Genomic DNA, 288,358 nt, shown 5'->3' on the forward strand with positions numbered 1-288,358 from the left:
AGAGTCTTTTGATTGCAAAGTGTTTCAAGAGAGGAACTGTATGTAAAAAGATGCTAGTAAAATGGGGATCACTCTGCATTTGCATTCTCCAGTGAGTTTGTCTCTGTTTTGCATTTACTAAGTATTGTTGCAGTAATTTCCAAAGTGCTGCGTCTCTTACATCAGGCATGATTGACAGTCCGGGAGCACTACGCCTTGTCAAACAAACCTGCCTCCTCGCCGTGGAGGGGGGGGGAGGCACGGGAAGCCAGAGGAGGGGTTTTGCACAGAGGAGCAATTCCAAGGTGCAGTAAACAAGGGCATTTCTCAAGATTCCTGAGACTGAGGCTAAAGGAGCATGCAGAGGACAAAGTAAATATTAGTCCGGATTTCAGCAGCTACAAGTTAAATTAAAAAAATGAAAGAGGAAAAATTAAATGGCATGGGAGTTACTGCTCCTGAATTTAACGGCACTGAAGCTGCAGGTCTCTCTTCCTCTCTCTGTGACTCTCTCTCTCTCTGTGTCTCTCTCTGTGGCTCTTCTACAAACAATTCACAGTATAAATGCATTTCTGGCACAAATTGCAGTGTCCTAAGATTCTTGATTATAATCATAATAATGGGTTTCTGAAAGCCTGCAAGTGGTTCCAGGAATTATAATAAGGGTTTAGGACAGACGTGTTGTTTATATGGTGAGTGTTTGTTGCATATTAAACTGAGTTTAGCAGAATCGCTGGCTTGGTACTTGCAAGAAATTCCAAAACACACAATTAATTGAAACTTCCACAGAACCGTCCTCCTCTCCGTGAGATACAGAGTGGAACACATAGAATGGAATCCCATCTTACCACTCCTAGCCGACAGCCTGAGCCCTAATTCTTGCTCTTGGGATGGAAGTGACTGTTTTCCTTGCTCGCATGCTCATTCCTAAATACTTCCTCTAATTTACCAGGGGAAAATATGTATTTGATTCTTTTTAAATTATCCTCACTCCAGGGATGGAAAAGACCTTGGGTCCCGCTCCCAACCAAGGCAGAATTGTTTCCACCTCTACTATCTTCTTCGAGTGACTTTTTTTAAGGGTCTAATTTTGAAGGGGTCAAGTATAAGCCTTCCCTTAAGAAACTATTTCCCAATCTAATTGATTTCACTGCAAAGAGGGTATGTCCCCTGATTTGTAGCCTAAACCTCTTGGGTCTGATTCTCCCAACACTAGGCCAGAGTAATTCCTGTTGACCCCATCCCTGCAAAGAAAGCCAACAGCAGACCCTTAGGGCTGGTTTACACTGGGAAGTTTATTTGAATTAAGGTAGAATATGAATTTAAAATGCAACAAGTATTCCTGAATAATTCCATGTGTGGACACTAGTTCTGGAATAAGAGGGTCTTGTCCCTGTTTAACTTAATCCACCTACTGGCATCAGGATGGAGACACGTTGACTTTGGATCCTGTGGCTGGAACAGAGTGCCCCACCGGAAAGAGTGATGTCGCCTCCTCTTCGTTGCTTTGAACCACATGACGGTGACTGATGGAATCAACAGAATCGTGGCTGTGAATGGAATGACTGGAGACTGCAGGATTCTGCACATGGCTAAACTGAAGGCGTGAGATGGTGACTGGGCCTAGAGAGAGGCTTTTGATGCAGAACCTGCTAGGCCGAGATAGCACCGGGCCTGTGCATTGCTGTAGCGGAGCACTGGCTTTGCTGGTTGGTTGGGATCACAGGATGAAAGTGTTTAGCCTGGGTTTGAACTCACCTCCAGTACCCTCAAGGGGGATTCTGTGTGCCTCTGAGCCACGACATTTCTACCGTTTGCATCTTTCTCGTGGCTGCATTTACCAAAGCTGTGCCTCAGCGCTCCCATGGCCAGCGGCTGTCAGATCCCTCTCGGAGAGAGCCAGCCGCAGATATTGCTGTCTTCCCAGCTGCTGCAGACTGCATGTTGATCATGTTCCTTTCCTTTGTTAACACAATTGCCTTCACCTTTACATAAATCAGATTTTGAGAACACATTGCGTCTCTGAAGCCTTGGGACACCTCCAGGCCTCTCAGTTCAATGGAGCTCATTATGGAAATCAGCTAAATGCTGAGCAGAGAGATAAGTGCTAACTGTTTACCAAACCCCTCCACCAGAGATATACAGCAAGAGCTAATGGGAGCTCATTTGCAGCCTTACTCAGTCATTCAACCCTCTTTATCTGCTACTGTGACTAATCTACAGGGAGAGATGTCCGGGTTTGCATAAAAGATCTGTCTGTGGAGATCCTCTGCAGGGAAATGGGGGCTTGGTTGTGAGGGGGTGAGATGGGAGGGGGGAGGGGACAGTCTGAAGGTAAGCAATAAAAAGCAGACAACCCAAACCAATACCCCAGCTCCAAAAATCCTCGAAGTTTGCAGGTATTCAGATACAGAGCCAAACTTTGTGGCTGGGGCCCAACTCGACTAAAGAGTCACATGACCGTGCAATAGCTTGGAGTCATTGCAGAAAGTGCATGTCTCCCTTGGAGGGTTATTGGTGTGGGGAAGGGGTTTGCAAGTAGGCTCGGAGAAGGGACATTGCAGCACTGAAGGGTGAGTGGCTGGGGTAGCTGATACTCATTATGGTGAAACGTTGGGCCTCAGGCGTCACTGCCTTGCACTTTGAACAGGCACTAGTTACTTCACAAGTGAGTATGAAATACTACCCACCAATAGGAGTGGAGAATTCTCATCTGACAGCATTTTACCCTCCCACATGTCCATACAGAGCCAGGTGGCGGGAATCACAGGAAGCAAGTAGATGAGAAAGGAGAATTCCGGCCAGTTCCTCTCTCTTGTGGACACCTCCCCTGCATGAAGAGGAACACTAAGACCAGCATCCATGCTAGCAAACCTGGACACAGCTGGATAGCATGGAGAAGCCTGAGTTCTAGAGCTCGTGGAGAATTTTTCCCTGACACAATTTTTATTGGAAAAATGCCAGTTCGTCAAAACCAAAATTTCGTGGAAAAGGGTCAGTTTTGACAAATTTCTTGACTCCAAAAATTTTGAAAAAAAAAATTGTCTAAATATTTTGCTCTGACCCTTTCTGAATGAAAAATTCCAGTTTTCTGATTCAAAATTTACATTTTTAAAACTAAAAGTTGTTGATTGTAGATCTAACTTGACATTCGAGAGACAAGATGGGCGAGGTAATATCTTTTAGTGGACCAACTTCTGCAATAGAAGTTGGTCCACTAAAAGATATTACCTCACCCACCTGGTGTCTCTAATATCCTGGAACGAACACAACTACAACAACACTGCATATAACTTGATATCATTAAGACTTCATTTCTCTGTGGGCATGATTGGGAAGGCAAATGGAAGATTAAGTTGTCAATAAGGGCATGCCAAGCATTAGGCTGGAGTCAGTCTAGCTAAGATAAGCAAGAACACCCTGGTACTAGAGATAATGGACAACATAAACTATGAATGTAGAGATCAGGTTATACATGAAACAGTGCGTAGACAGAGCATGCTATACAGGGTTTTGTTCCTAAAAGGTAACCAAGCCAAGCATGAAGCGCATGAGGAATGCAGATGTTAGTAAAGCTGTATATCAGGTGTCAAGGCTAATTCCCCACTCAGGCACTTCGAGTACAGAGGTTGGGGGCCCGCAAGGATTCTAAAAATTAATACTGGCCACTCCAGGCTTGTATTAAACTCCGAAGATTACGGCTTTTCTCTGACCTTGGATTGGTAGATGCTGCCACCACCCAAGTGCAGAACCCCTTTGAGAGCCCAGGAAGGCGCACTTGGGAATTCCTTCCTGTGGGGTACCCTCAAGCCCTTTCATCCCCCGCCCCGCTCCAGGGAAGAGCTGAGAAAGGAAAAAAAGGAAATCAGGTGTTGCCACCAGCTAATTAAACAACATGGGCACAAACCTCTTAGACACAAAAATCCAATTCTGTTCTTTAAAAAGGTATATTTTATTTTTAAAAAAAAGAGAAAGAAAATACATCTGGGAACTCAGGCTATTGCTAGATTTTAAAAGAGCAACCACAAGGATTAAACACCAAGAATCGCTTTCTTGGGGTCCAGTTTAAAGGTTAGAAGCAAAACAAAAGCACTGGCATTTAGCACAGAGGAATCCACACGCCATAAAGAAATAAAAGGGATAAACCTAATTGCATCTTCCTAGACATTTCCTGATCTACTTACATATCTGGGGTTTTAAATGAGTAATTTCTAGGTATGATACTGATGATTTTTTCATACCTGGCCCAAGCTTCTAACAGCATAGCTGCTGCTCTCTCTGCCTCTCCCCATGAGAACAACAACAGACAAAAGGGGTCGTTTAAATTTTAAAAAGTTCTAGCCTTCCCATTGGCTCTTTTCGTTAGGTGCCCACTCACTTCCTGTTACCTATGCATAGCAGTGAGACTTTGTAACCCTTTACAGATAGAGCAATTAGAGAACAGATACTAAGAGGGATTTTATTCCTACCGGATGGCTGGGTGTCCTTAATGCCCCCCCCCTTCATTTATCACATAAGGAAAAGTTTTTCTGTATAACTTTGGATTTGTGATGTACCCTGCATCCAGCCCCTGTATTTGAGCCTTGCCAGTCTCAGCAAAGTTCTGCTGTATGCCAAATAAAGGTACCTGACTGATGAATTCTGTAGTCAAACTGAGTTTTTGGGAACCGAGTAAAGCACAGTCCTGAGGCATCCCAACACCTATGATAGTAAAAAAATAAAATAAAAAAACCCTGTTGAAATCAAAATGAAACGTTCTGAAAGTATTGAAATGAAATAGTGTTTGATTCCCCTCCCCCCCCTCCCAGATTTTTGGTTTGCAACATTTTACAGATTTCAATTGTTTTTGTAATGATCCAGGATGGAATTTTTTTTAATTGCTAAATTGTTTGTGGGACAGGGAACCATTTTCTGCCCAGCTCTAATGATTTCCCTGAATGGATCAGCATTCCCTAGCATGGCCACAGCCTGTTGTCCAGTTATTCAGAAGAGTCAACCAGCGTCATTCAGAGTTATTCATTAACAAGTGTTAATGGATGTAATAATGTCTGTCTGTCTACATTGTGGAGGACTCGGAGGGTGGGGGGGGGTGCTGCACCCCTGGCCTAACTACTGCTGCTAAAGGCCTTCACTACAGTTTCCTGCATTTCAATAGGGTGACCAGATACCAAGGACAAGGAGTGGGGAGTGATAGGTGCTTATATAAGAAAAAGCCCCAAATATTGGGATTGTCTCTATAAAGTCGGGACAGCTGGTCTCCGTAATTTCCAAGAATAACCTCGTTTATAATGCCAGCAGCCTTTCCTTACCAAGATCGTATTTTCTTCCCCTTGTCTCCAATACTAATACCCTGCCTCTTTTCAAGAATTTTTCAAGAGAACAATTCACAGTGCTAGGGAGTTTGTTTGAAAGCATCTCCTGGAGGTTGAGCTGCGTCTGTGCCACAGTTCAAAAAGCCCATTTCCTGGCGCTTTCACTGCTGCTGCTAACCCCAACATTCTGAAATTGAACATCACTTAAAATTCAGGTCAAATAATCTCCTCTCTGCCTAACTAATTTCATACAGATAGAGGCAGAGGGGAGAGGATACAGCTTTGCAGCACGGCCTACATTCTCTGAATAGGTTCGCCTGGACATCCTCATGTATTATTAATAAAAATATATGTAAATTTCAATATCCTTTTCCCTCCTGAAAGATGCAGAAGTGCTTTACAGACAAAGTACATGAGTATGACCACATCACCACTAAAATGCAGCTTCTTCTGGGGGGGAATGCAGCAGATGTCAGTGCACAGCAACACTACACATGAATTTAGGATAGGAAGTGATGAAGGATACCGCGTCTAACTGAAACTGCAGCGGGAATTTGAAGAGGCGGAATAAAGCTACGTGCACTGGAATTTGACCAGGAACTTGGTTCTAGCATGCCTATTCTTGTGAAAAGTGCCAGAAGAGCCTCATTAATCCAAGATGGTCAGGGCAGGGGTACATAAGAACGGCCATACTGGGTCAGACCAAAGGTCCATCCAGCCCAGTACCCTGTCCACCTACAGTGGCCAATGCCAGGTGCCCCAGAGGGAGTGAACCTAACAGGTAATGATCAAGTGATCTCTCTCCTGCCATCCATCTCCACCCTCTGACAAACAGAGTCTAGGGACACCATTCCTTACCCATCCTGGCTAATAGCCAGGTACTGTTTTTTTTTTAAATCTCAACCTCACCTCCAGCTATGCGGTGTCTCCTAATGTCCCTCTGTGATATTAGTTCAATTCTATTTCAGATGGAATCACACCACTTATTCATTCACCTGCAGCAGAGTACATATTCCCTAATCACTCTCCCATCCAATTACTGACCCGCCTGATCTTACTCAGCTTGCGAGAACTAATGAGATTCCAAGCCCTGGCAATAGGACTTTCCCACAGTGTTCCGGTTTTGCACGGGTCTCCAAGCTGATTTTTATTATAAACCAATGTTTTAATAACCAAAGTTTTAATAGAATTGGCCACTTGGCCAACCTCTGCCATCTGCCAGTCCGTGTCTCAGCATCAGTCCCCCGAGCTCCACGATGAGTTTGGGGACCAGCCGTATTGATGCTGGGCCCTACTGTGGTATGCTCTGGTTTGCAAGTGAATTCGGGGTGCTCAAATTTCAGCGTCAAGCACTACAGGCTCTAAGCACGCCAGACTCCACTGAGCACAATGGTTCCAGGGGGAGGCTCCAGGTCGGGGCCTAGCACAGAGCACAACGTAGAACTCTATATAATAAAATTCTAGGATTGTCCCTTGGAAGCCTATTATGTCTGTAGTGCCAGTGTGGAGTGATGGAAGCAGCTGCAAACGTGGTTGAGAGCTCTTTCTGTTCAGCATATCATCAACTTTAATCATCACCGTCTGTTACTGTCCAATTTTTAAGTTCTCAGCCATTTTGACTTTATGAATTACACCTGTGCAACAGCAAGGCATGTATCTATGCCATGCCAAAAGTCCCAGACCATTGTGATATCAGAAGTAACTCGACCGATCAACACTCTTACACTACGGCTAATTTGCATGCAACAGTTTGAGTGGTTGCATGCAGAGATAGTAGATTGCTTGGCCCAACTGCCACCTACATAAATCAACACAAATCTCCCGGTGCAACTGCCCTCCCCCCTTCTCCCCCCGACACAAATCAACACAACCGACACACTGCAGCACAACTAACACACACAATAGTCCCAGACACACACGGCCTCTCAACACAGCACACACCTCTCATTCACTACTTGCACAAATCAACAAAAATCTACCAGCACTACACATCCACTCACCCACCCTCACTCACACTATGAAGCTATACCTTTGAATGGTGATGCATACAGTTTTAAGTTCCCAGCCATTTTGACTTTATGAATTACACCCGCGTGGCAGTATGGGCTTTCGGCCACTAGTCGTTTCATAAGGAAGGAAGGGTGGGAGGGTCCAGCGGCTGGCGTGAAAGATGTTTGGAAAGTTACGGTGAGATTCACAAGGGGGACTTAAATGCTGCAATGTTGAGTGTAGCAGCACTTAACTTTTAGATGCCCTGCTGCCTCGTGGAGTTCACAGCCCTGAGTTGGACGTCCAAACTCGTTATGCAATGCACGAGGAGAGTTAGGCACCTAAAAGAGGAAGTCACAAAAGCCAGCATGCTGAGCACGGAGCCCCTAAGCTAGCCAGCAGGAAATGCCAAGGAAGGGGTGTGGCCTTAGCCCTGCCCCTCAAAGGGAGTTAGGTGTTTAACTCTGCTCAGGATTCACAGCTGTGAACTCGTCCGCTAGGCTTCTAAACCAGCTTAGTAGTTTTGTTGTTTTAGAAACTGAGACGGAGGAGCAGCAGCAGCCTTCTCCCCCTCTTTACCCAATAGTCCAGTGTTTAGAGCATTCACCCAGGATGTGGCAGACCTGTGTTCAAATTATTTTTCTACTTGATGAAGCACAGGGATCTGAATTGGGGTCTGCCACATGGTAGGCGCAGGCCCAAACCACTGGATTGTGAGGCAGCCTCAGACAGGTGTCAGTCAGTCTGCCCTGTTGAAGCTGTTCCGCTGTGTATAGCTTCTTAAATAACCACTGTGCCCGAGACCAGGTGAAAATGATTCTGTTGCCCAGCGGTTAGGGCATTCAGTTGGGAGATCCAGGTTCTAGTCCCCCTGTGCCAATGAATAGGTAAGGGTTTATATACAGTGCAGTAGCTTCAGCAGCAGAGATTGAAAAAGACATACTCCAGTGGCTAAGGTACTCTGTGGTGGTTCTTGGGGTACCCAGGACTGGCAGTCACCTTGTTAGCTCCCTGCCTCCAGCAAGAGAGAGATTTGCTTTTGCTTAATGGGGTGTGAGCTCCCTGATGCTGCCAGCTTGAAGTCACCCCAGCACTCTCCTCTAGGCTATGCTAGCCCTTACTTTGTTTTGCAGGTTTAACAATAGGTGCACCCCAGTCCCTGAGCACCATTGACGCATTCCCCCCATAGTGCCCAGCCCCTTGTCCGCTGAACATTCACAGAAATACCAGGTCTGTTGTCCCCAAAAGAACACTGTACATATCAGCTTGTGTGATTCAGTTCAGGTTAGCCCCTGGCTGAATATCACAGCACTTAGATATCTTTATAGTGGAAACAAGGATTAATTTATTACCAAAGATTCAAGATCCAAGCGATAGTGAGTAAGGATATTGGAAACAAATACAAAATAAGTCATAACATGCATTCTAGAGACTAAACTTAACAAACAGGCTAACCTCCTCTCTTAAGAAGTTTATCTCATCCCCAAAGTCCTCTGGGGTGTTTTCAGCCAAGGCTGCCTGAGATCCCATTTTCATGAATGTAAATACACTGCCCGTTTACTTCCTAGTTTCAGGATAAGAGGGTGTTTTCCTTACCTTTTATTATACTCACCAAAGTTCATTGTCTATACTCAGAGACAAGATAACCATCCACGGCTTATTTTTTCCTGTGTGCTGCTTCCCTTCGGATCTCTTCTTTGATTTCTTTTGTAAGTGGGCATCCATTGTGTTAGCTTACAATGCTTAATTTACCTCCTACAGAGAGAGAGGTGAATAAACATCTCTTGTGCAACAGAACGCCTGTGTTTTTCACTTGTGCTTGTGACTCATCCCTTGATACAGACTTTAAGAGTATATTTTCAGTATACATATATAACTCCTTTTATAGTATCTGTACATACATTTCACACCAATAGTAGTGACCAGTGTGACCCTGGCTTTCATTTAAGACCTCACATGACACTCTTTGGTGAACCTGAACATACCTACCAGAATTAGAACATTCCTGTATCCCCCTTGCTGGCTTAGGTCACAACTATCCTGGGAGCTGAGAGTCCCCCCAATTCAAGTCCCTATTCTTCATCAGGCTGAGGGAGATTCAAACCTGCATCTCCCACATCTTGAGTGAATGCTCTAAGCACTGGACTGAGGGTTATAAAGGAGGCACTGCCTCCTCTGATACCCTTTGTGCGGGTTTAGGCATACTCAGAGCAGACCTACCAGCTCAGCCCCCTAAGGCAGTTAGGTGGGGAAAGCCTAGTTTGTGAATTCCACTGGGGTTTAGGAGGCAAGTTGCTGGGTGGTGTCAGGACCTAGGCAACTCAGCGCATGCCCAGCTGCTAACACCTCGGGGACTTTAACGGTGGAAATTTAAGTGCCTATGGGATTACGGCAGCAGGTGAACAGGGGGTTTGTGAATGCCGGTGGCACCTAAATGTTGGACTTGGGCCACCAAAGCAGCAGTCAGGTGCCTATGTCCCCTTGAGACTGGCACCCTCAGTGCATGCTGAGAAGAGAGAGGAAGTCAATGAGAGGGCTACCCCTCAGGCCACTCCAAATTCCCAGCTCCCTGGGATACTGTATAAATAAAAGTGTGTCTAGTCAACAAACCAGGTTGTCCTTTAGGTGAGAAAACAACCACACACTGTTTTAAAAGGGCTGGGCACTGATTGAATTTGGACAGCCAGTCAGAGAGCTTGACCGCCCTACTTCTATTGCCCATAAGAGCTCTGCAAAACTTCCATCTCAAAACTCATTACCAAGCGAACCTCACTTGCATTAATGTTCTGTTACAAACATGAAGATTAATTAGACCACAGCTGCTAGGATTTGTCACCCTTCCACAACACCTAGGGCCAAGTCTCAAGTGAGCTCAGGCACGCTTGTCTCAAGTGGGCATGGGCTAATTCATGCGTCCCTTTCCATATTGAGAGGCGCTGGTCTGGGAAGCAAAATTTTTATTCTATTCCATCCAACGGCCCACAAGCAGGACATAATCCTTCCTCTCCACCCCAACCCACAGCGCTAATTAGCACCGTGACCAAAACCTTTATAGCAGCAGAATAGGACAAATAGCCACGATGCCATTTAGGATCTGGCAGGCCTGGGCTAAAAACCACTATCTCTGGCAACAAGACACTCCTGTGAAAGCTTTTGATATTACAAGGGAATGGCGCCACCTGAGAAGCAGGCTGTTTGCAATGAACTAATGTAGGCTAATGAGTCATCTGGATCTCCAGTTGGGTGCATGAACAAATCCAGCTTCCTCTGAGAGGGAATGTATAAATTAGAGCAAAGAGGGTGCTCCGGGAGGGGTAGATAGGTCTGCTTGCTTTGGTGTGGGAGGGCTCTGAATGAAAAATCCCCCTCCCCTCCCCATATATAATAAAAGCCTTTTGTAGTTTAGTGGCTTGGGTAAAGTGGCTTTGGGAAATAAATGCCCCCCTGCCCTGTTTAAAGAAACCACACTTCACTGGTGCTTTAACTTTCCCGAGTCATGCAGGCGCCTCGGTCTTTATGCTACCACTCCAGCAGCCCCTTCCCGAGCATTGGGAGAGAGTAATGTTGCAATTTACTCTTCCCAGCAAGGGGGGGAAACCTAGACTCAACTGTGCCGGGTCAATAAGTCAAGGGAGGGGGAAGGAATGGCTCTGAAGAACAAAGCGTCCCTTTCAGTAGGGCAGTTTATCCCCATGCTTTTCTACCATGGGGAGATGGGCAAAACAGCATCTCTGGTGTGCCGAAGGGGGGGAAAAATCCACTCCTTAGTAAAGGGGTGGTTTCTAGTGCAATGCAGTTGCAATGAACAATTAAAGCCATTTCCTCTTTTAGATACTTGCAAATATTAGGCCCTCCTCACCTAGACATCCTGTAGCCCAGAAAGCCAGGGCTTCTGCACATTGCCTTCAGGTACCAGATCCCTTATATCATCAGTCCTTGCTATTAACTGGAGAGCTCAGTTCCCTGCTCTGTCACAGATTTTCTCCATGACCTTTGGAAAGTCACTTAGTCTCTTTGTGCATCTGTTCCCCATCTGTAAAACGGGGGTGACAGCATGCCCTCCCTCACAGGGGTATTGAAGGGTGGGAGGTATTCAGACTCTATGGTAACCGGTGCCCTATCAGTACCTAGATAGGATAGATACAGTCAGGGTACATCCTTTAGCAGGGCCTAGTAGTAAAAATCAAACCCTCACTGACTCTGCAGCTATTCCCTATGCCAATGGTAGCCTGCTGCATCTCAAAAAAAAAAACCAACCCAACCCTGCTGAGAGTGAGATCTTTGCACTGTTTAGATCAGTTTAGATCAGAACTGACAGATTTTTCCTGCACCCGTGCTGCAATGACCCGACCGTGGTCGGTGGGGGTTGAGCAGTGCTGCCGAGTGACACAGTGCTCCATATTTTCCAGGCGTTTATGGAAATGCGATGTGCATTTTTATGACACATAAAACACCAGCGCTTCTGCAATGGGCAGAGGTGGGTTCCAGGAAGAAGCAGGATCAGAGCTCATGCCTTGAGGCTTTCCAGTTTCCCGCCCCCAACAGTCGCCTTCCCAGAAGGAGTTCACTGCCTGTCTTTTAGAGTGCAAGGAACTCCTCCCCCTGTCCTATTCAGTGCCTCTCTTCCGCAGTAACTATTTCCAGGATCTAAATTAAATTCATACTAATAATGTTTAGTATTTCATAGTCGTTTGTAAGGAGTGTTGTGTGGAAAAGTTAAGGTTTACAGTTAGATATTATTATTCTCATTTTACTGAGGCACACAGACTTTAACGACCAGGTTCTAAAAATGCTGAGCCTCCACATTTTGGGTCAGATTTTCAAGAGTTGAGCTCCCATTAAGGCATCAAAATTAAGTACCAGGATTTTCGAAAGGTGTCAATGGGAATCTGTCTCTTGACTTCAGTAGGATTTGGACCAGTGCTTGAGTAATGAGATGATGGCTGAGTCTGCGTGTCATCTAGTCTCTGGCCTTCTTGATGAGATTGTCAGTTATGTCATTAGTAGTACTTTTCCATGTTGTAGCCATGTTGGGCCCAGGATATTGGAGAGACAAGGTCAGAGAGGTAAGCTCTTTTATTGGACCAACTTCTGTTGGTGAAAGAGAGAAAAGATTCCAAGCTTACACAGAGCTCTTCTTAAGGTCTGGGAAAGGTATTCAAAGTGTCACAGTTAAATACAAGGTGGACTAAATAAGGAATTAACACATGTTGCAAGAGATCATTCAAGGGGAAATGGAAAGTTTACAACTCTACAGTCTTAGGACAGAGGAGGGTTAATGGATTACTTACAGATTGTTGTAACGAGCCATATGTCCAGTGTCTTTATTAAGTCCATTATTTTTTGTGTCTAGAAGAAATATGAATTTAAGTTCCCAGGCTTGTTTTTTGAAGGTGTAATGCAGGTTTCCTTTGACAATGAGGACTTAGAGGTCAGAGATAGAGTGATTGTTTTGTGAAAAGTGTTTGCCCATGGGTGACATAATGTTTTTGTCCTTTATCATTTTCCTGTGTGTGTTCATTCAGGAGCGTAGTGATTGTCTGGTTTCACCTACTAGTTGTAATTGGGGCATTTAGTGAACTAGATGAGGTACACCACGTGTTGTGATAGGTATGTGGAGCACCCAAGGATCTGGAAAGGTGTCTTGTGGGAGATATTGATAATTGCAGCAGTGGAGATATGTCTGCAGATTTTGGGTCTGATGTTATGGCAGGGGCTGGTGCCACTTTGAGTTGGTGGATCTTGGTGTGAGGGGAGATTGTTTGTGATGATGAGCTTGGCTAGGCTGGGAAGTTATTTGAAGGCCAGAAGAAGGGGGTCAGGAAAGGAGGGGTCCCCATCGAGTACAGGTTGTAATTGTTTAATGATACTCCATGTGGGCTCCAGTGTGGGGCGGTAAGTAACAATTAGGGGTATGCGATCGGATGGTTCTCTTGGGGTTTTTGGGTGGCCTGTTCCATGAAGTGATCTACTTCTCTGGTGGATTGTCCTTGTTTGGTGAAGGAGGTTTTAAGTGTCTTAAGGTGTGTATCCCAGACTTTCTCCTCGGAGCAAATTCTGTGATATTTGAGTGCCTGGCCGAACAACAGATTTCTTGGTGAGTTAGGGGTGGTTACTGGATCTGTGAAAATAAGTGTGGTTATTTGTGGGTTTCTTGTATACAGTTGTTTGTAGGGTTCCATTGCTGATTGTGGTGTCCACGAAGTTGATGATGGTCTGGGTATGTTCTAGAGAGAGTCTGATGGATGGGTGTTGGTTGTTGAAGTTGTGGTGGAAATCCATGAGGGAGTTTAGGCAGTCTGTCCGCTGTATCATCGATGTATCTCGGGTATATCACTGGTTTTGTGGTGCATTTGTGGTACTGGTATTTTTGTGGTTTTTATGGTGTGGACACCACCACACTTCTTTCATTTAGACAGACCCCCAAACAAGCCCTCCTGTTTGGACTCTAGGTCACTACGAGTGTGGGCTGGATTTGAACCAACAACCTACAGGGGAAAACCTCTATAATCTATTACCAATTCTCTAATGTACCCAATCCCACAGGCAGGATATTTCTTATTTATATTGTGTAATACAGATATGCCTTGAAGACTGAATTCACACCCCAAATGCACTCCACTGACTTTCTGAACATCCATTCATCACCAGCTTCCCAGATTTCACTGTGGTAACTTTTGGTGAGGTTTACCAAGTTTGAGGCACTCATGTCTACAGTGGAGATTCCCTGCTCAGCCACCAGTGTAGCTAAACCAGTATAACCCCGCACATACACAAGCAAATTCGCAATTTAAAATCAATATAGCTTACTCTGGTCTCAAACAGGTCCAAATCATGGCTCATAAAGGCTTTGCCTTTCTAGTCTGGATGGTTGTGTCAGTTGCAGCTACATTTTTCACAGAATAGGCGAGGCCTGAGTCTCAATTTACATGCAATTGTTAGAGTCAAAAACAACTTCTCCAGGACTAAACCAGTCAAAACTGTTTAGCGCTGGGCAACATGGCGAATAGGACAGATGTTTGGGTGAAAGAAACCACTCCATATAAAAAACAGCCACAATGTTAGGGCCTGATCCATGTGACAGATGTTAGTCACATTGCTTAATGCACTATGGGAAGGTTCTTAGATACCACTTTGCTGGGTGCACTGTAAGCACTTGCATAGCACAGACTAGAAGGAGTGCTTCCAAGAATTAAGTCTTCATTTCCACAGAGCTGCATGATGACCTTTGATGCATTTCATGATGTGATCTCTTTGGAAAGCACTATATTACATCTCAGTCACTCTACAAATAACATCTTGGGATTATTACCTGCTGTTAATAAATGCGGTTAATCATCAATGAGAGAGTCTCAGCTATTATGCACTGACGATGTAATTTTATACCTCGCCAATCCAGAAAAATCGGTTCCATTCGTTTTACATTTGGTGGATAGATTTGGGGCCTTTCAAGGTTAATGTCACTAAATCATCTGCTAATTCTAAAGAATCATTTGAGTACCTGGTGTGACAGACCCAGACCAGTGGGGTACAGGAGTATGTTAGAGGGCAAATATACTGGTCACTGGATGAGTAGTTTTCTGTTCCCTGAGTGACCAGAGCAGGGGCTGCACTAGAGTAATCAGGAACCTGCTAGAACCAGTTAAGGCAGGCAGGCTAATTAGGACACCTGGAGCCAATTAAGAAGAAGCTGCTAGAATCAATTAAGGCAGGCTAATCAGGGCAGCTGGGTTTTAAAAAGGAGCTCACTTCAGTTTGTGGTGCGCGTGTGAGGAGCTGGGAGCAAGAGGCGCAAGGAGCTGAGAGTGAGAGGGTGTGCTGTGCTGCTGGAGGACTGAGGAGCACAAGCGTTATCAGACACCAGGAGGAAGGTCCTGTGGTGAGACTAAGGAAGGTGTTTGGAGGAGGCCATGGGGAAGTAGCCCAGGGAGTTGTAGCTGTCATGCAGCTGTTACAGGAGGCACTATAGACAGCTGCAGTCCACAGGGCCATGGGCTGGAACCCGGAGTAGATGGCGGGCCCGGGTTCCCCCCAAACCTCCCAATTGACCTGGACTGTGGGTTCTTCCAGAGGGGAAGGTCTCTGGGCTGTTCCCCAACCCACATGGTGAATCTCTGAGGCAAGAAAATCCGCCAATAAGCGCAGGCCCCACCAAGATAGAGGAGGAACTTTGTCACACTGGAAAGAACGTGCCCTTTTCCTATTTCTAAGAAAGGTTTTAAATACTTAGATATTAATTTCCCCCCTAAACCCAGCCATTTATATAAAGCCAACTATGTCCCTACGCTAAAACAAATGCGCAATGACCTTGATAAGTCGTCTACTTTACACGTAAATTGGATGGGATGCATTAACACCATTAAAGTCGTCCCAGTCCCAGTTAGTTATATCTTTTCTCATTAATTCCCATTTCACTACCAAACCAGTTTATACACTTTTTTTTTTTGAAAAGCAGATGGATGATTTTGTTTGGGAGAAAGAAACCACTGCTTCTAAGACGAGCCACACCATTAAGGCCTGATCCAAAACCCGGTGAAGACAGTGGGAAGCCTGCCATTTACTTCAGTAGACTTTGAATCATGCCTTCAGACTGCAGGGTCCTGGTAGTGTCATGTCTCCCTACCTTACCGGACTTGTGGTCTTTAGAGCTGTCTCTGCTGGTTTCACAGGCCAGCTGAAATGCACTGGATGGGTAAGAAGCCAAATGTATTCAATATTGCAGCAGTAGAAAAGATTTGAGTCAATATGTTTAGATCCAGGCAAGAGGTGCTAGAATCCCATATCCCTATGGGGACTGCTGTCCAAGCCTAGGAGAAGATATTGAAATGCTGAGGTGATGATCTGGGGCGTCTATGTACCACGTATACATTCTGTTAGATATTGAGGACTCCCTACGGGTCCGCATATTCCATTTTGAATGCAGGTTTTGGTTGCCTTCACTGTTATCTTTTGTCTCCATATTGAGACAAAACCTACAGGGAGAGACAGGAGACATGCTTGCAGGTCCTGGGGGCCTTGGGCAGCTAGACCATGAGGTCCCACTTCCTTGAAGGGGTAACTGACAGAAAGCCAGTGCCCAGGAAGTGTGCCAGAAAGGCCAAGGGAAGAAGAGAGTGCTGCAGCCTACTCAGACCAAAGGAAGCTCAAAAACACATGGGCACAGTGGGTTGGGACCCAAATACAGCAGACTAGTGAATGTCCAGCTGCAGGTGGAGCTCTAGTAGGGCTGGGCGACAGTCATCAAAGGAATCGCTCCTTTTACCCCAGTCAATATTCACTCTTTGTCCAGATAAGACCTTGCACCCCCCAAAATTGGGTGGGAGCAATGTCATTAAAATGTCTGGGCCTTTTTGAAATGGGAAAGATTCAGGTTCTTACAGAGACCACTTGGGACATGCTCTACATTCCATGTCAACCAGGACTAATGTATCAATAGATCTACACGGGGAACGGCTATCAGAATACCAAAAGAGCTTTAATCGGGTTCCTTTAGGCCCATTCCTTGAAATAAGATTTTTCTAAACTGTATACCTTAACTGCTAACATCAGGACCTGGAAAAGATCGAATATCTTGTGCTCTGGGGGGCGGAATACATTCCTGAACAAAGAGACAGATGGATCCACTTAAGCCCTCCAAATAGACCTTATGTGGGATTGAACTAGATAAGTCTAGCACTGGCCTTTGGTAGAGAAGTGAATTTCACCCTGGGAGAGGCATGCGCATCTTAATTTATCTGATGGCAGCTGTAGTAAGCCTAGGAAGTTTGCATTTCCTTGTCCAAGATCCCAGCTCAGAATTGTCCTTTGATTACTCATCACTCCCAGTTAGCTAATCCAGATGGATAATGCCCTCCCTTCGGTTTTGTTGGAAGGGGTATGGGCAGAATGTTCATCCACACATCTATGAATTGTATTGAACAGTTTGGGGCGGATATTAATAAAAATGTTAATAACTTGAGCTGATTTCCCTCTAGCACCTCAGTTTTCCTTGTAGGGTTTTCAGTCCTAAGAACCCAGTACATTGTGTCCATGAAAAACATCAATGCAAGGGCCCTACAGATCCCAGGTTGGAGATGCACAAGCAAAGGAATTTTTCCCCCTGAAACTTCCACGTGTTTTCCCAATAGAATCATGGAATGACTGATTGGGAGCCTGCAACCCTACTCCAGCTCTTCCAGAGACTTCTGACCCTCTTCTTTACAATCAAGGGAATTTTGTGTGGCATAATTACTTCCAGAGTATGTTGTTTCCAAAATGGTGTGATACTGATCCAGTGAATGTATTTGCAACTTGTCTAACCAGCTCTGGATAAGTAATGGGGAGGGAGGGAGATTGGTAAGTAATTTTATAAAAATATTATGAAACTAACTGAATAAATTATTTGGCAAATACTATTCCATTGGCTCCAATGTGACTGGCTTACCCAGAGCCTACTATCTCACCTGCACAGGAGAACCTATGTGGAGGAGGATTCAAGTCCCATAGGGTTCTGGAGAGCTGAAGGGATGCACTCAGGTATATCATCTTGCAGGGTCAGAGCCCATGCATGAAAAGTCATGACAAGGAATATTCAGGCTCCTGCTTCTGGATGCTGTTGAAATGGAGCATCTGCTTACAGGATTATTAGCATTTGTTTCTGGTGGTGCCCACAAAATGCTAGGTGCTGTTCAAACACAAAAGAAGGCACAATTGCTGGTGTTTCCAAGTCCCTTCTTCACTCTTAGCAGTGGAGAAGAGCAGAAAATGTGATATGGTGGCTAAATGCAGTGTGTTTATGTCCAGGCTTTAGCCAGCACATTCGTCACACACATTAATATCAAGAGAGGTGAGAGTTCACAGAATGAAACATTCGTTTTTTTCTGTCTATTTGTATATAATAAACTCTCACAGTTTCAGGGCAGTGTTTTTACAAAGTGAGTAAGAGAGAGAGAAACATTAGAAAAGATGGTAGTGTGTGAGAGAGAGTCTTGAAATGCTTCCTAGCAGATCTCTGTGGCTCAGCCTCTGACTGAATTAAATTTTTTCTCTTTCTCTCTCTCTCTGCGGTGTTGTCTTGTAATTATTAGTCCGCCAGATGTGTTGATCTCTTGGAAAGATCTTTTAGCTCATATCCAGTATAGTCATTGCAGGGAGGGGGCTTGGAGATGTGGCTTCTGTGTCTCTTACTGATTAGCAAAACAAAAAATGAAATGGAAAAAAAAACAGCCTTACTCTCAGGCACTAGTTAACTCCTACAGCATCTGCGTGCTTTGGAGACTTTGGTTCCCTGCTTTACACAAGCCAATAGCTGTCTGTTGTCTCTGGCTCCCACAACCTGCTTGTCTGTGTGAAACCTGCATCTGTTTTAAATGGCCTAAAGGAAGATACAACAGGGCCCAGGCGCAGCTGCAATTCTTCATGTGATATAATGGAGTCAAAGGCCTTGGGCCAGATCCTGATCTCAGCCACACCTGGGCAAATCCAGTCACTTCAGTATTACATCTCTGCTGTAACTCACCTGGCGTGCACCTGAGCACAGCAGTGTAAAAACACTCATAAACAAGCCCCAAGATGAACTCCTGGCCGCCCGGGCCCACAGAGCAGCCGGTACTAATGGCAATCTGGGATGATTTTCACCTCTTTGCTCAGAATGACATTGTAGTGTTGCGCAGCTTTGCCACACAGGACACCCAGTCTTGATTCCCAGCCTATTATTCCACGGGCTGAAAGGAATGTAGAAACAACCTACTCAGCCACAAGGGGGTGAAATGGGTGTGTTATACAAATCAATAACAGCACCCGAGGGCCACTTTAAAGCATGGTATGGATCATTTCCAAAGCGGAGGTCACTTCCATTCTGCACAGCTGACCATGACTCTTAGCCACATAAGGGGAAAGGACTCCCAGAGATCTATCAAGGGACAAAGAGGAATCTGAAGAAAAGGAAAAAGCAACTTAAGAAAGTCAGAGAAAGTGTGTGTGTGTGTGTGTGTGTGTGTGTGTGTGTGTGCGCGCGTGTAGTGGGATTCATTCCCTTTTGTCCCATAGCTCAGCTTTTATTGCTGGTTGGAAAGGTCTCAGGATCAAGCTCTCACCGTCTTTGATGATGATGAAGATGATTAATATAACACAATCTACAGAGGAGTAGGGCTGTCTTGTTTGTTTTCTCTCCCTCCATGCTGCGTATCCTTGTAACAAAGCCCGATGCCAACTCTGTCCACATATCTATTCAAGTGACACCATCATAGGGCCTAATCACATCAGCCATACCATCAGGGGCTCATTCACCTGCACATCTACCAATGTGATATATGCCATCATGTGCCAGCAATGCCCCTCTGCCATGTACATTGGCCAAACCGGACAGTCTCTACGCAAAAGAATTAATGGACACAAATCTGACATCAGGAATCATAATACTCAAAAACCAGTGGGAGAACACTTTAACCTGTCTGGCCATTCTTTGACAGACCTGCAGGTGGCTATCTTAAAACAGAAAAAGTTCAAAAACAGACTCCAACCAGAGACTGCTGAGCTGGAATTGATATGCAAACTAGACACAATCAACTCAGGGCTAAATAGGGATTGGGAATGGCTGAGCCATTACAAACATTGAATCTATCTCCCCTTGTAAGTATTCTCACACTTGCTTCTTATCAAACTGTCTGTACTGGGCTATCTTGATTATCACTTCAAAAGTTTTTTTTCTCTTACTTAATTGGCCTCTCAGAGTTGGTAAGACAACTCCCACCTGTTCATGCTCTCTGTATGTGTGTATATATATCTCCTCAATATATTTCACTCTATATGCATCCGAAGAAGTGGGTTGTAGCCCACGAAAGCTTATGCTCTAATAAATTTGTTAGTCTCTAAGGTGCCACAAGTACTCCTGTTATTTTTGCGGATACAGACTAACACGGCTGCTACTCTGAAACCTATCATAGAATGAACTACTTAAATACCCTGAGAGAACCTGCTTCAATTTAGAAAAAAACCACCTCCAACTGTACACTACTAGTCATCATCTACCATCCCACACTGGAATCCATACAGGGAATCATTAAAACCCATACTCAACAGAGACCACATCCTGAAGAAAATTTTTCCTGACCCCCTCCCATTCTGGCCTTCAAATAACTCCCCAAACTTACCAAGCTCATCATCAGAAGCAAGTTCCCCACACACTAGGATCCATCAACTCAAAGTGGCACCAGTCCCTGCCATAACAGATGCAAAACCTGCAGACATATCTCCACTACTACAATGATCAATACCGCCACCCACAATACACCTTTCAAGATTCATGGGTCCTACACATGCCTATCACAATGTGTATAGAACATGGTGTACTAACTGCCCTAATAACAACGAGTGGGTGAAACCAGACAATCACTATGCTCTTGAATGAACTCACACAGAAAAATGATAAGGCAAAACACCATATCACCCATTGGCAAACACTTTTCACAAAACAATCACTTCATATCTGACCCCTCAGCCTCCTCCTCAAAAGAAACCTATACAACACCTTCAACAGATGAGCCTGGGAGCTTAAATTCATAACTTTGCTAGACACTAAAAATCATGGTATAAAGACACTGGATTTATGGCTCATTACAACAATCTGTAACCCACTATTCCCCCCATTTTTTTCCTGCTATGACTGCAGGAGTGACAAGCCATTTTACCTTGAATGGGCCCTCAGAATGTGTTAACTGCTTATGCTAAACAACCTGTTCTACCATGTATATTTAGTTCTGACACTCTGAGTACCTTGCTCAGACCAAAAGAAGAGCTCTGTGTAGCTCAAAATCTTGTCTCTCTCACCAACAGAAGTTGGTCCCGTAAAAGATATTAACTTGGTCATCTTGTGTCTGTAAACATGCAGTTCAATAGAAACCACAAATTCACTTCAACAGCAGTCACAACCCCTTGTTTTTGTTTTCTGTGAACAGCCAAGTAGGCATTAAAGAAAGTTTCTGAATGTTGCCTGTCCTTGTCTGCACTTGCCGTTAAAGCACATTCTGCACCAGTTCAACCGCACCCATCACCAACACATGGTGTTTCTCCATGCCTCATCTGTACAACTGCGATAACGCTACTTCCCTGTTTCACAGGGCTGTTATGAGGATAGACTGTTTGGTGTCTGTGCGATGCTGAGATACTGTGCTCAGATAGGTGGATAAACAATATAATTCATGCAAATTGTAAAATTCACAATGGCTGAGATTTTCACTCTGTTAGATCTTTTTCAAAAATCCCAGCCTAAGCTGTCAGGATTTCAATTAAGGCTTGACATTACACAAAGGTGTCTAACCATCAGAGGAGTAAAGTTCTGGAACAGCCTTCCAAGGGGAGTAATGGAGGCAAAAAACCCTAACTTGTTCCAAGACTGAGATTGATAAATTTATGGAGGGGATGGCATGATGAGGTTGCTTACAATGGCATATGGCCCATCCGTGACTGCTAGTAGCAAATATCTCCAATGGCCAGAGATGGGACACTAGATGGGGAGGGCTTTGAATTACTACAGAGAAATCTTTCCTAGGTATCTAGTTGGTGGGTCTCACCCACACTCTCAGGGTCTGACTGATCGCCATTTTTGGGGTCAAGAGGAATTTTCCCCTACGTCAGAACAATGGGGAGAACTCCCAACAGTTATTCCCAGAAGTATTTGTAAATAACCTTTTGTAATATTCTACCAGCTCTTCTACCGACCCATTTGAACCAGCGGTGAAAACCTTTGCAGCCCAGCACCACTATTTGTTATTTGAATTGCAGTAGCATCTGGGGATCCCAGTAATGTAACAGGATTCACTGCGCCAGGCGCTGTACAAATACAGAACAAAAACACAGTTCCTGCCCCCAAAGAGCTTAGAGTCTTTGTAATAGCACTTCCAGTCTCCTGATCTCCTCAACTCCCTTCCCTCAGTGCCCTTCTGAGGGCTAGTGAGACTGACTGCACAATTCACTGACTTGTTAGACCGTGTAGTGCTTTCTCCTCCGCAGCAGGGTGCAGGATGCAAGTCGTTTCTGTAATTTTCAATTTCTCCACTTCCTAGGGGACCTCCGTTCTCTAAATATTCACCTCATTTAGGAGGCTTTCCTGACAGCTCAGCCAGCAGGGATCAAAACTTTACAATTTCGTTAGTATGCTGGAGTGAAGACAGGGTAAATATTTATTTGAAGCTCTTTAACAATGAGGAAGCAGCAGCTAGAGCAGCTGCAAGACCCATCATTAATCTATATTAAGGGTGTTATAATATGGCTGTCCAACAGAAGCGTGGCTCAGTTCATCAGGTTAGCAGCAGTAGAGCTGGTTGGAACCTGGAATTTCCATTCCCTAGAAAATTCCAAAATTTTGATTTTTTTTTCACCATTCTGATTAAAATAAACTTTGGAAATTTCCCGTGGAATGAGAATTCTGGATTCTGACCAGCTCTACTGCTAACCTGATGGACTGAGCCAAACTTCGGTTGGACAGCCACATTATAATGCCCTTGATAAAGGTTAATGATGGACCAATCCAAATTTCCATGCAGGAAATCGAAATGACATTTTATTTTGACGTTATTGAAACAGTTCATTTTGATAAGGTCAAAATATTTAGTTTAGACTTGATTGACTCGGCTTATACGTTATAATTTATATAATAAAAAGTCCAAGTGTTTTGACTGTTATATTTAGGGTAACATAAAAGTTGAAATGAAATAGTTCCACTTTATCAAAACAATTTATTTTAATCATTTTCAGAGTTGGACAAAGTTGCTATGTTCCTGTAGGACATTTCAATTTTGTTGGATGAGCCTTTTCTGACAGAAAAACATTATGTAGGAAAGTTTTTTACTCCCCGTCCAGTGAGCAATGGGGTTTCGTGTACAGGGCACTGGACTGGTAGGGCTTGGGCTGTATTTCCAATTCTATCACAGACCTGCTCTGTGACCTTCAGCAAGTCACCTCTGCTTCCACCTTTTGTCCGTTTTGTCCATCCTGGTCTACACTCCCAGTTAAAACACATGCTGCACCAGCTCAGCTGGACCTCTAACCAACACTTGTTATTAGCAAGGGTTTTGCATTTCTCTGTGCCTTGGTTTTCCCGTCTGTAAAAAGGAGATGATAATTTGCTACCTCACTAATGAGGATAAACTCATTAGTCTATGTGAAGACTGATACACCATTCACACACTCTACATGAGGGTTGGATTTGAACCTACGATCCATTACCAGTCCCTGGAACCTACCCACAAGTATCATCACATCATGTTGTCAGCCCACAAGAAACTCCTGCTCCAAGATCCTTAACTCAGGAGTTTGGATTTGTGTACTCTGAACTTTATGCTTATCATCTGAATTTACACATTAACTCTAATTTGAATGTCGCTTCTCTTAGGTGCTCAGGTAATATGGTGATGGAGAGCATATATGTTTAGACAGAGAGTTGACCTGTGTTTTATACAGTGGTTTCCTCTTCGGTTGCTCATGGTGGAGCGACCTGTTCAAATCATTAACCATGTCATGAATTAAATCGCTGAGTAAATAAAAATGGGCTTATCAAGGACACAGCAACCATTATATTAAGCTGATCTCTATGTGCAGTGAGAACATTGGTGCTAATGAGCCACATGCTTTTCCATTTGTTTTCCCATTTGAAGGGAATAGCCATCAATTTTCAGCATGAATGACGTTTTGTTTACATTAAGGGAAACAAAAAGCAAGTGTCTACCAGAGCACACAGTGTGCAGTGTTGCTATCCTTCAGCATGCAATAACCAGGAGTCGAGCCCCAAAAAATCATGAGACTGACTTAAAAATAATGAGGTTTTTTTTAAATAAATGCATTTTTATATGCCTTCTGGTTTCTGAGCCTTTAGGTGGAACTCACTTCACGTTCTCAGGTTTTTCTCTGCAATGAGGTGAGCTAGAAACTTACTTTTTAAAAAACAACAATGAAAGCTGAAATTCTCATAATCACTTGACTCCAGGAGCTGGGGCTTTAAGGAAAAAAAACATGAATTATTGTGAATAGGGTGACCAGATGTCCCGATTTTATAGGGACAGTCCCAATTTTTGGGTCTTTTTCTTATATAGGCTTCTATTACCCCCCACCCTCATCCCGATTTTTCACACTTGCTGTCTGGTCACCCTAATTGTGAAACTCGCAATGAAATCACAAAAGCTGGCAATCCTGAGCACATATGTCTGTCCTCCAACATGCCACATCAAGTCAGTGTCACAAGAGGGCAGCTGCCTTTCCAGACATCAGGTGCCTAGAAATTTAAAGGTGTACTACAGAGAAAACAAGACAATCATGCTTGCTTTGCTGCATGCCTAACAATGCCACATTGGAGCCATGGACACCATTTCTTCCCACCATGTACCCAGCCATCTCAATTCAACTAGGCTTCACTCATTTTAGCCTCAGGCTGGCAAAGTTTGTGAAGTGTTTGTGTTGACAGGAGGAAGGGATTTATCATTAAATATTGAACAGGAGTGTTGCTGGTAAAGTGCTAATGTCCTATGGCAGATGAAAGGATGAATGGACAGGGACAAATTCTACCCTAGTCCAGTTTTACATCAGGTGGCCAGTTGGGACTGTCTTATCACCTGCCTAATTGGCACAAAAGGGAGATAACACTTCAGCCTTACCTCTTCTGTAGCCTTAGGGCTGGGTTTGCCAGGCCTGCAGGTGACGGGCCTGCAGCTGCCTCCTCTGAACCAGCATGTCCTCCCAGTCTCATTTCCTAAGGGTCTTATTTCACTGCTGCCTCCCAGATAATGTAACCGAATCATTCAATTGAGCATAAAATAGAAATTTGGCTTCTTATCTGCCGGGAAACCAGCTTTACTATTTTCTTTCTGCAAAATACATTTTTCACTATCTTATCTTCTAATAAACAATCCCAGCTCTGCAGGCTGCAGAAATGTTCTGAACACATTTAAGAGACATATTCCCCCCTCTCTCCCTCTCCCCTTAAAACCTCTGTTTTAAAAGCATATTTTAAAAAAAAAGGATCCAATTTGTATTCCATCTTCCTTTGGTGAAGGTATATATTTTTCATAAGCTGTCTTCTGCTTTTGAGGCATCTCTCCCTCTATTTCATTTTGATTCTCATCTCTCTTTTTTCCAGACCAGAATTGAAGTACAAACTTTTTTTCCCTCTACCCCCACACCCTCTTGTTTTAAGGTAAAGGTATTTCACAATGTACACCCTCCCCCCCTCCCTACGCCTTCACCCATCATGTAGCACTTGCCTGACAGAAGCTAAACGTGTCAGTGAAAGGTCAGCTATGAATTTTTAAACCCTACTATCTCACTCGGGCTGACATCAAAAGCATTAGCTGCAGCACTAAATCACAGAGCGGGAGAATTAGAATATGCAACAAGGTCTTGCTGCAGAATGTTACATCACACAGGATATTCAAGCGGCTCGCAGGCTCTATCAGCGTGTGGGAGCAGAACAAGCTGACGTGACATGACACAATTCAGTGGCAGGGGATGGAATTTGTGCATACACATGTCGTCCTTCCTGGATGATCTAGGCAGCAATCAAAGCTGTAAGGGCTCAAGGAAGATTGCCGGCGATGTATATGAAATTAAGCAGGTGTTGCCCGATCTATTGATTATATATTGATTATATTACTGATTTAGTTTCCCCAATTAGCACTCTGAAATTTGGTGGGTTCTTGTCCCAGTATCAAGGCCAGTATTATCAGAATTACTGTTTTGGGAGCCCAGTGGGATACGGTAATGGCAGCAACACTCCCATTATGGGAAGACCTATTCCTATCCCTCTGTCTTATCATCGTCATAACTGCACAGGCTACGCTGGAGCTTAGGGTACCAAGGGAACTGCCATGTCCTGGGACCTTTAAGACTAACAGAAGTATTGGGAGCATAAGCTTTCGTGGGTAAGAACCTCACTTTACTTGCATCTGAAGAAGTGAGATGCCCACGAAAGCTTATGCTCCCAATACTTCTGTTAGTCTTAAAGGTGCCACAGGACCCTCTGTTGCTTTTTACAGATTCAGACTAACACGGCTACCCCTCTGATACTTGACGCCATGTACTGGGGGTATCGCTAGGGATGGAGATGTAGCCTGGGATGTGGCTGCCTGGCCCATCCTTCCAGGTTGTTCTGAGGTCTCCTTTTCAGACCTCTCCTCGCCCAGGATTCAAGCCTTTCCCGCTCCCATCATTCAGTTTCTCAGTCTTCGGTACTGATGGTGGAGGGGTCAGAGGTCAATTCAATTCTTGCAGGAATCAAGAGGAAATTAGCAAAGAGAGGCAACTGCCCTTGGCTCCGACAATTTCGGTTTACTAAGGCTTAATATCCAGGTCCCATCTCCTAGAACTGGAAGGGACCTTGAAGGTCATCGAGTCCAGCCCCCTGCCTTCACTAGCAGGACCAAGTACTGATTTTGCCCCAGTGGCCCCCTCAAGGATTGAATTCACAACCCTGGGTTTAGCAGGCCAATGCTCAGACCACTGAGCTATCCCTCCCCCCCAGTGCCCCACTCACTCTCCCACAGACCACCCTCCCTCAGCCCCTGGTTCAGGTCTGTGGCTCCACCCCTCTCCTTTCATATTCCCAAATCCTCCAGCATTAACTCCACATCTTCTTCGGCTGTGCAGCCTTTTGAGTGTCTAGACAGCTGTTTGTTCAGAAGGGAAGCCATGGGGCTAGCAGTAGAGGAGCCTGAAGCCAGGGTGTCTTGGCAGACGTCTGTCTTGCTGCTACTTCCTTGCATGCTGGCAATGATTCCTGCCTGTGCCTTCGCACTGCCCTGGAATCAAAGAGAGATACGTCCCCAGGTTACAGACTTTACCAGTGATAGAACAACATGGAAAAATCCACATATATTATCCCGTTCCCTGATCATTGAGCGACTTGCCTGCTAAAGCAGGACAACCTCATCAGTACTCATCTGCGTAAAGCCAGCCAAACCACTCTCATGGTCCCAACACGTTGCATGCAACTCACAAAGAGTGTTTCCATCAAGTTCAGCAATCCTTATAGATGATATCTGATTGGCCTCTCTGCTAACACTGAGTCAGAGTGGATGGACGAATAATACTCAGGACGATTGGTTCAGTCTCCTGGGAATAGACCACACGCTATAGGTGCTCTGAAAGCTTCCCCCCGACCACCACCACACTGGGACAGCCTGAGATGACCCATGGTTTTCTGGTAGATATTTCCAAGTCTGGGGAAATCCCAGCTGCCTGCATTGAAGTCAACGAGAGTTTTGCCAACCACTGTGCACTGGGGCCAGGATTCTTCCCCTCAATGCACCTACTCTGATAGCCTCCAGCTGCCATATACTCTCTGTATTAAACCAACCTTTCAATCCACCCATACATTTCTGATCCCATCTCTTCATACTCCCTTCATTCTGCATTGCCATTAGAGCCATTTTTTTTTCAACAGAACAGGTTTTCCATTGGAAAATACAATTTCATCTAAATCAAAACATTTCACAGGAATTTGTCAGCTTTGATGTAATGTCATCTCCAAACATTTAGTTTCAACTTTATTGTTTTGAGCAATTTTGTTTTGACTTTTATATCGTATTAATAAATTAATGTCACTGTACGTCGATATTATTTTTAATATTACATCATAATGTTTTGACATGAACAAAAAGTGTAGCCGGTGTCAAAATGAAAGGATTCAACATAATTGAAACAAACTATTTCAACGTGTCCAAATCAGAATTATTGAGCATTTCTGTTTTGTGGGAAATTTCAATATTTTGACTTTTTTTTTTTTCTAATTCAGAATGGAAACACATGTCAAAATATCATGATTTCCTGTGGAACAGAAATTCAGCTTTCTGACCAGCTCTAGTTTCCAGCTGTCCTTCTGGAATCTCTCAATCCATCCATCCATCAGCCCCCTCTCTCTATGCTCACCTCTATCCTCCATCCAGGTCTCTCTCTATGCTTATATCTCTCCATCTGGCCAGCCATATATTCCTTGATATCTCCATTTGCCATTCCAGCTAATTTTACATCAACAGACTATCTACTAATGTTTGCAGGCTATCTGGGTGTCTCTTTGGGCACAGAGGTGAACAGGCATAGCTAAATGCCAGATGGAAAAGCTTTGCAGCTTAGATGAAAAGGTAACAGGACAATTAAGCAAGATTAAGCCTTGACATATAAGGATACCTGGTTATGTGCCAGGCACTGCTCAGCAATTCTGTATTGACATCTGGGAATGGGGGAGACAGCAGTTTTATTGCAGCCGGGATTATGTGGACAACTGTCCATTCCCATCAGCAGCAACCCTGGCTTCTTCACACTGAAAAAGTGTTCTTGGTCTTACTTTTGTTTTATCTGGCTCCTGTCCTGCTTGGGTCTGTGGCTCTCCCTTATCAGTAGATTACATTGAGATAATGCAGAAATGGCCATAAAGCCATTCGTGTTCCTCATGGTGATCCCTACTGAATGCTTGCATGACATCATTGGTTTTGGGGGGGTTTATGGAACCTTACAATGTAATGAGCTCCTCCAGAAGGAGACGTTATGACATGATTCTGGTGAGAACGGTGGCATGTGTGTCCTCCACACCTACATTAGAGTCAAATCATAGAACTGTAGGGTTAGAAGGGACCGCAAGGGTCATCTAGTCTAACCCCCACCAAAATGCAGGATTTGTTGTGTCTATACCATCCAAGGCAGGTGGCTCCAGCCTCTTTCTGAAAACCTCCAGTGAAGGAGCTTCCACGACCTCCCTAGGCAGTCTATTCCATGGCCCCGCTGTTCTTACCGTTGGGAAATTTTTCCTGAGATTTAATCTAAATCTGCTCTGCTGTGGTTTGAACCCCTTGCCTCTTGTCCTGCCCTCTGTGGCGGGAGAGAACAATTTTTCTCCACTGTTTTCATGGCAGTGTTTCAAGTATTTGAAGACCGCTTTCAAATATTTGATGTATCCCCACCTCTGAGCCATGCCTGCCCAGATGAAGAGATCCTCTTCTGGAGACACTGGGTTCTTAATGCTTTTCCTGCTGGCGAATTGCCAGGTGTAGGTGGGAAGAATCATCTTAGGCAATTCAAAGCTATAGTGTATGCCACCTGTTTTTATATTTGTCTGGAAAGGAAAAGACAGACTAGAGGCATTGCGGAGCGTAGTAGAAATTCCAGCTCCAATTAGAACACAATGCCTTCACGATCGAGGCCTTTCTGTCATCCCCAGAAAGGGGTATGTAGATCCTGCTGTTGTCTCTCACACACAGTTCATGGACAGGCATGTTCCTTTGACATTTGTCTCGGGTCCTTGCACCTCAGTGCTATGTCGCTATGTGCTGAGGGCAGACATTTTGAAGCTTCTCATGTCTCCAATGTTATTGCCGGCATCATCGTGTTATGCTAAGTCTGGATTCATCCATCCTAAATCCAGGCCCCACCTGTAATGGTCTGGGGTGGCAACTAACATGACCAGATGGGTCCAGCAAGATGTCAGCTAGTGAGATATCCCTGCTCTAAGAGGCAAGCACTGAAATATCACGCGAAGAAAAGGAAAAGGCCAACAGGATGGGACACTAAAAGAAAAACTGAAGAGGTTTACTCATAATCTAGTGCAGTCACCAATCCATTCCATGGCTGTTAAATTCAGATCAGGATTTAGGGAGACCCTGTGTGATGATGCTAGATAGCACATGCTGTATCAGTTCACTTGGGCACTAGAGAAAGCAGGGAGAACCGCAGTCTCCAGCAGCCGAAATAAATAAACTCCTTTGGAGGCATTACACCTGGGTTCTAGCTCGTCTCCAGCATTAGGAACAGGACTCATGGGCTAACAAAATGATTCAGCAACAGCAATTCAAAAAAAACCAAACTCAAATCTCAGAAAAATGCCATCTCCCCAGCCTGCCACGTTTCCCTTTGCTTTTCAAGTGTGCCTGACCCAGCGTGTCTGGATGCTGTCACAGAAGGTTTGCAATGCCCTGGTAAATACTGGGCATGCTGGGTAACCAGCTCAGCTCTGTCAGTTTTTAAAAAATACAGCTATTATCAAAAGTCACTGTGCCGGCAATTGTATTATTTATTATTTATAAAGTGCCGAGCGTGTGCTAGAGGCTTATGTGATTGTACGCTGAGTTATACAGGAGTTTCACAGGCTGCTACTGAATTACAATTTCATATTATTATCTGCAGCCTTTGCAGGGATGATATTTCTCATTTACTCAAGGTAGCCAATCTCAAAAGTGCTTGAGTTTTAATTAATTAATCTGTTAAGGCTAATGACCCCACTAGCAGGGGTTCTATTATCCCCATTTTACAGAGGGGGCAATTGAAACACAGAGAGGTGAAGAGCTAAGTCCAACAAAGTTCTGAGCACTGAGGCTTTATGCAACAAAGTGCTTAATTTTAAGCATATGAATATTTTAATTTACTTAAATGGGACTACTCTCTTGATCAGGGATCGGCAACCTTTGGCACGTGGCCCATCAAGGAAATCTGCTGGGGGGCCGGGATGGTTTGTTTACCTGCAGCATCTGCAGGTTTGGCCGATCGCGGCTACCACTGGCTGCGGTTTGCCGCTCCAGGCCAATGGGGGCTGCGGGAAGCGGTGCGGGCCGAGGGACGTGCTGGCTGCCGCTTCCCGCAGCCCCCATTGGCCTGTAACGGCGAACCGCGACCAGTGGGAGCCGCGATCGGCCGAACCTGTGGATGCTGCAGGTAAACAAACCGTCCTGGCCCGCCAGCGGATTTCCCTGACGGGCCATGTGCCAAAGGTTGCCGATCCCCGCTCTTGATAATGAGTACCACAGGCTCATTGTGTGCTGGGTGAAAATATATTCCTTTTTATCTCAATGCTCAATTTGCCACCTTTTTGTTTCACTGAATGCCCTGTAGTTCTTGTATTATGAGATGGGGGTATAGATGTTCCAAGCTACCCTCCATATTCCCTTCATTATGTGCTATCCTTTTACCTTGTGCCAGGGCCGGCTCTAGGTTTTTTGCCGCCCCAAGCAAAAAAATTTTTGGCTGCCCCCCACCCTAGCCTTGGGCTCCCGCACACAGACCCCTGCCTCCCCAGCCCTGGGCTCCCCCCCCACCAGTGCTGACTCCACCCGCTCCCCCCTCACCTCCAGCCGGTCCAGTGCTGGCAGGGTTGGGGTAAGCAGCGGGGGTCCTGGGCCGTGCCTCAGCCCAGCGTCCCTCCAACCAGGGCTCCTGCCTCCAGGACCGGCCGGGACCCAGGAGGGCAGAGCTGGGGGACTGCCCCAGCAGGGGACTGAGGAGCTGGCGCAGGGTAGCCCCAGAAGGAGCGGAGCCTTGGAGAGCGGGACACAGGCCCCGCACGGCAGCGCCCCGGACACCGGTCCCCACTATGGCCCCGCTGCTGCTGCTGCTCCTGGTCGCCCTGCCACAGTCCCTGGGTGGCTCGGGCCGCTTCGCCCAGCCCCGGCTGCGGCGCTGGGAGGCGGCCGCCCTGCGGCACCTGCAGGCAGCTCCATGCGCCCCGCGTGGCGGTCCCCAGCCCGAGTGTCCCATGCTTGGAGCCCGCTCAACCCAGTCACAAGGTGCGGGTGCTGCTCCCCGACACGAACCACAGCGGTCCCAGGGCGCCCTCCCCCCACCCCCCGCGCTACTGTTGGCAGGGCTGGCTCTAGGCTTTTGCCACCCTAAGCAAAAAAAAACAAAAAACGATGGCCGGAATGCTGCCCCTGAAAATGTGCTGCCCCAAGCACGTGCTTGGTTTGCTGGTGCCTAGAGCCGGCCCTGCCTTGTGCTCTCTTACGCAAGTGCTGTCGAAAGTAAATAATCCCAATTATTTCACAGATTTATTCGTAGATTGTAAAGACAGAAGGGACCATTATGATCATCTAGTCTGACCTCCAGAATAACACAGGCCATAGGACTTCTTTGAATTAATTCTTGTTTGAAGTAGAGCATATCTTTTAGAAAAATAGCCAATCTTGATTAACTAAATAGATTTAGCTTCTTGAGACTTTCACTGTCAATCGTGTTTTCTGACCCTTTAATCATTCTCATGGGTCTTCTGAAGACCCTCTCCAATTTATGAACATGATCAACATTTTTCAACCTCTGATTACATGAGTTATTCCAAATTTTGATTCATGCTAAAATTCCTAAAACTTCTGGGTATTTACAAATGATTTCCCTGCCTAAATGGTCACAGTGATGGAATAACAGAACTTGATAAATATCAGCAAACTGAAGTAGATATTTTTATCCACAAAAATATTCATGGAGCATATTTTTTATCATACTCTGATCAGCTGTAATATACATACTGAAGGACAAGGACATAACTGAGTCCATAACTCCATTCACAGTTTTAATCAGACAAGAGGCTGCTACTCTCTGGTTTAATGAAGTAAATGAGACCTCTGGTAATATCGCCTGTGTAATTGACATGGTTCTCTGGGAAACATTACACTTTATAATGAAAATACTGTATATAATTAGGCTTTAATAGGAAGAAAATAGTAATTAGAAAGAATTAACTGAACAGACACAATCAAGCAAATAAAGGTTATTCTCTGGAGAAAACCCTTCGGGGTTCAAATGTGTACATCCTACGATCATAAAGGAGCCACAGTAATTAAAGGTTTTTCCATTGCATAGGAACTGCCTAATCATGACTAGTGGAAGGACCCCTGTAAAGACCAGAATGGATTATTTAGAGTCGTATGTGGTCATGGACATTCTAGGGAGGGGGTGGGAGAAGACATATCCTAGCAAAAGTATAATATAATGGATCCTATAATATACCAGTTTAGATTATGGGCATTGAGACTATGTTTGGCACTGGAGGTAAGGAGACCAGAGCCCCAATTCCTGAGTCCGATCCATCCTTTCCCACTCCCCAGGGGGGTCCTAGTGTTGCTGTTTGACGCTAGACTCTTTCAGCCCAATGCACTGTGTGTGTCAAATTCACCTCTGCGTCTGCCATGTAAATCCCATTTAAGGTTTTGAAATAGGGCTTAAGTGTGTAGAGTTTGTGCTGGTCTTCTGTACAGGGGGGATTGTCACCCTGTTGGAGCACAAGGATCCCAGCTGTGCGTGGCCATGAGGAATTTAATCATGCATGGCTCTGTGCAAGAAGAAGGAAAGCTCCCAGGGCCCTCTCCACCCTGGTATGCTCATAAAGCGAGGCTGTAACTAACCCACGTAATAGCAGGAAGGCTATCACACAAAGGAATTTTTGCTGTCATGGCTTCATGTTTCCAAGCAGTGTTTTCCTGACCAGCGTTAGGGTGACCAGACAGCAAGTGTGAAAAATTGGGACAGTGGGTAATAGGAGCCTATATAAGAAAAAGACCCAAATTCACTGTGATTTTAACCTGGTGTGACTCCATTGATCTCTGTGGATTCACGCCCGCATAAACCAGCTGTGAGAGAATGACTCATCCTTTTTCTCCCTAGCAACTTCCACCTCATTTCATCTTTACCTCTGCCTTCCTCCTACAGGTCTGTCTCACCCCAAATGGCCAACACTGACCTGTTCAACAGGCACAAAGGAAGGTGTTTTCCAAGGTTAGGAGGCCATTTCTGCAGCTGAAAGATCCCAGCTGTTTCTGCTCAGCTCCTGCTGCCTTTCTGCAGCTCCACCAAAGAGCTGCCTAGTCTTTGTGTGGTAGGAAGCCACAGTGCCAGCTCCTGGAAGGAGCTACAGCTCACCGGTAGCTGAGAGGGAATTCACAGTCCTGGACTTCATCATTATTCATGCGGGGAAACCCCACAGCCACATGGTTTCTCATTGCAATCTATAGGACTCCACACATTCATATTTAGTGGACCCTATTGCTGGATCAGGGTCTAAAAGATGCTTTGGAAACACCTTGTGGAAGCAATTAGTAAGGAAAGATTAAGAAAATGAAATTGATATCTAGTGCCATTAAGCAGCAGTATGGTAACTATCTAAAGTATATTAAAATAGTACCTCGCAGGCAGGAGTGGCATTATCTAGTGTGGCCCAAGTTACTATAGCTAGAAGTGATGAGATGAAGTTGAGTAAAGGAATGGATGTCTTGATGGGGGTCCCAGTTCATCAGGTTACTTAAGCTCAAGTCTAACTTTAGGCATGGAAGTAGTATCATTGGTATCGGTGGATTAGCTCACATGCTTAATTCTTCGATTTGTAGATTTTAAGGCCAGAATGAGCCATCAGATCATCTAGTCTGACCTCCTGCATATCACAGGCCAGAGAATTCCCCCTGTATTGGGCCCCCTTGATCTGAAGACATCAAGAGATGCAGAATCCACCACCTCCTTTGATAGTTTGCTCCAATAATTACTCACCCTGTTATAAATGTGTGTCTTATTTCTCATCTGTATTTGTCTGGGTTCAGTTTGCAGCCATTGACTCTCACCTTTCTCTGCTACATTAAAGAGACCTTTAGTACAGGATATTTTCTCCCCATGAAGGTATTTAAGTCTCCTCTCAATTTTTTTTTTTTTTTTTTGCTAAGTGCTTTGAAAAATCAAGACCAAAACAGCTAACAGCAAAGGACATTAGTAGAACTGGTGGATAGTTTTTTCTAACTTTGAAACTACTATGGGAACTAAAAAAGTGGGAGGGGAACGTTCAACATTTTTGCCAATTTTTTTTTTCTTATTCTCTGGAAACTTTGATGAAGGTTCAAATTTTCACCCCCAGAAAGGGGAACAAAGTCAAGAATGATTTTTTTACCGTTTCCTCCCATGCTTTATGACCAGCTTTAACTACTACTGTATGGATTGGTCACCAAAGGGAAATATATGCAGCTGCATCCCAACTAGACTAGAGACAGCACTTAAAGAATATAGTGCTGGAAACAATCGTGTACAGGCGGAATGGGTAACTTATTCAGGGTGAAATTGTATGCGGCACCTCTTAGAGTCAGTGCAGAACTCGCAGCCCTGCATGTTCAGGGGAAAAGGTGACCATTTTTGCCCTCCCAATCCTGGGTTGCTCACGGGGCTGGAGCAGCCCTCCAGCATAGCTTTGACAGTTTTCAGGCCCTATGCCTGTAAATAGCCACAGTGCTGCCTGGAAGCCCCAGAGCACTGAGTGATGCAGACCCATCCCTGATACACCCCTCCAGCCTGCTGCCCTGCCCTCAACAAGCCCTGTATGGTAAGGCTTGGGAGGGGAGTCTCAGACGGCAGCCTGATGGCCATCTTCCACATTGTCTGCATGGGCAGAACCTGGGCTTCTAGGGCCCCTTAGCCCCTCTCAGGTTCTTCTACTCATGTAAAGGGGCCGGAGCAGAACCTCATTCAGATTTCTATGTGAAGCACCTGCAGTATAGGTTGTACACTAGTACAGCCTGGTGTCTGAGCCATTTAGCAATCCGAGCTACCCAAACCAACTCCAGCAACCACCACTGGTCAGTAATGGCACCAAAATAACCCCGCCTGCTTCATTTGGATGAGTCCACAAACAGTTGCAAAATCCCTTCGCGATGTTTAACCCCTTTCCTGATCAGTGCACCAGGTGTGTGGGGCTAAAATGCAACTTGTCCCATGTATCTGTAATGAAGTGTCAACATTCAAAGGCATGTGACAACAGCCCACAGCAGCAAAGTGGATTAGTCAGTCAGACTCCAGTGTGATCAGAATTAAAGCCAGATTCAGCTGATGGCATCACCATGGTTGGTGGAAAGAGAGAATGAGAAACTAAAGTGACGGGGAGGCAGTGTGGCGTAGAGGACAGAGCTTGGCTTTGGACTCCTGGCATCTGGATTCTATTCCCAGCTTTGCTGCTCGGTGACCTTGGGCAAGTCACTTTAACCACCCTGTGCCTCGGTTTCCACATCTGTAAAACAAAGCTAATGATACTGACCTCCTTTGTAAAGAACTTTGAGATCTACTGACTAAAAGTGCAATATAAAAGCTAGGTATAATTATTATTATCTGATAGCACAGGGAAAGCACGATCCAGATGAGTACTTAATAGCCACTTGTGCACACCAAAACTGAGATGAAGAAAAAACCTCAGCAAGTTCAAAGTTTGTAGTCTAATTATGTTCTGTCCTGTGGGTGCTCAATAGGGGGTGAAAGTAATATCCCTCAAACCACTCCAGATTATCTCAATATCTAACAAATCCTATGCCACTCCAGCAAGGAGTTCAAAGAAAAAGCATCATTAGCTCTGCTAATTACTGTCTATATTAAGTTGTCTAATATTGCAGATAGGAGAACAAGGCAAAGGACAATGTTTCAGAAACCAAGGGCCTAGCAAAGTACAACCTGGGGAAGGCCATGGCTATCCAAAACGTTGTCCCTTTTCCCTGTGCTGCTTACTACAATATTAAACCACTTAATATGTAATTGCTCAAGCTTATGATGCCTCAGCTCTGAAGTCTTTGCAGGGGTGCTATAGGATTTTGTCTGATGTTTCTTTAACAAAATCTACCAGGAGGCCTCTTAGTATCTATGACAATGGTTTAATGGAACATACTTTCCAATAAAGGAAAATAATTGAATATTTTCACCTATTGTGTAAGCAAGGCCCCAGCTGAGCAACAGAAATGAAAATTATAGCAAGGCGCCATCAGGAGGAACATCACTGTAAAATCACACGTGACTGATACATCAAGGTTGCAATACTTTCCCCGTGGTCTTCACTGCTGCTTCAGCAAGTGCAGAGTGGTCTAGTGGAGTGTTTAGAACAAAAGAACGGCCATACTGGGTCAGACCAAAGGTCCACCTATCCCAGTATCCTGTCTTCTGACAGTGGCCAATGCCAGGTGCTTCAGAGGGAATGAACAGAACAGGGAATCATCAAGTGATCCATCCTCTGTCGCCCATTCCCAGCTTCTGGCAGTCAGATGTTTAGAGGCACCCAGATCATGGGTCGCGTCCCTGCCCATCTTGGCTAATAGTTGTTGATGGACCTATCCTCCATGAATTTATCTAATTCTTCTTTACCCGAGTTATACTTCTGGCCTGCACAACATCCCTGGCAATGAGTGCCACAGGTTGACTGTGTGTAATGTGAAAAAGTACTTCCTTTGGTTTCTTTGAACCTGCTGCCTATTCACTTTCTCCACACCATTCATGATTTTATAGACCACACTATCATATCCCCTGATTTAGTCATCTCTTTTCTAAAATGAACAGTCCTAGTCTTTTTAATCTCATCTCATATAGAAGCTGTTCCATGACCCTAATAATTTTTGTTGCCCTTCTCTGTACCTTTCCCAATTCTAACATACCAGAACTGCACACAATATTCAAGATGTAGGTGTACCATGGATTTGTATAATGGATTATGATGTTCTGTGTCTTATTATCCATACCTTGCCTAATGGTTCCTAACATTCTGTTAGCTTTTTTGACTGCAGCTGCACATTGGGCAGATGTTTTCAGAGAACTATCCACAGTGACGCCACAATTTCTTTTCTGAGTGGTAACAGCTAATTTAGACCCCATCATTTTGTATGTATAGCTGGGATTATGTTTTCCAATGTGCATTGCTTTGCACTGATCACCACTAACTTTAATCTGCCATTTTGTTGCCCAGTCATCCAGTTTTGTGAGATCCCTTTGTAACTCTTCACAGTCTGCTTTGTTCTTAATTATCTTAAATAATTTTGCCACCTCACCATTCACCCCCTTTGCCAGATCATTTAGGAATATGTTGAACAGCTCTGGTCCCTGTACAGATTCTTGAGGTTACCCACTATTTACCTCTTTCCATTGTGAAAACTGACTGTTATTCCTACCCTTTGTTTTCTATCTTTTAACCAGTTACTGATTCATGAGAGGACCTTCCCTCTTATCCCATGATTCCTTACTTTGTTTAAGAGCCTTTGGTAAGGGATCTTGTCAAAGGCTTTCTGAAAGTCCAAGTACAATATATTGATTGGCTCACCCTTGCCTAAATGCTTGGTGACACCCTCAAAGAATTCTAATAGACACGTGAGGCATGATTTCCCTTTACAACAGCTGTTTTGATTCTTCCCCAACAAATTATGTTTATCTATGTGTCTGATAATTCTGTTCTTTACTATAGTTTTAACCAATTTGCCTGGTACCGAAGTTGGGCTTACCAGACTGTAATTGCGAGGATTGCTTCTAGAGCAAAAAAAAAAACACATATTGTTTGCTTGCACCCAGCTTACTACAGAACCAGATCACTCTGTATCAGCAACCTGTCTTCTTTATTATTTACCACTCCCCCAGTTTTTGAGTCATCTGCAGGCTTGTCTCTAGCAGGATCAGAAATTAGTCCATAGTTACCAGAAGTTCCTTCTTGTTTACACATCACATTCCCAGAGAGCTTTGCCATCTTCCCAATCTATGCACTAAGGGCTTGATTCTGATCGTATTTACACTGACATAAATCAGGAGTAAACCCAGTGATGCCAATGGTATTAAACAGATTCAGGCCCTAAGGTTCTAATTCTGCTTTCACTGAAGTCAGGAACAAAGCATCGTTTCCATGCAAGCAGGATTGGACCCTAAATTCCTACAGGGAGATCTTCGTGGTCTCCTTCTGTATAGATTGGAGTAAATTCCTGCAGGCTCCTCCTTCACACCTCCCCCTCCCGACGAGCTTCCTTCTGTTCACCTAGTTACTCTGCCAGATTCTAGGAGAGACCCTTTTTTTTTAATAGCACATCAGATTCCCAATTTCCTCCTGTCCTTCTCTATGCATTAAATTCCCAGAGGATCCTTCTGTTATTTAGCCTCTTTCTCGGTGTGCTGTATTTTACAAGGGCTCTGTCTCACATTCGTCCTGTTGAAAGCTCTGCAGGGCTCATGCAAGGGGAAGCTCAGGTTGCTTCTGAACTCCATGTGTGACAGAATCAAAAGGCTCATTTCATCATCCGTTAATCTCCCACAATCCTCTAAAGCTTCATCTGTTAAGAGTGAAGCAAGCAGGGCATCTTTATTGTACTTTAGACTTGTTATTACTTTTCATAATTTTCTCAAAAGAACATAAGAATAAATCAATCTCCCAGCCCTAACATGTCGATAATCATTTTGAAATATTTAAAGTCCTCCACTACAGCTTCCCTTGTGAAAGTTTCACTCAGTTCTTTTTCAGGGGGGGTTTCATGCTCTACTTTGTTGTCTTTCCCGCACATCAGATCTTCTCCTGTTGTCTTCTTTTTCTCTTCTGCAGCTGATTCTTGCCCCACCACCACTTCAGGTTCTTAGATTTGGTCTGCAGTTTCATTGCTGCTGTTCCATTTCTCCACCCCCACGTTTACTTTGTTAGATGTTCACAATCCACCTCCAGCTCCCTGATGGTCACGCCACTCTCCGATGTCTTCTGAGACACTGACTGCAAGGAGCTGGTTAAATATCCCGCGCAAATTTCTGACTCTGGAAAAATCCCTCATTTGAAGAGCTAGCTTCTTTCCTGGGGCCAGATCCTCAGTTAGTGTAAGCGGGCATAACTCCTTTGACCTCAAAGAAGCTACACCGATTAACACTAGCTGAGGGGATCTGCCCTCCAAAATTATAGGATTCCTCCTCATTATCCAGGGCCCACTAAGCCTCCTCTTTCATAACTATTGGGCAATCCCCCAGCTAGAGCAGGCCCGAAATGATCCAAGCCATGACTAAATTAACTGACTTCCGTGAGGAGTTCAGTCCTTGCATATAGTAGAAGCAGCAGGTAATAATAGAATGAGATTGATACCATCCGTCAGACAGCAGCTCTCCTCACAGATGCCATGAATATGCACATCTGTATGAAGCTATAGAAAAGCACTTTTTATGGGGCAGGGTCCTCTGTGTGCATGAGCGCAGGAGGTAGGGTCATGGGGTAGTGATATCAGCAAGAAGGCAGTTAAGGCATCTGCAACAAGCACACAGTAATGCTCTCAATAGGGCTTTGCATGGCAGCAAAAAGACACCTATGGGTTATGAGGAGCTCTCTGAAAGGTTCTGTCTTTCCAAGTTCCACCTGGCACCGGAAGAGGAAGTAGCAAAGTGTAATGCCACAAGCTCAGCTAGAGGTACCAAATGTTGCATTCTAGCAAGGGAATCTCTTCTATGAAAGGCCCAGGCAAGTTATGCAAACTAAAGAGTAGGACTGCTTGAAAAGTATCCATCTAAACTGTTTATTGATGGAAAATTGGGTTTTTGACAAAATGAATGTTTTCATGAAAAGTGTCTGCTCGCTGTAGAATACAATTTTATTTGGAAATGCTGTCACAGTGCCTCATGGAAGTTGTAGTTCTCTTGCCTCATGTCCCCATTTTCCTCTATGAGCCATGCTCCCTACCAGACTTCATCTCCCATGATGCAGCACGGCCATGCAGCTCTCATGACGCACAGCCTCATGAGGTGGGGAGGTCATGGTCCATCCTGGGGGACGTAGTCCAACCAGAGAGCCTGTCTATAGATTACAATGGGAGCAAGAAGCTCCTAAACTACAGTTCCCATGAAACACTGCAGCAGCATTTCTGAATTAAAATATTTCAGATTTTGGACAACATATCGTGGGATCTGGAAGAAATATTGAGAATTTTGATTTTTTGCTGAAATGTCAAAATTTTCCATGGGGGTGGGGGGAGGAATTCCAACCAATTCTACTTAAGAGGCTTGGTTGAGCAGATGTACTCTGAGATGCTTAGCCCAAAAGAACTTCTCACCCTTTTTGCCTGTGGCTTTTTCTGCTCCATATTCCAAGAACACTTTGAATTAGATCAGATCGCTCCTTGTATTCACAGTTACATGATTCCTTCCTAATGACTGTCTGTCTCAAACCAAGGACCCAATTCACTGTTGACTTGCACCTTGTGTAGCCATTAAGGTCTTGTCTAGACTAGGCAAAAATGCTTTTTTCCCCCCCAATCCAGTTAGCTGAGTCTGGCTAGATTAACGCAATTGAAAACCCTACCTAACAATCAATGTTAGCAGGTCGAGTTGTATCTGCTTAGGCAATAACTGCTGAAATTGAGCTAAATGTGTTAAACTGTGGCTATTTCGGCATTAGGTCGGGTTTTCAACTGAGTTAAGCTGGTTCAATATAACAGCATTTTACACTCAGTTTGTCCTGATAGAAGGCCTTACATTGCTGCAAAATGAGTGTAAAATACTACAATATCAGAATGGTTGCATCTTAACTTACTGTGCACTGATGCAAATGACTGCACAAGAGGCAAGGCAGTGGTGAATTGGGCCCTTCTTATCTGTAGGCCTGATCCTGTGAGATACTAATCTCTCCCATAAGGTAACAGGGACTTCAGGGTGGTCTCAGCACCTGACATGCACACAGGGGCAAATCTAGCTTTTTTGCCGCCCCAAGCACAGCAGGCAGGCGGCTTTTGGTGGCGCGCCTGCAGGAGGTCCCCAGTCCCGCGGATTCGGCGGCATGCCTGTGGGAGGTCCGCTGGTCCCACGGCTTCGGCGTACCCACCGCCGAATTGCCGCCGAATCCGCGGGACCGGCGGACCTCCCGCAGGCATGCCGCCGAAGGCTGCCTGACTGCCGCCCTCGTGGGGACCAGCAGGGTGCCCCCCGTGACTTGCTGCCCCAGGCAGACCCTTGGAGCACTGGTGCCTGGAGCTGCCGCTGCATGCACAGGCCCTAAGCCCATGTGTAGAGTCCACCTGTCTGTAGAGATCTAGACAAGCAAAAAGCAATAGGCCATTTAGCAGGGGAATATCTGCATCCCACCGCATACAAATCAGACACTGGAAATTGATACAATGCGGGAGGAAAGTGGTGGGGGGAATCTCCTGGCAAGACATTGTCGCGTTTCAATCTTTCACCTTCACTGGGTAATGGGATGTGCTGAAACATTAAAACAAACAAACAGCTTTTGGTGTTTACAACAAATGTTTAAGCAGGAGAGCCCGAGCCAGAGGTGCTCCACTGAACATCTGGAGCTCTGGGAAATGATGTGATTACACAGATGTGTCACATTCATTAGGCTATAAAATCGCCAGTAATGAAGGTACGAAAGGGACTTTCATGCAAATTGTAAATTATCGCCAAGAAATAAAATGAAATGTTACACTTGGCCGTTACCGCGTTGCTCCCCACCCCCACTTTGGAATGAGATTCCCAGTGTAATTAAGGCACTTCGTGACGGGAGCCCAGAATCCATGTCCCTTGCTCATCTTCAATTGCAGACACGTGTATTAGCATTTGCTTCAAAGGAGAAGAAAGCATGGATGTGTGTGTGAATGGGGCACTGTTGACAGACTCTGGATTAATCAGCACTGGCAAGAAACTTCAGTTATTCCCTCGCCTCAGAAAATGCATGGCAACAGCAGTGTAAACTTCCTCCCTGGACCCCCTCCACTGAACTGTCTCTTGGCTAACACACCTCCGACCTGACTTGGTCAGACTGCTTCCAGGGACAAGAGGGTAATGTAATGCCTATCACCCATTCAGTCCTATCTGTTGTCACTACCTACAAGAAAGCCCCAGCGGTGATGGTTTTTCTGTGGCACGGACACCCATCCATACTGGAAATTGGACTCTACCACCATCTCCTTTCATACGGGCCCCCAAACAGATAGAAAAATGGTCAGAAGATGGGGTTACCCGCGTTGTTTAATTTTGGTTCAGTTCTTAGGAGGTTGCTCCTTCTTTCTGTGGCTCTGTCGCTGGAGCAGACATCTGGGAATTAGGACTCCTGGGTTTTATTCCCAGCTCTGGAACTGATTTGATGTGTGACATAACATCATTTCACTTAGGGGCTCAGCTTTCTTACCTGTAAAAAAGATCACACTGACGTGTCGTTAATGGTTGTTAATTAATTTTTACAAAGTGCTCTGACATAGGCAAGTAAGTAGGAAGTCTGATAACAGAGAGGATGCAAATGCCACACATGTTGCAAGAACATGGGTACTGAGCGGCCCATTGGTGGCCAGTCCTGTGAATTCCCAAAGGCAGTATATGTCATGTCTGGCTGAGCAGAGAGGCAGTGGTACTGATAGCCATATACAGGCTGGGAGTGGGTGGCTGAAATGTCCTGAAAAGCTCTTATCCTTCATCCAAACCAGAATATTGGAACAAATGAAGTAGAGACATCTCCTGAAGATCTCAGTTTTAAATGAGGACGAGTATCGGCAGGGACAGGGCACTTTGCAAGTTTCAGTTAGCTATAGGAACGCAGCCAGCCTGGCAGGCTCTTGCCAAAAAAGTTAGCAATCAAAGTTTCCCAGTTGCATGAGACTAGCAGGACCCCCTCCATAAAGTTTCCTCTTCATGTGTTGTCTCAGAAATTAAGCTTATATTCAGTTTTCTGTTTGGAACAGTCACTCTTCAAATCCATGAACTTCCTTCCGTCCTACCAATAACAGGCAAGTCAGATCCCCCAGCTTCCCAGGCGCCGTCCTCTAATAGACCTGCCAGAAGCCTGGTGGGAAGCTGTTTTCTCTGGTTGAACCTGTAATGTTTGAGTTGGAACAGGGCTGGCAAGAGGGCATATGTTTATATGATCTCACACTTGAATAGTTTCAAAACATGGACACGCCAGTCACCAGCATGGGACAGACAGAACATGGGATCTTTGTTTCCAGAAGCATAGGCACCCTACTTGTGGGTATACAGAAGCATCTCCATTAGTAGCAGCTGTAGCTTATCTCCTCTGTAGCCATTCTAAGGTAACAGGATACCTTGAGAAGGTCTGACGTTCCAGCCACTCGAGGAAAGGAGCTTACATTCACCCACCCACATATACACTAACCATGGACTAACCCTAACAATGGCAGTGTTCACTAGCACAAGGAAAACAGACTTGGTGGATTTCATGGTTTTAGGCTTTTGCTTTGATAGAACCCCAGCTTTTATCTTTGCAAAGTACAGCTTTGTAACCTAAAAATAGCCTGCCAAAGCTCCTTCCATTGAGGCGGCAGAAGATGAGCTGGTGACTCACAATTTTTGGTGCTTCTCTGTCAGCAAGATGAAACATTTTCCCCATAATCCACCAAAATGGAACGTTTAGGGTTTCAAAGGTCACTGGAAATTTCAGCAGCAGCTGGTCAGGGATATGATCCCGTTAGGGCCTCCTGATGTGGAGGTGAAGCTCAAAGCACAGAGAAATGACAGGGTGGGGGGTGAGAGAGGGAAGGAGGGAAACCCAATAAACCAAGAGCTTTAATCTGTCAAAGTAATTTTCCTTCTTTCAGAGAGAGAGAACGGGAAATTGAATACAAGGACTTATGTAACCGCCTGAGGTCTGATTAATGCAGGCCCAAAGTGGCCCTGCTTTCGTTCTGCAAAGTGAAGGGGCCGTCTGAATCCGTTCTTAGAGAATCTAACAGGAAAGCTATGACAGGGTGCCCTTTTCCCCCCCGGGACAGTAGTTTGCAGTGGGGCCGTTGTGTTGAGCATGTGAAAGTCTGTGATGACCTGAGGGAAGGAACAGGAGAAAGGACAAGTCCCTGCTGGATTCCAGGATTAACATTAACTAGACAGCTGCTCACTTGGCACCACATAGTCCAAGAATTGCCCCCAGAGTCAGAGTGGCTGGCTTTTGTTAGCAGGAGAAATGGACAAAGAAGCATGTTTTACATGCTCTATTGTGAATTAGTGAAAGGCCTGCAGCACACAATGCACTAAATTGTTAAGGACACCGAAGGCATCCCTGAATCCTGGCTGTACAAGATCTTTGAAATGGCAAAGTTGCCCTGTATTGAATGCAAAGGGCAGGTACTGCAGAGTGGGCCCCACTAAAAAGGGCACATTCACCATCCCAGACACTTGCAGCAGACACACTAACTTGTACTTAGGAGACAGGTCGGACCATGGTCCCTACAGAGTGGTGAAATGTCAAGGCTGAAATGCTGGTGACAGCATATCAGACAGGAAGACAGCAAGTAACATGTTTGTGTTCTACAACAATTCTTGTACACAAAAGTAGCAGGGAGTAATTAGGCTTGAAGAGCATTTGGACTTCAGTATCCACCGTTTAGCATCAAACTTACCCTGGAGCTAGCAAAGCAGCCCTTACTATTTTAGCCAAGTTCACAAGGCACCAAGGCTTCTTTCGGGAGCAACTTTTGCACAAATGTTTCTGCTCTGTGCTTTCCTGCACTAATGAGAGGTCATCTGCCATTTACCATAACTCAAAACTAAGAACAGGCAAGCTGGGTTCAGATAAAATAAGGATTGGTTTCCTCCATCACCTTCTCTTTTGACAGTCTCTGACAGCCTCTGACAGTATCTTGTCTTCACTCCCTTAGAAGAGTTCTTCCAGAGGAAATATTTCCCCACATACCCTCTGGGATGAAGACTGATGCAAAGAACATGTAGTTCGACAGTGGAAATGGCCTTGAGAGGCAGTGTTGTCTAATGGAAAAGGCACTAATATGGGTATCAAGATATACCTAGGTATTATTCCTAACTCTGCCACTGAGCTCTGTGACACTAGTTGAGTCACTTCCTCTCTCTGTTTCCTCTCCCACCTTTTGTCTGTCTTCTGTATTTAGCGGGTAAGCTCTTTGGAGCAAGGGAGTGTTTCTTTTATGCATTTCTACCATGCCTAGCACAAAGGGGAGCTGATCTCTTTTGGGACCTCTCGACACTAAAATAGTGTAATCATTTTAATAGTGATCATAATTATAAGCTCGCTTACGGACGTATCCGTGTCATGCTTACGGCCACAAAACTATCTTTGTGCTGAGACAATGTTCAGAATCGATCAAACCTGCACTACCTGTATTGGCCTCTGGGTCAGAAGCCTGGACCTTCTCCCAGGCAGACTTGGAGCAGCTAGAGACATTCCATACGCCCTGTCAGCACCAAATCCTGAGCATAAAGTGGTTTGATTTGTCACAGATTCACAGAGATCTGACCTTCCTTCAGTGCCTCATTATATTCAAATGCGGCATTGCGTGCTCTTCAGCCATGTCACCAGGACGGACAAAAACACACTGAGTTCTCAAACTCTCCATCAGTGCATGAAGAGGAGTGTGCCCAGACCCTACCTCGTGCCGCCCGTGGGGTTACCCCAGAGATTCGTGGATTCACAGGACTGAGCCAGGGTTGGGAACTTTACTACACAATGTCTGCTATGACACCATCAACCAGGGTCCTCCTATGGTGCCATGGTCCTCCATGGACTGTGTGTGTCTGATTATGATGATGATGGGCGCCGTGTTTGTTGCCACTGAGTGACTCCAGATCAGATGTGTTCACGTCACAAGTTCCAACTATGCATTTTTCTAACGAGCAGGCCTGCATTCTTTGGCTGGGCTCTGAGAGTCAGAATTCTTTCCTGCTCATGTATCATCATCCATAATAAAGACCCAGCAGGTTAAATTCTGCCCTCAGTTTACACCTGTGCGGGCCCCATTGTCGTCAGTGGGGATCCACAGCTGTGACTCAGGACAAGATTTGGCCCTACAGTGAGGCCTTGATACATAATTCTGTTGATCATAGATGAGGCAGGAGGGACTCCAGGTCACACACCCATAGCTGTGCTGGCGCGACGGTGCTCACAGACCTCAAAAGCAGCATACACGTGTTTCAGTCAGCAACAAAACCAGCTATGTCTCTCAATACACAGAAGGAGCAGATCTGCTGAGTCGGGAGAGTCTCTGCATGGTTTCTTTTCAGACCAGAGCCCCAATTTAAACAGGAACCACCCTGAAACTAGGCAACAGCTCCAGTTCACTCTGCAGGCTTAAATATCCCCTTAAGTGACATGAGGAAGGTGTAAAACACAGTGATTTAAGTCCCCAGTGTGGGGGATAGGGTATCATTCCACAGTGCGAGCCCTGTCAGAGACAATTGACAGTAGCCATGGATGCATGCAGAACGACCTGCTTTTTCCAAGACCCACCAATCAGACAGGGCAGCCTCAGCCCCTCTAGAATGTTCCGCTGGCTTTGCGTTTGGGGTGTTAAAAACTGCATTGCTCCATGACTTTGACAGCCATGAATGCTGTGCTAGCAAAACCGAGCTGTTAGCTTACGTGTGAAAAAGGATCCCAGAGCTTTATATGATGAAAATGGCTAAATGTGAGGTTTGGAATATATGTGTGTGTTTGTGTGTGTGTTTGTAGATAGACACACATATATACACATATCTATCTATGTACATATATATTTGTGCATATATATGTAGATAGGTGTGTTTATGCATAGATATGTGTGTGCATTTTATCTGTGTAAGTGCGTTTTTATGTGTGTGACTGTATATATGTGTGTCTATATATATGCATGTATGTGTGTAATCTATTTATCTATCTACTTCTTTGTGTGGCTACGTGCATGTAATGTGTGTAATAGTGTGTTCAAATTCCAAGAGTGTACAGACAAGGGTTTTACAATGCAATGGTTAGCCTGGTGAGTAGGCACCCTAGCTTTCAGTCTGGGGTGCATCACTCACATCACATCACACTCAATGATTTTAACAACAAGGCCACGTTAGCAGGAGCTGTTGCCTAATGAGCACCCTCCGCGCTCTGGCTGCTGGCCTGCTTCCGCTCATTCCTGTCAGGGCAGGGTTAGTGTCTCTTTTAATTTTATCTTGGCACATTCTCTTAAAGACCCGCTGACACCTCGCTGGGGAACTTTGCAAAAAGAAAAAATAATCCAGTTCACAAGGTGATTGACACCGGTAGGTGGTATATCATGTTCATTCCTCTTCCCCTCATCATTAATAAGAACTTCCATCAAGACAAGCTCTCGGAGTCTTCAGGGTTCCAAGAATTTAGAGCTAGATATGACCTAGTAGTTCACCAAGACCATCTCCCTTCCAGTTTGGGATTATTCCCTATTGCACATTTAGTGATGGTTTGTCCAATCTAATTATCCATCCCTGATGCTGACAGCATGGAGCTCATTTTGTGAACTTCACCATCTATTTTTTTCCTATGGGAAGGTGGTGTGGGCAGCTCACGGGATTCAGAGCACTAGGCCCAACTCCATAAACCCTTAAACATGGCAGCCTTCCCGCCACTAACTTCAACGGGACTGCTCAGCTGAAAGAGGGTTTATAGAATGATGCTTCTAAATTGGAGTTTGCGACTCTTTTTATACTGTAACCTAAACCCTTGTTTATTTTGAAAGGGTGACTCTAGTTTAAGAAAAATGTATCTCTAGCTAAAGGGAAGTCTGTGCTGTGTATTAGGAATAGAAGAATCTCACACACACACACACACACCATGATATTGGCTGACAGGCAGCTACACCTTCTGCTCCATTTTCATTGTGTTCCTTCTCCTGGAACATGTTTAGAGTGTTTTATAATGTCACATCAGGGCTACAATAACAATTCTATTCCAGGCTCTTCTACCACCTGTGAGGGTTTATCAGAGTGCCCAGGACTGTGAGTCACCTTGTTACCCCTTTGCCTCAGCAAGAGAGACCTGCTCGTGTTTAGCTGGATGTTCCCTGACACCCAAGTCTGTTAGCCCCCTAAACAATCTCCTCAGGGCTCTGCCAACCCTCACTCTGCCTTGCAGGTAACAATAGGTATACCCCAACCCCCGAGCCTCTCTGAAAGAGCCCCCTGTAGTATCCAGTCCCTGTCACTTACAGGAATAACCAGGCTTGCTATCCCCAAGGGAACAGTATACACACAACTTGACTGGTACAGCCCAGGGTCAGGTCCTTTTAGCATCACAGCACGGAGATACAGTTTGATAATAAACTTACGATTGTTTTCACTCTAAGATAAAGATTTAAGAGCTACTGAGTAAGAATAATGGAAGCAGCGATGGTGACATATAAAACAAAGTATAACGTGCTGCTTAGCATCTCAACTCAACTCTAACAGGCTAAAATCCTTGTCTCCAGTAGTTTCTCACCTAAAGCAACCTCCCTATGTCACCAACCAGCATAGCTGGGACGCACCAAAGTGCTGTCCTTTTTGCTCCCTCGTGGATGGACTACAAAAGTCCTTTTGAGTCTCCTTGTATTTCCCCAACTCATTGTTTTGTCCCCATAGTCAAGATGACCCCCCGTGTTGTCTCCACATACTCAGGTGGACTCCGTATGGAAAACAGGCTTCCGTTGTGTTGGCTTACAAGGCTTAATCAACATATGAACCTAGGCAGACAGGTGACTATACACCCCCATTGTCTAGTAAAACCTGGTTCTCAACCCCGCCAGGGACATGAACTCTAAAATATATTTTCAGTACATATATACTACTCCTTAAATATCATCCATAGACACAACTTATGATGATTATGAGGCTCAGTACGACACATGCTTTGATTAGACACGTCACACAACCCGTTTTGGATAAATACTATGAAAGCAGTGTTTTATGTGTGATGAGTTTGTCGCACCTGATAGGAGTTGCTGTTACAGAACAGTGAACCCTTTGCCAGATGGCACTGAGGAGCTCATAGGGTACCACCACCCTCCTCACCGTAGTACCTGTGTACCTTCTACTAGTGCATTGAGCAACGTGTCATACATCTGTCACGTTTGGGTCATGCTTTCTCTCATCCTCGCCCCAGGGTGAGAATTATGTGTACAGATAGTGTTATGGCTTTGTAGGCAATTTTTTGTTTCAATGTACATCCTGCTCTGTGTTTATATTAGAGAAGGCGGGTCAAAGAAGTATGCCTTGCACTTGGAGCAGAAGGTGGTGAGGTCTGTGACGGTCCTTGGCTCTTGTGGGGAATTCATGCCACAGTATCAGACCAACCCCCCGAGAAAGCTCTGTCTCCCACACAGATGAGTTTTAAGCTAATGGTCAAAAGTCTCATTCCGGAACAATCATCCTCGTATTTCATCCTCATTTCTGCCCCATCTGCATCTGCCTCAGCATCTGTGTCAGTCATTTGCTATAATTACAGTCTCCTCCATTCTCCCCTCTCCCGCCCCCATGTCTCTTCAAATTTCCTCACTTGAGAGTTTCATGCAAATCTTTTTCACAATCACATGGGCCTTGGAGTGGAACTCAGAAACGTTTCCTTTTAGCAAGTTAACTCGTTCCGGAAAGGTTCTCTCTTACACGTCTCCTGTACTCTTTAGGCTTCGCATCTAAAAAGCTGGCACTTGTGTCTATTGGGATGATTATCTTTCTCATGCTGACCACTAATGTACATTAAAAAGCCTGTGGCACTTTTACACAAGAGCAGGGGGTTTAGCCCTGGTGACCTGACCAAATCCCAGTTACAGAATAACATTAGATTCCTCCTACATTTTCAACTGGATATGAGATTCTTCATTTCCTGTCCCAAACGTTGTCATTGCCGTGTCCTAGTAAACAAGCAGTTATGGTCTAAACCAGTGATGGCTGCATTTCTATGGTGAGAGGTGTGACGCAGACAAGGATAACAGTAGTAAAGTTCTCTAGCCGGACACAAGTTGGTAAAGGTACTTTTGGCCCCACTCAAAACAGATGAAAGAACAAAAGAATTAGCACAGGGGTCGGCAACCTTTTAGAAGTGGGGTGCCGAATCTTCATTTATTCACTTTAATTTAAGGTTTCGCGTGCCAATAATACATTTTAACATTTTTAGAAGGTCTCTTTCTATAAGTCTATAATATAGAACTAAACTATTGTTGTGTGTAAAGTAAATAAGGTTTTTAAAATGTTTAAGAAGCTTCATTTAAAATTAAATTAAAATGCAGAGCCCCCCGGACCGGTGGCCAGGACCCGAGCAGTGTGAGTGCCACTGAAAATCAGCTCGCGTGCCGCCTTCGGCACGCGTGCCATAGGTTGCCTACCCTTGAATTAGCAAATTGCAGATTTCCTGAATAAACGGTAGAGAAATGTTCTCAGTAATGGGACTGAGAGGAGAGAGCTCATCCCCATCATACTCTAAGATCCCACATTTTAATTCGCCAGCAAAGTTATTCTATCACCTCTAAAACCTCAGTGCCTGAAATTGACCTAAACTCAGTCAGAGAAGTAATGGCTTTTATCCTGGCTTTTGCTCCCATAAACACAGCCAGCCTTGTTGATCTTATCCAAGGAGGAGAGAGAACCTTTCACAGCAAGAAGCGTCTGAGTCTTCTGTTTCTGAGCAGAAGCCGACAGGATCCCTCCAGCTGTCAGCCACCTGGAACGGTTCCACCAGCTGGGATTTTGCAGACGTAGTGGTGGAGGAGACACACTCAAGTGAACTTAACCGGTTAGCAATCTCCCAGACAGTGGGGAGGACTCACTCTGTGTCTGCCCTGCACATTAATTCAGCTGAGACTGCAACTGGGACCCAGCTCTGCCGTGGAAGCCAAAAGAATACTCACCCCCACTCCTCCCAAATCCTGGCCGAGCCAGCAGGAGCTGTGCTGAGCTTGTCTCAACGGGGAATTAGACTTTGCATATCTTACATCTATCAGTGTAAAAATAGGTTGTATGAATAAAGGGTGTTAAAATTGCCACCTCCGTCTGATTTCTCATGCTCCATAATATAACATATGGCAATGACTGAACTCCCAGGGAGAACTCAGGAAGGAAGCAGAGAGACGTGTTCAAAAGTCATTTAACCACTTCACCGCCTTGGGAATGTTCTGCACGTGTCCAGGAAAGGCTTGCGTGGAGCTGTACTCACAATGGTCACACAGGTGTGGTGGCATAGCACGCATGACATGTGGTGCTGAAGGGGGGTCAAAGCAGCTGGAAGTGTTACAGGGTTTCCAAGACGCCAGCCACTCTTTATTGAAACACCTCAAAAATGGCTACTACGGGTAGGACACTTACTCCATTTAACTTGTATCTCCAGACTTGGGAAGAATCACAGAATCATAGAAGATTAGGGTTGGAGAAGAGACCTCAGGAGGTCATCTAGTCCAACCGCCTGCTCAAAGCAGGACTAAATCTATGAAGCGTTCCCTGTCAGAGCAAGATATGAAAAGAAGCCATCTTGCTAAGCAGAAGGACCTTGCACAGTGTATCTGTTGACGGGGTTCATGTCAATTTATTCCTCATTCTCACTTGGAAGAGTTTCACCCATTGAGTTTTACCATTAGGGACCATTTGTTTTGGTTTGTTTTTTTGTGGTTGATTGATGGGAAAAGATAGATTGACCCAGATTCAATCAAACCTCAAGGCGAAGGTTTACAAATCTTAAATCGCTGCAGAGTGGGGGGAAAAAAATCACTGTCTTCCAATAGCACCGTGTCCCCTGGTCCCATGCCAGAGCATGGATTCAGAACTGACTCAGAGGGAAGAGCACCACCTACTGCAGTTTTTCTTCGAATATCTCCCCTCCAGGATCTGACCAAGGCCTGACCAGGCTTAGCAGGTGAGAGTTGATAAGCTCTCCACCTGAGGTGGATTTAGCCCCAGGTTGTCACCTTTCCTCTGAGGAGCTGAGCCAGAAGCATAAACTGAGCTCTGAATACATACTCGATTCCTCCGCACACAGAACAGTTGTTGTCTTGCTGCATGTTAGCAGCCAGGGCTGCATGAAGGGTTTTAACTAAGTCTCAGGCTGTGTCTACATTTGAGCTGGGAGGTGTGATCCCTAGCTTGTGTAGAGGTACCAAGTACATCTAGCCGCCCAAGTACACATCCAGGGATCCAGACAGGTACATATTCAGGTGGCTAATTCGAGCTGCCCCCGTGCTACCCCAGCTGTACTGCTATTTTTAGCCGACTAGGTTGAGTAGAGCTAGCCTGGGTTCATCTCTGCAATCATGCCTCCCAGCTCAAGTGTAGACACAGCCTCAGCCTGCAGAAATGGAGGATGCAAATGCACGAATGCTGCAGCTCTGGTGTGAATGAATATTTTCCTAAAATAAGAGTGGGCGCAAGAAAGAGAACGTTGGTTTGGCAGGGTGCTCTAGTTCCACCGCCACCACCGCTGCCTTTCCCTTTTAGTTTTGCCCTGTCAGGTTTAATCTGTAGTGTTTGTAATTCAGGTAGCAAATTGATTTCTGAAAGCACTCTGTCCCTATTCAGTCCACGTTAGATAAGATCCTTGCATTAATTATGCACTGATATTGATGTTTTTGTCAGACAAGGTCTAATGTCACTATATTCAAATCTTGCTGCTTCCTTGTTAAAAATGTTTCAGATGTTTCAGAACATGGCCTTGGGAAAGGTACCTTTGTGTCACTTTTGGGATTGGAGATGCCCTGACAAAGAAATACTCAGTTAGTCCAAGAATTAACGTAGCTTTCATCCCCTCCCCCCGCCACTCCGTCCACTTCTCCGAAGAGGCAAGCAGTAGAAATGGAAGCTCCTGTGGAGCTCAGTGAGGGGAGAAAGGGAGGTCCTTCTCAAAGGACAATTGGCATTGACATTAGACCTTGTTTAACCTTAATAGGCCAGGACAGCACTTTTGGGACACACATTGCAAATGGAGCTGTGCAAAAGCACCCGTTCTCACTTTGTGGCATGTGCAACCAACTCTCGTCAGGCTACAAAGCTGCTTTCATCTCCTCATGGGGCTGGGAGGAATTGTTAATGCCTTCCCCTGGGAGGGCAGGATGTTGCCAGATCCTGAAACCAGAGATGGTTCGACCCTTGATCAAGACACCATCTCCAACAGTGAAGGATCTTGTCTTTCAAACTGCTCCATTTTGGAAAAGGTATTAATGAGCCCACTCATCGAGTTTGCCTGACCCACGTTACTCTGGCATGAAGTCACAGGGACTAAAGTGTTAGGTCTGATTAATGATCTTCTCCAGGAAACGGTCAGGTGATTTAATTAGATCTTCCAGAAGCCTTTCATATGGTGCTGACAATGAAGCCTTCTTGACATCACGTGGCAAAGTTGCCACCCCAACATGACCCCTCCTGGATGGCTGTGGTGCTGCCTCGGTTTCCCCCCACTGTCTTTTGGCTACTCCAATTGTTAGAGTGTCCTGACCCTCTGGCCAAACCACTTTATAGAGTCCAGCCCCTTCTGGGGCTACAGAGTCCTCTACCTTAGTCATACAATAACAATACGAAAGCCAAGCCTTCTGCCCAGCTGGGCTCAGCTGGGCACCACCTTGTCTCAGGTTTGCCTTTGCTGCTTTACACTGTCTTCCTGTGCCTCAATCCACCCCACAATGCAGGGGCTGGCACACTATTCCCTTTACTCAGGGATTCAGACAGGCTCCAGCACTTCTCAGAGGAAGTTGCTCCCCAGCTCTTCTCCTCTGTTTTTTTTTTTCCCCTTGACCCTCCTGGTCTCTCTGCTCTCTCCTACCAGAGAGTGACTGCAGAGCTTCTCCCTCCCTGTAGCCCCCTTCTGCTTAGACCTTCCACTGTTTATAGCAACCCCTCAGCTCCTTCCCCAGCTGGGACTCATGCTCAGTTAAGTCTGGCCCACCCTCCAGTTGCAGCCAGAGAACTAACTTAGCCTCTGGTCCACATTATCCCATTCAGGGCCTGTGTGGAGTATATACCCCATCAGACTTGGGATCAGGACCTCGTAGGGGCATACGTGATCGCTTTAGGGTGGCTCTGTTCATTCCTCCTGGACATTTTTCATCCTCCCTTAGAATCTCTTTTCAGGGCTCCATTTCATTGCCTCTCCTCTTCCCTACATATGTGAGGCTACTGGGGGAGAGGGTGAGGTGTTTGTGGTCCCAGTGCTTTTAGGAAGATGATGATGCCAAGATCTGCCTACCCTACTCATAGATCCCATATTCTACTGTCATCTTGGCTTTTCAAAGCCCTACCATTAAACTCCATGGAAAGCTTAACACTGACTTCAGTGGAAGCTGGGTAGAACACCAGCATCTAGCCAGGAGAGGGTCCTTTATAGGAACTGGGTGGCTGAAGCTCAGTTCCTACAAGATGAGATGATGCTGGGAACAGGAGGATGAATAAGAATTGTGGATCCTCATTTGTCTGAGGAGCTACACCCATCCTCCATCTCAGATGTTCACAGACTGAGGGTCTTATTGGCTCTATTTTTGCATCTGGGTTCTAAGGTAACACCAGTGGCCCCAAATACCTTCTGCCACTAGTATTGGGCCCAGAGGCTTTCACTTTTCTTCTCTGAAACTGACATTGCTGCTGTCCTCCCTACACCTTAATCATCGATGGTAAAATGTGGTTTATTTGGGTCTGTCCCAACAGCATTCTGCAAATGTGCCTCACCGTGACCCGGAGAGGACCACCTTCAGGAATGAGACGGTAGTTTGCACTCTATGGCCCTGTCAGTCCTTGGCCTTTCTGCTGAGGTTGCCAGTAAGAAGGCCCATCACTTCCAACAGCAGTGAGAATACCTATGCACTAGGAAGGGGACCGAGACCATCAACACATTTGACATAGACAACCTAACATTGAACAATATTTGATCACTGTTGTGTCCGAACCAGAAGTTTCTAACCACCACAGGAGTGAGGTTCTGGAACAACCTCTGAATAGGAATTGCGGGGGCGGGGAGAAAACAATTTAACTAGTTTTAAGAGAGAACGGGACAAATTTATGGATGCAGTTGTGATGGTGGGGGTCACGGCTCAACAGTTTTGGGGCTCATTTCCCATTTATGTGTTACATTCCTAAAGCTCATGCTTTCAGGGTTTCAGTCAGCCACTGGCAGGGGACAGGAAAGGATTTTCTCCCCCAGTGTTTTCTGGGAGGTTGGTTTTTTTTATCATCTTCCTCTGAAGCATCAGCAGTGGCCATTTCTGGAGATGGGACACTGGGCTGGGTGCCTATTGCTCTGAGGTGGCACCAAGTATTCGCTCTCTCAGATGCTTGGATGGCTGGTTCTTGCCCACATGCTCAAGGTTTAACTGATCACTCTACGTGGTGTCAGGAAGGAATTTTCTGCCAGGTCATGTTGGCAGTGACTTTGTTTGTTTTTTTTCCTTCTTCTATGGCAGTGGTTCTCAAACTAGGACTGCCGCTTGTTCAGGGAAAGCCCCTGGCGGGCCGGGCTGGTTTGTTTACCTGCCGTGTCTGCAGGTTCAGCCGATCACAGCTCCCAGTGGCCACAGTTTGCCGCTCCAGGCCAATGGGAGCTGCGGGAAGCGGCGTGGGCCGAGGGACGTACTGACCGCTGCTTCTTGCAGCCGCCATTGGCCTGGAGCAGCGAACCGCGGCCACTGGGAGCTGTGAATGGCCGAACCTGCGGACACGGCAGGTTCACAAACCGGCCTGGCCCGCCAGGGGCTTTCCCTGAACAAGTGGCGGCCCCAGTTTGAGAACCACTGCTCTATGGTATGTGGGTGCAGGTCACTTGCCAAGCTTATCTGGGTAGATCTCATTTAATCATGCCATAGCAGGAGCCTCAGGCACTGCTGCACCTGGGTCCCTCCTATTCTCTGCTGGTGGCACATATCGAGTCCCCTGTGGGCTGTAACACGTTGGTCTCATTGCGGTTGCGGGGTTTAGTGTGAGGGTGCTGGGTGGCGTGGGTGGTCTGTGATGTACAGGAGGTCAGACTAGATCTAGTGATCCCTTCTGGCCCTACACACTATGCCCTATGGCTCTACCAATGGTGCTTTATGCCATGAGAGCGTTAACAATGGAAAGAGCTTTCTCATTACTCAGTTTCCCAACTGTTCAAAGCTCTTATCTGGGCTAAGGTTTCATTTGGGGATGGGAGGACAAGGATGGATAGGGACATGTTTATTACTTACTCGATACGGAGGCTTATTGCACTTTGTACCCGCCGAACTAGCCATAAAATCCCAGTTTAATAACCATGTACCTGCATAATGAACGTGTTTGAAAAAGCCTCCTGCGGGAAGCTGGTGACTCTGGAATATTTTGAAACAGTTTGTTAAACTCGCATTTCCCAAGGAGCTTAGGTGCCTGCCTCAGCTGCTGCTATCGAGACCCGCAGTCCTGCGTCTGGTCCTTCCTTTCAATGAAATCTCATTAGCATCACTTTACTAAATTAAATGGATTATAGTTGGGAAGCAGCTGGAGTGCAGAGCAGTCACATTGACTGCTGCCTTAGGTTAGAATGAAATTAACTGGCTTCAGGCTCCTGCTGCTTTGAAGTTGCCCAAAGTAGCCAGGTAATAACGTTGCTTCTCTTCTGTGTCACGAGCTGAGAGGCCTCAGCGTGACAGTCAGATGAAGCCATTTCTTGGTAGGGAAGCAGTCTTGCGGCTGATGGTCTGGGGCTGAGAAGATGAAAAGCGGAGATGTCTCAATGTGATTCCTGCAGGTGCCTTCTTCAAGGGTCTGCCTGAGAGCTCCCATCTCCTGTTGCAGAAGTTCGATCCTTTCAAAGGGACAGCTAAATGACTCACAGTGCCCTGTGCACACCTTTAAGTTGGGATTCTCATCCTGTGTGCATGACGAGCGCTGCTTTTCTTGGCTAGAATTTTGTATCAGGTATTCCCATCAAAGCTTCATCTCTCTCAGCTAGCTCAACTGTTCTAGGGGCAGTGTATTAAAACTTTAATGCTTGGAGGAGTCCAGGGGCTGAATTACTCTGAGTGAATAAATGTGCCTTTGCACGAGGCCTGGGATTTGGGGAAATAAACAACAAACATTCCTTTTGCTCTGTCTGCAGGAAATAAAGGGCTATGATATGAAGAGGAAGTGGGGTGGGGTATGAGAGAGAGAGAGAGAGAGAGACATGCGGGGGCGAGGGAGATGGATGAGAAATCACACCATTAATCCAACAGAGCTAGGGGGAAGGGGCACGTACAGAAGGAGGCTTTAGAGCCAGTGCAGAGGTGTCCATAAGGATACCCCTGTGCATCCATGTACTCTCCCACATCCATCATCTTCTTCCACGGGGATCAACCTCCTCCCACACCATCCCCAACAGAAGAATTTGGAGGGAACTTCATGAGGGGAATCTTATAGATTCATAGATTCATAGATTCTAGGACTGGAAGGGACCTCGAGAGGTCATCGAGTCCAGTCCCCTGCCCTCATGGCAGGACCAAATACTGTCTAGACCATCCCTGATAGACATTTATCTAACCTACTCTTAAATATCTCCAGAGATGGAGATTCCACAATCTCCCTAGGCAATTTATTCCAGTGTTTAACCACCCTGCCAGTTAGGAACTTTTTCCTAATGTCCAACCTAAACCTCCCTTGCTGCAGTTTAAGCCCATTGCTTCTTGTTCTATCCTTAGAGACTAAGGTGAAGAAGTTTTCTCCCTCCTCCTTATGACACCCTTTTAGATACCTGAAAACTGCTATCATGTTCCCTCTCAGTCTTCTCTTTTCCAAACTAAACAAACCCAATTCTTTCAGCCTTCCTTCATAGGTCATGTTCTCAAGACCTTTAATCATTCTTGTTGCTCTTCTCTGGACCCTCTCCAATTTCTCCACATCTTTCTTGAAATGCGGTGCCCAGAACTGGACACAATACTCCAGTTGAGGCCTAACCAGCGCAGAGTAGAGCGGAAGAATGACTTCTCGGGTCTTGCTCACAACACATCTGTTAATACATCCCAGAATCATGTTTGCTTTTTTTGCAACAGCATCACACTGTTGACTCATATTTAGCTTGTGGTCCACTATAACCCCTAGATCCCTTTCTGCCATACTCCTTCCTAGACAGTCTCTTCTTACAAAGTTTCCCTTTCCCCCACAGCCTCTACCCCATGTGTGGTAACAATTTAGGCATTATTTCTTTCTTCCCATCGTTCCCTTAACAAAGCCCAAGTCACAAAGTCTCGATCTCGTTCCAGATCCAAACATCCCCCACTCTCAGAAGCATTTGTTTTGAAGCCATGGTATGGCCCAGTATTAACAGTAGCCAGCTGGGAAGTTTGGATCCAGATCTGAGCTTCTTTAAATCATTTGGATCTGGAGGGGTGAGTCAGACCCATCTGTGCCCTTAACTTGCTTAGTTTTTCATCTGTTTTGCACCATTTCTGTGACCGCTCCCACTGTGCAGCGCACATCTCGCCCCTGCAGTGACCGTGTAGACTTTACTCTCCCAATGTCTTTTGCTGAAAGGCCTCTGGATGTTCTCCTCGTGAGCCTTTTCTTTCACAGATGTGGCCAGTCTCAAACAAAGAATGGAGAAGGAATCCATAAGGGCAAGAGGGAAGGGGATGTAGGAAGCTTCAAATGAGAGGCATAGGAGACATCTCCTGTTGTGGGTAAGGAAAAGATAAATAATGGGAGAGGTGATGGGATGGCGAAATGTAAGAGAATCCACAGAGAGATATGGGAAGACAGGTGGACCCTAAAGAGACTTGGGCCCTGATACTCCACTGCCTTGCACCCCTTGTCAACAGTTACACCAAGCAAAGGTCAACCAAGTCAGAATTCCCCACTCACAAGAAGTAGAGTGTTCTCCCCCACTCCACACTCACTCTGCACAGGCATGTTCTAAGGCAGTGGAGAACCAGGCTCTGGGGAGCATTTTGTTGATGTGGCAGGTTTAGGTGAGGAAGTGGCTGCTGTTGGTAGGTTACAGTTTGTAAATTCTAGCATCCGGCCTTCTCATCTAGATCCTACTGGGATTGAAAATGCCCTTGGACTTTCCCATCGTCTTGCCCAGATGCTGCCCACAAGCCAGACCTTGGCTGTATTCATCCACCTCTTTGTCCCAAGAGTCCTGCAGGGCAACCTTGTGAAATGGAATGAGTGAACAGCCGAACGGAGAAAGGATGCAGGAAAGCTGTTTGCAAGCGAAGCTCTCAGATGTGATAAAGGATGTGAGAAGATTCCCTTCCCCGTTCCCCCACCCCCATGCATACCTCACAAACAAGCAACCTATTCATGTAGAGTAAGCGATGCTTTCTTCCTTAGATCCTATGCCTCGCTTCCTGCATGGCACCGTCTGATAAACCATAAACCCCTTTGATGCGACAAGAAATCATTTCAAGAAAAGTTGCGCTATTCCAAGCAACTGCGTCTTTTCTGAACGTTTCACGTCAGTCTCCTCACTGTGGTTTTGATCTCACTTTATTTCTCTTTTGACTCCAGAGACGGGGGGGAGAGAGGAAATGATGTTTCAATAATTCATCCCCCAAGGACTCTTAGGGGCAAGTGTTCAAAGTGGCTCAGGGATATTTAGTTCTGTGAAGCTTATTCCTGTCAATGGAAAGTTGCACAGGCCTAACAAATTCCCTGCTTTTTGTTTTGGTGGAGTTTCCCTGCTAAGGTTTACTGATTTTTTTAAATGACCTGGGTAGCATGGCAAAAGCTGCCAGACCAGGTATATATGCCGGAAAGAGCAATTCAGGAGGTTAAGGTCAGTAAACAGCCACTGATCTGGTACTGTGCGGTGTGGAATTAGCCACTGTCATTAATTCTGCCATCCCTTACCCATGTTGCATAGTCATCGTGACTTCGTACGGAGTAAGGGGTTTCTTGCACGAATGAGGGTACAAAAATCTGCCCTATATGACGTGCGTAGTGATGACCAGTGAGGTGCCACAAGGTGTGCTGTTTGTACCAATTTATAAATCAGCTGCACCTGTGGATTTCAGCTGCTTACATAAACAAGCCTCTTGTTTAGGCAGCAGAATTCCATTGAGCCGGGATCTCGCCTGATATACATTGGCATTGCTTCATTGAAGTCAAGGGAGCCGCACCCGTTTACACAAGCTGAGAATCTGACCCATTGACTTTAGCAGAGTTACGCCCAGTATACACTGTTGTGAGAGGAGAATCGGGCCCAAGGAGTAAGACTTTACTGGGATTCTTGACACTCTTCTAGCCCTGTTATTTCCTGTATCCTGGATGGAAGATTTTGTTTAGGAGTAGGGCAGTGTGACTAACTGGATGCTCAGAGTGGGTTCAGCTCTAAATTCTTTGTTTTTAAATTGTTGATTGGGGTTGACCAAAACAAATTCATTTGTCCAAATCTTCGGCAAACTGAAACATCGAAGAAAAAGTTTGTCTCCGTTGACTGAAAAAAACAACATTTTTGTTTCCAGTTCCAGGCTTTGAAAGCATTTAAAAAAAAATTATTGAAATAAAACTGAGGGGAATGCCGAAATGAAACAACTCTCTGGGACAGTAGGGTCACAACGTTTCATTTCAGACATGCCAAACTGAACCGTTTCAACATTGCTGAATTTTTTTCCAACCAAAGCAATTTGCCCAAATCTGCCCCAATTTGTGAATTGTTTTGGTCAGCCCGATCCAGCTCTGTTTCTGAGTTCACTCGGGGTAGACTGCGAAGCTTTTACTCCTGGTGAGTAATACCTCACCACTGAAACCCAACAGCAAAATCTACTGATAGCAAAGGGGCTGGTTCATTTTACTTCCCCTGCCAGATAAGGAGAAAGCAGGGAGGTGAGAGTGACTCTCACCTATGTCCACAATGCAATTAAAACCCTGTGGCTGGCCTACGCCAGCTAAACGGGCTAAGGCTGGGGGCTATTTAATTGTAGTTTAGATGTCTGGGGTTGGGGTGAAGCCCAGGCTCTAGGACCCTGTTAGGTGGGAGGGTCCCAGAGCTCAGGCTGCAACCCCTGGTCTGGAACATCTACAGTGCAGTTAAACGGCCCTGCAGCTGGAGCTCCTCCAGCCAGAGTCAGCTGGCACAGGCCAGCCTCCAGTGCCTAACTGTGGTGTAGACAGACCCTCAGAGTCATAACCTAGTTCCTGCTCTGCTTTTGGGGCCAACCAGCGGTGTCTACAGCCCTTAGCTGGGCTGTATTGTAATGATCCAGCCTGTAATAATGTATTATTCACCGTGAGCAAGGGGATTGCAATCTGGCCCTCAGCATGAAATCCTTCATGGGCATCTTTCCAGCCCTTCTGTATCGAATCAGGAGACAAGGATAGAAAACGACTCCTGGAATTACTATAAACAAAGATGCCCCTAACCTGCCCCGAGGACTCCTTCCCATTTCCTATTCACCAGACTTTGCGGACAAAGAGTATGAAATTGAATTCAGAGTCCACACCGGAAAACAAAGGGAGGAGGAAGTATGTTAGGGGAGTATTAAGAGATAAATCTGATTTTTTACAGTACAGTCTTTCCCCTCTAACCATTCGTAATCCCTTGACTTTCTGTTCATGAATAGATTGAATTTTTCACTATGACATTGCCTAAAGACAATGAGCGATTCCACAACAAATGATTTATGTACTGGAATCGAAAGAGATTTTTACTCATAAAAACACTCCAGCCGTTTATCTTGATCTCCTGATATATCAGAGCCACGGCTGTATGTCTCTAAATTAGCTACAGATTAAACAATTCAAGCTGGTTGAAAAGTGTAAATGCAAGAGAAAAGCTCAAAGAAGAAGTTCAATCAGCTTCCGTGATTGGATTCTTACCAAGACAAAAATGTGAGCAGTTTCCATTGGCCATTTTAGGATAAACAAGCCAGGAGGTAAATACACTACAGGCATCTGGGAAGCTACATCATGTGTGCACAGGGGCAACTTTAAATAAAGCAAACAAGATTGAGTTTCTGTCAGGTAGAGGATCTGGGTCTGTGGGGCTGAGGAAAGTTAGTTCTGGGCACATTTGGGAAGCTTTTTTTCCCCCTGGCAATCTCTGTATGATACAAAAAGGCAGGTGACTTCAGCAATTCAGAGACATGACAAACAAAACAGGAAATCAGAAGAGAAAACAAAATGGGAGCCTTGTGAGAAAAAATGAAAACTTCTTAGAGTTCTCCAACTACTGCAGGGGCAAGGATGGAACAAATTTCTCTGCAGATCTTCAAGCTACCTTTCCTGGCATCAGGAGACAGAGGGACTGTTCAGCTATTCAATTTGTCTTTTTGGTTCATCAGTTTGGAGTCTTATCTATCCAGAGCGCTCTCTTTCTCTCTCACAAACATTCAAACTTGCACACGAGTGTACACACACACACACACGGAGTGATCTCATTTCCACTCCTGTAAATGCAGAAAAACTCCAGTTTTCCACCTGAGATTTCTGCAGCCTTCAGTTCTGCTATTGTTCTACGCGTTATCGGGACAGGGTGAAAAGGGTGAGTCTGGCACAACAGCTCATAATTCCATCAACTTTGTTAACTCCAGTACACATCACAGAGATCGCCCCTCCACTATGGCTAGGTCTACACTACAGCGGGGTTCCGACCTAAGATACGCAACTTCAGCTACGTGAATACCGTAGCTGAAGTTGCGTATTTTAGGTCGGCTTACCTGGCGGTGAGGACGGGGGAAAGCCGACCGCTGCCGCCGACTCCGCTGCCGCCTCTTGTCGAGGTGGATTTCCGGAGTCGACGGCAGAGCGATCAGGGATCGATTTTACCGCGTCCTCACGAGACGCGGTAAGTCGATCCCCGATAAACCGATTGCTACCCACCGGATCGGCGGGTAGTGAAGACGTAGCCTATGGTAGGGTCCTTTGGATAGTGTTCTATACTATAGAGCTCTCTTCTCTGGAGTACCGAGTGCCGTAATTGTATTGCATGCACACTGCAGTGCGAAGGTCACATTTAAACCTGGTTTAAACAGTTTATACTCTGGGGAAAAATTCTGAGGTGATGCAAAACTTGGACTAAACTACTCATAGGATGTAACGGGGTGTAAAGAGCTATAAATAGTAGCGTCATCCATATCAATCTGGCACACAGTAGGTTTCTTGCACCAAGCAAGCAAAAAAATGTAGTAGGGAAAGCAACTAACAGAAGGCTATAAGAGAAAGAATGCTTCCTTCCCAAGTTGCCCAGAGTATGTTTCCTGGCTATAAACCCATGGCATTGTGTTAAACAGTTCCTCCCAGATGTGATTGCACTTCAGCAATGAGTCATATGATTCCTATGTGTCCTTGCATGCCTATTATGAGCTGGCTAGGTGGTAAATGTACCCACTGCCCTCTAGTGGATGGAATCAGTGTGTCCTAGACACCATACTGCCAACAGCTGAGGGAGATTTGCCTTTAGCTCAGATAGAAGGGGCCTTTGGTTGTGGACCAGCAGAAATTAAGTTCTATCCCTGCCAACGCCATGGAATTTCAAGTGGTGGTGATGTGCAGCATAAGGACCATGTTCCTAAGTTGTAACAGACTTCTGTATATGCGAATTGGCAGCATGGCTTACATATAAATCCTGCTGCTTTCGCTCAGGCAGAAGTCCCACGGATTTCCACAGGAATTTTCATTAAATAAAGATTGCACGACAGGGGGCCGTCGTTGGGAAAGAGCTATGCAATCCTTCCGACAGGAGGCCGTAGACACGGATTTATAGCATTCTCTATTGCCATTAGTGTTATTGGACAGGTATGTTGCAGTAGCCCGTAGAAACCAATCAGGTGGGGGAACCATTGTACTGGGCACTCTAAATGTTGGTCCCTGCCCATCATAGACCAGAACAGCTCTTCAGATGTGTGGTGAGCAAAATCACCTCGTTTTGTTGGTTACATTGCATGCCCCCCTTGGAGAGAACAGTGTCTAATCCAGTGATGCCCAAACTTTTCCTGTCGTACCCTGCCCTTACCAGCAATGGAATCTGTCCACGTCCCACCCCCCACCCCACGCCCATTACTGCCCAGTGGCTCAGCAGAGGAGCTTGGGGTGAAGGTGGAGATAGGGGAGGAGCTGGGGCTAGAGGCGGAGCTGGCCTGGGGGCAAAGAGGGAATGAGGGGAGAGCTGGGAAGGGGCGGAGTGGGGCTGAGGATGGAGCAGGGGCTGTAGTGGAGTTATAGCTGGGGGTGGAACAGAGCTGCAGCTGGGTCTGGAGCTGGGGGGCTCTCACTCCCCACCCCCTGTGGGCGCTGGTCGGGGCCCTACTGCTCACCCCCCTGGAACCTAGGGGGCCTGCCCCACAGTTTGGGGACCATTGCTCTAATACAATCAAGTCGCAGTTAGATAGGCCTGGAATATATTGCCCTGACAGAGTTTTATTCAAATGTAATATTTAAACCAATTAATTTTTAATATAAATATGCACAAAATATAAAGGCATAAATCCGCATCAGCTCCAGTTTACCCAAAGCAGAGGGACTGTAGCCCGAGATTTGCCCCCTAGTATGGGCCCAACCTCTCCTGGTTTTGAATATTATTCAAAAGGGCAGAGCTGGAGAGTTCAGACTCGGTCTGAGACCCCCCTGTCCCCCACAACACTTACTGCAAAACTTTCCCGAGGCGTTTTTATACACAGCCCTTGTGTGACGCACACACGTCAGCCAGATTGACGGGCTACACGGGAAAGGTTTAGAGCTGTCACATCCCATCACCCCATGTCACTGCACGTCACACTGGCTATTCCTGCCTCTGTCAGCTAACAGCGCCCTGAGTACAGCTGGCTTTGCAGAGCTCCTGTCTCTCCCTGACTCTTGTCAACTAACAGCAGCACCCTGGCCTCAGTTCAGTCAGATTTACCTTCGGTGCATTTTTGCAGCATGGCTTGACAATGCTTTTTGTGAATCCAGCCAGAAAGGGGAAATGTCTTCCCAGCAGCAGAACAGACCAGGAGAATAAAGAATGGGGAAGGGGCTAGTACATCTTAGGGGGATGGGCAGGGGGGATAAATGGTGGGGGATGACACACCCTGCATTTAAAAAAAAAATACAGAAGCATCATCAAGGGGGAAACCGAGGCCTAAGGCAGAACCAGGAAAAAAGCTTCCCAAACACACTTCCTGGATGGGGTGGGGAGAGGGCATCTTGAGTCTGGCAGGGAAGGGGTTAACCTTCTCCCTTGGCCAGGAGGAAGGACCAAAGGTGCCTGCTCTAAGTGCAGGAGCATGGCAGAGCTGAGCCAGCTGGGTGTGGTTGTAAAGGAGGGCTGCATCAAGCACCATCACCCCCAGCACACTATAAAAGGGAAGTGGTTTGGCTCTCTGGTGGAGATTGTAGCTGGCAGTGAGAGTTGGAATCAGCGTTAGGGAGCAGGGGTTGGGTCTCAGAGGGGAGCTGGGTGAGAAAAGGGTCCCTTTCCTTCTCAAGTGCTTGGGGTGGGAAAGCCAGACTTTGTATCTTTACTCAGGCTGGGGAAAGGTCCCTCTGTCTTTGGGCTTGGTTGTAAAGGGGCAAGTTCTCCTCATCAAAGGGTTTAGAGACGCCTCCTGGCCTGCACTATCCATTCCTGCTCTTATAGTAATGAGCCACACTGCAGGAGGGAAGCCAGGTCAGGGCAACTCACACACTGGGTCCAATCCTGCAGTCTTTGCTCCCGTACTAGCTTAAGTGGGGCTTCCACATGAGTGAAGCCAGCAGGGTTTCACACTGAGGCATAAGGTCTCAGCTATAAAATTATTCGCTTGTGCTGTTAAATGCATGCCCAGAAAATCTTTCTCATGCACAACACGTGACTGGAAAAGCACAGGTCCCCCCTGTCTAAATTTCAGTGAAACTGAAGAATTTGGAGAAGTTTGCAGGGAAATCGGAAGGTGGGAAGGAATTGTTTCCATCCCCTATTGTCCACTGTGGGGATTCACTAGGCAGGAAAGGTTCTCAAGTATTATCAAATGAATAGCACTGCGGAAAGAACAGCAACAACAAAGGGAAGTTTATTTAAGCATCAGCAAAATACACATTGCTGAGGTTCTGGAAATGTTCCCCTTAAATTTCTTCTCCTGTAATCTGCAAAACGTTATTGCAATTGTCACGTTTATTTAATAAAACACCGGGTCCTGTTTACACTTTAAAATATGCAGCATTTAAAAAAGTTCCCCAGCCCCAGGGGTCTGACTAACACAAATGGAAATAGCATGAACCGTGCCCATTAGCAAGCAGTTTTACTGCAAACACAAGCACAGCACATTATGGGAGCGTCAAATAATTCCATGCTCAGCATATATCAAAGAGGAGGAAGATGAGAGGGCCTGGATTATTCTGCACAGGTTGGGGGAGCTGTACTCTGAGAAGGGTGAGAAGGGAGACACGCTGAAGACTAAGACCTGAGCCACAAACCACACTCCTGAAAGCCAGTAACAGTCGCCATAAAGCAACGCAGTGTCTACTCTGACACAGCATCGACCTAATGACATCGACTGTGACTTTACGCCGCTCGGGGAGGTGGACTTCTTAGGTCCGCGTAGCAGGGCAGTTATGTCGGTGGGAGCGAAATTTAAGTGTGGACATATCCATAGTTATGTCACTGTAAGCTGCCTGGCGGCAACCTAACTCTGTGGCGTAGACCAGGCCTGAGTGATTCAAGTCACGCCAAATCCCCTGCAGATGGTGCTAGTCCTTCAGAAGTGGGAGAGTTCCCACTTCACCTTTCCGGGTCTCCTTATGATGAATGTGCAGTTGGTTTATTCAGGGCTATGCTGAGTTCACTCATGGGGGAGCAGGAGTGGACTTCAAGGCGCCTTCAGTCTGGATGTATCTCCTCTCCCCAGGAATTCATTTATGAAATACGCAAAGAGGACTCTTTCTAAACCTGCATTCCACTAAATGAATATATAATGATGCAGTCGATACATTTATACATCATCTCCTGCAAACAGGGGCCTATTTAGGACAAGATCAGACTATGCTTCTCCCGGCAGGGGGCTGCGTTAGCAATTCATTCAGTAGCATAAAAGGAGTGTATGGAGACAATCAGTCAAAGCCTGAATAAAACACTGGAGGAGAAGCCAGAGACCAAGGGAGAAAAAGGCTGATTCCTTTGAAAAGAAAAAGAAAATAAAAAAGATGGACGCAGGCGCAGATTCAGACAGGAAGAAGCTGTTCCAGGAGAGCAAACCTTGCGGAAAGAGGACCGGGGGAGCTGGATATGAACTTGCTGCTTTTCAGGATTGAAACAAGAAGCTGAGGAAGGCGATGAAAGGTGGGGAGAAGAAAAAGAAACGTGTGTAACTCCTCTTCGGAGTGTACAATGTAATCAAAGGGACCCATGAAAGGAGTGAATGGGGAGGAGAAGGGGGGGGGAAGTTTTCACGGACACATACAAAATAACCCAAAGCTGATCAAAAAGTCTTTCAAGTAAAAGATTAAGCGCCAGAGATTGCAGGAGGCCTGTTTAATAGAAATCTATATTAGAAAAATCATCCTCCAGGGTACACACATCAGCCGTGATGTAGCCCATCAGGGGGACAACTGGAAATGAGGAATTAGTGAAATGAGCGGCTGGGGAAGGTGAACGAGGTGAATGGGAATAAAAAAAAAGAGGTAAAGGATTGAAATGGGGAGAGACAGAGAGACAGAGCTTCGTGTGCTTTACATTTAGATCAAACCTTTCATCCAGAAGCACTACACGACATGGTGCTTTCCAGGCTACACATGGGATCATTCAGCCACCAGAAAATGCAGCTGCTTCGGCGGTAGAATCCGGCAGCCCCTGATTTAGCAGCATTAGCTATTGCTCTGTCTTTACGGTTTACACTAGGACCAAGATGTTCAAAAGCAATAGTGCTCTCAGGGGCTTCAGTTGTTGAGCACCAAACCAGAGCTATAATAATGTCAGCCTCGTTTTCAGAGGTTGGGCGCTCAGCAGTTTCTTTTTATTTATTTACTTTTATTAATTTTCCCAAAGCCGACAAATGTACCAAAATACCAGCTCCCCCATAACACACCAAGTAAAGTAAGAGGGTTACGATAAAAGGAGGGGAGGGGGAGTGACATATCTATAGTCAGGGACTATGTTAATCACAGACCTCTAAAGAGCCAGCCCAAATGGCTTTGAATTTTTCATGTATGCAGTGGTGTTGTAGCCATGTCAGACTCAGGATATTAGCGAGACAAGGTAGGGGAGGCGATATCTTTTATTGGTGAGAGAGAGACAAGTACAGTGTGAGAGAGAGACAAGCTTGTGAGCTTTCACAGAGCTCTTCTTCCGGTCTTTTTCAGGCATTCACCTTCTGCGGCATGACAGTCGTCTATTAGCTGCGAGGGCAGCCATGTCGCTGAACCAGGGAACAAAGTTTGGTGGGGATCAACTTTTCCATTTTTGCGAGATTAATTTTTTAGCTACCAAAGCTGCACATTGGAAACAAGCTGCCTTATCAGGTGATCTCCAGGTATCAGGAATATAGGTAAGGATGAAATTTAAGGGGGAGGGCTCCAACTTTGCATCCAATGTCAAATTGGTCCTTTGACCCACCTCGTATCAGAAATTCTTGATACAGGGGCACCCCCAAAACATAGGAGCTAATGTAGCACCAGGGAATTACATTTCCAACAGTGGTCAGCATTTATGAGGCCCATTACCATAAGCCTATGTGAGGACCAGTATATTCCAAAAAGTGTCTTTTGGTGAATCAGCCATAGTCTCGGTGTTCTCGTTGCTTTTTTAATGTTAAACACATTTGTATTCCATCGGGTCAGAGACAGCTTTGTATCCAAATCTCTATTTCAAGCAGCTCTCAAATTATCAATCTTTGGTTATTTTGAAGGAAATTTCCTGAATTTACTCAGCCAGCGGTATCCTTTTACAATTTGCTGGCCCAAAAACTGTACCAAAGTTCTGGAGCTTCCAATGCCCCCAGTCCAAATCCATTCGTAAGTAAATGTTCTAATTGGAGAGATTTCCATGCTCTGGAGTAGGACAAGCCAAATTGTTTCTGAAGATCTACACATGGTTTAAATTTATCATTATCAATTAGCTCAGCATTTTCTGACAATCAGGCATCTTTAAGGTGTCTCAAGTTGGGCCCTCCAAAACTAAGGAAAACGTAGAATCTTTGGTCACTTTGGAAAATCTTGGCCTGAGATGACTTCTCTAAAATATCTACTATTGCTCTTTACTCAAGCTCTACCGACTCATATCCTCTGTGGATTGGCACAGAGAAGGACCCGAAGAACACTCACCAGTGGGTTGCATCCTTCCTCGATCCAAATGAAGCTCATCCCAAGAGACTGAGGCCTACTGTGGTTTGAATCCCAGGCGAGCCCCCGTTTATGTGATGGCTGCCATCTTGGCTAATACACCAGGGATTGAACCAGGGATCTGCAGAGCTAAAATCATGAGCTGCTAAAGAGTCAAGGCTCTGTAGCTGAGGGCTGTAACAGGTTCATATTCTCTGCAGAGCAGCACAGATGGAGACTTGTAACACTCACTCACCAGTGGGTTACACTGTCATCATCTGAGCTTCACCAGTGGTAGCAATGGTGGTAACAATAGTGCCAGTCAGCCACTGACGTTCTAAGCACGGCGTGCAGGCCTGCTCTGAACAGGGTTAAACAACATGGTGATTAAAATGTCGGTAGCTACCTGGAGCCCTCTGTACACCAGGACACCCACTGATCTGAGAACCATGGAACCATTGCAACGGGGAATGGGAAGCAATGTTCACTGTACACAAAGCCACTGAGGAATAATCCCACCCAGGGAATCCCTGAGAGATGGCTCTGCACCCAGCCGGTTGTTTTGAACTGGTGGCTTTCCACCCTTGAATTTAGCCCAGAACCCCTGTGGATGAGTTTGATCATAGGCAACATATAGATTTAGACTATAAAGAGAAACAACCAAGAGCCAAAGGAGTGGCCCAACAATTGGCCTTATCACCTCCTTACAGGTATTCTTAAATGCCAGGGGATCTGAGTGTGCTACCTATAGAAGGCAGGTTACAGACAAAAGGCTCCCAAACAGAGCTGGATTGGTAGGCAGCAGAGAGTACATGGATGAAAATGTCACTTACACTAGATAAGGGCAACCGGGGTCATGCAAACTGAGCCCTGTCAAGAGACATAGGTTATAACAGCGGCTCTGCTCCTGATTTACTATGTGACCTTGGGCAAATTCCTTCCCCGCTATGTGCCCCATCTGGAAAATTAGATTAATAATAATAATCACTATGTTGAATAATTTACCCAGTGTATTTGGTCTCTCTTCCTACTCACAAGATACCCACAAGCAAATGACAACTTCTTCAAATGTATTTGTGACGGGTTCCCCCCGGGGTGCCACCAGGAACTGGGGGACCACTGAGCCCTCTGACTCACCAGCCTGGGCTCCGTCTCACACTGTACTGCTGTAACAAGCTTCAGGCCTGCTCCCAGTCCCACATGTCCACCAGCATTCACACAGGTAGGGACACACCCAGCTGCAGTTTCATGCAGGCTCTCTGACCAGCCATTGCATGAACCAACAATAGAGAGTAGGGTGACTGGACAGCAAGTGTGAAAAATCGGGACGGGGGTGGGGGGTAATAGGAGCCTATATAAGAAAAAGACCCAAAAATCAGGACTGTCCCTATAAAATCAACAGAGAGTCCTGTGGCACCTTTAAGACTAACAGATGTATTGGAGCATAAGCTTTCGTGGGTGAATGCCCACTTCGTCGGATGCATGTTGCTTTTTACAGATCCAGACTAACACGGCTACCCCTCTGATACCTATAAAATCAGGACATCTGGTCACCCTAATAGAGAAGCTACTACCAAGATAACCGCCTGCTCCCCTGGCACGCACCCCCCACACCCCCACTGGAGTATAAATCCAAAATTATACTATCTTGCGCTGCACAGGGAACTGTACAGCATAAGCTCATAGCGTTCATCCCCCTACCCCCCCGCCCAATGTGGAGAGGAAATACAACAGCCCCTGCTCCTTGAGCTAAGATTCCCAAGCACTTCACTCCAAACTTACTAGTTTAGATTAAAACATAAAATAAGTTTATTAAATACAAAAGATTGATTTTAAGTGATTATAAGTGATGGCAAACAGATCAAAACAGACTACTTAGAAAATAAACAAAAACGAAAACTAAGCCTAAGATACCAGAAAGCTAGGATATGAATGAGCAAATTCTCACCCTGGCTGATGATACAAGCAGGCTTGCAAATTCTCAAGGCCCAAGCTGCACTTGCTTTGCAGCTTGGGATCCCCAGGTTTTCATGCAGAGGTTAAAATCCCTTTAGCCCAGGTCCAGCACTTCCCCCAGTTCAGTCTTTTTGTTCCTTGGGTGTTTCCAGGAGTTTTCTTGTGTGGGGAGTGAAGAACCACAGATGATGTCACTCCCTGCCTTATACAGCTTTAGCATATGGTGGGAACCCTTTGTCCTAAACTCAGTTTGTGGAAAAACACTGGTATCCAAGATGGAGTTCCGTGTCACATGCCCTTGCATACCTTGCTGAGTCATAGCAGCCATTACTTAGAGGCTGTCTGGAGCATTCTCAGGAAGGCCCACCAGGTGGGGGATGAACTTCTCCTAAGGCCTACTGTTTCTCTTAATGGCCCATTACCTTGAATAGGCCCTTCACAGACGGCTATCTAGACTGGAAGTGTTTTACCTAGTGAGTGTCACCCAGGCGTGACTACATGTGAAATACAGATACATAGTCAATATTTATAACTTCAGATACAAAACTGATACATGCATACAAATAAGATAATCATATTCAGCAAATCATAACTTTTCCAATGACACCTCACATGCCCCATCTCATAATTATGCCATAATCATGTCATAATAATATCGCTATGAATAATATGGGGTGAAAAGTCACAATATTCATTCATCAAAACTTTTTGACAAATCATTTTCAAATATTTTCATGCCATTCATCCCTCAGATGCCCTGGGAAAGACATAGTAATTATAGGCACCAGCTTTGAGAATTGGGGCTATTTAGCAAAACGCTTAAGCGTATGCTTACATCCCAGCAACTTAAATGGCATGTAAGCAAATCCTTAAAATTAAGCTTTGCTAAATAGGCCCCTAAAGTTACAAACATCTAGCTCAGCGTGGCATTTGCAAATGAGCTCGGCCCTGCTTGCTCTGCTCCAAACATAATTCAGACTCTGTGGTCTCTTCCATAGCACCCACTTCTGGATTCTCAGTGGATGGGCAGAGGCCCATTTTAAAGCATTGCTGATTGCACCTGAAATATCCATGCCTCTGAAAAACCAACCTGTAGCTCCAATGGATCAGTGGACATGCTATACTCACTCATCTGCAGCTCTGAGTGACTCAGTCACCCAAGACTGCTTTCCTAATAGTCCACACAAAGTTACCCCTCTTCCATCCAGCCTTTATCCCAAGCCCTGGTTGTTCTTGCCAATGACTCTTCTGAGGATGCTACTAATTAAAGGCATGTGATAGTTAAACTTTTGCTAATCAAGACAAATGTGCCCTAGTCTCAGGTGTATGATAGCAGAGCTGTGTCTTTCTTTCCCTTCCTCCACCCCCTTCTTTATGGAGTCAAACAGATTCCTCAATTAAGACGCTTCAGATATTACCGTGAAATATTTCCCCTAAAGCCTCATTCCACAGCTCTCAGTTATGTTTCTCCTGATCCGTGGTGTTTATTCAGTGCTATTGGGATATTTTGTCAGCAAAATACATGCGTGTTTCCAAATGTTAACGAGCCCATTAAAGGCAGACGAGATGAAATCTGACCAGACGTGCTGGCTGACTGGCAATGGGACAAATAGAAAAATCAGGGTGAAATGTGTTCCTTTTGCCCAGACAATCGGATTATCCCATGGATTTAAAAGAAAAGCTGCAGTGTGAAGGGGGCGGGCCAGATAGAGAGCCCATCAGGAAATGTGCAAAGTACAAACTGACTGAAGACATAACCCTGCCTCCTTTGAAGCCAGTGCAAAACTCCCATTAATTTAAGTGGAGCAAGATCAGCCCCTAGTTTTGTCATCTGCGGAGATCTAGATACCTTTGGAAATTTTAGTAATATTAGCTAGATCAGAGTCTGAACAAGAATTGCAGAACAAACATTTTCACTATCTTGCTATCCATAGAGACTGTGTCTGGGATTTTCAAAGACGGAATGATTGGGATTGAAATTCTATGAGAACTGGACACCTAACTCCCTTAAATGACTTTGAAAATCTGTCTTATGCTGAAGAATGCCTCAAATTCTGTCTCTGGCTGGGAAAAAAAAATCTTATTTTGAGCATGGACTACCATCCAGAATAATAAATAATTAATAATTAATTTATATTTTGTTCTTATCCATATCTAAAGGATATGATCCTTTTGTTGCTTTTCCCTCGTGTCATGTTTTTTAAAGTAGCTACCCCTCTCCGGTGTTTAAATTTCATATACGATCACTGCAGATTCCTTGAACTAGCTGTTCTTGGTCCATAGCTACAGTAACTCCTCACTTAAAGTCGTCCCGGTTAACGTTGTTTCGTTGTTACGTTGCTGATCAATTAGGGAACATGCTCGTTTAAAGTTGTGCAATGCTCCCTTCTAATGTCGTTTGGCAGCCGCCTGCTTTGTCCCCTGCTTGCAGGAAGAGCAGCCCGTTGCAGCTAGCTGGTGGGGGCTTGGAACCAGGGTGGACCGGCAGCCCCCTATCAGCTCCCCGCTCCCCTAAGTTCCCTGTGCAGCAGCTGCCTGCAGTTCAGCTGTGTCCCTCCCCCACTGCCATGTGCTGCTCCTGCCCTCTGCCTTGGAGCTGCTCCCTGAGACTCCTGCTTGCTGTGCGGGGGGGGGAGGGAAGGAAGAGGGGGGCTAATGTCAGGGTGTCCCCCTCCCCCCTGCTCCTGCACCCCGCTTACCCCATTTCCCATAGAGCAAGGGGGACAGACCAGGACTCAGGACGGCGGGAGCTTGCAGCAGCTGTGTCTTAGCAAGCGGATCTAATTAACAAGTCAGTGTACTTAAGGGAAATGTGCATATCTCCCTCCATTCCTGCTGCCTTGTGTAGACAGAGAGTGAACCCTTGAGGGCTCAGCCAATTGCTCGTTCATCATTTAGCAGTAAGAGAAATATCCCACCCTCTGACTCCTCCACCTCAACCAAGCTTCACAATCATCAGCACTGTGTACCAGTATTAAATTGTTTGTTTAAAACTTATACTGTGTGTGTGTGTATGTGTGTGTACATATATATATAATATAGTCTTTTGTCTGGTGAAAAAAATTTCCCTGGAACCTAACCCCCTCATTTACATTAATTCTTATGGGGAAATTGGATTCGCTTAACATCGTTTCGCTTAAAGTCGCATTTTTCAGGAACAGAACTACATCGTTAAGTGAGGAGTTATTGTATTTGCATCCATGTTTGTGTCCAACCTGTAGACAAATAGAAAGTTTATTGACAAAGTTACAGAAAATATGTAATGGAACTGGTCACACTTTACTATAAAGTTCCATGTATGGACAGTTTATTAAGGATTAACCAATGATTAATAAATGTTATAGGAAGAGCTGGTCAGGATGTTTTTCGACAGAATTTTTTTTCATTGCAAAATGCTAATTCATTGAAACACAAAACTGGTCAGCTTCAACAAATTTCCCATTGTGAAAAAATTGGGGGGGGGGGAGGAAACGTTTTGAAATTGTTAAAAGATCCCATTTTGATATTTGCTAGATGAAAAAGTTCCATTTTTTAGTGGAAACAATTTTTGTTTTCAAAATATAAGTTAACATATAGTGGGGGAGGAAAAAAAAGTTTGAAATCAAAACTAAACATTTCAATGGACCCAATCTGAATTTTTCATTCAGATTTTCGGTTGATGAAAATTTTTGAGATTTTGAATTTTGTGCCAAGTCCAGAATGGAAAATATGCTCCAAATCTCAAAAATTTTCATGGGAAAGGAAAACTGTTTCCTGCCCAGTTCTAGTTATAAGGATGTTACAGACATGAGTAGTGTAGACTATAAATAATCATCAGTAGAACGTGTTGTAGATGGTTAGAAGCCATTGTTAGACACAAAGTATATTGACTAGCTGGGCTCTGTAATAATTTAGAGCAATTGACTAACCATTTATTAAAATATCTAATAATTTATTAACCCTTTATTGACTTTTTAGAAATGAAACCTTAACATAAAGTATGACTATGGGAACTTAACTAATGCTACTGAGCTTCTCCAACATATACATTAACAGGCAGTGGGGCAAGGTTGCTAGCCATCACCTCTCTGGCAAATGCTATCCTATATTCTGCAAGTCTAGCTTGCTGGCTGTTAAATATGTCCCAGGAAACGATGGGGGCCTGCTTGCTAAATATCGTCACATCCCAAGATAACATAATTACATTTGAGTGGACCGTAATGATTTTTCAGTGCATTGTTGTCTCCTTGCGTTGCCACATGACGTGTTGCTGCAGCGTGATCATATTTTGGCATCATATCACTCTGCTGATGCCACATCAGTACTCCAGCTGCATAAACTATTTGCCACAAACTGTTTCCTGTATTTTTACTTTCTTTTCTCTTTGCAATTTGCCTGTGAACAGACTGTAATTTTTTTTTCCAAATTTGTTTGCTGTTTGTAGTCGTTTGACAGACATTTTATGCAAGCTTATTTCAGCCAGGGGTTGTCTGTGGACTGTTCAGTGCTTGCTATCAGGTGTTTGAGCTGTGTGACCAGTCACCAGAGCCACGTGGCTTTGGTTCCGCTCCCTGACTGAAGGACTGTACCTTTTATCATTCCCAGAACATGCACCTCTTCTTGCTTAAATATTCTTGTTCATGAGTCAGTGCACAACTTCACACTCAGACACGGACATTCACCTGAATACAAGCATCCCCAGAGCAAATGCCCATGAACAGTAAATAAATGGGACTTACAAATAACGATCTATTGAATTCACTCATTTTCTTCACATGATTTTCCTTGCTTATGAGGGTTTTTTGTTGTTTGTTTTGTTTTTAGTGTTTATCCAGCTCTAGGCAACATCCTGACATGATGAATTTTGTCCCACAGAGCCAGTTCAACTAAGTGGCAATTGTATAGGGCCACTTGCTGAATGGGGAAAAGTTAGGCAGGGGAAAGAAAAGTCCTCAAGAAGGAAGAAATTCAACTAACATTGTTTTGATGCTGCATAATTTGGAAGCTTTCCGGTACACCTATGGGAGCTTTCATGTATACCTATCAAAACTAGATTGCAAGCCCTCTTCCAAACTGACGCACTGCGCTATATCATCATTATATCGCTTTCTCAAAGGAAGGTCTCCTCCAGACCTCACACTCATTACTGACGTGACCACAAAAATGAGTGGTGCTATACTGTGGTTTTAAGTAAAAAAAAATCAACCACCATCACTCACAAAACTACTCCTTTGATCTTTTTGACATCAGTGCAGTGAATATCCTACTCTGGTGCATTCTTGCATAAAAAAAGAAGCTCCTTGCTGCTCAATCAAACCTCTTTTAATAGCTTTCTGAATGCAAACATCCGCAGCTTTTATTTCAATTTAATCTGCCAATTTTTCTAAGTCTTTATCACACTTTATCAAACAGTGTATCAGTGTGAGATATCCAACCCCCCCCTCCCCTCAGGCAGCTCCGAAATTGAAATCTCAGGAAGATTGCAGCTTCTTTCATATTTTAATTATTTTAACATTTTCGTTTAGTGGTCTCTGTATTATTATGACTTGTTTTCTTTCTGGAACAGGGCTGTGATCCCTCACTGGGTGGGAAATTTGTTTGTCTACAGCAAAATAGCTGAATGCCTCTAATGCATTAAGATATGGATTAGAGAAATTGCGTTTGGGAAATATATAATCTCTTCTTGGTAAATGGGAAAAAATAAAGGCCCATTTCATTTCAGTTCTAATTTGTCATTTTACGATTATAATTTTTAATAAAAAATGTATTTTAACCACAAAACTGCTGCCTCATTTTCCAAGTGCACAGGGTAAAATGCAGCTCTAATGATGCCCCATCTACCTCTACTGTCTAAAGACCTGATTCAGGAAAACACTTAAGCTTGTGCTGAACTTTAAGCAAGTGCTTACGTCTCTTTGTGCTGAAATTTAATGATGTCCTTAAGTGCTTTCTGGTATAGGACTGGATTTAAGGATGTGCTTAAGTACTTTTCCAGAATAGGGATCCTATCTTGAATTAGGGCCTTTGGGCCTGATCAAAGATGAAAAGATTCTCAATGACTTCAAAGGGTGTTAGATCAGACCCTAATAGAACACTGAAACGATTGCCACCGGCCTGTGACAGTGTGGAAATCTGAGAGCAGCCAGGAAGGGGTTAAAAAACGGAAAGGCCCGAGGTTAGAAGCGTGTGCCAATGGATGAAGGAATGTGTCTGTTTATGAGAAGGACCTCCCACAATGCAGACAGGGTTGCTTCTCCTGCCTGCTTTGCTGTGTCTGACACTCATCAGCCAGGCACACACTAGACCAGGGATCGGCAACCTTTGGCACTTGGCCCATCAGGGAAAGCCCCTGGCGGGCCAGGCCGGTTTGTTTACCTGCAGCGTCTGTAGGTTGGGCTGATCATAGCTCCCAGTGGCCGCGGTTCGCCGTTCCAGGCCAATGGGGGCGGCGGGAAACGACGGCCAGCACATCCCTCGGCCCGCCTCACGTCCTACAGCCCCCATTGGCCGGGAACAGCGAACCGTGGCCAGTGGGAGCTGCGATCAGCCGAACCTCCGGATGCGGCAGGTAAACAAACCGGCCTGGCCCGCCAGTGGATTTCCCCGACGGGCCGCATGCCAAAGGTTGCCGATCCCTGCACAAGACTGAAAGGACACTGCTAATGAGCAGGGCTCACTCTCCTGTGCCTGCCTCACACAGAGTGTGACGGGGATTGTGTGCACCACTAGAGCTTGCGATTGGAGCCAAGAGCCTCGTGGGCTGCAGCTCACGCACATTCCCGCTTCCCTGGCACATGTATCCCACTATCTGCAACTGAACAATACTTTTCCTGGGCTACATATATTGTCTCTAGAACACAGCTTGTATCACTCTCTGCCTATCTGCCCTGTTATCTGAAAACTCAACTGCTCTCTCTATTTTGAAGTTAATGTGGGGAGATTCGGGCAGAATTAGATTTACTCCCCTCTCATCACACTCTGTCCTTCCCCTCCCCCCCTTCCCTGCCCCCTCTGCTCACCCCATCCTCAATGCACTTTGGGAGCAACAGAAAACACCCTCACCTTGTGCCTGATGATCAGCGCTGCATGCCAAGTCCAGAATGTAGCACTGATGAGACCCCAAGGGGCTGGTGTCGGGAAGCAAGTGCACTCTGCCACCTGACATTCTCCTTTGTACTCTCTCTATTAGTGCAGTTGTTACACAGATATACGCTGAGACCTGCTCGTCCAGCCCTCCCCACCCCCCCAGCAGCCAGCCTGACTGTTTTAAGTGATCGCATTAAAGCATCCGCCAGGTTCCCAGCACAATTTTTTGTTCAACATTTAGTTAAAGAGCCCCGTCTATTAGACGACTGATGTTTGCTGGCCCCTTGGGTGCTCCCTGAGGCGGGCTTTGCTGTGGATCATCCCTGAAAACTTTTGAGGATCAGTGTCAAGGAAATTGGACTTCAGCTCTCACAGCTGCTAGTCTGGTCATCAAAGACCCCTGCAGCCTTTTGACTCAGAAAATTGAGGAGTCCCGAGGGATCCGGGGTAAGAAGCTGGAGGCCAGGAGAAAAACCAGCTCTGTGAGTCTGATTCCCCTCTTACTTGCAACTGGCGTAAATCAGGAATAACTCCCGTGAAGCCAATGAAGTTACACCATTCTGAAACTGGTGTCAGGGGGAGGACAGGCCTGTGTTTCTCCAGACACAGACTCTGGCATTGTAGAGCTCCATTCTCCGGCCCACTAGGCCCGCTTTGCACTGTTCCTGTGATGCAAGGGATTTAAACCTGGCTACACTGATCAGAGAAGAGGATCTTCTGTTTGCCTGCAACCATGGCAGGGTGTCATTTGCCAGTTCCCCTCCTGGCATCTGGTGTACGCAGCATGCTGGGACATCCCAGCCCCCATCAGATCCCCAGCTGCAAGAACCGCCCCCATGAGCTGTTGGCATAAAATACAGCAGCCTTCAGGTTGCTCTTTCCCCAAGGATCACAATTGTACCCACCAGTCCTGGAATCAGGGAGCAAAATGCCACTTTGGTCCCGATCCAACCTTACCCAAGAGCCGTTTCCTTGGTCCAGAAGATCTGGCTTATAGTGATTCTAAAATGTGATTTCCAATTTTGTTTTCCCATTTTTCCGGCAAACCGCTCCATTTCATGAAGCTTTTCCAGTAACCGGAAGCTGCTGGCACAGAGAGGCGAGGCCATTATTATTATATTTACTCTGGACCCCAGTCTCCTCCTCTTGTCCAATAAATCCATTTGAGAGATAGGATTTTGATAGACACTTTAATAGAGCTCTCCTTAACCTGATCATGTTAATGATTTTTGTGGGCTGGCTACATGCCAATTTCTGCAGCTCATTCGTCATTTTTTTTCCTTCATGAAATCAACTCCTCGTTCGTGCTTCCCCCTTTTGTAATGCCTCCGGTCTGAGACTGCAGAGTTTCTTAATGCCAGACATCAGCCTTCAGTCACTTGACCAGGTGCCGGGATCATCCCTATCATTCAAAGGCCATGAAAACTCTCCACTCCCGTGCCAATGCGCTCACCCTCTTGGGATCTTGGAAAAATCAACAGGGTTCACATTCACGCCATGCGATTGTTTATTTTACAAAGCATCAGTTGACCCAGTCATGGCTGGGAGTCGGAGTGTTCCTTGATAGAAAACCAATGCTGAGCTGTGCGCAACTGTATTACTGGGTGGTTCCGAGGTTTCCCATTGCCAGCTGGCAGGCTGTCTCTCTCTAACCCCCTTTTGGCCAGAGGGGCTTTTCACTGTTGTTTTGTTCCCCGTCAACAGAGTTGTTGGAAAGAATCATTAGCCCTGCTGTCCCACGTACCCTGTCTCATTTCTCTGGTCCTATTTCATGCCATACAAGAAACATCGCACCAAGCAAACAAGAAATCAAATTAGCTTGGGATTCCGAATCAGAAATCAAAGGAAACCGAGTTTTATTGTAAAAGGCTAAAACAAATTGACTTCCACACAGGAACAAGCCCCGCCCATGGATGTGCCACTGTCCTTTTGCACAGACACAGACCTGTTGTGTTAAAAAAGGATTTTTATGGTGCTCAAGCCATTATCTTATGATGGCGAGTTTCCCAGCCAGGCCTCCTTCTTCAACTGGTTCCCTAGCTAAGCAATGCTAACAGCTTCAGAGTATAATATACCGTGGTCATGTGGGTTCAAACGCAATGGTCATCAGCTACTGTAAGTGCACACATAGTCATGAACTGTGTACGCCATTGTCCTGTTGGCTTCAAGGACACAGGCTTCTACCCAGCAAACTAAGAGTGCTGCTGGACTAGCAGTGAGATCCCATTGAGCACGTTCTCTGGGGCTACGAACCTTCTGCAAAGAGAAACCCCAGTATTTTCACTCTTTTAATGCACACGGTCAGAGTCTGTGAAGGTGACAGCAGCAGCAATTTCGCTTCTGGGCATCACAGTTCATAAAGGCTCTGACTTGGTGTCTGTGGTCCAGGTTCAGATTGTGTGATGGTGATGCCAGCAGAAGCCTCTTCTATGGGTGAACAAGTTGGTGCATCAGCTGCAGTTCAGACTCAATGTGCCCAGGTTCAGATTTTAAATAGGCACAGTAGTGCCTTGCCTGTTTATGCCCAGGGGTGGAATAGATGACAGCAGTGCCGTCAGAACTCCAGCCTTGAGATGCACAAGTCCAGTTTCTATCGAGATGGCGGTAGCAGGAATCTCCCTTCAAGAGGCTCAGAAACTGATTCAAGGTCCAAAAGTGTTCTCCTTTCTGGATGCTTGGGGTGAAAGTTCATGAGGGTCAAACCAAACTTCCCTGACCTGTCTCAACCCTGTTCTCACTATCTTAAGAGTAGCTCTCAGCTTTCTGAATGCCCAAGGACAGATTTTCTATGGTGAGGGTGGTACCAGGAACTCCCAGCTTGCTGCATCCCTGGATCTAACACTCATGAAAGTGTCTCCAGCTGCGATCCCTCCTCAGCAGCACGCCTGAGTTCGGGAGTTAAAATCTGTGCAAACGCTTTAGTTTTGTTCCTTTCGCCAGGCTAGCCTGGGCTAGTAATAGATGTAAAAAATTCAAGTGATGTACAGATTGGTAATAAGGGAACTGGTTTGGGATAAAATACCTGACCTGAACCTTCACTCCAAACTGAAACTGATCTCTTTTCCTGACGTTTAAAAACGATCACCTTTTTATTTGTAAGGTCATTTTTCATTTTCAAACTGCCTTTGTATGACAGCCCCCCAAATGGGTCACCTGCAGAACTTGAAACCGTGGATTTCAGCACTGCAACACAGACACCAACCAATGGAGCTAAAGGAGTGGCTCCTTTGGTTACTGGTGGTGGTAGTCTGTTTTCCTCTAGTGGAATACACTTCGCGACTGTGTTACGTTTGCACTTTTAGGTTCTGGCTAGGATTAGAAGCATAAATGCCAAAATACTAAGAGGAAAGGCTATTTCCAACCAGAAACATGAAGTATTAAGCCTTTAATGAGCGCTTGTTCCAGAAAGATTGCCCACACAATTTTGAACCAAAAAGGTTCAGAGGAGCACTAGAACCGGTAGATGCCTGTCTGAGCTAAAATGACTCTTTGAGATTCACCCATCACTGGGATAGATCAGGGGTGGGCTTTTGAGGTCTGACTGGTATCTTTGTTATTCTCACATGCACATAAGCATTTCCTCCTGCTAGATAATCCATCCTGAATGGTTGTCTCTTTGCATTCATCATTCCTGGACTCCCACTTTGTGTATTCTACAGGTAATTGCCATGTATACGCTCTACAGTTTGCCTTTCCAAATCTCATTACTCATGCTAATTAGAGGATCAGGTTGCACTGTCATGTCTGTGTTGTTAGCAGCCCATTCAGTCGGGAAGGATGTTTCACTTTGGTATCTGAAAGGAGAAATTTGCCCATTTCATTCCTACCAGTCCAGAACTCTTCTACAGCTCAGAAAAGAGGGACACAAGAGGCCCTGAGGAAGTGTTTAGTTCCCAATCCCAAGAGGTTTCCATGAGTACAATTTGCAAATTCAAGTAACTGTCTGAACGTGACACTGACTCACAGAGACAGGAGTGTGTTTGTACCTACACTTTTGCATCCTTTGGGCCAAATCCTCATCCGGTATAAAATAACTCCATTGAAGTCAGTGGAGCTATGCCAATTTACTTCAGCGGAGGATGGGGCATAGACCTTCTCTTCAGCAAAGGAAGGCTAAATGGCGCTCTCCACTCCCAGAAGAGAATACTAGAGAGAGTTTCAAGCAAATTTCTTTCCTTTTCTCCATGGGCTAGTGGCCTTCTCATGCCAGGAAAAGAGAGCTAAGCCCAAAACCTGGGTTTAGATCCCCCATTTTATCCTGCCGCTGTACCACCAGATTGACCCTCCATTAGGGTTCTGCACAGTTCTGAGATGGAGTCCAGTGAGTTCTACCATGCTCCAACTTCTCCTGCAGATAATAACGCTGTTTATATCCCATAATCCAAGCACCATTGGGCAACTGTTCTCTCTTTAGCCTGTATTATCGTCACAGAGGTCCAGGTGATTAGCATCATGCTAGAACAAACTCTCCTCTTGTTTGCACTGATGTAAATCTGGAGGAACGCCCATCACTTCAGTGGAGTTCTATCCATTTACAGTCACATGAGTGAGAGAGAGAGAGCACAGAGTTTGGTCCATCCTGCGTTCTATTGGCTAATTTCATAGTGCTAGTTCTGCAGCGCCACATAACTCTTTGGGACCCGCTACGGTGGCTGGATCTGCTCCAATGCACCCGTGGTATTTTGATAACTTTGCATATTGCCAACATCTCATATTAAATATATAACTTACAGACAGGGGCATAGTTTAACTCACTCTAATCAACTATAAAATGAACCCACAGCTCGCCGCTACACGGTAAAGACCTGGGTCTTTTTTTATGCTGATCATTAACTGCTGCAGGGATATTCCTTTCTAGAGATTTGTTATTAATGAGCACTGAAATTACGGATTTCAATTAACTATGTTACATTTATATTGAAGTACAGTTGGTGCTGCTCTGGGGAAATATAAATACTGTGAGGAGATCAAGTGCCTTCCCTTCCAACAACGAGGAGCTGGTAGCACCCCCGTTAGCTCTGCGCTGACTGGATTGTTTCACTCTGTCACTCTCTCTCTCTCCTTCCCTCTGGCCCTAATAGCCGTCCGCTCCTCCTGCAACCACCTGATTCCATTTCCCACAATGGGAATGCTTCCTGGGGACTGTCTGCCCTCCCAGACCCTTGGCTGCTATCCCCTTGGGTTTCAGCGATTGGTGTCATTGCTCTTGGCCTTTTGCATTCAGCGTGTGTCACCGCTAAAGGCCATTCAAGTGCTATGCCACTAAAATCCGACTGCACGTCGCAGGCACGTTAATAAGCTCCAGGCGTCTTTCTGTGTGATTGGAAGAGAAAGAATGGTTGCAAAAGGCAAACATTTTCAGAGGACTTATGTAAGGGATGGATGGAGGAGCCCTAATCAAGCCAGCTTGCCTTTTTAACAAAGAGAAGTCCATTCTCCCAAGCCGAGGGAGATCTCATTACCGAATGTCTGCCAGCCTCAGTCTCTTCTGTTCACAGGGAAAAGTGCTTCAAATTGCTCTTTGGGGACTCTGTCCTTTCCCTCTTTTCTCTTGTCTGGGTCTCTCAGATGTTCAGGCCTGGGCTCACACTAAAGCTGTCACCTTCAGAACAAGGCCGCGTAATGGCAGCAGGGCAGGCATGACGCAGAGCTTGGGGTTGTAACACAGAATGAGACAGCGCTGCAGATGCCTCGGTCCTAGCATTGGCCCTGATATAGGGGAGCGTGGTTCTGGTATCCACACCGGCACTGGGTCCTTAGCCTTAGTGCATGGACCCCAGCACTAATGCAGCATCCTCTCCCCTGGGGTGGGGAATACAGCCCCAGCACTAGCCTTTGTGCTGTGAGCTAGGCACTGGTGCCACGAGCTCAGCCTAGCCAGGAGACGTGCACATAGCAGGTTCTGGGGGTATTAAAGGACTCTGCAATTACTCGCAAAGGTTTCTATTATGTGCACAACTGTCATTAACTCCCAGTGGTGCGATTGCCCTTTATTGATAATATAGTGCTCAGCCTGAGCAAGGGGTTATTGTGCGTGCTCACAGCAGCAGGAAATGAACCTGCCATCCTTTCTCACAGCTTGCTATTAAGGTGTTATACACACATGAAGGTTACACCCATCCTGACCTGTGTTCACCTGACTACTCAGAATCCGCTCGCGTCCGCATGGAATCACACAAGTCAGCTGTGCTTAACCCCTTGGTGCCTCTGATTGGCCTATGGGCTTGCAGAGAAGAGCTAGAAAGGGGCATTTCGGGGCCCAGTAGCTACTTCTGCAAGAGTCCATTGCAAAAAGTCCATGTGATGAAAGGGGACTGAGGTCTAAGAAGGTGCACCACGTGGCGTCATCCAAAAAGACACCAGGCAAGAAAACAGTAGACAGGAGGGAGCTATGTATAGAATGGAATTTGCTGACCCACTACTCTTTATCCTATAGCTTTAAGGGCTTGTCTCCCTTCCACTGTGGTACCATTTAAGATGAAGGGACTGTCCCACTAGATATTTCCTCAACCTTATGTCTTCTGTAATGAAGAGGAGCAGCTCGGAGTATGCTTTCCACTTTCAGTGTCATCACAATATGTGGCTGAGAAAGGAATGGGGGGAGGGAGAATGAAGGGGCCACCGGAGCATCCCTTGATTGAGTGAGCAGTGCTCAGCCCCAGAGGGGCACAATGCGTTACTTAAAGTCTACAGAGCGGCGTATTCATTAGAACACACGAACCATAAAGCAAGACACAGAAATCAGGAGCATAGGTAGTTGGGGTTTTTTGTAACATTATAATTGTGTCTTGTTTCCAGTCACTGCATCTGTTTAACAACATCTTTTCTATGCCAGGTAATTAGGCACTTAATTTAATAAACAGAAACTATGGCAAACAAAGACAGAGAGTGGGAGATATACTCAACTTCCAGCCCAAGTAAATGCTGCACAGGAGGGGTATATATCTGACCTCAGCTTCTTGAATTCTCCTTTAAGCCTGGAACCTCCATAACAGGAGAGGAAAGCTGGTCTTTTAGTTAAGGCATTGGGCTGGGACTCAGGAGATCTTGATTCCCAACTCTGCCACAGACTTTCTGTGCAACCTTGGACAAGTGAAGTCATCTCTCTGTGCCTCTTTTCTCCGTCTGGTGTCAGAGCAGCAAAGAGGATGTCACCCACTCTAGGTACCCCTGGGAAAAACTGCCACATTGCAAAATTCAGCCAACAAATAAAATATTCCCGGCAAATGTGAAAAGTGACACCCTTCCCATTTCCCCATGGATCAAATGCATGAGGCCCAGGGCTTCCGGGCTTCATAGGCTTGAGGCTAAAGAAAATGTTACTTCTTCACTGATGTGAGTGCAGGATGTGAGGCAAAATGTCCTCTTGTGCTTCCCATTGATAACTAGTAGGTCCTACTGAAGGGCCTGGCATCTAGGGGCCTGATCCAAAGTCAATGGGTGGTTTTCCACTGACATCAACGGGCACTGGCTCAGACCCTTAGAGGAACACTGGAACAATGATTTTCATAAAGGCTGGGTACCCACGGTTCCCGTTAAATAGGAGTTGTGGATGCTCTGTGCCCTGAAAATCAGAGCACAGAGACCAAAGTCCTCCCTGATCGCAAATCCTAGATGATAGCCATACCATAAATCAGTCATATCATAATGTGCAGGTATCGTGTCAGCATATTTACATGGTCACCGCTGACCATGCTGGGTAAATAATATAGTATAATTACAGGGTAAAGACGTGGCAAACTCTTTTTCATCCCAGCGTAAAGCCTGCATCTATTATTTACTAGAGGCAACCAGCAGAAGAGTGCATGTTACATGGTAATTACTTTTTGACCTCCTGGAGGTAATTGCATAATAATTTGCTATTATTGGGTGAATCCTGCAAACTATTTTCTGAGAACCATCTTAAACCAATTTCTATCTACCTACCTAGGCTTTGATCAGGGCGCCCATCACCATGGTATCTGAACAACTGTTCTCTGTGTGTATTCTTCAAATATTCTAACACATGGGTTGATTGGCAGGCATATTAAGAACTGTTTGACCCTTCTTCCTTACAAACTTCTCTTAGCCTATGGGTTGTTGCAAATTGTTCATAGCAATTAGAGTGGTGCAAAGAAAGGTCATTCTGTTGCATGGAGGATTTCAAAATTTGTTTTTGTTTTAATTTGGAATGAAAACCAAATATTTCCAAAAGTTCCGCAAAAGGAAATGGAGCCCTGGCTCTTGGGCAGGCCTCCTAGTGAGTTACCCTGGCGCCACGGACTCCAGCTACCCAGGCTCCCTAGCAGCTCAGCAGGTGGGCTACTGAGGAGCTGGGTGGACTAGCTAGCAGGAAACCTGCCAGGCTTCTATCAGAACTTTGGCAAAATCAAACCATCTCAGCAAAATGGTTCAATTTTTGCCAAATCTGCAAGTTCTGATGAAAAAAAACTTCTGTTAGAATTTTTCTGACCAGCTCTAATAGCAAGTGTTTACTATTCTGAATTTGTTATTTAACTATGGGCTGGGTGGGCATAATTATAAGGGTAGGAAAGTGCTGGAGGAGAAGGGGGATTTGCATTTTTAATTTGCCTAGATTGCAAGGAAGGATAAGTTATGTCAAAAGTGCCTAGAACATCAGGATAGGCCTAGAACATCAGGATAGGCATGGATAGGCATGTTTCTTTAGATGTGTATAAATCTAAATACACAAAGAACATATTCAAGCTCAATTATTTCACATGGTATGGCTTCTGTTCTCCAATTGGCTGATGTACAAACACTTGTTTGCACATGCATACCCCCAGGAGTCAAATCTCCTCCCAAAACATTTGGGCAAACACAGAGTTGCACATGTGTTCCCGGGAAATCAAAGAAGGGAGGGATCTTATGGCAGTTTGGATTTAGCGATCAGGATCACAAATCCTTTTTCTCTGGGTTCACCAGCTTTGCTTGCAACCTGGAGCCAGTGCCTAGAAACAATGGTGATGGGCTTTCTATAAATACTTAGATAAATTGCAGAGAAGAGAAGAGAACTTGCCTGCTTGCATAGCAGGGTACTTGACTCAATGACCAAGATGGTCCCTTCCAGTCCTATGTTCTACGCTGTGAAGAGAATTTGCTTACCTAGTTTTTCAACCATTACCCAAGACATAGCATTAAATTCAGGATTGTTCATGTCACCAATGAGGTCTTTACAGATCCCAGGCCTCTTTCCAGTAAATAAGACTGTCCCACTGCTCCACTTAGTCCATCACACTCCTCCTTTTCTCACCTCACCCTCCCACACAAAGATCTAAAGGTGAAAACACAAAGTTTCCTGGGAAGTTTGAGCGCTCTTGAGGTCTCTCCGGAACGCTCACCCTGCAGCAGTTGAGATTGTGCTGTTTTAAAACGTATAGTGTAATTGATTTCTTTATAAATCATTCATCTCTTCTTATTTATTAATTCTTCTGTCAAGGTTAATTTAAAACACTTCTAAATAAGGCCACCTGACAACACCTTTGTTTATAAGATTGACAGCAGGCCAGTGCGTGCTTCTCCGTTGCTTGTGAAGGCAATTCACACAGGCTCCTGGACAGTCCCAGGTACCATGCTTTACGATGGAAGAAATATGTAATGCCATCCAGATCAGAACCCACCTGTAGGTTCTGTGACTGTGGGTTGTTAGTGTGTGGAATGTACACAGCCTGGGTAGAATTCAGAGTGGGATCTAGGTGTGTGTTGCAGGATAGATTTGTCTGATTACAGCTCAGTGGTTTCACATTGCAGGAGTTCATGTAAACAAAGAACCTGGGGAGAGCTTGGCCCATTAATGTTTGAATCTGAGAAAAAAAAACAGCGGATCCTGGTTTCATAGACCCTCTGATGTATAATTGTTGCATTTGGTCAAGCTAGGTCTGAATCCAGATTAACAGAACCAGATATTCAGTTGTTGTAAATCACTGCAGCTCCATTGATAATAATGGCTCGTGATATATATAACTGGAAGAACCCAGGGATCTAGGAACAGGAGAGATAAGACTAGAAAACTATCAACCTGGTTGATCAGGACAGAGAAAAGAATGAATATTAGTTGTGTCTATAGTGTCTGTTGTTCCTCTTCCCCTAACCTCTGTTCACTTGTCTGTCTGTCTGTCTTTAGTCTGTCAGCTGCTAGAGGAGAGATCATCCTTTTTTTGAATGTCTGAGGAGCACCCAATGCTCCCATACCAAAGAGCAGAAATAAAGGTAGACATTTTGCCTCCTTCTCTGTAGCACAATGTCCCTGAAACTCTCTCAGGCTTCTATATGGTGCATGAATAGAGAGACTTGGCTGTGTTATCACATTTAAACAGCATCCAATGGGTGTGCTTTGGTAACATTTCAAGTTCCTCTCCCACAATAACAACCTAGCTGCTGAGAACTGCATTGCAGATCTTTGCCTCCGCACTTCCTGTGCGGAGGCCTCTGTGGGTCTGTCTACACTGCAATTAGACACCCATGGCTGGCCCAGGCCAGGACTCAGGGGGGCTCAGGCTGCAGGCCCGTTGAATTGCAGTGTAGACGTCTGAGCCTGGGCTGGAGCCTTGGCTCTAGGAACCTGTGAGGTGGGAGGATCCCAGAGCTCAGGCTACAGCCTGATCCTGGAAGGCTACACTACAATCAAACAGCCCCACAGTCCAAGCCTGTGTCAGCTGGCCCAGGCCAGCCTCCGGTGTCTAATTGCCGTGGAGACAGACCATTTGCTAAAAGGTTCAAACTAAAGCTTGGGTGTCTTTGGCCAAGCTTTGCAAAAAGGCCTGATTGTCTGCATCTGTTAGCCTGTGCTACTTGGATGCTCCCCTTAATGTGGCTTTTGCAGAAGGGCCAATTGGCACAAAGCCTTTTGGAGGTGTGGTGAACTCTTCAAGTTTTGTCACTTCACACTAACCGGTGCATGTCTTGAACAAGCAATGGTGACTGTGGGGCCTGTGGCAATACCCAAATGGATCAGGCCCATGAACCGCCTGCTGCTTGCTTCCTGATTGTATAGCAGAAAGGTCACAGGATGCCAAAAATTAGCAGAAAAGCAATTCTATTGGCTTCTAATTCTATCTCCCGCTATTTAAATCCTATTCACTGGAATGGGATTGTCTGACAGGTACGGTGGTGCTAGTTGATATTCGCCATTGAGCTTGATGCAAAGGTGACATAAACGCAGGATTAAGTTACATGTCAGTCAGTTGAAATAACTTGATGTAAAGCCAAGCAGATAGACACAAGATGGTCTAACATACACACTGAGGAAGCTGATAGGCGAGGGCAGTGTGGTTTGGTGACTGGGAGGTGAGCAGCTAGACTGGGTGCCAGGAGACCTGGGTTCTATTCACTGATCTACTGCATGACCTTAAGCAAGTCATTTATCTGTCCGAGTCTGTTGCCCCTCCCATCTGTTTCAGCTGGAATTTTGAAAGCAGTCTAAGGGAGTTAGGCACCCAACTCCCACTGAATTTCAACAGCATTTGGGTGCCTGGCTCCCTTGAAAATCCTTAGACTATAAAGTCTTCAAGACGGACTATCTCTCACTATGAGTTTGTACAGCACCTAGCACAACAGGGCTCTGATCTCAGATGGCGTCTTCAAGAGCCAGCCAAATAATGATCCGAGAACTGTCAAGTAAAGCAAAAGAAGCTTAAAAAGACTCCTCGATAGAGCTGGGCAAAAGATAGTAACACTTTAAAATTCAGATATTTTATTTGGAAAATTTCACACAATAGGTCAAATTATCCAGTGAAAATGTTTGCAAGTTATTCACCCAGTTCAATGAGCACTAAAATATCACCATGTCCAGTGAATAAATGGTTGGATTTATCCAACTCACTCTGCTTTTTGCTCTGTAGGAAGGAGCTCAGATAACCTTGCATGCCCTACATTTCTGTCCCATCACCCCTCACTGCCCCCCATCCTCTCCACATCAGGCCCTGTTTGATGAGAAGCAGAGATGATTATTAAGATGGGAGTAACCAGAGCGCCCACTGAACGAATACCAATGAAGCAGCATCTTGGTGCATGTATAAACAGAGCCCTGTTCCAACAGCCGATCAGATATGGGGAAAGAGAATGATAAACAGTAAGTGACTCCCGTCATCAGGAGAATTCACGTGGGAGCCTCCGGTAATTGGCAATTTCTCTCCACAAAAGAACAGAGATTGAAAGATTTGGCACATGCCTAATGACACACCACAAGCAGACAACGTCAGTCAGTTGATGACCTGGACTGACAACGGAGTGCTGAGGGAGGAAGGGAGGGAGCCCACAACAGAGAATGGAGAGGCCGCAGTTTAAGGTGAGCTCAGGGCAGGGACCCAGTTTGGAAAAGAAGCCAAACTATCGAGACAGCTCTTCATAGCAGAGGCCTGGACCAAATTCAGACCTCTGGTGGAAGTGGTTGCAATGCCATTGATGTCACCAGGTGTGAATTTAGCTTCCCATTTATAAAAAGGGAGGGGGGGGAATACATGGCATTCGTCTAGCTGACGTGTTATCTGTAGCCGGTTTTGATCATGCCTCGGTTGCAAGCTAAAACACAAAGCCCCAGTTATCTTGTAGCTTCAACCAGGCCTTGTAGAAAACTAAAGCAGTAGTTAGACTGTGGCGATCCTGGGAAATTCGTGGGTATCTCTGCCCTTAGGGGCTGCTGTTTGTTGCAATATCCTTCATCACAGGAGTTGCCTGAGGAGACAATTTGAGCTATCGCCTCTCTCAGAATAAACCCGAAACCCACAACTTCATGTAAAGAGATCATTCCAAGGAGAACTGTAACATCTTCCTTAGGGGTGGGCCAGAGAGCGGAGGAGGAAAGATGGTCCAGCGGTTTGGGCACTAGCCTAGTACTTAGGAGACCCAGGTTCATTCAGTCCCTTCCTCCGACACAGTCACTTAGGGCGTACCTGCTTGATACAGTGATGCGTGCTATGGAGGTGCGATTTCTCAAGCACACTAATGTGTCACGCACTATTTGGGCTGTGTAGCTGGCCTAACCTAAATGTGTCCTAGTGTGCTTTAACATAGGACTGTTTCAAACAGCACTACCATAAAGCACACTAGGGAGCAGAGTTTGCATGGACCAGTTCGCACGCTTTAGAAATCAGATCCCTGCATGGCATCACACTGTGTAGACAAGCCCTTCGTCTCTTGGTCTACGCAGCAAAGAAAAACCTGCGGCTGGCCTGTGCCGGCCAGTTCTGGCTTGCGGGGCTCGGGCAGCAGCACTCTTTCATTGTTGTGTAGACTTCCCAGCTTGGGTTGGAGCCCAGGCTCTGGGCCCTGCAGGGCGGGAGGCTTCCAGAGCTCAGGCTCCAGCCCAAACCCGGAAGTCTACACAGCAACAAAACAGGGCTGCAGCCCACGCCCTGCGAGCCAGCTGCGGGTTTTGCTTTGCTATATAGACATACCCGCAGTTCCACGTCTGTAAACTGGGGATAATAGCACTGCACTGCCTCCCAGGAGGGTTGTGATGATAAATATACTAAAGCTTGTCAATGCTCTGATCCTATGGGAAAGGGGGACATATAAGTCCCTTTGATAGATTGTTGATTTGATCATATTTGTACACAGCCAATAGCATTCTAGGTAGATGGGAGACGCAGGGAGCTCACCATGTAGATGTAGACAAGAGCAACAAACAATGATGGGCAGAAGGGAAACAATAAGCTGTCATGATCACTTTGGCCTGTTACGTTCATGTCTCAGTGGTTTCGTTATAGCCATACTTATAGAGTTAATAACTTGTTTTCAATCATTTAGATCAGGGGTGGCCAACCTGTGGCTCCGGAGCCACATGCGGCTCTTCAGAAGTTAATAGGCGGCTCCTTGTATAGGCACCGACTCCGGGGCTGGAGCTACAGGCGCCAACTTTCCAATGTGCCGGGGGTGCTCACTGCTCAACCCCAGGCTCTGCCACAGGCTCTGCCCCCACTCAATCCCTTCCTGCCCCCTTCCCTGAGTCTGCAGTGCCCTCGCTCCTCCCCCCTTCCCCCCAGAGCCTCCTGCACGCCACAAAACAGCTGATCGGGAGGTGCTAATTGGCAGGGCTGCAGGTGGGTGGGAGGCGCTGGGAGCGAGGGGAGGAGCTGATGGGGAGCTGCTGACGTATTACTGTGGCTCTTTGGCAATGTACATTGGTAAATTCTGGCTCCTTCTCAGGCTCAGGTTGGCCACCCCTGATTTAGATTCTCAATGGAGCTTCCAGTAAGTTATGTGGAGCTCAGCTGAGAATCTGGTCCTACCTGTGGTTTTGGTTTTTTATTTGGTTTGTTTTATTCTCCTTCTCTCCCTATTGTCTCGCTCTACTCTTTGCAAACCCAGTGTCTGGAGTAGGACATGTCTGTACCTAACAAACCCCCGACCCCTCCCTTTCCCATCTTTTCTATTCAATCATAAATGCATCCAAATTGCAGTGCTCTGATGCTGGAATGGCTCTAAATCACACATCATAGAGCAAGACAGATCATAAAGGAACAACAAAGGCCCAGCAAACATAAAATAGAAGAATGGCAGCCTCCCCACCTTACGCTGCAAAAATCAAAGGAGAAGTTTTCAAACAGCCCCGTTTCCAGTCAGCTGGAGATTTAATCCACACAGTAATTGACTGTGTCTGCACTTCTCCCCCCCCCTCCCCACACACACACCCTTCTTCTTCTTCTAAATAGAATTATTTTATTCCTAGCCTATAATAAGGTGACCCTAATGACAGAGCCTATATGTAAATGAACCTTTCCTTCCAACGTGCATTGGGAGGAGGAGGAGTGATAGGAGAGCTTCAAGGAAAGAAAGTCATTTCTTGCAAAAAGCTTTTGTATTGTAAAGTAATTCTAGTATTTCTAAAAAAGGGGACAAGTTCACTGAGAAAATTATGCCAGCTGAGTCCCTTTGAATCTGCAATTTTCCTGGCACTGCCACGTCTGGAGATGACTCTGAATTTGTGGGTGTCCTTATCTGGTTCAGTCCTTTGTTTTGAGGTGGCACTGCAATCACTCTCATTTGTTAACTGTTTCCTACACGGCGGATTATGTTATGTTTTTCTTTTCCTGGTGACTTTTATTAGATAATGGCCTAGTGAGAAACTGAGCAGAAGAAACATTTTCATAATTGATGACTCGATTTCAGCCCTGAAAACATTCAATGGCTTTTTCAGCCTCACTGACACTGGAAATTATTAGAAATTATAAACTGTTATGCGACTGGAGCATATTAAATTGCGTGGGAACTGGAGATTGCAGACATGCTGGTTTTCCACTTTGTGTGGATTTTTTTTCCTTCGGATTTTTCAGAATTTACCAAGGGGTGGAAATGTTCCTCATCACAGGTCAAAACAAGGGCAGGATTTTAAAACTCTGGAGCTGGCTGTTGAGTGTAATCATGTAGTTGGATTGGAATGGGACTGCAAAGCTTTAAAGAATTCGTGTGGTTGGAATGATCACCCAGGGTCTTCACCCAAGACCCGAGCCAGATTTTCTAAAGGGCTCTCAACACTATGTGTGCCAAAGGGCTGAGATCTTCTGAAACCCAGCCAGCAGTCACAACGAAGAGCTGCTGGGTTCTGAATATCTGGCCCCCAGAGAGCAACCCATAGGCCTGCTTCCAACCATAGGGGACAGCAGCAGAAGTGGAACTGGCAGCGCCATCACTAGATACACCAGGGCATGGCAAAAAGAATCCCTCCAGTGCAAGAGGATGATAACAGAAAGAAGGTAAAAGTTATCCTGTTCGTTTTCAAAGGGACCAGGCCTACAGAGTTACGGTGCAATGGGACAAACTACAAGAACAGTGAGGAATTGTTGAGAATGCTTCAAGAGGGCATAAGTATTTAATTATTATATAAACCGGTCCTGGGAAAAAGCTCCAGCCATTTTTCACGATTCCACCTGTACAAGTAGCCCTGAACGTGATACATCCAGTCCCCTAGAAATCCCAGTGCAGTTGGACTCCTGTGTAGAAAGATCCCCAGATGGCGCATGGTCATTGTGTTATCTCCTACACCTCCGGTCCTCCTGAACGGCACTGTAAGAAAGGAGGCTGAACTACACCGCTGTAAGGTCTCCTGTGTAGCCACTCTATGCCAGTGGGAGAGAGCTCTCCCACTGGCATAATTAAACCACCCCTAACGAGCAGCGGTAGCTATGTCGGTGGGAGAGTGTCTCCCGCCGACAAAGTGCTGTCCACACTGGAGCTTTTGTCAATGAAACTTTTGTCAGTCAGGGGGTGTTTTTTCACACACACACACACACACACACACACACACACACACACACCCCTGACCAACAAAAGATTTACCAGCAAAAGTGCTGGTGTAGACATAGCCTGAGTAAGTGTCCCACACCTGAAGAAGAGCTCTGGGTAAGCTCGAAAGCTTGTGTCTCTCACCAACGAAAACCAACGGGCTGCAGAGAGCAATTCAGCACTGGAAAGTGCTTTGTGGAGGGGGTAGATTAGGTAATTTACTAGGCCTTTTCCACCTCTAATTTCAGGCTAATTGTATCTCTCTATCCACCTGCCCCTCTTGAATATGCCCATCACTGCAGTGTCTAGGCACTTTACAGATAATTAAAAAGTATACTCATTGCCTAAAAGTACCATACTCTCCATGGCTGTGCTGTTGACTTCTTACACGGATGGTTCTATCAGTTGTTTGCCTTTACAGGCAGCAATGCAACTTATTACCATGGCAAGATTCATGAGAAGAGCTGAATCTTACATTGTGTTGTACAGGTGACAGCACCCGGCTCCGTTCTGCTGTCTAATGACAGGGAAATCTGGAGCCAAGCCCACTGCACAGAAAATACCACTGTGAATTCTACTCTCAGCTCCAACGGCCATATCGTCCCCGAGGAGTACAGTGACTATGGTGGATTGTAGAAAGACCGTGCATTGACCTTTGATATAACCGAGCCCTAGTCCATTCAGAGCTTTCAAGATTTGGAGCAGGGCTGATGGGGACAATCAGTTTAATTTAAAGCTCCTCTTTTTTAATGAATACATACAGACTTTGCTTTCTTTTCATGCGAATGATTTGATTGGGACCTGCTGGTTTTGCACTCTGCACCCTGCAAGAAGGCTGAGGAAATGGCCTATTGCACCAGCACATTTCATGAGAGCTGCTTAAACTTTAAAAAAAAAAATCAACCTTACAAATGGATTTTCTAGTTATCTGTCCCCTGCCTTTCTACTCCTCTCCTATCCCCTTGCTTCAGGGACTTATTGCAGCCATGGGATTAATGGACGCCTAATGCCATCTCTGCTTTTCAGCCTGGAAAGGTCTCTTGTCTAGTTTACATTGATTTTTTTTTTCCTGATGAATTTGCAGAAGCTGAGATACTGACTGCAAGTAACACAGATAAAGAGAAAGGTCGAGAGAAAGAGATACATCCTCTGCCTCACGCTCCCAGTGCCGAGAATGTTGTGAGACATCAGAGCTCACAGACACTTCCACCAGCCAACACCTTCTTGTTTTTACTGACATCACAAGGACACAGAGAGAGGCACTGACAAAAGGGCTGGCTGGGAGGTTGCTGGTGTCCATCTTTTGGGAACAGATTTTGAACATTCACCTAAGAACAACTCCCAGTGCAAATGGGGTTACCTCCATTATTTTCAGGATAAACTGGTTTCATAAAGCAGTGCCAAGATAGTTTCCCAGGATCTTCTCTGTAAGTACACTAAGCACAAATATCAATATTCCAGGAGCTAACATACCATTTTGGGCCCCATGGCTGTGAATGACAAAGTGAAAATTAATATAGGGAGGAAGTGTGGTCTGACGGCACTGGAGATCTGGGTTCGAATCCAGTTCTCTGTCACAGCCATTCACTCTAATCCTTGAGCAAGTCCTCCAATTACTCTGTGCCTCATATCCACATCTGTAAAAAGAGGATAATATTCCTTTTCTCCCACACTGTCTGTTTTATCTGCTTGGATTATAAGATTTGGGGGGGTGGGACTGTCCCTTACTAAATTGTGTTTAGCACAATGGGTCCCTGATCTCAAGTGTGGCCAGTAGGTGCTACCTTATTGTTGTGAATAATCATAATTTGTATAGTGCCATAAGTGTGTTTGCTATGTAAGAGACAAAAAAGGTGATGGCCATACTGCCCCCTAAGAATTTACAATCTAAGATGTAATAATAAGGATTTAATAATAAAAATAAAGTTTGCTTTCACTTCTCCTTCCTTCCCCTCCATTTCTCCAATGCCTAAACCCCTCGCCACTGAAACATATTAGATTGGGTGAATTTTTTTAAGAGGGACAGCGTGGGAAATTGTAACTTGTTCATCCCTCTTCATATTAAACCTGGTGGTTGAATATAGTAGGATTGCATGAGAAAAGGAGCGAGCAGTGACACTGAAAATGTGTAACATGGCAGTGATTAAAACCCTGTCTGCCAGGGAGGATCCCAAGGACAGGAGCAAATAGAACCCAGGAGAAGGCGAAAAGGGGAAGGGCTGTGACAAAGTTTTGATACACATAGTTCAGGAAAACTGACGAATCCTTCATCGTATCATGGCAGCCTTTCTGTAGCCCATTGCTTCTCTGCGTAAAGGAAGGCTGCATTGTGCAGTCCTGACCTGATGACCTATAGGTCTCAGTCCACATCTCAGTGTGTGTCAGGAATCTGCAGGCATCTTTTTTTACTTGGATGTGCTGTACTGTATGCCTTGGCATTGTCTCGTGAGGGGCTGTAGCCTATATAAAGATATCTGCAAATGTCAATATCACCATCAGCTTCACCTCCCCATTACTGTTTAGCATGAACTTGGTCACCCTGGATTATCTCAGACCCCTGGGTTTTATCCGTGATACATTTTGGCTCATGGTATCAAGACTCCTGCTGCCAAATGAGAAGAATGGCAGTGGAATGCCCACTGTTAGCAGAAAGCTCTGGCTAACCTCTCTTCCTTCAGCCTCTTTGGTTTGGGGAGGTACCTTTGCAAACCTGTTGGGATAGATGTTCAGGTTCAGAAGTCTGGAAATCATGGAAACAGCTGATCCAAACCCACTACGAGTCCAGTTGCCAACCACTCACTAGAAGGTTGAATCTGTAGAATCAAAAGCTCCTTCCTAGTATATTTTTAGATAGTTGTCAGAGAAGTTTAGCACCTGTTTGTTAGATTGCTTATGGGGCATTTTGGCCCCACCCACTCCGCACAGTTTAAGTTTTCTTGTGTTGCAGAGACAGAAGGAAAGCGAGAGAGAGGTGTTATTCTATATAGCTTGTGCTTTTCACCGAGTCAGCCTCTTCTAGGTGACAAATCGTATTTTGGGAGCAGCAGCCACAGTTCTGCTCTGAGTAATGGCACTGTTCAGGTGGTAACGAAGGCATCTCATTTCCCCTCAGTTACAACATAATGCAATCTCATTCCTAAAGCACCTTATCATGCAAGCAGCTCAAGGCAGGCAAGTTGCAGGGCTTCTCTTTGTCCCTTGAGTTCAGATCCTAGGCAATTCTTCTAGCTTTGCCTTGAACAGGAGTAAACAGTTGTTCAAACAAGCAAAACCCTATGCTTTGATTCCATCAGGGTGGCTTTTCAGAAGACGTTTACTACTTAATATGGAGTTCTTGACAGAAATGCACTGTTCATCACTGAGTTCCTGTCAGACTGCTGGCACGTCACAGCGATTCATCAGAGACAAGGCCTTCTAATACAGACTGGGGGATGGAGAGGGGGGGAAGCAAAGTGATTGTTCGAAGTGGGAAAGGGAGGAAAACGAGAGGAACTCTGGTGCTAAGTCCTGTTCTCCCATCTAGCTGAAGAACGAGACTAGCAAACATCCCAGCTAATCTCTCTCAAGATAACTAACCTCTGATGTTTTTACAGCAAGAAATTACATACATAGCATGGAGGTGCAGATGACTTGCCAGGAGTATCTGGGTATAGCTCACTTCATCATTTCCCTGCTGTTGCAGGGACCTGGAGGACTGATGTACCTGGGTCCCTCCTATTTTGTGCCTGTTGTGCAGGTGTTGGGTGGTGGTGGTGGCCTGTGAAATACAGGATGATTTGGTGGTCTCTCCTGACCTTAAACTCTATGACTGTATGAACAAATCAGGCATTTATGAAAACATCTATGAACTGTGAGCTTCATCAAGGTTTTTTTAGTGTTCTTTTTATCCGATTAGTCATACTGGAAATTGTGTCATCCATTATTCACCTCTTTAATCATTTCAGACATCCAATCAGGGAGCAGTAACACTACCATGTAATCTTGGTGACCAAACTGCACTGTGGAAACAATTATTAGAAAAAGCCAACAGTTCTCCAATAGCCCATTGTCTGAAAATCATTGACTGTAACCCCATTGGTGTGAATACTTAAATGTTACCTGTCTGGGAGGTATTCTCAGAGCTGTCTAAGGGAGTTGGATGCCTAATTCCCATTCATTTTAATGGAAATTTGACACCTAAAACACTTAGGCTGCTTTGAACATTTCAGCCCATAACATTGTGGTCAATCATCGAAGGAAAGGAGCTGAATTTGCAATGAACATTATTCACAATAAATAGTTCAACCAGCTCTGTTCTGGAGGCTAAAAGAAACAACTAAAAGTTTGGATGCTTCCTGCAACCTTATACAAACTCTCAAAACCCCTGGGGCATGATCCTGATAGAGGATGGATGTCACAGAAGCTCTAAGGTAGAGGGCTAGATTCTCAGGTGGAGTAAATCGGCATCGCTCCATTGAAGGCAATGCAGCAATACTGATTTACACATCCTGAGAATCTGGCCTTGAGTCTACAAAACTGGTCTGGAAATCTCTTAAGAACAGGCTTTCTCAAGAGATTTCAGCTCCTATCTATAAACCAGAAGAGCAGAGACACTCAAAGCTGACAAATATTTGAAGAATTTAAGAAGCAAACTGCATATACCAGGGAGAGAATGTAGGTCTTTGTCCCCTCTCTAGTGGCTGGTCCACAGAAGAGGTTAATGAGTCTGCAGAGGCTACCAGCTATGACTTAATCCTTTCTCTCGTGTGTTAGAGACTCATTTTTTTTTACTGTTTGAGGGCCCCAGTTTGAACCCCGCTTGCGGGCAACACAAGAATGTGAAAATCTAACAAAATCTGTTCACTAGTATTATTATCATTAATTATTTGTGCTGTGGTAGCACCTAGCAACCCCAATCGGGTGTCAGGACCCGGTGGTATTAAGCACTGTAAAAAATAAATAATGCAAAGACAGACCCTACCCCAAAGAACTTACAGTCTAGTTTTGGGATGGAGTCAAGTTTTTTCACTTGACCCATTTCCCTCCTCTCCATATCTCCATTTTCCAGTGTATGCTCATCGCTTGCTTTCAAACTGGCTTCTTGTCTCGAAGAGCAAAAGGAAAGAGAATTAGAGCTGATTGAGTGAGCACCCGCAGGGGAAAGAAATGAGTGTTTATCTATGTTTCTATCCCTTTAAAACACATCATTCCTGAAGCTGCTGACAAAGGTCTTGCGGTAACTGCTGGCAGAACCTCGAGGAGCTAATAATTTTATGTTCAGGCTTATGTAAAACCTGGTTTGATTAATTATTGATGCAAAGTTAGGAAAATGAATGCTCGCTCTGACTTGGCATGGCCCTGCCAAATAAATGAGGCAGTGGCAGTTCTGCAGTGAGCTGCTCTGAGTGCTCCTTCCTGTCAACCTGCTCTTTATCACTGGATGCTAAGCGAGTGTCTGCCTGGGGGACGGGGGTTTCAAAGTTTTTTGATGAGCATCTGACAACTCAGACCAATAGCATGCGCACAGACCACTCGTTTTGTTTTCAGTTTGCATCGCGTGAACACCCCGGCAGCAATTTGCTGTGAACTGAGGCTGTAGCATTCTCTGGGGGTATCCCATGGTCCTTTGCTTCACTGCTGAGCAGCACGCATCCTGGGATTGTTTTTGCTGTGAATTGTGGGAAGCGAGGTAGGTTCAAATTTTTTAAAAAAATTCCTATGTTTCTGCTGTCTCCATCCCCTACTTCCTTTCTGGGCTGGTTCGTGCCATATTTGAATTGCTGTCTGGACCCAACAATGATCTTCATTCAGAGCTGAACAAATTTGCCAGTGGGTTTCACCTGTCGCAGCAGCAACTCTTTTGGCAGGAGGACGAAACGCTGCAGCAGTGGCAGTAGGATGGGGTGTATTGGTTCCTGGATCAGCTCCCATGGAACCAGTATGGATTGGTGGGAGAGGATTGTTCAGAAGATCTGGAATGACCAGCAGTGGTGAGAGAGCTTCAGGATGGGGTGGGACACCTTTCTGAGATCTGTGCCAAACTGACCCCAGTGACAGCATACCAACATGTGATGCCCTATACCCATGGATGCCATTCCATCTGGAAACTTGCCACTACAGGATGCTACTGGTCTGTAGCCAACCAATTCAGCATGGGGAGATCAACTGTTGGGGCCATTCTCTGACAGGTCTGCTATGCCTTTGATATGGTGCTGGCTAGCCACGTCATGAAGTTGGGTAATGCTCAAGAGATTATTGATGGCTTTGCATGCATGGGGTTCCCAAACTGTATTGGAGCAACTGATGTAACCCATGTGCCTATCGTTTACCCCACACACACACCCTTCTCCACACTAGGGTGCAGAATTTATAAACAGGATGGGTTATTTCTCCATGGTGCTCCAAGCACTGTGGAACACAGTGGTAGATTTATAGATATAAATGCAGGGTGCTCCGGGAGGCCCCAGGATGCTATTTAAATTAAAAGAGAAAGGACTGTTCATCCCCAGGAGTACTGTGGACAACAGTGGTGTGGTAATTATGGGAGACCTGTCTTCTCCCCTGATCATAGAATCGTGGAATTGTAGGCCTGGAAGGGACCTCAACAGGTCTTCTAGTCCAGTGCCCTGTACTCAAGGCAGGACTAAGTATTGATGTCCTGACTAATGAAGCTGTACATGGGTCTCTTGGCTATAAGGAAGGAACATTTTAACTGTCACCTGAGCAGCTGCAGAAAGGTAGTCGAGTGTGCATTTGGCTGTTTGAAAGGAAAATGGTGCCGCTTATGGAATAGGTTGAAAGCGTCAAAAAAAAATTGTTCCAACCCTTAGAACTGCATCTTGTGCTTTGCACAATATTTGTGAGAGCAATGGAGAAAGTCTTCCGCAGGGGAGGGAGGCTGAGGTGTGGAGACTTGCTCGAAGGTTCAAGCAGCCAGCAAGGTGTCCTGTTCAGAAACCAGACGCCTGGGGGAATACTGTCAAGGATGCCTACTGTCTGTATTTTGAGTCTCATGCCTGAACATGTTAGCTGGGGGGGGATGGAGGGGCACATTGTGATAGAAACAGTGCGAGCAATGGGGTATTGTGTATGTGTGGTTGAAGTTTAACATTCCCTATGTGCTTTTGGCAAACCCAATGAACTGTTTCAGCTTTATTTCAAGGATTTTCTGCGTTAAATGCAACGATGCGCCATATGGATGCATTGTAAACAGTTTTATTATGAAAGAACAATAAAAACACAATAATAAAGTTTTAATAAAAGCAACAGAAAAATAATGTCTTTGGATTTGGAAATACATTTAACAGACCAGTGGTGTTAAATAACCAAATGTACTTTGAGTTTTGTTTGCACTGCTGCAGTAATTAAAGTGCAATAGTAACAACATTACAATTACTACAACATGGGTTAAAGGCGAGCATAGGCCTTGTCTCCGGCTCTTCTTCTCTGCAGGGGCTCAGAGACATTATGGGGCTCAAAAGAGCTGGATTCCCAGGTGCAAGGGTTCTTGGTGCCCAGGTGTTAGAACTGAGATGTGAATGGGCGCTGCTGGCAGCACTGTTGTGGGGATACAGAGATTAGAAGATGCTACTGGTCCTAGTAGCCAGGATTGTTCAGGGGCCGAAGGACACGACTGGGTCCCAAATTACAGGACTGCAGGGAGGGCATTCTGGCTCAGGATAGCATCCATGAGTTGCCTCTGCATCTCCCATGCTCTCCTTCACCATAGTGATGCTGCCTGTGGCCACAACCATGCTTTCCCTGGCCAGTGTGACACTGTCCTTGGCCTCTGTCACAATCTCCTGGGAGGGCTGCACTCCTTTCTCCCTCTGGGTCCTCATGCACAGCCTCCACCTCTTGGCCAGCCTGGTTTTCCTCTGTGACTCTGCCATGAGTTCTGCAAACATCTTGTCCCAAGTCTTCCTTTTCTCCCCTTCAGGTTGGCCACCCTGTGAACAGTCCCTGACAGTCTGGCTGGTGCAAGTTCTGTGGCTATGGAGGTATGGGGTGGGGGGAGGAAGAGTCACTTATTGTTCATATCACAGACAAATCGTGATAGCTTTCCTCCCTGAGACTCTTCCTATTCTTAGGTGAGCCTCAGAGACGGTAAGTGGTCTGCATGTATGGAGGATACTTGGGTGCATTTGGATTTCAGTCTACTACTGTATCTGCTTTCATGCTGGGTGGGGTGGGATGGTTGGAGCTATGTTCCAGGTTGTTTTTTGTAAAAAAAAAAATGTGTCTGCTGGAGTTGTTACTATGGCATAAGAGGTGTAAAGTGGGGCTTATGGAGGGCATGTAGGCCGAGCTGGACAGGAATCCCCTCTACGTCCCCTTTAGGCTGTCCTCACTCTCGATGACCTTATGCTGAGGCAGGTGACTGGGAGACAGAGAATGGTCTTATTCAAAAAAGACAAAAGGGCAGACCAGCAAGATATGCTGTGAAGTGATTCACCAGGATAATCCCCCCCAGAAGCGCGGCAGGAATGGAAGAGGCCTGCGAGCTAGACTGGGTGTCACGGGCGTGTGGCTATTCCCTATAATGTGCAAAACATAACGGAGCAATTTCTCAGGCTTAAGTTCGGCTATATCTCCCTGGCAGACATGGAGAAAGTGCAGAGAAAAATAGATGGGGGTCCTACAACAATTGTCAGTTACAATGCAGGTTCCTTACAGGGCATTTGTACCTCAGTGGGGAGCAGTATTGTTTGTGTCTCAGTAGCACTGTAAGCACTGTCTCTATAGACTGTTGAAATTAGCACAAACGAATGCTTTTCTTATTCAAATCTGCAGCCCGTGGCGGCAGGGGGTGGCGGGGAGGTGGTACAGACTGCCACTGCACCATGCTGGTGGACGCCATTTTGAAACCGCACAAGGGGTTCTGGGGAGGGAGGCGGGGGCTGCTAGCTCACATCTGCCAACAATAATAATAAATGATAAATTGTAAAGAAAGGTACTTGTGTGCCGAAGTTCCCTCCACGGGATCTGACTCTTTGGTCCAGCCCTGGGTTTCTGGCTCAGCTAATGCCAGGCAGGAATCCGGGTCCATTGTAGGAGGGTAGGACTGGGGCTGGCTTTTCGGCTGGCTGTTGTCAGGGTCCTGGGTCTCAGAGGCAGCTCCTCTCTGGCATCCAGCTGCTCTTCCTCCAGTGGCTCTAGCCAGCAGTCCTTGGTGTGGGGCAGCGTTTGGGCAGGAGGCTCTGAGCAGCGCATGGGATGGGTCACATTGTAATTGTGTAGAATCTTGTCCAGTTCATCAAACTGGCAGGTCCCATCTATCCCTTAACAGATTGTCTCCATCCAGCCCTCATTTCCAGCTATTTTCTCCTGAGCTCCTTGCTCTTTATCCGGTACTGGTCGACATCCCAGTAGTGACCCCTCGCGCACATCTGCTTTGCAATGTCCACAAACACGTCCTTATTCTTGTGGCTGGCCACAAGAGATTTCTGAACTGAAGCTTTTCCGCAGATGGCAATGAGACCCGGGGTCTCAGCACAGCTCCAAGCAGCTGCACAACACAGGTGGTGGGGCTTCTGGGACGCTACTGTGGTTGTATCACCAGAATAATGATACACTGGGATCCAGGAACAAATGAGCAAAATCTGGCTGTGTGCCACCTTGTAAAGGAGGGGCAGGGTCATCTTGGCCTCAACACCAGGGCCAGGAGGGCACCCAACTAAACAGAGGTCAGTAACATTTGACCTGCAAAGCACTGTCAGATAGCCTTTAGAAGCATGCAAAAAATAGTCTGAAGCAATTGTGTGCACACAAACAAAAGACTGAACCATTTCAATTCGAAGCAAACCTAGTCCATTTGTCAAGAGGACTCCAGAGTTCACAGTAAATATGGAGCTAGTGCTCTGTGATGGGTTGTGTCGTGGGTACGCACGAGTTTTCAAACTGAATTAACTCAATCCGATCCAGTTTAAAACCCCATGTAGGCGAGCCCTATGATGTCAACATTTTGCAGTATTCCAGGGCTTTCCATTTCTGACTTTAGATCTGTACCAGAAATTCATATCACCATCTGGGCTGTGTCCTGGTGGGGGTAGGAAGCAAGACTGAAACTGAACACACAGTATTATAATGTCCAAGGCATGGCACTCCTGTGAATTCCCAAACAGTATATCCGTGCACAGAAAACAACACAGCCAATAACTGCTTAGCAGATTCGATTCCATTTAATTAAATAGGTTCAGAGCACACAGAGTGCAGAAATGGATGCAATCTCATGCTAGACACACAGCTGCAGAGCTGCAACATACAAACACTCCTGTAAAAGATGCAAAAACCAATTAACCTCCTTTTAGTGGAAAGCTGCTTACAATGTAAAATCTCTTCAGCACCCATACAAAAGGTTGCATTTAAACTGGTTGATGCAGACACAAACCTACACTTTCCAGAGATATAAGTCTGGGGAGACCTTTTTCCTCCCTCTGTGCCAGATACACACAGAACCAATTCTCCACTAGGCTACATCGATATTACGCTGGTTCAACTCCACTGATTTCAACGGAGTTGCATTGGTGCAGACCAGGCCTAATGCAGCACAGAGTCAAGATTCCAGGGAGAAGTTTTATCAACTGCGTCTCAGTGACTAAACAGCTCAACTCATCTTCCCCGTTAAAGAACATGTTGTGTATCCACGTTCTTCACTTCATCTTATTAATGTTCCTCCCAGATTGATGCCATGTTACGCCTTTTATACGCTCTTGATGTCCAATACAGATAGTCTTTTCTTAGCACCTTTTTTCAGCGCTCCTTGGTAGCCAGCTCCCTTTGCTAGGGCTGGCTTTTCACAACGGTCTCAGTTTTCAGCTCTTCACTCTCTCAGATGTTCTTTATATACCATTGACTTCAATGGGAGCAGAGCTAGGCATGGGTTCTCCTGAAAATTCCACCGCCCAGTGTATAAACAAGGAACTCTTCATTTCCACGGACTTCAATGGGAAAAGAGTGCTTAATATTTTTGAATATCCCTCCTTTTATGTTTTCTCATAATCATTTTCTCTCTCTCACTGGAATAATTGCACCATTGTTACTAGCACCTCCTTTATATACCAAACTCCCATTCTAACTCCCCACTTGAACGGTGCATTTCTGTACCTTAACCTTAACCTTAACGTTTCCTTTTTTTTCTTTTTCAAGTTTCACCTTAACTATGAATTGTGTGGGTTTATAATGCTTGGTTTGGGGATAACAACAACATCCTTATAATATAGTTTACCCTAAACTATATATTTGTACTGTCAACTTTAACTCCATTTTAATGTAGTTTTTGTCTGGAAATATATTATGGAGGCATAAGTAGCAACTCCATAGTTAAGGCATGTTACTTTTTGCACTTAAAATTGAGCAGTCATCATAAGAACATAAGAACGGCCCTACTGGGTCAGACCGAAGGTCCATCTAGCCCAGTATCCTGTCTTACGACAGTGGCCAGTGCCAGGTGCCCCAAAGGGAATGAACAGAACAGGTAATCATCAAGTGATCCATCCCCTGTCGCTCATTCCCAGCTTCTGGCAAACAGAGGCTAGGGACACCATTCCTGCCCATCCTGGCTAATAGCCATTGATGGACCTATCCTCGCTGAATTTATCTAGTTCTTTTTTAAACCCTGTTATGGTCTTGGCCTTCACAACATCCTCTGTCAAGGAGTTCCACAGGTTGACTGTGCATTGTGTGAAGAAATACTTCCTTTTATTTGTTTTAAACCTGTTGCCTATTAACTTCATTTGGTGACCCCTAGTTCTTGTGTTATGAGAATGTCTGAAAAATTCAGCATTTCATACCCAACATTACATAATTATTATTTTTTTAAATAACAAGGAAAGTCCCAGATAAAATTATATTAAAATGGAGTTATGGTTGAGTGTACATATCAGTAAATTAGGGCAAAATACATTATGGGGATGTTGTAAAAAACAATTGTGATAAACCTAGGAAATTCTCAGGGTCAAAAAAGAAAACCAGACACATTCAGGTATGGAAACACATACAAAGGGCACCCAACAATCTTAGCTCCGCTCCGTCATAGACTCTTCAATCTTTCCATATACTTAACTCACTACAATGAATGGGTCATTTTTCCCACTATTCTTCAAAACAAAAAGTTTCTCCTTCAGCAGAAAGCTTAACTCTGTCCTATAGAGATGCCATTCAAAAAACATATGCTTATCACTAAAATATTTTGGGGGGGGGGAGGCAGATCAGATTAAACTCATTTTTACAGACATTCAAATTTTTTTTTTCATTTTCCTCCTTATGGGGGACACAATACGTTTGTCCAGTGTGTTACAAACCCAATTGGAATTTAACCAGGCAAATGAGGTTAGCAGTCCTAGGCTAGAGAAAAGTCCCACTGAGTCTTTAATGGCTACATGTAGCCAGTGCCTCTCTTTCAGTTGTCATCCAGAAGATGGCTTCTCCAACAGCTCAGTTTCCTCTGTCTTCACACAGTGACGTTGGTTCAGTGCTGACTGAGCACCGCCTAATGGATCATTGGCAACATTTTGTGCTTCTTTCTAGGTTTTTTCTAAAGGTCCTCTGTCCAAGCACTGACTGGTTCTGACTCTATCTTAGCTTATGAAATCTGAGGAGACCATACCTCACTAGGGTTCTAGCAATAAACCTGGGGGTGGATTTTGTTGTTGGTGGATAGAGATTAGCATCTTATTTATTTATTTGAAAATTATCCCTGCCAGCCAGTCAGTACATCAAAGTTTTGTCAGTGACAGTTTGTGAAGACATCAGTTCCAGCATTTCTGTGTCTGAAAGATGGAAATAGCCCAGGTGACACACAAGAGGACACAGGGTTGGCCTGGTTCCCAGTTTTGTTTGATCTTCTCTACACTCTGGGTTCTCTTGCTGCCCAGAACCACGTGCACACTCATGATTTTCCAGCAAGTCACTTAGAGTGACCAGACAGCAAGTGTGAAAAATCGGACAGGGGTGGGGGGCAATAGGAGCCTATATAAGAAAAAGTCCAAAATATCGGGACTGTCCCTATAAAATCGGGACATCTGGTCACCCTAAAGTCACTGCACACAGCAGCAAATGCCTTTTGTGAGTCTGCCACACAAAGCCAGTTTTGCCCCATGAATTATATATAAAATGCAGCTGTGGCTTCGGAAGTTGTGCTTAGTCTTCTTTCCCAAAAGCCCGTTTTTCAGAATGGATCAAGACAGAACAGCTTTCCTGGGTTGGAAGGGAAGGTCTGAATTCCCAAATTAGAAAACATATGGTATGTTCACTCCGCCTGCACCTCATCCCATCCTGGAGCAAAGAAACTGCCCACAGCCTCATGATCTGCCCTGCCTGTATGCTATGCAGTAAGGCTGCCTACCATGTGCTGCCCTACCTTCCCCATGTACTCACCCCATTGAAGGAAACTAAGCCCGTACCAGGAGAAAGGAAGGAGGGAGGGAGGGAGTACATTGGCCTGGGACTCAGACCTGGGTTCTATTCCCAGCTCTGCCAGTGGTCTGCTGGGTGACTTCAGGCAAGTCACTTCCCTATCTTGCCTCAGTTTTCCCATCTGTAAAATGGGGGTAATGATACTGACCTAAAGATGAAAAGTGCTAGATAAGAGCCAGGTATTATGATTATTATTACTAGCTTCTTGACCATCCTGGTACAGGAAACCTATTGTCCGTTCAAATCTGTGCCTTCGTGTGCTGTCCAAGTGTTAGGAGTTTGGGTCCGTTCTCTGCCTTCTCCACATCATAGGTGCAAGGAAGCTTACTGTGCATTCACAATCTGCCTTCTTTATGGGCCTGACCGAAAACCCATTGAAGTCAATGGAAAAGACTCCTATTGTCTTAAGTGGGCTTTGAATCAGGCCCTGTGTGCAGTCCTTGTGCTTAGAAACTTACCTCATGTTCATGTTGGAAATGATTTACTTCTGCACAGAGGGTCAGCAGAAAGTCACTGGTAGGCCCTCAAGTGTAAGAGTTAAGTTGTGCACAGGCCTTGGGCTGTTTCTCTTGACAGAGTCAATCTTCACCTTTTCTGTCCCTTCTACATGCCATCTTGGTGTGAGAAGCACCCAGAGAGTGAGGAACGTGGGAGAACACAAATACAGACCTATAAAAAGGCACAAATGACCTATTGATCATTATTCCTCAGTCTGTACTACAAGACATTCTTCCCATCACCCAAAAATATGTCTGAAATCAGTTTAGGGAACGAGCGAGTCTTTTAATTAAACCAGTCTGTTATGATGAATCTGTTATTACAAAGTCTTACCTATGTAAAACATTAATAATACAAATTTCATTTGTTTATGTCAGCGCCGAGCATTAATTTTTAATGGCGAAACGTATGAGTTATGAAAGGCATTAATGCAAAACAAATCACCAGCTGAGAAGGGAAAGGAAATTCATTTTTAGGGTAAGCAGTGGGAATGAAATATTATTGTGGTTTCAACCAGGGGAAAAAAAAATCTTAGGGTTCTATGAGCAATTTAAAAAACCTTGATGAAGCCTCGGTTTTATCATCATGGTTAATATGGGCTCTAAATCCTAACAAAGATTGTGTCTGTTTTAACCGACAGGCGCCTTGACGCCATCTCAGAGGAAGAAGGCCACATGAAATGGCTCTAGTTGTTTAATACACACTGCATCATAAGCAATGCGGTGTGGGGGGTGAATGAGATCACAATGAGCGTAGCAGCTAATCATACCGGCTAGGTGGGCCAAATTCATTGCTAACTTAAGTAGGTGCAACTCTATGCCAGTAGTGAATTTAGTCCAATCAATGAATTGGCAACTAATTATAGCTAATGATTATTATTCTACTGGATAAATCAACGCTGTAGGCGAGATTCTCCAGGGTACCAGTAGGGTGTTGGGTGTGTCTCCTTGATCCTGAGCTGCCTGGCCCTTGCCCAAGTCAGACCAGCTAAGGAACAGCTGTAACTTAACATCTTGCATGGCCATTTCTATAGTACGTGAACTGGCAATCTTGAATGTATTTATTCTCACAACACCCAGGGGTGGCAGGGATGTGCCATTATCCCTATTTTACGCAGGGGGAACTGAGGCACAAAGACACGTGAGTGACTTGGCCAACGCCATACAGGAAGTCTGCTGGAGCAGGAAGTTGAACCCTCATTTCCCAAGTCCTAATGTGGTGTCATTCCTCCTCTCGTGGTTTGAAAACAGTCAAGAATCAGGCATAGCCACGGTCTGCTCCCAGCATGACCCTCCTCCCTCTCTGGCAGGGATGGAGTGGAGGTGGCTGGCACAGAAGGCGACTACACCCCTGAAGAGTTTCCCTGCACATGGGGTATTCTCTGCTGACCATCTCCAGTTGCTATACGTCCGCTTCGGTCCCCTTACACGGTATAGACTGAATTTATCAGGCCAGGTATATCATGTATGGGGCGTTCTCTTATGTGATCCCAGCTTTGGGGTGGGGAGTCCTTTGTTCCTAATATTTGACATAGGCTGTCCCTTTGCTAGAAAAAGGAAAGATTTGGAAACATGCAAAGTAGTTAAACATCAAACTCAGGTGCAGTTACGTTCACCCACCAGTGTTCAAGGAAGCCCTTCTATGTCAATCCATGTTTTATTCTTGTTTTCCTTCCCTCTCTCCTTTCACCTATCTAGCAATCAATCTGTCCATGAGAAAGGATAGTTATGCTCTGAATCAGGCTTCCAAGGGAGGTGGTGGAATCCTCATGATCCGAGGTTTCTAAGAACAGGTTGGACAAACATCTTTCTGGGATGGCCTAGATGTACCTGGCCCTGCTTAGTGCAGGGAGCTGGACTTGCTGACTTTTCAAGGTCCCTTCCGGCCCTCCATTTCTATGAGTCTATGAAGTTGAGTGTACATGAGGCTTACAGTTGGAAGCAGAGCCGGGCAAATAATGGATTTTTTCAGTTGGCTGGCAATTCTGAAAAATCACGGGAAAAAATAGTTGCTGCTGCCGGTGGAGCCCTTTTTTTGCAAAGCACTTAAGCACATGCTTAATTTTAGGCACACAAGCAGCTCCGCTGACTTCAGTGGAACTACCTCTGTGCTTTTCCCGGCATGCACACAGAAAGTCTGATGCTGGAAGCCTCTGTATGCAGAGTGCTTGCAGGTTCGGACCCAAAGGGAACAAAGCTGGGATTCTCGTACATTATTACAAGTCTAGCAGCCTCATTAGAACACTGACGTTATTAAAAGGACTGTGGAACTGAAGCCTTCTCCTTTTGTCCCTAGTTGGGATGTTGTCAGGCTGAAAGCTGTATCTCCCAGTCATGGGAATCGGCTTCTCTGTCTCTCTCCCATACTTGTCCTTTCTCTCCTCTCAGTCTAGGGAAGCTGCTGACTTTAGCAATAAAGCAGGAATTTAATATCCTACAAGGTGGTACAACAAACCGCCCCTTAGTTCCATCAATAGAACAGACCTGAAATATAGGAAGGCATGCGAGGGGAAAGAAAACGAGATGAATATTGCAGATATAAATTCTGTAATATTGGATTTCTCCTAGCACATTTCAATGCTGTGTTGCACCACTTCCCATGCGCTATAGGATCTCCATTAGCTAAGCAACAGGTGCTTGTAGGTGATGCATTTAGAGCAGACCAACGTGCTTCATCTCAGCAACATCCCTGATATTCCAGTGTTTGACTCATCCACTGGTCTGCATCCTAGATAGAGATACACAACTCAGACTGATGCTGGCAAAGTCTGTCTGTAGCAAGTGATAGAGAGAGAACGCTGGTGAAATTGCACCACCACAAGTTAATTTTTCTCATGATCCAGGTGTATGTTGCACATATATAAAGGAAGTGGTGGCTAGAAGGGGAAAGGACAGCTGGCACCCAGGGTTCCAGCAAGGAAGTATTTGAGAACAGGGGATGACAGCTGGATTGTGTAGATGTTGTCACCGTCTCACATGCACACCCGAGAGGAAAGGATGTAGTAATGATGGCAGAGTCGGACAGCAGGGGAAAAAATCAGCACTGTGCTAATTCTCAGGCTGGGTATATTTTATTAATTAATTACCTTATTACCCTCAGCTTCAGAACTGAGATTCAGCTTAGCACTCCAGGCTCACTCAACCATCAAATTGCATTTGTGAAGGGCAAGTGGCAGGCTCAAAAGATCCAGATCTATTCTCAGAGACTATTAAACTGATACTTTTCAGGAGGATTGCATTCACTTTATAAAGGGTGGGGAAATCCCTTTGCCTCCGCCGCATTCCCCTTAAAAACCCAAACAAAAGGCTTGATAGGGAAAATAGGGCAGCAGGTCATCCCAATGAAAGGAAACAAACATTTTAGAATGTATTTTTGAGTTGCACAATCCGTTGGTTTTAAATGAACCAAAGGCTTAAAAAATACAGAGGGATGAGGATGGTGCATGAGTATATTGCAGAGGACAATGTGAAATGCAGTACAAGACATTTGCATCTTATTACCTCTGATTTATATACAAATCTAGCTACTAGCCTTTGACTCCAGTGGTGAGGTCACTTGGTAAATGCCCAGACACCAAACACAAAGCTTGTGGTCTTGCGTTTGCCACAGGGAAAACAGAAAAACCCAGAATAAAACACTTCTTGATATTATCCCTTTAGTGTAAAGTGACACTAAATCCCAGTGGCCAGCTAGCAACTTGCCTGTACAGACCCTGTCTTCTTCAGTGCTTTGGCCATCTCCATTTTCCTAGGAACCAACTTCAATTACAAATGGAACAGACATCTCCCTGACGTTGGAAGGCTTTTTCCCCCCTCCTTCCTTGGTGTTGGAAGGGTCTTTTGCCTGGGTTACTCAAGCTCAGATCTTCCTTGAAAGTTTGGGTAGAAATGCTCTGGACGAGATAAAGTTTGTGTGAAATCAATAAAAATAAGTTCAGATCTACTTGAAAGTGGGCAGGGATCACTGCTGATAACTCTCATGGTTCTTTTTATTTATTATTAATACCTGCTTGCAGGAACTACAGCAGCAAAAAAGGAATACAAGGGAAAGCAGAGAAATCTCTCTTTCTCTCTCTCTGTTCCCTGTCCCATTGTATCTATCTAATTGTCTTCCTATCCACACTGTCTATTGTGTCTGCAGAGAATTGTGCATAAGAAACAAGTGTGTACGCAAGGAGCAGAAAAACACAATGATTGAACTCTATTACAGAACTGCCAGCAAGAACAGAAGGCGTCTACTTCCTTTTTCTGGGCCCGAACTAATAAAGTTGTCTTAACACGGCCATGTCAAATAATCATTAACTCCAGCATTGCCTAAATTTTCACCCTGCAGTCTTTACTCAGGCAAGACTCCTTTTGAAGTAAGGATGCAGGACTGAACCTTTAGACATTATGGGCTGGTCCTCAGTGGGAGTAAACTGGCATAGTGCCATTGAACTGAATGCAGACATGTGAGCTTAAACCACCTAAGGATCCATGTATTTATCGCTCTACCTTTCATACCATAGTATTATTCAGAGGTTCTTTAAAAACTATGAATACTCATATGGCCTGAGGCAGCTAAATAGATAAATATCTTTTTCTTAGTGTTATAGATACTTGAGCTCACAAAACTCACTAGGGTCTACAGCTGATCGATATTTTTCCCCCAAATTTGGAATTTTGAAACACGTACAGAAAAAATCAGGAAAAATGTCTTTGTCAAGAAATGTTCCATTTTTTGGACCAACAATAGAGCTAGTCAAAAAGTCATAATTTCAAAAACTGAAATATCTTACAAAAGCAGGGGAGCAGATTTTAAAACATGGTGACTTCCCCCATTTTTTTTTTTTTTTTTGGAACAACTCTCCTCAGGTCATTTTGTCCATCCTCTCTCCATGGTGAGGTTGCTCCTTTCAATACTTTGTCCAGTCTAGTTTCCTAAATGATTTAAATGATGGAGCTTCATTTCCCTCAGGGAATTCTTTTACAGAGGAAAAGAGGTGAGTGGGAGGAAGAAATGGTTTGAGATTTACCTTTGGTTTTTTTTCTTTGCTCAGTTACATTCCACTGTTCTTAATTATAGTCATTTAGAAAATCCCTTCCCCCTACTTTTCCCTCCCAAAGAATTCTTCCTCTTTGATGTTTATTATTCTTAATATTTGTATTAGGGTAGCTCCTTGGAGCTCTAGTCATGGACCAGGATCCTGTTATGCTTTCCATTTTACACCTTCCAAATTCTTGTTGACAGCTGTCCTAGCCCCCTTAGTAGTTGTTTAATCAAGCAACAGTAAATGTATTCTCTACAATTTTCAAATGTAGGTGACTAAAGTTGTGCACCTAAACAGGCACTCAGGCAACTAATTAAAATGGACTGATTTTCAGGCATGCAGAGTACTTCAGAGGGCCAAGCAACTTAGAAAATTGGATGTTATATATGTTAGAGAAGAGAAGTCAAAGAAATGTACCTTGCCCTTGGGGTGGAAGGCATTGAGATTTCAGTCCACAGTCTCAGACTGGCCCCCAAGAAAGTTCTGTCTCCCACGTGGATGAGGAGTTGTTGACTATGGTCTTAATCCTAGGGTTTTAGTTGATCTTTTAGATATCCTGGGCTACTGAGCATCTTCAAGATCAGGACCAAGACCTTGAAGCTGATTCAATATTTGACGGAAAGCAAATGTAGCAATTGGAGGACAGGTGTGTTACGCTCACGGTAGTTTCTGTTACTAAGGAGACACACTGCAGTGTTCTGTACTAATTAGAGTATCCTAAGCACTGAAGATTTCATGCCCAGGTATATCACATTGCTATAGTCCAGCCAAGAGATGATAAAGGCATGAACAACTGAGTCCAGGTCTTCATCTGCCAGGATGGGACATAGTTTCCTAGCCAACCAGACAGTAGAGAGCATTACTCATGGACGCTGCTATGTGAGAGCTTAACATCAGCAAGGAATCCAAAATAAGCTTTGGCCTCAGTTTTTCTTCATAAATCAGTCCCTTAAGCCATTTGCATTTCTTTTCTCTGACTTCCCTCTGATTTGCTGACATTTTTTGGTTTCATCCTTAGGTGTCCTATGTAGTACAATATAAAGATGTGAGGACAACCTAAGACAAAGTGGGTGAAGTAATATCTTTTATTGGACCAACTTCTGTTGGTGAGAGAGACAAGCTTTTGAACTATACGGAGCTCTTCTTCAGGTCAGGAAAACCTGGTCAGGAGTCCATTTGCAACTGAATTAGCTCTTTGGAATTGCTTGGACTTCTATAACTCTGAAGCTGTAAAAATAGTCACTTGTCTAGACCCCGTTGCCAGGCAAATGTAAATGCACTGCATGCTCTGGGCATGAAGGACCCGGTCCGAAGCCCATTGAAGGGAATGGGAAAAAATCCATTGACTTCACTGAGCTATAAATCAGGCCCTGACTGGCATTTAAAATCAGCACATTTCTAGAGGCTGTTTAGCTGTATGGAGGAGATGAAGTGTGATATCAGATGCCATTTGCCTCTTGAAAATGTAGAGTGGTTCCTCTCTTTGAAATATAATATGCCCATAGTATGGTTTCAACATTAATGTCTATTATTTAGTACTTACTTTAAACTTGAGTTTTTAGCAGAGATTTTTTTAGCAGCAGTTTTAATCTCATGGAAAGTTTAAAGCAATTTTTATTACTGCATAACTCTAAAATACCATTTTGGAATGAAGAATTATCTTTCAAGTACTTCCTAGATAGGCTTTGCTTTACTGTTAGTTAATCTGACAGCATTTTATTAATAATGAAGTCTTTTTTGTATTGCTATTATACAACTTTTCTCTTCGTGCCGTTTGTATCTCTAGTATCACCATTATAAATAAGACTACGAAATATCTCTCAGATGTGCTGGGTAGGGACAAGGTAGATAAATGTTGCTTACAAATCACAGACAGTGTTATTTAATACATAACTCAATATTTTATACCAATTTTAGGAAATGTCTTAATACTTGAAGGTCAGATTCTGCCAACCTCGCTCATGATGAATTGTCCCTGACTTCATGAATAATGTCAGTAGGTTCCAACATTCAGGACGTGGACTGACATGTTCCATGTGCAATAATAATATTTTTCTGAACTGTCTAGAGTTGGATTATGACTCAGACGACATGACCCCAAGGGAGTAGGAAGGAGTAAGAACCTTCCTTTACACCCTTAGGTAGGCTTCCCAAACCTAAGGTTTGAGCATGCCCAGGATGAAGAGGAGCTCCTCACCAGCATTTACACACCTTTGAGAGCCCGTAGGTGGGGTTAGGGCACTAGGCATGGGGAAGATGCAGGAAATGGGCAGAACTTTGACCCCACCCCACGGCTCAGCAGCCAGAGTAACTGAGCTAGTGCAGGGGTGGGGAATAACAATTTTGTTACTGAGGCAGGAGAGAGTTACAGTGCCTCCCAGAGCTACAGCTGGGGTAGTGTGACATCACGCCATGCTCAGAGCTGGCCACACTTTCCCCCTGAGGGTGGTGTTTAGTGGCCCATGATATACAAGAGGTCAGATTAGATGATCTGATGGTCCTTTCTGGCCTTCAACTCTTTTTGGATTTCATAGAGTCATAAAGTTGACTTGCCAAAACTATAACACAAAATAGTCCAGGTGTGGTTTCACCATAGGAAGGAGCTCTCACCTCCCAGGGCCATGGGGCAACGTCCCTCCTTTCTCAGCTGTATTATATCGAGGTAATAGTGAGACATACACAATAATGTAGCATCCTACAGTTTCAGAGGAACATATTCCCCATGTTACATACGAATAACAGGGCTTATTCTGCCCTTGGAAACACCAGTTAGGAGCTGATTTCACTGCCATGAAACAGGAGTATCGTAGCAGGGAGTGAGGCCGGACATTTTCATCAGCCACATTCAAGAGAATCTAAGCAGAGACAACAAGGCAAAAGATACGGAGAAGGGAAAAGGAAACAGTAAAATATAAGCAAGAGGAGAGAGAAAATGGTACTATGTGGAAATCTCATCCAAAATCTCATAGCCATTTTTTCCCTCTGTACATTTGCACACTTCTATCCACTTTTTGTGTCCGCTATCACTGTTGGGTCTCTTTTGCATCTCTGCTTTCCAGCTCTCTCCCTTCCATTAAATATTTGTATTTCAGATTATTTCCACCCGGAAGTATTGCATGTCCCTGAGTTTCCCGTTACTTAGACTCAATCCAGTAAAACACCTTAAGTGTGTCCTTAACATTAAATAAATTCATGGTCCCATTGAGCTCAAAGTTAAGCACGTGCTTAAGTGTTTTTCTTGACTGCGGGCCTTACATGAGTTTTACACTGTGTAACTTCATTAGAGTGACTCCTGATTTATGCCAGTGTAAGTGAGAGGAAAAGCAAGCCACATATATCTGGGCTGAATCTCATTTTGCTTTCGATTGCCCCATATTTCTAATCTCCTTAGGCACTTTTGTATTATTTCTCTGTCCTCTGTGTTTCGCAAGATCTCTCATTACGGGATTGTCTGCAGACGTGATGAACGCGGTATTTACCCCTTCCTCCAGATCATTAACGGAGATATGGAATAGAACTGGTCCTGACACTGAGCCCTTTGGCTCGACAGTGGACAGGGCTGTCATTTATCTTTACTCTTTGCTGTTTCTGGGCTTTCTGGCAGTTTCCATCCATGTCAATATTAATTATGTTTTCAAGATCTATCTTGTGAGGCACTATATCAAATGGTTTACTAAAGTCTAGATAAATTATATTCCTTTACCCATTAATTTTCTATTTCTACCCAAAAAAGTAGTTATCCCTGATTCATTCTGTACAAACCCATGCCCTGTATTGCTCATGGGTTCCATTATCTCCTGGGTGCTTACAGATACTATCTTACATTATTTGCTTTATTATTTTACTATTGCTATTTGTATGACAGTAACACCTAGAGTCCTCGGCTGAGATAAGGGAGCCATCTGTGTGAGATGCTGCACAGACTCACTGTAAGAGACACTCCGTGCCCTGACGAATTTACAATCTCAATAGATAAAAGGGGATGGGATGAGAGGAGAGAGGGTTAGATTTTAAAGAAACCTAGATAGGCACATAACTGGATTCTCAAAAGCGCCTAGCACCTAACTCCCATTAGACACCTTAAATACCTTTAAACATCTGGCCCTAAGTGACATGCCCCAACCCACATGGCAGGTCAGAGGCAGTGTTGGGAATAGACCCCTGTTGTACTGCCCATTATGAGGAATGGGAGTTAGATTTACTGGCTGGTGATTGCCAGGATCTCTTTTAGAGCAGTACCAAATTTGGGACCTAATTCTGCTCTCACTTACTGCGGTGTAAATCAGGAGTGACTCCGCTGAAGACAATAAGAGACATCATTTTTCCTATTTCTCTCCAACTCTCCATGAGTTTTCAGAAATCACTGCTGGTTTTTACTGAGTTCATGAACCAGTTCCATTAAGGTGCTGGGCTGCATGTCATATAGACCTGCTGATCTCTTTATATAGTGGAAACAGTTTTTAAATCATTATCCCTTTAGGCAGCTGGGTCTAAACTTCCATTACATTAAATGGAGAGACTCTCATTGACTTCAGTGGGTGACGACCATTAAAACCAAATGCTCACCACATGCAAATCTATGAAACAGTGAGCTTTCTAAATCACAGACCCAAATGTGCACCATAGAAGGATTAAGTGAGTTCTGCTGGGAATTTAAATGCCAACACAGGTAAATGAAATTACACCTGGCTCCGGCTAGCACTCCCATAAGTTGTCACAGAGATTTATTGGCTCTCAACAGCTCAAGTTTCTTCTCTAGCTTTGAACACATCAAAGAAAATTAGAGAAATAATTTCTCAGTCTAATCCTTATGACCAGAAGTCTCACTAAGCAAGAGGCAAACAAATCAACTCAAATGGGAACTGGCTTTTGGAAGTAAGATTTGATCCAGAGAACTCAAGGATCAATACAAGTGGTGATCAGTCAAACAGAATTCCACTGTATTCACTTTAAGTAACCTCTTATCTGCCCCTTAGCAGCAGCTATAAGGACACGGTCTTCATTGCTTCCTAATGGTCCATCCTATTTTATTTTATTTTTCTTGTTATGTGCAGGCTTTTAAAGAAGAGTTTGATATCTTGGCCATATTATCTATAACTCAGTCATCATTAATTTCATCCCCTTCCTAGTTTATTAATGGGCCTGGATTGTCTCAGTTACTCCTCCCACCAACCCCCGACAGATACATAGTCTGAATTTTGAAAGACCCTCTTATTCTCCCTAACCCCATGGATTATCATTAATTCATGCCGCTGTTTTACTGCCTTTGTCTTTTTCCTGCATGTCTTAACCACCTCTGTCTAGTTTTGTTTGTTTTCCTGCATGTCTTAACCAACTCTGTCTCCAACATGGGTTGTTCTTTTACCCTCTAATGTCTGAGCAGTGAAGCGGCATTGGCCACCTCACATTTCTTGCACACATAAGAATATAAGAACGGTCATACTGGGTCAGACCAAAGGTCCATCTAGCCCAGTATCCTGTCTTCCAACAATGGCCAATGCCAGGTGCCCCAGAGGGAATGAACAGAACAGGTAATCACAACAGAGGCTAGGACAACATCCCTGCCCATCCTGGCTAATAGCCATTGATGGACCTATCCTCCATGAATTTATCTAGTTCTTTTTTGAACCCTGTTATAGTCTTGGCCTTCACAACATCTTCTGGCAAGGAGTTCCACAGATTGACTGTGTGTTATGTGAAAAAATACTACCTTTTTTGTTTTGTTTTAAACCTGCTGCCTATTAATTTCATTTGGTGACCCCTAGTTCGTGTGTTATGAGAAGGAGTAAATAACATTTCCTTATTCCACACACAGAATTTCAGTCTGCTATCCCTTCATTGTGGGGTCTTCTAGAGATGCTCCAGTGTTCCTTCAAACCAGTATAATTTGCCTCCCAGTGCAGCATGCTCACTAGATTTCCTAATTCCATCCCCCTTTAATGCCCACATGTGTATTTGCTTTATTGAAATCTAACACTATTTTAATATTTATTTATTTGGAATTTTGCTTCCCTATAATGTATCCACCCAACTCTCATGGATTCACCTAACTCTCTCTGGCCACCCTTGATGATCTTTTAAAAGAACATCCACAGATAAACACATGCATCAATTACCCTCAAGCAATTCAAATAACCCTGCCGCAACAGAAATATAACAAAAATTAGAAAACTCCCCTCCCGTAGCATCATACACATCCCTGCCCGTCACCAATCTCCTTACTGGCAAGGGAGAAAAGATAAATAACTGCTGCGTTCTGTGAACCAATTCCTTACAACAGTGAATGCTTATAGCTTGTGAGTGCTGGCACCCATTGTACCCCTGTAAGACATAGCTCCAGGAGGACTTTTCTTCTGGTTGGATCCTCTGTTCTCTGGATCACCAGATTGTAACTTCAGGGATGTCTGTGTTGGCTTCGTGTTTGGCAGCATTTATCTTGCTAGTTAAAATCGTCCATTAGTGAAGCATCTTGTAGCGTCATGTATTTTGACCTCCCTCTTCCTTCTATTTTCCCCTCCTTTCTTACCCTCCCATCACCTAGCCCAGGGGTCGGCAACCTTGCAGAAGTGGGGTGCCGAGTCTTCATTTATTCACTCTGATTTAAGGTTTCGCGTGCCAGTCATACATTTTAATGTTTTTAGAAGGTCTCTTTCTATAAGTCTATAATATAGAACTAAACTATTGTGGTATGTAAAGTAAATAAGGTGTTTAAAATGTTAAAGAAGTTTCATTTAAAATTAAATTAAAATGCAGAGCCTCCCGGACCAGTGGCCAGAACCCGGGCAGTGTGAGTGCCACTGAAAATCAGCTCGTGTGCCGCCTTTGGCACCCGTGCCATAGGTTGCCTACCCCTGACCTAGCTAAAGAAGAAGGATATGACCCACTCAGGAGCCCTTTAATTTTGGTTCATGCATTGCCAGAGCGGGTCACGTAAGAGTCATGCTCAGTCCATGCCAGCCTTGGGAATGATGGGAGGAGAAAATCTTGGTCAACCATATTGATGTGATCTCCATAGCCCATTTCTTATGAATAGGGATTAAGTACAGACAGAACAGAGGGGTCCTTGTTGCTTCATCTATTAGCCAAAACCCCCCAGGTACCTTATGGTACTCATCTGACCTGCCTCACAGTGAAGGACTGAGTCATCATCTCTTCTGGGATTGGCACCTGTGGGCTGTGAACGGCAATCAACAAAGTTGTCTCCAATAACACCAGCCATGAATTTGAACCACTGAGGCACAATGTTAAAACCTGAGGCTTACCATCCTCAGCAACCCCCCATGTGTAGAGTTGAGTTTCATTCCACAGCGATTCTGACTCAAGCACAGGGAAGAGATGGCCTGAAGCTCTCAAGTAAATACATTTGAAAAGGGATTAGAGCTGGGGTAATGCAGCAAAAGCAGTATTTGAGAGTATCCATCTGAATTCTGTATGGTTCTGTGGTTCAGCCATGTTTGGCAGACTGGTGCAATAGCTGTTCTTTGTGTAAAAGTCACATCCAAGCAAGCTGCATCTGCGCATGAACAACAGTTTTTTATGTTTGATTTATCATTTACTGTTGGCTATTTGCCATTTCTTATTCTCCTGTTTGGAAAAGTTGCAGTAATCCAATCAAGAAGCTGAAACTTCACCACGTGACTTGGGTAACCAATTGCCTACCATGAATAACAAATAGCTAATAGTTCGAGCGAACACAGCGCAAGCTGTAATTTGCTCACACAAAGGCTGGCGTGGTTATGGAGAACAGATAAATTCATAACATACAAAGCCTGTTTGTGAACTATTCACAGATGAAAGGACTAAAGTGTAGTCAACTCAATGAAGACTTCTGCTCAATGTGCAGCAGTAGATAAAAAACCAGGCAGGATGTTAGGATAAAGAAGAAATTGGATGGACAGTAATATGGAAAATATTATAATGGTGCAGCCTCATCTGGAATACTGTGCGCAGCACTGGTCATCCCATCCCACAAAAAGTATGGCAGAATTAGAGGGGATTCAGAGCATGGTAATAAGAATCAGTAGGGGCCCAGAAAAATTCCCGTATGAAGAGAGCTTGAAAGATTGAGACTGCTTACTTTAGAAAGAAGAAAACTATAGAAAATAATGATCTAAAGAAGGTAGATCAGGAGCTTCTGTTCCCCCATCTCAGAAGAGCAGAACAAAGTGATATTCAACGGAATTAAAAGATGGCAAATTAGACTGTGGAACTCATTCCCACAGGCAGTCATCACAGCCAAAAAGCTAGCAAGAGTTAAAAAGGGACTGGACATTTACATGGATAACAAGAATATTCAGAGTAATAATCATTAGTACTAAGAAAAATTTGGAAGAGATATTTAACCTCGTGCTACAAGGCTTAAGCCACTCTCTATTAAACATCAGGATGAAATTTAACATAGAGGGCAGATTGGCCCACATCTGCCAGTTCCAGGGATCTTTCACCTTCCTCTGAAGCACGGTCATAGACAGGATACAGGGCTACAGGGACCTTAAGTCTGATCCAGTCTGGCACTTGCAATATTCCTGTGTAAATTTGTCCAATACAATTTGTTCCTCAATTAAAGCTGGTTAAAAAATGAAAAACGAGTTTTTCACAAAATAATCCATTTTTTTTTCATTCTGAAAGGTCCAACATAGAACTATTTTCCATTTTTATAAAATGTTCCGTGAAATATGTTAAGCAGAATATTTATAGAAAACCCATTTTGGGGTAAACAAAAAAAAATCAATAAATATTTTGAAAATATTTTTTATTTTAAAAAAGTCCAGCATTTTTTCCATTTAAAAATATCTCCAATTTTGGGGGGGGAGGGGGAATAAACATTTCAAAAATTTCGTTTTAGTAAAAAGTCTGGGGTGATGTGTGTGGGTGGGTTTTTTTTTCATAAAAAACCAGCTTTTTATCTGAAAAATTTTGATCAGCTCAATTCACAATGATCAGTTCAACCAGCTCTGAAAGGGATTAGCACAGCGAGGAAATAGCAGCAGTAGCTTTCATCCCGGATCATCTAGCAACAGGTCTATGGGATTCTAGAGACTGAAAATGTTATCACAGATTGAGATACTAAGGGCCTGGGGGAGAGGAGAAGCCCAGCTCCTGCAGTCACTGAAATGGATGGAAAATCTCCCTTTGACTTCAGGGGAAGTAGGACGTGCTGGCTGCACTGTCAGTGGAATGGGCGTGGGATGGACATATTTGTTTTCTTCCCTTTGTCTTTGCCAGCTGGACGAGACTACGATTGTAAATGAAGTTCCTGCAAGTTCTTGATTAAATTGACAAGACGGAGTCATTCACAGCAAGTACATTTCTCTCTCTGCCCTTCGAAACGCAACGCCCCTCCCTCTGTTCAAGCAAGACTCTCATGAGGCAGGAGGAATGGATGCACACAGGCATTAACTGAGCCTCTAATTACAAAGGAACAAGGAGTGTTCTCCATGTGCTGCCTAACAGCAGGCCCCGGCTAGGTGCTCAGCCTCCTGATACAAGCCAAGTTATTTAAGGGTTCCTATTTCATGTGTCTGCTGCTATCTCTGTCCCTTTGCTCCATGTTTAATTCATCATTTTTTCTGGCTGAAATGTCTGCTTTTAGAAGCTCATAAACAATAAATCCCTTCTTCTGTCCCCACCCCACCTCCCAACTGGGGTTGTAAAATCATTATCCTAGCACGGAGAGAGGAAATGGATGGAAAGGGCTGTGTATGCCATGTACCCAACATTAGCAAAATAACAGTGATTATGGCTCAGTAACGGCCCTGAGTGGCAGCTAACCTAACATAGCTCTCGGCTGCGCTAATCTAACCGCAATCCCTTTCGATGTGAGCGCTGGGGCCTATGAAATAGTTGTGCGGGCTCACAGGAGAGGAGCTGAGAGAGAGATTGCCGCCTGCTGTCAGCACCGACCTACATTTTTTTCAGGAGAATGTGCTCAGAAAGAGCTGGCGACAGCTACGAAGATTTCTGGGGCCACGTCTCTTGTTTGAAAAGAATGTTGTGGTCACAAACCTGATTTCAGACACCCACCCACACCTGCATGTCCCAGGGCATCCCAGTAACCCATGCTGTGGAGATACCCTGCAGGACTATCAGAGTCTCATCTAGATGCAGTACCACGAAGGAGTCTGGTACTTAGGCACATAGGGCCTGGTGCCAAGCCCACTGAAGTCAGTGGGAGTCTCTCCTTTGATTTCAATGGACTTTGGATTAGGCCTCTAATTCCCATTGACTTTCAGTGGGTGCCTAACTCCCTTAGATGTTTTGGAAAATCTCACCCGTAGGCTCCAATTCTGCAGAGCCTCATAGCACACACTTAAAGTTGAGCGTTTTGAATCACCAAGGCTTTAATCTTTCCGTGAGTACATCCCTCTATCTATAGGCAGGATCGATATTGGAATGTACTCATGGAAAGATGAAGGGAAAGATAGATATTTAATAAAAGCATCTCTTTGCTCTCCTAATTCACTGATTTATTTCACACTAAAAATACCGCATCTCACCCAGTCTCCAACTGATCCGGAGTGTCATTTAAGCTCCATTCAAATGAACCCGTGACGATAAAGGATCTCTGTCAGGGTTGCATAATCCTGCAGTCATAGAAGACCAAGTTGTCTGTGCCGCGGAATTGCAGTTGGCCTCGCTCCCTCTCTGTTAGGTGATGCGTTTGTCACCTCCACCTGCATCAGCTCAGATATACCACGCTGCCAACTTACAAACCAGCCGCCCCCAGGCTGCCTCTGCTTCTGTGTGAAGGAAAGGAGATAAAGGTATTATTGTTAAAGAATACCAACATACCTTCCAGTCTCCCATGGAACTGATGCAGCCATATTCAGCTCGGGGAGACTAACGCTGAGGATTCGGAAACCTCTTTTAACTAAATTTCCCTGTTTTCAGTGGAAATAAAGTATTACATCTACAAGCTGTTCCAGCAAAGCTTCCCTAAACAGATAATCGGATTTGCATAATTGGGTGCTGCTGGGACTTAAATAATTCATCAACATGGCAGCCTCTTTCTAATAGCCAAACACAGCCACACAACTTCAGCAAATAGTTCTTGGGGTCCGAGATGTGTGAGGCCTATGGCCAAGGAAGGGGTGGTTTTGTGGGTAGTTCTTGTGGGGATAAGAAATACACTACATAATGGAGAGGATGCTCCTAACTTCCCATGGAGGAGGCCTGGCATATGCGGGCTGGTTAGCTCAGTTGTTTGGTAATGGGCTCTGCACCCTTTAACTTCCAGGTTGCTAGTTCAAAGCCTCTCTACAGTCAATAGCAAGCAAAAGCTGTTACCATTGGATAGCCGGTTGTTGGTTAGCCCTTGTGTAATGGGTTGGCTCCTCTCTCACAAGCCAGTGTTACAACTGCTGGCTGATAGTCTCAGTAAAGAGCTGCAACTTCACCCTTACCTACAAAGGGTATCTCCGGTTCAGGGCTGCGTAGCACAGCTGGGGTAATGTGGACCTTTCACTACGGTGTGGGTAGATAGACAGATCTAGGCCTCTGAACCCCACACTTTTCACCAGCAGTAAATTTACACACCCAAGAAGGGATGTGATTTGTTAGGCTGTAAGCTATCTGGGGCAGGCACTGTCTACTACTCTGAGTTTGTACAGCTCCTAGCACAACGGGGCCCTGTTCTCAGTTGATCCCTAGGTGGCAGCACTACTAAACAAGAGTGATGATAACATGCCAAGCTTTGGGGAGGTACTTTCTACATTAATTGGAAGAAATACTTTAAAAATGTAGGTGATGGGTGGATGTATCATTCTCCTGGCCAGAAGGGATGCAGATGAGAAAGGACTGTGACTGCAGATATCTAGTATGTGTGTATGGATAAGGCCCTGCATTGAAGATGTACAATGAACAAAGGGGTTATGGAAATGGGACGGCCACGAGAGATCCAGCACAAATGAGGTTTCAATCCCCATCCCAAACTTCTGGGTATTTCCCACAGAAGTGGTACTCTGTAGGAGTGGAGCTTTATTGGTGCAATCCTAGGGGACCTAACTGACCTTAATTTAACTAGAGTTTGGCAAAGCAGGGCTGCACTGCATGAGATATGTGAATCTGAGCATTTCAAATATAAAGACAGTTCTCTGAGCTCGAGTTATAATACAGTACAACACACGAGTACAGGGAAGGCATTGTTTAGATTGTACTACGCTCCAGAGAGAAAGTATATAGACAATTTCCAGAGGCAAGAACAAGAGCCCCTCACAGAAATGCTTATAAAAACACATTTTTGCAGGACCCTATTCCTGGTGGGCCTACAAAGCTAAACAGCCTGGCACTTACAGACTTCCCTGGCTAGGTGGAAACCACCTTTCTGATTGGCATTTGGATGGTTCTCTGGGTTAGAAGTGGGGAGGAGGATGGAGGAGTGGTCATAGCAGAGTTCTGTGGAGAAAAACTGCATGATAACCTGGATCTTTGGGTTTGCTTCTGTCGAATAGTCTGCTGCTGCCACTGGTCCCCTGGAGCTGGTTCTCACCCCATTCTTTGCTTGCCTGCCTTACAGAGCATTTTCAACACTCACACTTTTTTTCTAACAAGGCAGATTGGCCTGGGACTTCATTTCTCTACATCACAAGCTACCAGCAGAAACCTTGTCATTGCAATTTTTCACATATTTTCTTCTGCTGTGTTTTTTATCTCTGTGAAATCTCTTCTCCCCGGCGCGTGGCCTTAGGCTACTTACTAGACTGGAACAAAACTTCTTCTCCATCTTAAACAAAATGAATATAGCAAAGAAAATGAAAAACAATCACAAGAAAGAGGAGTAGCGCCCAGACTTATCACCATCAGGAGTTTTACTCCCACTGGGTCAGTAGGTTCAGATTGTGAAGCAAAGCTCAATGAGAGAGGCACAGTGGTGGTCTACCTTCAGTGTCAGTAGTTGGGCTCATTGCCTTATCTGATTACATTGGCGGGCAGACACACATCGAATCCATGGGCTGTTGCCATTTCATCATGTCTATCTAATATCACGGTGAATTTCACTCGGGTGCCGTGTCCCTGATGTGGGCTGGAATTCTAGTCTGCAAATCCGGCATGTAGATGTAGCAGTGTGGGGGGGTCATCAGATAGGCATGATGTCCAGCAATGAATGGTATAAATGAATGAATGAGAGGTACAAAATCTCTCCGGGGCAGAGGGACCCGTTAGACAAGTACAATGCACTATTCTTCAGTGAGTATGCTATCAGCACCATGAACAGCAACACAGGTTCATAGACTGTTCCTCCCTCTTCTTTCCTTCTCCTTCTTCCTCTTCTTACCTCCTCCTTCTTGTACTTTTTCCCTCTACAACCTTCTTCCTCCTCCTCCCCTGCATTTGCTTTCTGTCTCCTTTTAACATCTCAATTACATGGATGAGGTTTGTTTGGTTCACAAGCCAGGTAAACTTTGATGAGCTTTAAAAAAAATAAACACTACGCTTTGCTCATCAGGTGGTTTTCTTCCCAACTTCTCATGGTTCCAGTCACGACCCTAATTTAGAATGTTCAGTTGGTTAACGAACACAGGGAATACTGAATACTCAGCGAGACACACACACATACACGCTTCCAGGTGTTTTATCCTTTTAATAAGGATCGGGGCGACATGAAATTAAAGCCTTCAGAATTGAAAAACAAAACAACCTACGAGACGGGTACTTAGTCACATTGCCAGTTTTACCGTATGGACTTTTTTTGGTTTAATCCTGAAATAGCATGCTCTATCCGCTCCTTGAAAATTTCCTATTTCCTTGCACTGGAAATAGTCTCCAAAGGACTAAGCAACCCTGCCGCATTATATCAAATGCACACACACGCTATCTCAGCATCTCTCTCTCTCTCTCAGACACTGACACGGACACACAAATGTTTTCACATCAAGTGTATAATTTCATCGTCTGTGTCAACCTCTGTATGGCCTTCCCCCTCCCATTTTCTCTGGCTTATCAAGTTTCCATTCAAATCCTAAAATAATGTATTTAAGTTTTGCAGCTTTGGATAAAAATGAAATTTTAAAAAAAAGGCTCTGAAGGAACTGTTAGTCCTTTTTATTACCTTATGATCACAAACACACAACATCCAATCTTTTTTCTGCCTGTGAATATAGGCAGACTTACCTATGGGAGCCATCTAAGTACGTAGATGGGCCAAAACGTCTAAACGGTCACTGATTTGGAGTTTCTAACGGGGTCTGGTTTTCGGAAGTGCTGAGCGCCCTCCAATTGAAGTCAATGGGAACGAGGGGCACTCATGACCTCTAAAAGTTGGGTGCAAAGCATCTTGAGTTGAGCATCCATCTTCAGTGGCCACTTCTGAAATGCTGCTCTCATATATTTTCAACCAATAAGGTTACACTAACGCAACTGAGAGCAGATTTTGGCCCAGTGTCTGACTCAGAATCCAGCCATGTTGGCTGAGGCACATAGGGGCCAGATGAGTTAGCCCATGTTGAATTAGTGACTAAGACAGAACTATAATTCAGGAACCTTCTAGCTTTAATCACTCATTATGTTACCCTCCACCATACATCTTCCCATTTGGGTAAACAAGTAACATGTAGAAATGAGCAAAGTGGTGCAGAGAGAATATGAATTCTTGTTGACCTTCACCCAAAAGCCAACCCCAGCCTGGTCCCAGCTATTTCTGAGACACAAAACAGTTTGGTTAACTTTCTCCCTGTTATTTCATTTGTGCTGCTTCTGCACTTCTGCCAGGACCAGAACAGGAAATGCCCAAATACTGCAAATCAGGTGCTTTTATATTTTACTTCTGGCCCAGAGGGAAGGAGGAACCCACCAGAAATTGCCCAAGAAACCACATCCTCATGAGATCTCCAGAATAATTTTCGTAGGACCAAGAGGTAGGGATAAGCTTGCGATAATCAGTAAAACTGTGTATGCAAACCAAACTCCAGACCTATTACTATTATTTATTTGTATTGTGATAGCACCTTGGGGCCCCAATCACAGAGCAGGGCCCCGTTGTGCTAGGTGCTGTACAAACACAGAACAGAAAGACAGTCCTGCCCCAATGAGTTTACAAGCCAAGTAACCCTAACACGGTTCAGCCCTCATGAGTAATATCAAGCCCAGGTGCAAATCCCACTCCACGGGTACTGGCAGTCCAGGAGGCCTTGCAAAAGCTGAAATTACTCAGGGGAAAGAGTCAAGCTCCAATTCCTCATTTTTTTTGACAAAGGGAGGTGAGAAGCAGCAAGGGGCACCAGAGGGAAGAGAGGAAAACCAGCAGGGATGAGGAATGCTACCAGATCTCTGCCCTCAATTTAGAAAGCTCCCACTGCTTCTGGGGAACAGGGAAAGCCCCTGGCAGTTCCTTTGAACCCGTTCACCTGCCCATGGTCTGTCTGTTGCCCCTTCTAGCTACTATGGCAGCTCCTAGACCTCTGAGAGAAGAATTTGTGGGACAACAGCCCACCCTTCTGAGGACCAGTAGACAATGGTTACAGCCTCTGTAGGCAACCGCCAGCATACGTGAGGCGGGACCCTTGGGCGGAGGGAAAGGAGAAGAGGAGGGATGCCAGGGACCTAATGGGAGAGGTGAGGTGAGGGGCAAAGCCTGCGGTAGCATGGCTTAGGACAAACATATTGGGTATTTTGTCACACATAACATTGTGGTGAAGGGAAGCATATGGAAGGGAATGGTGGTTGGGCAAATACAATCACATCATGCAAAGGCAAGTGACCAGTTCTTCCTCTCCTCCTCACCCATAGTCAGGCCAACTTCAGCCTGACTAGGCTCAACAATTTGCTGCTATGATTTTAACATAGAAGCACAGAGACGGGCATATGGCACTTTATGACTTTTCCAGAGCTCTTTGAATGTTGTGCCATGCATGCCAAAGCTAGCCAGGCAAAGGAAGCCAGAGCAGCAGAGCAAAGGAAAATGAGATACAGTGAAGGGAATAAAAAAAAAAAGGATCATAATCAACACCAGGTGTAGGCCAATTAAACAGTAGTTCCCAGGTGTTCACAGGAGGATACTCGCTCACAATTTACCCAAACAAATCCGCTCTTAAAAACTCTCCGGAGTTTTGCAGAAAATCACATTTCTCTTTAGGGCTCTTTAAAAAGTATTTGAAAGCACTTTTGTCTGTACACACCAGCTCCGGGAACAGCTCCCCCTCAAACCGCAAGAGTTGATCATATCCGACTAAAGCGGTAGCAGGCACTTTTCCCTGACGCAGAAGCAGGAGAATCCTTCCTTCCCGATGCTCTCCTGCCACAGATGTCCATTCTCATTCTTTCCTGTCTTTCCCCACCAGGTTTCAGGGCTCTTTGGCTGAGATTCTCAAAGACATCTTAAGGCACACAGGTGTTCAAACCCCCATACATTTCGATGGGATTTGGCAACCGAACTCCAGGCTCCTTTAAAAATCACAGCCTTTACCATGTCTTTGTCTCAATCAGAATTTCTCTCCATTGCCCCGCTGTTTTGATTAAGGGGAAGGTGCGTATCCAAGTGGGCATAGTTGTCAGTGACTGGTACGTGGGCTGTCATGCCTGCTGGTTAGAGCAGGAGTCTCTAGCCAGGAATCAGAGCAGGAGTCAGAGGCCAGCTGCCAGATCCAAGGGTCAGAGCTGAAGTCAAAAGTCAGGAATCTGAGCTGAGGGTCAGGACCGAGTGATCTGGAATAAGGCAGGGCAGGGGTAAGGCTGGGCTCAAGGCAGGAGCAGGGCTGGAACAAGAGAGAGGCAGGAGCTGCTGGGCTTAGGTGCCAGTCTGCTGACTCTTCCAACTAGTCAGGGAAAGTAGCCAATCAGGCAGCCCACTACAGGCCAGCTGTGCTCATTAGGTTTCCCAGAGACTGGCTCTGCTGCAGGCCCTGATTCTTGACAAAGTATTGCACTGTATCACACAAAGACCTAAAGTACTCCCAATCTCATTCACTCCACAGCGACCTACCATATCCTGCCCCTCCTACCAGGAAAAGCACCTTAACTCTGACCACCAGGCCACCTATCAAACCATCCCAGTGACAAACACTCCAGTCCCCTCCTAACTGAACAAACCTACCTGCCCCAACTCAACTTCCAGTTCTAAGGGTTTATTTTCACTGCAAAGTTAACTTGAGTTCTAACTGAAGTGTTACCCCCAACTTGAGTCCTGTCCACACACAAAAACCCTTAACTTGGGTGTGGTGGTGCTTTTAACCCTAGTTGGCTGGCCCCTCAGGGATATAGGTTAAAGCTCAAGTTAGCACAACTCTCAACTGCTTGAATTTCCACTCTCTGAGTACTGCTGTAGTCTAGCTTGACTTGATTGCTGCTCGTCCTCCAGTGCCTTCCCACAATTCCCCTGTGTAACCAGAAAGGGTGGACAAGTTCTCCCACAATTCACTGGGGAAGAATTCATAGAGCAGCTCAGCTTATAGATGCACAAAGATTCATGGAATGTGCCCCTGGAAAGTGTAACACCACCTATGAGTGCACTACCAATGTGGACACAAGTCCGAGTGTTCTTTCCTAGTGTGTTCACTCTCACTCAACCCCGGCTAACTCAAGGGGAGTAATGCAAATGTCACTAATTCTAATTAACTCTGCAGTGACGACATACTCTAAAAGTCTCTCCCAACCTCCAGAGACATGAGATCCAGTGCTGTGCTCCAGGGTCCAAAATGGTCCCTGGCAAAAGTCAGAGTAGCCCCTGGCTACTCCAGCTTACAGCAGTCTGCCCCATGCTCTGCCTATGGGTTGCATTGCAGACTAGAATCCCTGTACCTCCATGAGCAATGGGCCTGACCCTAAAACATCCCCTGCACTGAAGCTTAAGGAGAGGGAAATAAAGGACCAACTGTATCTCATTAACAGCCTCTATGCACCGCCAGAGGAGGGCCCCAGGCAATGAAACCATCCTGCACTGCACATCAGCTAATGCATTTAACCTGACTGCCCAGGCTTAGCTCCCAAACGTCCTTAGCAATAAATCCCCCTGACACTTCCCACCCTCCCATCCCCAAGCTGTCACATTATTTTGAATGTACTAGTAACAAGCGCCCTGACTCCCTCCCTGTTTCCAAAACTCCCCTGGCACCTCGGCCAACGACAAGCCCCCCAACGCCTCTTTCTTTTGGGAGAGAACCTGAGACATGTTTAACAGGCAGAGCCTAAACCCTTCAAGTTCCACTGTAGCTAATGGAAACAGAAGGTGCCCATCAGGTCACAGGGTCGGATCCCTCCCAAGCATTCCTAGCTTTCGTTGACTGCAGCAGGAGATGCACACGCTCAGCACTTCTTAGGGTGCTTCCCGTTGTTTGCGACCCACAGTAAAATTACAAAAGAAAATCATCTGGCTGCTGTACCACTGAATGCTGGTCGTCATCTCGGCTGGAGGTTGCTGATCGTCATGAGTGATGCTGTGGCTGGCTCTGCCGTTTAACATTAGGATTTAACACATCAGATGTCATCATCTTTTCTTAAAAAATCTTCAGGTGATTCCACCAGTGAATATCTGATCCTGGGGGCGGGGCTCCGCTTTCTTGCACCTGGCATGGTTACTGATGTTAATTGGCTGCACAGGTATGGGTGCAGGTGTAACTCATTGTTCAGTGCATGTTACCAGCGCCTCTTCAGTACCCGATCCACAGCAGCTATGAGTCTGTTGGATATGGCTCCCAGTGAGGTGACCTGGTCCTTTAGCTCACGCTGTTGTGGCACGTGCTTCAACTCTAGAGGTCCTTGGGGATGAGCAACATGATAGTTGTTACACAAGGCAGTGGGGGGGGGGAAAACATCTATACATATAAAACATTCTTGCCTGTGTAATTAATAACACCTGAGATTAGTAAAGCTGAAAGTATTTTTAAAAATCTAATGATCATTTCTGCGGCTTCTATCCTTTTTTTTTGCATTACACTTGGCTTGGTGTATCTAAACGGGCTAGTCAATTTCCCCCTTTCTAATCAATTTCATTACCTGTTTCAAATGCCCCTGTGATGGGGGCAGAAAATCCCCAATGGGGGATGTTTAAACCCCATCAAAAACTAGTTACATATCCCTTTTTTTATTTAAACAGTTTGATGGCAGTATTTCTATTAATGCTAGAATTTATGAAAACTCTTTAGCCTGCTAAAAACCCAAATTTTGAGCCTAAACTCCCTGCCATTGTCCATCTAAGCACTGAGAGTTCACAGCCTGGTATCCTTTTCCCCTGCTTCATGCCTAGTCCTTTGACAGCTGCTGTCAGAAGAGGTTTCCATTGCTTCCCAGGTCTGAGTAACTGGTTCATTATAAAGTCAACGTGACAGGTGAGGAAAATAGGACGAACACCTTTGCTTAACCGCTGAACTGATACCGCTAGAAACCAATCTTCAAGGGGGCTGATTATTCTTTCAGATGTCCAAGTGCCAGGAAAACAGTATGGTTCAGAAGCAGCAAAAAGATTGGGGGTGGGGTAGAAGATTGCAGCGTCAGCAAATAGATAAACAGCGCAGGCAGTAAAAAAAAAAAAAAGTATGTGTTAGGAAAAGTTCGAAAGGCTAGAGACAACCTGTCTGATCTAAATGGGCAAGAGGGTCTGGTGCTCTCAGACAGAGGGCTCCATTATAGCCTAGTTCAGAGCTTTGGCTAAATGAGCCTTTCTCACTCTGAGAGAGGAGGGAGAGCGCTAAGGTCTGAAACTCCGAGGTCTCCATTTGCAGGGATGGTTGCTGTGGCATGGCCCGGTGCATTAGGAATCCTCGACACTGCACCTTAATTGGAGACAGTTATATCTCAAGAAGCACTTTCCATTCTAATGCTGGCTCAAGACATTATCACTGCATTTACCTTGAAAAAGGTGTCTGTGCAAATGTTCATCAAAATGCTGATGGGGAAGAAATCTGCAGGATAAAGAGGTTTAATCTTTCTGTTACCTTCAGAGGGTCTCACTGGTACTGTCTCGTCTCGTCCAGCTCAGGCAATATTGCAGTAGCCTGGCTGTGGAGCAGGGGTTATAATCTATTTGAACCAATTTTGCCTCTAAAGCAAAAATGGGGGGGGGGGGAAATCCCCACCAAAATGATATGTAAACAACTGACTCCCGAACTGGTTCTGTGTGGGCAAGCCCCTGCCACTGAACTCAAAAGGGCTCTGCACAGATGCAGGAATTCTCCCAGGCAGATCCAGTTGCAGGATTAGAATGGAGGTAAGAAGTGATTTGCTTCCCTGCTTAGGAAACGTATTTCAACATGCAATGAACAGTGCGGGCCTGATCCTATAAGGATCACTGACTTCAACAGACGTTGAGGGACGCTCAGCATTGGCAGCCTGAAAGCCAGAAGTGAGGAGCACCCACAACTCCATTAGCAACTGCAGGGTGTTCAAACCAGGCCCTGGGTATCTGGAAGTCCCGTTGATCCAGAGTTCAACACACAACAATCTCACAGGGATTTCATGGCTGAAAACATTCTTCCATTCAATGCATTCCATAAATAAATGAAACTCCCCACATCTAGCGCAATGTGCGCTCGGGGATTTATGCCAGGGGAGGGCCTGTGCACCTATCAGCAAGAGAAATGCAGCTCAGCGGGACAGGCCACATTTCAATGTCATCACATTTTTCTGGACCAACCTCAACTTGTTTATATCTGAAATTGACACATTTTATTGGGTCTAAGTAGTATCATAAAAACAATAAAAAGCAGCCCTGACATTTCCTCTTCCCCTGCTGTCTCAGCCTCTGCTGCCTTGACCTTCTCCTGTCTGCAGTCACTTCATATTTCAAAGCAAAAGAACCACAAAAACTTTCCCCCCTACCAAAGTTTGCTGCTTCTTGAAATATTGGAAGATCTTTTAAAAAAAAATAATGTGACCATAAAAAGTTATATTTCTTCACTGAGTGTGGACTTTTATTTGCTGAAAAAGAAAATCTTTAAGAAAAAGTTTAGGGAACATATATGGTAGGACCATTAAAGTCTCAGGAAGGCTAGTATGGACGGCCCATCAAATCTGGCCTATATCATTCTAGAATATGAATATCCTGATCACATCAGCCTGAAGACACTCCAAACATTCTAGCTAGTAAATCAATAGCTTCTGATTCTTCCTGTTCCAACTATCTGCCCAGCTCCCTTATGAAAAGGGAAGCTAACCCTATCTGCCATGGGCTGTGGAGTTTAAAAACTATCAAGTGCCACCTTGGTCTCTATCCCATCAGATATCACAAGCTAAGCAGAGTTTGGTGGAGAAGCCTCCATTCACCTCCAAAATAAACTGAGATGCAGGAAACTGTGGTGGTGCTTCATTAGGTGGTACTCAGAGGCTCTCCTGAGCCTGCCATTGGAGGTGACAGCTTGGCGGAACGGGTGAAAAACTGAAATCCTTACCATCTGGGGTTATTAAAAAAGATCCCTTGGTACTTTTTGCAAGCACTGGAGTGTCTGAAATTTGGCCAGGGCTATGGGTACAATGTGAGACGTGACATTCAGCTTCCCTAAGATTCTTTAAGGGGCTTCAGCTGGAATCAGTGTTCTTCTTCACTTCCTGTCCTAAGCCTGGAGTGTAGTATTGCTGGATATTGTGAGAAAGCTGCTGTGCTCCACCCCAGAGATAGCTACTTTTCAGCGGCAGATGAAGTGACTCTTTCTATAGTCTGCATATCCATGGTTAATGTTTGTAAAGTGTTTAGTTAGCATCCTTATGAATGAAATATGCTATGTCAGATCGTTACCATTCAATATCCTTTAACGTAGCTGTAATTCTAGCTCTTTGCAGCATGAAGGGTTAAAGAAATAAGCAAGAGTGATTCCTATAGGCAACCAGTTCATTTCCTAGTTTGAAAATATTTATACTCTCTTTATGCCTGAGTTATGGTGATAAATATGTTGAGGTTGTATTATTAGGAAGACAGTTGCAGTATCATGAAACTACTTGCTGTAATACACAATTCATGAGCTCCTGGCAACACTCTGCATTAAACCACTTAACACAGGTCACTTCTCTAAAGTTTAGACATTTACATTCTAACCAGAAGCCTGGCTGGGAGCTGTAGCTTACTCTGTGCTGTTCCGATTTCAACTGGAGGCTATAGGAGAGCGGAAGACAGCGTTCCACTTTTTGGAATACCTTGACCCACAGACCTGAGGAAGAGCTAATGATATGATCCCAAGCATGGCTTTTAAAATCTCCTTTAACCAAGCGATGTGTCGTGCAGAATAGCTGGGTAGCAGAAATTGGTTTTTAAAAATAGTTTCCCAACGCAGCAGAGAATCTAGTTGAGATGCTGTAAGGAAGCCCTATGTGTATATATCAGTCTCCTTCCAGCCTGGGCCAATGTGTTGAAACAAACACTGCAAACGCACCCACACCTGGCTGACGGAACCAGAGTTTACTGAAACAAAGGCTGCCTTGGAAACCCACCCACAGTCGGCTAACTAGCAGGAGGAGACACTCAAACACAGCCAAAGAAATAAAGACTGCAGAGCCGCCTAGGCCTTCATGACTTAGCAAGCTATTACCCGTCTCTTTCAGGGCAGGTTTCATTACCTGAGGCCTGGTCTACACTAACCCCCCCACTTCGGACTAAGGTACGCAAATTCAGCTACGTTAATAACGTAGCTGAATTCGAAGTACCTTAGTCCGAAGTTACCGCGGTCCAGACGCGGCAGGAAGGCTCCCCCGTCGATGCTGCGTACTCCGCTCGCCAAGCTGGAGTACCAGCGTCGACGGCGAGCACTTCCGGGATCGATCCGGGGCACTTCCGGGATCGATCCGGGATCGATTTATCGCGTCTTAACCAGACGCGATAAATCGAACTCAGAAAACCGATTGCTTACATCCGGACCCGGATGTAAGTGAAGACGTACCCTTAGCCTCTGCAGTTGGAATCCCTGATGGAAAGTCTTCTCTGCAGATGGGCTCACCCCCTGCCTAAAAAATATTCCTGGCTCTGCACCCAGCAGACATTATTGTTCTTAAACTCTGGCCATCCTGATTACCCAGAATCCCCACCAAACTCATCTTTGGTAGACCATGGACCTGTTTGGAGGTTGCAGACAGAGGACGTACCCTCAAAAATAATAAATAACAGAGCTATTTATAGGGGAAGAAAATTTATGGGTGAAGGATGGCAATAAATTGTCATTCTCAGAATGTACCCCAAAAAAAGGATTCGTTCATAAAAATGTAACTGGATAAATAATAGGTTATTTCATTGTGTAAACACCATCCTAAAAATAACTTTATTGGAACTAAAACATCTAGAGCAGCTCAATCTATTCATCATTTTAACATATATCTAAAGTCACAACAAATTTATTAAAATGTTATATCCCGTAATCTGCCTGATCAAAAGCAGATAAATCGCTGTGCTTTGAATCTCTTGTTAACAAACAATTAATCACAGCTGTGAGTGCAGCAAAGGAGCTCAATTAGATTTTTACCTTTCTTGATGGCATAAGAATGCGTTCTCTACCCCTCTCAGGCCCACCTTCAGATCAGGAAAAGCCACACCACCATTAACATAGAGAAACATCTCGTTCAGATTCCCCTGAGCTAGAGCAGCATGAGACACACAGTGAACCCCCATTTTCAGACTTCGATGGTCTATATCCACCTAAAGTTTTACCAATGAATCTCTTTCCTTGATCCCCAGGCTGAGTTAATGGATGGCTTGCTTGTTCCTGATCCAAATTGGCCTGAGTAATGAATATATATAGCCCAGCTTGATCCATACCAACCTGGATAATATATAGAAAACTCTTTAATTTATAGAACTGAACTGTGTTGGTTTGTTGTTTTTTTCCTCCTCACAAATTGCTACAAGGTTATTTTCTAGCCTGATGCAACCCTGTTATTCAAGGGTGGGTTTTTTTTCTTTTCTTTTCTTTTTTAATGAAAAGCTCCGAGCAAACTCCTCTCTTGTATTCTGATATTGTAAATAATTGATCATAAAGATAAAACACTTTGGCTGGACCAAGGCTGACGTTTACCCTCGATATCTGCAGAATAAATTGAAGCACACAAAGGGGCCCAGTGTGTAGCCAGTTTCATGGGGCCATTAAACTATCAATGCAATTCAGACATTTGTTTGGATAAATTGTTTGTGTTTGTTATCATTTCTTAGTAAAACTAATTAAGGAACTAATTGATTGTTTTGTTGTTCTACTAATTAACTCCATATGGTGCACATCTCCATGGAGATATAGTATGAGTTATTGAAACTTCTGTGATTTAACGTGTTGCCATTGGGTTAAGGGACAATTCTTAAAATCTAAACATCCTTTATATTTAAATTTCCTTTCTATAGCTTCCTCTAATCTTCCCACCTCTTCTCCATGGCTATTAACTGTCTATTCAACATGCACCCCAAGAGCAAGCAATCTGAAAAGGGGCTATGGACCTGCTGAACATGCAAAGGAGATGTATTTATTTAAAAAAAATAAACAGTAAGGACTACAGGGAGATGGGCAGTGACTATGTAAGCACCTTCTCATGCAGGATCCTGAGTTCCCTCAAGTCCCTCTGAAATCAGCATCTCGCCATGACGTGCAAACAGATGCCACGACCCTACAAAAAAAGCCACTGTTACTGCTAGCTAGAACTGGGAACAAACCAGATTTTCTGGGAAACTCCAAAATTTAAAAAAAAAATCATTCCCAAATGGAATGAAAACAAAACAAAGATAGAAATATCCCACTTCCAATTTTTTTGTGTAGTGTTTAGTTCCAATTTCAACCTTTTCAAACTTTTCAAAATCTTTTTGTATCAAAAATGAATTTCATTTCAAGCGGTTTCAAAATGAAACATTGAAACTTTTTCTTCCAAAAATGTCAAAATGGAATATTTTGACATTATTTAAATGGTTTGTTTAAGGTTTTATGTGGGACAGGAGTCCAAAATGAAATTTTGTCAAAATCTACATATTTTTCAAAATGACTCAATTTTAAGAAAAATGGCATTTTGTGTCAAAAACCATTGCAATGAAAAATTTCCAACCAGCTCTGCAGCTGCCTTTCATGCAAAAAGATGGTCTTGCTAAAGTACTGGACTGGGATTCAGGAGATCTAGAGTCAAATCCCAGCCCTGCCACAGACTCCCTGAGAGAGCTTGGGCAAATCACTTAACATCTCAATTCCTCATCTGCAGAATGGGGCTAATACTACTTTCCTCATATCCTCTGCCTATCTCATCTATTTGGACTGTAAACTCTTCAGGGTAAGACGTGTCTGTTACTAGGGGTTTGTACAGCCCCTAGCACGGTGGTGGCCTGATATTATTTGGCGCCTTTAGGCGTTACTGCAATACAAATTATTGTCATTCCATGGCTAGGGGAACTTGTTCCACATCTCAGAGGTCCACCGCTGTTCAAATCCCAGTACAGGCCACCACTTGTAATGACTTCTCTGACTGGGTCAGCGGCAGGGACTAAACCTCAGACCTCTGCACCTAAAAACATCAGCTTCTACTGTACAACCAGGTCCATTAGCCTGGAGGGAGTACAAGACTCATACACCGCTTACGTGACCCCAGCCACTAGAGGGGGCCAAAGACACATATAGCCAATAAGTTACAATAATAGTAGTCACTTGCAAGGCTTGTAAAGCAGGTGGAGCTCAATTCTGTTCTTAGGAACATGAATGTGACTGCCACTGCGGGCAACAACACACAACTGCTCCTCGGGCTGGCACAAGTACAACCAGAACAATGGCAAGTGCAACTACGTGAGTCAAGTCTTGACAACGAGCCTACCTGTTCTGTATTCACCATGGATCCAACTCAGTACCAGTGGGGACAGGATGACAAAATGGCAGGAGAGCACAGGTGCCTAGAGACCCAAAGGTGCAGTAGAAAGAAAACAAATCAAATAGTTGCCAAAAGCTACACCCACTAGTCACTGTGGCTATAAATCATTCTGCCAATGGCCATTTCCACCATTTCCCCCAGAAGTGCTGCAGTCCTCTAACGTAGAAGGATATTCAGAGCCTGCAGTTTCTCTCCTGGGCAACCAGATACACGCCACAAGATGAAGTTAGAGAGCAGCTATCCTTGTAATGAGGACAACCCAGTAGTTACTAAAGAAAACCCTCAGTCATAGGACACAGAGTCACATGTTAGCCGCCACACAAAGTATGATCTGAAACTTAACTGCAACAAACTTATTTCCCCCCCAAAATATTGTATTTTTAATAAATACATAAACACGGCATGCATGCTAATTCCCTTCATGTTGCATCTATAAATGAGGCTAAAGCGGATGAGGGTCTGGAGTGGGAGTGGAAAGACTGGAGCAAAGTTTCAGATTTTAAACCCAGGGTTGTGAGTTCAGTCCTTGAGGGGACCATTTAGGGATCTGGGGCAAAAGTCTGTCTGGAGATTGGTCCTGCTTTGAGCAGGGGGTTGGACTAGATGACCTCCTGAGGTCCCTTCCAACCCTGATATTCTATTCTATGATTTTCACCCAGTCCAGCACCAATTATAAACACAACGTTAAAAGTCCTTTCTTGGAGGCTGCACCTTGATGGTATGGGAAGGCTTGTATGTTCCCATGAGAGCTCTGCTGATGGGACATCTCTTATGGCCACCCCCAGACAGATCAATGGGTAGAGACCAGACGAAAAGCAGCTCAACTGGTCCTCCACGTTGGGGACTGAGGGATACCCCAACAACCTATCCTTGTAAACAAGTTAAGTTACAGAAACACAACAATGCAGCCATTCCAGGAGACAGCAGGATAGATGGGGATAGCAGAGCCTTGCTCATGCTCTAAACAACATCTGACGGTGTGGGAAGGATTCCGATTCAGAATGTTGAAAGTGCTGGGCGGATCCATACATCTCAGGGCAGCCCCAGTGATGCCAACACTTCACAAAATTTGGAGTTTTTCTTAAAGCCCCAGCTTCTGGAGTCAAACGGTTACTTGAGAATCTCAGCTGTCATTTTGTTAAATAAAAAGTAAGCTTCTAGCCCTCAGGGTTGTGGAGAAAAACTTCAAACCATGACCCAAGTGCAAGCAAAGGGCTGAAAAAGACAACACAAAATACTAAATTTGGGAGAGGGGGTCATTTGCTTTCTAAGTCTAATGATGTTTAAGCTGATCTCATGCTGTTTTGCAGCCTGACTCATGCTTTCTGCATGCGCTAGGTTGACAACACTCAAGCCTGCTCATGCATTAATGAGAGCCTTGCAGCTGCCGGGTTACCCCAATCTAGCAACAGAGGAGTGCACAGCAAACCACACCATTAGCCTGATGAGGATCAGGTTTAAGATGATGTCTCCTCAGAGGCACCCATCCCCAGTCACTTCTCACACGCTGTCCTCCGCAGAGAAAGCAAACAAAGCCAACAGGACAGAGACTAACCAACTCCATTGTGGACTGTGCCCCATATAATTTATTCCCCCACCTAGGTTTCCTGAGCAAAGGAAGGTGGGGACCAGACACCATGAGGGAGTTTACTGGGAGGTTGTTGGCTGGAAGTTGAAACGGAGGGAAAGCGAGTGAGAGAGACTTTTGTTTTTTGCCTGGTATTCTTTAGTATTCAGCCCTGACCCATTTTAGCCTTAAGCGCCACATCGTGACTGATGATCGCTCTCCTCTGGCCTTTGTTTTCAGCCTTCAGATTGTTGATCTATTACAGAAATGATGTTGTCTGAAGCACCTCGGATGATCATCGAGGCAGCAATCAGCTCACCCTTCGACAAGCCATTGAAACAGTCAGGCAAGCGGCCGCATTAGCCTGTCAATTTCGGCTCTTCGAACTGTTAGAACAATTTTGGTGAATTACAAGCAATAGAAAATCACTTTAGGTGCTCATTAGCTAGGAGACAGGAATGATGATAAATGCTTGGGGACTTTGAAAAGGCTTATTGCACGCATAAGTGCCAAGATTTACAGCCATGCTCGGCAGCAGGCCTATTTAACCCTGGGTTTGCTGGAAAACTGGGCTGCTCCGCCACCAGATTCTGCCAATGCTATGAGAAAAATTGTGGCATAAGTAATGAAATATCAGTGGGATCTGAACCTGAGACCTTCATATCCAAAGCACAGACCTCTACCCGTTGAGCTAAAAGAATAACTCCATTAGTTGGCAGCAGTAGTAGGCTGTTATCATCTATGTAGACTAGCTATTCCAGGGAGACACAACACACACTGCGCAAGCCCATTACACAAGGATATTGCAGGGGCTGGTTGTCTAACATCGTCTTTCCAATTCACCCAAACAACACTGGTTTCAACAGGAATGTTTCACTGCATCTGCCCTTTGAAAGCATTATTGTGCCAGCACACTCTGGGTTTCCTGAATTACCTGTCCCATAGAGTCCAGCAAAGTGTTTGGAGGGAATTTACAAACATGAGACAATGCATCATGGTATGAAGTTAAGGCAGCCAGCTGATGTGGTATAAGTTGCATTGCTCAATGCTGCCTGTCTGTGCTGGGAAGAAACCATTGTAGGCTGCACTGAACCTCAGCTAAAGACATGTTAAAGGGAATTGCCGATTATGCTTGTTAAAATACTTGAAGTACCTGTTGTGTGAAGATGCAGTGTGTTGTATGAGTGTGGAAAGCTCCAGGAATTGCACCCAATAGTTGGTTGCAAGGGGACGGGTGACAGCCGTGTGCATTTACAGCACCGACCACAAAGATAGCCACAAGGGAGGCCCAGGGGAAGCATGTTATGGACCTGAACTTCTGAGTGTGCATCCAGCCTGAACTGCACCTCTGAGCACGCTGTGGCCTGCCCGCTACTATTTTAAGCTGGGAAACTGTCTTTTCCAGCTCTGTCATTGAGAATGACAAAACCTCGCCACATAACACAGGAGGGCTGGGGGACACACGGGACAAAGAGGCTGGTACTTCGAGGGGCTTTTTTTTATTCATATCAGATTGCCTTTTAACTTGCCCTTGCGCCTTTGTTCCCCTGATTTAATCATTCCTCTCTCCCCGCCTTCCTTCTCTTTCCGTTTGTGTGGATCAACCACAGCAGCGGGGAGCCCTTTAATTGGCAAAAAAACATTCTCTCAGCCGAGCAGGTCTGCAGGTAAAGGAGCACATTTGGTGATGTTTGTTCAGCGTGTAGGGAAAGGAAAGCTCTCTAGGCTGCAAAGAAATTGCAGGATCTTCTACAAAAAGGATTCGATAGTGATTGTTTTCCCCCTAACAAGTAGCCTGGCTACTGAGGTGTTCAAAGTCAATTAAATTGCTCTTGTGACTAGCTCTCCCTTTCTTCCTACCAGAACAAGGATGGTGTGTAATGGTTAAGGCCCTTGCCTGAAACTTGGGAGATCTGGGTTCAATTCCCTGAATTGCCACAGGCTTCCCGTGTGACCTTGGGCAAATCACTTAGTCTCTCTGTGCATCAGTTCCTCATCTGTGAAAGGGGGTAACAACACTGCTCTACCTCACAGGGCTGCTCTGAAGATTGTGAGTGTTTAGCCACGATGGCGGCCAGGTGGGTACCTAAGATACTGCTGGAAGGCCTGCTTTGCTACATACTAAGGTTGGAGCCCTTCACCAGCAGTTCCAGCTCAGCATCTTGCCAAGTGCCTGATGCCTACAACGATGAGTAATTCTCAGTTTGCAAGATGGGATGTGACAAAACCAGAGCTGTTGACCTGAATCCCCCTCTTCATCCCAAAAAGCCTGGAGCAGGGATAAAATGGAACCCTGTTCTGGAGCACGCTGCCTAAAGTTCTGCTGAAACACCACTCCCTGGCTACGCTGGTCTCCAGTTCCAAACCCGAAGAGTGAGAGAAGGGGAGTAAAGAAGGAGGAGACGTGAGGAAAAGAAGGCAAGAAAAAGAATGGTGAGGAAGGAAAGAGAGGAAGAGGAGTAGTAGAAGGACCGTCTGGGCTATTAGGGTGACTGATTCACCAGGGCAGCTGACACATCCAGACAACCAATAAGCTTGGATAATAAAACATGGGGAGTTTTATAACACTCCAGTGATTGACATTACCATGACAACCAATAAACAAGAGAAAGAAATACACCTGGACGATTGATACACCAGAGTGACTGACATAGTGAGACAACTGACAAATGGAGAAAACTGATACATCCAGATAATTGAATAACTTAGATAACTGATGTGCTGAGACAACTAAATGCTTTGGTCAATTAATTCACTGAGGTATCATAAAATGGAGCAACTGATACATTAGTCCGTCTCAGATACGGTGGTGACTGATGTACCAGGAATACTAATGTATCGGGGCCACACAGTCACCAGTTTACCTGCCATTCATGCCCACGATGTTACTTTACAAGTCGGCATTCAAATGGATGGCGCCTGTTGGAGAATATCAAACCCTTCACTAAGACCTTTTTTAACTAATAATTACTCTGTAGCAGTACTGTGAAATCTGCTATTAACCTGAGGCCAAAGTGCACTTTGTTAATCAGTCAGGGCTCATATTCTATCAAAAAAACTAAGGCTGATTGCTGGCCTTAATCACCGGGGTGACGGCAACCGTCACACCTGACATCTCTACTAGAATTAACACAGCCTTGGAAGCCCAACTTTGCTGTAGGGGTTATTGCCAGTGACTCTTCTGCACAGTGATTTTCAGTGGGGCAGGGCAAATGGGCGCTTTTGTGCTGGTGTTGTGAATGACTATCCCATGCAGTGGTTCAGCGTTGTTGGGATGGGGCATTGTTCCAAGCGTGGCATAGAAAGCAACTCAGGGAAGATGAGCTGTGCTTTTCCTTAGGATGAGAAACAGTCGGTGATGCTGTACAAGCACAAAGGTTTTCAGCGCCTCCCCCGTTAGTTACGGAAATCAGTCATGGAGCTGTGAGCTTAGATCCCCAGACTGATGGGCACTTAATGCAGATACTGAAAGGACATGAAAAGCCCAGAGCTTCTGCTCCACATACAGGTAGGATGAAAATTCATATATTGTCCCAAGCAGAGAGATAGAGATACTCAGAGAGACCCATGCCCCTTCCCCCAAAACACCTTGCAAATATCTTTATCCTCATTTCACAGATGGCTAAACTGAGGCTCAGAGAGATGAGGTGACTTGGCCAAGGACACACAGCATGTTAGTGGATGAGCCAGGAATGGAACCCAGTAAACTTGGTTTGCAGGCTTTTTCTTCACCCAATGGGCAACACTCCCTCACACACACCCCACTCTCTCCTCCTCAATGCCTCTTTAGTCTCTGAAATTCATCCCCGGGCAGAGTGCCAGCACAATACCCTACGCACAACTTAGCTCCCACGTAAGCTCACCAGTGATGGGGAGGATGGTGCTATTGTCAACAGTGCCAGAGAACGGGGCAGGGTGGAAACAGTCTAAAAGAAAAGATCAGGATGGGAATCTGGTGCTCAAGAGTTATGAGGGGACGTGACTAATGGTTCTGGTCCCAAGGACTCAAGGCGGGGGGAGAGTAGCCAAGTCCACATGTGTTTTGGTGGCGGGGGGAAAGAAGGGTCACCTGCTGTTCCTTTTTAAAACAGCAATATAATTCCTTTGCCTAAGTCCCTGAGATCACAGTCCCCATGGGACTTAAGTTGCTTTGCTGCTGGTCCTCTGCCCTGGGGTAAATTCCACCCCTTATGCCTTACCAAGAGACTCCGAAGGGATGTTGCAACCACTGAGGAGTCTCTTCCTCCAGCTCTTCTATTGAAATTCTTTCCATCTCCCCTCATCTTCTGCTGGTATTACAGGATTATTGAGTCTCATATTCATCTGTCTCTAAAAGATTAAACTGTCCCCTGGAAAAGGCCATCACGTCCCGGAGGAGGAGATCCCATTTCCACTCCATTCCCCAAGAAATACGCTCTGCGGAAAGTTTTTCAGGCTGATAAGTTCCCATCGTTATAAGAAATCTTCTGGCTGGAAATGAGAGGAGGACGTGAGCGACAGGCGCTGGCAGCTTTCTACCCCCCTTTGGCAGCCGCGCTGCATGGCCACAGAAACCCATCCTCGTCTGAAACAGTGAGAAAGCGAAAATGAAGAGCCATCGCAGCCCCTGGCTATCCATAGTGGAGCTCAGTGACTTCGTTGGCTTTGTCTGGCTGGGAGGGGGAAAGTTATCCTGTTGTGCTGAGATATGTATTGCCAAGGGGGAAGAATGAGTGTGGTCTCAGGGCACGGAGGGTATGCCTACATTATGAGCTGAGTGTGGGAGCTCACCTACACATACTCATGCTAGCTCTCATCACATTCGCCTGCTCATAACAGTGTACCACATTAGCATGGGCAGTGGCAAGCAGCGGCATGGGCTAGCCATGCCAAGTACGTACCCACAGGGTCCAGCTGTGTTTGTAATTGGTAGGGGTGGCTCATGCCACCACTCACCATTGCCCATGCTACGGCAGCTACCGTACTATTTTTAGCACATTATCCCAATGAGAGCTAGCGCAGGTACGTCTCCTTGAGCTGGGAATCACACCTCTAGCGCCTCGTGTAGACGTAGCCTCAGAGACAAGACTTCTTTGCACTGATCTAAAAAGGAGCAGCAGATGCCCCGCACAGCACATACTCCGGGGGTCATGAGGAGTTGGCTACACTCCTTGCTTTGACCCCTGGGGCCCAGAGAGATTAGCCTTGACCTCCTCATAGCACAAAAGCACTGGACTCCTGAATTTTCCTCCCGGGCCTGCTCCACTCCCCCGAGACTCTGTCAACCGTTCACAACCGCAACTTCCTCACAGTCACTGAGGCCCAGCACCTGTTGGTCCTCTTTGACTCCTTCTCCTCCCGCTGTGCCCCACACATCCAAGCTGAGTCCAAATCCTACTGCTTCTTTCTCTCGAAGGTCCACCCTTTTCTCTCTATCTCTACTGTTGAAATTCTCACTAAGGCCCTTGTTGTCACCTCGCCTTGAGGTCACCCATCCTCTGTGGCCCCTTGTTGCAGCTAATGGCGGCCTGGGTCAGGGTTCTTGGCCCTCACCTTTCACTGTCCATCTGTTTTGCCTTCGTAGATGCTAAGCTCTTTGAGAGTCAGAAGCTGGTGCTTCCCCCGCAGTGCCAGTTCTAGGGCAGTGACTAATGTGTTGGAGGGCACAGCCCACACCCTACCCTGCCTTCCCACTTCCCACCCACCAGCAGGCTTGCCATTGCTGCTTTCTCCCCCGCTCCCCACTCCAGTGAAGTGGGTGGGCCATGCAGGAAAGTAAAAGAGCTCCATGTCCCCTTACTCACACACAGGAAGGTACACGAATGAGCCTATGGGTGCTCTTCACAGTGTTCACAACCACATATTACAATGCACCAACCTATATCCCCATCCAAACTGTCCCCTCCCGCAGGCAAGCCACAAACCCAGCTACTCAAAATCCCACCTTGGCGGTGATGCACAGATTACATCAGTACCTTCCTGCATTCACTTTGAGCAAAGTGCTGGGAATGCACTACCGCAGGCTGTCTCTGTGACTCATTACTTTGTCATACTGTAAATATTCTACAGGCCATATGGATTTTCAATAGTTGAGCACCGCACTGCCATTAATATCAAATGTAATAAGATATCGTATGTATGACTATCACAGAAAGAAGTTGCAAAGCTCAGAAGCTGCCGGATGGAACTATGCAGTTTGCTCATGCCAGAAAAGGTCAGAAGAAGCCAGAATGATTCATGTCACTGACGAATTTTGTCCCTTTTTCTGTTTGCACCCACAGACTGTGATTTATTTTTTTTTCAAACGCAGGCATTGTTCAAAACTAGCCACCAAACAATCACTTCTGCAAGCAAGCCTTGGTCATTTCTGAGGGGCTCATAGATTATAAAGCCAGAAGGGACCATTGTGATCCTATACTCTGACCTCGTGGTTCAACATAGGCTATGGGACGTCCCTGAGTTAATTCCTGTTTGAACTAGAGCAGATCTTTTTAGAAAAACGTGCAATCTTGATTGAAAAATTGCCAGTGATGGAGAATCCACCACAATCCTTAGTAAATTTTCTAATCGTTAATTACCTTCACTATTAAAAATATGCACCTTATTTCTAGTCTGAATTTGTCTGACTTCTAATTCCAGCCTTTGGATCTCGTTTTATCTCTGTCTGCTATATTGCAGAGCCCTCTATTAGCACATTTTTGTTCTCCATGTAGATACTTATAGACTGTGATCAAGTCCCCACTTAACCTTCTCTGTTTGTTAAACTAAACAGGCTGAGCTGCTTGGGCCTATCACTATAAGGCATGTCTGTTGTGAGTATGTTGCTCAACATTGGAGCTGTTTTGATTGGATGCACAGGTCACAGGGCCTGTTCCTTTCCCTGATTGTATCTTTGTAGCTCTTAGAATCAGGTATCAGATATAAATATTAATGAGTATGCATTTGAAAGATGGTCTTGGAGAATATTCTGCAATGTGCAGTGAAAATACCTGCAAGCAAACTTGTGCCCACATGGAGCTGGCTGCAAGGATCAGTGCCTCAGGGTACATCTACACTGCAAAAAAGAACCACCCACGGCAGCAAGTCTCAGAGCCCGGATTCGTGGGGCTCATGCGACGGGGCTAAAAATAGCAGTGTACATGTTCCCACTCGGGCTAGAGCCCGGGCTCTGGGACCCTGCAAGAGGGGAGGGTGCCAGAGCGCAGGTTCCAGCCCACGCCTGAACAGCTACAGCACAATTAAACAGCCCCGCAGCTCGAGCCCTGCACGCCCAAGTCAGGTGACACGGGCCAGCCGCAGATGTCTAATTGCAGGATACACATACCCTCAGTGTGCATCCATCCAGGGTGCCATCAAAGCTCTGGCATTGGAGGCTGCCCCTAGCTGCTCAGGCCACATCTCCTATCATAACCCCCTTCATCCAAAGGACTTTCTCACAATAGGGACCTGCCCCTAGGTTTGTGCCAGCAGGAGCCAGTATCAACCTGGAAAAAAATCTGCCCCCTTGTCTCCTTATGACATTTGTTCTTCCTGAAAGCGCCAGTCTATAGGGACCAACAGCAGCTGCCTTACCTTTGTATCCTCCCTATTCCTTTCAGAATTCTGTGTTGGCTGTAAAGAAGGTGCCCTCTGGGTGTATATAGTTTTAAAGGCAGCTTACGCTGACCATTAGCATAACGCACTCTTCTCCCTCGTGCTGGGTGTGACATGAATAGTTTACATGTACTTTATTAGAGATTTAACACCGTACTTTTCACCACAGTCAAAGCCCCGTGCGGAGTGGAAAAAAGGAGCCATTCACACCGTACATGGATAAGCACATAAAGCAAGAATAAAAGGAAATTAGACAAGGTGGTAACTTGAAAAAAAATATAAAAGATTTAAGCTTAGATTTGAAATGAGCTAATGAGCCAGCGGCACGAATGTCTGGAGAGAGAGAGTTCTACCAGACTGGAAAACACAAAAGAAAAGGGCCCGCGTTTAGAATTTGAAAATGGTAACAACACAGACACCAAGGACAAATCAGTACAGTGGAGCCTGAGGAGCTGAGCAACAATACTAATGCTTCGCTCTTATATAGCGCTTTTCATCATTAAAGGGCTTTTCAAAGCAAGTCAGCAAAGTATCATTCGCCTCATTTTACAGATGGGGAAACTGAGGCACGGAGCAGTGAAATGATTTGCCCAAGGTCACCCAGCAGACAGTGGCCAAGCCGTGAATATAACCAGGTCTCTTGAGTCCCTGCCAAGTTATCTATCCATTAAGCTAAACGGCCTCCAGGCAGAACACTTAGTTGGGATAATAAAATGAATTATATTGGTGTGTTTTCATTTGGGCTCAGTCCCAGCCCCCATTTTGATGGTGTAATTTGTGCCAGCAAAACGTGTGCCTTCATTCTTTGCACCTGTAGGAACAGATCTGAGTGTCTATGCCTCTGTTGACCTGATTTGCACCCATGATTGAGTTGCAGGTGTAGATATGAGACACAAATTTTATGGGCACAATTTGTGCCTCCAAAAGGGAGGTTGCCCTTCTACCTACGGACCTCTCCATGCCAGATTTTAAAAAACCCAAATCGAATCAAATGTGAAAAGAGAAGAGGCAACTAGTGCAAAAGCCCAAGAGGAAGATTTATGTTAGAAAAACAAGAACAAGTAACCAAACAAACCTTGTGGCTCTATACAGAGCTGTATACGACTTCCCATCCTGAAATCAGGTGCAATTTGAGTGGTTTGGGACTTCCTTATGAATCTGAAACTCAGCCAGGCTTGCAGATGTCTGTAAACCTTTCAGTGAGCTAGGCATCATTGTTTGGTCCTCGGAGACATCATTCTCCTCCTCCAAACTCCTTCTGGAGACTCATTTCTTTTGGTTGGCTTTTCATCGCTAATATCTTCCCCAGCCTTCGTTCTGAACACCAGAACTAACAAGATGTATACATAACACTAAGCTCATCTCAGGAGCTTGCACTGTTGCAACCAGTGTCCTTTAATACTTCCCCCTTGTTTATTGTCATCCTTTTCCGTGTTGCCTAATCTAGATTTCAGGATCCTCAGGGAAGAGACCTGTCATTGTATCTGTCTGTAAAATGACATGCACCATTACCAATTGGTGCTATATTAGTAAAACATAATAATAACAAGAGGCAAGTGAGTAGCGGGAAAATTGTCTACAAATATTTATTTAAATCCCAAAGCAAATTTACAGTTAAATTTCATGCTCACTTGCGGGAATCATTTGAGAGGCACTAACATGAACACATATGAAGAACAAATTTTGGGTGGAAACCAGGCAGTTTGAGCTAAGTTCCTCTTTGAGTTTCTGGATGAGTATAAACATGAAACTCAAAGGCGTGTAAACTCATTGTCCCCCCAAAGAAAGGTTTGAACAAACTCTTGGGAACCAAACCCATCAACCTCCAAGAAAGGCTCACTGAAACAGATGTGAATCAGACACATCAACTGTCACAGCGCTTGCTCTGTCTTAAAGGCAGTGTTAGATAACAGAGCAACAGGGACAGCAGCCGGAAGTCGACTGCAAAAGTCAAGATGGGAAAGAACGAAAGCATGCATCAGGGGCTCTGTGATGGTAGTGAAATAAGAACAACTCCTGAAAAATGTCTAATACATAGAAGTGTGAGATCTTAACAAGAGCTAATACATGAGAGAAATAACAACGCGGAGCAGAAAATAACCGCCAGATTCTATAGCTCAGGAAAAGGAGTCATCAGCGATGAGTTTATCTCAAAAAAGAAAGTCCTAGAGTGACAGGATCTAAAAATAAAATGTCCGCCTTCTCTGGATTGAATAGTAAACGATTAGCATCATCCAGTTAGAAACTGGGCTGTAAGAAATAAACTGACAAGGAAGCTTCCAAAACTCAGGAAAGGAGGGATACATCTGTTCTCTGGCTGCATATAAATGATTGTTGAAGCCCCCCAAAAGTAGCAGGAGACCAAGCAGTTGCAATAGAGAGGGGGGGGGAAAGGAAAGACGCCAGAACAAAATCCTGCCAAATATTCACCTGTAAAAAATAAATGAGACCAACTAGCTGCTCAAGAGGAGTGATCCAAGAGATACACAGCAAAAATAACGAATATCCAAGAACTGAAATAACACTTCAGAAACAACCCCGCCGCTGAAGTTGTCTCATCCCATATAGTCAGCGATTCAGATGTGCAGAAATCAGGACCCGTTCACCATCTAATTCAGAAAGGTTATGGCCCCGACCCGGAAAACACTTAGGACTTGTCTATACAGGAAAGTTCATTCCAAATAAGGTAGTTTGTGAATTTAAAGCAGATTAACTCCCTGTGCGGATGGAGTTGGACCTAAATGGGACCTGATTCTCATTTACCTTTAAGCCATGTCAGACGCTCTGGCCGTCTCATGGGGCCTGAAAATGAGAGAAAATGATATTGCCACCCGTAGACTAGAGCCATGTAAAGTGGCCTTCATGTAAGGCCCCAAATCCTAAAGACACAGATTGACTGTTCTTTCCGTGTAAATTAAAACTCTTTGTGTTTTCCTTTTGTGATTTCTTTTTTTGTTTGTTTAGTTTTTTATTTTTCTAGTGAGTAGGAGAAAGATGACAGATAACAGATGTACAGACAGATAAATAGATACTCCATTATATGGATTTAGTCTTGTAACTCTTACAATACTCTCGTACCAAACTGAGATTTCTGGATTACAGATTATACTGCAAATAACAGTCTAATGATCTTCTGCATTGCCACTCCCAGGCACACCAATAATGGTATCCTAGACTCTTCCTTCTTACCTTAGAGCTCAGTCATAAGACAGCCTATGCACCTGTGCAGGGGAGGGAAGACAAAAATTCCCTCTTCCTTAGTCCCCTGCATGGGCTATCCATATCAGGTTTACAATGTGCATTGAGGGCAGCCTCCCCCCTCATGCATGTGGGTGGAGAATGTACAGGCATGGGTGGGGAGCCATGACTCTGCCTTATAACACATGGCCAGTGCAGCTGAGCTAGAGTAGAGGGGAAATCAAGCTGTGCCAGGAAAAGGGATCACTTACTTCCCCCCATGAAGCAATTGGAAAGTAGGGACTGAATTATGAATCTCTGAAGACCTGAACAAAGGACTGTGTGCTGGGCTCACACCACACCTGCCCTTTTCCGATTCAGATCTCTGCACTCTAACTTGGCTGCTCCAAACCTCAGCCAAGATCCATTGAGAGCTGCTCTGTGCACAATGGAATAGGAAGTTCCATATACTGGCTGCCAGAGGCTAGCTTATAGTCAGGGAAATTAGAACACTTGGCTAATGGTGAGAACCATTGTTGGATAACAGGTCATATTATGCTCAGTTACACCAGGCTGAATCCAGAGTAAATTGGGTGGCTTTGTGGTGAACATGGCTGAAGCCAACTCATTACAAAACTGGAATGGATAATCACAGAAAATTGGATGCATGAATTGCCCAGCTGTGATTATCTTGTTATCTAATTACACCTCTACCCCGATATAACGCGACCCGATATAACACGAATTCAGATATAACGCGGTAAAGTAGTGCTCCGGGGGGGCGGGGCTGCGCACTCCGGTGGATCAAAGCGATATAACACGGTTTCACCTATAACGCGGTAAGATTTTTTGGCTCCCGAGGACAGCGTTATATCGGGGTAGAGGTGTACTTAATAATTATTCCCATTTTACAGCTGGGGAAACTGACATGCAGAGAAGTTAAAGACCATATTTTCAAATGAAAGCGTCTAACTTTGGGCATCTAAATCCATATTTCACCACTTAAATGAGTGGCCTGATATTCAGAGACGATGTTCCCATTGACTGTAGATTTGGATACCTAACTCCAGGCACTCCAGAAAAGGTGGTCCAAAGCCCAAGAAAGTTAATTTTGGGCAGAACTAGGACTGGAACCCAGGAGCTTGGATTTTGAAGTGCTCGGCATCAAATGCAGAAGAAGACATATTCGCTATGGATTGTTGTACTGAACAGGAGTGAAGGCAGCCCAGAGATATAGTAACCCAGGAACAGGATTTGACATTACACTATTTCTTTTAGCTAGAAGGTGAAGAGCCAGTCACTGAAATAGTATTTCATACACTAAGATTACTAATTAACATAGCCCTATTACAGAACAAGATTGTGTCTCCCCAGAAGACTCCCCACTAGTTTATTTCACCCTGCCTGCCTGGCTAGGAATATTCACCACCTATCACAGCATCAAATGAGTTCCTACCCGTGTCATATTATTTACAAAACCTTTCACACAGCTCCATACGCTGGGGCGGCGAGTGATAATAAACTCTAGTCTGACATATCAACGGCTCAAGGAAATTTTCTACTGCAATTTTCAGCACAAAATGAAAGATCCTAGCAGGAGCCAAAGCCAGGAGAATCTGTTCAGTGAGGAGTGATTTCAGGTAATTTATCATTATGAAATGAAAATGCAAAAGCCACTGAAGTCTCCTGAGATGGTGCAAATAAACCCAGTCTGTAAAGACCACGATCAGTAAGGTTTTATATTGAACAGGGCTTGGTTCAATAAACAGGGAGAAACTTAATCATTCTTTATATATTGCAGCTCAACTTTCAGATTGTCAGACGTGGGAACTTCCCTTTGCCACCGGGACTTGGTACAGTTTTCATGTTGCCTATCTCAAAAGCTACTCAGTGCCAGCCATAATTATGTCTGTCTCAAGAACTAAACGGTGCACTTGTGGCTCGATCGGCCATTGAACTGCGGAGCCCAAGAACTCTCCAGCACTAACAGGATCTTGCCACCTTTTCACAATGCCTATTTCAAGGGCTGCCCAGTGCAAACAGGACCAGATTAGGGTCTACTCTGCTGCTGAGCTGATGGGCTGACAATAGAACTAGGTCTAGATCCCACCTCTGCACTATGTGCTACCAAGCTCAAGGGATGCTCCGTGCAAAGAGAGCTGCCCCAGCTTTCACGAGGCTAGTCTTAGAGCTTCCCTATGGAGGAAAGAAGTGTTTGTTTCGAAGACGGTCCAGAGCAAGCAAGATCAGATTATTTTCCATACTGCTCATCCCAAACTGCCCAGTGTTGATAGAAACAATAAAACAGTTTGGTTCCACTGCCAATCTCTGATCAGGAGAGGGTCAGGCCTGGTGTAGCAGGTGATTTGCAGGTGGGGAGATTAAGCTGCTTTGGTACAACTGTGTGATAGCTCAGAACTAGAATAACAGGAGTTGTTGCAGGTCAAAACTGATGTGCCTTTGGAGAGCTGCCTAGAGCACCAGGGCTGGAGTTGCAGGACTCAAAATGCGCGTCCAGGTTGAGTTGCCTGTGTGGGAAACTTCCACTGCACCTGACCTGCCTTTAGCTAGTGCTAGAAATGTCACTTTTGTGGACTTAAATTCATACAATTGGATGACTAAAAAAGGCAGGGTCATCCAAACGGGGCTTTAGTGACATTTCCCAAATCCTAGGAGTAGGTGGTAATTGAATTAGATATAAGTAGGGTACCTCTATCATGAGACCTACAGCGGATTTTACCTGCTATCAGTCTGATTACAGAGAGGTTAGCATGTCCAGGTATTTACTGTGTTTATTTTTAGGGGCCAGCATAACGCATTAATAAGGCAGATGGAGAAATAAACTGCTTAAAGGTTTCCATGCTTTCTTCACTGGCAGCAGAGGATGCCCTTGCTCAGAGCTCCATATTAGTAACCCTGGTGTTGTAACTATACCAGATTAGCAGATAGGAGCAATGGGGGAGATAGGTGTGTCCATCCTGCCAACGATCGGCTCTTTGAAATGCCTCCATACTGCAAGTACTGATTGTTCCACTGCCCCCTGCCCACAGTGCACCCATAACCCCCTGGGGCAGACATGCCATTATGCACCCTACAATCACTAACACAGCAAAGATCTAACAGTGCCAGACTGAAAGGTCTGATGAAGAACAAACCACATCTGCCAGTTGCTTCAAGAAAATGTTACCTGTAGGAATGGTGCATGGAGGCATACGCAGAATATGCCTTCAAACTATCTGCAAACGGGTTGCTGAGACACAGGAAGCCAGTAAAATATATAAAAATGAAGAATCTCTTCAACGCCAAACTTGGCTGAAGGCATCTTAAAAAAAAAAAAAAAAAAGGACAAAGCTCTAATCCCTGATTGATTGTATTAGAGGAAATAAATCCATATTGAGCCTGTTTGACTTTCATTCTTCAGCTTCATGCTTGAAAGTTCAGGTTTTTATTCCACAAGACACTGAGAAAGAGGATTTTAGATTGATTGGCTCACTTAGATCCTGGAAAAGAACTTTGATTGGCATGGTTGTGATGTATCTGCTGGTGCCTAGCGGCACCCCACAGGGCTAAGTAGATATTTGAGAGGTGGAGGAGTGCACAGACAACTGCACAAACCCAATCATTCTATTCTGGAGCACTGCTAGTTAATTCTGATGATAAAGGTTTGACTGGAAAGTTGTTAGTCACCTGTTCCATGCCGGTGAAGGGTATGATACATAAGGAACAGGTTTTACAGCAGTAACTCCAGAAGTATCTGAAGTTTTAAATCTAGGGCGAATAAGTCAAGCAGAAATAAAGAGGAAGGACATATGGGTTGTAGTTGTCCTTTTATATCACGGAACAGCAGAGCTTAGGCCTAAGCAAACACAGCGCATTTCAGTGCTGTCCTCTACAGTTAGCTCCTTTTTTTTCCTGGCTGTGGGCCGTTCAGTGAACATCTGCATTCTGGTGCAGTGCCATAGAGACTGCAGCTGTTTCAAAATTCAATGCAAGGAAAGTTAAAGAGAAAAGAGAACTCTACTCGTGTGGGAGGAGCAGCAACCTTTAAAAGAAACCAATTGTTTTTGAGCTTGCATGGCTTTGCTCTGGCTTCCACAGCATGGGAAGGTCAGATGAAATTTGACAGAATCTGGCTTTGAGAGAACAGGAGACCCTGGCAGGAGAGAAAGCAGAGCAGAATCATCACAGCTCAACATTTGGTGAGGCCCCAGAAACATTAGCCATGTCAAAGCCATGGCAGAGAACTGACAAATACCGAGATAATGAAATATAAAGCCATTAACTCCTGCATCACTGGGTCAAATCCTGGGGTCCTTTCTTAGCTGTTATTCAGTCCTTACTTGAGAAAAACTCTGATTGCAATCCATGGAAGGTCTGCTGATGTCAAAGGTGGCTAAGGCCTTCAGGATTTGGGCCATTCTGAATAAGAAAGGCCCAACAGAACAGAGTGGGTTAAACAGTGAATGTTCTCCACAAGTTTGCTAGTTTTAGAGCACACCAGGTCTGAATGGAATAAGAATTGAATCAAATATGAGCTCCAACCCTTTTGCAGCCTTGAAAAAAGCTGAGTTAGTTTTGTGGTTTAAAAACGTGTCTTTCGTTTTCAGACGCTTCTATACATTCTGATTCCAGCTGGGACCAGAAGTGCAGTGAATACAGTGAAAAGAGTTGTTTTAGAATATCCCCAGCCTGGCCCCATAAATCTCAGAAGGAGATTTCTACCCTGATCAGTAGCATCAATGGTCGTAATGTTAATACAAATCTGAATTACAGAAAGCCATAGGTGCAACATTGTTGGAGAAGGAAGTTGAGGGAGACTTTCTGTTGATGCCCTCCTCATTTTGGCTAAGGGACTCCAGATTACCCCCAACCATTCTTGTATGATTGCACCTCTGAAGAAAGACAATGCATGGGCAAGTATTCTTATCCAAATGAGGAAAAAATACTCTCCATTGTTTCATAAGATGAAGGTCTAAGAGCTGCTGGAAAAGAGGCTTCATTGTCCAGCGGAAACTAAGATGTAGATTCCTTGCTTTTGCCAATGATCTCTTTTGACTTCTATTACAGGAGTCCAGGGTCTCCCTGGGAGCAGCTTAGCAGACCGAGGAAAAGTTTGGAGCAGACTTTCTGCAGCAATTCAAACATTTTAAGAGGAGACCCAGCAGGTAGAGGAACAACCTCAGAGAACCTGAATGGAATGTCAGGAGGCGAAGCAAACCAAAGAGAACAGGAAACATTTGTGTAAATACCACTGCGCTGCCAGCACCTCCTGTGTATTCCCATTCGATCTCTGAGAGCTGAGAGCATCTGTCCACATCTCCATGCACACAACGGATTATCACAAAAAGGAATTTACATTCTGTGGAGTAAAACACTTGTCAAGCTAAGGATTAAAGTCACATGGACACGAATCCATGACTGTGCCAAAGGACTCTATCTATCTTTCAGGGCATTTGTATTTAGCAGCACACTACAGAATACCCCTTTAAACATCTATATTGCCATTTTGTGACATTCTCCCTGCAGCACTGGTGACTGAATATCAAAGTGCATGCACAAAACGGGATTTGCGTGTGCACTCTACCAGACCACAGGCACAACTTGTGTGTTCTGCTCATGCAAACTGAGTCACTCACAAACTGATGGGTGCCCTCTCAGGAGCTGATGAAATGTTGCCCTAACACTCAGTGCCACAAGGCAATGCAGGGAACAAAGGAGTCTGCCCACCTCCAGAAACAATCACACTGCTGTATTCTGGGCTAGCTTGGGGTGAAGGAGCTCCATCCTAGGCAGCACACCATGGAGTGTATTGTAGTAATCCATTCGTCCACAGTCTAGGTCAAAGTATGCAAGAAAGAGGCAGTGGTCTGGAAATAGTTTTTAAGATGTTCGAAATAATCCTTCCCTGAGCACCACTATCACCTGATTGCATATAGTCAGCTTCTGGTCAAGGATTAGGTCCAGGGTGTATGCCAAATTGGTTATCAGGGCATAAATGTGCCAAAGGTTGCAATTTTTCTGGCCTGGATTAACCCTGCTGCAGTCTGTAATGTTTCATGATATGCTCATTTACATGCAAGTACCCAGAATGCACTTCCAGTTCCAATGGCAGTCCCTAGGTCTGAAGTTAAGAATCAAACCAAGAGGCTGGCATTGCTATGTTTTTCAGTATACAAAAAGGGAAAGCTTTCATTTTCAGGCCTGGTGACTTTTGTTTTGGATTTTTTTTTAAAAAGAAAGATCTATTCTAAAGTCGGCACAACCGAGAGAGCACAGTGTGTGGCTCACTCTGCAACGTTCTGGAGCTGACCCAATGCCCAAAATGGCAGCTGCTTCCCAGATGGCCCCCGTAGCAGGCAAGGAGACTTCTCTGTATGGAAAGGTGCAGAACACAGAAAAGCAAATTGCATCTTTTGTTTAGACAATTACTGCTCTTTCATCGTATGCTTGAGATGGAGGATGGTCTTTTAGTTAAGAGACTGGACTGGGACTCAGGAGATATCAGTTTAATCCCTGGTTCTGACACACATTTCTTTTATAACCTTGAGCAAGGTCTTAATCTCTCTGGGTCTCAGCTCCCCACGTGGAAAAGGGGGATACCAATCCATCCTTTCTCCCACTCTTTTTCTGTCTAGTCTATTAGAGCTGTCATTTCTTTAGAGCAGGGACTTGTACAGAGATCCTGATCTAAACTGGGGTGTTTAGCTGCTAGCTTAATACAGAACGATAAATAACAATGGGTGTTTGTGTGTACTGGGTTTCTTTCTCCATGCTTTGCAAGTCAGCTTTGTGGAGTATTTTTCACCTTCTTAGCCTCCAGGCCTTATATAACTGTGGCTTCCAAAGGCGCAAATGGAATCTATTTACAGTTAGTGATAATTATTGCAATTTGTTAGTATTGGTTAAGCCCTGCTGGTTTGCTTTGTACTGCACAGAAGAAATAAGAAGAAATAAGGTCCTTGCCCTGTGGAGACTGCAGTATAAATGGAGAGTCAAAGATTAGACCAAGAAAAACCCAACCTGGGAGACACACGGGATGGTGCATACTCGGTGTCCATTTATATCTGTTTTCATAACAAGCGATGAGAGCATTTGTACTGGCCAGGGTTAACGTTTGTGGGTCCCACAGAAGAAGTGAGGTTAATGGAGGGGGTGAGGGTAGAAATGGTAGGTGCCTGTGCCCTGATCCAACAAAGCACTTAAACATGCTCAACTTTAAGGCTGAGTGCAGTCCCATTGGCTTCACTGAACATGCTTCGCCTGCTTTAAAGCTGAGCATGTGCTTAAGGTTTTGCTAGCAGGGGGCATCAATCCCGCCTGACAGGGAAGGCGTTCCAGGCATGGGGGCAGCATGGAAGAAGCTGTGAGGGCCAGAGCAGGAGAAGGAAACTCCTGGTAAATGAGCAGTGAGGAGAGCTTCTCTGTGCACGGGTCGTCACACAGCTCTTCCCCTGTTCTCCCTCAGCTGCCATTGTCCCAGCTCCCCAACCCACTGCTCATGCTGTTCTTTCCTCCAGCAGTAGCTCTGCTGGTTATATACCCTGAGCCTCTTCCAGCCCCAAGCTGCCTCCATGCTCCCGGCAAGCCTCTTCCCCCAGTTCTACAGCCTCTGCTCTATGTGTGGCCAGCCAACTGTCCCTGCTACTACCTAGCCATCCCTTTATAGACAGCTCCCAGGCTACTGTCTCCAGCCTGCTCCTCATATCCATGCCAGATCCCACTTTCACTCATTCCACCCCACCCCCCTGCTCCCCAGATGTTAATTTCGTTTCCAGCTCACTCTGGCTAACACAGTAACCTCTAATGTTGGATGATTGGAGTATTGTGTTCAGTTCTGGGAGCCACATTTCAGGAAAGATGTGGAGAAAGTCCAGAGAAGAGCAACAAAAATGATTAAAGGTCTAGGAAACATGACCAATGAGGGAAGATTGAAAAAAAATGGGTTTGTTTACTCTGGAGAAGAGAAGACGGAGAGGGGAGATGATGACAGTTTTCAAGTACATGAAAAGGTTGTTACAAGGATGAGGGAGAAAAATTGTTCTTCTTAACCTCTGAGGACAGGACAAGAACCAATGGGCTTAAAATGCAGCAAGGGCGGTTTAGGTTGGACATTAGGAAAAACTTCCTAACTGTCAGGGTGGTTAAGCACTGGAACAAATTGCCTAGGCAGGTTGTGGAATCTCCATCATTGGAGATTTTTAAGAGCAGGTTAGACAAACACTTGTCAGGAATGGTCTAGATCAGTGGTTCCCAAACTTGTTCCGCCGCTTGTGCAGGGAAAGCCCCTGGCGGGCTGGGCCGGTTTGTTTACCAGCCATGTCCGCAGGTTTGGCCGATCGCGGCTCCCAGTGGCCGCGGTTCGCCGCTCCAGGCCAATGGGAGCTGCTGGAACTGTTCACAACTGTTCACTCTCCTGTTGATCTCACCCTCGGTGCGATTGCAGGTCTCATGCATTTTCACTCTTCCTCCTTCCTCTTCCCAACTTTTTTCATGTGGTTGCACCAATGCCCAAGAGCTCCCCACTGCTGTGAAGAGTGAACCCCACCTGCTGGTGAGAGACAAATGTCTCTAACCTTCCCACTGTTTTTATTAGTGCTCAATTCAACAACAAGCCCAATCCGCAGGCAAGTGCAAAGCAACTAAACAGCAAGTTCCCTACTGCTGAAATCGCTAATCAGCCACTCGCTTGGCATGAGCCCACCAGCTGGTGATTGCAGAGCACCTAAGCTGCCATCTCCCAGCTGTTGAGCCCACCAATAGCTGGAAGTCCCCCCAGTGGTGAGGAAAAGCATTGCAATCACTGAATTCAGCCTCGTCAGCTGATACACGCTCAGCCATCGGTGCTGGAACGAGGGGTGCTGCTTGGAGTAGTAATAACGACATGGTTTCTGCATGCAGCACCCCCACTACGAAAATTGTTCCAGCACCACTGAGTCCAGCAGATATTTTACAGTCACTGCTTCAGAGATCTTAAGGAACCTGGATTTTCTCCTTCGGGAGATCATTCTTAGAGGCGCTCAAGTTTACAGTGGAGCAGGAAACAAGCAGCGCTGAAAGAAGCAGTGATTTCTTTTTGTATAGTGAGTCTGCACGTGGAGTTGCCGCAGAATGTATGGCATTCGTTTTCTTTATAGGCATTTCCATGGTGCTCATTGCCATGGGATCTCAGAGCTTCTCCGCAACAGTCACATCACACGCCTCGAGAAAGCAGAGCTGTCGGTCTCTCTCCTTTCAGTCCTCTCTTATGATAATAGGCAGGTGATGCCTTCTGAGTTGGTTGTCATTACGACATGTGGGGGATGCTAGTTCAGACAGGTGTGTCTTGCAGCATGCTCTGGAAGTGAAGAGAGTCAGCTATCAGGAGGTTCAAGGGACTAACTCCCAAGCACCCTGGGTAGGAGAGGGGGTGTCTTTAGAATCTGATAGCCCTGAATGTTTGTTGTACATGAAAATATATATTTAATCAAGAGACAATGAGCCAAAATCACCCACGGTGTAAACAGGTGCCACTCCAGTAAAGTCAGTGGCATCCTCATTTACAACATGAAAGTCAGTGGAGTTACGGCCACTTGATGTTAACGGAGTTAACAGATGAAGTCAGTGGATTTCCATCCACATACACCAGGCTTGAATTTGGCCCACGGCATCTGCATTCGCTTTAGATACTAACATCCCATCCTGTTAGGAGCTTTTCTCAAGCAAAGAGTGGTGAAGACACTTACGGGGAACTTTATAGCACTTTAGTTGACAGTTTTCTGGGTTAAATGTGCATCTACCTCATAGAAGAGGTCTCTGCACCACAGATGGTGTTTTACATATAGCAGTAAAACGAGATAGTCAGAACTGCAGCATATGTACCTTTGCTGTGTCTCTGTATCCCATGCAAGTCCACTGGGCTTCCAGCTAGCTCCCATTTTGCATACCTCAGCTTAACATTCAGCAGAGGCAGATGGGATGCTGGCCCCTAGCTCTTGCTTCAATCGGTAAAAAGACTGCAATATTAAAGAGGAGAAAGAGAAAAGGAACAGGACCTTGTTCATAAATGTTATATGCCTCCCTCCTCCGCTTTGCAGCATTATAGAATTAATGCTGCCTCTTTCCCCAGCCTGCTCTCTGAATGAATTGGCAGCACTCACCTTCCTGGGTTTGCATTTCAGAGAATCCTGCAGGTTCTTTGGTGCTTTAGGCCTGGGAAATGTTTCCCATCTGATTCATTTAGAATTATTATTTAACTAACTCTAGCCCTGATTAAAGGTGTTAGAATGTCAGTCCTGGGGACTAAAGTTCTTTCTAGCCACAGAACAGCTGCAGTAGTGGGAAGGTGAGTTTCCCTCAGACTGCTCTCTGCCAACATGCATCAACTCTGACCTTCACTAGAAGGGAGAGCGGAGATCTGTTCTCCATGTCTAGACAATTGCTGGCCCCTCTGCTGAGGCTGCCAACAATGGGACCAAATTGTGGTGTATGCAGCAAAAATTCTGTTTTCTTTACACTTCACCTTTCAAAGTAAGAAGCATCCTTGCCTGACACTGATATGGGCAGGGCTGTGTGGAGGTCCAAGATGGCGGATATGACAGAATCTTGTGTCTTGCAGGATGCTCTGAAAGTGAGGACAGTCAGCTATCAGGAGACAGATGAAGGATCAGATAGATTTAGAGGGAAGCTCCACTCTCTCTCTCTCTCCTGGAGATATTACATTTGTTCTTTGATGGTTGTTTTCCTCAATGTCCCATAAAAATGCACTTGCCACATGTGTTTATGGAAAACATACCAGAGGTGGTGATTTTTGTGATATGGGTATTTTTACCTTAGGAATTGGACAGAGCTCACCTTCTCATAGGCAAATCAATCAAACACCGGATGGCAGCCATTTGAATCACTATAAAATCACAAGCAAGGTTTCATCAGGTGACCTAGAGTTGATAGTCACGTATCCCTTTGCCAGTTCCCTGAAGCCTCCAGACGCCCCTAAACTACGGGGTTTATGCAAATCTGACATCCGGCAGAAATAATCTCTAGTTTGCTCCCTTGTAATGAACGAGGAGTGAAATACTTCTTGTAGCACTCAGCTGCTCAGGGATCGATTTGCCTGAAAGGCCCACGGACCAGACCGCTGGCTGCTTCTGACAATGCGTTTGTGAAGCTGTAGCTGAGAAAACATCCAACATAATCATATCGTGCCTGGGTTTGACAAGCCTTTGTTTCTACTAAATGCCCCAGAGATGCAGTGCTGCCAAATTCCTCCCTCAAACAGACAGTTAGAGGGGAAGGGACGTGTTTATTGATGGGCCTAGCTTCCAGGCGTCTCTCATGTCTCTCCCCTGCAGCGAGGCTGTGCCAAGGGTGAGGATTGTGTGTATGGAACAGTCTTTCTTGCAGGCTCCCCCACGTCTCTGCTCTCTGTTACATGGACTTGGTCACTATTTTATCCCCTACCTGCAGAGCTTGAGGGGTGAGGGGAGGGAGGGAAATAAATGGTCCTGGGTTTGGCCCATCTTTAATTGAAGCCCATAGAAAATTGTAGTTCAGACTAAACTGCTTGTAACCGGGTGTCTTGCCCTTTTAATGGCCGGAGGCCTGGAGCTGGCCAGTTTGAGAACCACTGAATTAGTTGAAGCAGCTAGAGATGGAGGAGCTGCTTCTCCTATAAAGAGCGGCAGGAAGGTGCAGAGAAGGGAACGGATGGACGCAATGAGCTGTGATGAGATGCTCAGAGTGAAGAGACCACAAAGACGGCTGGGAGCGTGTAGACACCAGCAGGACACCCTGAGTCTTCAGAGGAAAGGCTACAGGCAGGGAAGGCGTGGGTGACCCCAGCAAGAAGGCGTGGGAGTATGGTCTTGAGACTGAGTATGGACTTTGGGACTGACTTTGTTATTTTAATAAATCCAGCCTCAAAGAGGAGTCTGGCTGAACCAGAGAAGAGTTGTTTTGATAGTTTGATTTAAGAGACCTTGAGTAGAAGAAGAGGGAAACTGAGGGAGCGTGGCTGCAGAGTGACCTGAGGCCAGAAGGGGGCAGTTGGGAGGTGGCCAGGCCATGTATAATTCTTTTCAGGGGGAGCAAGACTCGCCCATCCCATGTGCATGGGTCATAATAAGAAGGAAACGCCATTCACCCAAGGGAATAAATATACAAGGGCTGCTTTGCACCTGGGGACTGTGCAGCTGAGTTAACTGCAGTGTTGCCCATTCTCATGTCAAATAATGCAAGTCTCATAATATTTGATGTTTTTCTTAAACCCCCAGCTCCTGGATGCATGTGATTTGGTGGAATCTCAGCTTTTTTTTTTTTAAGTCAGTTTCTTGCCTTTATGCTTGTGGCGAAAAGCTTGAAAACGTGACCCAAGTGCCCCCAATGCTCAGAAACCAGAAGTCAAATGACATGACTCAAAAATGTATCACTTTTTAAAAAGGTCTTGTGATTTCTAAGCCAGTCTCATGATTTTTAAAAGCCTGACTTGAGATTTTTGAATGCTGGGGTTTGGCAATCCTGTGACTGCTCCATATCCCAGGAGCAGGTGATGCTGGAATTTGCTTGATCAGCTAAATTGGAAACGAAATAAAGCAACTGTATTTCTGTTGAATAATCACTTTTGCAGCGCAGGCAAAATACAGAGCACGTCGCACCGAAATCAATACACCCTTATTTCTCACATCTCAGCAAAAGGAGAGTCACAGGCAGTACTTTAACCCTTTCAGGGCTTGCTATCGAAGAGAGACAAGTGGGGGGAGGGAGCGAAGGAGAGGCCCAAGCAGGTCAGCATCCCCCTTATCATACTTGTTAACATTTACTCTCTGATCTGATTCAAGATGCTGTGACAAGAATCTAAGAGAATGTCCAATGAATATTTTTTAAAAATCAGACAGGTATGGTTAAAAATTAAAGCCCACAGCGAATGTAACGATTGCGGTGGTGAGCCTGGGTAGAAATTACTGCTCGGGAGCTAATTTACATTCATTGGAGCAGGCAGGAAAGGTTACAATGCCCCGCTAGGTGTCTGTATCTCACATTGGGTGCCTCTTGGGCCTGCCAGCGTGCCCAAAACAACAGTCATTCCGCCCCTTGGACCTACTTATCTGCCCATACAAGCCATCTGATTGCCTGTATTGTCTGTGCACCAAATCATTGGACTTGCCCGTCTTGTCAAAAGGACAGGTCAAACCCATCAAATGGCCTACTAAATCTAGTCTTCCACCTCTTGGGCCTGCTACGTCATCCCTCAACCCTTCATAGCAACTCCAGAGCACCTTGGTCCCGCTGTGGCAGCTCTCTGAACCCTCTGGCGCTGCTATATAGCGGAAGCACGAGTTATCAGACCTCTCTGCTAACTCAGCCTTAAGCAGATGCAGGTAGAGCTCCAGCTACCAGTCCATATGATGTCATCCTAGAATTAGCATGCTGATTAAATGTTGGCTTCCTGCCATTCTAATAGGCTTTAAATACCTCTCCAAGGAGTTCCTAAGAAGAACTGGATTTTGTAGGGATGCAGGGGGGGGGATATTTTGTATTCACAGGGTCTTCCTCGTACCCATAGGATTTTCTGTAATTCTCATTAATTGTCCCAGGCTCTGTTTGAAAGCTCATTGTTTTCGGAATGGATTTCATTGGCAGATGCTCCAGCTGTCTCTGTCCTGTACTCCCCTCTACCTCTTTCCCTCCTTGAATTATTGATCTTTAGCCAGCACAGGATTTGTCTTCATTATACGTGAGCGGCAATCAACAGATATTACTGAAAATTCCTGGCAGAGGATTGATTAGTTCCCTGCACATGGAAGCCGGGGGCCACTTCCGAAGCTTTATCAGGGATCCCCCAGAGCCCGTTGTTCTTTACAGGACACAAAACTGGAAATGAGATTTCAGTTAAATACATCAGAAATTAGATTAGATTTTATAACTGCAAAAACCGAGGCTCGGGGGGAGCAGCGCACCTCAAAAATAGCTTCAGAACGGAAATATCATCCTCCCTACTCACTCCTTCAATCATTTCCAAGCTGGGAGAGCGAGGGATGCACCTGCCTGCCGGTCGACCAACCTTGAGCCCAGTTCTCTCCTGCACTGCAGTCCCTCTCCACTACTCCAAGAAATATGCCCCCTGTGTAAAGCAGCTCCATGCTTACGATGCTGCCAGTGTGGTCCTCCTGGTGGCTGGCCCACACCATAGAAGGCACAGTGAGGGTAAGATGGATGAGTGAGAGGATGTGGCCAGACACACAGGTTTTCTGACCTGGCAAGGGGGCAGAACTCTGAGGGAAAAGACCAGCTGGTGTTTCAAGTACTGGCCTGGGACTTAAAAGAGCTGGATGCTATTCCCAGATCCACCACAGATGCCGTGTGTGACCTGGGGCAAGTCATCCCCAAAGTGGACCATTGCAACCACCAGTGTACATTAGACCTATCTTGAGGAAACAGAGAACAGGGCCCCTGTTTAAGTTTACATAGATCATCCCCTACCCTGATTCCTCCCCCAGCTCCCACCCCCCAGACACATAATTGAGCTTCACACTTCTCTAGTAGAGACAGGCCAGCACAGGATAACTGGATATAGACTCCCCTTGAAAACTGGTTTGGATCGGGTTCCAGTCACCTCTCTAGAAGATGAGTCTGAACCAGAATATTGGACCCAAATATAAGAACGTAAGAACGGCCGTACCGGGTCAGACCAAAGGTCCATCTAGCCCAGTATCCTGTCTACCGACAGTAGCCAATGCCAGGTGCCCCAAGAGAGTGAACCTAACAGGCAATGATCAAGTGATCTCTCTCCTGCCATCCATCTCCATCCTCTGACAAACAGAGGCTAGGGACACCATTACTTACCCATCCTGGCTAATAGCCATTAATGGACTTAACCACCATGAATTTATCCAGTTCTCTTTTAAACGCTGTTATAGTCCTTGTAAACCACCTTGAACTGAAGGGATCCAATTTGGATCCAAACTTCATGACTCTGAATCATCTCTATAGGAGAGAGCTGTCACATCAGCTGTAAAACCACTTGAGACTTGCGGGGAGGCTGGCTCTGGGTCTGAATGGCGCAGATTGGTCTCATCTCTCGTTTCTAGACCCAGATGTGAACCTAGCTTTTTGTAAATGTTCATGAATGTGTAGAAATCTATTTCACACCCCCATGCAGCATTTTCCATCTATAAGTTTATTGGAATGAGCCAAACTAGCCTGATAAGGATATTCTTGCAGTATCTCCAGATTGAGAAAGCTCTGGAAAGCTCATGGGGAAGTCTGTTCTTTATGGATTTCCTGCCCAATTATGCAGATTCGTGGGGTTTGAATAGTTCAGAGAAGCATCCAATTTCCATCATGAAACCCCAACCCAGGCAAAATTTCTGCATTATGTCAGTTTCACCCACCGCTATATCTTACTTTCCGTAGGGCAATAGACATTAGGCCCAGCACCGAGATCGATATTGTTTTCTCTCTATTCATTCTCAAAATGATGGGTAATGTCACATCTGACACAGATGCTAGCTATTCCCTGCACTACTGGTGCCATAAGAGCATCTCATACTGTATCTCTCATGCAGACAACAACACACAAACGAACCCCAGGCAGACTTTATCAACAGATGTGTCTGAAACGCATTTGGGAGACTCCCTTACCTTTCGCTCAGTCCGAACTCTGTCCCTAGTCTGGGAAGAGTAAACAGTAGGGCAGTAGCCCTTCAAGAAAAGATGGTCTTGTGGTTAAGGAACTGGCCTGGGACTTCAAAGGACTGGATGGTGTTCCCAGCTCTACCACCAATTCCCAGTGTGACCTGGGGCACGTCACTTAAGTCTCTCAACATCTCCTGCCTCGATTACTGCAACATCCTTCGCTCGGGCTTTGACAAATGCAGTCTTGCCCCATAGTATCCATTCAGAATGCTGCTGTAAAGATCATTTCCTTAGCCTGTCGCTTTGACCTCTCTTTGCACACCTTCACTGGCTCCTTCTCTAGCACATCAAACCTAAGCTGCTTGTCTTCCCTTCCCAGGCCTATCCCAGCCCTAACCTACCATCTCTTATTCATGATTGACATGTCGACTCCCGCCTCCAATCAGTCCATGGTGCCAGCCTCCATTGCCACTTGTTACATTTTCAAACAAACACCTTCTTGATTTCTCCCCCGCGGCCCCTTATGCTTGGGAGCCGCTCCTTGTAAAATCAGCAAAGCTACCTCATGTTCCTCCTTCAGATTGTGCCTCAAAATTCTCCTTTGCCTTGAGCCCCTCAAAAGATTTGACAGCAGGTAGGCTACTGTCATCTTGAGACCACTGCCTATCGTGCTTACCAACATGATCTCCTTGTTTCCTTGTACTCCCCCATCGGTCTGTTTCCAGCTGTTGCCTCTTGTCTTATACTTAGTCTGTAAGCTACTTGGGTCAAGGACCATGTCTTTGTTCTGTGTTTGTACAGCACCTAGCACAATAGGCTCTTGGTCCTTGACTGGAGTTCTTAGGCACCATGATAAGACGAAGGGAATTCTTCTTCTGTCTCTAAAGTAGGGATAATTTTTCCCATGATTTATCTATCTTGACTATTTAGCCTGTGAGCTGTGTGGGGCAGGGACTGTCTCTTACTTTTTGTTCTTGCAGCAACCAGCACAATGGGGTCCCAACTGCAATGGAGCACTTAACTTCTATTCTGATCCTCATCGGACCCTTTGTCTCCATCTAATCGTCAAACGCAGATGTTATTTCTGGAGCCATTTTGCCCAGCTAGTATGAGCAAAGTGGCTTTCTTCTTAGCAGTCAGAAAATGTGCTGCCATACAAAGTCATTTCCTAGAAGTGGGAACATGGTGGATGGAGCCTTCTCTTCAGATGCCAACCCTAATCGTTTTACTGACAAGGGCATTCTCAACTTTTCTATGCAATGGGCTAGAATTACTGAAGGGGGTGAGTCATTTTTCATTTGCAGAATGTTAATGAATATCAACAGCATTTGCATTCATTATTTCTCTATTATGCACCAAAGAGCTGGAAAAAATGCACTGAAAACTGCACTGACGCCGCATTAGTTATGTCTAGGTCTTAATAATTATTTGAATAATTGTTGGCCTTTTTTTTTCCAAAAGTTCATAATTACTGAAGTAAATATACCTCTCTGCATTCACTTTTCCATGAAAACTGCGTAAATATTACACCACAGAAATAATAATCTCTGCAACATCAATATTTCCTATCAAAAGCCAAATGATTTCATGAATAGTTTTTTTTTTTAAAGTGAATTTAATGCTGTCCACTTGTGCCTGATTGTCAGTCTCGGGCCAAGATTTTCAAAAGGGGCTAGGGATTTGGGGTGTCCCATTGTTGGGGGATCCAACTTGAGACCCCTTGAAAGAGCCCGATTTTCAGAGGGGTGGGTGGTTAGGGCTTTCTTTAACTCAAGCCTCTGTCAGGTGTCTCCAGCTGGGCACCAAAAACAGAGGTATCCAAAATCACTAGCCACTTTTGGAAAATCTTAGCCCTGGAGACAAAGTCTTCTGTAAATCCACAACACTGCAAGCTTTCCTCTACACACCCTCAACAACCCTAACATGAAGGGGCTGCCCATTTAGGCAAGAGGATATTTCAGTCCCTCTGTCCCATGCTATTCTTTGCATCTCTGGTGAGACAGCCAACTAGGAAGTCAGCTACTGCCAAAAATGGTGGCAACTTTTCTGATTTCGATACTTGTCCATAAGGAAAAGACCAGAGAGCAATGACTCATTCCAAACGGACTCCAGATAGTATTGACCTTACTTTATGTGAGGGAGTGGATGAACCCTGCATGAGACCTAGCAGCCGTTAGGTTAAAACCCTCTGAACCAAATACTCATACTCTCACTACTGTGAATGGAGTCTCCAGCCCACAGTCCACAGGCGAGTCTAACTGGGTGACAGGCATTCCTGGAGGGAAATACAAAGAAGCCTTCAGCTCATTTCCCAGTGGTTGGGTGATATAAACGCTGACTAGGGGAGGCACAAGGTGGAAAGTCGAGAGTTACTTAAATTGAGTTCTTTGTCTTTAAGGAACCTCAGATGTTTGGTTTCTGACTGCAGAAAAGCACCACTTTACTGATGGAAGCCTTATCTTTCTTTCCTTTGAGCGCTGGCTGTGGCAATCCTTATATTCTTTTGGAACAAGCCCTGCAGTGCAGATTTCCAGCCCAATAAAGCTAAGCCAGTGAACTGGCCTGTCACAGGTCACTGCAAGTCTGGCCCAGATTTGAACTGGTGATATAACAGGTGAAAGGCTCCGTATTTTATCTTCAATCCCTTTAACCACAAAAACAATATAGTCTAATTTTTGGTAATGGCATGAAACCTGAGAAGCAAATAAGTAGTTGAGGGGAGATGGATCTTTTTGAAAATGCACCATTTATGAACATCAGAAAAATGATTCATTGTGAATCACTAGGACTGATCATTAAAGTGCATTTTAAAAAATACGCTCTGCATCCCAGGAAGAGTGCCCCCTCTTGTTAGGTAGGCACCATGTACTACTAGATAGCGCACTGGCCTAGGAATCAGCAGATGTGCTTTCTCTTTTCTAATGACCTGCTCTGTGACTTTGCCTCTCTGTGCATTGGTGTCTCTATCTGTAAAACAGGAGTAATGACACTACTCTGCTTTGCTCTGAGATCCTCAGATGGAAAGCACTCTGCATGTAAACGCTGAGTGTTAGCAGTAATATCAGCAAGATTGTCTTATCCCTTGAATCTTAGTCTTGGGGTTCCACATCCTGCCAGAGCTCCTCACCTGGGTTAATGAGGCCCTGGTGGTGCAACTCCCATCCTTTGTAGTGCCAGCCCTGAAGATTCATCTCCCTTGGATGTCCCATGATAATTTGACCAGTAGGTAAATAACAGATAAGCCATTTACACATCTACAAATGAAAAGTACCACACACACACACACACACACACACACACACACTCCCCTTGATGATGCTGGCCCAATGTTTCATTAATTTCTGGTAGTGGCTGTTGGAAAATGTTCAGTGCAAAGCTTGTAGAAATCAATGCACCTATACAGCTGTATTTTATAGACTGCGTGGCCTTATAGGACTCACACAACATGTGTGAAAGAACATTTGCAGTAGTTATCTCTACTCCATTACAAAAGGAACGTTCCAATTTTCAGTAACGTTATTACAAAACCTAATGTCCTGTGGAAGCTGATGTGAGCTGTGCATGCATGAATTATTATCGATTTTCCCACAAAGACTGATTTCTGGACTACAAACAGCAAGAACATAAAAGTTAAGGTGAAACACTCTCTAAACTATTTTACACAAAAGGGAACTATTTCCATTCTTCTGTGAGTAAATTGAAGGATATTGCTATATTATCTAGTTAATCCTTTCATGAGCATTAGATTTTTCTTGGCACAGCATCTTGTGCTGGTAAAAAAAAAAACCCATCATTGCCAAGGAGTTAAGCAGGGGAACGTGGAATTCTGTTCTTGTAAAAGTAGTTCTAAAAAAACTATCTGTGCACAGAATAAAGCATAAAATGTATGATTCAGATTGTGCCATTATGGTACAGGTCCCTGTTAGGGGTAGTGTGGACCCACGCAATGCATCCTGAATCTGTCTGGGGTGCTAGGAGGGAGAGCCCAGTACCCTTTAGAAGTGTGCTGTGCAACTTACCTTCCAGGATCATGGCCTTGTGATCTTGGAGTGACTTGCATCTAGAGCAGGTCAGAACATTTTTTCCCCTGTGAAAAATTTTGACTTCTCCATGAAAAACGGAAAACCAAAATTGTTAAGACAAAAACAAAAATTTAGCTTAAAAAATGCTGCCACGGTACTTCATGGGAGTTGTATTTTTCCTGCATTGTGTCTCCATTCTTCTCCATAGGCTAGGCTCTTTGGCTGGACTACATTACCCATGATGCACCTCAGTGTCCTGTCTTGGTGACCTGCCATGGTATATCATGGGAGTCATTGGCTGTAGTGCATCATGGGAGATCAGGTCCAGCTGGGGAGCCCAAACCATAGAAATGAATGAAGGCCTGAATCCATCTAAAAGGGATGCATCCTGTAACCAAGGGGAAAGACTTATTGATCAGAGGGTGAAGGATTGTTGTAGAAGCTTTGATTTGGAGGCTTTCATACCCTGGAAGGCAAGGCCTTTTTCCCCAACTAACTGCCCAGAGAGAGAGAGTAAACTGAATCAGTGGCCACACCAGACAAAGGGGAGCAGGATATGCTATCAGATTTCACACCTGTTAAGTGAAGTTACTTCACTCCTACACCAGTGTAAATGAGATCAGAACCAGGCACAAAGTCAACCCTCAGGTTGGGCTCTTCAACATCACAGACAGCTGTTATTGTTTTGTTTTTCCTCCCATATAACAAAGGTAACTCACTGCATAGGGATCCCACTCAAACCATTTCCCATTCACTACAGAGAAAAAAATGCATGCATCCCAATCAACAAAGTGCACTTCAGCAAACACACAACCCACGAAGGCACACTGTGAAGCAGATAATGATGGGAAGTGCTGGGAGAAGCATGCGCTGAAAAGCTAATGATGCGCTATAAAGGCTCCATTATTGGTTATTACATTTCACATACAATGTCATTTTCTTTGCCAGTTACAGAAAAGGTTAAGGAAGAAAAACAAAATTCCAGGCTGAATACTTCAGCTCAGTCTAAATTATAGAGCGCTAGGAATATGTCTGAATTTTGAGATGCCACCATTCAAGGAAGCACTGCCACGATGCTGCTAACATGGTGCTATATGACTTTTAAAAAGAAACTCTTGACCTTCAAGCACTTAAGCAAAGAGGTACACTGGCATTCTGGTGGAGCACTTTTATGTCCCATAACCCAATGTACCCACCTCACCAGTCTACTCTCAGAAGCATGCAATGAGTCTATAGACCAATGTATAATGTTGTATATTACATTTCGGCACAGGTGAGCACTCGAGATGGGAAAGACGTGACTTTAGCCCCATAGTGTAGTCCCTGATCCTGCAAACTGCTCTGTGTGAGCATATCCTGGCACCCACATGGAGTCCTACTGAAGTCCCTGCCCTGAAGTCTATGGAGCTCTGTGCAGGCACCAGGGTCTGTCCAGGCAGAGCAACTCATAGGATTGGTGTCTAGGATCCCAGCACAGAAATCAATCCATGTGCGCCCTCACACTACTTCCTGCTTTGCTTTCTGGAGGAGAGGAACTATAAGTGCTCCACAAAGGGTGAGAGAATAAATGAGGCAAAGGAGGGAAGAGGAAAGTGGAAGAAGGGGAGGAGGAGAGAAAACATGGCAGTAGAGAAAATGAAAGCTAATGGGCTCATTCCCCCTTCTCTCGTGCCACTATAACTCCAGTGAAGTCACTGCACTTCTTGGTTTACACCGGTATGAATGAGAGGAGACTCTGACGCCAAACCAGTTTACTAAAACTGCCCTCCACCCTCACTCAAGAATCTCACAAACCACAGCTCCAGCTCATGCCAAGCTGAGGAGTGTGCTAAATCCTGGAGTGGCAAACAGTTAAAAACCACCAACTGAAAAGCATCTCGTGCCGGTGCCGCTGTTAGTCCTGAGATTTCCTGTCAGCCTTTACGAAAATTCTTTGGTAGCCTGACCGGATTAAGGGGATTAATATATTAAAGCATTATTACAGCTTTCACAGGGGATTTTCAAAGACTTTACACTGTGATCTATTTGTCCTGTTACATAAAATGAGCATTAATAGGCCAATTGAGAAAAATCAGTGCAATCAATAACCTTAATTTCTGTAAACATATTCCGTGATCAGAACTAGTTGCTAAGGTCGCCAGCCCTCCCCCGGCGTGCTAACTAAAATTAAATTGTACAAACATATTTTCACTGTATATCAAGAGTCTGTCTGGTTGCTGCAGCCTACGCATTCCGGAAAGAAATCCGTTCACGTTGAAACACCAGTTCTGCTCCTCAACCCTATTGTGCCCTGACTGACTCATCACATGTATTGTAACGCGCCCGCTATTCTGGGACCCTAGCCACAAGGGCATGGCTGGATGACATCAGTCAGAGGACAGCGCTGCCACCTTAATTAAATGTTCTTGTGGCTGTGGGTGGCTGTCAATACTTGGGATACTGCCATTTCCATTATGTGGCCTCAGAAGGCAACTGTGCTGAAGCCGCACGTCTGTTAGTGCCAGCTTCAGTGACACACAGGCTTCATTGTGTACTATTGCAATTCCCCTCCCTCTGGCCTGCCCAGTTCTCAGCTCTCCAGACTACAGCACTCTCAGAATGTCACTCCCCACCTCCTTGCATGCACGGGAAGAAAACCACGATAGCCCCATCCTCAGACAAATCTGCTAGCTCCTGAATCATTTCAGGGTCGAAATCAAACTAGCCCTCCTTGATTTTTCAAGCCTTCTGTGCATTCATTCTGGCCTATCTCAGAGACCTTGATTCTCTCTAGTTCCCTCCCATTTGTCTAGCCCTGGTCTCATTCTGTCCCTTCCTATAAACTTATCTGTGGTGTTGGGAGACCTTCCTATCTGCAACTCCTACCCTATAGGAAAGGGCTTTGTCATACCACTTTGCCTCTCCCTCCTGTTTCAAATCACAACTCAGACCTTGTCTGTGCCTCTTAACTTCTCTCTCGTATCATTTGTTGCGGTGACTGCATTATAAAGCTCTCTAAGGGCTAGTCTACACTCGAAGTGCTGCAACGCGTCTGGTCTATGCCGATGAGAGAGAGCTCTCCCGCCACAGGCATATTAAAAACCACCTCTGCGAGAGGCGGTAGCTGTGTTGGTGGGAGAAGCTCTCCTGCCAATATAGCACTGTCCACACTGGCGCTTAGGTCAGTATAAATTACGTCGCTCGGGGGGTGGCTTATTGACACCCAGGAGTGACATAAATTATGCCGACATAACCTGTAGTGTAGACAAGCCCTAGGGGATTCAGAGACACATGGCCAGATCTTGAACTAGCATGAACTGGCAGAGCTCCACTGATGTCAAAATTAGGAAGGTGTTTGAACCGGAATACCCCATGCTGAACCCTGCTGTCCTTTGGGGATCCAATGGCTGATCCAACCTCTATAGTTTGGGCACATCTCAAAATCCAACACCACTCTATTGTCTACCGTGTCTCTCCTGCAAAGTATGGGCCAAATATCAGCTGGTGGGAATCAGCACCGCTCCAGCGACTTCTATAGTGCTATGACAATGCACACCAGCCGGGGATGTGACTCCTGGTACTTTAAGGGGGCATAAGACAGAAAATATGCGGGAGTCTCCAGAAGACAATAGCAGTCTTGCAAAATGCCCCTCACCATCTCCTAAACCAGAGCTCCGAGTCCTATGATACTGAAAGTGAAGTGAATTTTAATATCTAACACTGTCAAATGGTTAAAAAAAAAAAAGCATCTCTCGCAAGTGGTTGCTGCTGTTCCTGTTAGCATTGAGATCTCCTGTCAGCCTTTTTACCGAAATACTTTGGAAGTTTGACAGGATTAGGGGGATTAATACATTAATGCATTAGTACAGCTTTTATAGGAGATTTCAAAGACTTTAACACTGTGATCCATTTGTCCTGTTACATAAAACGTTCAGTAATTGTTTTAATTGTTCCATTGTGACTAGGCATTGCAGCTCAGATAGTACTGTATAACTAATGTCACCTATTGTTCTAGAGTCTTGCAACAGCACAACACAACAAGGTGAGCCAAGGATGGTATCTCTGCCCAATCACAGAATTCTCTTGCCAGGAGCCAACTGCCCCATGGATTTCTTTAACTGTGCCTGGGAAAAAAATGTTGGGCATCCATTTTGCACAGGCAACGATCTCATTTTTTTGCATGAAAAGTGACAATGTAGGTTTGTTTTTTGGAGGTGATTGCAAATGTCATGGAAACAAATAAGGAGCCAGGTGAAAATTTCATCACTGCAAAGAGGTGGGTGTTTGGGGACATGTGTGTGGGGGGGGAAGGCTTGTGTGTTGTTTAGTTAAAGAATTCAACCAGGAACAGCCCCCAAAGCTCTCATGTAAGTGGCATGAAATAAGCAAAACAAAAGAAAACATGACCTGGTGTGTGCTAGTGCCTTGTATTTATTCACCCCCATTGGTTTGTGAGTTAGACACCCAGCCAAATGCCTACGAACCAACATGGGAACGCCCACCCATCACTGACACTAAAGCGCCTTAGTTTGATTGTCAAATATTAATTTGTTCAAGCATTTGCATGTTTAATGAGGCCTGGTCCTTGCATGGAAGTGTCTGGGTGGTAACGAGCTAGACTTTGATATTACTATCCTTCACGCCTTTGGTAGAAGTGTGTAAGAGGCGGCACCATAGTCTACAGTACAGTGGGTTTTTCTAAGGTATTCCAACCCGGGGAATCTTTTGTCATTCTGAGTACTGGACGCTGCCTAGTGGCAGACACTGCTGATGCATAAGAACATAGCAACTGCCAGACTGCATCCCGGCTTGAGGAGACATGCTCCCGTTCCCTCTGGTCCGGCTAGCGTGCTAAAAATAGTGTAGCCACAGCAGAATGGGTGGCAGAATGTCCTGAGTGTGCACCCAGCTGAGCTCCTAGGCCTCTACTTGGGGAGGCTAGCCCATCCTGCTGCCGGTGCTGCTGTAGCTACCCGCTATTTTTATGGCGCTAGTTCCATCAGAGCTAATTGGGGGAGGCCTCCTCAAGCTGGAAATCCACCCCCCAGCTCCAAGCATGGACATATGCACAGAGACAGTGGATGTCTGTAGCTGCCTTTTTGAGCATCGTTACAATAAACTGCAGGTAGGGGAAACCCTTTTGCTTCCAACTAAATGCCCATGTTGGGAGTTTATATGTGATAGGCCCACGTTACAGCTGGAGACAAAGAGGCACAAAAAAGTTAGGTGCCTTGGCCAAGTGCAAAATGGTCGCGCGTTTGTGCTGGGATACAGCCCAAATTTCCTAGCTTCCGCTGCAATGCCATTGCTCTCATAAGCTCAGCTCCAGAGGCGGTCCCTTCAAGTCAAGACTGCGGCACACTAGTAGGGATGGGGGTAGCAGAAGCTTGCACTGCCGTTGCTCGTGCTTTAGCTGACAAATCAATAACTTCACTTTCCAGGGATATCAAGTCAATCCCTTTCGTGGCACATAAGATTCATATTAAAGAAAACCAAAACGCTGAAATAATTCTGGCTGCCTGTTGTTCGTTGTAAAGCATTATGGGCTCCTACTTGCAGGGGGCTCCACCAGTTCTATCCACTGAAGCATTTAAGTGCATAGTCTATTGACTTTAATAGGAATACTCGTGTACTTAAAGCTAAGCGTGTGCTTAAATATGTTGCTAGATCAGGGCCCGAGTGTTTAGTACTTTGCAGGATTGAGTCCTAAAATTGCAGTCCAGCTGTTAGCCTTCAGCTCCTCTAAATCGATGTCGCTCCAGTGAAGTTGCACCAATTTAGAGCACTAGATAATATTTGCTAAATAATTTATCTGAGAAATGTGACGGCATTTTCCAAATGAATTATTCTGTGAATGTTTTTCTCCATTTTGTATCCATTGGTGCCATCGAAGATGCTACCCGGCATGGGAAAAGGAGAGGGGAGAAAAGAGAGACACATGCTGGATTGGAAGAAGAGTTTAGCAGGAGGGAAATAAAAGACTGAGAGTCAGGAACATAGAAGACGCTTGACCTAATCTGAAGGGGTTCTTTGTCAGAGCTCTGTCCTCTTCTGTAAGCAGAATGGGGAGAGAGTTCTTGTTTCCAAAGCTTACAAGATCACTGCTTGGGCAATTGATGTTATCCCCTGTGAATATCATTCTCCGCAGTTAGGGAACAAACAGCATCACACCGATTTCTTTTTCCCCCAGTCTCTCTGCAATGGAAATTTGATTTCTCAGCATGCTTTCAACAGCTAAATTATTTCTCAAGTTGCTGTATGCCGTGTAGCTGGAGCCGTGGCAGTCCCAGGATTCCATAGGGTACATTTGAGTCACTCACAGCACCTCATCATTTGAACTCTCTTGGATTGCTTTCGTCTACGGAAAGTAAAGGTAATATCTGCAGTAAACACAGATTTATTTTATTCATTTATTTATGACTTCTGTATGCAGGCATCTCAGGAGATGAGAATATTTTTTTTTTCTTCCTAGCCTGGAAAGTAGCCATTGGAGCCAGACTGGCCAGTCCTTTCCAATGTATATTTAAATGCCTGCATCTGCTCCAAGATGATAGAATCCAGTCATGGTAATGAGTTTGCCCCCTGTCCGTGACACTATTAATGCTCTCCTTTGGAAAGAAAGGAAGTGGCTTTGCCAGAATTTGACTAGGGAGAGATGTGCAACTAAGGGGAGGGGATCGTTGGTCTTTCTACATTTCCTTCCATTGTGGGCTTTACAAAAAACAAATTCCCAATTTGCATCTTCAAGCCGTGTTCATAAACTGTCAGATCTAGGTGAAAAAAAAAAATAAAACCAAATGAAGTGGTGGGAGTGGGCGAGGGGGGAGAAAAATAAAGAAATCAAAGAAAAATCTTTGTCCTAATTTGATTTGTGAATCTATTGTAACAGAATAAAGTATCTGTAGCTAATAATTCATTGACCTAACCAATTCTCAGACTGGCCGTTCACACGCACCCCGACTGGGAAGCATGGAAGGAATCTTTTTAACCCTTTCATGGCCTTCAAATATGATGCACTTTCTTTTCCTTTCATCGGGTTCTGATTCTTGCTATTTATTGGCTGGGAACACAAACGGCCAGTCAGCTGGATACCTAGTTCTCAATGCACTAGGGCTTGATCTAGGGGGTCGGGCAAGATTATTGTGCTAGGCAATGCACACACATGTAGTAAGAGAGAGTTTATAATCTAAATAGACACAACAGAAAGGCAGTGTTGTTTATCTCTGGTTTACAGATGAGCCACAGAGGTTAAACAACTCGCCTAAGGTCACACAGGAAGTCTATGGCCAAGAGAGGAATTAAGCCCAGATCTCCTGAGAACTAGTCCAGTGCCTTAACCAGAACACCCTCCTGCCTCATATCACCTCTCTCGATTTAGGTCTCTAGCTTGTGCCCATCATTGCATGTGAGGAAACTGAGGCATGGAGGTTGAGTGATTTGCCCAAGGCCATAGCAGGAATCAGTGGCAGAGGTAGGATAAGCACTCATGAGGACTGCCTTATTCCCGAACACTGTCCTTAACCCCAATGTGCCCATTGGCCTATGACATGGGAGTTGCTTTTACTTTCCTGATCTGTCATAATTATGAGTAGCTTCATATTGTTTTTGCACTGAAAAATAAAGGCTGTCAGGTTTCTAGATCCTCCATGTACTGGTAGAATCAGGGCTGGGCTTGGGTCCATATATTACTTAGGTCCAATTAGAATCGTAAAGGATTCCCGTGGCTTTGTAGTTTTCCCTGCTCAAAGGTAAATCCATCCTTTATACCTGGCATCCTGCCCCACAATCTTTAATCTGGCTTTCTTTTAACTCTCTTTTCTCTCTGAGCATTCAGAATGTGCTCTCTGTGGTATTATCATTGCAACAAAGTGAATTAGTTCAAGAGCCAGGTAAACATCCTGCTGGAGAAACGGGATTGGCAATACAGTCACAAAGCAGAGATCTGGCTCATGACATAAACCTAAAGGAGACAGGATTAGGGAGGCCAGGGGCCATGAGATTTGTCCTCAGTTACACTGATGTAAATCCACAGTAACGTCACTGACAGCCGTGCACGTTATACACGCGTATAACTCAGAGCAGAATTTAGCCTTTTATGACAAAGTCCTGAGCTGTTTGGAATTTTCCTCTACTGGCTGAAGAGTGAATAGAGTGTTAATAAGACAAGATGGAAATCCAGGTCTCTCTTACTGATACACACACTCATGATGATAAACTGAGTCATATTATAACAAATCCATGGCCACCTAGCGACTTCATAGCTGTCACTAGTCTACATAGTGCGGCCACTCAGAACTTGCTGCTGGTAATAGCAAGAGTATCTCTCAGCTCCACCTGCTTCAGAAGCACATCACTACTGCATTACCAAATAGAGAATCTCTCTTAGCAGTTCAGGGGCTATGAAACAATTGTACAGTCCCAAGTTCTTCTAGCAGAGGACTGAGGTACACGTGTATGCTAGCTAGTCAGTCATCATATTTGAGAACACCATGGGTCACATTCTGCTCTCACTTGCACCAGCATAATTCCAGAGTAATTCTGTTATGTTAAATGGAACGACACCTGTGTTAATTAAAGTAACTTGAGATCACAATCTGGCCCTGTACCTTTACAAAACTTCAGCTTTGATAGGCTGCCAGTGAAAGTTTGTGACTAGTTATTGATTAAGTGGTTTGGATCATAGTCTCCCAGGAGGATATAGGTCCCCAGACTGTCAGCAACTATAAATGTTCCTTCTGTTTTACAAGGTAATGGGATATGGGACTTATAATACGGGAACTCATCATAGCTGGATGGATCTGCCTAACTTCATGCTTTCAGACCAAGTTTTGAGCTTTTGTGAGACTTTTCAGGCCTCCGACATCTCAGGGCTTTTAGTGCAGCAGCTGTGAGCGTGATATCAGAAGAGAGGAGGAATAGTGAGATGGGTCTATTTTGGACAGTCTGCAAAGAGGACACAATGCATCTGCAGTCATATGACTCCCCTGATGCACCATGTGTCTTAGTCAGAGAGGAGACTGCATAACATGAAAAAAATTGATTCACGTCAAATTGACCTAAAACCAAATGCTTTGTCTCAGTTTTCCCAACAGAAAATTAAAAAAAAAATCATCAAAATTGAAATCTTCCATCAAAGTTATTTCAAGAGAAAATTCCTGATCAGCGCTAACTAGAAGGAAAGTTCACATGAGTTTGCTAGCACATGTTTTAAAAAATCCTTTTTTCTAGTGTAGACATGGCCTAAGTGAAAGCTGAGCGCTTGTGAAAATCTGACCCTAAATCAATCTGGATGCAAATTGGTTTCAAAAATTGGAGACCCCTTCTTCTCTATTCCCTGCTACTGCATTGGGAACAATCCCAAATCCTAGTCCAGGTTTGGGCTCTGAACATTGTTGCTCAGAGATGGCCGAGCAATACTGATATTGAGCAATGACCACTCTCTGTCCTGAGACGCAGTGGGCCAAATTCAACACTGTTGTAAAGGCAATAGAGTTACTCCAGGGATGAATTTGGCACACTGGTTCTAATATTTAAAATACAAACAACAACTCAACATGCACATTAACAGTGTCATGATTTGCTGATGTTGCCCAAGAATTTGAGTAGAACAAAACCGTTGATCCCAATATTCTCGAACTTTGAAAAAGTTCAGATCCAGATCCAAACTCTGCCATCCGGGTCCATGTCACGGTTTAGGAGGAACAAGTGCTTGTAGAAGGGCTGGATTGGACCGGACTCTCTTTAGAGTTGATTAGTGCCTTTAGAGTTCATTAGTAACTTTTTTAAACTACGTGTTTTTAATTGGAAAATGCCAATTCCATAATAAGGTTTCTCAGATCCAAGACAGAATTTCAGGTCAAAGGAGAGAGATTCCCTCCAGAATAGGTATTAGCTCATGTTGGGGTGTAGCAGACCAGGTTCAAGACCCTGGTCTGAATCAGTCAGAGCAGCAACTTAAGCCTGGGTCTATGTGTGCCCTGAGCTATGATAATTCTGGGGTCTCTTCTTTTTAAAAAAAAAGTTATGAAAAAAATTCTAAAGAGCTTTGTTTCATTTCACGTCGGATCAGAAACAAATGTCAAAACCTCAACCTTTGCCTTGAAAGGGAATTCTTGTTTGACAGCCAGCCCTAGTCTTGATTTTGAAAAAAAAATTCTCTGACGGAAAAGACCAACCTTAGGGAAGAAGGGCTCGGGGACCAGTCCAATGAGAGTCTCAGATATGTCAATTTCTCTTTGCAGGCCTGGGTGGGTGTATCTGATGCAGTTACACATCTAACAAACACACAGACAGCCTCGGTCGCCTTTCCTTGCTCAGCTCTCTCGTAACACGCAGGTGTGGCGAGAGCACTGACTAAGCTGTTCTTATTTTGAAAAAGACTTAAAAAGAGCCATTGAAGGGGCCCTGGTCAAGGACAACTCCATGCTTTTCTCCCATTCTTTCTTTATCTCTATTCTATCCTCCCTTGCTCCTGTGGGAAATTTTCACAGCATGGATGGAAAGGAGGCTTGTTTTGAGTGTTTGTTTGTTCACTTCACATATCGCTTTGTGGAGTCCCATCTCTCTGTAGCTACAGAAAAGAGAGGGAGAGAAAGCAAGCGAATGACAGCAGGTCGAGTTCATCTCTATTCTTTCTCCAGCTCTGCTCATACTTCGCACTGTTTGTTTATTTAGTTTATTTATTGCAAGTTCTTGCCCGGCCAAGTGAACTCCTGTAATTGAATTGCCCGTATCCATGGCAACCTCTTTGCTAAAAACACCCAAACTTTGAAAGAGGACGCACAGGCTTTAACAATAAAGCATAAAAATAACAGGGCTATTAATTAGTGAGGAAATGCTGCCAGCCTGGGGAGTGCATTCCAGCTCCAGCAATGCCTGCTCTGAATCACGTGCACCCTACATGGGCATGGGGAGAAGCTAGGGAGCAGGCAAAGCAGAGGTTTGGATCAGGTGCTGACAGACTTGATGCCTGGGATGCCGAGTGCTGAGTTGATGCTGCAGTTTTCATCCAATACTCCAGTGAGATAGAGACATATATAAAGAGCAATTGCCCAACGCTGGAATATAGCCACCTCTGGGGTGGAGGATGACAGCTGTTTATACCGAGATCTCTTCACCCAACCCTGAAAAGCCATTATCTCTGCAGTGGAACAAAGCTGCTACGTAGCAACACATTGAAACACAACCAAGAATGGGAGCGGTGACATGACCACTTCCCCAGACGATGACTGATAACTCCCCTGTAGGTTGCTACCTTTGGACTGAGAACCGCGGGCTTAGAGGAGTCCTGTCTGAAATGTATCTACAAACTTTAATATTGCTCCAGTTTGCTTCATCAAGTTCCCCTCGACCTTTCCTGACTTTGTGACATTCCAAGAGGATCCAGCCTTTGGGACAGCGCTTGGTATTTGCCTGAAAATTCACCCTTATTTAGATCTTCACGCACTGTAGGGGACTGAATATATGCTAGCAAATTATCCCCCTAGCTTGCAAACCTACACCCTCACGCATATACCCATGGACACATTTTTTCCTCTTGCTTTGCTCACTCACTGAGCCAATGATAATTGTTGAGTAAGGAATGGTAAAAACAAGCAGGTCAATAAAATAAAACAAAAATAAACTTATGAATGATTTGGATGTAAGCCCAAGTTCATCAGTGCCTCAGAGGATGTGGATAAGCTTGGCTGTCTTGAAGGTGTCCTTCTCTGTCCTTCAGACCAGCGGGGAAGGAATATTCTACCATTCATCAGTTCTAGGTCCCCCAAGCCTGTTGGCTTCTGTAGAGTCTTCCAATTAAGTTTTCTCATTGCTGAGAGTTAGCCGAAATGTTTCTAAAAAGGGGATGCACGTTCCCCTTGTGTTATGTCACACTGTATCCTGAGATGACCCTATGCAGCAAAGATGTTGAGAAGGTGCCCTGTGGCAACAAAGCCCAGGCAGGAGGCCTAGACACAGTCTTGTGGAGAGGAGTCCCAGGTGCTCCCGCATCAAGCCAGACGTGAGTCCCCATGCCACCAAGCACAAGATTCAAAGCCTGGGCACAAGGCAAGCATTCATGCAGACAAGACCCAGGGGGAGGTAGGTCTTTATGCAGCCAAGAACCAAGTGTGAGGCTCGGGCATGGCTTGGCCATATGGATTTGAGGCCTAGCAGTTAGGTAGGCCTCAGTGCAGTCCAGACCCTTACAAGGCGATAGTGTGAACTAAAGATATGAAAACCGGTGCTGGGGCATTCATACAGGCAATGTGCTATGAGAATATTTCATGGGATGAATTTCACAGCATCTTTCTAGCCATTACCCCGGTATTAATATCCAGTCAAGCAGTGCGAAGGGAGCAGCTACTCCTTCATTTCAGACTTTGTTACCCTTCATGCTATAGCCTGTCTTCCAAACAGCAGCCTTGTATAATGAGGAGGCAGCACATTTCTTTCCTTCAGGACAGCACCGTCAGCAAAACAATGACATCAAAGGGAGGGCGTGTGCAGGAGTTGATTTTTGTTTTGTGTAGAGTGGTGCTTAAAATGCAACAACAGAATGATGAAGAAAAACTTTTCGTGAAGTGCTTTGTGGTTCTTCCTAGCAATTATGTACCACTATTCACAACTGCAGGCTAAGTCGGTTCTTCACACTGCAGCTTCTACCTGCCCTGGGTAGCCATCTTGTCACTAATGGAAAGGGACATTGAGAATAACCTTCAGCTCTGGAAAGGACTTCAGTACCCCCAGAGAGCAGTGTCACCCCCAAAACTATCAGGGTGTTATCAGCATATTTTTCTATGAATATTTGCTCACATTTTTGAATGAGCTAACTGCCTGCAAATCCCCATTCAGTAGAATTTTACTGGTCTGGGCCTTCAGGGAAAGTGAATTTCAAAGCCATAGTGGTGGCAAGTGCATTTTAAATGCACTGGGCCAGATCCTTACAGTTTAGCTCCTTTGAGAGGATCTGGCCCATTATTTGTTATGAGTTTTTCACTCTGCTCCTAACCAGCAATAAGGAGAGGCCAAGAACCGGAAGACGTGAAGCTGGGCAAGGGAAGGCACTAGATGAGGAGGGATGGAGAGGCTCACAACAAAGAGATGATTTCCATTCTTTATTGTACAGCGCATTTGCTACTGGCAAGGATTGTTACCAGGGTCCAATCCCGAGCACAAATGACTCAGTGTTGTAATGTACAAACAAAGTGTTTGTGCCAGATAAATTCCACTCTGCTAAGGTGCCTGCCTCCGTTAGAAGTGTGCCAAGATAGCAGGACTAATTAGTCATAGTCCCTTCTCTAGCCGTCCGTTTATTCATTAGTCAAGGAAATGCTTGTGATATAAAACCTTTCTATTGATTTCGGCTCCCCTTGGATAAGACATGGGTACGGTGTGGGCCTTGGATTCTTCACCACCATTTCTGCATGGTGGGTCTGGCTCAGAGCACAGATGACTAGTATGCTCTGCATCTGCAGATTCCTGTGTGTGCTATAGACCCAGTACGCACACACATGAATGCAAAATGTGTAGATATGTTGTGTGCATGTGGCTGCGGACATGTATGTAGGCGTGTGAGCATACATTTGTATATATTGTACATTCCTTTTAACTAAACATGATGGCATCAAAGAAAATACCTGGGGGAAGGGATAGCTCAGTGGTTTGAGCATTGGCCTGCTAAACCCAGGGTTGTGAGCTCAATTCTTGAGGGGGCCATTTAGGGATCTGGGGCAAAAATCTGTCTGGGAATTGGTCCTGCTTTGCGCAGGGGGTTGGACTAGATGACCTCCTGAGGTCCCTTCCAACCCTGATATTCTATGAAAACAGACCTATGCCATCCACACACAGAAACATCCTCCCACTATGCATATTGTTGCCCCTTTTTGACCCAGCAGGCTAGTCAAATTTCAGGGCCTTGAGGATGTTCCAGTTGGAAGTAAAATTGATGGCATCTGGTATTTTCTTTGATGCCATCACGTTTAGTTAAAAGGAATGTACAATATATACAAATGTATGCTCACACGCATACATATATGTCCGCAGCCACATGCACACAACATATGTACACATCCAACACATGAGCACACCCTACCAGTGTGATACAGACGCATGTAAGCATACTTACTGTACAGACAAAACATGTGCATGAATCGCCCACGCATACAATACAGGGCCACCTCCAAGAAACACACACAAAAACACACAAAATATATGCACACAGATGCCCACCCTTAAACATGGGTATGCACACATGCAGCATACTCTTACACAACCACAGAGGATGCATTGAATATGTGTAGATGTTTTGTGTCTCTACTCTGCAGACAGACAAAACATCTACACAAAACATATGGCTTACAGCGCATGCTAGTTTTCTCTATCCGCACTCCAGTGATCCCCTTGTGAAAATCATGTCTGCATTAAGGGCTCTCAGAGAGCACAGGGTTGATATTGCCGTGGAGTTCGCAGACATGGCTTTGCAAGTCTTTTAGAATCTAGCAAATCTTCAGCTAACATACAAATCTCCGGAGCACCAGGGGAAAAAAATGTGATTCATTTCCTGACCTAGAATTTCACGATATAGAGCAAGCTAGTTATTTTGAGAATAATCAGCAGCAAATGATCAGTTTAAGGCCCTTCCAATCTCTGAGTCACAAAGAAGCTAAATACCTCCACATGCTATATCTGAGAGGCTTGGATCTGGGTTTAGGTGGCGGAAGGAGTCTTTCAGACTGATGGACTAGGCATTTGATGGAAAAGCTGCTTCAGCTGTCATTTTACTAAGCTCAAAAGGGGGGAGGAAATCTACGTGATCACCAAGCCAATTCATAAGAAAGGAAAGGCGATGCAAGGGGCTGTATCACTGCAGAGGCCAAAATGGAGGCATCTCGTAGTTCAAGCAGTTGCCTCCTTGGTACATACCCAGAAGAATAGCAGAGAGAGCTCTAACCCCATAGGCTTGACACTGCAATTATTGCCTTGGGGGGGGGTGATGCTAAGTGATTGGAGCAAAAGGCCCCCTCTCACTGCAACTTTTAAAGGATTTTTATCTCACAGCTTGCAGTGGGTGGAAGGACCACCCCTTCCCACTTTAACTTCCAGTATTACCCAGTAAGTCTTCTTACCAGGCATGTGTCGTGAGAGTTCCACCCCTTCGTAATTGTGTTCATAAATGGGGCTTATTCAAATCACCAGCCTGGAGAAAACCTAACCCGCTCTTATTTCATTTCATATTTTGTGTTGCTTTGTACCTGCCACTCGTGGGCATAACCTGGGAAAACAGCAGAGACTTAAAAAAAAATCATTGCTTTGACCATCGTCAGAGTACTGAGAGGCAGTTGAGCTCCCGGTGGGCTTTATAATAACAATAATTCTTTGCACTTACGTAGTGCCTTTCATTGAAGGATCAAATACAGTAGCTGCATGCTTAAAAGGGGCAGGATGATTTAATGGCTAATAATAATGTCTGTCGTTATTAGAGGTGGGCCCCAGCTGCAAAGATCTAGATCCAAACTTCCTAAAAGTTTACAGGTGTTCGGGTCTGGAGTTTTGGTTTGTCCCATTTCTAGTAGTTATATGTGCAAAGATAAGAATGATCAAAACTTCAGGGCATTAGCTGATTCCCATGGGGGTCAGGAAGTAATTCCATATTTTGCACAGTTAGCCAGGTGAGTAGTGGCTGGCGGGGGAGGTCATCTTCCCCTGACCAATCACATATTGGGCCCTGCCAAAGGCGGGATACAGCACAAAATGATGGCAAATCCTACATAGGCAACCCAACCCCCTCCAGGAGCCCCCCAGAGAAGCTCTAACATGACATCATTTCAGTATGTGTTAATTTCCACTAATTGGTGAGCTGACTGAGTTCCTAGCAATTTCCTTTTTTAATGTTACTGTTTGTTTAAGTCAGGGGTGGGCAAACTTTTTGGCCTGAGGGCTACATCAGGGTTCCAAAACTGTATGGCGGGCTGGGTAGGGAAGGCTGTGCCTCCCCAAACATGGCCCCTGCCCCCTATCCGCCCCCTCCCACTTCCCACCCTCTGACTGCCCCCCTCAGAACTCCCAACCCCTCCAACCCCCCTACTCCTTGACCACCCCTCCTGGGACCCCTGCCCCTAACCACCACCCCCGGAACCCCACCCCCTATCCAACCCCGCCTGCTCCCTGTCCCCTGACTGCCCCACCCCCAGAACCTCTGACCCATCCAACCATCCCCTGCTCCCTGTTTCCTGACTGCCCCCCGGGACCCCATTCCCCTTATCCAACCCCCCTGCTCCCTGCCCCCTTACCATGCCACTCAGAGCACCAGGACTGGCAGCCACACCGCCCGGCCGGAGCCAGCCATGCCGCCGCACAGTCTAGACCACCGGGGCAGGCTGGTGGCTCTCGCAGCCCCGCTGCCCAGAGCGCTGGCGGCATGGCGAGCTGAGGCTGCAGGGGAGGGGGGACAGCAGCGGAGGGGCCGGGGGCTAGCCTCCCCGGCCAGGAGCTCAAGGGCTGGGCAGGAAGGTCCCGTGGGCCGGATGTGGCCTGCGGGCCGCAGTTTACCCACCTCTGGTTTAAGTCCATAAAATGAAAGATCAGAGGGAGGGTTGAACCTACTTTGCCAATGGTAACTAATCCATGAAACGTCATGGTTTTCACTTTGCTGCATACCAAGGGCCTTCGAAAAATTCATGTCAACAGTGGGTATAGAACACGGGACCCTATCCCTTGAGCTAAAGGAGAATCTCTATTAGTTGGTTGCTGGTTAGTGTATGTGACACACTAGAGAAGTAATTCTGATTCTGTCTAGCAAAAAGTAATGTCACCCCCCCCACCCCATGTGCTCGCGGGCACACTCACTCACTCTGTAGCCAGTTCATTACATACTCCCTGATGAATGTCTCAGACAAATGAAACAATCAGATGGGTCATTGAGTATTCCAGATCATTTGCTGGAACTTCTTTGTCTAACCACTAAGAACATCCCTCTTCCATCTACTTTTTGATTCAGCACTTAAAATGTCAAGTGAACATCAAAAGGATAGAAAAGGAGAGTGGCTAAAGAAAAAACCCTCCAAGCGGCCATGGTTAACTCCTACGGGGGCCTATTTTCAAAAAGGCGCCCACCCTTTCCTAAGCACAAGCTACATGTACTAAACTCGCAGGTGCATTTTTGCATCCAGGAAACAAATTGTGGGAGCAAATTGAATTATTTTTGCCTGTCTGTGTGATGCCTCGTTGGTGCATCTTGGCTCATTAGAGAAGCAAGCACTCACAATCGCACTCGCAGTTTCATTTACAGACACTAACGTGCAGGCACAAAGTTTGCAGGTGCAACTTGCACTTCCAGACAAGGAGGCCAGGCTTCAGCCTGGTTGAAAATGCTGCCCAATAACTTAGATACACTATGGTAGATATCCTGCACCCTTAAACTAAGTCCCTCTCTCTGCTCCCCATATACTCAGCTCCTGTGAAGCATTATTTCTATATAATACTAATAACTATTAAGATGCAGTATAGCTTCATGGCTAGAGCACAGGACTAGGAGACCTGGGTTTTTATCTCTGCTCTGCCACTGACTTTCTCTGTGACCTTGGCCAAGTCACTTAACCTCTCTATTCTCCTTTCGTAAGCCTGGTCTGTGATAGGTGACAAAGGCCAGGAAATAAAAGACAGTCTCTTACTAGCACTCCTGTATCACACCTTTATTGAAGTGATCGTTCAAATCTCTAGATATTTACAGGAACTTTCTGCAAACTTCCAGAGTCTGCAAAATTAGGATGAGGCTTTAATGGAATATGCCATCTCACAAGATTTCTGATACTGCCTGCTGATTGGGCCAGAAATAGCACAAAAAACACCCTTGATCAAGATATTTCAATCCTTCCAGTTTCAGCTGGATCCAAAAAGTACAGAGATGAAAAATAATGTACAAAGGGGAATGAAATTCATTAACCCTCTCCCAGCAGTCCAGTTTGTATTTGGTTTGGGTTTTGTTCACAGGTTTGGGGTGATACTTATCCATCAGAACGGAGTCACCCATTTCTAGTACAGATGGCTTGGTTGCTAAATATATGGGCCAGATGGTGCCATTATGGCACAGACCTGGGCTTTGGAGTGATATGACTCTGCCGTGTCACTAAGGGAGCTGAGGAGGTCACAATGCCAGGCTCACAGGCATGGAGGGAGATTTATCCACCACACCACTCCTTAGAAGGGAGCAAGGTACCTTCTCTTCCATTGCAAGGCAGTTCCACAGACTATGCCTAGGGATAGATCCAATGTCCCGGCTTCCTAGCTGGAGCACTAGGAGGAGGCTATCATGAAGCAGTCCCTCTGCTCCTTGCATCCTTCCTCCCTTATGCACATGAGTAAGGACCACAATAAGCCGTCAGTAAGGACAGTTTAAAGTCTTTGCTAAGGCCCCGATCCTGCATTAGGCATGGGCTTAATTTTACACACATGCATAAGTTTTTAGGTTCACTGAAGTCATCCGGACTATTCACAATGCTTAAATTAAGCCCACGTGTAAGGCTTTACAGGATTGAGGCCTAAGTGAGTTGTTTAAAATATGTTCCTCTCCTTATTCCATGTGTCAGATCCACACCTCCGCACCTGGATTAAAACTCCATGGCTACCGTTACGTGTGTGCTCAACTGAAATAAAGCCTGACTGGGAAAGTGTAAGCAATCCTGAGGATGCTTATAGCACCTGAGGCAAACCCCCATGTGCTGTGTGTATGGTGAAACCAGCACTCTGTGTGCCCGATAGCTAGGTATCAGCTAGGTATATGGCTATGTAATTATACTGCAATTAAATTTAATAGCTTTGTTAACAGCTAAACTGCAGGAGAGTTTGTCTAAGAATTTTTGTAGTGAGATTATTAACCTTTTGATAGCTCTGCACATCTGTTTACATTTTATATACTGTCTCCTAAAATTATATTTACATTTTGTATGTAGGGCTATAACAATGATCTTTAGTTTATAAAGCACTAATAGTCTGCACGGGAATAAGAGAAAATACCAACTGCGCTGGCCCAGTATTCTAGTGACCAGAAGGGAAATCAGTGTTTGGGCTTATGAGCTGTGGAGCCCTGTGGAGGCAGTACTCAGCCTTTCCCTCAGGGGGAGATGTGGGAGCAATTGTGACCCCTCGGGCCAAGACATATGGTGGCACCGATTAGTTGCAGAGGGAAACAGAAAAAGAAGAGGCTGCTTTGATGGGGCTGCATGGCCTAAACGTAGCTCTGAGATCCATAATCGTCTGCTATCTGGTCCCATCTCTGCTGCTGACAGGCTACGCAGCCTGGGGTGAGTCATTTACTCCCAAATTTTCAAAAGCAGCCTTTAATTTTGAGTGCCTCCATTTTGAGGGGACCAGACTGAGCCAATGCAGGGGTAAGCAAAGATGTATGTGCTGGAGGCTATCACCAAACGGATTCTGGGAGGACAGTAGCCCATACTCTAAATTAACCTGTCATAAAAAAATGATTCCTCCCTGCAAGAAAATCCAGGGCTCTTCTAGAATCTCTAGAGATTCAGTGGAATATAGCTCAGAGCACCAGCCTTCTATGGTACTTTAAAATGTGATGAACTTCCACCCACAGCCTGGTTAGTGAGTTAAGCTTTGCAGTTTGACTTTAATATTTGGGGTGGGGGATATCTCTCACTCTATCTATCTATCTACACACACACCAATTCTCTATACAGTGCTAGGGGTGTATATTTATAGACTTCATTTCTTTTTTATGAATGTTGATTTCTGATTTTATACCTTTGAATCCAGTTGAGTTTTCACTGTAAATTCCTAGAATTCTGTCCTTTCTGTCATCCTGGGCTTTGTTTTTCTGTTTTATCTTTTCAGCTTCCTAATGATCTTTTAATGAGATGTCAATTAGCAATGCAAAATAGGAAGAGCAGACATTGAGGGATTGTTGTACCTGGTATATTACAGTCATTCTGATCTTAATAACTCTTTTTCCCTTTGTGTCTTTCTTGTCTTATAAAATCTGCCATTTAAGGATCTGATGCTGCACAGATTTACAGATGTAGCTAATGTTAGTCACATGGTTAGCAGCCCTGGCAGGGAGGTGGCATGATCCAGTAGATAGAGCTTTGGCCTGTGAGTCAGGAGACCTGGGTTCTGTTGCTACCTCTCCTAATTACCTACTGTATGACCTTTGGTAAATCATTTTAACCTTGCTGTGCCTCAGTTTTACCATCTATAAAATGGGAGCAGTGATTTGTAGAACGCTTTGAGATCGATGGATGAGATGTGCTACATAAGAGGTAAGCATTTTATCATGAAGTCATGATCAAAACCATAGTCTGCACTACACTTGCCACTAAAGGTGTTAAAAGGTTCATCTCAGCTGCTATTTTCACTTGTGGCTGGATGGTAATGTGGTGACTCAACCTCCAGCCGCTGAGGTTCAAATTCAAATCACAGTAGGTTCTCTGAATCAGACAGTGGATTCGAGAGGGTAGAGGGAGGCTCATTTTAAAGTTTTCTGCAGAGCTTCTTGTGGAACAGCTTCTGGGATTGGGAGGTGTGGGGAGGAGGGTCTTGAGGGGATTCTGTTTCATATGCTTTTAGAAACACTATTGGTCTTAAGATTTGCAATGACACGCATCATTTTTAAAGCAGAAATTTATGTGGTGTTGGCTTAAGCAAACCACCTGTGTAAGCATAATAGGGTATGTAAACCCCAGTCATGGAGCAGCAAGAAAAGGGTTAATACCTGTCTCTTGAGCAGATGAAATACTGCAGGTGCAGGTCCTAAATGCAGGGTCTCTCCATTAGAGAAAGTTTGACCAGGCCCAGCTGTGATGAATTAGAATAATACCAGCCCCGACCCCTCCGAGCACACTATAAGGCAGATGCTCTGAGTAGCCTGGCTTAGTTGTGAGTATGGACAGCATTTACTGATAGGAAGAAGGAAATGATATTTTAGGGTTGTGGTTGGCTGGGGAATTTCTTTGGTTGGGTTCTGATTCTGGCTGCAAAAAGCCATGTTGGTTAGTTCTGTCTGAAGCCGAGTTGGAGGAAGCCTTTTTTGAACTCTTAGTTTGATACATTGATTAGAGTGGATTTTTTCACACCCCTGAGCAAGGTAGCTGGGTTGCCCTACCTTCACAGTGTAGACGAGGCCTAGCTAACAACAGAGGAGCTGCGCAGAGGGATTTGGAGCAGCAACTGATGAGTTGTTGTAACTCAACGTGCTGCATCCCTACTACATTCCTAGCTCCAGCCTCAGCAGCGCTCATGTTTTAACGTTAACCCATGTTCTCCATGGACCAGCTAGCTCAAGCTCAAAGCACCACTTAACTCAAGATTGAGATTTTTGTGTGTGGACAGGAGTCAAGTTACAGGCAAAACTCAGGTTATACTTAGAGCTAATACTGCATTGAAACAAGCCCATATTTGACTAGTGTATGGATTTTTTATGGACTGGGGGGGGACTACTCTTGGCAAACTTATTCCATAGCCAGATTAACCTCTATGATTAAATACCAGCTATTCAGTATAGTCAATATATGATAGGGAGTATCCTACATTGGCCAGAAGCTGGACACGATGTCACAATGGCAGGGGAATGGGGTGGGGGTGGGGGGGGGGAAGAAGGGAGTTAGTATCAGAAACAGGGCAGCACAAATGCAGAAGTATGTAATGCAAGTAAGACCCATTACCTGGCTGTGATGGAGCCTTGGATCTAGAGGAAGTCTCAGAAATACAAAACTGCATCCTGTAGAAGACTCCAGGGCACGTGTAAAACAGTTCCATATCAGCTGAATGCCAAACAAGTACTAGAGACATCACCTCTGACCCCATTGTTCATGTGAATAATGATGTGACGGTGATTTTAATGGACTCAGTGGTAGGGAATTTCTGATAGATGGAGACAGGGGTCGTGCTGACTACTGTCCCACTGCACTTCTGAACCACAGGATAATTTCCCTGTGGATCTAGGTTGACCTGAAGTTGTCTTTAATCTCTTTTTGTGAAGCAGACAGAAGGAACCTTGTGTTGTTGCTCCTCTGATGCATTCCTGTCTTAACTGCACTTGTGGAATTTTCAGAGGGTCTTAACAGATACACCCCATAAAATTCGGTTTTCCCCATAATGTACAGTGACGTGTTAATAAATCACCCTGAAAAATAAATATGCAGATCCGTTAGTGGAGAGCGTTGTGGGGAATAAACCTTTTGTAATTGATAAATAATGTCATCGGAATCGATAGCTGGCAGAAGAACCTGTAAAGTGAGTCTGAATCATATATGAGTGCTCCCGAATGATCGATGACTTGAAAGCAAGCCCCGAGTATCAGCCAAGTGTATAAATTATAGCTTTAATATTAGAGAGAGACTCAGTGATCTGAAACAAAATCTACTAGTGGCAAGCGCTGGCCATTTGGCATGTGTCACAAGCACTAACCCGTTCCTCCTTCACGTTTAGATCGACGCACCGGTGAAGTATGTTCGGCCAAGTTGGGAGTGTCTACCATGAAATGCAGTGACAGGCTGAGTTGCTTTATCATGACTGCAGTAGGCCTGTGAAGTGCCGTAACTAGAATAATGAAGATATGAAACACATTGAAAGAGGGTGCAGTATTGGACCTTTGGGATATATTTCTACATGTGCACAATTAATTTCAATAGCTCTGCCAGTGATTGTGGCAGCCCATAGAGAGAACAGGCTGCAGTAGCTCTTATGTGATGAATCCAGAGGGAACTGATATATAGAGTAAAATAATCAAACTCTCCTTTCAAGCTTTGAAATTTGGGGATGATGTTTGTCATTGTAACTGAGATTGTACGTCTAGTATTTTTGATATATCTATATTCTCTCTGTAGAATAGATGTCCATTTTATATGTATATATCTATATAGAGAAGTAGCTAAAAGGACAGACGTAGAAATGCACTACACAAACATAAGAAGGTACAGCATCTCAGCTTCTGTGTTGGGCGACTCAGTTGTCATAAAAATACCAATAAGAAACAGTAGAAGGATGTTTGACTGCTGGAATGCCTCTTGTTTCCCTTTCATTATTTTTAATAAAAGGAGATGGTGCTGAAAAATTGTTGTTTCTCTGGTTATTTTCCCCAAGAGATGGTTTATAAAACACAGTATACATAACAGAGCATGTTGCAAGCAAATACCATATTAAGTGAATATAGTTAGACGAAACCAGTAATGAAAATGAAGAGGGAGGCGTGTGTGTGTGTGTATTTTCCTTAGAGGAACAGTTCTCAACAGGGATTTAGTAGCAGCCTTGCAAACAGCGGTGGGGGGAAAATGTTGCTGGCATAATGCAAGGAACTTTTCTAAATATTGGCATTTCATCGTCAGTAAAAAGGATGTTGGAAAGAACTTTGGATGGCCTATGAGCAGACTTCTCCTGTGGAACCTGGCAGTGGCTAGAGAATGGGCTCTCTGCTTGTATCTAGAGTCCATCATTCAGCAAAGTGTGTAAATGCGTGCTTAATTATAGCACATGTTTAAGTCCCACTGATTGAAGGCCCTGATTCAGCATGTTCATTGTGCTTTTTCATGAGTCTGGATGCTTTCCTGAATCAGGGCTGAACAGGGATGAAATTAAGCATATGCTTAAATTAAAACGTGCATAATCAGAGTTTCGATCCCCTTCTGATTCATTTGAGTTGTGTGGCTCAAATAGTCCCAAAACTGTGAGCCAACATGCTATAAATTGCTATACACCTCTCCCTCCTGAGAGTAGCTCTTTTCTACTACCAACAGGCTACAGGATACCCCTTTACCTTGCATATCTTCTGGGGGATAGGACAGCACCTTCAACTATCGCTCCATCCCTATCTCGAGGCAGGGGGTAGCTGTCTTCTGCCTCCCCCCCCCCCCGACCTTCAGGAGTATCCAATCCCACCTTTTTACCTGTTTGGGAACTACCATTATGCCCTCTTCCTTCCTAGTTCTTGGATGGTTCTTCCACCCTCCCTTTCTTCAGCAGCAGGATGGGAACCAACTGTTTTCAGCTGCACAGTGATCCCAGCTGCCATGCAAGGGGCCTTAGGCTGACTCGCCAATCCCAGCCTCTCTGTGATGTTGGCAGCACCTGGCTCTCTTCTGTCCTGCAGCTGCCCAGAGAGGTGGTGGTGAAAGTCATCCCTCCGCAGAAGAAATGTGGAGGATGAGGGAGCAGTCATGCCAGGCATCCCACCCCCCACAAAAGGAAAGATGGGGGACGTGGGCACCTGTTACCACCTCACAACCTTGAAGATCTCAGGATGAGGGGCCAGCTTCACTCCTGCCTGGAGAAGTGAAGCAGAAAGGGGGGGTGTAGGAGAGGAGGGATTGCAGACCTCCAGAAACCTTCCGATGTAACATTGGGGGTGTCGCTGGGCTTGCTGGTTAGGAAGGGTTGTGGGGAGCGGTGGGATGTTCTGCAGCGATGCAAAACTAGCTCGAAAGTCTGTCCAGGCTCACGAACCTCTCAGCGAACCCGGGCCAAGTTTCGGGTTCTCAGCAAAACCCGGAAAGAAGTAAACTGAGCCTGACTTGGGAGCATTTGCTTGCCCAACATTTCAAGCTAACGAGTTCCAGGCTCAAGGCACTGCAGTGCCTGGATCCTGATTGAACAGAATCAGGCTCGTAAAAGGAGAACGTCAACTGGCACGATCTTACCTGCAGTGGTCGGGGCATCAGCTGAAAAGGCTCCTATGTCAAAAGGAAAAAGGCGCCTCCTTTAGAGAAAAGGCTGCCAAAGGGGGACACTTTCTGGTTACACAGCGAGCTCTGCCAGCCCTGGAATAAACCTGAACCGCAAAGATAAAGTTGCATTGTTTCCATTGCTGCTGGATGGGACGGTTGGTTGGTTGGCTGGTTTTGTTTGTTAGTTTGTTTTGTTTGTTAGTTTTTTAGAAGCCATCATGTTGAATTCTTTCCTTTCTGTCTTTTTCTCCCCCAGGGGGTTTGAATCCTAGGCTCATCTGCCTCCTCCTTGTTGTTATCATTCCAGCATCAGCTGTTAATGCCTGTATGAACAACAGCAACAAAACCTGTGGAGGAAAAATAATAATGATTTAAAAAAAAAAAAAAAAAGCCGTATCCAAAACCAACCAGAACTTTTATTTCTTGTTGAGTAACCATATTCCGCGATGCATGGCGAGCAGACATTAAATTCTCACTCGACTCAGAGGCAAACCATTATTCTGTAATTTTGTATGTAAATAAGATGTATTAGGAAGCCGCTCAAGCAATTAATTAAACAGCTGTTACAGAATAAGTGATAAAGGAAACGTGGGGGGGGGGGGATGAATATGCAGGATTTCACTTGCACCAGCATCAATATGCTTCCCCCACCCTTTTCGTGTGTAGATACACACTCACAACACCCTTCTTATTTAATGTCAATGGCTCTGGATGCCAGGAGGGGGGTGGTTTTCTGCTCTCTTCCTGTCACTGGGTTGTACAGTTCTGACTTCCTTGCTGCACTGGCAGAGGGTATAGGTGCCGTTGTGTTTAAGGGCACAGCATGAGCTAGTGTAATGAACTGTGGCTGTGTGCATACAGGCAACACCATCTTTAGCAGGTCCTTCAGCACTGAAGCCACCAGCCCATATTGCTTTAGTGAGGGAAGCAACTTCATTAGCTGTTAGCAAGTAGCAGTCGTTTATCCTTGCTGGGACCAGTAACTAGAGGGAGATGCTGGCACTAAGCCAGTGGGTTATACCAGTCTTTTTGGTGTCCCCACATGACCCTTTGGCAGGAGAGATGCCTGCAGTGTATCACCTAGGCCTCATGTTACATGTAGAAACTACTCTGGAGGTGATCATCTTGACTGGCCCCAAGAGATTGCAATAGACAACCCACATCCTACCTCCTTTTCCCATTGGCCTTGAACATGCAGCTTTGCATTGTCACCCTTCTGTGCTTGTGTGTGCAGAGGTCAAATGTAAATGCAGATAAGGAGAACTAGACACCGTCCAAGGTACTGAGCAGACTTTGCACAGCTGCTCTGTTACTTGCAAGAGTTCAGGATAATAAATAGGGAGGGATACGGGTGGAGACTAGGTGCAGCTGACGTGGATTTGTGCATGATCCTGAGCATGGTAATATGGTGTTTAGCTATAGCCCTTTCCTCTTAGCCCTTGCTATAACTACTAGGTGGGAGTAACCTGCTGGCCATGCACCAGCTCTCTCACTAATACGGGATCAGGCTCCCCCGTGCTGAATGCTGCTCATCCCTTCCTACCATGTGCCTAGCACTGGACACCTATTACCACAGCGCCTTGGGCCCTCCACCAAGATCGGGGCCCCATTGTGCTAGGCACTGCACAGACACAGAGTAAGAGGCTGTCCCTGTCCTGAAGAGCTAACTAGAAAGACAGCCACAACTGTGGGTGGGGGTGGGGGGGAAAGAGAAGCACAGGGAAGAGGAGCAACTTGCCTGAGGTCATACAGGAGATCCATGGCAGAGCTGGCTAAAGACCCCAGGTCTCATGACTCACACTGGGCCATGCTCTCATTCACCCATGTTGTGGTCAATAGCCAAGCTCCGTCAGTGTGTCAGGAGCAGGCTTCTAGTAGCTCTTTGCCTTGTCTCATTTGTAAGAGACATGTCAGAGATGTAGCACTGGAGGGACTTTCCTGGTGCACCAGTTCACTAAAAAACGGCAATGGTCAGCGAATGGGCCATCCAGGTATTTGTGACCTAGAGGTGGGGTGAGGGACAATGTGGAACCTTTTGCCCACTCCACAGCCTCCTCTGATGCTCCGGCTGAATTCTGCTCCTGCACAGAGTATGTGCATGGAGTTCCCTTTGACTCGGCTGGGTCTTCTGCACATGGGCGCAGTTAACCCCTAGGTTGTTTAGTTGCCTTCTGATCAATCCAAAGCAAATGAAAGTCCTGGTTTAGTGTCCGGTCCGTGCTCCTCAATCATTCCTCATTCCCCATTCCCCTCGCTGTCTCTCACTGACGGACAGATCCCCCTCAGGCTCACCTCATGTGCAGGTACACACGGTGTTTTCCAAATGAGCCTGCTATTTAGTTGTCAATAGTCCTTTCATTTCAGCAGCTCCCTTGGCTCCCGTATTTGCAGCAGTTTATTTGCCGAGAGAAAAGTCTGTACCACTTTTTCACTACATGTCGGTAATGGATACACTCCAGCTCCCAATGAGGTCCCCATCGAGCCGGAGTCTCTCAGCCCATGGGCTTCGCTAGCAAGGAGAAGAGAGATGAATGCATCCATGGACCTTGAAAGGTAGAGCGAGCCTAGCAAATGTGTGGCTTAAGGGATGTGTTTGCAGGGAGAAATTCAACCCCTCCACAAGGGCTATGCACTACATCCTGCTTAAGACCTTAGTGAACAGCCCTTTACATGGGTGAATTTCACCTGCATGGACCAATCAATGACCTGTTTTACCGGATGCAAAAATGAGCCTAATAGACGTGGGTGCTAGTGCAAGGGACTAGCCCAGTGGTTCTCAACCTGCGGCCCAATCAGCACAGAGCTGCGGCCCATGTGACATCCTTAGGGCCATACAGAGAGTATTGGCTGCATCCCGCAATGGTAAATAGGTTGAGAACCACTGGACTAGCCTGACAGATGAGTGGTCTCCTCACAATACCCATAGCAATCTTACATGATTTGGGAACATATTGTACCAAGTTCCCAGCCTTATTAAAGAAGAAGAGTTAGCTGCCTCTCCAGTGAAAAGAATCAGAGCCTTGACGAAATAAAGGATTGTTCTGGCTGGTCAAGGAAAGTAATTTTAATTTGCAGCGTTCAGCTTCCAACTGTTCAACAATAGCATGAGGTTAACTATGTCAAACTGTGCCTCATTCGAAACACAAACACTTTGCACAGTCATTCTGTGTATGTCACAGCTATTCTTAAAACAAATCTTTTTTTTTCCTGCATGTGAATTTAGTGTTGGTGGAGGGCAGACACCTGTCTATCTAGACTATCAAATACCCAGTAAAGGTTCACCATTTATAGTCAGTGTCAAAATAGGATTGATTTGAACCCCTGACCTAAAGATGGAGCCCCTTCCCACGCCCTTGTGCTTTTCACTCCCTGATGAGAAAACTCTTCTCAGTCCACAGCTGAGTCAAAAGATCTTTCTAGTCACATGAATCATAATTTTAATTCTTTTTAAGGCTAGACTGTCTCAGCTTATATTTCATCTTTAAACCTCTGTAAACAGGGGGAGGACTGTGGCATGTGTGACAGACCCAGACCAGTGGGGTACAGGAGTCTGGTAGAGGGCAAATATACTGGTCACTGGATGAGTAGTTTTCTGTTCCCTGAGTGACCAGAGCAGGGGCTGCACTAGAGTAATCAGGAACCTGCTAGAACCAGTTAAGGCAGGCAGGCTAATTAGGACACCTGGAGCCAATTAAGAAGCTGCTAGACTCAATTAAGGCAGGCTAATCAGGGCACCTGGGTTTTAAAAAGGAGCTCACTTCAGTTTGTGGGGTGAGTGTGAGGAGCTGGGAGCAAGAGGCGCAAGGAGCTGAGAGGGAGAGGGTGTGCTGCTGGAGGACTGAGGAGCACAAGCGTTATCAGATATCAGGAGGAAGGTCCTGTGGTGAGACTAAGGAAGGTGTTTGGAGGAGGCCATGGGGAAGTAGCCCAGGGAGTTGTAACTGTCATGCAGCTGTTACAGGAGGCACTATAGACAGCTGCAGTCCACAGGGCCCTGGGCTGGAACCCGGAGTAGAGGGCGGGCCCGGGTTCCCCCCAAACCTCCCAATTGACCTGGACTGTGGGTTCTTCCAGAGGGGAAGGTCTCTGAGCTGTTCCCCAACCCACATGGTGAATCTCTGAGGCAAGAAAATCCGCCAATAAGCGCAGGACCCACCAAGATAGAGGAGGAACTTTGTCACACATGTTAAAACCTCCAGTAGAATGACATCACACAGCTCAAACGCATAGAAACTGTATTTTGAACCCTCTGTGACAGGGTACCCAGGGTTCAACCTGGAATTGGGGTTCCACTGTGTCTCCTTAACTCTCCAGCCAGGAATGTCTCTCCCAATACTTTTATAGCGACAAGCAGCAAACCCCTCCAGGAGATGTTATCACTCAGCACAACAGCATGTGGAGCCCCACACCCAGCTAGATTGCATGAATGCTCCCGGAGCTATTCATGAATCAGACAAAGGTACCAGAAAATCTCCAAAACCCCCAGCCTTGCACCCCAGAGCTGTATCATCTTGCCCTGGTCAGAAGCCTGACCAGTGTAAATTTATTACCCAGTTTGCCCCTCCCTCAATGTGGGGTGGACCTGCAAGAGAAGGCAGAAAGACTCCAGCATATGCCACCAAATTAGCACCGTACTCGAAAACAGGAGTAGGCTGAACTTTTCCTTTCCCACAAGCCTCAGCAAGTCCAACTTGCTTCAAGCCACCTGGCCTCTTATTAACTCTCTCAAACAAGGGAAGGTGGTGTGGATTTTTTTCCCCCTTCTCTCCACACTGGACAATTATTCCAACAGCTGTCCTAGATACGGCAGATTTAATAACTGCAAATGAGAGGCATTTATCTCTGAAATAACTGTTGTGATAAAAAAAAATGGTAAAATCAATGAATTCATTACCACATACCGACAGTAATACTTGGAAGAGAACAGGCATCTGCTGTTCTAAATGATTGCAGTCTAGTAGCATTTCAGCGTTCGGGGGAGCCTCTGTATGTAATGGAACATTTACAGCCTTTATCTGGAATCAAAATGGGCTAATAGGTGAAGGATGCCTTCTGCAAATGCCGCCGCGAAACGCACCTGAACTGCCTGTGTTTTCCAATCTCAACTCATCGACAGTGATTGTGTAGGAAATTATGTCTGAAAAATCAGTTGCTCATATCCTCAGAGACAATGAGGGAGGGATGATTAGAGAAAGATTGTGGCATATACAAATCTCCATGCATACCAGTATTAAGCCTGAGTCCTGCAAAGGCCTTAATATGTGCTTAACTTTACTAACTTAACGCAAGTTTAGCATGTGCTGAACTTTACAAATATGACTAGTTCCATTGATTTAAATGGAAGTAACTGTGGCAGTAAACTTACATATGGGTGTGTTTGTAGAATCGGGGCCTTAGTACACAGTAAACAACGGCAGTAGAACTTAATAAAGTTCAGGTGTTGGATTCAGATAATCTTTCCCTTAACCTGTTGGATCCAGGGGCTTTCCCAAATGATATTGGCGTATCTTGCTTCCTGTTGGGCCCAATGAATCGCAAGAATAGAATGTCTCTCATTCTGGAACTCTTTTGACTCCAACCCCAGCCAGAACTGGGAAATGCTGAATTGCACATGAATGAAAACCAAGATTAGAAACAAAAGTGTCGTTGACCTTTTAAAATCTCGGTTCAGGTCAAGTTTCAGAAATGTTGAGTGAAAGTATTTGAAGAATTGCAACAAAAAAATTGGGAAAAAATGTTACAGTCATGGTTGGTGGGGGCAATGAAAAGGGGTTTGTTTGGGGGAGATTATTATTCAAAAGTTTTTGCAAAACTTTTTGTGGAAAGTTTTTGGTTTTGAAATTTCCGAGTGTTTTGATTTTCAGTTTTTAGTTTTTCATTTTTCTCTTTCCCTTTTTTTCTTTTTCCCCCTTCCTCCTCCCTCCCTTTTTTTTCATTTTAACACTGAGAAAAGGAAGGGAAAGGCCTCAACCAATAAAAAGAAAATCCTGAAAAAAGGCTACATCTTTCAATTTCACCAAAAAAATCCTCCATTTAAAAAAAATTGTGAATTTTTTTTATTTTAAAAAAGGCCAATTTTGGCAACACAGTTCACTTGTGTTCCTCAGGTGACCAATCCTAAGTCATCTTGTGCCTAATTCACAAAGATGCTGAGGACTTGCCGCTCCTATAGAGGCCATATATTTACACCAATATAAAATAGTATGGCATAAGGCCAGAATTATGCCCCGTAAATGCAATGGATTGTTACCTGTCATCCTGAGGCCCTCTAGAGTTCTCCAGTGGTATTCAAATAACCAAATGCGTGCAGAACATTAACTGCAAGCTCTCTCATTATTCCTCAGGATATTTCATGTAAAGGGACACTAGTGGGGTATGTGGATGTACCCTTTTTAGTCTTCTCAGTCCATAAAGCGGAGAGTTTTGTGGCTGGTGGTATGACCCAGAAAAAAACTACAAATGAAGTCATTCCTTATCTAGGAGCCAGAGCCTGGTCCTGACACAGAGAGCCTGTGCCACTGAAATCCCGCTCAGCAGTATCTCTGTTATCTTTGGTTTTGCTTTGTTTTTTAACTTGATCCAAATGCTCCCTGATGGGATTTGTGGTGACTGAAACTCTAGAACCTTACCTTATAAGTGGAGAACACTTGTTGTCAACACAGGTTCTGGAGAAGTTGTCAACACTGGTTCACCACTTGTAAGGTTACTCCCTTCTCTTCATGTGTCAGTATATTTATGCCTGTATCTGTAATTTTCACCCCCATGCATCTGAAGAAGTGGGTTTTTTTACCCACGAAAGCTTATGCCCAAATAAATCGGTTTGTCTTTAAGGTGCCACCGGACTCCTCGTTGTTTTTGTTGAAATCAATGGAGTCATGCCAATTTCCACCAGCTGAGGATCCAGTCAATCATCTTTAAAAGAAAAAGTGAACAGGAGTAAGATTTGGGATGACACTTAGCTGTCTCTAGAAACACAGGAGCTAAGACCCAGTAGATATGAATAAATACATACAGTATTCTCTATTTATTTGCCCTAGAAATACAGTCTAGTCAGTGCATAGTGTACTGGCAGGAATAGCAGAGCATCTGACATGATGAATAATGTTTACATCCAGAATCCAGATGTCATTTTCCATCCTGTAGCTTTAGAAATAATGACCTGTTACTTCTTATTAAATCAAGGGTAATCCACTCACCTACAGGTCCAATGATAGCTGTCTCTGCTAATCTCCACTCAGGGAGCTATATCCATCAACAGCAAGGGCCTCGGTTTCCAGCAGCAACTGGAAGCCCAGTGTTCCGCAGCAATGAAATCTCAAGTATCGGTGCATAGGGTAAATGTGTGGGCTTGTCAGTATGGTCCAGCACGAACATAAAACCCAATGTCCTATCAACAACTTGACCTCTAGTGTTCAAGAGCAAAGCAAATCCCAATATTCTATTGTATTCTACATAGGTTCCTGTACCATGCTGATCACTTACCGATCAGCAAGGAAAATCCTCATGACCCTGATAAGTAACCAGTCTCCCAGTACCTACCAGTAATGAAAACCCCACTGTAGTTGGAACTATTGATAATAACCAAGGTTAAAATGCTGCAGCCTCATAGATCAGGGGAGGCCTCACTTTAATTCTCTTTTATGCAGTTGTCTCTCTCTGCTTGATTGCATTGCTTACATCCTTGATTTGACTGGACAATTGTGGAAGCACACACCTGCCTTCCTTTGTTTTTTCTCTGCTGAAGAGTGGAGCGAGGTTATTTTTCTGTGCAAAATAGAAAATTTAGAAAACAGCGATTAAATAAACAAATGTGTGACCAATTTATTAGGAGATGTTTGCACACAGCAAGGTTCGGTCACATCTACTTTCGGATTCTAGTCCTTCGCTTTGGGGCTTTCGGACTATAATTGTGTTCAGTCTTCTATTTATACAATGAATCTATAATGTAATTTCATGAGGTACTGAGATGCACTGAAAAACATATGAGCACTAAGTTGCTCTGCCTAATCCATATGAAACAGTGTTGGAAATAAGCCTGGTAAACATGGCAAGAGAATGAGCAAGGATTTCATCTGGGGGTCTGACACTAATCTAAAAAGGATTATCTGGGAGATAGCCTGAGCTGCACAGTACTTGAACAGAGAGGACAGCGAATCCCATTTAAATGAATGCATCGGATTGCGAGTGGCTTCGAAGCGATTAGCACGCTGCCTTCGTACTGACCATGCCAGTAGGAGTTCATCCCTTTCAGCCACTGGAATACTCACATTTACCGTTCCACACACAGAATACAAATAGAGGTTAAGAGAAAAAGATGATTGTCTGACACCCGTTTTTAATAAGGGCAGCGCGTCTGCTGATCTGAAAAGAATGGAAGCACTTTGTAATCCACCTCCCGTTGTCTCGCTGCCTGTTCTCCACCAGCTCCGCTCCTTGTTGCCTCAGTGAATCCAAGTCAGAGGCATTAGGACATGAAGACGGAATTTGGCAGGTTACGACCGATGGCATTTCTGTGCCCGTATTGATGCTTGAGATAGGAGAAGGGGTTTGCCAACACTGAGCGCCCCTTGTTTGCCAGAAGTTGTGCTGTTAGTGGTGGAGTTTGTCTCAGGGTCACATCCTTGCTTGCTTCCAGTAGAGGGAGCCTGCCTCGTAAGCAGTTCGGGGTGCGTGCTGTTCGAATTAACAAATCCGTAAGAATGTAGGTGTCAGAAACCGGAGATTGAGGCTCCAGTCCAACAAAGCATTTAAGCACAGGTTTAATACAAGTTAGAAGCACTGTTGAAGTCGGTGACACTATCCTCACCTGCGACCTGCTTGAAGTTAAGCAAGTACTTCAGTGTTTTTTGCTGGATCAGGGCTTCCTATGAAAATTTTGAAACATCAACAATTGGAGGGAACAAATGTTCATTTTGTAAAATTATGTCACTCTCCCCGCCCTCTCTGGCAGTAGAAAAACTGTGTGAAGGCTGAAGTCCTCCCTTGTCTTGGAGGTTTGTATGAACCTACCAAGGTTTCAGAGTGTCCTATAGTGAGTCCTTCCAGCGAATGACCTACCAGAGAGCTAGTGTGAAGCTTTGCAATTCCCAGCATGCCACTTGTACTTCCTGCCACCTCATTGTATTCATTTTAATAGTTTCTTCTGCTGAGTGCACAACTCCTCTAGAATTGTTTGGGGCAAGGTGGAACCTAGGGTGGGCCTTTTAATTTGTTTTATTTCCTCAGACCCAGGCCAATAAGACCTACAAAATGAAGACTCGAAGGTGGAAGTTGGCTTTTAGCATAGTAAGAATTTGTCCACCTTTCACAAATTCAGCAAAAGCTTTTGTTGTTGTTGTTGCCAGTTTTGTGAGGGATGGGATACATTTTTTTCCCCACCATACAAATATAATTGTTGGCCTTGCTGATGATCTTGCTGAATTAGAGCCTGTTGTATGTAGTAGAGGTTGCATTGTTTGGGACAAGATTGACTATCTCGCTACGGAGGCTTTCTTGTGTGTGCGGCGATGGAGGTTGTCTTCTGTACTATATGGGCTTTCTTGTGTCAATTCTTCTTAAAGCATTATTTGGATTAAGTAAAAATGGAAGGAGTTGTGGTAGGTTAAATTGCTCAAAAGACAAGGCTTCATCTTTCTGGAGTACATGTACGTTATTCACTGAGCTTTCCAAACATAAAAGAAAGCATAACATTGTGTCGCACCCAAGAGATTTGGAAATTTCCCCTGGGTAGTTCATGGGACATATTAAGTCATCTGCCATGCCTTTCATCCTCTGGAAGATTTCTACAGAGTAGATGACGTGATTATAAAAAAGGAAAGATCATAAAACATGGGGCCTGATCTTCAGCTAGTGTAACTTGAAGCCAATTGAGCCGATTTGTGCTCTCTGAGGATCTGGATGATTGTATTTTTAAAATAGACATAAATATCTCAAAGCAATAAAACTGAAATATGCATTTGCTGTTTTTTAAGGACAGATTTCAGCAACCTTTATGTTTAAATTTCTTGGTTGATTAGCCCACAGTGGGTTCTAGTTGCTTGGGAGAATTTTAAAAATCAAACCTAAAAATATGCTCAAGACGTGGAAGCTAGAAAGTTGTCTGCTGTGCCAGGGAGTAACTTTATTTTGTTTTTAATAAGTAAAAATTTCCCTGGGCTGTTTGGCAAACAGGTGCTGGGAATTTGCTTGTTTCAGGTCCTCAACATTTTACCCAGTATCTGAGTAAAAGCTGAATGCCTGATCCTCCCCTCACTCACATCAGTGCAAAGCAGGAGTAATGGTCCTGAAATCAGGGGAGTCACAGTGCTTAAAACTGGATTTAGAGGAGAATCAGATCCTATGTGAGGATTTTAAGATTTTGTCCTTGTGGTGCAAGTGGGTAGGTGTTTTTTGTGTGTGCATGCACAAGTGACACACCACTATCCACAACAGATTAGACGAATCCATTCATCCTTTCAGTTTGGGTGAAATCCACCCTTCTGCAGAGGACCAGCACAAAGTCTATGCGCTAATTCTGTCCCACTTAAGCCCTCTACACAAAATCAGCCGTTCCTAAGCAAATGCTACTGTGTGTGTGCACTCGGAAGAAGTCCACTTTTTAAGAACTATGTTGGGGGCCTGTGATGGGGTGCATGAACCCCACGCAGGAGACTTAAGAGTGCAGGAACAACTCTGGGCCTGGGAAGCCCCTCCTTGATGGGCCTGCTCAGCGTGCTCCAGTCGGAGGAGTGACTCCTGCTCAGCGTGCTCCAGTTGGAGGCAGACCTGCACTTGCTGCTGCAGAAGGACTACATCAGGAAAGCATTCCCAGGGGACGGTCTGGTGCTTGGAACCAAGACTCCCTATCCTGATAAGACCCATGTACCAGGTCACTATGGACAAACACCACCCATGGGGAGGGGTAGAGCAGTAGGAAGAAGCCCAGGGGAGAGCATTAGCTGGGCCACAGGTAGAGGACTCCTGCATTACAGTGCTCAGGAGGGCTTTTGGGTCACAACCCAATGGAAAGGGTGGGCCCAGGTTCCCCTGTCCCCTAACCACTAGGCAGGGCTGCCACCACAGACTAACTGCTAGGTAGGGAGGCTCACCCCACTCACAGCGCATGACGAGTTCACTGGTTGTCTTTTCCTGGCTCTGTTCTCCTGCTGTATTTATAACTGCACATAATCCTGCACATATAAACAAATTATGAGGATGAACCTGTAGCCAGCTAACTTGGAGCCAGTGATATAAACATGTAAGGAATAGGTATGAATTAAGACAGTAACACAAAAGCCTACATGTCTTATGCCTGTAAGACAATAGTGTAGCCAAATTCACTTAGGCCTAAACCCTTGACACAAGTAAATAACCCATAAATGACTCTATACCATAAGATGCCATAAGATAGTGACATTATAAGTAAGTGTTGCTAAATTGCTGACCGGTGACCATAAGATGTGCATTTATACCAGCTATAGATATGTTACGAACATCAGCAAATGTTCAACCATACAAATGCCATATTAACGAATTGACATATATGCTAATAATCTTGAAATACAAGATTTAGTAACCTATGGAAGAAGGGCACCCCAACGGTGGTAGGGTGAGGAAATACAGATAAGGAAAAGGGGCTGAAGCTCCTACTGAATATACATTAGGTATGGTAGGCATTAGCTAACTTGGCCCATACACACCAAGGAGATTTCCCAGAACCTGACTAGCCAAGAACCACTTGTCCTCTTACCTCCTGCGGGGCTCCCCAGCAAAGAATGGTGTGAATCTACAAGTGTTTAACATTCTGCATTGTCTCTATTTACTTTGCTACATTGTATTGTTTGTGATATTACTAATTGTGCCAATAAAGCTATTACAAATTCAGATGGTCTTCCCTAAGTACAAGAGTCTAACAAGATAAATCAATTAGACTGACCTAACACTTGGTAAAGCAACCCCCATCCTTTCATGTATTTATACCTGCTCCTGTATTTTTCGCTTCATACATCCGATGAAGTGGATTGTCGCCCACGAAAGCTTGTGCCCAAATAAATGTGTTAGTCTCTAAGGTGCCACGAGGACTCCTCGTTTTTGTTTTTGTTTTTGTAATACTGTGGCTGATCAAGAGTCAGCTGAACCCTGCCAAAACCCTGGAATGTTAAATTGGGAAATCTAAATGACACCTAGGCAACAAACTAGGTTTGTTGGGGGGGATAGCTCAGTGGTTTGAGCATTGGCCTGCTAAACCCAGGGTTGTGAGTTTAATCCTTCAGGGGGCCACTTAGGGATCTGGGGCACAAATCAGTATTTGGTCCTGCTAGTGAAGGTGGGGGGCTGGACTCAATGACCTTTCAAGGTCCCTTCCAGATCTAGGAGATAGGATATCTCCATTTATTTATTTATAAACCATAACCCCCAAGGGGCCAAACTATCCATGTCAGTTTACCATACAACATGACTAATAGCACAGACAAGAGTGAAAGGCAATGTCGTCTAGTAGCTAGAGAAAAAGGTTAGAAGCCAAGACTCCTAGGACATATCTACACTGCCCCACAGTTGGGACGAGAGGGGCGTGCATAGCAATGTGCACCAAAGGGTTGCGCTGTAACTCCCCCATGTGGACACTGCTGACGCAAGCTAAAAGATTCCTAGTTTGCATTAACGTAATCCTCTTCAAATAGGATTACATTAATGCAAACTAGGAACCTTTGAGTTCATGCCCGCAGCGTCTACACGGGGGACTCACAGCGCACCATTTTGCTATTCACACCCCCATCGTCCCAACTGTGGGGTCGTGTAAACGTAGCCTTTATCTTTATTCCAGTCCAGCCGTAGGGTGATGGTGGGCAAGGCACTTATTCCCACATTTTGAAAAGTGATTTTAATTGTGGGTGCTTTCATTTGGGGGCACCCAACTTTAGACTCTGTGAGCCACGTTTTCAGAGATGTTGAGCACCTGCAGCTCCAATTGACATAAGATGGAGTTGTGCATGCTCAGCAACTTTGAAAATCAGGCCATACTTGTCTCAGATCAGGCACCCAAAAAGGAAGTTATCCCAAACCAGAGGTGACTTTTGAAAATATCATCTGTCATCACCTGTGTGCACCTCAGTTTACCCATCTATAAAATGGGACTAATTACACTCGGGGATGCTGTGAGGAGTAATTGATTAGTGGTTGTAGCATACTTTGAATTCCTTGGATGGAAAGAGGTTAATAAGAATTGGATGTGAATTTCTCAGGGATAAAGAAGCAGCTGACCAAAGAGGAGGGTAATTATTTAAAGAGACAGGGAAGTAGGGAAAAGACAAGTAGTGTCAGCACCACCCTAACTCACAACAATGTACAATAATGAGGCTCCACCATTGCGTTCATTGAGGCCAGAATTTATGATTTCCCTTGATCTTATCATAAGACATATTTACTAAGTACATATGAGCAAAGGCCAATCCTCCATGGGGTCAATGAAAAGTGAAGGATGCTGTTAGGAAACCTATTTCTTAGAGTCCCTGGGATTGAAAGACATCTACAGCGGGTCATCTAACCCTGGGGTTCTCCACAAGGTGATTGCAAACAGGTATCGGGGGTCGTGACCTTTCCCATATTTCTAGGCATCCTGGCTAGATCCTATCTAGACAGGAGTGGATTTCCAGTGCTGTAGTATGGGAAAGAACCATCGATCTAGCCTATTCTCCCTGTATTGCAAGAGGCCAGGTTCCCTTATTTCTAAACTCATGTAGGATGTCTTAGAGTCTAGCCTTGAATATCTCCAGCGATGCAGCAGGGAACAAACATTACTGAAGCAGATGGAATACTAGTAGCAGCAGCAGAATCAATAACTTATGAGTGGCTTAGAGGCTGGAATCCAGCTGCCACCCTCTTGAACTTTTATTAGCACATAACATTATTTATTACAGAGTTAAAGGAAAGCCACTCCTGCAGGGGCAAGGAGGGAACCAGCCACTAATGGGATTGGAAAAGGTGTGTGAGGAAGGGGCCTTCTGTTCCAGCTGTACTACAGTACTTCTTTGGAATGTTTGCTTTATACAAGGGGAGATCTTTTAAAGGCACAAATGGGAGCTAGGAATGGAGTCTCCTTCATAGTTTGAAAACGCTGTTGGCTTTGATTACAGAAACCGACTCTGTTTTGATCCTTCCAAGAGAACTATTCCCTATGACACCTCCTTCCTTCTCCCTCTGTGGTTGGTCTCCTCTTTCTCAGTGATGGCATCCTGTCTCCCAGGTAGGAAGACAGACCTTGGTAACAGCTCCTTAACTGTGTTGAAGGTACAATATATTTTTACTCTGCAAAATGCGTGATGCTCAAGTAGAAACTGCTGCAGAAAACTTTTCTAATGCTGAGGAATAAAGGGTTAATTGCCATTATGGTACCCATATATTTAATAATACCTAGCTCTTATCTAGTGCATATCAGGCATACATCTAAAAAAAATAGGTATCATTATCCCCATTTTACAGATAGGAAAGTGGAGTCAGAGAGAAGTGAAGTGACTGGCTGAAGGTCAAGGGCCATGGCAGAGCTAGGAATAGAAACCCAGTCCCCTGAGCCCTAATCTAGCTAGGCCACGTATGTATATGACCCCTCATCACTGTAGTATCTGAGCTCCTCACAGTCTAATGGATTATCTTCACAGCATCCCTTTGAGGTAGGGCAGTACTACTATCCACATTTTACAGATGGGAAATTGAGGCACAGAGCGGTTAGTCCAAGGTCACACCGAAACTCTTCGCTAGATAAGGAACTTGAATCCAAGTTTTCCAAGTTCCAGGCTAGTTCTCTAACCAATAGCCCATACTTCTTCCCATCTATCACCTTATTCCACGGACCACCATATTTGTATTTGAATTTCTTATTCTCTCATCTTCCCATATCACTGCCTTTCACTTAGGCACTGACTCACTGAGTCTAGAATAATGTTTAGATTATAAGGTCCAGACCTTGCTCCAATTTAGGTCAATGGCAAAACTAACTGACTTTAGAGGGAGCATAACCTGTCCCGTAAAGCCTTTGGGGCAGAAGCTATGAGTCAAATCTTCATCTGGTCCAAATCAGTGTCACTCTATTGACTTCAAAAGACCTACAGCAATTTACACCAGCAGATGATCTGGCCCCATGTTTTTTATTGTTATTTGTTTGCAAAGTGGCTGGTGTACCATAGAAATCCTTTATAGCATTATAGGTGGTAGTTGTTTATTATCATGTCTGCCTTTAATTGTTGGTTGGTCATTATCAGATGCACAAGATTGTGCTCACAGCTTAGACTGGAGTTGATGGGATTCATAGATTAGATAACAACGAGTGAAATCAATGTACTAGTCACACTGAACAGAATCTGTAACCTGGGCTACATTCGATGGATCAGAGAACATTGGCTGGTATAATTGCACTGGACTACACTGGTTATTTTACAGTGGTTGGGATCAATGGATGGGATTACACTGAGTAGGATAGGTCAACTAGTTTCATTTAATACAGCCGATAACCTGAATTTCTTTTTAACTTGGTTTTCACTGCTTTACAATAACAATTATCCCTAACTGCAGTCACCTTCTCTGATGTATGCAAAAAGTTCATTATATGACACAGAGATGAAGTGTCTCATTTCCCCCACATTTTAATTTGGTAAATGGTGATTACAGAGGTAGGAGCTTTGCAAAACCCGATGAGCCCTGATACGTTAGGTAGCTTTTTATCAAGTCATCTTTACTGAGATGTGACTGCATGGAGCCACATAAGAAGATGTCTCCAAAACCCATGCCTGCGGGTAGTGTTATTCTCTTGATTATCCTCAGACGTGTAGAGCACTCTTCTGTTTTAGGAAGACAGCATGGATGGCTATAGCATCACATGTGATCGTACCTCTCTTGTCCTTAATCAGAAATGTTGAACTGCTCCATAAGCCCTTGGAGAGAAAGGAATTCATTAGTTTTCAGCTTTTAGATTCTGCATACGAAGTGGCTCTTTCTTTTCTCTCTCTTCCTGTGGGGAATAACATGAGGAACTAGTGTTTAGAAAAAAATATATATTATATTTCACAATCCCCACATGATCTGAATCTCCTACTCTGCCTGAAACGACAGTCAAAAGTCACCATAACAGAGCAGTGTGATGTTCACAGCACTTCATTTCAAAGCTGAGGACAAAGAGAGATTATTAGAGGCATTTTTCCTAACTCACTGACATACAAACCAGGGCGCTGGCCAGGGGAGAAAGATTGACAAAATTGGGAAAGCAAATAAAGTTCAGGGGGTCATGACTGAAGTTGCCGTTTTAAAATGAAAGCTTATTTCTTGTCTTCAAACACATTACAGCACCAGATTAGAGAGGACAAGAAGAAATTTTGACAGGAAATCAGGCAGAGTTAAGAGAAAGGATTAGAGCCAGAGACCGACTTAAGCTGTGAAACCCCTCAAGGTCAACTCAAGGATGCCTCTGTTTCACTCTTTAGAGACACAGGCAAATCAGAATGAGGCTTGTGTTTTTACCATACATTAATATCTATTGAGTTCTTCTTTTGAAATTATTTCACCTTATCTGTAGAATTCTGAATACATTTCTATTGAAAATTGTTACTGCTCGAGGGAGAGTGGCGTGTAGTCACTCATGCACTTCCTTCTTCCTCTCTTCTCTAGACTGTTTCTGCCTCTTTGCAAACAGAACTGAGCCAAGGGGGTCAGATCCTTAGCTGGTGTAAATCATCTTCAGTGGACCTAGGTCGGTTTCCACCATGTTAGGATCCAAGATAAACTGTCCCAAAGGCTGGCCCTGTGGTTGAGGCCCGGGACTAGCATTCAGGCAGGAGACCTCCCTTCTCCTTCTTGCTTTGCCACAGACTCCTTGGATGAGTTCTTTAATCTCTCTGTGCCCTAGCTTCCCATCTGTAAAATGGGGATAACAGTGCTTCTGTTTTTCCACCCTTTGTCACTCTTCTCTATTTAGACTGTAAGCTCTTTGGAGTGGGGGCTGTCTCTTAGGCCTGGTCTACACTAACACCCCAATTCGATCTAAGGTACGCAACTTCAGCTACGTGAATAACGTAGCTGAAGTCGACATACCTTAGTTCGAATTTACCGCGGTTCAGACGCGGTCCACACGCGGCAGGCAGGCTCCCCCGTCGACTCCGCGGTACTCCTCTCGCTGAGGTGGAGTACCGCAGTCGACGGCGAGCACTTCCTGGTTCGAATTATCCCGTCCAGACCAGACGCGATAAATCGAACCCGGAAGTTCGATTGCCAGCCGTCGAACTACCGCGGTAGTGTAGACATACCCTTACTAAATGTTTGCACAGTGTCTGCCTGACCAGGGCCCTGATCTTGGTTGAAGCCTCTTGTTAATACAAATAATGGACTGGATCCTTGCTTGGAGGATCTGACAATTTTAGGATTGAAGGAGGCTCCACATTAGGCTTTCCAGGGATAGATGGAAGACTTCTCTTGCGGCTGTTAGAGGACGGCAGCAGACTGACCTCTGTCTGGACAGACAGACTGGATCAGGCTTTTATTGAAAGCAGTAGCACTTTGGGATAAGGAAAATATGATCCACTGTTACATTGTGTATACAAGAGCTCTGCATCCTGCTTGAATGCTAAAGACCTGACTCAGATTAAAAAGCAGTGAGTCAGATACAGTGAGTCAGATTCACATTTTACAATCGGAGAGCAGAAAGACTGCCGCATTTAGCTCAAAAGTCCATCCTGCAGCCCATCGATGTTTTTAGCCATCTACCCAGACCTAATCTCTCTCTTCCCTCCCCCCCTCCTTCTCTCTCTGCCTCTCTCTCTCTCCCCCTGGGAAAGCTGAATCTTATCTGTCTGCAGTTAGTGAAAACCAAAGTAACTGGACTTGCTGCTGGAACAGAAGAAATATGTTCACTGAAGAAATATGTTAACAGTTCACTGAGCTGTGAGATGAACAAGCTGGGTGTTGAAAAGAAAATCCAAGCTAAGAGTACATTTCCAGTATTAATAAAGCTTTTTCCTTTTGTTGTATATTTCCAAACACTGGATCCAGGATGGCTGCCATCCGTTTTCTTCTGGAATTAGACAATTGGACAAATTTAAGGCATCTTAGACTCATTTGTCCTTGTTAACTGATAAGGCTGGCTGCTGCATCAGGAGATCTCTGTTTCCTCCTCCATCCTTCGCTAAAATGCCGTTATCACCGCTCACTGCCAAGGCCCTCTGTCACATGGCGAGTTAGTCTTTTTAAGGGAGTTGGGACTGTCTCTCATCTGTGCCCCCCATTCACTCCTCGGTTGTGGGACTGAGAGGCCAGCAAGCGCATGGCTGGGAGCAAGCACGTGACTACTAGAAACAGGCTATTCGGCTTCCTGCTTCCCAGTTCAGAGGGAGATGCAGGAGGTCTGAGTAGCTCCACTGAGATGTGAAGATGCTGTGAGTACTTAGTTACTTAGGGTCCTGTTGATTACCAAGAGAATTGATGTCTGAGCCCACGGTAAAAGAGAACGAGTAGGAGAAACCTTGATACCCTGTGCCCAGGTGACCCTGAAGCCCGCCGACGGGCCAAAAAAAGGATATAGAATGAAGAGGTGAATCCATTTTATGCAATGATAACAATAAATGAAACCCCAAGCACCAAAGATGTTATTGAACGTCAGCATTGTGTTTGAGACTTTATTGAGTTGGGTCCAGAAGAAGAGGAGAAAGTGAGGCAGTAGCTTGACAATGGAGAGGCAAGGCTCTCTCTCTCACACACACACTCACACACACACAAACCTCACACACACACACACACACACACCCTATTTCCCCCTGCATTCCCCACCCACAAGGCAATATTATCACCCCCTCTTTTAGATGATTAGCATTGGTAAGAGGGGCAGGGGTGAGAGCTAGCAATACCAGATGTTTTAACTTCAGCTCTGTGTGAGCAGATGTTATACACAGACCGCTCTGTGCTATTCTTGGCAGGAGCTATCTCACATAAAACTTTGCACTACATTTTCAGATGGAGATGAGGTTTGTGTTTTTTTTTCAGAGTATAGCATTTAGAAACTGCATCACCTAAAATGATTTAGAGATCTTCCATGTTGCAATAAGATCATTTGACATTTATTTTCATGGGCCATGATGAAGACCTCATGCTGAAGTGAGGTTTGTCTTGAATTCTTGTATCACACTCGCAAAGCTATGATCATCGGCTTTTTCTCCTGAGTTTTTCCCTCATGTTTATTGAGATGATTATTATATATTTTTTCACATTGCATTAGCGCTCAGAAGATGGTAGGTGCTCTAAAAACATATAAGAAGACAGTTCCTGCTGTGAAGAATTTGCAACCTAAACGGACAAATCAGATGAAAGATGGGGAAAGGGGATATAACATGCAAGCAAACTGAGCAAAACATTCAAGGGGGTGTGTTAATTCTGTTTTAAACTTTGTTTTATTGGCTGAGCTGATGGAAAGAAAATATTTTTCATGGGCAATTTTGAAAAAAAATATTCTAAATTTCCTATGGAAAAACAAAATCCAAACTATTTTTTGGTTTTTGAAGATTGTCAGTAAAAAAAATTAATAAATCAGTTTTTGAAAACAGAAGGCTGACATTTTTAACCAAAAAACTTTTCCAAACCCCCAACTTTGGGGTTTCTCTTTGAAAAAAACAGAAAGTTTCAACTGAAATGAAAATTTCCCATGAAAAATATACCCCCCCCCACTCGTGTTTGCTACAGTCATTAAGTCAGTGCAGCTCTCATACCCAGGTATCACTTCACGCACGTCCACCTTTCTCCCTTTAGATTGCCTTCTCCCTGTCTGCATCCACTTTGTCACCTTCATATGTATCCCTCCGGTATTCCCATGCCTCACCTTGGCCACACTATTATTGTAGGTAAGTTATTCCTCATTATTGCTGCTTAATTCACTACAAGCTAGAGCCCGGTAACCTCCTCTGCGCACCGTGGCCCTGAACATACACAATCCCGATTTTGTTCCCACCAAAGACAATGACTGGTCAGCGGCTTCACTCGTGCTTGTTTTCATATCCCACAAATTAGCTTTTCACCTCCAACGTGCTTTCTGTAGTTCACAAAATGCACCTTTAGTGCAGCAGTAAATGTCCCCATTTTCCTCTGATGCAGATCCACCCCTACTAGGCACCTTTATCCCACTCAAGTGGGGAGCCAGCAAAGCCCAGAGGAATGGCCATTTTTCCTGAGAGCCAGGAAATTTGTGTCTATTCCTAGCTGTGCCACTGAATTTAGTATGACCCAGGGCAAGTTACTTCCCCTGGCTTTGCCGTCGATTATCTAGTCTGTTTGGTTTGTACAGTCTTTGGGAAACAGGCTGTATCTAAATGTTTGGACAGAACCTAGCACCTAGACACCACCATAATACACATGGTAGTAATGCAGCTGCCCACAGGAATAGCACATGTAGACAGGCCGCTAGTCCATGCTCCACTTCTGTACTCCATCTCTCAGCTATGAGAACGCAGGTGGCATGCCAGCATGGTATGCCCACCTCAAATAGCATGCAGCCTTCTGGTGAGCGGGATGGGGGGGGGGAGGCAAAAGAAACGGAGAAAGGAATCGCCTTGTGCCCAGTCATGCTTCTCTTTGCTGTAACTTTCCTCTCTAATCTTATGGAGACAGTGAGTGATTCTGCTCGGGGTGTGTGATTCTTCATGTCCCGTCAATTTTCCTGTCAGACGTTTTGTTAAACTCTCGTTCAAGGCCGCGCTATTTTTTTTCCCCCTTCCAGAGATTGTTTCTGCTCTTTCTCCTTGTCTGAGGTGTGCGCTGAAGGTTAAGAGCAAACTCACTGTTAGATAGCTTGGGTGATTGGCTATTATCCTCTGAAACGGTGACGGCGTTTGGTTGCCCCCGCACAGCTTGGAGAGGCGCGGGATGTTTGCTGAGTCTCGCAGGGCAATTGGCACTGGAAGGGCACAGAAATGCTGGGTCAGATTCACGGTTGCCCTGCACATTGCACAGTCCATTCGCACCAGTGCAAAGTGCGTGCAAACCTCGACCAAATCAGAGTTGGTGGCATTTCGTACCTCACTTTGCACTGGTGTAAATGGCCACACAGAGCAATGGGAAATGAAGCCCCTTGTGCTTTACGGTAACATAGTCTCCTTTTGCTAGCTTCATGCTGAACCGCACCCTACATGTACAGAGGCCCTGCTGATCGGGGCTGGGTAGAATCTGGCTCTAAACACTCAGAGGTGAGTTTGCACATCCCTTCCCTGCCTTGGGGGAGGTGGGCTTACCTCCCCTCTAATTTTCCAGGACACGAAATCAGAGTTTTTACAGTCAGATTCTAGCAAACATGAAAGGGAGGAAAGATGTAAGAAGCCACTCCCCTGCCTCACACACCCCTGTGTAGGGGCTGATTCGAATCCTGCTGGTAAGCGGAGTCCTTGATCCCTCCTAAGGCCCCTGTGGGCACTAGCCATACAAGGGGGGGAGGGAAGAGAGCTTAGTGAAGGGAGGTTATTATAACCCTATCCCCCGCCCCCCTGCACCAGTCTATGGGGCTAAGCTAAGTGCCGAGCAGAGCATGCTGCAAAGAGTGGTGGGTTACCGCTCCGGTAGGGGGTGTCCCAGAAGGAATCAATTAATTGAATTCCTCTGGGAGGCTGTGCCTGCAACCCCCCCGTGTGCCTCTGCCATGTGAGAACCTTGCCTTGCGGCACCTCGGGAACCAGGCTGGCAGCTGGGCATGGGGAACAACGGGCTGATGGAAGACAAAGAGAAGAATACAGTAATGCAGCATCAGAGGGTTGAGGATGAAGGAGGCAAGAGCCCATTGTCTTACAACCCCGACTACTTTAATGCAGCCGGAGCCCTCATACCACAGTGCCCATCTGCCCTACAGCCAGCCAGTCAGCACCCTGGCCCAGAACAGTATCATGCACTCATCCCCTTCCAGCCTCTCAAACCACATCCACTTGCAAGCCAGAGGGTAGGAGAGGAGAAACCCATTACATAACCACAAGGCCCCACGGTGGCAGCTTACATGAGCTGTTGTGCAGCGTTTCCTGAAATAAAGACTGAAATCTTCATTGCGGCGAAGTGAGTATCGCTGCCACACAGGGTCTGCAGCCCAGGCAAGCAGGCTTAGAAGTGCACATAGACTGTAAGACCTTTAGGGCAGGGATAGTCTCTTACCAAGTGTCTGTATGGTCTTGGTTCGGGCCTCTGGGAGCTACCATAAGATTGTTACTACTGCTATGTTATGTGTCTGTAGCTAGATTTCAAACACAGTTATAGTGAATTACATTGCACTGGTTTACCAAGGAGAAAATATCTAGGGAAGGGATCCCCCCTGAAACTCAAGAATTAATGCTGTGCAACGTCTCCTGTGAATTGATCATGTTTTGCTCACGGTCACATGACACCAGCCTTCCCTGCCCCTGGTGTGTGAGTGGTTGAATATACATCAGTCCTGGGGCCATTGTTCCCTTCTGGGTTTTCCTCTAGGGCTAGATCCTGCTCTCTGCTGCAGTGGTGCTGTGGAGAGCGAAACACACACACACACACACACACACACACACCCCGGAACTTTAGAATTCTTGGAGTGAAAACCAGCCCTTGTCCTACAAGAGTGGGTTCCAGCCAGCTGCTGTCATCAGCAGCACACACTGACCGGGGAAGGGGGAGCATACTGCTCTTCTTTATAGCAACCACAAAACAAACTTCACGGTGTATCTTTCCCGCTGCAAAGGATACACCTGCCAGTGTCTCTGCTCCCTGTTGCAAGCGCCAGCCAGGGTAAGATTTGACTCTGGTTGTGAAGTCTCCTCTGATTGATTCTCAACAGGAGCCAGCTGAGAACTGCACCTGTAGATGTTATTGATTTTATTCTTCCTTGGAGTGACGATATTTCACTGGAATTTTCAAAGCAGCCCAAGAGAATTAGACACCTACATTCCACTGTAAATGAGTAGAAGTTGAGTACCTAACTCCTGTTGGCCCCTTTGAAAATCCCACCCTTCGTTATTTAATTGCCGACAATGTGCTAAGTGCTGTACACAGGAGACAAGTCTGAGGAACATGGGCCAGCAGTGTCAAAGCCTATTGGTTTTTTTCAAACTCGTCTCAGCGCCTTTGAAAATTAGACCCCTTAGTTTGTTGTCTCTGTGGACTGAGGTGCTTAACTTTAGGCATCAATTTTGGCATTTATAGTCTTAACAGCCACGTTCAGAGGGGAAATACAAGGCAGTGTAATTCACATCTTTTTCTGGACTCCTCCATTGAACTCAGTGGGGTTTTGCTGATTTATGCCAGCTGAAGATCTGGCCCACAAATTACACCATCTTAGACTAAGACTTTCTTAATTGCAGACCCACATACCAACATGTAATGGGCAAGCCTCTATACACCACCTCCTAATAATTATAAGTAGGGTGTGTCCTGCAGGTGGCATGTAGCTCATTTGTTCTTTGCTATCTCATTCCAGTCCATTCACAGTTGTATGGAGTATGCACTAGTATGATTCTGAGACACCTTTATCCTTCAGATGAGCTGTAAATCCTACTGGTTAAGTCATCTGCAGAAACTTGAGCTTACCTGGCACATTGTCTCTGAGGATTTGTTCCCTATTATGGCTTACAGAAGGATCTCTTCCATTATCACCAATTCATTTTCCTGTGCCAGTGAAGTACCTTGTAATAAATCCAATAAAAGCCCTAGTTTAACCAGAACCACTAATAACTTAGTATGTGGTAAATTAGAACTTTAACTATGGGATCTTAGTTGGCATTCTAGTAGGTAACTGACAAGTTTTTAGTTGATCTTCAGAGAGTCCTGGAGAGGTGTAATTGGCTTTGGTGAAACTACAACAGAGAACATCTTCATGTGATTTTCCTCAATGCATTTCCATTTAGTAACAAGATCCTTAATGTATCCTGTAAAATGCACAAGGTGATAGGTTGTGATTGCATCAAGATCGGAGATGGCAGGCCCAAGTTCATAGCCCCTTTGATGTGATGTTTAGGAACTGGCACTATATTGTCAGTGCTGGCTTCTTCTACTTGGGCTATTTGTATTACAGTAGCACTGAGCAGCTCCCATCACAACTGGGGCCTCCTTGCGCTAGGTGCTGTACAAATACATAGAAAAAGACAGTCCCTACTCCAACCCTCTAACTACACAAGTTAGACGAAGGGCAGGAGAAAAGAGGTATTCCTATCCCCATCTTATAGATGGCGAACTGAGGTTCAGAGAGATTATAGGACCAGACCAAGGTCACACAGAAAATCTCTGATAGACCTGGAAACTGAATGCAGATTTCTCAAGTTCCCCTTCAGCACCTTAACCACAAAACCATCCTTCATCTTTCCCTGCTTTTCTTTGTCAGTCGGAAGGACAGTTCTACTAGTACAGCTCACACTTATCTACTGATATAAAACCATTTCCACAGGTAGCAACCGGATTGCAGAGTAGAGGTCCTGTCCATTGAAAAGTGCCCTGGTTCCTGCTCTTTGTGCCAGTTACTCTTGCTGTGAAATTTCTTCTAGCATTAGTTCTGGGATTGTGCCCAGCTAGTTAAGTTTATTGTGTGTTGGGAGTGGTAGCTAATCACTTCCGTAAAACTAGAATCTAGCTACAGCCCATATTCGGCTTTGTCTTTCTCCAAAGGGGAGCTTCTATTCAGGCAAGGAACTCTGTATTTTCAGGTTCCCGAATGCTGTAGCACTTCACTATGTTGATGCTATTCTCCTGTTTATATTTCCCATTCCCGTTTTTTGTTTCAGTTCATGTCCACTTGCAGGGCCTCATAGCTGGGTTTCTTTATCTTATTTTTACCAGCTCTCCAGATTTCCTTCTCAGTCTCTGCTGCGCCTTATTGAATTCCTGTGGATATGAAACAGATTTGAACAACTTTTTTTCCCCATGTTTTTTCACTGTCACCTTTGGTTTCAGTTCGCAGCTTCACTTCTCAGGGCTGTTTTCTCCAGTTATAGTCTATATTTTTTTCCTTGATGTAATGTTTATTTGAGGATATGAAATAAGGTTTCACATTTAGGACAGATTTCTATTAGGAGAATGAAAACATACTGCAATGTAAAGTCCGCCATAGATTTTTTTAAAGGATTTATGGAGCGTAAGTACTGTTTTAAAAAATAGAAAGAAGGAACAGGTGGCATTCCAGGGAAAAAGCTGCAGATGGAAATTCCATTCGTGGTAAGCTACAGAGGGGAGAAAAAGCACCAGTAGCTTTAAATAAATGAATTATGCTTCTCTTGTGCAGTCCATAAAGCTGTATATTATAGTTATTGACTTGATAACCTGACACTTGTAAAATTATTAATGAAATTACAGAAAAAAATGCTTTAAAAATCATAGTATAATTTCACTGTACACCTTTGGTGCATTCCATTCATGCTCCTATTTTAAGCATAGCGACCTATCCCACTGTTTATATTTCAAGTAAATTGGACCAATGAAAAAGATGACACGTTTCTCCTCACGGGGACCCTCCGTGATTGCAGAAGAAGTTGCAAGAGCTTACGCATGCAGCCCAGCTTCATTCCTCAGTCCATGAAGAACTCCTCTGTGCCATACCTCTGTCTGAGCTAGCCAGGATCTCTTCATCAACTGCAGCTGATCTAGTGAGAGTGGGAAACATGGGGGGGCAGCCAGGACAAGAAAATGGGGCATTATTATCCATGCTTTGTAAGAGGAGAAGTAGCCCTGTGACTAACAGAATGGCCCATCTAGTAAGTAACTTGCAATTCCAGGGTACACACTGGTGGTGGCCAATGCCTGGCATAATAAATAAAGCCCAAAGAACTGTTTTTTCAAACGGTGCAGTCTAGCTCTGAAGTGAACATTTTGGGCCTGATTCTCTTCTCATTTACACCACTGAGACTCCATTGACATCAGTGGAGTTTTACTCCTGATGCCCACCGTTGTGAGTGAAAGGGCATTTGGGCCCATTGGGCCAAGACAGACGAACTCATCTCACTGGGGGGCCATATCCTGTGAGGTGCTAAGTAGTTGTCATTTCCATGGGTGTCCCACAGCCCACATCAGATCAGCCTTTCCGTCCTCACTCCCCGAAGGCAGCTCGTTAACCCTTTGCTGATGTCACTGACTGCAAGGAGACAGTGCCACCCAACTCCTCCTGGGGACCCACGTCCCATCGCAGCTTGCTTGAGGAGCCATGTATCATGTCTCAGATAATTAGCTGATAAAACAGATTCATTGCCTTCCCTTTTCCACCGGAAAACGACATAAATCACAGCAGATTTTCTTCCTTGATAACTTAATGCTGCAGATGTGAGGTGTTTGGGGATGAATAGGAGTCAGTGTTGGTTAACGAGAGTTTAATATCTTCATCGCCTGCACTAAACTCCAGTTAATTAATATTCATTCAATTAGAAAATGTAAAAATAAATTATCCAAAATTACATTTTACGCAGGAAGCCAATGAACTAATTTCTGCCATTTTAGGTGCTAATTATATTATCCTCTTCCATTTAAAGAGAGAGGCAACCAAGACTTACTTGCCACAAAAGGTATTAGGGGACTTAGTAACGGGCTGGAGAGCCTTTCACCTCTAGGTCAGTGGTTCTAATCTAGCCCAAGGCAGTGGACATTGAAATTCATTGCCAGGTGAAATTCATTCGTGATCTTGCCCCAGTTCTTCTACGGACTGTGATCCCAATACTACTGAAGTCAACGGAAAGCACTTAAGTGACAATCAATGGGCTTTGGATTAGGTCTCAGTTCTATTCCTGCCTCTGTCCCAGACCTGCTGTGTGACCTTGGAAGGAACTTTTCCTTCCCAAGCCTCCGTTTCCCCATCTGACAAAATGGGGGTGATAACACTTACCTTGCATTGGAAAATGGTTTAAGATCTATGGGGGAACAGTGCTATATTATAGCTGAGCAGAGAGACTTTGGGCCCTAGGGACTGAATAACCCTCTGACCTTCAAAGCTGAAGTATGGAGCAATGTAGGCAAGGAAGCATGTGCTGTAACTATCTGTTGTGTCTTTGGTTCTTTACGCCATAACAACATACACCAATCTGAAGTGGCTTCTACAACATAGCACACAGTGGGCACCACCAGAGGGACTCACAAACTATTCCTATACACTACTCAGTCCACGTAGCTTCCCATGTTATACCTGTTCTGAGGTTAAATTGAAAACATCAGTCACCTTGCGCTCAATGTGGCACCTTTCAGCAGCAGCGAAATTCACTTTTAAAAGAAAAAAGAGGAGAACAAAATTCACAGGTCGTATCTTATCATGGCAGATTGTCATCGGGAGACGAAAGAAAACCTTTTCAATGAGTGTTGGTCACTTACTACTCTCTCTAGGCCTCAGCGGCTGTATGCACTGTTCGAGGGAGTGGAAAGTAATGCAAACCACCAATGACATGACAGCGAGATTGATAAACCCTGTTGCAAAGGAGGGTACGATGAAGTGCGAAATAATTTGGAACAACTTAAAAAACCAAAAAGACAAAACGAGCTCCACAAGGAGCTATGGCGCCAATCATGCGTCGTTAGGTAGTCTCATCCTGAAGAGAAGTGGAATTATTCTTGGCATGACATTTTTGGTTTGACTCAGACCATCATACAGACATGATGATATGTGAATGCTATGCAACTGGACTGTGTAGCCAGAGGCATGGGCACCTTGGCAGAAAGGAGAGCACTTCATGAAGGAAAAACGATGGGGGGGGGGGGCAACAGCTGCAGACGGCTTTTCCTCCATCAGCTGGACCTGCTGTGGCTTTTTTGGCAAAACAACAGTACCACAGTGGCCTCCCCCTGTGGTATGTTCCTCTAAAGTTCATTTTCTCATTTGTTCATTTTCCCTCTGCTTCTGTATCTCTCTCTCTGGTCCCTTCAGCTCCCTCTCACCCCTTCCCCTCCACGTTAGCTAAATTATTTCAGAAGCTCTGGTAGGAATCTGGCCCGATTCCTGCTTTGGGACCCCATCCAGCTGCCTTTAAAGTTAGGGACATAACTTCCATTGTCCTAATTAGGAACAGGTTTGGATCCATTATTTCACTGAATTTCTGAATTGTCAGTCAGTTAAGCACATGCTTAAGTGCTGTCCTGAATCAGGCCCTTATCAAAGCACTTAGGTATGTGTTGCAAAGCAGAAGCTTTGGTCTAGTTAAAGTTGAGAGTTGCTTACTGTTTAACAGGTGGCTCAAATGCTCTAAAATCCACATTTGCCTTATGTGGATTGACTTGGAATTTGCTGTGCCTCATGGGGCTATGGGGTAAGGGGAGTGGTGTAATCTTGGGGTCATCTGACCAAGAAGTTCCAAAGATACATCCCTCACTCAGAAATCAGGTGTTTGAAAAATCAGCTGGTTCTTTATAATGTTCTCTGTAACATCTCTATTCAGCAAAGCACTTAAACACATGCCTAAATCCTATTGAAGCCAGTGGGAGTTAAGTGTACATACTTAAGTGCTCTGCTGAATTGGAATCTTAGTCTTGATCCTCAAAACCATCAGTGCGTCAAGACCCAGCAACATCAGTGACTGCATCACCAACCGTGGCCTACCAAGGTATCTGTGAGCCTCTGGGACAACGTATCAAGCAAAGCACCTGATAAACTAGAATTAATGAAAGGCTTTAAACCTTATAATAAGCTTCCAGAGGGTATTAAACTAGCCCAGAGCCTGATCAGAGCCTAGGTGCAGAATCGGCCTCTTTGACAAAGCACTTCCCAAGGTAACCAAACCAATGAGGAAGATCATCCACGCATATACCAAGCAGGGTCCCTTCTAGCAGAGAAAATGGCAGAGCAAAAGATTCATGAAATTCACTTTGGGACCTCACCCTGCAGACCTAATTTGTTTGGAAATTATTTTTGTTACTATGGTGATGAGTACTTCAGAATAGGAAGCCAACAGATAAATATGTTGTCCCACTCTTAAGAAGGAAACAGTTGCCTCCAACAACCGACCTTAGTGTTATGTTTTCCATTCATACCTTCCATTCAACACATCTTTCTGTGCTGCCATGAAATTCAGCCATAGAAAACTAAGAGAGGATGGCAGGTCTGCAGCAAAGAGCCCAGCCTCTTCCTCCCGCCACTAGCCCGATGCTGAGTCAAGGATGTGTACACCTGACAAGATTAATCTCTCTGACTATTTGAGTACTTCACTGAAGTTTCCCATTTCACTGCTCACTCCGGGAGTTGAGGAAGATTAGAGCAATTGCTGGTGGCTTTGCAAACTGCTCCAGCAGATGTTAAGTAAATATTTTAGGAGGCACAGGTGCAGAACATGTGAAAAGTCCAACCCTTCCAATGACAGGCCTGAGCTAACCATTGAAGAGCCAGGAGGATGCGAAAACAAGCCCCGTTGATCACTGCGGGTAATATTTTCAGGCTCACTTAAGTCACGTACCAAAATATGTTTCACACTACGACATGATGGTTTGCGGGGATTCATCTCCAATGGGAGCACGGTGCACACATCTGGACATTAATCCAAAAGCTGAACTTGTCGCTCAGTCCCACTAGTCATACAGTGCAGACCACTCCATGAATGGCTCGGTAGTGGCACTCACCAGTAGCTGCAGATGACTCCAAACTTTTATGGCATTAGCTGCCCAGCAAAGTTTGCAGCATGGTAAATATTTTGAGATAATGGCACCTGTTGTTTTCCCCAGTTCCTGGGGACTTGGTAGCAAGTTACATATCTTGGAGCTCAATTATGAGGTCTGCACTGCGTGGGCAGCTATCTAGTACTGACAAAACTCCCAAAGTCCTGTCCCTGCATTCACTGTGCTCAGTTTGGGATGAATGCTTCAGGTATGGTTTCTTTAGTTATTCCAAAGCCTGGGTCAGGAATATGGAGGGGTTACTGGGAGCACTGTAAGGTTTGAAATTCAAAAGTGATGTTTATACTTATGAGCCTTATTTTAGTGACCCCTATGGATGGCCAGTACAGCTCTCTATGCATGAGGCTCAATGTAGAAAATGGTAAGATTTTCTGGGGGTTGCATTTGATTGGTCCAAATTCTGGACAGGAAGCTGGAGGGGACAATCCCAGGCTCTGGACCAGTCTCTACTGGTCCAGAGCCTTAGCTGGTATAAATTAGCATCTCTCCATTGACTTCACTGGCGCAATGCCAATTTATACCAGCTGAGAATTTTTCCCTACATTTCTTTCATACGGTATCTTGCTAGGACTGAAATGCCAGGAATCTCATAAAAGGTCCAGTCTTGGGGAAAAAATCCAGCCCCATTTTGTGGGTTCCAGATAATTCAGCTATGCAAGTCAACGTCTCGGTACACCTCCAAACTGAGATTTTTCTGAGGTTTGTCCAAAAAAAATAACCGGGTGATATGCTGTACAAACCTCTGCTACTCCCTTGAAGACAAAATGCAGTTCATATTCAGGCACTTTGTACCAATTGCATTCAGTTTCCTCATGTAAGGAAGCAAAGATGTGTTATCCTCCCCTGAAGTGAAGTTGTTTTTTTCCTCCCCAGTAGTGCAAATTTAATAGAGTCCAAATCTTCCTCCACAGAGTGTCTGTGACAGTGGAATGTTGGTGAACCAATTTGCCTGACTCTGCTAGTGCTTTCTATTTATTGTTTCCTCACTACACTCAAGCGATAATGACATCAATAATGACCGAAATTTTATTCTCATTTTGTATTTATCTCTGTCTGTTTCCCTGGCTTCTGCCCAGTCTGCCAAGTTTCACTAAAAAGAAAAAGCTCTTTTGTATGGGCACTGATTATGGGCCATCAGATTTGACATCCCTTTCAAATTACGACCAGTCTTCAGAGATGGACAGATCCGTGCTCTCCTCTAATGCTGGTGGGTCACAGGCTTTTATGGGAGAAAATAGCGGTAGAGCGGGGCCGGATGATTTTTCTCGGGCGAAAGGGACGATTTCAAAATGGGTTTGTATTACACTGACAGTTCCAAGTGTGAATCACTCCCATTTATGTGATATTTCCAGCAGCTCCGCCAATTATGGCCACCTTTGCCATGAAGAACAAGGAAATTAACAGCAGCTAATGGACTGACACAACTCTCAGTGCCAAGTCTCTAACATATGACAAGGAAGATCAGTCCCCGCCTGCCTCTTTTCTTATTTTCTTCACTGTCAGATATTTATTGTAATAGTTGAAAGGCAGCATTTAGCCAGCCCAGCAGTTTCTATTTAAGGTGCTGTTCTCAACAGGCCATGCCACAGATAAAGGGAAAAGTATATTTGAGGATGATATAGGGGCTTAAATGAAAATGGCTTTAAATTGGCTTGGTGAACATGCTTATTATTCACTGGGATGATTTAAACACCTGTTTCAAAAAAAAAGTTAACGGAAATATCTATATTTTAAAATAAACTAGTCTGTGCTCACTCAGAATAGGAGAAAATTATAACCGAGCAACAGAGCGGCGAATGGATTCCTCCTTATGCGACGTACAGACCAGCCAGCGTAGAAATGGATCCAGGGGACTGCGTCTGCTTTGAGCAAGTCTAACCGAGCAGGTTCTAACAGGGTCAGCCTCTGCAGATTGATTCCGCAGGGAGTGTCTCCCCCGAATGTGAGGCCCAGAAGGTGGTGATGGTAGAGGAAGCGAGTCTGTCTCCTTGCCCCGACCCCTATATGCCACTGCAGAGTGGATAGGGGGTGGAACTATGCCACGAAGAGCCAGAGGAGAATTCTCCCATGGGGACAGAACCACGGAGTGTCAGGAGTGCACACCACTATGGGATTCTGGCTCCTCTGGACTGCACAGTAGCCCAGAAATAGCCCTCAGGAGGCTGCTATAAATTAGAGCAGCCATGGAGCTGCTCCGATTTCCACGACGAATTGTTTCAGCTCCCAGCTCAGCCCAGGGCCCAAAGGTGTCTTAAAACCACTTTTGCCTTCCCTGCCCATGGGATTGGCCTGTTCCTGTGGGGGCACATCTCAGCATCTCAATAGCACTTCATAGATTGTAAAGCCAGAAGGGACCATTATAATAAACTATTCTGACCTCCTGCATCACCTAGGATTTCACCCCATGACTTCTCCATCAAATCTTATAACTTGTGGTTGAACTAGAGGATACTAAAGAACATCATCTCATCTATATTTATATAGTGCCTTTTCCCTAGAGAATCCCAAAGAGCTTTGCAAGTATGTATGTAGAGAGGAAATGCTTAACGTGCCTCTGAAAGGAACCCATTTCTGGGGAGGTACACAGCAGCTATCTACCAGCGCACAGCAACGCTGCACAACACTTTCGAACAGGAAGTGAACAAGAACATGCTATCCAATTGAAACTGAATAAGGAATCTGTTTGACAGGGTGTAATTACCCTGATCTGTGACCTTGGGAGAAGGGGAGCTCAGCGAAGGAACCCCTGGGAGTGGGAACCTCCCAAGCGGAGGACATGGATATAGAGATTAGCTTCTGCTACTCACCCCTCTTGCAGAAAAGATTTGTGAGGTTTGAGCCTTTTAAGCTTCCTGGGCAACAGCCTGAAGAAAATCTTTTAGCAGCCCTTCTTTGGTTGGGCCTCTCACACATATGGGTTCCTCTCTGATAGGCTCCTATAGTGGCCTACTGCCACTGACGGTGGTGAGCTTCAGCCAAAGCTCTGTAGCTCAACATACTGTTATTCCTGGCAGACCCCACCTCTGCAGCCTCAATATAGTTTGATGGGCGATTGGCAGTTGGACGGTCAAGCGCACAAAGTGGAGCTGATGATAAAATCAAAATGTTAGTGCTTCCCTTTGGGTGTAGAAATTTTCACACTCGGTTGAGGGCCTTTGAATTATTTATTATTATTGTGGTTTTATTATATTTCTTTGCACTTTGACACCATGTGAAGATCTCAAAGCACTTTCCGTACGGGAATCGTGTCACCCCTTCGTAACACCCCTGCGAGGGAGGTATCATTATCCCTAGTTTACACCCAGGGAAACTGAGGTACAGAGAGGCAAAGTGACTTGTCCAAAGTTACAGGGCAACTCGGTGGCAGAGGTGGAAAAAGGTCCTTAATGTTCCAATGGCGGCTTTCAGACGCTAAACAATATTACTTTCCTATGTGTCCGTAAAAGGAACAATATGTAGCATCCCTTTTCACTTTGGGGCTAAAATGATAAAGCCGGAAGCCTTGGGCTTTGTGACCACAGGCCAGGGGAGGTAGAAGTTGTAGGCAACACTTATGGGGGAGAAGGTGTTGGGAGCTAATTTTCATATGGCCATTCAAAATTCTAAAAGATCTGCTCTAGGAATTATTTTGGGGCAGTTCTCTGACCTGTGTTGTACAGGAGGTCAGATCAGATGAGCACTGTGGTCCCTTCTGGCCTTGGAATCTCTGAATCTACCAAAATGAAACAGAAAACCAAATTGCTGTCACTTTATTGTACGTAATTGATAAAGGTAGGTCAATAGGGCACCTAATGGAATATTGCCTGAGGGCATGTTTGCGAAAGCCATCCAAAATAGCCATCCTTCTTTGTAAAAGATCAATGGAGACATTAAAATATGTCTGTGCTCATTATAAAAATTAATAGGTTTAGGTTCTGGTTTTGGCAGAAACCTGACACTCAGGGCTCAAATCAGAAGAAGTTAGCGTGTTTGGATGCAAAAATTCTGCTCATTAGAGAAATGAGCATGAATTTAGATTATAAGGCAAAGGGATTGACTTTTTTTTCTGTCTATGGAGTGTTAGCACAATGGAGTCCTGGTCAATGACAGAGGACACTAGGCACTACCACAATACAAATAATAAAATAACAATAGATGGAATCTGGATCCAGATCCAAACTTTCCCAAAGTTCAGTGATGTTCACACCATTAGTTTTGACTTGGCCTGTTTTCGAGCTAGGAATCCCCATTTCGTAGAGCTGCAGGATGTGGGCTAGGGCCATCTCTAGTACTGAAACACATAGTATTGAGCAACCAAAGAGTTGTTACTGGCAAAAGATTTAGCTGGTGACTCGTAAGAAGTTGCTGGTGGGGTAGGACAGTGTTAGGTTGAGTCTCTGCTCTGCAAACACATTAAAAATTGGAGGTACCCACATGGAGACAGTTCCAAATAACTGTATTTACTAACGACATACAAACATACAAGACCAAGCGACATATATGCACACCATTGGTGTGTTAGGATCTGGTGGCTTCTGCAGTAGAGGACAGGGAGGCCTCTACAAGACTTCCAAACTATTTAAAGGGCTATTACCCAATTCCTATATACTACAGGCAACTATGAATGAATTAAATGGTAAAAGGCTGCTTACAACAGCCTTGTCTCCTCATGTCTGATCAGCAAGGGGGTGTTGTTCTGATGGCGCAATGATTGTAATGTAATATCCTGTTTGGCAGCTTTGGGGAGTGACATTTCTATGGACAGAACTGGAATTTGTTCTCTCCCCCCCCGCTAGGTTGCTTTTGTCGCTTCAGTAACATTGAGCTGAATTAATTGCTTAAACTCTACTGCTAATTTATCCCTGCCCTCTTGCAGTCATTCACGCCAAATTTTGAGGAAGCTAAGGCTAGAGAAGGATTTTCCCCAAAGGACCAGCTTTCTAGATCACAGGACCCTCAGCCGAGGGTCCCTCCTTCCTCTGAGGCTCCGATCCTAAGGGAGCATGTCGCCACCAATCTCCTCGGGGATTGTGTATGCTTTTCAGCAGACCGGCTGGCATCAGGGCCTCAGGGAGCATCTCTCCTTTCTCTGAGGCTGGTGTCCCAGGCCTGAGGGAGTGTGTTCCACAGAAATCAGGCTGATCTCTGGGTCCGTGGGGAGCATGCATCCTTGCTATCACACTAAGAATCTCATCACAAGTTGTGCACTGGCTGCTTTGGAATCTGATGTCAGCTGATCCTGGTAAACAGCTGACTGGAAATGGAACTTTCGCTTGCCTGCTAATTGTTTGGAATTCTTTGAACTCGTGTCTGTGGATGGCACTTGAGACCGCCTCTGCCTGGTACTCCTCATAAACAGATGGAGCGTTTGTTGACGTTTCGGTGACAGCTTGAAAACTTGTCTCCTACCTCTGAGCTGAGCCCTTTCTGCCTTGTCCTCCATCTGCCATCTCATTTTAAAACTAGCAGAACAACTCAAGTGAAGCAATTTCGACTTTTTCCATCTGTGCACAGTTAATTAAGAGGGTAATGAGAGCCCCGAATGAACAAGCCTTGCATTAATTCAAGATATGATTAAGGGAAACAGTTCCAAAAATGAATATATAGATACATATACGCACCCCTATACATATAAGAAAGCCAGAGTCCCATCTAGTTGTCAGCAAGCAGCCCCTGCATTGATGGCGGTGGGTGATTGAAGGGAGGAAGAAAAGAGCCTATGAAAAGCGAATCCATGTTCCGAACAAGAGATCTGTGTGTAACAGACTCAAAGGGAAGAGGAGTAAGGACCAGAGCTGTGGCGAAGACTGAGAATGGCAGATTCTCTCCTTGTTATGAGCTGCACATGGGAGACCATTGTAGGGAACAGCCGTACATAGCTGACCTGGGTGGAGAAAATTTGGCTTTTTTTTTTTTTTTTAACAAGGCTTTGGAATTAGGGCTTAGTTTAGTTACAGAATCAATGGAATCGGAGATGCGCAACACTCAAGACTGATTGCAAATGAAACTCATCTAAATAATACAGTTCAGTTCAGACATGGATCTGAATGTTGTATCATCTATATGTCCATTTAGGTTCTTTGGCGGGATGTGATAGAGGTCTATAAAATCATGAATGGTGTGGAGAAAGTGAATAGAGAAATGTTATTTACCCCTTATCATAACAAAAGAGCCAAGGGGTCAGCCAAGGAAATTAATAGGCAGTAGGTTTAACACAAACACGAGGTAGTACTCCTTCACACAACACACAATCAACCTGTGGAACTCATTGAGGGGATATGGTAGAGTGGAAGGGCTGTGTTGGGTAGGATGAGATGGGAGCAGATAAATAGGAAGGGGCAATGTAAAGGGGCTGGAGGGTGAAGATGGGGGACTTGAACTTGATGCAGAAGAGAAGAAGAAACCAGGGAAGGCTGCTAACTTTCCCCCTTTACCTTACCATTCCCTTCTGCTGTGACTCTCACAAGCTATTCCTCTTCTGGGTTCACGTTACAAAGTAGTTTTGTAATTTGAAGAGTTGTGGGGGGGTTTCTGATGAGCAAAAAAAAGTTAGGAGAATTTGTATCTTTGAAGAGGTTTGATCATTTTTGTTCTTAGTTTGATTTGGAAGCAGCAAGCATAAACAGCAAACAAACAAATCCTATGTAAAACCCAGAACTGGCCGCTTTTATTTTCCATTTCCTTTGTCCCACAAATTGGACTTGTACCCACTCACCGGCAGGGAATGCAGACCCATTAGCAGTGACTTGGCAGAAACTTTATCTAGCGGACTCCATTAATAAAAGTAGTTTGCTGTGACTCATAGAGCTCACTCATTGTTGAGTCTGTTCCCTGCCTCCTTTGATAGGCGCTTACCTCTCTCATTAGCAGTAACCCTTTAGAAGCTGCACATATGCACTGATCTGAAGGGCGGTCTACAAGATGCCAGTGTTTTACGGGTTAATGGGATTTACGTGTGTATCAAGGCATGCAAGAATGCAAAGGCACAGTGTCCCACTCTGAATGACTGCATAGCATGTAGCTCCTCTGCGTGTAACACAGAGGCCAGCAAAAGGGCATATAAACTACTCAACTATGTTGTCTTACTATTTATAAAACATTTTAAGGTATGCTCCAAGATTCCCCATTTACTGTCTCCTCTCTGGCTAGGTGCCCCACTGTATTTACTCCCCTAGAGTACATTCCTCAGTGTGACTCCGTCAGGCAGAGCGGTCACCATTGTAAAAAAAACTCTTTAACTTTCCTTCAGCTCCCATGGTCTTCAGAGCTCTGAGCCATGGAGTAAGTAAAGGAGCTCAGGATCCTGGAACACAGCATTGATGTGCTTTCCTGGTAATCTTCTTGCCTCCATATTGGACTGTAATTCTAAGAGGTTGTTGACATGGCACACAATGGCAAGCAGTTAAGGGTCTTTAACAATGAATGAATTTGCCCAGGCAATAGAATGAGTATGCTGAAGAGTGTGTCCAAAGCTGCAAGAAACCAGTTTTTCCAGTCTGGACTTCAGGTGGACAGTAACCAAGCAACTGATCACCTAAAGGGGGAGGTGAGGAACCTTGATCATCTGATGGGGGCTCACTGGTCACATCAGAGAGATATGAAGTTACAAAAGGACAAGATCTGCTCTTAGTAATTGGCTCTCCAACCAGAATAAGAAGGCAAGACTAAGCAGGTGAAAGCAAGGAGGAGTGGGGTCCAGGAGAGGGGACCTGGAACTGGAGCAGGTCAAAGAAACTTTGACAGAACCCCATTTCAGCCAGATCTGCTGTCCTGCCAAAATCAAAATGCTTCATGAAATCGGGTCAGTTTTGCCAGAATTTTTTTCTGAGAAAAAAAATGACAAAACGTTCCAACAATGTTGAAATGTCCCATTTTGACATTTTCAGAATGAAATGCGTTGATTTTTCATTTTGAAATTACTTTCCATTTTGAATTTCATTTATTCATTTATTTCATTTATTCTAATACCTTTTTAAAAAGTCAACATCAAAATGAAACCATTCGAACAATCCTGAGAGGCCAGAGCAATGGGGATGGTAGAAGCACCTAGATCCAAACATAGCTGCCTGATGAGAGTCTACAAGGAGCAGCTCCACCAGGACTGTGACATATAATATTATGACTGGGTATAGCTGAACCACTAAAATAAGAATTGACCTAGATCTCTATACAAACCTTGCATTAAACTTCTATCGAGGTGGGAGAAAAGTTAGGCTAACTTTATTATTATTTATTAGTGGTATTTTATTATTGTTAATAATATCTTTTATTTGCAGGCTCCAGTGCACTCTCTGCTCTTAGGCCAAAACCACCACAAGAAAGCCAGTCCCCAGGAAATTCCCAACTGAGTTTTGTAGATTCAAGGAGCATTTGAGATAAGTTTCTGATAAACATCCAAACTTTTGGAGATTGGCACATCTGGTGGGCCAGACTCTTCATCCCAGTCGAACAATAACGTGGCTATAAGTAATTTTTACTTACATCTGTAGAAAACATAATTCCTTCCCAGGCTGGGAATTTGTAACTAAGTTTCCATCTAAAAATATTTTTTTCCCCAGCTGAGCTTTAAACTCCTTGAAAAAGGGGCTAGTAATGGAAGTGCTGACAGTATCTTAACTACAGCAGCGTGAAAGGAGTGATATAATAGTTTATTTCAGGTAATGCCATGGTGATTTTTAATTTACATAATGTCAAAAATGCAATATGTGAACTTTTAAAAGCTACAAAAAAAAAAGAAGAAGAAGAAGGAGAAGTGGTGATAAAAACATCATCTATTTTTTCCTGCTGCTTCCGCTGCCTCCTTGCTGAAATGGGAGAGAATGAACAAAAGCTGTGAGGAAAACCTCAAGGCCGTGGTATTTGCATGATGCAAACTGCACATAATGTACCCTCGAGGTGTTTGAAAAAGAGGCTGACCCCATCTCCTTATTCGCGTCTCAACTCATTTGCTACATTAATAGCTTAGCATTTGCAAAGAATGTTTAGATTTTTTTTTTCTCCTAGTGCATTAAAGCAAGACTGGTACTTAACAGAGTTAGTGTATGGTGTGGAAACCAAAGTGAAGCCAAAAAATGGGCAGAAAGGGTCAAATCCTAATATAATGGGGATTAAGACACACAAAGCATAATGAATGTGGCAAAATAGTGCTACCCCTTTGGCCTGACCAGTTCGACAGTATTCAGGGCTTTGCAGGGTTGTTTGTCTTTGGAGGAAAAATCAATGAAACAAGTCGGATATAGTCTTTGGCACAATCTTGTTTATTTACAAAAAAATGTACTAAACTCCTGTTTCCCTGTATAGGCTAGAAACAAATAGCAGGCAGTTTCTTTTTGGATTCATAGATTCCAAGGCCAGAAGGGACCACTGTGATCACGTAGTAGGACCTCCTCTATAGCACAGGCAATAGAACTTCTCTGAATTAATGCCTGTTTCAACGAGAGCTGATCTTTTACCAAAATATCCAATCTTGATTTTAAAATGTCCAGTGATGGAGAATCCACCACAACCTTTGGCAAATTGTTCCAATAGTTAAATGCCCTCACCGTTAAAAAACTCTGCCTTTATCTAGTGTGAATTTGTCTAGCTTCAGCTTCCAGCCATTGGATCTTGTTATACCTTTGTCTTATAGATTGAAAGGCCCTCTGTGATGAAATTTCCATTCCCCATGTAGGTACTTATAGACTGTGATCAAGTAGCCCTAATCTTCTCTTTGTTAAGCTAAACTAATCGAGTCTTTTCCTATAAGGAATGTTTTACAAATTGTAATAATTCTCATAGCTCTTCTCAGAACCCTCTCCAATTTATCAACATTATTTTTTAAATATGGATGCCTGAATTGGACACAATATTTCAGTAGCAGTTGCACGTGCCAAATACAACTTTCCAACTCAATATTCCCTTTTCATACATCCAAGGAACACATTAGCCATTTGGGCAATAATGTTGCACTGGGAGCTCACGTTCAGCTGATTATCCACCATGACTTCTGAGCCATTTTCAGTCATTTGCTTCCCAGGACAGAGTCTCCCATGTAAATATGGCCAATGTTCTTGGTTCCTAATTGTATGGCTTTACATTGGGCCATAATAAAACATATATTGTTTGTTTACGCCCAGCTTACCAAGTGTTCCAGTTCACTCTGTGTCATGGGGGGAGGGATAGCTCAGTGGTTGGCACATTGGCCTGCTAAACCCAGGGTTGAGAGTTCAATCCTTAAAGGGGCCATTTAGGGATCTGGGGTAAAAAATTGTCTGGGGAGTAGTCCTGCTTTAAGCAGGGGGTTGAACTGGATGACCTCCTGAGGTCCTTTCCAACCCTGATATTCTATGACCTGTCTTTGTCATTATTTACCATTGCGCCAGTCTCTGCATCATCTGCAATAGTTTTATGTTTTCTTCCAGATCATTGATAAAAATGTTAAATAACATAGGGCCAATAACCAATCCCTACAGGACCCCCTAGAAACACCCTGGCTCAGTGATTCCATACAATTACATTTGAGATCTATCAGTTAGCCAGTTTTTATTCCATTTAGTGTGTGCTAGTAGATGTTGTATTGGTGTGGTTTCTTAAATCAAAATGTCATGTGATGCCAACTCAAATGCCTTACAGAAGTCTAAGTACATCGACATTATTCCCTTTATAAGCTTGGAATCTTATCAAAAAAAGATATGAAGTTTGACATGATATATTTTCCATAAAACCATATTGATGTGAATTAATTATATTACCCTCTTGTAGTTCTTTATTAATCAAGTCCCATATCAGCCTTTCCATAATTTTTCCAGGATCAATGTCAGAATTACTCAGAAATACTCAAATGAGCCAATCCAGTGAGCTCTATACCCAAGAAACTCTGCCTCTCTGCTTCCTCTCAGGGTCCCACATGCACTGGTTTCTCCAGGCTTCCTGCTGGCTTTTTTTCCTCTTAAATACTTATACCAAAATTAAATCACTTCTATTCCAGAAGAGAGTGTCTACATGGGGCATTATACCAGCAGAGCTATAGCGGTATAATTATACTGCTATAGTTCTGCGGGTCAATTTCACCATGTAGACAAGCCCTCAGTGACTGTGGGCAAAATAATACTGAGATCACCAGTCACAAAATCCAGTGTAACAAATGCAGTAAGAAGATTGACCCAGCTCAGAGCCTAGTAACACGAACCCAGTTTGTCAACATATTACTCTGAGGATGAAACAAACTATTATTATTTTTACTACAGTCCAGATATAGATCCCCAACAATGCTCAGGTGAGATAGAGGAAAACCATTCGTGGATTGCTGGGTAGCACCTAGAGGCCCCAGCCATGTTTGGAGCCCCATTGTGGTAGGTGCTGTACAAACACAAGGTAAAGGATATGCCCTGCCCCAAAGAGCTTACAACTGAAATTAACAAAAAAGTCAGAGGTGAAGTGATTTCCCAAGACCCCATGTCTCCTCATTCCCAGTCCAGTGCCTTATCCACTACACCATGCTGTCTCCCCAAAACCTTTCCACCACACAAGTTCTTAAAATAGGGTTTAACTGGGTCTTAAGTGGGCCAAAGACTTGGGCTGTCTCTCTGCACAAGGGGTAAGCTCCACTTCGAGCTGTTAATAGAACCCAATATGGCAAAATATCACTAAAGCAGCCTCGTGTGACAAATAGAGACGCTAACAGAAAGCCTTCATGACAAAAGGATCCTCAGACTTAGAACGAATCCCTTGAGACAATATTATACTGAGAATAGCAATCGTAAAAATAAAACAAATAGAAGTCATTTGTAAAGTCCAAGCTACCAGAAAATCAGAGTTTGGTCAGAGACGCTTTGCTGTAAATCTGTGTAACCACCTTGAAGCCTCGCACATTTACAGTTTTAATCTAGCACATTAGTGAGATTAATATATGGCTTTTTTGCAATGAAGGTGCATATTTTATCACTTCTTCTACTTTCATGCTGAATAAACTTCCAGGAAATTACAGACCTATAAAACGTGGCCAGAGCCCTAACACCGTGGGAGACGCAAGAACAGAGAGACAGAAGCAATGTGGGCTGCTGCTTCCGTTAACTAATTGTATCGTAAGTCAATACAATCAAACCAATGTGGGGGCAGCGTTCGGGCTGAGGATTGAAACGCACACACAGAAAGGGAAATTCAGATTTAGGGGCTCCCGCCATAGCCTTTATATCCAGAGAATAAAGGTTTGCAACGGAAGCGCTTTACAAAGGAAGGTAAAGCATGATTGGTGCCATTTTACTGATGGAGAAACAGAGGCAGGAGGTAACTTCCCCAAGGTCACTCAGCAGATCAATAGCAGGAAATAAAACTAAGGTTTTGGACTCCCCATTCAGTGCCCTACCCGGGAGGCCATGCGTTTTTCCCCCTTGATACCTTTCCAGTTATATGAGGCTACATTATGATTTGTGAAAGAGGCTTTCCCCATCCCTTATGCTCCTGCACAGGGGCTACTCGAAGCTCTTAACGCTTTCATCTGCTAAACTCAACGATTACCAATTTATCTACCTGCCTAGGTTCCATCCCCAGAGTATCTGTCCTACTGCATTTCCTTTACCTTGCCCTTGGATTTTATGCTTTCATCAGACATTTGTTTTTAAGTGAGCCCCATAGTTTAAATCTCAAATTGGCCTCCTTGTATTTCTGACTATCACCCATCTGGGAGCCACTATTGCATGGAGGCGCTGAGTTAGCACTGCAGAACTCTGGGCTGATTCAGGCTTTTAGGTCCTGATTCAGCAAATCACTTAAGCCCCGGCTTAACTTTAGACATAAAGTTAAATATCTCTCTGGAGATATTTAAGAGTAGGTTAGATAAATGTCTATCAGGGATGGTCTAGACAGTATTTGGTCCTGCCATGAGGGCAGGGGACTGGACTCGATGACCTCTCGAGGTCTCTTCCAGTCCTAGAATCTATGAATCTATGCTTATACCCCCATTGACTTCAATAAGCCCCCATGCTTTACTGAATATGGATGGGCTTAAACACAGTCTTAAGTGTTTTTTCTGAATCGGAGACTTTAAAAGCACAGATATGACTTGAAACTGAAATGAAGGAGGGGCTAGCGAGAAGGGAGGTGAGAGGGATGCAAACAAGAAAAGGGCAGATGCCAACATTTCTGTGATCGAGGCACCTCTGCTGCAGAAAAACAAACAAATAAATAAGAGCTGAGCTTTAGGCTAGGTTTAAATGGCTTTAGAGTCAGTCTGGAATCTGATCCACTCAATCCAGTGCTGCTGATGCCTCTAGCGTAGTAAAGCTCAACTCCCTTAAATGTCACTTTGGAAGGTGAACAGATGGGAAGTGGAGCTAGAAATATACAATCATGTTATGTTTCTTTTAAGAAAAGGGGGTTGTTTTATTTTTTTTCTTACTTGTGAGGCCCTGTCTGCATGCTCTTTGACTTTCTTTCGTTCATTCTTTCTCTTTCTCCTGATTAAAATAATGGAAGATTTTTGATCTTATGCATGTACGCAACTGTGTGTGTTAATTCACAGCACTACACTATGATCTAGCCACTTTTGGCACCTTACTAAGGGATGGAGATCATCATTTTTCGATATGCAGCCAAACGTGGGAGGCGCACCTGAATAGAACTTTTGGAAGTTCATCCATTAGGATTAGCCTTCAACACCAGTGTCACATCTTGAAGAAGCACTCCTCCAACCACTGGGGCATGACAAGAGGCAGTAGGAGAGCACTGAGAACAAACCATAGCATTCCCTAAAGGAGATGCCGAGCAGGAGGGCACTTGCTTTTAAGAGGCATCTTCAAGCAGGGTGCAAAGGACGGTATGTAAAAGGCTGCACCTGAACTGAACAGAAAAATGGCAAGCTGCCTCCAGTAAACTCAAGGAAATGTACAGGTACAGTACTTAGACCAGGGATCGGCAACCTTTTGCACGCGGTCCATCAGGGAAATCCGCTGGTGGGCCGGACCGGTTTGTTTACCTGCAACATTCACAGGTTCGGCCAATCGCAGCTCCCACTGGCCGTGGTTCGCCGTCCCTGGCCAATGGGGACTGCGGGAAGCAGCGGCCAGCACATCCCTCAGCCCGTGCCAATACTAATTAATAATACACAGAAAATACAATTCTACAGTTATATTCACCATAGTTAAGTCCTCTCTACTGTCTGTCTGCAAATTGGAGGGCTTTCCAAAAGTAAAATCCACCATAATCCCTCTGTCTGGATAATCCAGACTCCTCCACCCCAGAGTGTCTGGATACTTTGTGCAGAGGTGAGCAAATAAAGGATTTTTTGGTTTGGGGGCCAAACTGAAAAGTTGCCCCCAAATTGGTTTGATTCAAACCGAAACCAATTTCTTCAAAATGTTTTGTCAGACTGAAAAACACACAAAAAAATCTCATTTCAAATTGCCGAAAACATTTCAGTCTACTCTAAATGATTTTTCCCTTCGTTTTTCATTTTGATTCAAACATTTTGTGGAATTTTTCACTCCTTTTTTTGGGGGGGGGGGGGTAGTTGGCCAAATTTAAAAACAAAGCATTGTTTTGAAATGAAAAGAAAAAGAAATGTTTGAAGTGGTCGACATACAACATTTAGACTTTTTTATATAAAAAATATGCAGGGGCTTTTCAGCCAAAACTATTCATCAAATTCTTGAATAGTTTCAGAGCCACAAAAAAATGTGTTTTTCAGTGAAAATTCTATTCACCAAAAAATCCCACCCACATCTAGCTTTGTGGCTAAACAGGTGCTTCTACATTTGCAAGATGGCCAGGTCCTTCCAGGGATCTCAAACGTCATTGCACCAGGACCCGCTTCTGACAACAAAGTTAGTACATGACCCCAGGAGGGGGGCAGAGCCCGAGCCTCACTGCCTCGGGTTGGGGGAGGGGGCCGCAGCCCAAGCTTGGGCTTCATCTTCAGCCCCGGGTCCCAGCAAGTCTAATGCTGGCCCTGGTGACCCCATTAAAATGGGATCATGACCCACTTTGGGGTCCTGACCCACAGTTGGAGAACCGCGCCACTTCCCACAGCTCCCATTGGCCGGGAATGGCGAACTGCGGCCACTGCAATTGTAAACAAACCGTCTGGCAGCCTGTCAGTGGCTTGCCCTGATGGGTGGCAGGTTTCCCACCATTGGTCTATACCCATCACTTTAACCATTTCTAATTAGAAATCCCAGAAAAAGCATTGTGAAAAAAATAAAAAACTAAAGAAACTTTGTACATCTGAGTCCTATTTGCAATTTAAAAGCTTTCCAGTCTCCCAGGAAACTAACTCTATCGGGGAAGTGTTTCCTACACACACACACACACACACACACTGATTTGTGTCTCCGGAGGAATGAGTAAAGCATTGCAGATGAATGTGGCATAGAAGAGAGAACATATGCTGTACATGCATTTAAATAGCATTTATCTTACTTTTCACTGACGTAGTTGTGAAATATGTTCTCTTTGCTTTCAAAATTTAGGGACGAACAGATGGTAAAAAGCTTAGTTTGGGGTATTATGTCCATCAAAATAACCTTATTGCAAGTGCCTCTTACTGTAATTGGGGATTTTAGCTGCATTAGAATCTAGACTCCACTGCAGAAGGGAATTCACACCGAAAGGGTTTGGATTCAGTTCTGTGTTTCTGGATAATACAGTTCATCACTAACATGGTACAAAGTGAATCCCACCTATTAGACCTGCGTGACAATAAATATAGAGATGGTGTAAACCCCAAAAGGTTTTGGTTTATAGGAGACCCCCCCCCCCCAAAAATACAACTTCTGTCTGCAGATTCTCCAGATTCTGCAAACTTACACTGGAAATACATGCTGAGAAATTTGAGTTTGAAATATCATCCTGCTGATGCTAGGCTCTCCGGGCGCTTCCTTCTTCCATTTGGACTGGAAATCGCATGAGAAGTGACATCTTCAGTATTTTAACACTTCTCACCCTACCCGAACCAGAGCCAGGAAGTGCTACAGAGAGATATGAAAATGAAGACGAAAAGATTTACCCAAACTTCCAAGCTCAAAAAAGTTTCAAAGGTTTGGAAAAGTTTCAGGCTTGTTCTTATTTTATTTGAACCTCTTTCTCCATTCCTAATGAGAATACTCGACACCTTGTGCTTTGAGACATTTATATGCCCAGATCCCCTGATCTGAGTGGCAGAGCTACACTGAATACTGTAGAAAATGGGGAATTCTGGGGCAATATAACCTGATTGCAGCCGCAGGTATTGAAATAATGCTAATATACCTACCCTATTGCTCAGGTCTATGCTTAAAGGAAAAATCTGGCGCTGGGAATATATTTATATATAAAGCTTTTTAGGGCAGGGAACGTGTCTTAATGTACACAGCATTCCGCACAATGGGAACCTGATCTTAAATGGGCCTCTAGGAAGTACCATAATTAAATGATATATGAATGATCTCATTTGGGATATATATACAGTTAATCATGGACAGAGAAATTCTGAAACATTCCAGTGGCCCCATTTTAGAGGTGTTTTCTCTCTCTCTCTCTCTCTCTCTCTCTTTCTCTTCCTGATCTGCCTTTTCTGCTCCTCAGCACTTTTCCTGGTTCAGTGACTCAATTTCTAGTCTCTTTGGTCGGTGTGTTTTGCATGAATTTAATACCTGGTCAGCATTATCCCAGCTTCATCAAGGGGTCTCTTAGGCTGCCCTGCCGTTCTTGCAGCCAAGCTTCAAGTTAGTTAATCCTGCAAAGGATACACTCCAGCAGCACATTTGTGGCCTTCCAGATATCTTCCTGAGAGAAAAGCATATACAAATCCCAAACTGCATTCCTGGGAGGGTACCATGATTTAAAAAAATCAACATTTGCCAATAAAAATCAACAAAGTGATAACTAAGTCACTGTCCTTTCCCCCTACACTTAGAATAGGAAATAAGAGTCTCTCAGACGCAAGAAATAACTAGAACATACCTCTCAAATGTGCCTCATCTCTAGGCATGACACTCATTTTAGTCCCAGAATTACCATACATGTTTGGCACCCACCCTATTGTGTTTGTTGAAAATTGTTTCCCTCAGAAATAAAGAATCGTGAAACTGAGGTCATGGAAAGAGTCAGTTACAGCTTTTTATGTTTCCTGCATGACTAATTTGCTTCTGATTCTTATTTGGCTATTTGTCACATATTTGGGCCCTAGCAGGTTGAGAGATACGGCTGGGGAATGCTGACATTTTAATTACATGTATACAGTAACTCCTCACTTAACATTGTAGTTATGTTCCTGAAAAATGCGACTTTAAGCGAAACGATGTTAAGCGAATCCAATTTCCCCATAAGAATGAATGTAAATGGGGGGAGGGGGGTAAGGTTCCAGGGAAATTTTTTTTTTGCCATACAGGACAGTACTATAGTTGGGAGATGCCCCCGCCTTACCCCACACAGGCACAGCCCACTGGCACTGGAGACAATGAGGCAGGCAAGGAGGCTGAAGGTGCTGTAGGCTAGGAGAAGCACATTGCGCAGCAGCAGTGGCAGCTTTCCTTACTCTGCAAGCACCAGGGGTGGGGGGCTCAACCCTCGGCCTGCCCACGCCCCCCCCTTCCCCCAAACCTCCGTCCTTAACCGGCCTCTTCTTCTCCCCCCTCCTCTCCCTTTACTCCGCATGCCGCGTCCTCACTCCTCCCCCTTCCCTCCTGCCCCCTGAACGCCGCAAGCCAGCTGAGGGGGAAGGCACTGATCCGCAGGGTCTGCCGGCGGATGGGAGGCGCTGTGGGGGGGCGTAGGGAAGCTTATAGGGGGGCTGCCAGCTGTGGACAAAGCAGGCAGCCAAACGACATTATAGCGAAGCATTGCACAACTTTAAATGGAGCATGTTCTGTAATTGAGCTGGGACGTAAGATCAAAACGTTAAGCGAGAGGATGTTAAGTGGGGAGTTACTGTATATATGTTAAGCTGAAGACTTCTTTAAATTAGACAAGGGTTCAGGTAAACCCAGCCAGTGGTTAAATGCAAGTATTGTAATAAAATGCAAAGGAAAGCTGAAATATCCCATTTCAACATTTTCAAACCAAAAAGTTTCATTTTTTTGGTTCAGGGTGACGTTTTGTTGAGAAACGTTAGTTACTTTGTAATTTTAAAAAAAGTTAAAATATTTTAAAATGTTGAAGCAGACACACAACATTTTGATTGACCCAACCTTACAAAAAATGGATTATCAGTTTGCACAATTTTTGGAGATTTTTTTGAGATTTAGACTTTTCATCCTGATGGTATGGTTAAAGCTAAATCTGTTTTAAGAATCTTTGGTAATGAGATCTGTACGTCAGCAAAACTGGTTTCCAGTTCCAGCCCACATCCTAGATGTGAATGTTGTTGAGGTATGTGCCGCTAACCCAGGATTCAAGCAGGTTTGCACTCATTTTTGGATGGAAATAATGAAAAACACAGATCTGTGCACCGTTTTGACTGAGTTGCGGTATGACATTTTTTGGAGAAAGGGGTATTTGGTCCTGAAATTCAAAGCTAAACTCAGGGAGCCTGAACAAAATCGATGTGAAAAGAATCCAAAGAAAAACAGCTGCCGAGCCCCTGTGAAATGAAATAGCTCATTGCAATAGTGCTCGTTAAACCCCAAAACTCTGTCTACTTTATGAGGCCTTACCACCCAGGGCCGGCGCTTCCACTAGACAACCCTAGGCGGTTGCCTAGGGCAGCAGGATTTGGGGGGGGGGTGACATTTTGCCATCCTCGGCGGCAATTCGGCGGCGGGGGTCCTTCCGCTCCATGTCTTCGGGGTGCTTCGGCAGTGGATCCTTCACTCGCTACGGGACCCGTCGCCGAAGCGCCCCGAAGACGTGGAGTGGAAGGACCTCTGCCGCCGAATGCTCTGAGGAGGAGCGCTGCCGCCTAGGGCGGCAAAAACCCTGGCGCCGCTCCTGTTCCCACCCCCCAAACAGATTCACGATAGAGCTCTGTGCAGGACTATTTTTTCAGTCCTGCTCCCTTTCCACCCCGCAACACCGACTCCGATTCCTACCTGCTCCATCGTTGTTTTTTGAATGTTTATCCCCCTCCCGCTATTGTGGCAGCTGGTCCAGTGGGACCTGCTGGATCTCTGCTGCAGGGCTTTAATTCACAGGATCACATCAGGGCCACCCTGTGAGAAGTAACCAGAGTGCTATGTTATGGCTGACCTAATTCACATGGTAGGCAAAATCGATACCATTTGCTTCAGTGGAGTTACACCACATATGCATCTAAATCAGTCTGTTTTCTCTCCCTTTCCTACAGTCCTCCTAGCAACTGTCTGCTGGTCTCTGGGCACATTTGCCCTGTGAGGACATCTGCACATTTCTGCAAAGGCCCCTAGGCAAATGTCTGGAGTCCGTTACAAGCTTTTCACTGATGCATGGGCTTGCTGCACTCTGTATTCTGTAGCTCTTTTAACTCCAGCTTCTTCATGGACATTTGGCCTGCAGTTTTGGGAGACTGTTCAATCCCTTTTTTCCCCAGTCTCTGGAGGCAAGAGGTGGATGTTAGAGCTGTAAACAATCTGGTGTAAACAGAGCGTTACGTATTGCTTTTGGTAGCAGGTCACACATCTCAACAGAGGTAGGTCAGGGCAAGAATTCACGTTAGAGCACCAGAAAGCCAGAGTCCAGATAACAAAGGTTTTCTTGCCTTTTAAGCACCTCGGAAGAGTGGCACATGAAGAGCCAGACCTACAGCTGGTGTAAACCAGCATAACCAATGGAATTATACCAGCTGAGGATCTAAGCCTTATCTGAAGCACCCTGGAAAGGGAAGTAATTGAAGCACAGAACAGTGGCAGTACTGGCTTGTTCCAAGGTGCCCACAAATGTGACTCAATCCTGACCTCTTGGGGTAAACAGAACTCAAGGGTGCCAAATGAACATCTGTTTTTGTGTAGGCCCTGCACAAATGGTGCAGTTTTCAGGGGTGGGGGGGTACAGAAGGAGCAGCGGAGGTGAGGAGGTGTTTCTTTTAGTTAACTCAAACATACTGTGAGCGAAAAACAGAGGAAAACTGACCCAGGCACTAACTTAATGGTAGATCAGATTTTAGACCTAAATTATTTGACAGTGTTCCTTTAACGAATTCTTATGAGAGTCCTTCCTGGAAAAGTCTGAAACCTACTCCTTCGTCAAGCTGCATAAATTTAGCATGTCAAGGTTCTCTATAATTTCTGCATTTCCCTTTGAGAAGGGCTTCCTACCTACACATCATATCATGCATCTTTCATTACCACCTTAACGTATTTATAAAATATTGATCATTCCTTCTGAATGGCGTTGCAAATGAAGCCATGTGGCATGATATTCCCTGCAATTAGCAGCATGTTCCTTTGTTTACTGAAATGACCCATCTGCAAGGCGCTAGTGAATCTTTCCTATGAGCTGGTGTAACTTTTCAGCTCCAGCACCAAATTCTGCTCCCATTTACACCAATTTAAATCTAGAGTATAATTTTTTTTTGCTTCATTGGAGTTTACTCCAGATTTATACTGGAGTAATTGAGGGCAGAATAGAGGTATTCCAGATTTATACTTCAGTAACTGATAACAGAACATAGTTACTCTGGATTTAGACTGGGATAAATGAGAGCACAATGGAGTTAGTCTACATTGACAGCAATATAGCTGAGATTTGAATTGAGTACCCACTGTGTAAAGTAACACCTGGAATTAATTTAGCATCATTCCTGCTAATGAGAAAATAGAAATTGTGCTTTGTATATATAAAATTCAGGAGAAAGAATAACTGATGCGGAGGGTTTATTGTGGGATTGGGCTGCAGCCCATTTGGCAAATTTGTTGTTAAATGTAATGGGCTATAGGTGTGGATTGGCAGAGTACTAACATGAACTGTTAATTTGCTGTTCTAAGAGTGTAGTGGCTAAATTATGCAAATTGCTTTAAAACTAGTCTGTTCCAACAAGTGCTGTACAGCAAGGCAACATAGTCCTTTCAATACCATTATTTCTAGGCCTCTCCCCATTCCCAGGGTTGGTACATTTCCAAGCCTTGAAGTGCCACTGTCTTTTGATTGTGTCTGATCTGCTCCATCACCAAGGCAAGGCGGCTACAGGCCACTGTGCCGATTTCCAACAGGGGGCTTCCTTTGTCACCTGCCTTTGAGCATCTCAAGGAGTGAGATTTTAAACTGACAGCCAGAGGAGGCAGGGATGCTGGTTGCTTTCAGAGTGAGACGTGGGCAGAGCAGGCGAGGAGGGAGCTGGGGAAGCGAGAGAGAGAGACGCACCTTGGTGAACGTGCCGCGGCTTCATTCATCCGCTCGGCAGAGGCAACGCATTGCAAGCCCAGACTGGAATGGTGTCAGCATTGCTCTGTATGAAGAATGAAATGCATCGTGCCAGAGCTAGAGTTTCCAGTGTGTCAGCCCTGGGAAGCCACGCACCATGAGCGCTGGGGCGGATCAAACACCCCAACCCGTTGCAATCAGCATCCCTGGGGCAAGCGCTAGAACGTTCAGCTGGCACGAGGTGATACAGAACAAGGAGACTCTTCGAAGGCACAAACAGCTGTCGCTCAGGATCACGTGATCACATAGCAAATCTGAGGACCGTGTGTCCCGGCCTTTTGGGGTTTTCATGCCACAGACACCAGGCTTAGACTATCTAGTCTTGGCGTGCTCCCCTGCAGAAGACGTGCAATGAGCTGAGCTTGCCAGATGGGCATATACGCTGGCTACTGCTCCATATGCTAACTGAGCATTGGTGTTACCCATGTCCTGGTGGCCTTAAATAAATAGCCAGTCCATTTGTACTTGAGGGCAGTGGAGTAAATCAGTGGTTTTCAACTTTTTTTTTCATTTGCGGACCTCTAAAAAATTGTGAATGGCAGGACAGAACCCTTTGGAAATCTTAGCCATAGTCTGCAGACCCTCCGGGGTCCATGGACCACAGGTTGAAAACTACTGGAATAAATGACCTGCTTGCTACAGCTAAACTTTCCCTCTTACTATGCTGCCATAATTTGAGTTGGAGGCCCGGGACACAGATGTCCTAGGGGGTGGTGATGTTACAGGTGCAAGCTGGTCTGGACAAAAGGATGGATCGGAGAGGGAGTGGGGGTGAGTTACCCATTTTCTGAACCTCAGCCATTATCACGTGAGTAGTTCAAGCCAGCAAACCACCATTTCTCACCCCGCACATAGAGGTGGGCTTTCGGGGTGGGATCCTCAGCTGTTGTAAACAGTCCTAGCTCTGTTGAAGTCAGTGGAGCTCCATCTAACGTTCAGGTACCAGAGCTAGAACACAAAACAGCTGGCTATTACAGGCGTCAGACCGGCACATTAAAAAATGGTGGGACCCTTCTAAGCTCCACCCACAAAATAAGCTCCACCCATGCTCAAGGTTATGTCTACACAGCTGCTGGGAGGGAATCTTGCAGCCTGAATGGACAGACTTGTGCTAGGATGCCAAAAATAGCGCTGTGGATGTTCCAGCTCAGGATCTGAAGCCTGGGAAGAGGGAAATAAGTGGTGGTATCTCCCAAATGCCACACACTCAGGTCACCAGAATGAGACATCACTCACATTAGAAGGTGCGGATCAGTGAGCTACCCTCTCCTGTTTCGCCTTAGGAATAGAATAGTTAACAATGTTGACATTTAAATCATCATCACTTAGGCATCTGAGCTATCCCCTCAGTTGAGACGAATGGGGCAGTTCGCACTTCTCAGAGCTGTTGTTCCAGTCTCTCTGCAGCCCCACATAGACATACCTGCATCACTTATGCTGGGCTTACATTTCTGAGATTGCAACCATAACAGCTAGAGAATTTACTATTTGTTTTAAAATGAAAACGGAGAGTATTCAGAGAGATGCCCCTATGCTGCATAAACATGTACCTGCTATTTCCTAGTACAACCAGCTACTTAAAAATGGAGACTATCACAATATTGTACACTGTGATGTGGCTGAAGAAGTTTGCAACAATCCATGGAAATTAACTTACAAAGTTCTTTTAAATAAAATATTTATTATTTTCGGCAGGTGAGAGGCACTTGTGTGGGGCGGTAGCTAGGTAGCAGAATCTATCTATCTAATGCTGACACCTAAGACAGGTATAAGAGCTATTATATCCCAGTGACTTTTTAAAAAAATAAGAAGTTATCAAATAAGTAAAAGAAAAGCAACAAAATAAGTCAGGCCCTTCTTGCTCACCCATCACTACAAACCAAACAGTAACAAAACCTAATGGCAGCAGCTGGTACTTCAGATGTTCAGGGGAACCAGCTCTGAGGCTCACGCAAATCCTTGTGGTTTTCTTTTTAGTTGTTTGTTTGGCTTTTTTTTTTTTTTTCCCTTATTACATTCACAACAGTTAAGTGAATCTCTGAGAGGCCTTCTACAGAACATCAGCAGAAACATGCCTAGGGCAAAAACAGGTTTTTATTTATTTAACTTTAGAAACAGGAATGAAAAAAAAAACCCATCTCTCTGGTGTGAGTCCATCTTAAACTGAGCCGAGCGCTGTGTGTCTGTATATTTAGCACACATCTAATACCCTCGCACAGCGGTGATTGGCTTGTATGCTCCTCCTGTCACTGCCTACTATCTCTGCTTGTCTACGCAGGGGCCGGGAGCTTTCATAGGAATAAATCAGCCACAACTTACTGCAGTGAATTCACAAGCCAGCAGCAACTGGGGAAAGAAGAAAGAGAAGCATCCACATGTGGGTCTCTTTGAAGATGGGCTCATCCTGCACAGAATTCTCTTTATGCCCTCTCACAAGGAGTCCCAGGTCCTGGACCCTTTGCTTTTAGAAGTCATGTGAATGCCCTCTCAAATACTTCTCTGCGTGGGACACCACTTCCAACCATGTTGAAGTTGTTTGTTTTCCAAACAATGCTGGTACATCCGTTAGCATGGGAGAGGATAAGCATCCAGGTAGTGAAAAAGATACTACTGTTATAACACTAAGCCGTAGATAGTTCAGACTGTTTTGTTGGGAGCTTCTTAAGCCAAAGTGCTTAGGACCCCGGCTTCATGTGGTATACATGGGCCTAGCTCCATTGACTTTTGTGGAGGTTTGACAATTTACACCAGCTGAAAATCTGGGCCTGAGAGTCTAGTGAGATACCTGTGCACTTTACTGATCATGTCTGCAAAGCACTAACCATTATCACAGCCCTCACTAAAATCCTGAAGTCCTGTCCCAGCAGGCATTGGGCTCATTCCACAACTGGAATGGATTCCCTGGGGTCTACAAGAGGAGTTGGTTTTGTTTCTCCAAAGTCCTGGTCAAGATTATAACAAGGATATGTATTTCTATCCTCCATGAAACTGGCACATCTCTTAGCTGTGACAGGACTAACCATTCAGAAGGTGTTGTTAGTGTGTTTCCTAGGCCTGGTCTACACTGGGGGGGGGGAATCGATCAAAGTAACGCAACTTCACCTACGTGAATAACGTAGCTGAAGTCGACGTACTTAGATCGACTTACCGTGGTGTCTTCACCGCGGTGAGTCGACTGCTGCCACTCCCCCGTTGACTCCGCCTGTGCCTCTCATGGCACTGGAGTATAGGAGTCGACGGGAGAGCGCTCGGGGGTCAATTTATCACGTCTAGACTAGACACGATAAATCAACCCCCGCTGGATCGATCGCTGCCCACCGATCCGGCGGGTAGTGTAGACACAAGGAATGTTGCCAGTGCAGATTGGACCCCTCTTTAATTCTCATCACACTGAGCACAGGAGCAATGTTACACATTCTTAGCTGAGCACCAAGTAACAATGGAGAGAAGTATCATTCCTGGAAGCTGGAGAATTCTTTGCAGATTTAAGTACAGGTCCAGCTTTCGATTTGGGGCCCCTATTCTTTCAGTCTGATCGGATCTACTTTCACTCTCCCCTGCTTGCAGTTTTTCCCTCCTGGTTTCTTTGCTTTACTTCCTCATTGCTCCCATCTCCTGGCTGGTGAGTAGGACACAAGATGTCTCTTCAAACTTACCCTAGCTCCTGAGTGGTAGGAGGGAGGAAGTAAAATAGCAGTTAGGTGGGTCAAATGTAGAGCAGGCTTTTCTCTCTCCAGCTAGCAGACGTCCAACCAATCTATATTTATACCTAGGGATCAGATTCAGACACCCTTACTCATATTGAGAAATACCTTATTTCTTGAGTAGTCCCACTGCAATCAATAGGAGTAGTCAAGAAGTAAGGTCGTTTTCAATGTAAGGTCCACTGTTAATATTGTAGGGTCCCATTCTGGTACCTCTACATTAAGAAGTACCTGACTCCTTAAGTATTCTCATTAATTTCAGTAAGCCTTCTCCAAGAGGAGGATTCTTCCCAACCCTAAAATATTAGCCATGGGACTGAGTCAGAACTCTGGCTCTGAAGATCCCAGACTCTGTTGAAGTTTGTCTCTGGACCAGAACATCACGGCATGGCTCATCTTTAAAGTAAATGAGAGAGGCCCCATACTTGAAGGACTTGCGGGGGGAGGGATAGCTCAGTGGTTTGAGCATTGGCCTGCTAAACCCAGGGTTGTGAGTTCAATCCTTGAGGGGGCCACATAGGGATCTGGGGAAAAATCAGTACTTGGTCCTGCTAGTGAAGGCAGGGGGCTGGACTCGATGACCTTTCAAGGTCCCTTCCAGTTCTAGGAGATAGGATAGGATAGGACTCGCTGTCTTATCAAAAATCATTGAAAGTGTAAGACCAGAAATTTAAATATCAGGCTAGGAGAGGAAGGAGAGCTCAGTGGTTAGCACACTGGCCCACAAATGGGGGAGATGGGGATTCACTTCCCTAGTCCTTCTTGTGTCAGTTTGGACACGTCATTTAGTCTCTTGGTGCCTCAGTGTCCATCCGTACAATGGAGATACCAGCACTTCCCTCCCTCGCTGGGGAGTTGTGAAGATAAATGCATCACAGATTGTGAGGCAATCAGTTACTGTGATAACACAGGCCATATAACAACCTAAGACAGATACAACTTCAGCTGGCATAAATGCCCTTCCAAGCACTTCTCTAAGAAGAGGGCACCACTTTCAGTCAGGCCGCAAACGTTTGTTTTCCCCAGCAACCTTGGTATATACCTGAGCACTGCAAAGGGTAAATGGAGTCAATCGGAAGATGGCAGTGGAACCATACTGATTTACACCATTTTCCATTTATACCTGACCCATAATAAATAAAAGAGAACACAGTAAGCCAGAAAATAGTACGATAACATTCATGTTCTGCTCATTTCAGAGAGGTCGTTTTAGACTCATAGACGTTAAGGCCAGAAGGGACCATTATGATCATCTAGTCTGACCCCCTTCACATTGCGGGCCACAGAACCTCCCCCACCCACCCCCGATCGAAGTTTTTCTCTAGCCCTACCTCTCCGGGCCTGAAAGTGTTACAATTGTGAAATGGGTTTCTGCCATCTCGCTCCGTGCTCCGTGGCTCTGTCTGTGTCAGTGTGATATTTCCCCTTCCCTCGCTGTGTGTAGCTGCTTTTGATGGTCTTTGCTTACATGGATTAGGCGACGAAGGAGATGGAGGAAGTTACCTGCTCCTTTATCAAATCCTAGATTAGCTGGAGCTGGAGATAGAAGATCAGACCAAGGGAAGTTGATTAGCGGGTGAAGTTTAAGCACTCAAGAGATCTCAATTCCACATATGGGCTTGTGCAGTCACTGTATAATCCCAGCCTTGTGCTTAATGATATAAACTGTGCTAATAACTCTGGGTCACCTGTCTGGGGAAAACAGATAAGGAACTGAAAATTATGCACATTACCAAATGCCAAAACCTGCAATACAAAGAGAGAGACTTTATGGGCTTGGGTCCTGGCAAAATTGACCCACTTAACAAAGAGTTGCAGCGAATGATGGGGGAGCCACAAAAGGTTCAGTGAAAGGAAGAATCCTCAAGTACAGACACTTAGGCAAAAGCTGTATCCAAATAGCTTCCGTCCTCCATCTTGGAGTGGAAATTTCACAGAAACAGCCTCGCCTTCGAGAGTTTAGGGACTTCCTGCTGACCTTGAAGTACTGCAAGAACTGCTGTTTTCATGCATTTTGATCCAGTGGTCATCAATGAGAAACTAACAAAGCTACCACGTGCACCTGAGCCATCTGACTTTCTCCCTTTATTTAGCATAGGGCATAACTACAGTATTACCCATACCACTGTGTGGTGACTTGTTATGAACGGCTGATGATTTAATGACAACTGCGGTGCTTCTGCGCTGTGGTCCTGCAGATACTGAGACGTTGCAAGCCACATGAGAAAGAAAAATAATATTGGTGATAAGTCCACCTGTGGTAGGGCAGATGACGCCGCCACACCAGTCAAGAAGGGGTTAAAAAAGTCCAGTGGTCACAATCAGCCCAACCCGCCACACCTGTGGCCTTGGGCAGGCCCTTAAAAGGGAGGAACTTGACACAGTTGGGAGCAACACTTTGAAACCAACAGAACTAGGACCCCTAGGCTGGGGCCCTGTGTCGTTAACTGATGTGCAGCTTGAGACTGTTGCCTGCTTCAATCCTCTGAGGAAGAAGCTGGGCCAGTCCGTGTTTTTTCTGTTGTAACCCACCGGACCAAGCCTCGGCCTTTAGCCTTGCAGGAGAACAGGATCTGTCACTCCCCGAGGGGACTGAAAGACGGCTTCCCCTCCCTCTCGCATGAGGAAGAGGGCTTGACCTTTTGAAGGCAGTGGGAGTATTTCCCTTATGTTTGAACTGCTTTATATCCCCTGGATGGGGACACAATCACTAAGAAGCACCGTTGGAGGGCTGTACCCTGTACTCCAGACTACAGGAGTGGTGTTGCCCAGAAAGGAGTGTATGAGGTAAGTACCTCACCCTGAGGCGGTGACCTCCAGTCCTAACCTTCAACACCATCACACGGCTTTCTTACCTCAGAAAGGATTTAGATGGGTTTGTGATCTGTCCTGATCTTATTTTTCTCCAGAGCGGTTGACCTATGTCTGGTCCCGTCCCATAACCCCAAAGTGCATACTGTGCAGCCCGGCTCTCCCATTCCCCTCCACCTGCGACCTGCGACCGCAACCCACCTCTCCGTATGTTGTGTACGTCCCCCTTTGGTCCCTGACTCACAAAGATTTGAATATGTTTCAGCCCCCTGGTGCAGACCCTGGCTCTTTAGCACACGCCACACGCGTGCTTTCAGCTCTGGAGGTTCCTGATTCAGTCCCATCGTTGATGGTGTCCAAGATGGCCGCTATCAGACTGCACAACTAGCTGCTCTGCAGCGCACTTAAGTAATTAGATGGCTAACAAGAATAGAGCATTTGGATGAGCCAGACCAACGGCATGGGATTTAGAAGGCTTGAGTCACTGTTGGGTTTGCCTTTAGTCCTGAGCCTGTGTAGAGCTGCCACCCACCGTGCTGGGGACTGCAGCTGAAGTGCCAAGTGAAAATAAAGGGAAAGGAACATTGTTACTGTCAATTGCATTTCTCTCTCCTGCTAGCCATGTGACAGACAGCCTGTGTTTCTCTATTTGTACCTGGAATTCTCCAATTTCTCCTGATAGTCTTAAAACCCTTTTTTTAAATCTTTCCTTTGACACGTACAGAGTGTGACTTGATTTGATAAATAAAACCGTCTAGTGCTGTTGTTCAGGCCCTAGATTAAACTCTTGATGCTCTACATAAGGAAATGCTTTTGATGGGTGAATTTAATATCCATTGGTTACTAGCCGAACCAAGTTAATTGCAAATGGTTCAATTCACAGGTAAATTGCACTCGGACCATGTTACAAAGTCATTGAATACAAAGATGCAATCTTCTATAAAACAAGCACCTTCCTTTTGGATTGTTTTTGCCAGACATCATGTTTCCATGCTGCGTGTGATAATTCGACTACATGTTGTTTGTAAGAAAGTAACTAGCAGCATTATCTCCTGAGTAACTCAGAGGTGAGACAGTCATTCCTAAAATTTAGAGATGAAAGTATTTGTTACTGTTCTGGAGCAGTGAAAACCATTTCTGAGTCTTCTCTCTTGTCAACTTATGTCTGAGTTCTGAATAGTACTTAGCCATGCTATTGTGGTTTCTGTTTGTATAGCTTGAAGTATTTTACAAAAGGTTGCTCAGTATCATTGTGCCTCAGTTTCCACATCTGCAAGAGGGTGATAAACAAATGAACTGACTTGCCCAAGGTCATCCAGCAGGAGAACCAGGCATACAACCAGGGATTCCTGACTCGCAGACCAATGTCTTATTCACAGGCTCCTGCTGCTTCAGTTTCTTGCTTTGCTCATTTTATTATTAGTTGTATTACAATAGCCACTAGAGACTCAAACTGAGATCAGGGGACCATTGTGCTAGGCACTATACAAACACGGCCCCTGCCCCCAAAGAGTTTACAACATATAAATAGACAAAACACCCAAAACATGAGAATGGAAATAGAGGCACAGGGGGAGGGTGAAATGACTTCCCTAAGGTCACACAGTAGGTCAGTGGCAGAGCGTGGAATAGAATCCAGGCTTAAACTTAGTCCAGTGATCAATGCAATGGGCCCCTTTGCTTTAGCTCTTTGGTATGCTTCTTTTGTTGTGAGATTATTGAATTTGATCTTTCTGTTCTGTGAAGCTAACATTTTGTTTTGTACAATTCACGTGTCTGCCTTCTAAATGTTATAGCTCAAGCAGTCATCTGTGCACTAGGTCTGGCCAGAATTAATCAGCTAGTTTCCAAGCAAGATACATACCCTAAGTATGACACTAGATGCAAGAAGTTAGAAAAGTGGAAGTTACCTATAAACCAGCTATTCAGAAACACCTCACCCCTTTTTAAACACGGGCTGGGAAGGTTGAATGCCCTGCAGTCTGGATCACGGAGATACAGTCAATTCCTCTGAGGAAGTGTGAGCTTGTCTGATCCCATGAAACAGTCTCACCGCATCAAAAAACATTACACAAACGTCAAGACAAAATTGATCCAGGAGGAATTGCTGCTGCAGTCAACTCTCTTCTCATGCTAGTTTTGATGACACAATTTAAAAAAATATTATCATGTATTGTTGTATACTGTTGATACTGATCTTTAAATTCTAAGAAACTGCATTTCTCCCCAGATCAGCTGATGCATTCTCCCTCCCAGCCTCACCCTGTCTAATTTACAGATGGGCACACTAAGGCTCAAAAAAGTTAAGTGCGTTGCTCAAGGTCATGCAGAGAGTTGGTAGCTGAGCTGGGAAGAGAGCCCAGGAGTCCCTTGCTCCTTTAGCTAAGCTACACATTGCCTCCCGGCCTCTTGCAAGTTTCCCTGTGGACTTGAAAGAGTTCACTTTGGTATGGAATATTTTTTCCCCCACTTTAAAACTACAGAAGTGGTAAAACACCCCCTGGCATTCAAGATAAACAAACGCCGCTGCTGCTATTGATCAAAGACCACTTAAACTGACTGCATTGCGTCATGTCACACCCCCCCCCGCAATCCTCCAGTTAGCCCATTTGCCTCAGCTGTCTATTGCTATGAGCAGCGGGTCAACTGTTGAAATGTCAAGGTGGGTTAGTAAGTATGGAAATGCCAGGGATGTAAATAACCACAGGCTGATTTCAATCTTATCAGGCTTGGCAAAAGCTCTTGTCTCAGAGTAGCTGATGCTTAGTCAGTTCCTGGAGATTTTCAACCCAAATAATAATTTACAGTGTGTGATCAGCTGCCTGGCTTCTTGCTGAGCGCTCCACACACTCCGCTCTGCTTCTGGACTTCTATACTGATAGGCATTTTCTTTTATCTAATCCTGCAAAACCATCATTTTATTTACCCTTTTTTTTTATTTTTATTTTTTAGCTCTACCTATATTTTTTTCCAGCTACACAAAACATTGTAAATGACATGGCTAATTTTATCTCGGGGGGAAAAAACAGAATTTACTCAAGGATTAAATGCAATTGTTTTCTGAGGACTGCATTTGGGTTTTTTGTTTTGTTTTCCAACAGCGTCTCATTCTGTGGCTTGCAATCAATGGCTGGCCCCAATAATAGTGTTTAAGCATCTATTTGCTTGCATTGCACAGCAGGTATTTGTGCATCTAATTTCTATGATTTGCACCTGCAATCAAAAGTAGAAGTCAGGTTGAGGCCTCTTTTAAAAATTTGCCTTTGAATGTCTAAATTGCACCTTTATATTCAATTAGCTTAACAACTCCAGACCCACGGTTCAGAGACAATGTGTAAAGCAGACCTCATTTATTTAAACCGATGTACAGTCACTCTGCTGATTGTGTATGGGAGTCCCAGGCTATGTCTACTCTACATCTTTCAGCCAAGTTCATAGCCAGTTAGTAATGTGTCTGGCTCTTCCATGGCTTGTGCCTGCAGATCACATAGTTAATGCTCAGTAACAATGTGGCAGCTGGCAGCATTTGTCCCCTGTTAGGGGCCCAAACTAGAATATAGTTATTTTACCTTTCATTGTTGGTCATGTTATCTACCTTATGGTGATGGGTGGCAGTATCAAATCCTGACATCTGAGCGCCTTCCACATAGAAGAAATAGCCAAGTTCCTATTAGATTCCATAGAGTGCCTGGTATCTCTACCTTTCCAGCGTCTAAACTCCGCTTGGGATAGGATGTAGCCTTTATTATTGTTTGTTCCTGGTAGGGATTATGGGGCAGAAAGGGATGTCAGTGAGTGTCATTCTTGCTGTGGGGGAAAGGCTTTTGAAAGAGGAAGGTTTTGCAGCATTTCCTGAAGGTGGTCAGGCTCTGGCTTGGCCTGATCTTCTTTGATGGAGCTTCTCAACTAAGAATGCTGTGTCCCTCGCTCTCATTTGCTTTGTCCTTGGCTTTGTGATCTGCATTGTCCCAAAGGAGCACAGCTGTCATGGTGGTTCATAGACTGAAACTTGGTCTTTGGTGTAGCTGGGGCTTGATCCATGAATTTGGTTTGAAAATAAGGACCAAGGCCTTAAACTGGCATAAGAAACTGACTGGGAGTTAGTGGAAGAATTTGAGACACCAAGAGTGCATTGCCCCATGTGCTACTCTTGGGCTTGTCCCCAGGCACTCTGCCCTTGTTGAGGCATTAGGGGATAGCAGCACAGATGGTTATAGCATGCACTGATGCAAACACAATGAGGTGGCATGGTAGGTATGGATATGCAAACTTGACTTAAATGTCAGGCTGCCGTGTGGACACAAACTGCACTGTCTTCCTTATAACACTTCTGAGATAACCTTGCCCCGGCCAGTTACAAAACCACAGTTGTAGATGAAGAGAGGAGGGGCAAGGTGATCCTCTTTAGGTAAGTTACCTTAGTTGGTGTAACTTACATGAAGAGAGGCACCGCTGCTTGGCATGTAAGATACAGCCCCTCAGGCTCCCTTACACATCAGTAAGGTGCATCAGTAAGGCCCAAACTAGAATCAACTTTCGAGTAAAGAGGCCCAGTGTACGTCACCTTACCCATCTTGACTCTTTATAGCAGCTCTCAGCCCTGTGTATCCAGAAGTGCTTTTCTATGGTAGAAATGGAAGAAAGTAAACCTAGGGCTGCTCTAAATTTTGCCGCTTGTAAATGGCTCCAGGAAACCCTTGTGGTCTCCACAGATTGATCAAGTGCCGGGGATCCTGGACCATGCCTCCATTTCTCCCGACTGTATGCTGGGCACTGGCAGCCAAAGGTGCGGGGTGGCATAGGAGCCACTGGTGAAACTCTGCACCACCCAAGCATTCCCTGTGCAGAAGAGATCTTCCACATCTGGGCCCACCTAATGTAGGGCCACTGCCGTATCTCAGAGTGGCCAGATCATAGTCTACAATTGAGGCTATGGGGCTTGGCGGATCGGGCATTGCATGGGGACTGAAGAGATCTTCATTCAGTTCCTGGTTTGGCCATTGTCCTACTGGGTGATCTTGGGCAAGTCCATTCCCACTGAGGGTATGTTTACATAGCAAAGAAAAACCTGCAACTGGCCCATGCCAGTCGACTTGGGCTGTGGGACTGTTTCATTGCTGTGTAGACTTCCGGGCTTGGGCTGAAGCCTGAGCTCTGGGACCCTCCCACCCCACAGGACCCCAGTGCCTGGGGTCCAGTCCGATCCCAGAAGTCTACACAGCAATGAAACAGCCCTGCAGCCAGAGTTAACTGGCATGGGCCAGCTACGGGCTTTTCCCTTGCTGTGTAGACATACTCTCCGGGTCTCAGACTCCGCATCTATAAATATAGGGGTAATGATGCTGACCTCCTTCTAGAAGTGTTTTGAGATGTATAGATGAAAAGCGCTATATAAAAACTAGGTGGTATTCTATCAATAACCCAAGCCCCTCTGTAATGCTTGTCTGTTCATTCAGGATTTTCCAAAAGGGGGTGAATTAAACAGAGACGTCTAATACGAGATTCTTTCCGTGATCTCCTTTTCTTTTTTTCCCCCTCCTCCTTTTAATATGCTGTTTATCTAGAGCACTGTTGCACTGTAAATTTTAGCATTATTCTGCATTGCCTAGAGAATGGTGATCGGCACACTGTGTAAACTGAAAAAATAAATAAGTAAATAAATATTCCCGGGCAATCGGCCTGCCAGCAGAATCTTCCAACAGCACGAAAAATATTCGAGGGGGGCAAAATAACAACTCTCAGCCCGTTGATTGGCTTGGCCCTTAAAGGATCTCGCTGGCTGTTAATTCTGAACGGAAATGCACTTTGGGCCAGGTGCTGTGAGGCGCTGAGCCCCTTTAATTCCCATTGAAATCAGTGGGAATTTGAGAGTTCTCAGCACCCTGCAGAATTGGGCTCTTTGTCACCAGACTATCTGCATCGCTTGGGTGTTGGTTTGGAAAGAGAGACTTCACGTGGTGACATGATAATAACTAGATCTAGGAGTGCCCCCCTGGAAGTAGGTACTTGCTTTAGATCTCATAGACATTGTCTTAATTGTGCATTAAATCAGTGCTAGATAGAAGAGAGTTGAGCCACAGGCAGCGGAGCAAGCTACACTGGTCTCTGGCGCTATTGTGTGTTATCTCCAGCCAAATACTTACTAAATAAGGTTCATGTTTTCTACCCTGAACTGGGCTGGGTTGTCACTCAGAGTGATCCATTAATACAACTTTTGTTTTTTGTTTTGTATAATCAGCTTGGAGAGCTTTCTTAAAAGGAGAAAAGGTTATTTCACTGGCATCCATTTTGGTGTAAATGGGCAGTTGGTCAAATGCCAAAATATTTAATTTCTTTGCTGTCTGTCTCAGGTGAATACAACGTAAGACTTATTGAATTTTTTTCCATTCTGAATGGATCAAGGTTAAGAGACAAAAAGTAGGTAAAATGCTCTTTTTCCATCCGTTGGTATCTAGTCTTTGGCTGTTCTCAGAACTGCCTCTTGATGTAAAGCTGGTGCCAAGCATCTGGGGTTACAAATGGTTTTATTCAGAAATGCTTTCTCCCCCGGCTGCCCATGACTGGGCACTGCATGACGGTGTGTGCCAGGAAGTGAGGTTATGTGCAGGAAACTGTACTTCCTTGTCACCAGCAGACCTTGTTATTGAGAATCATCAATATACCAGAGAACATAGTGCCATTCTGGAACAGAGCTCTGGTCCTTCTAGGCTGGTATCTTGTTTTGAGCAGTGGAAAACAGCAGGAGGAAGATTTTCAGAAGCACCTAAGAGATTTAGGAGCACAAGTCCTGTTGACTTTCAGATAGTGAGCTCTGTGCTTAGCACAATGGAGCCCTGGTCTATGATTGCAGTCCTTAGGTACTACCCCAGTACTAATAAATCCCTTAGACCTTTTTTTTTAAATTTCCTCCTAGACGCTTCAGAGGAAGATGGAAATAGCATATCATAAGAGGGAGGTGAGGAAGGAGGAATTTCTTTCCGATTGTTTCTTGTGATCAGTGTATATACCTAGAAGCAGTGGTTGTCCTTGTAACTTTCATCCTAGCTAGTTATTAGCATCAATGCTCTCCTGCTGCAGAGAGTACTGCAGGTTAATTATACATTCCATAAGGTGTATTTCCTCTATCTATCTGAATTTCAATGTGCAGAGGATCAGAAGAGGGAATATTAAGCTTTAGCCAATGAATGCCAGCAAGCATTGCATGCTCAAGCCCTGGGTGCAGGCACAGAATGCTACATGTATAAACTCAATGTAAAATGAGATGAGCGGGACAGGAAGTGCAGGGGAGACCCATATTTCATTAATAACAACAAGGCTGCCTAGAAGCAGGAATAAAGCCAAAGATCTCTGTGCTCTCCTAAGCACCACAACATGAAGAGGGTCACCCATAACCTATATGTCGTCAAACACCCATTCTCTGCCCTTTTATACCTAGCAAAAGGGGAGGGGCTAAAGGAGCAGGCACACAGGAGGAGTTCAGACCTTCTAACTCTTGGTGTGGAAGACTAAACCTTTGCTTGCACATCCCCTTGCGGTGGAGTACACCAACCTCGCACATCCTGCTGCACTTTGTGCTAGGACTTTCAACACCAAAGCCCCTGGCATCTCCATGGCTTTGCAGTGCACTGGGCAGCTTCGTTTGAAAGACATTGGCTTTTCCATGTGGCCTCCACCACAGTCCTTTAGAAAGGTCTAGAGGTTGGTTTTGATCCCAGTTAAATAAGCTGTATACTAGTGTAATTCCATAGGCATGGTTCCTTTCCCTGCCCCTAACTACACAAAGCTTGGCTGGAGATCTCATACCACTAGTTTTCACCTCTGGTTTCTGGCACTCATTAATTCCAGTGCATCCAGAAACACTGCGAAGCTCTAGGTATTTTGTCACTTTCAATTAGAATCCAGAAATGCAGACGCTATGAAGATGATTGACTTATTTTGATAGCACTGTCAATGAGATTTACTTCCCATGGGCCATGTGCAATGTCCCTACATGTAAAGGCACCGAAGGTACAATATGATACACAATAGCCCTAGAGTCAGAGTACACCCTGCAATCAGCTAAGTTTGTTTTAAAAGGATCAAAGTTGCCCAAACCCTTCAGAAACTTCGGAGAGGTTTGGTTTGGTCATAAAAATTAACAGAGCAGTTTGGGGCTGTTTGATCAGCTGTGGCTTTATATACATAGCCCAAAGCATCACCTATATGAAACGCTCAGCGTGCCTAGGAGCGATCATTTGTATGATAACGATGCCTCTCTCCATCTTTATAATGTGACCTGATGCACTGCCATAGCGCTCACATTAGCTAGCTAAAGTGCCCCTCCATGATCATGACTCTTGCTGACACTGTTGCACCTTGGGTGTGTTAAGTTTTGCACCATTTAATTATTATTTTAACCTTATTACTCTACTAGGATCTTGGCGCTGTTTGGTGCACTGTGTAAGTGGCACAGGTCACTAATGCACCTCTAATCTGGTAATAGATCAATTAATAACAATTACCACTTCTCCGTATGATCCCGCTTCCCTTTATGAATGCTCTGACTTTCCAACCTGTGCTCAACCATCCATCTCTCTGTCCTGCTGCAAATGATGCTTTTAAAAGATCACTGAATAAAGAGACATAATTCACACCCCGCTCGCCTTAATTACACAAGTCCACTGGACGTAACCAGGTCAGTTGAAACCATGCAGGTTACATAAACCAAGAAAAGAAGTTGCCAATGTAATGGAACTCTCAAGGGAAAATAGTTAAATCAGAACTCGGATTTGCCCTTCTTTGTCAGGGACAGATGGGGGAGGGGGGGGGCAGGAGGATTTCCTCCTGCATGAAACATTCAGTTTGCAAGCTTTGTAAATCAAGAGCTAGATCCTCAGCTGGTGTAAATCAGCTTATTTCTATTGACTTCAGCTGAGCTCTGCTGAGTCACACCAGATGAGGATCTACTCCCTCCCCCCTCCCCTGCAATAACTAATCTTTCTCAGAACTGCAAGTGAACCAGTGGTCTGCAGGAACTGGTATTTCCATATGTCGTTGGAGATTTGATGCCAGATGACTTGTAAACATCGCTTTACATAAGGAAATGGGCCAGATTCTCAGTCTGGGTAAATCAGAGTAGTGTTAATATCCATGAAGCCAAAATGCTTTACACTAGATGAGGATCCAGCTCCGGAGTGAAATTTTCACACATACAGACAACACTTCCCATGGACAAATTGCCCCAGGCATAAATTTCATCATTGTGGTAAGAGACTTTTATTTATTTATGTATTTATTTAATTTTCCTGCAGTGGCTGCAAAATATCTCCATAGGCAGAAAAAAAATGCTGTGTTTTCCTTCTGAACCTGTGAAAAGAGCCGTACGTTTGAATGAACATCGTGCTGATGAACAGCAAAATTTTACTACCAAGAGGAATCCTGTGTCCAGCAAGCAGGAATAGCATTGACAATAACCGTGCGGTCTTACCTCTTGATTTCCTCCTAACATTCCTCAACCCTATTCTGGGGAGACCAGTTCTAAGCTGATTTCTCTATATCCCACACAGTCCTTTTGCCTGTCTACTTACACTATCCACAGTTTGGTCAGCGGTAGTGATATTTCTTGGATGCTGACTAACATCAGTTAGCACAGACAAGACTTTTTTTCAATGGAGTGGGCATGTGATGAGCGTTTTTTACATGGTGCTAAGTCCTTGTAAGGATTTCACATTGTATATAGATTTAACCCTGAAGCTAACTACAGCGGGCCAGATTCTGTGTTGAGTTACACCCCCGCTTGACCTAGGATGTTGCATTTAAGAGATCACTCGGGACATCAGTCAGGATAGAATGTGGCCCTTCTGTGTTTGCACAAAATCCTTCCGTTATTTAATGTCCCTTTTGGAGTTTGCTTGTCCAAACATGTAAACCTACATCAATAAATACTCCTTGCACGATGGTCCGAGATGGCTCTGACTCAGAAATTCCAGAGCCTCCCCACAGAGGGGGAAATGCCTCCAACCTAGGCAGAGAGGAAATTGGGGCATGGTTTGTAATGCTTTTTTTGCTTCTATAGTGTCTGTGGGAAATCCTAGAGGGATTTCATAAGCTCAAGCAATGTGGATAGCTCCATTTAGTTTCTAGAGAAAGTCCATAGCAAGTATTCTAGGAAACTCCGTTGAGATTTGACGGTAATGTATCACCACAAATGGCCTTTTGAAAGTTTAGCAGCCAGGAGAGACAGACGGAGTGCACGCCTTAAGTTATACGTGAGGGCTGGGTCAGCTATGTTTACAAATCAGCCCTTTATTAAAATTCTCCTTAACATAGTGCCGCGCAGCCGCTCCTGTGCAGATGAACGGCTCCAGACAGAAGAGGCGGCAGCTGTAGCTCCATTAGCCTGCTGCGTGCGTGAGTCTAGTCGAGTCCAGAGAGACAGACTTCCACTTACGTTAATGAGCTGAACAGGAGGGCTCCTTCACCAGCACTGTTCTCATGTATTGGTGACCTCCTTGATCCTGTCCTGGCTCCTGTTATTAACACACCGCTATTAAAAACACTAATTTGAAACATCAAGATACGGTCAACAACTCAAGGGCCAGGCCCACGGTGAGGGTGGTTAAATGCTATAGAGACTGTCAGTTAAGAAGGTGCAAGCCTTTCTCCTGCTCTGCACAAGTGACACTGTTCTTCTTTTAATAGAACAAAGGGCGGGGGTAGGTCTATGGTTTCTCTTCCACCCCCTCACTGCTCCACACCCTTCCAACCTCTTTTAAGGTGGACTGTCCTTGCCCCTGGTGCTTGGGCCAGGTGCTCTGAAGAAGGGGAGAGGCCCCTCTCCCATGTGCCCGCAGAAGGGGTCAAAGGCTATCCGGCTCCCAAGGAATTTCTTTCAGAACAGTGTTGCCTAGTGTACTGCGCAGTGGGTGGAGACTCAGGAGACCTGGGTTCTGTTCCTAGCTCTGCCACTGGCTGAGCTTTGGACAAGTGACTTGTCCTTTTTGTGCCTCAGTGTCCCCATCTGTAAAATAGGGATAATAATAAAAACAAACAAGGGATAGCTCAGTGGTTTGAGCATTGGCCTGCTAAACCCAGCGTTGAGAGTTCAATCCTTGAGGGGGGCCACTTGGGGATCTGGGGCAAAATCAGTACTTGGTCCTGCTAGTGAAGGCAGGGGGCTGGACTCGATGACCTTTCAAGGTCCCTTCCAGTTCTAAGAGATAGGATATCTCCAATACTGACCTTCTTTGCCAAGTGCTTTGAGATCTACTTGATGAAAAGCCTATATAAGAGCCAAGTATTATTATTTAATGGAAGCTCTGACCAGCTGCATATGCCAGAGTAGACCTGAATGAATAGTTTGCTAATTCACTACATTTCAATATGAAAAAGTTTTGAAACAAAACACTGAACCATTTTGACTTAAAAAAAAGTTCTTCCATTGCAGGGAAGAGGGGGGCAACACTATTTGCTGATTTCAACACAAATTCAAGAGTAGTTCTAGTGCCCTGAAAAACGCGCTTTTTCTTTTTTGGGGTGGGGGGGCAAATTTACTATTCACAAAAGAATCCACCCAGCTCTACTTCTGAGAGGTGCAGGTCACCAGCATTTCCCATTGACTTTGGTGGGTGTTTCCCCTAAGCAAACCCTAAAAAAGACTTCAGGATTTGAGCCTTTGTTTGGAGTTCTTAAGTGACCCTGGGCTGATGTGCGGTTCCAAGAGGTGACCAGGCTTAAGTCAATTGTTTTACAGGTTCTTGCACCTCAAGTCAGGTGCGGTGTGAAGGTTCCAGCCATTTGACTTTGGGTTTGGGGTTTGTTCAAATGTGCAGCTGGAAACAAGGCTCCAGGGTTGGGGCAGGGTGTGGTATGCAAGCCTGCATAAACTAAAACTGCAGGGAAAGTTGACCATGAGCCCCTGCAAACTGGGGGAGGGGACGGGGAAGCCATGTTTCATAGAGCTCTGCCTCTGAGCACTTCCCCACCCCCATTTTGCTGCCACTAAAGTTGAAAGCAACATGGCTATTGACTTCACTGGGGCATGTGGTATCTCTGGTTTTAGCCCAGTAGCTGTATACTAGTTGCAAATGCAACTTTGGCATAAGCGGTTGCAATTCCCATTGGAGTCAAAGGGACCTGGGCCCGTCTATACTGGGGCTGAATTTGGCCCCTTGTTTACAAATAATTTAAAGCAATTCTGTAAATGTTTGTGAACCCAGAGATCTGGGGACGATGTGCAGCTCTCTGTAGCGATGCAAACCCTCTCTGCAGTGTCGTTCACAATAAGGGGATATCTCAGCTGTCCAAACTGAGGCATGTGCTGCTATCAATTTTCTGAGTTCATAGGAAATGCCTTGATTACATTCTGGTGTAAGAGTTTGAGGCATAGACTCAATTTTCTGATGTTGTTATGAAATTTAGTTGTTTTTGTTTTTAAGTGAATTTAGTGCTGGGAGGAGGTGACCACTAGATGGCCTTAGAGACACAGGTCTTCTAGTTAGCTGCAGAACAGGGTACAAGAAGGGCAGCATCAAGGAATATTTCTCTACTGCCCAAACTGACGGATCATTTCTGAAGCTGAAGGGATTGTTTAAACACTGTTTAGACCTATCCAGATAGGTACTTCCACGCCCCTCCATCTGAACACGTCACCAATATGAATGAATTCACCCTCCAGCATCCCTGGGAGATAAGGCAATAGTATCCCCATTTTACAGACAGAGTCCTGGGGCACCGAGAGAGTAAATGATTTGCCCAAGGTCGCACCAAGATTCTATGGCAAAGCCAGGAGCTGACATAAGTTCTTCTGAGATCCAATCCAGTGCTTCAACCACAAGATCATCCTTCCCCCAGAGCTTGGCATGTCTGTCAAAAGGTGCCAGTTGGGATGACGTCTGTTCGGAGCTGTATTTAGCCCACCAACTCTTCTCGCGTTGATCGCTAAACAGCAAGGTAGAAGGACTTTCAGTCACTGCTGACCTAGTGCATAGTCATACCAGTGACCTTGAAATATCATCTGTACAGCCCTGTACCCCACAGCCATCCAATCCCCCTGATAGGCAGGTCCTTTGTTTTATTTTTAATGAAAATAGCTGTGTTTTAATCCATGTCTACCTATTGATCAGGGATCAAGTCATCCATTTGATGTGCATTGTCTGAGCAAGGATGAGAGTACAAGTGGTCCACATCTCAAACTGTCTTTCATTCTGTCACTAATGAACCTTTTTTTTTCTTTCTTTCTTTTTTTTCAAATTAGCTAATTTGCAACTTGTTCGGGGTTTTTTTTCCACTGCTTTCTCTCTCTCTCTAAGAATATCAACCCTTTGCTTCTCTGTCACATGTTCCCATCTTCCTTAACCCCTTCCTCTTGGGCATGTGGAAATCTAGCCACATGATGCCACAATTTCATGGATGGCAAAATACAGATTTCTCCAAAGGAGCCAACTAACCCATACCTCTTGTTTAATTTAAGAAAGTCAGCGATATGTAGGGCACGTGCAATGGCAGAACACAGCCTAATGGAGGGAAGGAAAAGTTTGTTAAATGCTTATTCTCCAGATTCCGATGTTTTAATAATAAATCTAACTGAGTAGGCAGCAAAATTACGTTCCCTCCAGAGTCCCATAGCAAATGCGGGGGAAAGGTGGAAAATGGAAGGGATCATTAACATGGGCATTAAGAATTGGAACGGCATTCAAATGACTTCTGTTTCATTTGGCTCTCAGCTGAATGGTGACGGAGCTGGGGTGTTAGGCTCAGTGTGAATACTTCAGATCCAGAGAATAGTCTATGCCGGGAGGTCGCAATATTAGCTCTTTGTTGTTGGTTGTTGCCTTGGGCTAACTGGGAAACCCACGCTCTTCCAAGCCATTAGTAGCTATCCTACAAATCCTACATAGAAAATATCTACTGTGATGGCCCCAAATCCACATGGAGCCCAACTCGCGTCTCATGCACACCAGTTTAAGTCAAGATTGTCCAATGAAATTACACTGATCTAGAATCATTGTGAGAGGAGACACGGGCCCTGTCACTGACAATGGTGTTCCTACCATGTAGAATACTGAGCTATTGCTTTTCACCGAAAGGCCAGCACAGCACAGCTTATCACAGCTGCCCGAAGAAACTGTCAGTTCTCTTTGACACGCCACCCTGGACATAGCTTAGGAGGGTTTCCTAGCCTGCTGAGGTATCAAATTGTTTCAGTCCATACATCTATTTATAGGAATCACTTTGCATCTCTACTAAATGATGGTTAGTGTCCTTTCATACCCTTAAAAATAAATGAGGCATCACTGATCCCCTATTATTTAATTTCCAAGGGCAATACATCGATTGTCAAATAAAAGCTGTCAGGGTTGAATTAACAACTCACCTCTACTGTTACAAACCTACAAATTAAGTAGGAAGGGACCTTAACTTTTGGATAATGTTCCAGCCTCAGCTATCTTCCAAATAAAGCCTCCATCACAACCACTCACTTCTGCACTGCTCTTGTTTGCTTTGGATCGTGCCTAACCCCAGTTGGTAGTGAAATGGAGCCAATGTGGAAGAATCCTGGATGTTTACAATTCTCCAGTCACGTTGATGGACAGACCCAGATGGTAACTGCAGGCATTAAGGAGAATGGAAAGGAAGCAAATGGCACCAAATAAGCCACTGTAGGACAAGTATAAATCCTTTTTAAAGAGCCCAGCTGGATCCAAAGATGAGCCAAACAGGACAGCATCTAGTCTTCATGGAGCACCGCTGAAGTAGAAGCAAGGAAGTGTGTGTGTGTGTGTGTGTGTGTGCGCGCACATGCAGGTACACTGCTTGTACACTGGGAATGGGCAACAGGGGATGGATCAGTTGATTACCTGTTCTGTTCATTCCCTCAGGGGCACCTGGCATTGGCCACTGTTGGAAGACAGGATCCTGGGATAGATGGCCGTTCTTCTATTGTTTTAGAATCCATATGCAATATGTACTTTGGATAGTGTCTTCTTAACTTATGAAATACGATAAAGAATATTATTATGTTCATTATCTAACTCAGGAATTTCACTCCTGCTGTGTGTCGGGCTGGCTGGACGGCTTTCTCGTTAAAGTGAATTTAGTACCACTGTAAGGTGCCAGTTGACAGCCCTGTGCCACAGGACTGCTACCACATGGTCTGGGGCAGTGCAGGTTTCCCCCATACTAGTTCTCCACCGCTGTCTCTCATCTCTGTCCTACAGGGACCATCTTCCGGGAGGATTCTTTCTCCAAACCTAGTTGCGCCTTGATCTCTTTGCTGAGACTGTCAACAAGGATACCAGTTATGACCCTGGTTTCTATGATGGGGGAAACCAGAGCACGCAAATGCCAAAGGGTAACAAGGTTAGTTCACTGCTGTCTTGGACCATATTGAAAGCTTCGAGCTAGCAGCAAAAGGCTTCCAATCTCCCTGCCAATCCTTTCAGTCCTCCCAATGCTACTTTACTCTAGCCTGTTTCTCTGCAGAATGTCTTCCTTCCAGTTGTTGCTTCAGTGGCTTAACATAATAAGAATACTTCATCAGGTGTCAGGACCATAGGTCCCTTGGCTGAGCCTGGGGCTAGCAGGTTCAGCCTTCAGGCAGGTTAATGAGCCCAGCAGGGCTGTGGCAGAATCACCTGATTTGGCCAGCCCACCCGATTGGCTAAAAGGAGCCAACAAGTCTGCATGTGAGTGAACAACAGGTTGCTGGCTGCTCAATGCTTATGCCTACAGCTTTCTTCACTCCTGTGTCTGCCTTGCTCCAGTCTGCTTCTGCCCTCGTCTGGTCCTGCTCCAGTCCTCCCCAGCTCTGCTCCCTGGGCTGGCTCCAGACTCCAGCTCCAACCCCTGGCTCTGGTTGGTGTTGGCTTGATTCCTGGTTCCTGCCTCTAGCTTTGCTCCATGGCTCCTGCCGCTTGTCCTGGCTCTAACCATTAGGTAAGACTGCCCATTTCCATGGCCTGACATCAGGAGACCACTAAGTGCATTTCCCACCACCACCATTTTACAGATTGGGGGGGGGAAACTGAGGCACAGGCAAGTTAAATAACTTGCCCAAGATCACAGAGAGAGTCAGTGGCAGAGCTGGGAATAGAACCAGGTCTCCAGGATCCTGTGTGCTCAAGCTCACTGTGGAACAGTGCAAACACATCTGGAACAGAATTATAACTGGATTAGTGCGTGAATTTCTGTGTAGTCCACTGTAGGAATGGAACCTCTTGAATTCAGCCATAGTCCCTACCAAATGCCACACGAACCAACTCATCACAAAAGGAAGAGAGCGTGACAACTCTCACACTCTCTTATGAACTGATGCCCCAGAAGGACACTTACATTCTCTGCAGTGCATGGAAACCCCTATTTTATTAAGACTTCCGGGGCTGATCCTGCTGTCACATCACTGTACATCAGGAATCGGTCCACTAATGGCAGTGGAGTTATGCCAGCCGAAAACCAAGGTGAGCTCAGAATCAGACTGTCTGTGTTCCAGATCCAAACGCTGAGCCCATATGCTTAAGGAACTTTCCAGTCCCTCAGGCTGAGAGGAAGAATGATGCACGATAGACCCTGTTGAATTTACCTGTTCAATATGCAGCAAAGAATGAAGGGGAATTGTAAAGGAAGACCTATACTAACAGGAGGTTAAATGTTGTTGTAATTTCACTACAGCAACACTAACAAACCCCAGGTCCCCCTGACCTGCAACCTATGCCTGAATTTAATTCAACAGCCTGGAACAGATTTCTCTTGGTGCAGCACAATTTGTAAGTAAAAACCAAAGCGGCTCTCTGGAAGAGTGGATACCTTTTCCCCGCCATAGAAGCACTAATGGCTTATCTACCAATTCAGCCACAGTCGGGAGACAGTCGGTGTACTGCAATCTCCTTTGTCTTTCTCAACTGACACCTCATTGATTGGCAATTTTTCTAAACAACAGCAAAATTGCAGTGCCGGCTTCTCTGTCAATAAATTCCATTACTTCACATGGAGGTTGGTAGCATAGCCAGAAAATGCCAAAGTGATTACCTTGAGGAACTACAGCTCTGTGGTCTGAGCACTCTATAAATCTATGGACAAAGTTTGATAAAGCACATTGATACTTTTTCTGACAAGACTTTGTCTAGATTTAGTGGGCTCGGTTGTTAGCAGCATGCAGCACTGTCATTCCTGGTTCGATTAAATGCAACCACGATTCCCATGCACACATTTCCTTGCTTCTTGCTTTGGCAAAATGTCCATTCCCCTTCCCCCCCCCCCCCCCCCCAATGCAAGGTGATGGAAAAGACCAAGAAATGGTAAACAACTATGAAGGTGGTAGGGGAACATGATCTAGTCCATTTTCGGGTTGACATGAGGAGTGAACAAAAGAGATTCACTTCAGATCTGGGGTGCCATCAATCCTCAAACTAATCATATGTGGCCCTATCAATCTCAGCCTGTGGGAGTCACACCCTCTTAACAATGAGCTATCAAACAGAACACAGTTTTGGCAAAACAAAAACTTGCTTTATACTTTAATTTGTTTTACACATTTTGTGGAAGGACGGTAGGGAGAGAATGGCCAGGGGAAGGAAAGAGTAGGGTGATGTGGGGACTGTTGGTATGAGTCTGTCATTTGGCTTGGGAGGGATTTGTTGGGTTTCTGGTTGGTTGGGCAAGTTATGTTGATGTGCTGGTTTATTTTCAGGAGGCTGTGATGGGAGACTGGTGTTGGTGTGGGGGTTATACTTGAAGCGTTGGTTTGGAATGGGCTGATGATTGGTGAGGGATATATTGGGTTATTTGGTTTGGTAGGGAAGTTGTCTTTGGTGCTTCAGGTTGACAGAATAGTGAACTGGTCTTATGTTTTGCCGGGGATGATGTGTTGTTGCATTGCTTTGTTTGATAGCTAAGACAGTGTCATGGTTTGATTGGGGAGCATCACATTGGAGTAGTATGGTGTTGTGTTCTCTGCAAATTGCACTGATGTATTTGGTTTGCTTTACTGGGAGTGGGGGGGTGTTGATTTGATTGTTGTTTTTATGTTGATCAGACCCAATCTGACATTCCTGACACTTCCAAAGCTCCTACTGGAGTGAGGAGAATGCAGAGTGGGTTTCTGGGATTTCTATTGGGGCACTGGTCTTGTGAGGTTATTGGTCAATTAGTTGTGTTGAAGTAGGGTTGTTCTGGGTGTTAATGATTTGGCTTGTGAGGAGCTCTATAAATACATTGGCTCAGTATATTGGAACTGTTCTCCTTGTTCGAGGACAGACACCATAGAACTGCTTTCTCCTCACTCTCCATAGTTGCTGTCTAAAGGTTGAAAGCTTAAGTGGGACTTAAGTGGTGCATGGGCCTCATGCTGGCCCTTTGCACAGGGGTGGATTTCACCACGTAGTGCATTTGCCATGCTGTGGGGATTGCTTTCCCTGGTGCTGTGTAACTCCTCTGCTCCCTGACAGGAATACAATTTACTGCAATTTACTATAAATCCTCATAAAACCCCTTCTCTTTTGACACTCAGTCAGAAACCCTAAAAATGACTGACAGGTTCTTCATAAATATTTATTCCTTTTTTTTTTTTTTTTTTTTAAGTTAAATTCTTCCCTCTGAAATTGGGTTGTTGGGATTTTTCTATTTTAAAAAGCCACTTCAGTTCTGCTACAACCAAGCCCAACTTCTCCGCTGCTTCAGGCTTGAGAAGCTATGCCTGGCACATGGGGGGGCTTTCATGGAGGCTGGGTGAGATGGCATCCCCTCACCCAGCCTGTGACAATGTCAAGGGTCTCCCCTTAGTGTTTGTGCAAGAGAATACTTATTTTCTATTGCTAGCTGCTAATGGAGTTACTCCTTTCTGCTCAAGTGGTAGAGACCTGTGCTGAAGGTCATAGGTTCATACCTTGCTGATGACCCATGCAGGGGTTGTTACAACACAGCCTGAGCCTGCAATTTAAGCCCATTGCTGCTTGTCCTATCCTCAGAGGTTAAGGAGAACAATTTCTTTTTCTCCTCCTTGTAACAGCCTTTTATGTACTTGAAAACTGTTATCTCCTCCCTCAGTCTTCTCTTCTCCAGACTAAACAAACCCAATTTTTTCCCTCATAGGTCAAGTTTTCTAGACCTTTAATCATTTTTGTTGCTCTTCTCTGGACTTTCTCTAATTTGTCCACATCTTTCCTGAAACATGGTGCCCAGAACTTGACACAACACTCCAATCGAGGCCTAATCAGCGCGGAGTAGAACAGAAGAATTTACTACTTGTGTCTTGGTTACAACACTCCTGCTAATACATCCCAGAATGATGTTTGGTTTTTGTTTAGGTTGTTTACAATAGCGTTACACTGTTGACTCATATTTAGCTTGTGGTCCACTATGACCCCAGATCCCTTGCCACAGTACTCCTTCCTAGGCAGTCATTTCCCATTTTGTATGTGTGCCATTGATTGTTCCTTCTTAAGTGGAGTACTTTGCATATGTCCTTATTGAATTTCATCCTACTTCAGATCATTTTGAATTTTAATCCTATCCTCCAAAGCACTTACAACCCCTCCCAGCTTGGTATCCTCTGCAAACTTTATAAGTGTACTGTCTGTGCCATTAGATCTTTGCTGCCATATAGCTAAGCGGGGCTGGCTGCAGTAGCTAAAATACTTGTTGTAGATAAGGCATAGGACTCTTTGAGGTTACTACATTTGCAGAGGGCTGCCCACTCGAGAAAAGACTCTCACATCCAGCTTTTTGACATAGGGTAGGTGATCTGGAGGGGGGCCTCGAAGGCCGTATGTCCCACATGGAATTGGCTGTGTGCATTTAAACCCATCCTTTAAATCCTATCAGGCCAATGAGAGTTTATTCCCATTTTATTTTTGTCACTTTGACTTTTGCTCTTGTTCTGTTTATAAATAGTATAGACATTTACTGCTTTGTATGGGGGGCAGGGGAGAAGAGAACCTATTAAAACCATGCAAGGCTATGGCCTTTGCAATGCAAATCTGAGCCGGAAAAGGACATTTGAATATTATAAATTAAGAGAATGTTCCACCGATGAAAGTGTCTCCCGATCATAAGTCATGTGACGATAAATTTCAGTTGAGTGACAACAGTATTAACAAACTGAAAATAAGATTGATGCGCATCAGGGGTCCATGAATGCAAAATAAAAGGGAAAGGCTTGCTAGCTTGAGATAGGCAAAGTATAAATATGTATCACTTGGTTCTAAAGTGAGTTATGATTGCATTTTCCTACTCGTACCTGAAATCTGTGGAGGTTATTCATCTTATCCCTATATCAGCCACGACAGTTATGGCCATGCAGTGCATACAGCACAGATACCTGTTCAGCAGATAAATCAGGAGGCATGAAGGGACCTGTTGTTATCAATTTGATCTTAGGAATAAATATACAAATATGTGTACAGTATTGTTGTCATGCTGAACAACTTCCCTGCTTCTTGCCGATACATTTAAAAGAGGCTGTTTGGAGAGCCACTTTCTGACAGCGCCTAAGGGAGATGAAGGGAAGGAAGGATCATGAGGGAGAACGAGATTGATGTCTTTTAGAAACCCTTCCACCCAGTGCCTTGTTCTGATGCAGGGCTGGGGTGGAGGATGGGACGCGCAAGACGGCTGGGACCGTTACAACATCTTGTCCAGTGGAACCGTTCCTGATGAGGCTGTGCATGGCACTGCCTCTCGACTGGTGCTAAAGAGCTACACGTTTTATGGTGCAGAGGAGAGACTGGAGTTTAATACTGATTTACCGTGGCGGTTCAGCAAGGAGGTGAACAGCGTACGGGAATGCAGGCAGGCAGCTGTGAGGCCAGTGGGACCTGCTCACTGTACGGAGAGCAGAGCAAGTGTGTGTGTGTGGGGGGGAATTCTTTCCGTTCATTTGTAAGTCAAAGTACAGTGACGGATATGAAGACAGTGACGCATCCAGACGATTTGACCAAGGCACTCCCTGAAGTATCCAGGCAGAGGGAAACAAGGATACATTCAGATCTCTGTGTGGGGATGGAGGAACCCTGCTGAGGAGAAGCTATCTGGATTCTTCAGCCTTGTGGTACTGGGGAAAATAGAGCATGCACAGATGCCAGCAATCAGGGTTGGGGGGGAGGAGGGGAGGTGACTTGACAGCCTTGGCTTTTCTTACCTGGAGCTGCCTGAGATGGGAGACAATATCACACCCTGGTGGAACGGAGAGAAAGCTACTCCACCTGGCACCTGCATCCTAGAGGCTTCCAGCAGAGAGAGCAGGTAGAAAGAAGTTGTGGTTGTTCAGTGCTGAAGAAAGAGCATCTGCTTCTTGGCATATGGGCCCTGCGTGCAGCTTCTGAGCTGAGCACTCAGGCCAAGAACATAGAGCCCCAGCCAGGCAGACGTGCTGGCAGGTGGTGGTGATGCTGATAATACTTTGCATCTATATTCTGCCGTTCACATGAGGATCTCAAAGTGGGTGTGATTCCTGTGCTACAGCTGAGGGGACTGAGGCACAAAGTGTGACTTGCACAAAGTTTCGGGAAGATCCAGCAGCAGAGTCCAAAACAGAACCAATCCCCTGCTCTGACCACCAGACACGAACCCATGGCAGAGCTGTAGTCGCCAAGTTCCCCTCATTTGGGGAGTGGCTCCTCCCACTGCAAAGAATGCAAAAGAAATGTAGCTCTGCAATGGAAACCCCAAGAAGATGCAGGGCTGAAGAATCATCGCAACCACACCTGCTGCTGCTCGGTGCATGGACGCTTGATGATAGAAATAGCCTTTTAAATAGTGAATTTACTGTCATTTCTCAGCCTTGGGGACCAAAGCCCTCTGTCCAAAGCACAGGTTCAATACACGCAGCAGCAGTTTACTATCCTACCAAAAGACCTCCACCCTAACAGGGAGGAACCACCTTGAACAGCAAGAGGATAGTTCCTGGCCCGTTCGTGTCATGGCCTTCCTCCAGAGACTGCTACCAAGGGGCTACTTGGGATGGTAACTTGGGATGCAGGCACTTGTTCACTAAGAACAGACCAGAGACCACCTCATTCCACCAGACTACCTCTAGATGGTGACAATATTCAGTAACTACTGTCCTAGATAACCACCACCTGCCCTCTCTCTTATACTGAGGTAAATCTGGAGTTAATGGGAGTTACTCCAGGTTCTTACAGGTGGCAGTGAAAATGGAATGTAGCCCAATGGCTGTATTTGAACCAAAGGATAAAAGGCTATTTATCCCATTAGTCAACCGCATGTACTGTTCAAAATTCATAAAAATGCCTTTCCCAAACAGGTTGATCCTATGACACCTCTAGGAACCCAAGTTTTGGCTCAAGTATGTTTGTTTGTTATTGACTAGTATTTATTTTATTTACATATTTAGTATTGCAGTTGCACTCGCAGGCCCCAGTCAAGATCAGGCCCCCACTGTGCTAGGGGCTGTACAAACAGTAATGAATTTTCCAATAAAAATATTACTTGAATGGGTATCTGACATTATAAACCTCTGTTTCTATCATGATCTGTTCTGTCTGTGGTGATCTACCCTATCCCATTGGCTTCCCTGTCAGTCCTATGTCACGAGGTTCTGCCATCCAGAGTTAGAGGTCATAGCAAAAGGTTCCTCAGATTCACCCTTACATTAGTAGACACCACTAACACAGAAAGTCTTCTGACTTTCTGCCTCTTAGCTCCAAACCCCTTCATTACCGATCCTGCATTTTTGCTCTGCTGCAAATATTTCTTGGAGAATGACTAATTTCTTCTTAACCGTCATGGAGTTTCCCAGTGAAATCAGAGGTTCGACTTAGAGCTGAATGTTTTTAAGGCTAGAGTAAAAATGGAAGCTATGTGGCATCTGGGGTTTGAATAAAGAAGCTAAGAACTTGAATCTGAAGATGCATGAGAACACTGCCTGCTGAGAATCTTGGATAGCACATGCTGAGTATGTTAATGACATGCAGAGAGAATATATGAGGTTATTTTGTTTCCAAAATGTGATACTTTAAGGAAAAACAACTTCTGTCCTTCAGCCTTAAGAGCTATTCCCATTCTTGAACTGTGAAGGAGAAGGAGTAAGTGAGGAGGAAAATGCCATATGAAACCGTTAAGCTAATTTCAGTGACAGTACGTTCTGGCCAACTAGGAAGATGTGGCCATATATTACAGCAGTCCATTAACAAGAATTCATTTTTAGCCCAGCTTGCCTCTAACGAAAAACCTTAACATTTAATTTTCATAAAGCTAGAATTAAGGCTGACTTTTTAACTTTACAGTATTCTGCACTCATTAGGTTCCTGCTACGATGTAAATCTCTCTGCTGAAACAGCAATGCGAGAGCTTTCCCCTTGCCATAAGAAATGTGTAACGTTGAATTGTAACCCGTAACAGTGTAATTACAGATGGCAGCTGGATAGCTTCCATTGTTGGCCGTACTGTGGCCAATAAGGAGCTATAACTCTAGTGCAGGGTTTGAGAAAACAAACCTTTCCTCTGAAAAAGTGAGACTCCTGCGTTTTGGAGACCTGACACCAAAATATCGGTGTTAGGTCTATCCAGAGAGGAAGTGGAATGGAGCGTGGTTTTGCCATTGAAGTAATGGGAATCTGAAGTTGACACCTTGGGACAGATTTTAAAGGTATTTAGCTGCCTGAAAATTCAGATTAGACTGCTTATGGGAGTTAGGCACTTAACCAGATTAGGCTCTTTGGAAATCCGATTAGGTGCCTATCTGAATCCTTAGGCACCTAAATATCTTTCACTGTAATATCTAGGGGTCAGATTATAAAAGGTATGCTAGAAATTCACAGAAGGCAGAAGATTTGGGCTTTATTTCTTGTTCTACTATGACTTCCTTGGGTTAAATTGTTCAACCTCTCTAGGCCCAATTCACCAATGCCATGGGGCTGTTTACGTCCGTGCAAAATGATACCAAATGGAAGTGGTAATGTCTCACACCTATTTTGCACGGTGATGTAAGGGAATGTGGAAGGAGCAGGGCAATGGACAATCTGTTGTATATACATTTCCTCCTCTGAAATGGGGACAGTACCTACCTCAAAGGATTGTTGTGAGGCGTAACTCATTAATGTTTGGAAATGGCTTTGAGATCCTTGGATGGAAGGTAATATAGAAATGCAAAGAACCTTTCTCCCAGGGCTGCCTGGAGGGATTAGGAATCATAATGTTAATTGCAACCAGGTAAATAATTCATAACAAACCATTTATTAGATGAATGCTGCCACTCTCTGTTTGTGAATTGTCCACAAGCAGATGGCGATAGTTTTGAATAATGAATGCATTTTAAAAAAAATGCTGTATTTGAGGAGCCAAGTCTTGCTTTGTGGTTTGTTAGTGAGCAGTTAGTTGCAAGAATTCAATGTTCAAAATTCAAGATGGGCTGGTTAGTTTAGATTGGACACATGTAGATCACATGGTACGTTTTCAGTCCCTGGCTGGATGAGCTAATTCTTAGAATCCTACCTTGTGCTTCCCCCGTCTATTATACCTGGCTGTCTCTTCTTGTAGTTTGTCTGTAAGCTGTTTTGAGACAGGGACCCTCATTGTTATGTGGGTCTACAGCACCCTGCACAACAGGGCCTAGACTCCTGAAGCAAGAAGTGGGCAACTCATTTAACCTAAGTCACACAGCAAGTCAGTGGCAGAGCTGTGGAATAGAACCCAAAACCGCTCGCTTCAAATGTCCATTTCTAACCACTGGGCAACACTACCCTCAGTGAAAGGAGATGGAAAAAGTATCTGAACATTGATGGGTAAATATTTGCTCTATGTAGATTGTCACTCACGACTAATATTTTTTATAATGATTTTTTAGACTTTCTGAGATAATATTCCATCCCTTTGACGCTGTCTCAGCCTTATCTCTGCTCTTTTTTTTCTCTTTAAATCTTTCTTTACCTTTTAAAATGCTCTCTTCTCCAGCAGAGACAGACCTATCACTGACTTAGTACTAGTACTCACTTTAACAACTCAGAAAGCAAAGAGGTTATTCTGGACTCGATCCTAACACACTCAAGTTGGTTCAAGAACTAACTCTAGATAAGGCTAAGATTTTTTTTTTTCACGGTTAGTTTTAGTAAAAGTCACGAACAGGTCATGGCCAATAAACAAAAATTCACGGAGCCCGTGACTTGTCCATTACTTTACTACAAATAACCGGGGGCGGGGCTAGGTAGGAGGGAGGAAGGGAGTTCAATGAGGGGGGGAGGGACTGACAGGCCAAGCCTCCTGCCATGGCAGAGGGCACAGCCCCGACTCCGGTGGCCTCAGCCATGGGGGGCTCCAGAGCTGGCCCAGTTGCAGGACAGGGGTGCGCGGTCCCACTTCAGCCCCCGCCAAGCCCTGGCTGCAGCAGCGGGGGAAGCCACAAGGGGGCACACGGCCCCAACTGCAGCCCCCGGCAGAAGCCATGGGTCTGGGGCACACGGCCCCGGCTGCAGCCCCCGCCAAGCAGGACGCAGGGCTGGGGCGCATGGCCCCGGCTGCAGCTCCTGGCCTGGCTACAGCCCCCCGGAGGAAGCTCTGGGGCTGCAGGGTCCTGGTTCCAGCCAGCCCCAGTTGCAGGGCAGGGGCACGCAGTCCTGCCTCCTCCTGAAGCCCTAGAAGTCACCGGAGGTCCGGTAAAGTCACAGAATCCGGGACTGCCGTGACCTCCGTGACTAAATCGTCACCTTAATTATAGTCGAACTGGTACTAAAAATACTGACAGCCACAGTATAATCAAGTTCGCCAACCCTAGGGGAGGAATTGGACCAAAAACTAGAAACACGACTCTACATTTTAGAAATGGACACTTTAAAAAATAAATGAGGAAGCAGATCAAAAAGTCCTTGAAGTCAAAAGTAGGGAAAATAAAATCCTTAGACCCAGTACTGAGACTTTCTGAAGCACTTCTGAAAGTCTTTCCCATGACTGCTTAGGGAGTTAAATTTCAGTGGGAATTGGGCATCTGGGATGGGGTGCACCGACCCCACAATGGGCCAGAAGAGATTAATGAGAGCCTGTGGGCTCAGTCAGCCCTGCCCTGCTGCACCTGTAATAGGTGTCAAGCCTGGAGGGAGAGGCTAAAAGGGTCAACTCTGGCTCAAGTAGGGGCTGACCAGGAAGGGGAGCAGAGCTCTGCTCTCAGTCGGGGACAGAAGCCTGCCTGGAGCCAGGGAGCGGAGACACCCTGTTTTCAGACACAGCCTCCCTGAAGGAAGGAACCCAGCCCAAGGCAGTTGTGAAGGGAAGCCAGAGGTTGCCCAGTGTTCTCTGTGCTGGCAGAGGGGCCTGCAGGAAGCAGAAAGACTCCTGCAGGATCAGGGACTGCCTTGCTTTGGTACAGAGAAACTCTCCTGCAGCAGAACCAGCTGGGTGGCAGAAAGAGAGCTCAGCAGCACTGCAGTGACTCTGGAGAAGAGGCCTAAAGAGAGAGATGCTGATACACCGTGAACTCCAGAAGAGACACTAGGAAAGACCCAAGAAAGGAGGAGGTAGGAATTGGTCCAGTGAGGCAGCAGGGGGGTCTGTGGAGTCAGGACTTGACTGCTTATTGAAGTGTCCCTGAACCAGGGGCCAGTGGAGAGGGAGAGCCTGAGTTGTCCTACCAGCCCATTGAGGAGTGGAAATCCCCAACAAGGTGTACGGACTATTGAAAGGTTCAACACCATAGATAAGGACCAGTGAGTCCAGAGCTGGATTGAAGGCCCAATGTGAAAGTGATGGACTAGTGTTTGCCGGACTGTTGGCTTATCCCAGAACTATATGTGGCCCAACTTGAGGGCCGAGTCGCAAGAAGAAGCAGACCACTGCAGGGCCAGAGTGGTTGTCAGGAGCGGGTGTAAAAGGAGGAGAGAATCCCATGCCCAGTCACAAGGACGGGCATTGGTTGCTGAGTCAAATTCATACAGCATCTAACTTCCTTTTTGTAAATCCATCCCAGGGCTACCAGAAGTCACGTGTAGTCCTAAATTAGAAAGGAAGCAGGAAGTCAATAGTGAGGTGGGGAGGAAGGTTCAGTTGGAAGGTTATTTGAGGCAAACAGGTATCCCTCAGTCAAATGGAAATCTAACCCTAGTGAAGCCAATAAAAAGGAGTGTGAACTGTGGGAAGTGAAATCTAAGATGGAACTTGGGAAGGCTAAGCAGGAATTGGGAAGACAAAAAAATCCAAACATAAATAACAAGAAATTCTTTAAATATATTAGAAGCAGGAAGCCTCCACTGGGCCATCAGGGTGCGAAGAGAGCAATTAAGGAGAATATGGACACAACAGAGGAGCTTACTGGTGTGTGTGTGGGGAGGGAAGGGTTGGTTTTGTTTTGTTTTTTTTCCCCCATCAGTCTTTCCCATAGACTGTTGGGGAGATCCTTAGTTGCATACGTTTTCTCAGGTAACAAAACACTTTGTGAGGGGATGCACGCCTTTCAGTAAGGGTTGCAATAACTGGGCTCCTTGGGTTGGATCCTTTGCTAAGGGTCTTTAGCCTTGGTTTTCATGTTTAAATGTCCCACTCACTCTATTTCTAAGGGGACCCAGGCCACCTCTCTCTGTCTGATGAAATGTAACCCTGTGCAGAGGGGCAACACAAAGCAAATTCAACCTGCAATTTCCTAGCAATGAGGGAAAGAGCGTACTGGGGGAGGCGTTGGGCTCATCCGTGTTTGGAATCTTTAAAATGAGATTAAATAGTTTGTCTAAAAAAACATGCTTTAATCCAGCTTCTGGGGAAAATCTACAGCCTGTGAATACAGGAGGTCAGACAAGATGACCATAGTGGTCCATTTTGGCCTCAGAGTCCAAAGGTTTATCTACACGGGGAAGTTAGCGTGCAGGGAGCTAGGGTGTGAAGGTAGAGTGCACTAATTACTCTGCACTAACCAGCCGTGTGGACACTGGTACTGTGCACTAAGAGCGCCCTTGGTTTAGTGGTGGTGGTTTAGTTGATACGCTTCCAAAGTGCATTAAGCTAATATGCACAAGGGCACTTAGAACGCAGAAAGAGTGTTCACAGGAGTTCGTGTGGCGCAGCCAGTGCACACCAGCTACTTTGGGTTTGTTCCCAGGGCTTGTCTACATGGGGAAACTTGTGTATCATGTAAGTCCCACTTGAGGTCTCCAGATAGAATGTAAGTGGGACATAAGTCATGAATGACTTTGTACTGGTACTTTGCCCAGGGGGAATTTTAGCTCCACTTGCTGGTTTAAAAATTACCTCCCCAAGCCAGCCTTAAACTAAATAGACCCCATGCCTCATCCGGTTGGTTTTATATCCATCAAGAAACTTGTAGCCCACCATGTTCAAAATAGAGTTAAAAATAAATCTCCCAGACCAGTTGCCAGCCTTCCCAGGACCAAGTTTATAAAGGGCAAAAGCTAGTGTTTCTTCTGTGCTTGTTTCCTGAGTAGAGTATGTTGCTGCAACCTGTCTATATTATCCTATCTGGAAAGAAATTTCATTTCACCAGTTTTTACTATGCAATTTCAATAACTGGAACTTGTTTAAAGGCTCACTGCTCCAGGAAAATGCATTACATCTTGGCTTTTAAATTCACCGTCTCCCATTTATTGGTATTAATAATACATTGGGAAAGCTGTTCTTTTTATTTTATTTTGGTCCTCAGATTCTTTTTGCCTCTTAAATCAAATATCTAAAGGAAATGTTTACAAATAGCACTCTTGTATCTTAAAGATAAACACACTTGGCAACCGATTAAGGAGTCATTTGCAGTGGTCAGGGAAAGAATAAGGGGGAAAAAATAGAAAGCAGCGAAACTGTTTCATAATCACATACAAACCAAAAATGTCCAGGGAGAAGCTTTTTAATAACAAGGAAAACACCTAAATTAGTTTCCATTTAAACATATTGGCATCTCTAATTTATAAACACCATTAAAGCAGAGAATTGTTGATAAGGGTTAGAGTAATTATTCTCATAAGTGGAAAGACAGACGTTTTGTGCTTCTAAATGCTTATTTTTCCACTTTGACTAACTCCATGGAGCTTTTTTCAGCTCAGGTCACCCAAGGAATTGCTGCGTGCATGTTTATGTATTTATGGTATAAGATACTTTTTTTTTTTTAGCTAGCTCTTTCATCATTCATCTGTTTCAGCATTACCATTGTGATGGAGGCTAGCCAGAGACAGCTACTTCTGTCAGCTATGCCTATGGAAAGCTGGAGTAAGTCAGCTAAAGTCCATGGAGGCATTCTGGATTTAAACCAGTGTAAATTAGATCCGAACATGGCCCATAATGCTTGCAGGATTTGGTAACTTGAGGTCACCAGTTGTCTCCCCCTCTTCATGCTGTGCTAACCAAAATGGGGGGGAATAGATCAATCACATTTTTTTTTCTTCTGGTGTATTCTGTATAAATGCAATCCATGCATTATTATATTGGAGCTGGGATATCTCTAAGCAATTACTTCCAAGCACATTAGTGTCCATGCACTAAATACTAAAGTGTTTATTCAGTGCATTGCAGGATCAGGTTATTGCTGAGTCCGTCCATCATGCCAAGAAATTATTGGTATAAGTGCTTTAAGAGCACAGTCAGTACAATGGAGATATAACCAAGCTGGAGGAGTGCGGCATAGCTGCTCTGCGTAGGGAGGTCAGGCGCTTCTTTATTTAGAGAAGAAGGGGGGCTGGGGAAAGTAGGCTGTAAAAGTGTTCAGATGCACAAAAATATATCTCATCATCAAATGCACATTGCAGTTCACTGGCTGTGGGAATCAGGGGGAAAAAACTTTATACTGAAATTGAGTGGAAATTGGAATAGTGAGGGGAATATGCTTTCTTTTTCAATTTCAGCTGCTCATGCAGTCTTTTGCCTAGGATTAAGAGGTCACTTATTGCAGCGTTAAAGGATAAGGACTGGGCTACATAAAAGAATCAGAGGCTGTTTATTCTGTAAATGTTTGAATATGAATCAGGTCTGCCTTTCAGAGCTTCGCTTATTACTTTTATTTACCAGGATAATATCAGAACTCTAATTCTCCCACCTCTCTCAATTCTCTGCATCGCAGTTTCTCAGCAAGACCGGAAGCCTTTGGAGTTTTCCATCTATTGAGCGATGTACCCTTGTTTATAAGGGGGATGTTTCTTTTATGTTTTCTGTTGAGATTGTATTAATGTGTAATGGTTTGGTGCTCAAAAGCAATGCTGGGGGAATAATCATTTCTTTTTATGTAATAGGTTATTAGTTTATCGTGGTAAATAACCAACTTTATCAGATTTCTCTTTACACAGTGGCTGAGGTTCAAGAATTGGTGTTCTCTCTCTCTCTCTCTCTCTCTCTCTCTCTCTCTCTCTCTCTCATATAAGTTAAAAGTATATAAAGAGCTCGGATGAGGAAAACTGACGCACAGAAAGGGCAAATGATTTGTCCAAAATCACACTAGGCAAAGGAACCTAGGTCTCGTGCTCTAACCACTAACCCACAGCAGGGAGGGTCTGAACTCAGTAGGGGGATCAGATAGCAAGTGTGAAAAATCAGGACACTTTTATTTGGGCGGGGGGGAGGGGGCTGAAAGCAATGGTCCCACACTGAAATTTGGACCAGTAATGGTTTAATTTGAACTGCCATAGCAGAGAGACTGGAGAATAGCAGTTTCCTAAACAGAAAAGGTGATCTGTAGTTTTATCAAGCCAATAACCAATACAATAAACTTGTTGCAATGATTCCAAACCTCTCCACAACGAGCCATTTGTATGGCCCTGGAGAAGTGTGAGAGGAAGAATGGTGCTGTGGTTAAATCGGAGCAGGGCCGGGGAGAAGTGGGCTCAAGTTCTAGATGTGCCATGCACGGCCAGTGTGACTTTGAGCAAGTCATGTGATCTCTCGGTGCCTTGCTATAATAGTACCACCTTTATCTGTCCTGTCATCTTTGATTGTAAGCTCTTCCCGGGGGGACTATCTCATAATACATGCAAGTACAGAGCCTCCTACAACAGGGCCTTGATCTTAATTAGAACCTCTGAGTACTACTGTAATGTAAATAAAATGCTCATTGGAAAGGACCTGTCATCTCATCCCATCTGGCCAGCAAGATCTCTCACTGAACTAACCCCACTACAATTTTATTTATTTGATTTCTGACTACTTCTAATGATGGCGACTCTACTGCTGTAGTTTATTCCATGTGTCCATCCCCCTATATTAAGGTCCTTTCTTTTTTGTACGGTATCTAACCTGAATTTTTCCAATTTTTTTTTCAGGTTTAGATCGTTCCTCTTTAACTCCTCTTGGCTATTTCTTTTTACTGCATGGATTGCGTCTGACCAATGCTAGTAGCCTGTAAGGGCATTGCATCAAAATGCAGGGTAAAAGAGGGTCTGCAATCTCTTGAACATCATTAAAGTAGCATACTGATTATTCATTAATTCCTGATTTGTTATTCATTATATGCTGGTTGTTATCTTTTGTTTTACTGGTGTGCTTGATGCTCTATAGGCACAAAGGCGGACAAGGGCCATCCTCTGAGAGGGTGACATTGGTTTGGTACAATGATAACTTTTTAGGATGATGACATTCATCTATTTACTATAGCAGCTTTCATCCTAAAGCACCTAAAACGCTTTGCAAACTCATTTACAAATGCATGTGCTATAAGAAGGGGAGACTTCATCCACCACAGAGATGGCTTGGCTCGACAAAGGAATCCGGCATCTAATTCTTACAGAATTTCAATAGGATTTGGACACCTAGGCTAAGATTTTCAAAAGTGGCTAGCTATTTTGAGTGTCTCAAGATTAGGGTGCCCATCCTGAGGTACCTAAAAAGGCCCTGATTTTCAGAAAGTTCTAAGCAGCACCTCGTCTTGGCAAATCAGGCTCCTTTAGGATATGTGAAGTTGGGCAATCAAAATTACCAGTCACTTTTGAAAATGTTGGCCCTAACTCCCTTATGCGCCTTTGAAAACCTCAGCCCCAGTAACTACAAGTAGGCACAACCTCAGAGGCAACATCTTGCAGATGATCCTTAACAGTATTCTAACAGCGACGTGCCCCTTAGTAGATGCACCTCCATTAAGGACAAAGGGGAAGCCCAGAATCTACCTCAGATCCATTATTCACAGCAGCCATGTTGCAATTTAATGGGGTCACTCGAGATTTACGCTGGTATAACTGAGATCAGAACCCTGCCCACAGCATCTGCCTTAACTTTGATTCTGCTGAGACTTTGTTGGTTTTGATTTGCAGTCTCAGTGCTGTTTGAATGTCCTGTAGCTTCTTGCTAGCAAAACAGGAAATGCTGATAGCTTCTGAAATCCACATTCCATCCTTGAGATAACAAAAAACAATTTTTATTTTTTTTTTACATCTCGGAGAAATAAAGTGACAGGCTGTTATGGGAAGAGATTGAGCTGTATGGAAGTGCACGTCCCTTTCTCTGCACTCAGCATACAATCATTTCTTCAAATGGCATCAAATACTCAGTGATGGAAACCCCCCTTTGGAGGGGGGCAAAATCTGACATTAAGGCTGATGCCGGATGGATTTCTCCATATGAGAGAAACTACATTTCCAAGGTGACAAAATAATAATAATAAATGAGCAGTAAACACACACACACACATGCTCTTAAATCTTTAAATGGATATTGGATTTTTAATTATAAGGGTTTAATTTTCGGAATGGAAAAACAACTTTTGCACAATTATAGCTGTGCAACTGTTAATTAACTTTCAAGAACTTTTCTTTTGCTTAAAAAATGTAATTAAAATACTTAAGATGCTATTAGCATAAAATAAGTTATGCAAGGGAATAGAGAAATATAAAACAAATATACGTTGTATAAAATCATGTAGGGGGAAAGAATCTTGTTGTTTCTAAGACCAAAGTCCAGGCTGCCAGGTTTACTAATATGGAGTCCATGAGAAGATTTTTCCCTGAATGAAAACATGGGAATAACATAGTATTTAGAGACATACTCATAGAACCACAGGTTTAGAAGGGACTGCAAGGGTCATCTAGGCTAATGTTTCTGATACCAGGGACTGGTTTGCTGCCTTCTTAAACTGTCAGGGAGATCTCGGGGACCAGACGTTGAGAAATACTGACTCTAGCCTAACCCCCTGCTAAGCTGCTGGATTTGTTGTCTAAAATCATCTAAGACAGATGGCTATCCATCTTCTTTTTGAAAATTTCCAGTGAAGGAACTTCCACAACTTCCCCCGATAACTTGTTCTATTGTCCTACTGTTCGGAAGTTTCTCCTGAGATTTAATCTAAATCCGCTAGGCTGTAGTTTGAACCCACTTCCTATTATATAAAGACAAATTAGGTTGACTAGTCCTACCCCAAGAGTCAGTGTGAAGTTGGTGATGTTGTTCCTAACACTTGCCTTCTCTAGTGCTTGGTCCAGCCTGGTTTTAAATCATTTAATCGGTTGAGTTGCCAGCACTTCCTTTGTGAGACTAATCCAGTCTCAACATTCTAAGCAACAGCTTTAGAAACACTTGAGGCTAAATTCAAAGGGAGCCCAAGTTGGCTGAATGTAGACCTCCTTCGGTGTGCAAGTTATACTAACTTCGACTCAATGACACTTGCATTCTTGAGACCCACCAAACCCAGCCTTTGGGCACCAGAGCTGTCAAATCTGGAAAGCCCCAATGGTATGAATGGATTAGAAATGTGACCAAAGGGCATACATTTGTTTTCCCTTTAAATGAATCTATCCCCTTTTCCTAACTAAGAGCCTTGCACATGTAATTGATGGAATTAAAGGGACAGAACAAGCACTTGGCCTCCACATCTCCCACAGGTGGCTTCAGAGACCTCTTAAAGATCATCTTGCTGACCCAGCCCAGTGTCCTGAGGCCGGCCCTGTGTATAGTGATGTGATGACAGTGGACAGGAATTGGGTATGTTTAGGGCAGAGATCGCAAAAGAGTGTTTTGCAGGCATGCCTAAAAAAACTAAGGCTGTATGTGGAACATCACCTCTGCATTAGGCCCACTTCATCTGTGCTGCTAGACCTGCTTTATACCTGGTGTAACTTAATATTCTGTGGATAAGAATTTATAAACTGTGGTCCTCTCTGCTCTATACTGGTATTCAAGACCCCATCAAGCATTTCTCATAACCCGGGGTACAGGGTTGCCAAACTTTCCTCTCCTTGCTCTTCCTTACTCTTGTGAACTGGTTAGCCCAAAGGTAGCAGCCTTTCAGTGGCTCTGAATGTATAGAAAATGTGCAATGCTTCAGGATGAATGCCGCTGATACAATGCCAAAGATCATCATTGTAAACATCATGGTCCATACGCCTCCAACTCTCGGAGACCATGTAACTAAGCTTTTGGTGGTGGAAGTGGAGAGTGGGATTGTGGAATCTGAGGGAGGGAAATGACAGCAAAGAACGAGATTGGGCTAACGTGGAAGGGAAGAGGGGGAAAGATACAAGGATCCCATGACAGCAGTGAGAGCAAACAACCGAGATGAACGCAGGCCCTCATGCGAGCAGAGACTGAGCTAGATATACCTAGCATGAGATGTCATGGAGAGCCAGGGAGCAGAATGACCAATGAAGACAGAGCGGCAGGTTCAAAGAGCACTGCTGTGAACCTGCACATCTTATTTATACAACACTAGCCAAGATCAGAGGCTCATGTGCTAGGTCCAGTGAGAGATGGGTGGTCCTCTTGAGAGCTTACACTCTCCCTAGAGTACGACAGGCAAAGGGGGAGGGGGAGCAGAGACCAGGAGAAGTGGCTTGCCGCACGTCACGCAGTAGATCCGTGCCAGAGCAGGCATAGTACACTGGTCTCACAAGTTCCAAGCTAGCGCCCTGTTCATTGAACACACTCACTACCTCTCTCCTCTCCAACTGGGCTAGGAGCCAAAGGTGAGGGTTTTTTTTTCTTTTGTGCTATGAAAACATATTTCGAGACCTGCTTCTTTATATTCAAGTAATTTTCCTTGAGCGAGAGGGAACACCCAAAGGTTGGGTGGTGGTTGTTTTTTTGTGTGTGGTTTTT

Source organism: Terrapene carolina, unplaced genomic scaffold, assembly GCF_002925995.2.
Source record: "Terrapene carolina triunguis isolate 2854851 unplaced genomic scaffold, T_m_triunguis-2.0 Scaffold238, whole genome shotgun sequence".
Classification (NCBI taxonomy): domain Eukaryota; kingdom Metazoa; phylum Chordata; order Testudines; family Emydidae; genus Terrapene; species Terrapene triunguis.